We start from the raw sequence: 288358 nt of genomic DNA on the forward strand, positions 1-288358 counted from the left end.
TGGTAGGGTTTTTTTTTTTGGTCATTAACAGGCCTTAGCCAATAACTGTTTATAGAGAGTAAGAAGGGAAAGTTTGATCTCCCAGCACCCCCCTAAAGTGCAGGGTCCATGTTTGCCATGCCTTTCCTCTAAAACATAGTTTCCCAGTTGCAAGTGTGATCTCCATTATAGTTATGCTTAAAGACATGGCTGTTAAAAACAGCCTGGATTTCTTCTGGTCAGACTTGTATTCCATAGGAGGAATTAAAAATCACCTGATTCCTTAACAGAGTTATGACAGCAGCACAGGACAATGTTGATTCTATTTCATATACATTATTTTCTTGGGTTTAGGTAGAAGTTTTTTAAGGGCATGGGGGAAAAGAGAGAGGAAATGATGAGAAGATGCTTTAAAATAAGGCTGTGAAAAATAACAATGACATCACTACAGTGAAGTATTAATCTTGTCCAGCAGACAACCATATGGAACCACCTTTCAATGAGAAAATGGAGATTGTTAAATCAGAAAAATTTCAGAGGTATTTCATTAACAATGTTATGAGAATAAATTATCTTAATTTCCAGTGGAAAAAGTACACAGTTTTGCATTCTGTGCGTTAACAGTAAACTTGAAATACATGCCATATTTAACATGATTGTTTATGTGTGATATGACATTTTTAAACATTGAAACACTTCAACAGAGAAAATTGATTCTGAGGGTTGAGGATATTCTGAGTTTCATTCTGTGGAAAATTTGGATTTTAATTACAAGATTTGTTTGCAGAGAGAATCAATGAACAGGTCTACATGTAAATATAGTTTAGTAGCAGATGGGGGTGCTACCTAGCCTAAGAAATATTGTGTAACATTAGGATTCTAATCTGTTTGTGTTCACATACCTGGCAGTCTCAAGAAAGGTATAAGCCAGCACCATTAAACTCAGTAGTTAGCTTTTTTCCTAATATGATATTTTAAGGTTAACAAAAGAAACTGAGACAGAACTCAAATCCAAGTTGTTCATTTTCCTGTCCTAATACCTTAGTGCATAAACTAAAACATGTTTTTATTTTGTCTTATCCATTTTTCAAGTAAAATTAAAACTTTAAGTTTGTGCCCTATTTTTGAAAAAGCAACTAGTACATGAGGGAGAAACCTCTCCATCTAAACAGCTTTACAGAGCTTATATATGTTTGCAGAAAACAACATTTTTCCTAGCATCTCTCTGCAATGCCATCTGCTACTATGCTTCAGGCAGCTTTGATTGTGTAAACTTAGCTTTCCACTTTGCCAAATGTAGTGACTTTGAAAATGTATCCCCATTCATCCTCTCCTGAGACATTTGGTGCCTTAGCAGACCCAGTGCAGAATGTACCAGCCTCAGCTCCAGTGAAAACGTTGTTTCCTGATTTCTGCTTGTGCCTTCTCATGTGCCACAGCTGTCAGGTCAAGCCTTAGGGACTGATAACTGTATTCTGTCTGTCACCACAAATTCGAATTTAATACACATCTATAGTTACTTTTAATTCCATTATTGGGAACAGACCTTTGTTCACAGTTGTTAACATCTTATAATATTATTTTCTCACAGCTATTGAAAGACTAGTTAGTACCATGATAATAAGTAATGCTACTCCCAACACACTCTGTGTTTCATTGACCTGAAACAGTCATTTTATGGACTGCTTGTGCAACCATCTCTTATGCTGTGCTTGTACAGTTATGCATCTCTTCAGGTTCAGTGGGGCAAATCCTTCAAATACTTTTTCTTCTTGAAAACTCCCACCTTAAAATCCTCTCTTAGAAGTCTTTTTAGCCCTGGTCATAGCTTTAGTCAACATGAGCTTCCTGCATTTTATTATATGACTGTAACAATGTGAAATAGCCAAGAACAGAAGGCCCTCAGAGAAAAGTCAGGGAAGTCAGACAAAGGCTCAAGCCAAGTCTTATCATGTGCTGAGACACTTTCTGCACTTTACAGAAGCAAAGTTTGAAGACACATGTAGTGTCTTTTTCTTTTTTCCAGCTGAATTGGAAGAAACACATAGGATTTTGAAACACAATAGCCCTCCTTGAGCTCTGAAGGAGGAGCAGCATCACACTTCAAGCTAAGAGAGACCTGATAACAATTGAGCTTAACTTAATTATGGTAATCCACATAAAACTGAGAGAAAAGGATGACTTGTACCTTTAGAGAAGACATGCTAACAAGGACAAGAAAAATTCATATATTTTAATATTTTTAATAATTTTGACAAAGCAAAATGAAAACCAGGTAATTATTACCTATGGAAGTGACACATTAACAGTGCTAAGAGTAGGAGTAACTATTAGTGTGCCAAAATAATCTCCATGTGGGCACAATTTTAGGTATCTATTAGAAAGATGAACTGAGCTTCCAGTGTCATCCTTTGGGTTTCAATCCTTAAGACTCAGGACTGAATTTTCCCAGAGGTGGGCTGCAGTAACTGTGACAGCACAAACTGGACTGACACCATCATCAGTCCTTCATTAAAAGCTTTTCATACCTTCTGTCAGTGGACTTCTCTCAGGAAACCAACTCCTTCCCTCATAGGCAGCCCCACACAGCACTGACTCCTTCTTCCTTCCACATGAGCAGCTAAACCCAACCTGTCCCTCACCCAGCATCTCCTTTCCTTGCCTGTCCCCTGCACAGCCACACATCCCTTACATCCTCACAGCTGCCTGTACCCAAAACCACAGCAGACTCCAAACCCTCACCTGCAGCTTGTAGCCAGCTAGCCCAGTCTTTATAACACCCATGCTCATTGGGCAGGCAAGGCTGTCTCCACTCCTCGGTAATCAGTACAGCTGTAATTCACTGGGAAAATTGCCTTCTGCACTATCCTTACAAACTATCTTCCCACAGCGGGCTGGTTGTTTGGAGAAGCACATTCTCTCATAAGCAGCCATGTGATTCTGCCCTTCACTGACCACGAGCTCATCCCTTTGAGTGCAACACTCCTGTTCTGAGGGCTGTGAAAGATGTGCTGGACCAAAGAGGGTGTGTGAAGTGTCCCACTGGGCTTCCTTGAGTTGTCTTGTGCTGTGGTCAATACTGATCTCCATTTGAGTCCCAGTACTCTGGATGAGCTGGATTGCAGACCCTGAGAGAGGCACATGCTGTTTTGTCCTGCCCATGAACTTCTCTCAGAGGAATTATATGCCTCTGAGAAACCTGTGCAAGGAGCTTGGTCATCCTTCCAGGACCAGAACACATGAATGTGTTAGTCTGAGACTGTACCAGCAGGACCAAGTTTAACCAGAAGTCCTGGCAAACGAACAGAGTTTTTAACCTGGATGGGAAGAATCTTGAGGTGCACTCCTACTACAAAAACTAGCAAGATATCTTTGTATTATGTGCCTTTCTAGCCAGTGTGGAAGACATGAGTGTCTTTACTCACTGTATGCAGCAAGTCTGGGGCTAGACTGCTGAAGGTATTATGCAAATACCTGGGTAGTATTTGCACTACAAGAGCTTCTCAAGAATTATGTGAATCACAAGACATCTTGTTATGGCAAACACAATGTATTCAAGACTTTCTTCTGCTTCATCACATGATTAAAAAAAAGAATTTTATACATTCCTATGTCAGTGAAGGCCTGGTTTATGCATTTTTAATTGCTACAATGAAAACTGGTGGAGAAAATGTAGACATGAACAAAGCTGTGGGAGTTGGTGGAATAAATGCATAGATCAGAAAGTAAAAAAGCTCATTACATTATGATGAGAGAACATGTATTAAATGTAGATGTTTTAAATCCTGTTAAAGTACCAATTTTCACTTTTTGAGACCAAAGCAAAATAAATGGATGTATATTAATGTAAAATGGATAATCTGTTGGAAGTCATTAATAAGTTCTATGGAAAAGTTAAGTTTTCAGAAATCTGCCATATGAAAGAGATTGTGAGATGAAGGGTCAAAAATAAACAACACTAGATTCTCCCTAACACCAGGAATTAAGGAAGTTGAGGCTGAGGTTTCCTCAAACCAGCTGCTCTTGGGATGTACAGAGCTGGGTGTCCTAGAGCATGGCAGTATATACAGAGGAAAAGGCACAAGAAGTTCTCATCAAATGAAGCTGGATGTGTTCTTCAGAGGTGACTGTATGGCCTGAGACAGTTGAGTGAAAGAAATGGTAATCTCACATATCTGAAGAATTAAATTCCCTTTGAAAGTTATGGCAGTGCTATTATTCTAAATAGCAACAGGTGGACTAAACATGATGATTTTTGGCCTGGAGGATCCTGGTCTTGCCCTCAGCTGAATGGGGAAAATGAAGTAGTGTGGAATAACTGGGTGTTGATGATATAATTTTAATAAGCCATTCAACAGATTTTTAAACTACTACAGGTGGTAGAGGCTTTCCAGGAGGGTGCAGAAGCCATGTAGAAGGCTTTTAGTCCCTTCCAGGTTCTACAGAGAAAGGAGTGGTGCCCACATATGCAGAATATTAATAACACGATGTCTGTCTTCCATTGAACATGAAAAGCATACAAAATCAGACAAAACCTGCCCACATCCATACACATGCCTGAATGGCATGCTGAAGTCTGCAGTTTATGGCAGAGCAGACGAGGTGGCAGCAATTATCTTCCTAGAACAAAATGTACTAGTAGAGAACACATTTGGATTCATAGTAATAATAGCTGGCAACAGGACCTTGGCTGGGATGGAGGACACCAGATCAGCTCATTTTGGCTTTAAGCATACAGAAAATTCCTGGAGTTGTGGAGCAATACTTGGGTTTGCTTCTAGAGAAGCAGAAGCTTAGAAGAATTTATGGGACTAAAGCAAGGCTCAAACAGGTTTAGTACCTCCAGAGAAGCCAGGCTTGTGGGAGATTTGGTTTCTCTGAGACTTGTGCTCAGCACCTGCACACTTAATTCACTAAATTAATAGATTTCCTGTGGGTTTTATTTGTTTACCTTTTACATTTTTTTTTTTAAAGTTTAACTTCTAGGGTTAAAAGATGCCAGGAACTCAAAAAAAGCAATTCAGTGATTATGATTCCAGAAAATGATGGCATGTTTCTTTGGAATCTTTCACATGGGATTGGGGTAGTGGTGGGATGGGTAGTGATGATGGTATATGAATTTTTAAATTTTATTTTCAGACTGGGATTGAAGATTCTGAACAAAAATGAAAGATAAAATAATCAGTCAGCTGCCCAAAAAACAGACTGAAACCCCACAATAAAGAGGTCAGATTTGCATAACTGGGGAAATAAAGAATGTCAATGTCTGAAAACAGCTAAACAGTATCTCTGCAAGAGAATAAGTATTCTCATCTGGCTATGAAATTCATAGATTATTCTTTTCAAGCATTAAAGGCATAAGGAAAATATGGAGGAAAACCCTGGGACTGTGGATATCTCAAATCAAAGCCACCATTCAGATAACAACACTGGGATAATCCACCCTCTAGCAATCTTTCCAGACTGACACAAAGCATTGTGAATTCTGTTGGAAGTGGAAGGAGCAGACAGAGTCACAAACAGTGCTTGCACCTCTGGTCCTTCTATGATGTAAGCAGTCTGCACTTCTCATTTCTAAAGGCTTTTTTTCCCATCAGATATGGACTTTTTAAAATGGGAAAAGCAAAACATCATTTTCTCACAGTTACTGGTTTCTTTCTTCTGCACTCAGACTGCCCTTACTCCTGTGATTTTTATTATCCCACCATTGTTATAAAGTATAACATCTCTTCCTCATGACAACAATGTAGAAGATAGCCAAGAACTGAGATGGCTTAACACAGTCTGGCAAGGGTGTTGTGTGAATAATGTACAGCAGATGTTCTGTGAACCCTTTAGTATTTATTAATTGTTGACACTGAAAACTGTCCTCATCATTGGAGATCAGGTTGCCCCTTCCAATGCTGAATTCCTATGAGTGTTACTGGGATACAGCTCATTACACTAGAGCAAAGAGATTGTACAAATATTTTAATGTCTGTTGCCAAAATTTATCTATATAATTTCTTTCTTTCTGCAGAAGAATTTGTATTTCCAAATTATATTTAAAAATGTAATTTCTTGGTGGATTTTACTGGAGTTGCTAAAATATGTTCATATTAACTACAGTTAATTAATAACTAACTATAATTTCATTCATCACTTTTGATAATTTAGAATGAAAATATGTCATTGTTTTTCAAACTGAAACCTTCCTTGGATTACCCAGTATGACAGATTATAGGATTGAATGGTATTTAACTGCCATAGGATTGAATTCTCCCACTTGCCTCTTCTTAAAACAGGCTCCTTTTCTCCAGCATTGAATAGCTTAAATGATTTCCCTTGATACCGAACCTAGATTAGTCAGATGTGAGAACAAAGAAGAGACCCTCTGGCTAACTTGCAAGTAGTCCATGTCCTGCTGTTCAACATTTATCTGGACCACTCAAAGTACATCAAGTGAGTAAGTGTTAGTTTGTTGCCTAATTTTATTCCAGGTAAAACTTGCAGTTGAAACAAATCACTGCAATAAATGAAACTATTTTACCACTGTGTTCAGCATTATCTGTATCATATTTTATAAATGCCTGCAATATAAAACACTCTAAAACCCTTTCTTGATTTAAAGGTCATCTTTGATGGCCTTAACTGGAGATGTGACATGTTGGAGATATGGTTGTGCTTGGCACAATAAAAAAAAAAAAATACAGAGAGATAAAATAATCAACTAACTGTGGATCTGTGAGGCTGCTGCTTTTGTCCTTAGTGCAAGTAAGAGAATACTGAAGATTATGTCATTTATACCAGTCAAGAATGACCTACAACACTCTACCTGTCAAGAAGGGGGTTAGCTGCAATATAAAACGTTTTTTCATTTTCCTCTGGATTCAGGTAGAATGGACTTGTTTAAGGCTTAAATATGAACTAATCAAAAAGGCAGAAACCACCCTCCCTAACATTTGATAACATTGTTGTGCAGCACTGACCTATGTAACTTCTGCAGCTGCTGAGTTTCATGTGATATGTAAGGTAAAAACTTAGGTGTGACTGAATTAAATTAGATCCAAATTTCCTACACCATAAACTGTTTCCAGTGTCAGTCAAAAGCAGGTATCTAGGAAAGTGTGAAAGAAAATGGGTGCAAGTAACCCTTTGCCCCTTATTCTGCTGCCATCATTGTGTAGATCACTGTAGTATTGCCTTCAGCCATACCTTTACTATGCTGATGCAATCTGATTGATGAAGTCATTCTCCATGTAGAAACCATTGCTTATTTCTGGTCACTCTTCTTGCCCTTCTTCAGCTCATCTCTAATTACATCCTACAACTTTTGATATACAAGGAGAATGACTGCATTAAGCAAAAAATGCATAACATAGCAGCATAATAAAGTTTGGGGTTTTTTCCTTCTATCTCTTTTCTAATTAATTTGAGCACTGATCCGCTGTTTTGGTAGGTACTGAACAAAAATTTTCATTGAATTGTCTATATCAAAGTCAAGACTTTTCTTCTGTGTTATAACAGACATCCCAGAGCCCATCATTCCAAACACTGAGTTCTGCATCCCTTGAATATAGAATGAAATATACTCCATTTAAGCTGATCTTTTATTTACATTCACTTGACTTTACAATGTTCTGTCAATCTGGACAGCTAGCACACATCTTTTTAGATGCTGTTCATCTTTGTAAACTCCAGTTGAGGTCCAATGAGCTCTTGTTGCACAGTTCTTGTTTACAGGCATCTGGAGTGCTTTATGCTGTTTGTTTTTTTTCCATGCTGGTAGCTAGGCTCAGAAATGATGAAAACCTATTTAGCTGCCCAGAGTGGATGAAAAGACTCTTGGTTTCAGTACATCTGTGCATCAATAGACCCTTAACCAGTACCAGTTTGTCCTGAAACAGATTTTAATAGACATTCCCATATCTATCACAGCAAGATAACGCAGGAACATAATCTTCCAAACGGCAAATCAACATGCTCATGTGTTTCAGCCTTAAATATTCATTAATATCTTCCTCTTGTTTCTTTAAAGTTTTGGCATTTACTTAAGTAATTACTGTCACCACTAAATGGCTGCCCATACTTTGTCCTTCTCCAGTATTATTTATGCCTTTGTTTCATCTTGCCCTTTGAGCCAGCCTTTATCGTCTCTGCCAGGTGTACTATGCACACACATGCTGAATTAATCTCCCTAGTCTGTCAGAGTTTAAGGAAGTTCATTTATTCAAAGGAGAAGGGAGAGGAAAGGGAATTCAGCCTGAGATACCCTGGTCTTGGTTGTCTTTGTGAGTTACTTACACTGGGCAAAATGCTTTCCATGTGAATAGTTTCAGTGCAAGCAAAGACAATATTGGACATGAGTAGCCTCAAGTCAAATCCTTTGCCATCAACATGCCTCAAAACACGCATATTAATTCTTCAAACTCTTATTCCAAGAGCTTTGCTGCACTGCACCACTTCCATCATGTAAAATCTCATAGCAATGTCCTTTCCCATCACGAGTGAGATGGCAGCCCTGATTCAGCAGCTGGGCACTTTGCTCTGCAACCCATCTGATGCTTGCATAAGTGAATGCTTCCTGAGAGTTTAGTGTAGCTTTCCACAGCTGGGCAAGTAGACTTACAGGTACAAAATGACATGAACAGCAGTGCAATTGCATGAGTCTTCTCCTTGGAGCTGGTTGATCTGACCTTGCATTGGAAGGTTGACTGGCTGGGAAAATTTGGGGTGTCATGGTAGTGCTTGAACATGTCACTGATGGACTGGGAACTCAGCCCTGGTACACTGGTGTTCATCAGTCAATATTCACATATAAACAATCAAGACTGCAGGATAACTTGGCAAAGTGCTGAAAGAAAACCAGAATGTCTTGTCTTTCAAGTCAGGCTCATCTGGACTCAGTGTGAGTTCTTCCAGGTAATTTGGAAGCGCCCTGCTCTTAAATTAGAACAAAGAGTGTCTCCAAGTGACAATCTTCCACTTGGAAATGAGAGGCAAAGAGGAATCAGGAGGAAACTAATTATGAATGTATGCTGAATAAACCAAAGTTGCTATTTAAATTTGAAAAATGTTGAAGAAATATATGAAGCGGAACTGCTCACACAAATTGATGAAGACAGTCCTGAGCAGATTTTGCCAGTGCACAGTGGGAGGTGTGTAAGAACTCTTAGATCCTCCTGAGAAGGGAGGTCTGTGGGAATGCTTTGAAGACAGATAATGAATACAGGCAGGAAGAAGCAACTGGGAGATGCTAGGAAAAGCCCACTGGGTGCTGAGAAGAATCACACCGGATATCCATCATCACAGGCTCTGTCTTTGATGTCTGCTTTAGTACAAAGCTTTGGGAGAGAAGAAAATATAACTAAAGAAGAGAATTATAAAAGAAAGGAAGTTAGCCACTACAAAGTTTATCACTTCTGTCTTCAGCTGATATAAGTGACTGCTATGCCAATAAACATGTAGTGATGTGCTCCATTATGTCTTTTCTGAGTTTAATTCCAAGTAGTTTAACTTCAAGCCCAAAGAAAATTTCAACTGGAGAAGCAAACAAAAATATTTTAAATATTTTTTCAAAAGTTGTTTTTAAAATCAAAAGAATATTGCAATTGCATTAAAAATACAGAAAGAGAAGAACAGTCTGATTTATTCTGTGTTACAGTTGGCTGAATGGTGTCTGTAGGTGTATGTCCTATTTGCCTACTGGGTACCTTCAAAAAGCTCTTGGTGACTACTGAAGAAAATATACTTATTACAGTATTTACTGACAGAACTTTTGGTTCTTAACTTGTAATTTCAGAGAAAATCACAGTCTTTTCTGTTTTGTTTTCCCTTTATGTAGATATGTTATTAATTTTCTTCTGCTGTAAGTATTTAGGGAAAATGAAACTTACTTGCTCAAACTTTCACTTAAAGCAAATTAAAATTTTTTCTTCATAAACAATTTTTTTGTTAGATAGTCATCAGACTTGGCACCTCTCTTCCCTGAAACCTTACCAATTGTTAACTTACAGATTCGTCCCTGTGGCTCAGGCATGCTCTGAGCTCTGGGTTTACTCAGCAAACAGACCAAAGACAGATTTTCTCCCCTGTGCTGTGGAGCTCATATCAAATACTGTGCAGTAGGCTAACATTTTCTGTGCAAGAGGAAAAAGATTTATTTTTATTATTATTTTACTGATTTTGTTGAGAAATGCAACTCCTGCCATCTTCAGAGGATCTAGACAATTTGTAAGTTAATAGACCAGACGTTATTGAACTAAAGAAATTTCTACTTGAGTTTATGGAAGTAAGCCATAGTGGCATGTTTATAAACTAAGAGATCATAAGGTTGCAGTGAACTGAGGCTGCAAGTTTGGTCTTTTTGTGCTGAGAAAATTGCCCAGCTTCCACTGGAACTGACAGATACTGCAGCTGTGAAATTGTTACTTTACTATTAGTCAGTTTAACACCATTGTTACTTTTATGGTGTAGGCCACAAGCATCTGGAATTTGTAAACAGAAATGGCTTTAGAACTGCAGTGTCAGTTTGAGGCTGGACCATGACTGAGACGGGAAAAAAATCTTCTACTACTCCCCCTCCTCAATTGTGTATGCAACATGTAAGAATGGAAGAGCTTTCCTGGAAAGGGTTCAGTCTTCCTGTTGACTCTTTGTTCTGTGTTTAAGAAGATGTCACAAATTTCCCAGAGCAGCCAGTTACATCTCAGGGGTTTTGCTTAATAACTAAGTGGGCCCCAGCTGGGCCTGTGCAGTTTCTTCATGAAGCTTTTTTTTCAACAAAGGTCAAGAAATACGAATTTTGTAAGCAAACAGAAAGGGGCTATAATCTTTGCTACACTGTGAGAAAGGGAAATTGCTGTATCTGATTCCCATGGTCAATTTGTGTCCTCACACCATTCTGGCAATACCAAACCACTGCAAGCCTGCCCAGTTAAGCATGGCTGAGGCTGCTCAGTGTTTCTGGAGGAGTGTAACCACAGCAGAGCTGGCTGGTGACTGCAGCACACTCCAGATGTGAAAGAAGTGCAATTTAACAACCCACATTGACATCTGTAACTGTGTAATGCCCATCTGCACTTCTCTGATGTTGGGCTACACATATTTCTCCTCATAGTTGATGTACATTTTAAGATATTGCCAAAATAAATTAGATAAATACACAAATGAAGTGGATTTAAAATTGTTAGCAATTCCTCCAGCACAAATTTAAATATTTTGCCAAACCTGACCCCCCCCACCCCCCCTAAATCATACTAAGAGGTTCTGGCTTCTCAACTTGAAAGCAATTCTACAATGTCTCATGGAGGCTGTAGTTTGGTTGCCTTAAATTTCCATTCTGTTCTATATACTATATATGACAGAAGCAAGAGTCACCTTTCTGGTGAGAGAGGAGCCCTTTTTGTCATGGGTGTCAATGATCTGAAAATGAAGTTAGCCACTGAAAGCAGCCAGCAAGGGAGAACTAGTACAGGAGATAACAGAAATACAACTTTTCTGAACTAAGAGGAGGGTATTTCCAAGTAATTGAATTTTTTTTTTTTTTTAGGAGAAAACATGCATTCTGTCAAAACCCTATTGGGTACTAAACCAGTTTAATCTGAAAATTTTAACCCCACACACCTGTGCAGATTGACACACACATGACCTATTTAAACTCTAGGATTACAACACAGCTATTAACTATCTTCTTTTCAGCAGTCACTCCATGTTATTACCTTTCAAAACTTCTTTTAGAAAATTATGGAGTTGCATAGAGCCCACAAACATTCTGTAAGATAGAAATTTACACTCAAAGATTCAATTACAGATTCTAGTCTCTTCTCTAAACTTTTTAACTGATTTGTAACTTTCAGACTGCACAGTGCAAAAATTTCTAACATTTACTGAGTGTAATTGAGTTCTATGAGTCTTTATAAGATTATTTTACAGTTGTGTTTGAATAAATAAGAAAAAAGCTTTAAAAATAAGCATTTCAGGCCTCATTTTCATAATTATAGACTCATAAATCAAGAAAAGTTCAGTGAAAAATTTTCAGTCTTTAAGTTGTCAAACATTTAATATAAAATTGCCTACCACAAGCAGATTAGAAATTAACTACTATTTCCTAATTTTATACTAAATCTCCCTTCTTCACTCAGCTGAGTTGCTAACTGAAATGTTGCTGAGTCTGATAGCAGCCACTCATGGAAAAATAGGAACCACCTACAGTTTAAACATCATGCAGGTGCTTCAAGTCTGGGCTCAGGTACACAACAACGTTTGCATCTGTAGTTAGCACATAGAAAAGGTTTTGGCACATTAATGGATGCAACAATTCAAGGAATGCTTGGCTATGTTCCAAAATGCCAGTCTGAGAAAAGCCCACCAAGAGGTGGTTGAGGCAACTGATTAGCTTTTAAGGAAAATCAGAAGTAAACTGTTAGCAATGTATTCCTGTGTTGTCACCTCTTAACCCAACTGAGGTATCTTGAGTCTGTGGATTTGGCTCTTTTGAGATTTAAGTCAAATATCTTGGCTCCAACTAGGTTCAAAACTGGTCCTTGAAGTATAGCTTCTGACATTCCCATTGCTTTACATTGTATATTGCTCATGTTTAAATTAAAGGTAAGCATCACAGGATCATTAAGGCTGGAAGAGACCTTCAGGTCTCTCCACCCAGTACAACCATCAACCCAGTGGCACCATAATCACCTCTAAATCATATCCCCAGGTGCCACATCCAGGTGCTTCTTAGGCACTTTCAGGGACAGTCACTCCACTACTTCCCTGGGCAGCTTATTCCAATGCCTAACCACTCACTATTTAGTGAGATAATTTTTCTAATATCTCATCTGAACTGCCCTTGGCACAAGTTCAGACCATTTCCTCTCATTCTCTCACTTGAGACAAGGCAGAAGAGACCAAGCCCTGCCACACTACAACCTCCCTTCAGGTAATTGAGAGCAACGAGGTTCCCCCTGACCCTCCTACTGTCCAGACTAAACAACCCAGTTCCCTCAGGGACTGTAGGAATTCAGCCTTCAAATTTAAGGCATCTACAGCATACACATTTGTTCCCTGAATCTGAGCTGGACTCAATTCCTGCTGTTTTGAAAGGATGTGAAATTAAAGCCTGACAACTAATATAAGGTATTAGTATATGCTGCATTTTGTCATAAAATATTAGTGATGTGGAATTCAGGAATGAAAAAGAAATGTGTAGATATATCATAGTTACATTGGAGACAGATCCACTTAGAGTAATGAGATAAACTTTCACACTTCAGGGCTTAACCAATTCTTTTTGATCACTTCCTGAAAGACATTACAAGCTGTGGATGCTTAAAATAGCAAAGGACTGGATTCACAGATCAATCCTTGGTTCTGTTGATTAAGACCCAGAGCCTGAAAGATTATTTCCTCCATGAAGAAGTAATTCCCTTAATTGTCCATGACAGGCTGTTTTGCAACATTCTCTGAAACATGTGGCACTTAGTGCTCTTGGAAATAAGGTATTGAGCTTGATTAATCACAGCTCTAGTCTTGGCCATCCCTACGCACTGTATCCAATCAGCCACTTTTGTTACATGGAATTTATTATCCTATAACCTTTAGGTATCTGAAGTGAGATAAAGCAAATATCTTATTTTTGCAATGCTGACTCATAAGACTGAATGGTGGTGGGGCCAAGGGACCTTGTTCTCACTCTCATGACCTTTCTCTCTGTGATACTTTGACACAGGCAGATGTCTGCATCACTGGTGAACCAATCTGCCCTTTGTATATTTTTGCTCATCTGCTTTTTCTGCAGATGCTTTTCCCCTTTTCTTTTGTGGGACAGTAAGGCATTAATACTTAGTGCTGATGCCCAAGAGATGTGCTAACAAAGTCCTAATTTGCAGGTGAGTTCACTTAGAGTTTGCAAAATCTTCATCTCTAATGGCTGTATGCCACAAACTTCATGATATTTGCAAGGATGCTTTTAGAGTATCTTCTATTTCAATTTAAGATCCTTTTCTTCTTGGAGTTGGTAAGTTGCCAGTTGAACTTTTGGTTACTGAAGGTGTGGGCAGATACTGAGTACATTTTAAACTCACTAATAATAGTTTTACTTCTGCACTGTAGACCTTAGCATTTCATGAGACAATTATGGCATCAAAATAAGACATAGCTGAAGGCACTGACTGACAGTCAGCAGATTCCTCTGATACTCACAGTAGCTATGGGAAGGCTGCCATTTCAGCTTAGGACAAGGGACTCAACTTCCACCCGCACAAAAGCGGAGCAGAAAGAAAAACAAGCATGGAATTGTATTTGAGGATAGATCCTAACTCAGGGGTGCAGGCATGCAAGGAGATACAAAAAAATCACCTTCTTGACATCCCTACATCCTGCCACCATGTTCTGAGACTAGTACAATCAGAGCACTTTCCAGATGGATGAACGGAGAGGTGGACTATTCATATGTGCCACATCTGCCCTTTTTAATTCATCTGAAATAAAAATAGTGCTAAGGAAATAATAACATTTGAATTTCTGCCTTGTATTTCAGCAGAGTAGGGTTTAGTTATTTTGATTTTTACTGTTGTTGTAGAAATCTGTCATTAAATTGTAGAAATCACAAAATCAAAGTCACAGGCTGGTTGAGATAGGAAGGGACCTCCAGAGGTCACCTGGTCCAACTCCCCTGATAACGCAGGAATATCTACAGATGATTGTCCAAGACCTTGTCCAGATGACTTTTGAAAATCTTCCAGAATGGAGACTTTCACTTTCTCTCACTTTCTCTCACTTTCTCTCACTTTCTCTCACTTTCTCTCACTTTCTCTCACTCACAGTTCTCTGTCTCCTTATTTAGTTCTCACATTCAGAGGGAAATAACGCATGCAGTTTTATACGGATGTATGTGCATATGGCACACCTTTATGCTTCCCCATCCATTTTTTTAATACTGTGAGGGGGTCCATACAAGAGATAAAACTTTGTATATCCTTCGAGACCATAGAAATTTTTGTCTTTGGGTAGGACTTGGTTCTATTTGATCTACATTAAAAATCAACAACACTTAATAGTCTAGTACAAATCTGTTTGGTGTCCCCTGAGTACAGTGGCAGATGAATGAAGCTGCAAACTCATTATGATAGTAAGAGCAGCAGACTTGGCAGTGTGTCATTATTAATTGTCTTAATTAGTCCTTGGTATAGCATGAAAAGTTTATGAAGTATTTTACATATAAGGCAGCTTTTTTTTTTATCCCAGAGCACAACACACTTAGAGCAATAGCCTGACTTTGGAACTGATTTGTAATCCCTCCTCCCTCTGTTTGCTTATGAAAATGTTTTCATTAGATGTCCCACTTTTTTGTAGAAATAAATGTAAAGAAAAAAAGTTGACATTTTGGCAAAAGAGAAGCTACAATTCTGAATATAAATTTGATTTACAGAGGAAATTCTGTAGGCCAAATAGCAGGCAATGGTCCCAGTTCTGCAGCAAGCTCCTCCTTGTCGCTAAACAAGGACAGGGAGGGAAAGCTGAGCCTGTCATGTGTTACAAATTAGTCACTTGGTTCAGGAGAAATTGAGATTATGGACACAACATGGCGAAATATTCCTCAGATTTTTAATCCCTTTTCCAGTTGTTTTGTGCAGAACTGCTCGTACTCAAAAAAATACAATGCAACTGAGACAAGTGAGGAGAAAGAATTGCATATGGTGCACTAACCAGGGCATCAGATCAGTAGTGCATTTCCCATTCCTACTGCTTCAAGTCTGGCAGTACCCAGCACTGTGTTATCCATTAGAAGCAGGAAAATCAGCCCAACTTCTCCTCAGTTTGGTGACAGAGTTTCTAAAAGGAATCAAAGACCTTAAGAGTCCCTCCAGGCACATCACTACACTTTTATTTATCTTGACAATATTTAAACTTTTGATTTGTATGGATTTATGATTTTGAAAGATGCCAAAGGGAGTTAATGTCACTTTGAAGCAAAGTATTAAAATATACAGCTGCAAGTTTGGGACATAATGCCTTGACTTAGATACAGGTTGCACTTAACAGAACTTCTGAAGCCTCCTTAAATATCATTGTGCTCTATGTGATATCCTTCAGAGCCTGTGACTGCCTGCCTTAAAACATTTCATTTCATTGTGCTCTGAAGCATATACTGACAGAAGAGCCTTCAGAATTACCTTTGTAACCCGCAAGAAAAATTCTGGATGCTGTGTTTACTGGAAAATTTTATTCTAAATATGTGTTTGCATTTCTCTTTGGTGAGTTTTAAAAGTAGCTATAGTTATAGTAACTGTAGTATAGTAATGAAGGGAATGGACAAAGAGCTAAAGAGAATATTTTCTTAGGGGCACAGAAAATGAAAGAGGTACAAATTAAGAAAATATTTTCTTCTACTGCTCATGTTTAAACTTCAGCACTCAACTTTGAGAGCTGTCAATACCAGAAGCACCTGAAGACCTATAAGGACTCCTTTCTTCCTTTGAAGGGCATATCTGAAGTACAGAACACAGAGAAACACAGATTTCTTAAACACTGAATGTGAAAAGATGTCTGGAATACTTACAATTAATTCTCTGAATCTGATATTTTAAAGAACATTTGAAGTACATGTTAGAAGTATCTGGTGAAAATAACTTCAGTTATTTCACATAATCATAGGATATTCTGAGTTGCAAGGGACCCAAAAAGTTTATAGAGTACAAGTCTTAGCCCTGCCCAGGACACCTTGAGAATCACACCCTGTTCCAGAGAGCATTGTCCAAACACTTCTTGAACTCTGCCAGGCTTGGTGCCATGACCACTTTCCTGGGGAGTCTGCTCCAGCCCCCAAACACCCTCTTAATGAAGAACCTTCTCCTGATATCCAACCTAAACCTCCTGTGACTCAGATTCACGCTGGTCCTATAGGTCTTGTCACTGGTTGCCAGAGTGGAGATTAGTACCTGGCCCTCCTCTTCCCCTCTGAGGATGTTGAAGACCTCAATGAGGTCTTCCTTTAGTCTCCTCCAGGTTGAGAAAACCAAATGATCTCAGCTGCTCCTCATAAAATTGTCTGAGTAAATTTTGGATACAACTTTTTATCCTTAAAGTATGACAAAATGTGGTCAGAAAACCCAAATGCTTTCACTTTTCACAAGCCACTCTACATTTGTTTTGAATTTTTAGTCACACAAATTCAGTGAAATACAGTAAGAGAGACAGAGTTATGTCCTTTCATATACTCAAGAAAATTTGCAGTACATTTAGAAAGAAAATTTGCACTATATTTAGAAAGAAAATATTGGGGCATGGTGTGATACAAATTTTTCCAAGATAAGGTGAAAGAGTCTAAAAGAAGGCACAAATTAAAACATTCTGAGTAGTAAGCTTGGGATCAGTTGCCTCTTTCAGGCGGCTTGTCCTCTCTACTATTACTCAGCAGAGCACATTTGATGGTAACATGAAAGAGATGTTTTGCTGTGTGAATTGCAGGTTCACTTTTTATGTTCATGGCAGTCTTCTGGGTGGGCAGCCTGTGTGCATCCAGCATGTTGTAGGTGTGTGTGGGGCTGCAGAAGTGTACAGAAAGCTGCTGCTGCTGCTGCTGAGGAGTGCTGGACCTGCCCTCAGGTGTGCCAGGCAGATTGCTGTGTTGCTTTCAGGCACAGGTACTCTCTGTTCACGTGTTTATCTCGCAGACCTAAAATGCCTCTTGGCAAAAAATCTTTGCCTTCCTTATGGACCCCTTCTTCTCAGGTGCTGGTGGTAGTAAGTACAATTCACTGACCTTCTCTGTTGTTTCATGTGTAGCCTTCTGTGTTGTTTCATTGTGCAAATTTGGATAGAACCGTGATCACCTTCCATAGGACCAGACAGGAGAGAGAGTGCTTCAGTCAGACTTCCTAGGACCAGAAAACATACAAGCATCTTTTTGCTCTTGTCTGCCTCGGGGACTAAGAGCAGGGTGAAAGACCAATTTTCAGGGGCTGAGCTTTGTCCTGCAGTCAATATCTGCCTAAAATTCCTCATCCTTCAGTTTCCACAGCCTAGAACATGTCCTGTTTAGTTTGAACTTCCACTCTCTGTCCTCTAAATAGTTCCAACAACTGTATGATGGTATTATAGATATTTTACTTACATGCATTTTAGGACACAAAACCTTCTGAGTGTGTTACAAAAGTGCGCAGAAATGACAATGAAAGGTGGCTTGGTTGGTTTTGGTCAAATAAAATTTGTTTGACTTTAGAAACAATTATTGGTTTAACTCTAGTCTAATGGCTCTTTCTATAGCACTCACTTTTGAGTGATATGCTTTGTCTCCCATTTTGAAAAAATGTCTGATAAAATGGTATGCATGAAAAGAAAATGCTTGTCTGAGTGCTAACACCCATTAATTGGGATGAAATCTGACAGTTTTACTTGAGATACAAAAGCTCACATTACTCTTAATTGTACCATGATAAGAAGGATAGGATCAAGTCTGGTCTGAAGAATGCAAGCATTCCCCATCAACATCTGCTTTTTGTCTTCAATGATGTTTGAGTAGCTGGCAGAGTGGTAATGACTTTAAAAGTGCAATGTCTAATTAGAGTCATGTTTGCAGCAAAATTGCTTCAGGATAATTCGGTAAGAAAATGCTGTTCTTGGAGAACATTATGTCTTCAATTCTTTAAGAAAAACCTAATCTGACTCCAAACTCTGCACATTTTTTCCTTCCTCTAGTACACAACGTTGTGGAATCTAACGGGACATTGGAAAGGCATAAATAATCCATCTAAAGCTTCCCAGCATGGGAAGTGGCTCAATATAGAAGGAAGAAGAGCTCTTTGAAGGCTGAAATATCAATGTACAGCAGCTGTTTTTTATCTGTGGGATCTTCATGTTCCTGCAAATAACTGTAAAATTGGGCATTTTTTTTGGTTTTTTAAGTGAGTCTGTATGTCTTCTGTATAGTGACAGAAGGCTGGCTGTCTTTGTGCTCAAGCAGTACTTTGTATAACCAGGAAAAAAAAGTACAGACATTTGTTCTGCCACCCTGATGCAGACTGAGGGCCAGACTGCTACACAAATAACTCTGAAGTAGCAGCAAGTCTACTAAAGTTTTGGGCTGCCTGTCTTCAAAGGCAAGGAATTAGTCTGACAAGAAAGCTGGAAACAGTGTGTGGACATTTCACTTCTTGCTACAGATAGACGAGTGGGAGTATAAATGGGAGACCTTTGAGATCCATGGATCTTCAGCTACACAACTTATTTGCCACCCTGGAGGGATATACACCAAGTAGCTATCCCCATTGGTAGGAGGAGATGAATTATGACTGGCAGAAGCACTGTAGTTTAAAGCCTTGTCAGCAAACATTTTGGGAAAAAAACAAGGACTTATAAAACAATTGTCTGAAAGCAATGCCTAGCAAACTAGCAGCTCCTATGCTTTCATTTTAAGTGGTCTCTCCCTAACCAATCTTCATCATGAATGGGCCTTAAAATTCCTCTCTCTTTTGTTTCATCAGTCATTCAGCTGCTAGATGCTCCAGTAATTAGCAAAATGCAGATAGAAATGTAAACTACATTCCTCTTGTAGTTTTCTATCAAGAAGTTAGTGGACTTTTATTCACAAAAACAGAGGGATAAATCATCTCTTCTAGTGCCTTTGGATAGCCAATTCTTGTATGGTTAGCTTGGATGCTGGCAGAAATACAAAATCTAGGACAAAATACTAAGTTTAAACAGCTTCAAGAGGAAGATGTTCCCATGGAAGCAAGGTTCTGGAGCAGATGTTCTTCTGGGCAACTGGCAGGGCAGAAGTACTGTCACAGCCTGACCTCTATCTGTGGTCTTCTCTGATGCCACTTTTTTCTGTAGGGCATCATTCTTCATCATATCTGTAGCCTGGGAACTTGTTGACAAATGTTCATTAAATATTCAGCATTAAAATTTCCCTTGAAATATTTTTCACCACATTCTACCATATCCCAAGGCAGCTAAAAGAATTTAGTAAGCTTTACTTTAACAGTTCAATGAAGCTGGACAATGCCAAGACAATGTGAAATTGCTTTGGCTCTGAGGTCTGTGCCCTGGCTTGCAGTAAAGCCATAAATACATGTGACCTTTAGGGGATCTCTGACATTGCCCATAACAGAAATGTGTGCAGACTGGTGGCCTCTGAGCTCTGAATGAACTGTAAAGTACATTAAAAGCTAAAACCTCTTTCAGAAGTCTGCACAGGGAGTGTGGGCTGCAGCTAAGTTGGCATATTATAAAATAAAGCATTCTGTTTCCAGACTCCATTTGGGAAAAACATCTGCAATCAGACTTTCACAAAATGCCTGAGACAACTTTCTGAAGTACAACACCAACAGTGTTCAAACATCACACAGGCCCAAAAACTCAGCCTGAGGCTGGGAGCTGATAACACAAACCAAGAGTGAGTTAGTGACACAGCAAAAGTGGGGAAAGTGAAATAAGGGAGAGTGCTGTGGGTCAGGTAGAGGCATGTCTGCCTACTTATCAGAGTTAATTTTTCATAGGTTTGACGTTTAAGTCTTTATCTCAGATAATAGCTAATGGTGTCCTTAAATTATCTTGCTTAAGTGAAAGAATTGTGTGTCTGGCATGAAGAAGCATTAGGGCTTTTTGTGTATTCTTTTTTCTTTCTCCCCTTCCTACAGATAATAGTGTTCTTTTATCTACATCACAATTAATGACAGTTTCTTCAATATGCAGTATCAGGGAGCTGTGAGGTTGTTATCAAGCTCTGGAAAGCCCACAAAGCTTGGATAATATATTTATTATACTGCAGGCATGGTAAATGCTGAAACAGTGTTTTTGTCTAATAGTGTATAACATAAGTGTTAAGCATGATATAGGATAACATTAGAATGTTTCAAAACATCCTGGTACTTGCACTAAACAGTCTAATGAAATTAAATCTGTTAGAGAATTCTGGATAAAAGTCTGTTTTTAGTGATGTGAAAATTGGGGGTTGAGCTGTGGTACTGATTCTATCTTAAAATTTTCAGATGAAACAGAGACTCCATGTGGAATATATATATTTCTAAATTCATAGTGAGAAAAAGCTTAAAATTATGAGAATAGCAGTGAAATGAATCAATGAATTTCAAAACCATTTTAATTTAAAATACTTCCCTTATTCAAAACAGCAGCCCATTTCTTTTTGACACATGTGGAAGCATGCATAGCTCTTACCTACTGGGGTATGTGTGCTCTGGTTTCTGCATAAGACAGAAAAAAGACAGATGCTTCTTTCTCTTAGTGAGACACCAACTTAAAAGAGGAAAGTAGGTGCTGGTAAGAGAGTAAGTAGTGATTTAGAGAAGGATCATTGCTACACTCAGCTGAGTGCAGTGGGGAAGGTGGGCATCTGTTCAGAAGCAGAATTTGTAAGAAATGTACACTGATTAAAAACAGATGATTTTTTATTGCTTATCTTTGTTCTCCATCAGGGCACAGGGGTTTGCATAGTATGTGGTAGTCAGCTGAAGTGAAAGGTAGGTGCAGGCAAGTACTTCACTAACTCACCCAGATGGAGCAAATGTGCATTCTGTAAGTCAGATGGCAATGGAACAAACTAAAACCCATTAAGTGTATTGCTCCAGAATACAGAAATGCTCCAAGTCGAGAGGGATCAGATGCTGATTGAGAAGCTGATCAGCTCATGGCCAGCCTCATCTGGGAGATGATCTGAGCAGTATCTGAAACTGTCACTGAGGAAATTCACTCCCAAGTATCTAACGATGGTGTAGAATGCTAAACCTACAATTGGAAGAGCAGGGGAATAAAAGGGAACCTACTCAAAATTATACATTTTAATAAGGCCTATATGAATGCATGGTTCCAGGGATGCAGTATTTCTCAAAACAAATCTGCATTTCCAGTTTGAGGAATCAAGCCATCTTGCTGGATTGTTGTGTCAATCCCCAGCTGTGGCAAGGTGAGGGCATTTAAATAGCAGTGTGGCACGTAATGAGAAGTGATATTGAGTACTTTCCTCTTTAAGGGTATGGGATAGTTATTTTTATACATTCTTATTCTTCCATTACACAAATATATGAGAGACTCTCCTCAGAAAACACTGTGAGGAAAAAATGCAGACCATGTCCCCTGAGCACTATTCTCCGTATGAGAATGTGGAATGTGCATGGAGTGAATTTCAGGCAGGTAAGCAGCTCTGCTGTCTGTGAGCTCTGAATATCTGACAGCAGAGGTAATCTGACTAGCATGAACCAAGCTCAATAGAAAATGGGAAAATGAATCACAGTGGTACAAGACGAATGCATTCCAAAGAGTAAATAAGCAAGTAACTTTGAAATTTGTTAAAATAATGTCCTGGTATTAGCCAAGACAGTGTTAATATTTTACAACAGCCTTCAAGGGGTGGAACCTGGAGCCACGTGGGCATGTCTGGGTTGTTATTTTATACCATCTCTCACTGCTGGGGAGTGGGAATAAGAAATTCTTGCTTCTGGGAAGAAGGGAGTGGCTTCAGGTTGAGAAAAAGTGTGGCAGGAAGGGGAAACCCTTCCACCATTGTTCATTGTGGGGTCCTTAGTGAACACTTTGCTGGTAAACCACCTCCTTCATACACTTTTGTTATTAATACCGTTGGTGTTGCTGTTTGTTTTTCTTATCTTGTTGCTGTAAATTGTTCTTAACTCATAATCTCTGCCTCTTGTCTCTCTCACTGGAGCAGGGAGGGGAGCAGTTCGTGGTTTTCTTTTAGATGGAAATACCAAACTGGGGAATACCATTCCCAAAGCACAGCAGCCTTCTCTTCCCAGAAGCAAGAGTCCCTTATTTCTGTCCCTGGCAGTGACGTGAATGGGATAGAATAATAACCCAGACATGTCCACACAGCTCCAGGCTCTGCCCCCTCACAGATACTGTGAAACATTTAACTCTCTCTCCTGGCCAAAAGCAGGACAGTTACAATTCTCTGTAGTAGAACTAAATATTACTTTATCCATGAAGATATAATAATATTTTTGTGTTCAGCATAGCAAACTCCAGAAGTGTCATGAGTATACTCAGAGACTGGTAATGAAGATGAAAAATGAGGCTTTACATTGTTTCAGAAAAAGCAGATATTAATATATAGACTGTTCCTGTATAGTAATTCACCTCTTGGAACTTACTCCCTGCTTACTGGTATTTAAAATACTAGTGCTGGAAATAAACTTAGCATGCTTGTCTTTTGCACTGGCATATCAAGCTCGTTAATAAATGTGAAAGCCAAGGATTAGTGTTAATAACAGTTCAGATAATTGGAAATAAAGTGTAGCCCATGGTAACGCAAGTGTTCATTACGACATTTTTATTCCAAGAAACCAGTTTTTAATAATGGATGCAAAGTACGTGTAGCTGTCACAGTTCATTGTTTAATTAGTTTTCTGATCAAACACATTAATGAAGGAAGACCTAATAAATCATGCAAAAGCAGAACGAAGTACTTAGTTAATATGTGTTGTATTGATTAATGATGATATGAAACCACAGCAATCTTGAAACAGTGGTTATATGTGACCACATACAATTACAGGGGCACCTTCAAACATATTAAAAAAAAAAGAAAGAAGAAAATGTGTTTTTAAGTCCAAGTGAACACTTGATGTCTGTGGTTGCCCAGCAAAGCTGCTGGGATTGGTGCAGGGTGGTGCAGGGTGGTGGGAGGGGGATGCAATGGATGCACTTGAGCCCTTTACCAAATGAGCTGTAGCTTGGTACAGGCTCCAGAGGAGGCAAAGGTCTTTGCTGTATCTTGGCTAAGAACTCCTCTAGGAAACCCACAAAGGAGCCATGACACAGAGAACATGCACACACACGATCTTGGAACTCTGATTGTGCATTAATGCATTAATAGCAGGTGTTTTTTTCAAGAGTCTGTGCAAAAAGATGAAGGTACAAGGAGTCTCATGCACACCTTTTCCAATGTATACAATCTGACCAAAAAGAAACCTCTTATCCCACAGCTATGACAGACTAAGGGAGCTGCCTTTGAGCTCTCCCTGTCAGGCACTCTGGCTTAGGGACAGAGCTCTATCCTTGAGCTGGGACACCTCTCAAGGTTGCTCTATAAGGCAGAGCGGCCTTCTACTGATGACAGATCTTTTGAGTTCCCCCTAAATTTCAACTGGACTGCACTCCAGCAACTCTTCCCTGGAACTGAGATGTCTCTCAAGGTTTGAGAACTAAAAGATTTTCTTTACCCAAGGTGGAGAGGTGCCTTATTCACAACAGATCATTGAGAAGTGGCTGAGAGCATGCTACATCAATACCAATGATAACCATGCAGCTAATTCCTTTAGACACAAATCATTGTCCAACACTGAGACAAAGATTGGACCTAACTGCACCTGTGCTTCATCAGGTGTTCAGAGTGCCCAGTCCGAGGCTCATGACTAAATGGGAGGGTCTTTGGTCTCTGTGTAAACTATTCTAGCTCAATTCTAACTTGATTTTCCTTTGTATATTTCATCTATGTACTAACAGAGTGAACTTTGCCATCAGACTTTATTAGGTTGCACTTTTACAATTCATCTTGAAACCACTTTTGCTGATGGCTTTGCAACCTGTCCCCTCAGTTGCCACAAAGTCTGTGGCAATGGGGCACTTGGCTGAGCAAGCTACCTTGGTACAGCTGCAATTTGGCTTTTTAACTTGGACCTACATCCAAGGAAGGTTTCTAGGACCATCTCTTTTCCACTTAGCTCAGAGAATTAGTGGGTAGATAATACTCAGATTATCAGACAGATTTGCAAGTTCTGAAGAAGCAGAAGAAGACAGGAATTTCCAGTAAGCAGGTGTAAAGCACCTGAGTTGCTCCAATGCTTTAGAAAATCCACATGGCCCAGGATTGTATCTATTATGTGCTGAAATATTCTGAGAACTCTTGCCCTGAATAGCTTCCTCCAAGGTTCGCTGCTTGTTGTGTTACAGCAAGGTTTTTCTCAGCCTACCCTCACCAGCAAGAAAACTGTCTTGACTTACCTTTGCAGAATGTCCCAAAGGGATTGCTTCCTGCTTTTCCTCTCCTTGTACAGGCCCAGGGGAGATTCCCCCACAAACTGCTATGATTAATGCACACAGGATCAACTTCCTCTCCAAAAATTGTTCCTTTTGATTTTCAAACAAACAACAGAAAAAGGATGGAACAAGTTGTCCACCTGCCAGAAGAACAGAGGGAGCTGACCTGGTTTCCCTCAGACACAGCCGTAACTGGGAAGGAGAATACAAGTTCGGTTGGCTGAGCCTTCACAAGCACTTTATTCATGCATTGCAAACCCCACTACCTTCCAGCTAAGAGAAAAGTGAGTTTTCTTTCTGCAGAACACCTTACTACACATCTAAAAGGAACTTCTCTGCAGTTTTTTTCTTTTAAGTTGATTTCCCATGAGATGAAACTGGCTGTTTACAATATTCTTGGGCAAGGCAAGAAACACAAATTAGATTTAGGATCCTGTTGTTAGAGTATCTTCAAAAGGGGAAGCTTATAGTCATTGCCAAATAAAACATAATTTGAGATGTTTAAAAATCGTCATGGGTGGTAGAGAAAATTCAGGGAAATGATAATAAAAAGATATGTATATACACAATATTGCACAATTATATAATAAACACAATCCCCAGCTGGATTGTGTATATTTGATTTGATATATTTTAAAGAGCCAGGAGAAAGGCAGAAACAGAAGAGACCCACTCAAATTACCTTTTGATTGACAGCCTTGACAGAATTTTTTCTTTGAAAAGTGAAAATGAATTCATACAACCTGACATCATTATGAAACCAAGGGCCAAAACCCCAGTGTCTGCTGGAAAGAAAATGGAAGAAATGACATAAACAGACAATTTTAAAGTTTGTCTTAAAGTTTATTTTAATTGGTAGAATATCTTGTTTATTAGTTAAATAGGAATCAGCTTGGAAACCATGGCATCCTTGTCCTCTGACAGTGAGGTAAATCAGCCCTGTGCTTTGTCTTTCTTACAGCTACTACACAACTTTCTATTGTGTGTGTACTAAGGATGGAGTCCAGAAGTAATTTTCTAGTTTTTGTCATCACTGCATATTGTGCCACTACACGAATTTAAAGGAGGTAATATGCAACATCTTCCTCAGAAACAAACAGACATAACAAGAGCAATAATTATTCTATGAAATAAGATGTGGGCATTTCCACGGTGGGTTATTGTAGCAGGAATTTTGATTTAAGTGACAAAAATTGAACCTAGTAAGACTAAAGTGTGCAATCTGTAATCCCACACTACCTAGAGCAGGAATAACAAATATCTGCGTTATGTTCAGACACAGCATCCATCAGGTAGAATCTCTTCCCATCATATTCACTTAAAGAGACTTCAGAGATTCTGTGCCTAAGGGTGTCAGCCTCTGTTCCTGAAGTGGAAGGTTGAAAATCAGGCTCAGAAGAGGTCTCCCCTGCATCTTTTAAAGGGATGATGTTCAAACATTCATTCCTCTACAACAACTTTTGCACCCCTGTAGAATTCCCACTGACTTTCAGAGAGAAAGGATTTCACATCAGATATTTGATCTCCAAAACATAATTTTTTTTTCTGAAATGGTGGACTAATTTTAAACTAATTTCTTTTAAATAAGAAGAACAGTAATTGCAATTCAAGGGGAAAGAAATATTCAGATTGTTTAAGAATTTTAAATAGGCTTTAATCAGGAGTTAAAAAGAGGCTTTTCAAAACAGTTAACTTGAACTAAGCAAGTGAGAAAAAAGATTTTTTTTCTACAGCAAATTGTCTAACATGAGCAGAAATATTTGGAGATCCACCTTTTCCTTCATGCAGACAAAATAAATGTATTGAAATGTTTCATATGAAGTGGTGCAAAGAGACTTTTGTCAATGGAAAGAGTTTGCTGCTTTCATTAGTTTTACTAATTGTTTCCCCAGCCTAATTAATCAAAAGGTTGTTTCCTGCTTTTCTTTGTCCTGGTGAAAAGGTGAGTCTTTCAAAGGCCCTGTTCTGTGCCAATCAGAAAAATCAGGTTCCACTTTGTTCCTTGATGAAACCATCAGTTCATATATATCCTGTAGGGATAAAAATGAATATACAACTTCACACTGAACCAGTGAAAAGAGTTGCTTCAATGTGAAGTTCCATGGAACCCCCCCAAAATCACTGGGCTGTGTTAAATAGAAGCAATCACACTTGCCAGAAGCACAAGGTCTGAACAAAAGACAAATATGGCCAGTGTGAACGAGATACAGGTCGCTTGTCTTGCTGACCACTTGGGTCACACCTGAAGAGGTGAAGGATCTTGTTCTGCTCATGTACTCTGGGTGAGAGGAACATCTTCCCACACCTTCATCTTTCACAATTCTTAAGGTGATTTCTGTGAGCAATGAATGAAAGGATGCTACCCAATGAACAAGAAACACTACTTTCTTTGCCTTATGAAACATGACTATCCAAACACCCTACATTGCTTACCAGACCATGCAAATGAAAATCCAAAGGATTTTTTGAGCAGCCTTCCCAAAAGGGGAAGGGAAATCAAAGAACAGGCATGTGTCATACCTGCAGGGGTGTCAGGTCACTTAGACGAATCATGAGGTATGATATATCATGAGGTATGGGATTTGTCACAATTTCAGACAGCTGAGTCGTGATTTGGATAATCGTTTTTTACTCTTCACCTATTTTAATAAACTTGGGAGTTAGAGGCATCAAAGGCATTTATGCCCTGTGACAGTTTGTTGGTGGAATGTAAATGGTGAGATCTGATGCACATCACTTGGGTGAAAGACCAAAGGAACCCCTGCTAGCTCCAGCTATCTGTTCCTCACTGTGTAACTGGCACAATAGGGAGCTGATGCACCAATGCTCTTGTAACTGTTTTTAAAGGTGCAGATTATGCTAGAACATGTGTGTTGCTTTAGGGCACCTCAAGAACAATGTACTTAAAGCACCATGAAATCATTATAAGCCGCAATTGTACAAATTAATTCAATACACTGTAAAGGTAATGCATGTTCTGCCTTGGTGCCCACAGGGTGAGAGAGACGGAAGGAGGTCACACTCCTTTCTTTTCACTGACACCCTCTCCTATTCCTGCACAAAGCTTCAAAGGCTCCTGTGTTTAAAGCTTGTTTGAGCCCTTGCTCAGTCTGCTGAAAGCTGAGTGATGTGCCAGTGTTTGCAGAAGGGAACAGGCAGGGCAGCACAGTCACACTGGTAGCTGGGGGCCCCAAGGGCAGAGCTGCCCGCTGAAGTGAGCCATAAGAGGTGCAGTGATGCTGTTGTGAGTGTAAGAATGAGCATTCTGAGAAATGAATGGCCCAGCACTGCCAGAAATACTATGTATTTCAAGCAAGGCAATTCTGTATGGAAATGGTACCATTGCTGTGAATGGGAATAGGGCCAAGGCAAAGACAGTCACACATATTATGAGTTTCTTACTGGTTTTATCCCAGTGTCTGTGTGGATGAAGTGCAGGTTTTTATGTATAGATGCTTGAGAATATTGAACATTTCTAACCATTACTACCAACGTCTTTCTTCAGGATACACAGCCTCCAGGATTTGAAGCTCTGCCATAATTTGAACAGAATTTTTCTTGGCTGTACAGTAGGACCAAGTATGGTGACTACACTTCTACCTGCCTATTGTCTCCCACAGTTCTGAGTTTAGATGTCTTCCATCCATGCCAACCTCAGCACCCAGAGGCTATCCACCTCCTCTTTTACAGAGTACTCTGCTGGAAAAATCCATTTTCATTGATGCTTTCAGTGACTGAATGTCCCAGAACTTTCGTAGTAATATCAAGCTGTAAATTGTATGGAAAACTTAATTTAATCAATTTTTTTCCTTCCAAGGACGGGAAGAATTTCACTAGCACTGACTTGAGGGTTTCTTGTTTTGAGATTGTTCCCAGTCTAATGGAATTGTTCTGAGCTCATGGGAAGCTAGCAGTGTCTGTTGCCTGTGCAGCTTTTACAGCTTCACCTTCCCCTCAGTGTTGGAACTGGGGTCTGAACCCACCCCTTGTTGTTTCCAAATCTACTCCTGCACAGTACTTATATCTGCTTCTTCCCTCAGGGCAACAGAAAAAAAAACAAAGTTAAGATCAATTGGTGGTAAATTTTAGAATCTCAAATTTAAAAATTTATGAGGATCTCTCCTGAATGAGATTCCTTAGTAATTAAATGTAAGTCATCTCGTGCCCAGCTCAGCTGTCCCCATCCATTTGAATGGCCTCATTGGCCATAGACAGAAATCAATGGTTGTATATTTGTAAGGGTGTTGTGGTTTTACCTGGATTGAAAATACTGTACATTGAAAATACTGATTTACCACCTTTTTCCTGAAACTGACCTCACACTAGTGAAATTAGGGGTTGGACTAGATGATCTCCAAGGTTCCCTTGCAACCCCAACCATTCTGCAAAAGCAGTATATTGAAAACCTTAAACTATAATTAGAGTTCCACCGTAGTCCAAACAAAGCTCACCTGAACTGTACTCCATGGATTTTAACTTGTAATGACACAATACTGATAAATACAAAACCCATCAACATAGCCAGTTAGGAATAAATATTACACAGACACCTTGTATAAAATGTACATCAGTACATTTATGGATCTGAGCTTGCTGGCTCTGTTTGGCTTTATTTAGAACAACATCAGAACAAACTGACTAAATAGAGACATATATATGTCCTGTAATTGCTACTTGAAAAACCTTGGATGAAAGATTTTCCTGGGCAAACACATGCACCTATACAGATGCTCATAGGATACATGCACACATGTGTATCTAAAGTGCTGCACTATATATGGTTATAATGCCATCAAAAGCCATTGAGAAAAGTGTTAGCGTTTATTTCTGTCATGACAAGACTGAAAACTTTTGATTTGATATCATCAGAAGGTAGGGATCTGACTAGTCCAGTGTACTGCAACAATTACAGTGGGCAGGTACATATCAGGGGTGTGGTGGTGTTATAATTTGGGTTTGCTAGTTTTTAATATATTTACCTTTTGTTGTGAAATAGAATTAGGAGTAAAAGCAAAGTAGGCTTAAAACTTAACAGGGGATAAAGAAAAACTTTATTAATAACACAAATTAAAATAATAATAAATTTAGAGCAGATCTTCAGACCACTCCCTTCTTCCTCTTTTTCATATCTTAACAATGTACAGAGACACTTCAGTCAATTCCTGACTTAAATAATCTTTTTTAGTTCACTTTAGGGAGAGGAGTTTCTTCTTGTTTAGCTATAAGGATCTTTTTCAAGAGAGAAAATAACCAGTTCTTTCCTGACTCCACTTTTTTCATTAATAAGAGCTGCCCAGGATCTGCCATCATGAAACTCCTCCCAGTTCACAGCCTTCCCAGAGCTGTGCTTGTGGGCCATGTCAAAGTCATGGGGTATTACTTTTAAGGATGAGCTACTCAAAGGCAAAAGTTTTCTTTAGTTTTCTTCTCTCTGTTCATACTTCATTTCCAGGAACAGAGATCCCCCTTTTTCCCTCGGGGCAAAGGATCTTCCAAACATTTTATACCTCACCCCACCCCCCCGCATGTCTTTTTCCATGGTTTAAAGGAATTCTTTAGTGTAGTACAGTCCACCCCTATAACTTAGAAAAAGATTTTTCAGCCAACCTTCATGGTGTCTCCTCATTCTCCTTCCATTAAAAAACTTAGCTTTTGCTTTATTGATTTTGATGTATCCTTTTTGTTCTTTTTCCTCTCACCCAAGGAAGGATGGAAAATCTGTAAGCTTTATCTGAGCAGTGGAAAAAAAAAAAAAATAAAATCTCCCCCAGAAGTTGCAGGGGCTGTGCCAGGCCATGCCGGAGCTGTGTCAGGATCTCAGGGTGCCCAGACCACGCTGGAGGGGCAGGACGAGAACTGCAAAGTGCACGCAGAGGAGAAATGGGTGCCAAGGCCGTGTGTCCATGGCTTTCCCCCGGCGCTGCCCGCCCCCAGCTCCAGCCGCAGCCCGGGGGTTCTCCCTCTGCCCTGCCCAGCACACAAAGCCCCGGGGGCTCTCCCGAACCGGGCCCGGCTGCCTCCCCCCAGCCCGTGAGGGCGGCCGGGCGGGCTCGGCCACCCCAGGGCTGCTCCGAGCCAGGGCAGGGCAGGGCAGGGCCCCCCGAGCCACGGACACACCGGGAAAAGGGCCAGGATCTCAGCGATGGGCTCGGCTTCTTTTGGTTATCGGGGCTCCCGGTTGGAAACGGGGCCCGGCAGCCTCCCGAGCCCAGCCCATGAGAGGGACCCGGGCCGGGTCGGTGTTACCTTGTGAGAGGATGGAAATGAACGAGAGCTTTCCCGGGCTTTACTTGCTTCAAATGTGATTCACGGAGCGAACCGACTTTTCCAATCGGTTTCTCGGGCTGTCAACAACTAAACCAGCCCCAGCCTCCAATTGGTCCCATCAATTCACAAGAGGAAGTTCTCATGGAGCAAAACTTCCTAGTGTGCCTTCCCCCCAAGTGCCTTCAAGATGCAACCAGCACAGGTGGTACCCTCATTGTCCAGGGACACGGGGCTGAGCATGTTGAGGGGAATTGCTGCCCCATTGCTGCTTGACATGAAAGGAGGGCTACAGCTGATGGATCATCCTCCACAATTTTCCCAAGAACTTCCTTATTAGTTCCACATTCAGCATACTGAACACTTGGGACCTTGATTTATATTTTTATTTGAGGTTAACGGAAAACGTTGCTTCACTCTTACTAGAAGGCATTAAAGAGTGTATATTCTACTGGCTATACCAGCACATCAGGTCTTTCTTCTACAAAGGTGTACCTTGCAGCTGCAACAAGGTTCTTGTTGAAATGGATTTTTATTAGAAGTCAGGCATCAACCAGTCAGACATCAACAGGTGTGCTGTTTTAGGAGACACTTCCTGAACTGTTTAACATAAAGTGGTTACATGGATTGTAGCTAAACTTACTGTAGTTACTCCTCTTGAGTACTTACTCTTTTTAAGCCAAATTTTCTCAACTTTGATGTAAAATTCTGAAATTAAAAGGAAATTAACATTCTGGATCTTAAACTATTTTAATGGCTAAGTCCATCTTTTTAAGTTCACAGGATTGTTCAATATTCCTTTAATAAAGGTGGTTTTGTCAAGATTAGACAGTGCATGCTGGTAGCAGGTGCAGTAAGTTAAAAAGTTTAAGCATATCCCAATCACTAATTTTAAAAAGTCTGTGTTTCTATTAATGTTAATGTACATGCAAATACTTCACAGCAGACTGACATTTTTGATAGGGCCCATGACCAGAAGTTTCCTGAATAATACTTCAAATTATACTGCCAGCAGCAAATTCAATTGTTGTATACATATGGCACATTTGCATTTGTTTGCACTTTGTTCCTTCTTCAGTTGCAGTGCCAATACAATGGTAAACTGTCACATTGTAGGAATTAAAATAAATGTCATGGGCAACAAACTTATGCCATGTCATACTAAGATATCTTCAGGGCAATATGCAATAAAGCTTAAAATAATTTAAAACCTCACTCTGAATGCCTTTCAGCATGCATTGGTTTATGACAGCATGTAGGGGCATGAAAAACAGTTTTCCAATTCCATTTTTTCTCCTGGTAGATCATTACAGGCAGATGTTTTTCACACTGAAATTCTTCAGTTAATCTCTCCCATCTTTCACTACCTTTGACTGCAAGAGTTTCTGTGTTCTCCGTTGAAGAGTCAGTTATCCAGTTAATCTGAAGAGATGGAAGGATGAATCATTTCTTTGGTCACCTGTTCTTGCTTAGGTATAGGGATGCCAGCTCAGCTGTTCTGGGACTCTGCTGGAAATGGGCTGGCACTGACAGTTGTCAGTGTTGCCTGATAGACAAATCTAGTTCAGAGAAGAGCAAGCCAGAGCAGTTATCTCTATGGCATGGAGCCAGTGTTGTTTCATTTGCTGTTAACAAGTAAAATGTATAGATAGCTATTTTCTCCTGTATTGCGTAGAGGTAAAATTCCAGATTACTGAAAAAAAAAGGATAAAATTGACTTCTGTTCCCAATGGTTCATCCAAAGTCTGTATAATCTTAAAGGCTTTTCTCCACACAAATAGTTCCTGTAGTTTCCTAGCTCCTGTCCCTGTTCAAGCCTTCTGACTGTATTTCAGGCTTGATTATCTCAAGTATTTGCTTTATACCTATGAACAATTTTTCCTGTCTTGAGAATAGGAAAGGAAGTTTATTGTTGAATCATGTAGAGAATGGAGTAAGTTTCCAACAAAAAAAGAAAAAAAAAAAGGAGGAAGAGGAAAGACACTTCTAGAAGTAATTGGGATTGAATCTTGTTTCTTTGCAGCAGGATTTATAAAATTTCATTGTGCTTTATACAGTAAGAGTGCACCAGTGCATCTGGCTCTCAGTGATGACTGGTTGGTTGTAAGTATGATTATGTCTGATCTTCTCTTGTTCTCTTGGATCTTTGTATAAAAGTACATGTTTTATACTGGGACTGAAATATAGCATGGCTCTTCTTCAGGGTGCAGCTGGAAGGAGCTCATCCTCCCCCTCACAGGATGGTGACACAGGATAAAAAGTCAGATCATCAACAAGACCAAGGGAAGTATCACAGGCTTTAGGAGATGCCTTGAGGGCTGAACTAGCTGATGGTGAGCAGGAAGGTTCTGAAGATGCCATTGGGTGCTGTGGCAGTACAACAGAGGCATATGGAGTCAGATACTGTTGTAGGAAAACAATCTAAACCAAGGTTTAGATTTAGTACATAATGAAAAATAGAAAAAAATTCTGGAAAAATTAATTTTTTCAAGGCTAAGCTAACGGCGGGGAACAACATGAAGAGAGAGTGCATACCAAAGTTGGTCTTCCTTGATGCACTTTGCTTCTGCCTTCTGCTCCTTGCACCTGTGGCCATGAAATGCAGTAACAGAGTGGATTGAGAGTTGTAACAGCCTTTGAAAAATTTTTTTCAAAGTGTCATGGTTTAACCCCAGTAATCAACTCAGAACCATGCAATCACTCACTCACTGCCCAGCAGGATGGGGGAGAGGAAGAGAACAGTTATAAAACTCATTGTTTGAGATAAAGACAGTTTAATAGGGAAAGCAAAATCTGTGTACACAAGCAAAGCAAAACAAGGAATAGGACAAGAGGACATGGAGTTTAGCTGCACCAGGGGAGGTGTAGGTTGGACATTAGGAAGAATTTCTTCACAGAAGGAGTGACTGGGCATTGGAATGGGCTGCCCAGGCAGGAAGGAGGTAGAGTCACCATCCCTGAGGGTGTTTAATGGAAGACTGGACATAGCTCTCAGTGCCATGGTCTGGTTGACAGGGTGGTGTTGGGTCACAGGATGGACTTGATGATCTTCAAGGTCTTTTCCAACCTAAAGATTGATTCTGTGATTCTTACTTCAGGTACATACAAATTGAAGACCTGTATGCTGTTGGGTTTTAGCTTCTCTTTTATTTAATTGCAAATAAACCTCATCTCTTCAAGGTGGGATCAGCTAACTTAAAGTACCTGGATATGAGGAGGAGTTTGAAAAGTTTGAAAAGTTTGCTGTTTTTATTGCAATGCTAGAGATATTTTTTATTTATAAAGCTCATGAGACCTCTAGTATAGCAAATCAAAAAACTCCTTATTTACTGTTGTAGACAAAAAGAGTATCAGAGTCTGTTACAACCCTAAAAATCCCCAAATCATTAGAACTGGGGCTTAAAAAAATTAAATATCATTAAATGTGCAATTTCACCTGTTTCTCAATTAGCCAGAGCAAAGGCATAACTGACAAAGAGTTTGCCACACCATCTGGGTTTTTTAATATATGATCTCAGTACTTATGCAGCTTGATTCTTTGATGCGACTGCTGTTTTTCAGTTTTCTAAAGAAATGTGTTATCTCTGCTCTTCATTTCAAAAATTGGGCACACCAGTTCAGTTACCAGTGATACAATAAGACAGAAAATGCTGTGTTCTTTGCATTTTTATGCCTGAAGTATGGTATAAAAGGCAGTACCTTGAGCATGCTTTGATAGATTGATGCTACCACTGCAGTAGTAGCAACCCTGAGGGGCTGAGCAGAGCTCTCCGCCTGAGGAAAGCTGGTGAGCAGGGCAGCTGTATCAGACTGTTGGATACTCTCCTGTGGTGGTCTGCCAGCTGCTGGGCACAGGAGCAGACACGGGAGCATCAGGCAGGAAGAGTAGGGGGAGGTCTGGAGTTTTACAGGAGTCTGCTACCCCAGCTGGTCCCAGTGTGCTTGGTGAGCAGGGATCTGCTCATTGAGCAAATATCTATGCTCACCTTAGGACCAAGCTCTGCTAACAACGCTCAGTCCAGAAGTCAATTATAAAAGTCAAGTCCAGAAGCAGAGTGGTTTCACAATCCACACAAAAGCCCCCAGAAGCTTCCAAAGGAACAACTTCTGTGAAACAGAAGTGCAGGGAGATGGATAGAAAATTAAGGGATAATCTTCCCTCTTACATGTGTGCTGTAGTGAAAACAGATGGCAATGCACAAATTTATGAGGATTAAAAAATAGCAATTAATCTTTCCTCAGACATAGATCAACACCTCTTTCCCTCAGCTCTTCTCAGGAGGGCAGCGGCTTGCTGAGCTCAGTCCCTGTGTAACAGAAGGTGGTGCTGGCTGGTCACCCTGCCTTGCTATTACTTATTGACAGGATTATTCCAGTGTAACTTGTCCTGGGATGCAGGAATTCAGCACTGTATTTTTTTAAATTCAGTGTAGAGCAGATGCTACACAGAATTACTCGGATGGCGTCCTAGTGACTGCAGAAACACAGTGGTACTTGAAACTTCGAAATTATATTAACCAGAATGTCCACCTTTGCATTAAGAGTGAGAAAGAAAACCACAAGTGTTTGCAGGCAATTCTAAATAATTTTAGAGGAAGAGTTGATGGTGTTGGAATTCACCTATTAGAAATGCAAAGGATAGATCCAGCATAAGATGTGAATTCTTCTGTCTTTGCTATGATGTTAGAGACAAGTCACTTCATGCTTCCTTGCCCATGCAAAACATGTGAGCAAATTGTTCCTGAAGCATAAGATATTGGACTGGCCATATGAATGCCAGAAGGCATTTATTTCTAGTTAATGTATGGCAAAAAATTTCTCTTCATACCTTTAATATGAATCTGGAGATAGAGTCATGATAATGAAAAGCGTAATTTGTCTTTGGTATACTCAAAATGTAAAAGGGGTGACTTTTTTTTAGTAGAAAACTTAAATTCAGTGCATGGATGTTATGCAGTCTGTGTTTACACCGAACACCCTTCCCAAAGGAATTAAAGTTCTTTCAAGAGTGGTGGAAGGTGGAAGAATTGGATTGAGGCAGTAAGTGGAGAAAACCCTTGAGAGAACAGTGTGTATCATTACTCAGCAAATGGGATTTAAAAGAATTTCTTGGAGTAACATAACTCTGTAGAACTGAAACTGGTAGTCTGCAGCTTCAGAAGTGAAATTCTACTCATTACTGGCACAAAACCCATTTTTGTTATTTATTATTCTGTTATTTATTATTTTGTTATTTATTTTAAAAATCATAAGCAGTAGACTCTATGCAAGAAGAGCTTGGTAGAATAAAGAAGAAAACACCTCAGAAAAAATCCCATTGAAATTCATGATGATGATTTTATTTAATTAATGGAGAAGTAAGCCATCTGTAGTCACACCCTTTTGTGCATGTGCTTTTTAATAAATTTTTGTTTGTGTATGTGAAATTTTAATTATTAGAAAACTAAGGAAGCCTGTGGTGTTTATCATATTTTCTAGCTTGCTGTTAAAATTTAATTATTGTGTATTTAATCTGATAAATTAATGGACTTATAATTACACACTTATTGCTTCAAACAAACAAACAAACAATCAAATGAACAAAATCCCTTACATACCCAAATCATTCTTGACTCTACATATTGAAAACATTATTTGAATTTTGGGACCATTTTTCTTGAAATGTTATTTTTCCATTTTTGATTAATATGAGCTTTATGACAAACAAGCAAACATCAACTGCTTATGAAAAAAACATAAAAAGTTAACAAGATATGAAAAAACACAGGTATTTTTAACTCTAAAGGGATCAAGGCTAGTCTGTTCTCATAAATACCCTCCCCACCATGCCACAGACCATACACATCCTTGTCAGTTCTCACTGGAACTGAAATTTCCCTTCCATGGAAAGGCAGTTCTTCAAGTTTTATTTTGTCAGTCCATGGATAGCATTGCTATTGTTATCCAAGCCCAATACAAGTGTCTGAATAACTGGCTGGTTTCAGAATTTTGTTGTGTCAATTTCCACAGAATATACAGAACATCATGGTTCTGTGCATTTCTGTCTGAAACACACCTGCAATTTTTCAGTGGAACATCTCTCCTTGATTCACTTCTTGCAAAGAGCTGAACAAGCCCCGTTTCATCTCTCTGACTCAGAAGTACAGCACAGGCACACTATAATCCCAGTCTCAGCAAAAGTAATTGCAGAGAGTAATGCAGATAATTATTTCTGACTGACTGAATTGATCTTTTTGGTTCAAGGAAACAATATGAAGATCTTCTGCCCTCTTTCCCCGTCTTGTCCTGTTTAATTGACAGGCCAGCATTACAGATTGCAGTCTCCTGTCAGATGACATTCTGAATTTAAAGCATAGTCTTACATTGCTTTTCTGCTAAGGTTAATTAGCACTTCTTTTTGCTGATATCAGAAACAGAAATATGAAGGAAACAAGAAACTGGCATAAATGGAAATCTGCCAATTATACTCCGTGAACTTGACTTTAGATATTGCTTAGTGACAGTAATGAGAAAAACAAGTGCATCATTTCTATTTTATCGAAAACATATTTTTCCACATTTCAAGTCAGTATGTATTTGTAAAGCATAAATGCCACCTTTTTTTTGTTGTTAAATAATTTTTTGTTACAATAGTTCAATTTACGTACTTTTGAGTGACCCTTAATTCTTGACTATTTCCTTTTAAATATTTGCCAAAATAGTTCCAGTGCATGCCAGTTTCACTTTTCATTATTCTGCCTTAGTAGAAGTGCTCATCTTCCCTGAATGATTTCTCACCCTTTTAATGAAAATTATTCCTGAGTTATCGTTCCATGAAGTTTCATCACAGGAAAAAAACAACAAAAACCACCCTCAACTAAATTCTGAAGATCCACACTTGTATTAAAGCCCATTATAAAAGCTGGCTCCAGTAAAAGTCAACCTCAGCCCCCCACCAGCAGGAAGATTAGTTCCTTCCAGCAGCAGTTTTTTGGAAATAGAATCAATGCTTTTGAAGCCTTTCCCTGAATCTGTCTCACTCATGGACACCACTGGTGTCCACAATGGTGGAACATAATTTAACAGTTATAATAGTTGTAAGAGTGCAAGTCAAGCAGGATAGATCTAAGTTTAACCCTGAATTGAACTGAGGAGGGGAATTCACAGAAAGGACATCAAGGTCGCCACTCCTTCTCCCCAGTACTCTTGTGCCACACTGTTTTGTTTTTTTTTTTTTTTGACAAAAAGAGTTTGTCTGTTGTGATTTTCTCACTGTGAAAGGACTTCATATAAATACAGATCCATTTTCCCTTAAGAACAGAGTTGTTCTGCTTCTCTCAATCTGGAGTTCCAGTTTGTCCACTGGAATAGACATTCCTCTTCTCTTTACCTGCAGGAGCTCTAAGATGGGTGTAGGACCAGGTTCCTGAAAAGCTGAGGTGGTTGGCAAAAGCAAGGGACATGCTCCATGAACGCTCCTTTAGGCATAGCCAATAAATGAATATGGGAGCAGTCACAAAAGAGCAGCCTCATGGTGGCCCACACTGAACAATTCATTGTTTCTGGCAGATTGTGGGAACTTGAAGTTAGTGGAAGTTCATTTGAAATGCAAGTGCACTTCAGAAATCCCAAAAGGGAATTACATTGTGAGAAAAGGGGAAAATACCATGAAATTGGTCTACAGAAATCAACTTTCAGTAGGAAGAACTGAAACCCAAAATCAATGTTTGTGGCATCTATAGAAATCCAAGATGTTTTTTTAGTGTCAGCCTCAGACTAATAGAGGAAGGCTGCTGGCAAGACTCCTCTGTTCAATTACTTCTTCACAGATAGACTTTTATTGGTGATGTTCCAGAATGCTCCAGGGTATCCTTCTTTGGACAACATAGATTGTAGGAAAAAAATAACAATTTCATTTAGGATGAAATGCTCTCCCTGTCATAGGAAGTGGGGAATTATCTACTTTAATTCTTAGAGTGAAGATATTTTTTTCTTTCCTTTTTCTTTTTTTTCTTTCCTTTTTTATTTTTTGTTTTGTATTTAACTAGACAAATCTACTGCATCAAAATGGGATCTACAGGAGCAGAGTATGATAGGTTAATTGGACCATTATTGTAGGATGGTACAATGCAATTATCACTTCTGATATAATTTGGAAGTGTAGGTTCACAGTATATTCCAAACTATTGTAAAATCCCACGACTGGTATGAAATTAACCATGTTCAACATTGTAATTAGGAAAAAAAAATCTTAGTGGCAGTAATGTTGGCATACCTCCAGTTTCTTAAAAATACTAAAACAGTTCTTCCTAAATTCAGTGTTCTGCAAATTAAAAGTAAGTTTATTCAGAGTGATTCTGTCTCTTTGGGACTGTATTATATTTTTGCAAAAAGTACAATATTAATGCTAGAATACTTTCAATAGCTAGCCCAAGAATACACATCAAATTAGAATGCTGAAAACTGTGTAATAACCTATTTTTTTTTTCTATGAGATGAAGCAAATATCAGATTACGTAAATCTGTGTGTTTTGGGAATATCATAAAAGATTTGAAGGGCAGGAAGTCCAATCCATGTCCCGAAGAATAGGGAGAATTTATCGTGTCTATACCAAAATCTAATGGTAAATATTTCAAGACATTCTGTAACAGTGTTTACCTCCAGATTGTACGAATGAAGGCTATTGACTGAGCACTGTCTAAGGACAAACATGTTGCAGAACTAACTTGGTTTATGCTGAGCCCCAAAAGTGCTAAGTGCCTCAAAATTGCAGGGAAGGCAATGGTGGGTGACTTTTGCTGTCATACTGAAAATCAGGTCACTATGTTCCCCAAGGTGAGAAGTGAGATAGCAAGTTTCAATTCCTAACCCAGCTGATGTTTAACACAGAAAGCTGTTATCCAAGTAGAAACAATGGTCATACATTTTATGCTGTCTGTGAAAGTTTGAGCATTCACATTACTAAACATTTATTTTCTGTGGTGTTCTTAATAATTACAGAGGTTATTGAAAAGGCATGGGAAGGCTTTAAGGAAGTCTTTTGGTTGCTGGATGGTAGCTATGCATATTACCATGTTCTGAAGTTCCAGGCTCCAATTTAACTGACCATTTACTTTGGTGAAACTAATAGCTACAGATTTTGCATTTGTGGAGGAATGTTATGCGCGAAAATTAAAGCTGTGTTCTCTCTTACAGCTTTAGAGATATTTAACACCATAAGAGGTGTTCTAAGAATGCTTTTTGCCTGGTGTTTGTGGAGCTGAGCAGTGTTTGAAACTCAGCAGAATGTGACTCTTCTCAGCTATTCCTATTAATCAAGCAATGGATATTTCTAGGAAAAGCAGTTCACTGATTGCTGGAACTGCTCCTTGCAGCTCTGGTCTTCAAACCTGCTTCTTTCAAGATATGAACATTGCAAGAAACATTTAGAAAAATAATTTTCCAGAAGTATGCTGATTTCAAACACTGCTTCCACACATCATGGGATTCAAACTACCATCTTGAGAGGACTTTGACAGAATTTCTATCTCCATCTGCAGTAGTGTTCATTGCTGTTGCTCCAGACTCTGGAATTTGAAGATGCATTTACTCATGTGCACAGATTGTGAAAGACAACAGTCCTCTTCATGGGTATGCCAGTATATAAGGATACACAAAGTTTTGAGTAATTAAGATTCCCGGCTGAACGATGGAAGAGAAAGAATATTAATTATAGAAAAGACTAGACAAACCATGATGGATACTTTCCTCTTCAAGCAATGAAAAAAAAAAAAAATAGGACCCAAGGGGCCTGGCCCAATAGGGCAGTTGCAATATAAATTGGAATTGTTTGAGCCATGGAACCATGACCTTCAGAGATCTGTTACAAAGTAAACCACTCTTTGACTCCATAGGTGTATTTCTATAACATAAAAAACCTAGAAAAGAGCTCTGCACAAGGTTTCAGGAGGCCATTTAGTCCCTCCTCTCCCAGTTCAATGTCGTCTGTTCTCAGCTGTTCCTCTTTATCAGGGCTGAAGTACTGGGAATTTTCTCTGTGCATAGGCATTTTTGTTCGCAGCCTCCCAGAAATCTGTTCCAGAGTCCAAAAATTCTTACTATTTGGAACTTTTCCTTGACATCAAATCTAAATCTCTCCTGATGTAATTTAAGCTGATTATATTTGCCCTAGCCCCAGTGCTGGCAAAGAAGAATTCATTAATCATTTGTTTTGCAGCTACCTTTTCTCCAGATGAAGCCAGCCATACATCACCTTGGGGTCATTTTCCCTAGACTAAGCAACCCAGATTTTTTCAGTCCACAGAGCATGTAGACATCTGAGCATTCTTGTTATTTCCCCTTGAACCTTTTCTAATGAGTCCATCGATCTCAGGGAAACAAAGCCCCAACCTGGACCTAGGTCTACAGGTGAGAAATTCCCAGTGCTGAGTAGAACTGAGATGATTTGAAATGTTTTAGCAATGAACCTCCACTTAGTAGATCATAATACAATTTTGCCACTTTAAAATCAGCATAATATCACTGACTCAGCTTCACCTGTAAGCATTTTAAAGCATGTTCCTCAGTCTAAGTGTTCTCACACATTTTTCAATTATCACATTGCTATTATTACATCTTTTGGTGAGATACAGCTCTCCACAACAAGGAACAGAAATTACAGAACAGTGGCTGGAATCCTGTGGTACCCAGAAGGGATGTATTTCACTAGAAAATGTGAATATGGACTCTCCTAAATGCCCCCTTTGCTAGAGAAATATATGACCTCTTCTGAAAGGAAGCAATGAATACTTACAGTCAAGTAATAATATCTTAGCATGTATTTTCAGTTAATTATTGTAAACTACTTGTGTTGCTTTGTCATCTGTTATCAGAAAGAACATCGGGCTGTGTTAAATTTCATACTCTTTGTAAAGGAGTTAAAAAAAAGAAAAAAGAAAGAGAAAGAGAAAGAAAAGAAAAAGAAAGAAAAAAAAAGCAGAGTTCCTGTACTTGGTTGGTTCCTTATTAGCTACAGTACTTTTTATGTTGTAATTTCAATTCTGTGCAATGAAATACAATTGTTAACAGTCATATTCTGAGGAACATCTAGAAATAATGAGGTAGCTTTGGAATACTGCGTTCCCTACCAACAAAACACTGTCACTTAAATGAATGCTTCTAGGAATGCCTCAGGAGTACTATGCACAGCATGGATAACATCAGATTACGTAAAATAATGATGCCTTATATAAACCTTTTTTAGTTCTTTCTATCTCAAACTACAGTAAAAGAAACAGTGAGATATCCTTCCTCAAATCCATCAAATTAGTAGTAATTGGATGCTTTCCTGCATGAGGAAAACTGAGACCAGGGAGAATTACAAGGCTAGTCTGCAAAACATCTGTGGCAAAATGTGGAAAAAATTCCAATGAATCCTGTCTGAAAAGTTCAGAGCTATTGCTGATTTTAAGAGCTGAAGGACAAAATATGACTACTCATATGACTATGAGACATGCCATGCAATATTAGGTTCACATACTTTCTGTTTTGAAGGTACACAGATGAAAAGCTTGTGTTAAGGAGAACAGGAAAACCATCAAATGTCAGAAGTGCTGGCATTGTGCACCTCCCACTAAACTCAAGGCAAAAGCAAAGATTCCCATTCATCTCATAAGTTGTCTATAACAGTGATCCTCAGAGTCCTTTAATAAATTACTGACAACTTTCATGACTTTTCATGGACTACAGGGCATTCTATATCTCAAACCTTTAACTGAAAACATATTTTTCAGTCATTTCACAGACACCAGTGGGCTGTGGACTATAGTTGTGAAGTCAATAATACAAGGAGACATAGATCACAAAGCTCTTGCAGTCTCCTGTGGGTATAAAAGGCCAAATTAAATTCAAGTCTGAACAGATGTGTCACTATGTTGGCATTTTAGCATACTTATACCAGCAATATGGGTAAGATAACTTCCAGGGCTTAGCACCAAATAGAAAATGCTTAGTACTTACAGCTACAGTTCAGTTTGTATTAGGGAGGTTTATTTTCTTTGTAAACAGAAATAACTTTACTGATCATTTCAATCTGTTTGATCCAAAATCTGGTGCAAAATACTCTTGTTTTCCCTGCAGTTTTTGCCTGTTGACTGTTGGCTGTTTCAATTCTTTCATACAATCATCTGTAGTAATTAGTTTTTCTTGCAATATTAAGCATCCAGTCATTAAACCACTATAAAATCCAGATAAAAGGAAGACAATAGGATATCTGACCCTGACATATACACGTGGGCAGTGTCCCAGTGGCTGTTAGTGGGAAAAGAACTGTGAAGTGCAGCTGGGGAGCAGGATAGAAAAGACAGGGCAAGAGAGGCCAGCAGGAAGGAGGTGAAGCTGCTCACAGACCTAAGGTAGACCTCAGAGAGGTAATGGACTGGTCTGAAATATCTCAGCAAGCCAGTCATTTTGTCCCTTGTGATTTCACTGCTTGACTCCACTTGTCCAAGAACAGCATTGGGGGTCCAAGTTAGTGTTTTGAAAAAAGAACAAACAGCAAAGTCATAAGCTGAATAAATATGTGGATACATCTTGTAGAGTGCATAGCAGAAAATAAAAATAAAAAAATAAAATAAAAAAGCAAGATATCTTCTCTTCAGTTTTTTAAAAATGTTAATTATTTGTGAAATTAAAACTTTAATACATAAGTATCAACCTACTACTTAAAGTACTGTGCAAATTCAATGAGTACATGTTTTTAAACATCAGATTAGAAATTTCATTTGTTCATGGAATGGAAATTCTATTAACATCTTCATCAAACCTTATTTATAGCTGCTGATTTATCTGTCTCTTGTAAGATGGTAAAAGTAACTTCTTTCTACATCTGTGTTTCCTACCACATTTCAATGAAAAACAGGTGTAAAGGACATCAGGTTAACTTCATTGTTCTAGAGGCATGATGAGATGCCAAGCAGAAAATTATTTGATGGATGGTACAGGCATTGATAAACTACTATTAGTGATTATAAGACCCTCCCATATTTCAAAGTACAGCAAGTGTCACTGAGATGTCATACTGGGCATGGGAGATTTGGATTTTTCAGTGTAGCCAGGCAGCTGCCCTGAAACAAGATTTCTGTTGGAAAAGTATTGTTCTGATGAATCAGAAACACTGCTCTGCAATCTGACTGTGTTCATCAGATTTAGTAATGACATAGTAATAACAATAGTCTGGATAATACTTACAGATCTTTATCCAGAGCCATACAGGATCCCACATATAAATTATACTCTCTTGTTTATCCATATGGGATTGCTCCCATCTAGCTTGAACACCATCTTCCTTTTAAGCTATTTGTATTGTAGAGAAAGTCTAGATTTGTCTCCATGGGGAGCAATCCTTATTGCTCTGTATTGGGAAAGGGAGCATTTCTTATTACAGATATTTGTCACTTGTTTGGATCATGAAGTGACACAGCATTTCAGCAATGTCCTAAGTTTTGTAATGAAGCAGGAAGCCCTTGATGAAGTTCACAGCTACACAGGATTTAGATTATCTTTCCTGTGAAGATTCCTTGAGGGAACAGTGCTTTTTGTGGGACTGAAGCAGTGTCTAGCATATGAATAAGTGGGAAGTTACTTTGAGGACTTGTGTTAAAAAAACGAAAGCAAATAAATAATGTGAATTTGTTGTGAAGGGTCAAAACTTAATGAGTAATGTTTCATCACAAGAAAGGAAATTAAATGAATAAATGCTTCTCTAAAGATAATACAGTACAAAAAGGTTGATGTTTGCTAAATGGAAAAGACTAGTAGACTTATTCAGATATATTTCCAAAAAGTTGCTCCAAAAAAAAGCAATTATACAAAAAATTCATTAAAGACTGAATTATCCCTCTCCCCAAAAATTTTTGATTGGCATACAAGAAATTGGAGTTAGAAGTGCTGAGGAATTGTTGAAACATCAGATCTGGCAGCCAGATGCAAGAGCTGTCTTGGCTTGCACCAGCAGAGAGGTTAGAGGTTGCAAGAGAGTTGCTACTTTTTCCTGGGTGACTACTTGCTGTTTTCTGAGTCTCAGTAAAGCTTCACAGGATTCAAAACTTTTCTGCATCCTGTTTTGCCAGATCTAATTTGGAGGACATCCTACACAGTACTGGATCTTTTATTCATATTATGGGGAGGCTTTTCCTTAAAACAAACAGACAAACAAATATCCAGGCTCGGTAATTTTTTAGTCGTCCCTCATTTTGTGTCATTAACAAAACCATAATTTGTAGGTTTTGGTTGGTATTGTTCTAAAGGTATTTTCTCATGGTTTTAAAGTACTGTAGAGTTAATGTGACTGAGTCACTCAACATTAGACAAAATATTGCATGTTTTAACTTGGAAGACCTCATGTTTAAGAGAAAGGACAAAGACTGAGAGTGCTGGAAGTCCAGGGTGCCTGTGTCTCTCACTGGATCATGGAAAGGGTCTAAGTGTATCACCAAGGCTCTGTAGCTGTGCTTTGGATGTTGAATACTCCTGGATCTGTATTTGCTTAAATCAATATGAAGGCTGTCTTTCTTTATTGGTGTCAGCCTTTAGCTTGCTGACAGGATTAATTCCACAAGAACATAAATTTAACTAGTACGTGGTTAACATCTTTCAAAACATCAGTGCTGTTCTTGTCTTTTTTATTTTTTTTTTTAAACAGGGATCAACAACCGCAAGACAATCAGTATTTTCACATTATGTTGTTAGGAAGGCTTTGGGTTTGTTATTTTTACTTTCTTTTTGTCTTCTATTGTATAGCAATAATTATTGAAGCAGCAAAACCTGATCACTCTGATTTTGAAGAAGATATATTCCTTTAAGAATGGGAGATTCTGAGAGCTATTTTTAAGGTACACCACCACCCAGATGATTTTAGAAGAGCCACTATCTGTCTAAGTGTAACTGTGGAGATGACTGAAACCTTGGCATAAGCAGCTTTTACTGAAGCTTTTATTGCTTTACAAAGCAGGCTTCTTTTATTTGTTTATTTGTTTATGGTTGAGGTTTTTGGGGGGTGGGGGACAGGTTGTTGTTTACAACGTCTTTGAAATAAAACTGTTTAACAAGCTGAATTCTTACGATGTCTGAAAGCTTCAATGAAACTCCAATTGACTTTAATTTGGCTCATATTTTGGCAGGAAAGGAGAAAAGCCTGGGAGAATGACCTTTACTTATTCCCTAGAGTGTAAACAATTGAGAGATAGATATGAACAGATCCACATTGTCTGTAGGAGCCTTTCCTTTCTCTCCTCTCGGTGCGTACTGTGTAATGAATCCGTAACTCACATTGGTGTCGATAGTAATTACGTACATGCACTGGGAAGGAATGCAATTTTAAATTGGTAACTCCTCATAAGATCTTGTTACAACAGTTCTATAGGCCGCTGTTCAATGTGGTGGGTTAATAAGCATTAGTCAAATTCCTGACAGGGCCGTAGGATTAATTTAGGTAAAATGTTTTATAGAAATTTGTTTTTTAATTACTTTCCAAAGAGAAAAGAGCGTAGCTAATATATATGTTCTGTAAAAAAATCTCCTTGATTGTAGCTCTCTGTTACTTAGTACTGGCTTTGTCACTGAATACCACCAGATGTGAGAAAATCATTTAAACCATTGGAATAACAAAAAATTCATATAAAAAGCAAGGTGAGAGAATACAGACCTGCATTGTTAAGCCTTTCAGGAAATGTATGGGCAATCTAAATTTTACCCCATAATGAAAAATGCATTAAGTTATAGTCTTTAACTATATGATTGCATGCCACTTCTTGAATAAAATTATTTTCTTCTCCATGTTTTAAATACAGGTTTATGCAGTTTTTCTAGTACTCTCTATTATTCAGTACATGCTAGAAAGAATCCAAGAAAGCCTTTTATATAAAATGACAGAGCATTCTAATGTTGCTCAATATATTTACAAATAAATCACCCCTTTCTGCAACACTGTTCTTTGGCTCTCACACAGCCTTAGAGGGGACTGAGATACCTCAGCAGAATTTTAATTCCTGTAGGTCCTAAGAGCCTGACCCCTCCACAGCATGCCTTATAGACATAAGAAAACACATGTTTTAAAGTTAAGAAACAATCATAGCTCTAATATTGCTAAGGACTCAGATGATACCTTGCAGACACCTCTATTCACAGAGAAAACCGATTATGAATATGCATACCAAAAACATGCAACCTGTGAGGCTGCAGTCAATACATTGCTAGGTCTTTTCTCTGCTTTTGAAGTTCAACAGACTCCTGATCACAGGAACACCCAAATTCTGCCTGCTACCAGGCAGCTGCAGAGCCAGCAGTGAGTCACTGGGATGCAGAACCTGAGATCCTTCCCTCTCCACGCTGCACCAAACAAGCCAAAGAGATTGTCAGCTGAGGTAGAAATTACACTTTCCCTTCTAGTAAGTTGAACCACAGAAAAGATATAGGCAGAGAATTTATGCGCCCACACATTCACACATTTGCTCTTGATACTCCTCTCTAGTAAACACTAGGGAGAAAAATAGAAATAAGACACTTCTGTGGCATGGAAAAATCACAAAATAAAGTTTTCAGAGCTCACATCAGTATTTGTTTTGTGATGCTGATACCTTATTGCATACTCCATGCTATAGTAGCTCTTATGCCACAGGTAAGTGTCCCAAATATCACCTGGGATGAAGTATTTTCCCCTTTCTATTATGTCAGGTTTTTACACGTGTTAACAGTGCTATATATGAGTATCTGTCTACATTTTGAAGTTGCTAGAGAGTAGCTAATGCTGACAAGGTAGAACCAGCACAAGCAGAACACACATAATTATTTAAAACACCTGTGTTTTGTATCATGATTATTTTCATCATGGTCTTCAGCAGGCATATAAAATTGAAACATCAATTTTAAGGAACTCTTATAATCCATTTTTAAATAAATTAAGCTTTACAGATTTTCTTCAGTATGCATACATGATTATGCTACTCAAGATCACAACATCCCTATGGTTAGATCAGATACCATACTGTAAAATCTATTTAAAAACGTGATTTTGAGTAATCTTGATAAGCATTAAATGGGGTAAAAAAATGTTTTGTTGCAAGCCAGGCAGAAGGCATATTCAATTAAATATCAAAGAGCAACATTTACAAAATAATACCATGAGAACAGAAGCAAATTTAGCTTACAAGCATTAAGGGAAGACATGATTAAACTGATTACTGTGCACAATATTAGTCATTGTTACTATACAGTTCTGCTGTCTGCTGAAGTATCTAATCTACAGTAGAAGTAAGATATTTTATCCATCAGGTTAATGTATAACAGCTGGCACAAAATAATTACTGCAGATGAAATCAAGAAGTGTGATGGAATTTTCATGTATTTATACATATATAGGAAGAAAGTGTTCACCAGATAAATCATCTCAACAGAGCTCTTTGTTAGTCAACCTATCAGACATAGATTAAACTCTTGTATCCTTTCTTCTTGCTGCTGTTTCTGTCAGAACTTAAAAAACCTGAAATACTAAAGATTAATGAATGCTACTCAGATACATAATTTTTCCTACTAAATTCTAAGAAGTGAATGGCTTGTTGATTTTCTCTGAAAATAATGTCCCTTGTACCTGCAGCTGCTTCAGAGAAAGTAAACAAAGGAGGTGGGTAACAGCATATATTTAAAACAAAGTTGTTGTATACAGGTTCATATAGAGTAAATCTAAACATAACTTAATTCAAGTCACTGATTTTCCCTTTGAGTGACCCCACTTAGTGATCTCAGTTTGCACATGATGTGTTTTGTAGAAATTGTAACTGATGTTTCCATTCAAGTGAGATCAAAAGAAGAGTCTTAATCTGCTTTCCTGCAGCAATGATGATCTAAGGGTGGTGATCCAAAGCCCAGACTCATTCAATGGAACAAGAATTTATCTCACAACTCATTTAACTATATTTTGGGTGTTAGACTGAAGAACCAAACTGGGTTATTTTCTGTTTTCCCAGTCCCCGGGCCCTACACAAAAGTAGGTAATGGCCACTACCTTGTCAATTCATGACACCTTCTTTGCCTCCTGGCTATCATTCACTGAAATATCACAGGGCAGAGAATGCTCTCCTAGAATGGGTCTGGAATCACTTCTGACTACTGGAATCCCATCCTCTAAAGCCAGTCCTTATTTCCAAGTAAGGAGGTTCTGGTTTCACAAGAGAAGATTTAAAGAAACAAGACACCAGTTTAATGTTCAAGACAGATTTTCTTATCAAGACTAGATTGCCTTGGGTGAAAGGGTCCTTTTGGGTACTTTTTGAAATACAATATATGGTACACATTTTCTTGAGGAATTTAAGTCATAAATTTACAAAAATTTCTAGGAATTCTTCAATTAATATCTAAAGTCTCAGGAGGAAATATGAAAGGGGAAATAAGTCAATTTTGTGCTGTTTCTGACTACTGTTTTTTGTCCTGTTTGAGTACCTGACAGCCCCTCCCAATTTGAATCACATACTGAGGCTGAAAGTCAAGGATTGAGTAAGTTGCTCATTTTAACCTTCCTTCCTTCTCCTACAGTCAGACTGAAACATAAGTAACATTTTATTAATATTTTCTCCTTATTTCCAATATTATCAAATTCCAAATTCCAGATATTTTTACTTGTACTTATTTGCACTGCACTTATTTGTATGAAATGCTCCCCTACTCTGTAATGGTACCATTGGTACCACATGAGAAGTAAAGTGTTACAAATCATGCAAATCAAGAAGCTAAAAATGCTAAAATCCAATAGCTGGATCTACTTGAGCCAGCTGTTGAAATACATAATTTTATACTGTAAAATTACCCGACCTTTAATGGAGGTGACACATTTTCAAATGAGATTTAGTTCATTATTTATTTCTTACATTTGTAGTGTAAAAAATTAAATCAAGAATTGATATTATAAGGTGCTTTATAATTCAAAGAGAAATACATGTATATATTATAAATTATTAATTATGATATATATTATATATATTCAAGATTTCAGAAAACAAAATTCAGATACAGAAAGTAAACTCAATACAAGTAGTATATTTAAAATACCTAATTCCATTAAAAGTAAATTTGTTTTGCTCTCTTTCCAAATCTTTTTGTTACTATTTAAAAGGAAAAACTGCATCATATAGAGCAATAAGGAATTTCTACGTAGGAGGTTTTTTTTTTTTTAATTTAGAGATATAAAGGCAAGTAATAGCCAAAAAAAAAAAAAAGAAGAAAGGAAGAATGTGAAAATATTTTTCATATATACAAAATGGAGCTGTACTATCAAATGCATTGTTGTATCTTTTAATGTCATGTATAAAAATGTTTTAAATAAAACATTTGTTCTCTTATTGGAAAGCTGAAAATCTATCTATTGTCTTTTCCTGACAACTAAGGCTATCACTATCATTCACTGAAAGAGACTTCTTATTAACAGAGTTTCCAAAATTAAAAAGAAACAGGATTTAATTATATTGTTTGATCCTTTACACAATTTGTTATGGTTTATACACAGTTACGTATGATTCAAAATCCAGGCCGGTTGATTTCTTATCCTTAACTCAACATGCAGTCACATTAGATTAATTTCAGGGGGTTTTTTTTAGCTTTTTTTTCCTTCATTATAATTAGACATTTTACATAGACTGTACTCTTGATTCATTTATTGGCACTATATTGAAATACACTTGTCATTGTTAACCAACATCCAACAATTATGATAATTTGACACACAAGTTTGAAAGTTATATTGAATTTTCTCTTCTTATAGACACTAATTGCATATTTGAAGTGATGGATCTTGTTCTCTCAGAAGCATGCATCTGGATCCCTTATTTATCATAATCTGAGAAAGAGGTATGACCTTATTTTTTCCATTTCTTAGGTTCTCAGAAATGCATAAACAGTGCAAACGAACATAAATCATGCTCCATCAACTAACTGTTATAAAGCCATTTACATGGAAACAGGGTAATTCTGTCCTATTTTCTGCCCAGTAAGTTAGTGCATAAGAAACTCAGGTGGAATAGAGAAATTGGACCGAATTAGCTCATACTTGAAATAATATGTCATATTTGGCACGATTATTAAGCTTCTGTATATGCCTGGGAAACCACAAAAACGTGTTATTTAGCCTTTTCACCTGAAAACATTTCCATCTTGTCTTCATGCACATCCCTGTGCCATTTTACAAGCCTCCCCTCCTATCCCAGGTGGGAGTCTTTGACTCCTATTCATTTGCAACCCTTCTGCTGTCAGAAATGTGTTGTGGGAGATAACAAATGAGTGACACTGAAAAGAATCCCATCTGGGCAATTGAACATACACAGTTCATCCAGAACCTGCTGCACATCAGTGGCACTACTCCTCATAGCTCTGGCTCTAGTACAGGAGGGGAGCACCAGAAAGTGCCATGTACATCCAGGTAAGTGTGCTCCCAAATGGTTCCCCTGCTCTGCAGGATCATCCCTCACCATCGGCTGCACATTTAAAAAATACTATTTAATTGTGAATGAATGGCAGCTCGGAGACATACAGTACTCAAAACAACTATGAACAACTTTTTCTTTTTTTTTTTTTTTTATGACAGGAACATGAGGAGAAACTGTGTTGCAAGAATAGCTGAAAGTAAGAAGTTTTTCATGCACATGCTGATTAATGAAAAAGTGATGATGGACTGAAATCTGATCCCCTTTACCCCAGGTAAACATGGAAGCTTGACCTGGAACCCTTTGATTAGAGAAAACATTTGCTTTGAACCCCCAGAATTTCAAGCAGAGAACTATTTGAATGACTGTTGCTGTTAGTTAAATAAGCATCAGTAACACACTATTTTGAACCCTTAATAATTAAGTTTTGCCGGGCACTTCCATGTAACCACCATGCTGAGTATTATCTCACTAAAGGGTAGATATTTGGAGGTGTGAGGAATGGTGGAGCAGATACTTTAAATTTTCACCATGACGTCTCTCATCATGTTTTTAAAAAGCCCATATCATTAAGGGAAGTATGCTTTGAAGAACTTCCTGCAATTTTTATTTAGCTTAGAGATACAGTTATTTAGCATTTCAAATAAGCCATGAAGTGCAGAAAATGGCCAGTAGCAGCTAAATCCTGGAAAGCAGAATTTTAAGTAGGTTTTCTCCAGTGAGAAAACTTAAGGAAATGTTCAGTTACTTTCAGTTACCAAGAAGGGCAATGAACATTTATAGGTCTTTAAAAGCATGTCATGTCACAAAATCCATATTAACAGACTCTTTGGAAAGCCATCTGCAGTATTCAGTGACTTGTGCATTATGAACTCTGCGAGCAGTTCTGAGATTCCCCACACTTTTAAGCAGGTGGCAGTGTAGGTTAAAGAGACACAGTTTTTTCCTGCAGCTGATAGAAATCATGCTTTCCAATTTCCCCATTTATCTCAACTTAAGGTAAAAAATATACAGCACTGTTACTGGGTTCCTATCTAGATGGGAACAGGCACAAAGTTTGAAATGCACTTCTTTGTTGACTCAACAGTATTCCATTACTTCCAGGTGCAGCTTTGTGAATTTTATTTCTCAGAATGAGACATTGCAGTAAGAGACACAACTCAGCCTCTCTTCTTTAATACAACAGTAGGAAGACCTGTCTTTTGAAGGGGTTAGGTGATGTTACAGTGCAGTGATTCAGCACCAGTACTCAGTGTCTAATGGTAACCTTTGATAGTTTTAATAAAAGCAAATACAGTGCCTTTCCTTCTACTGGACCTTAATTTATGTCACTGACACAGACTCAGCAGATGAGGTAATGAGGAACTCAGTTTACATTTGCAACTTTGGGCTGGCCTTTCAGTTATTTCAATCTTTTGTGCATAAAATGCTGCATTATTTAGCATTTGTGCCTAAGGATCACTAATAAGGTTTATTTTAACATCTTTGACAGCGACATGGATGGTGGGATGGAGTGCATCCTCTATGAGCCTAAGGTGTGGTGTGGTGGACAGGCTGAAGGAAAGGTATGCCATCCAGAAGGTTCTTGAGAGGCTTGAGAGGTGCGCCACTTGAATCCTGTGAAGTTCAACAAGACCAAGAACAAGGTCCTGCCCTAGACTGGGGCAGTCCCAAGCACAAATACTGGCTGAGCAGAGGATGGATTGAGAGCAGTGCTCAGGAAAAGGACTTGGTGCTGTTGGTGGACAGGAAGCTGGACATGAACTGGCAATGTGGGCTTACAGCCCAGAAATCCTAACACATTCTGTACTGCACCAAAAGCACCATGACCAGCAGATCGAGGGATCTGATCTTTTCCCTCTGCTTTGAAAAACTCCTTCTTGGAGTTCTGTGTCCAGGTTCAGGGGTCATCCTGAACAAGAAGGACATTTGTTGGGGGAAGTCCAGACGAAGCCACAAAGATGACTGGAGGGGTGGAGTACTTCTCCTATGAGAGAGTTGGGGTTGTTCTTCCTGGAGAAGGATCCAGGGAGATCTTATAGCACCTTTCAGTCCCTAAAGGGAGCTTACAAGAGAACTGGAGAAGGATATTTTACAAGGACATGTGGTGATAGACCTTAAACTGAAAGAGGGCAGGTTTACACTAGATATTAGGAAGAAATCCTTTACTGTGAGGGTGGTGAGGTACTGCAAAATGTTGCCCAAACATGTTGTGGACACCCCATTCCTGGATGTGTTTAAGGTCAGGCTGGGTGGAGCTTTGAGCAACCTGGTCTAGTGGAAGGTGTCCATGCCCATGGCAGAGGGGTTGGAACTAAATATGTAAGGTCCCTTCCAATCACAACCATCCTGTGATTTTCTATATCTTCTTATTTTATATATTTATTTAATTTTTGGTTTGTTGGTTTTTTTTTTCAGATACATCCTATCTTATAAAACTAAAATAAGCAAACAAAATGCAACAACTGAGTTTCATTTAATGATCAGTATGTGGCTTTGATCTCTTGCTAATGTGTGAACAGAACACCTCTTTTCCAGCAGCATTTTTTAAAGATGACTAAACACACGGTAACAGTAGTTGTCATGAAGGTATAGGTTTTTATACTCGGAGACATGAAAAACGTGTGCATGTGTAAATACTCTTGTGGAAGTGAAGCAGTGTGTCAGGCAGACTGGTTCTGAGGCAGAAGAATAGAGCTGGACTTAAAAAATACAAATTAACCTAAAACTGAAGAAAGAACAATAGTTCCTTTTATTTTGGGAGTGCGGGAGGGCTAAAAATCCCAACTTCATCGCGGGAATTGATTTCCACACTGTTGAAAGCAAAGTTCTTCACGTTCAGGTGGAACTTGTGCATCAGCTTCTGCCCGGTGCCTCCGCTCCTAGCGGCTGGCACCACCGACACGAACCTGGCACGCTCCTCTCGACACCCGCACACGGGATATTCCCGCAGGGCGCTGAGGCCCCGTCCCAGCCGCCTGTCTCGGGGGTGGATGCGCCGTGCGGGGATCAGGGAATGCCGCGGATCCCGCGGGAACAGCGACAGGCGGCGGCGCCCGCCCGGGCAGGGCCGAGCCCGCGCCGCGCCAGCGCCCCCAGCGGCGGGAGCGCGCAAAGCACCCACGGCGCGCAGACAGCGGCACTCCGCTGTCCCACGCGTGACAAACCCACGGCGCTGATACCCGCGCACACAGACACACTCACACACACACACTCACAGACACACACACACACACTCACACACACACTCACAGACACACACACACACACAGACACACACACAGACAGACACACTCACACACACTCACACACACTCACACACACAGACACACACACACACTCACACACACAGACACACACACTCACACAGACACACACTCACACACACAGACACACACACAGACACACACACAGACACACACACTCACACACAGACACACACACACACAGACAGACACACAGACACACACACTCACACACAGACACTCACACACACAGACAGACACACACACAGACAGACACACTCACACACACTCACACACACAGACACAAACACACACACACAGACACACACTCACACACAGACACACACACTCACACTCACACACTCACACACACACTCACACTCACACACACACAGACACAAACACACACTGACACACGCACACACACACACAGACACACACTCACACACACACACACGCAGACACAGACACTGACACAGACACATACAGACACACACAGACACAAACACACACACTGACACACGCACACTGACACACACACAGACACACACACACGCTGACACAGACACAAACACACTGACACACTGACACACATACACACAGACACAGACACACACTCACACAGACACATACACACGCACACAAACACACATACACACTCACACACACATTCACACACACGTGCACAGACTCACACACACTCACACACTCACACACAGATACGCACACACACACATATACACTCACACACACTCACATACACACACACTCACATACACACGCACACAGAGACACACACTCACAGACACGCACACACACACAGAGACACACTCACACACACACTCACAGACACGCACACACACAGACAGACACACTCACACACACACTCACAGACACGCGCACACACACACAGAGACACACACTCACAGACACGCGCGCACACACACACACACACACAGAGACACTGACACAGACATATACAGACACACACACACACACACACACACACTCTCTCACACACACACACGTACGCTGACGCTGACACGGCCCCGCTCACACAGCAGCCCCCTCGCCGTGTCCCGCAGCCCCCTCTCCCCGCAGGTGCCGCCCCGTCCCCCGGCCCCGCGCTCGCCCCCGCCCCGCTCCCCACGGCCGCATGCGCAGCGCGGGCGCGGAGCTGTCCGAGCGCTGAATCCGTGCGCTCCCGTTCCCGCACGGCGCCGGGATCCCCGCTCCCCCCGTCCCTGCTGCCCCCCTCCCTCACATCCTCCCGCCCTCCCCGGCAACGCCGACGCTTCCCTACCCAAAGAGGGGGAAAGCAGAGCCACCCAGTAGCCCCACCGCCGCTCATAAATACTAATTTTCAGCGAAAGGGGAATAAAACATATCGACAGCACAACTGCTCTCAGCGCTGTTTCCCTTTGCCTGATGCTCCTCGCATAGTTGGGTTTTCTCCTCTTTTCCTTTTTTCCCTTTCTTTCCATTTCTTTTCTTCTTTTTGTTTGTTTTTGTGCTCCCTCCCCCCCCCCCCACCCCCCCACCTCCATCACCAAAAGCAAGTCGGGGGAACGACTGTGTCTGATGCCTTATCTCTTTTGTGCTGACTGCTGGAGATGAGCCTAGGCTTGACCTGACCATGATTCCAAGGACTGGCACTTCTCTTTTGCCCCCACTTTGTAGAGATCCAGACCTTCTCTTCCTGATTGTCAAGAAAATTAAATTATTGCTGAATTTGGAAATCTAGTCAGCAGCAGCTTACTTTTTCCCTGCTTCTCTCTGGAATCGTTTCTGGGATATTTCCAAATCATCACAGAAAGCAGGAGGAATGAACCGGCAGCTAGTGAAAATTTTGACAACCTTGTTTGCATTTTTCTTAGAGACAAGCCATTTCAGGTAGGTGATACCACTCTGTAATAATATTTGTCAAAAGGTCGTGAGAATCATAACTATAAAGATACTACATCGCAATAACCTAGTTTGTTTGCTGTATTTGAGAATGTTTTGTGTTCATTCTGTATAGACTATCCCTTTTATACTCAGAGGCTTGTTGCTTGGTAACAAACATAAAAAATAATAATCTCAAGTTTGGGTGATCTATTTTCCATTTTCTGATGCAAAGATGTGGGGTTTTTTCACTGCACATCAGTATAGCTAAGAACATTTTCTTCAGCTTTTCTTCCTAAATGCAAGTTCTCTGCTCCTGGCAGAGGTTGTTTAGGAAGTTGCTTTGGTTCCCTCCTCTTCAGTCTTTGGAAATCATTGTAGCAGTTTTGTCAGGGATGTAGTTATTTGCAATTGCAGAATCAGCCCTCTGATTTTGGGAAAACCCTGGATCAGACTAGTATTGTGATCATTTCAAGTCCCAGTGTTTCTGATTTTCTTTTTGCATTTCATGAGCTCTTGCTTCAGCTATTGACTTTTTTGTGGTACTAAGCAAACAGGTCAGTCTTATTAACCAGAATAGCATTTTAGATGAGATTCATAATTGGACTGTATGCTGCTGTGCCTCTGTACCTACAGATGCATCTACATGTAAAAGTGTTTTTCTAAGAGTAATGAGCTATGCATAGAGTGACAGAGCAAAACAGTGTTTATATTTCTGAGCCAGGGTTCACAACACAGCTCATAACTAGTGGGGTCTGAATGAAAATAGAAGCAATTTGTATACTAATAAGTGTACTATCTTAATTTTCCAGTTTTTATTTTCTTAGCTGAATTTTTTCATTATTTAAGTTGGATATATCATCTGCTGTGTATGAAATATTAAAAATATTTTTAATGGTACCCTGTCATTGACAAAAGCAAAAGGAAGCAACCGCCTCCTATAAATGGAACCTGAAAAAAATGTGTGGAATCACGCCACGAGAATTTACTATCACCTTGCCTTTTAACAGTTCTGGTGAATTGTTTCTCTTTTGTAGTGAGCGAAAGGATTTGATATTTGCTTCTCATCTCAGATGATCACATACATATCTGATTTTTTTATACTTGCATGTAGATGCATAAAAATACCCCACGAAACGTTCCTGAAACTGAGAGGTTCCCTATGTGCAAATATTTAAACAGAGAGTGGTTAAGAAGTCAGAGTCAGAATTACTTTAATTTAGCTCAAAGATTAAGTGGAGACAGACACAATGAAATCGGTTATTTAAGTCTTAAGGTAATGTTTTGTTGTTATTAAATCTGTTCCTCTACACACCAAATATGACTGTTTTCATTCTAGTCTGTTTTTTCCCTGGGGAGCAACCATGGGGAGCTCCTAAACTGTCTTTCTCTGCAATATATTATGTGTTTGCAACATGTAATGTGCCATGTACACAACATTTCACACACATGATATGGGACCAGAAGTTTTCTCTTAAATCCTTGAAACAGACATGTTCAAAGAACTTGCATATGAATACCACCCGGTGATACTAAATTTTATTATTCAGTGCTCATGGAGCGGGGGTGAAACCCCCTTAAGATCAGTTGTGACTGACTCCAGAACCCTTTTTGCTATGTTGGGAAATAATCCAGACACTCATTAGCATGATTTAAATACTTGTTTGGGTAGCATCTGTAAAAAAACAATTTAATTTTTTTTCTATCAGTATCTTTCCCAGCTCTAACAAATCCAGTATTTTTCAGTGTTGCCTGTTAAGTGTTGCTAAATGTTGTTCGGAAGTTTAAGACCACCTTAAACCAGTGTTAACTTAACATTTTAACAGCATCCATGCAATTAAAATGATATAAAATAGGATATCAAACTCACTCTAAGATGGATCTGCATGTTAAGGTAAAGAATAAATTTAATCTTCTGAAGTCTTTAAACCGTAACAAATTTATTTTAAAGCTATGTTTTTTTTTCTGAATAGGAAAATGTGTTCATGCATGATACCTGAATCTCATCTTTATTTCTAGAATAAAGTTTTCAGATGAAAGGTAGATTATGTTGCTCCTTAAAAATATTAAAAATTACCTTCACTGAGTTGAGACAATTTTATTTAATGATGCAATTTCTCCATGACTTGAATGCAATACAAGCTAAATATTAGCTAATGGTGGCTAATAATTTATTTAGGACGTCTTTCTGTAAAGAACATGATTCAAGATCTGGAAAATCCCCCTCACAGACCCTGTCTCCTTCAGATTTTTTGGACAAATTGATGGGAAGGACATCGGGGTATGATGCTAGAATCAGACCAAATTTTAAAGGTAAGTTTTATAAGACTTCCAATTAATTAATTGATAAAGTTTGGGATAAATTACAGGTTTTGAGGAGGTTTTAACCTCTGGGTTTAGATTATGTTTTAAATAATTTAACTTTTCCAGTGTTACAGTGCCACAGAAAACAGCTGATCCATGGGGTGGACTAGGAGACAAATCACTATAAGTAATAAGGGTCCAGAGCTTGAACACCCTCTTTTGACATGATAGTAATGTTCAGCTGTCAGAAAATGCTTCTGAAGACCTTACTAATTTAACATAGTGAATAGGATTATGGGCTTCAAACTAAAACCAAATTAGATGACTTGTTCCTGAAATTTTTACACCACAAATACAGTATCATTAAAACTTCCATGCTGAGATATTGTATTCTTTATAGCAGTGTCTGAAGAAAAAAAAAAAATCTATGTTTTCTTTCAACTTGAAGAAAGTAAAATCTTTTTCCTCAAGGTACGGGGAACTCAAGGAATATATACAGAAGATTTTATCCTACAAATGCTGAATGAATGATAAGAACCAATGTCTCAGGATCCCTATAAAATATAGAAACTGTATTCTGTTTGGCACTTCCATGACAGCCTACTTTTCTTCCAAAATTTGGACTGAATTGTGGAACATCATCACCATCATCCCAGCACAAAGAAGGCTGTATACTGGAAGCTTCTTTTGCAAACATTATTACTCAAAGCAAGTTTTCCTTGCTGTAGTCCTGTAAATCCCTATAGGACAGAGCACAGAATATCTTATAGCTTTCTATGAAAGAAATTGGGAGAGAAGTTTTCATTGCCAATATTTAGCATTTTGGGAGAGTCCTATAATTCCACAAAAATAATCTCCTCTATGCCAATTTAAAGCTCAGAATATAGTTTTACTTTGAAAACTGATAAAATGCTTTGTCCCTTAACAAATCTCATGGCAATGTACGTTTGCGATTTTTATCTATTAGCATTGGCCACTGAATTGCATTTTTTCCTGTATTAAGCCTTTTTAGCAGTGCTGTGGAAATTGATAATGGCTGGAAAAAATAATAATTTCTCAGCCAGTGAATGAACTGTAAGGAGAGAAGAAGCTCACATGCCAATGAGAAAAGTATTTAATTAAATTTAGATCAAAGATCAGTTTCTTCTCTCTGTTCCACATGTGCAAATTACAAGATTTAGAACAAAGTGCCTTTTTTTGACTGCTTCCTATGCCTGAACAAAGAGCAAAGCAGTATGGATTTCAGATCCAAAGGTTTGAAAGCTGACAAGTTAGGAAAAATGAGTCAGTGAAGTCTAAAGTCTTAATTTCAGAGTATTTGTCAAAGTGTTTATTGAGATCCAGAACTGGTGTCCACATCAGTTTATAGTAAGTAATACTGCATCAGTTTCTCACATTCATTTTTGGTGTTTGCATGAGTATCAGTGAAATTTTAGAGAATGTAAATGAAGGCAGAAATTGCCTGAATTGAGCACGGTATCAATCCTTACAAACATTTTCCTGTCCTTTAAATGGGAGAGGGCCCACTGAAAAGTCTTCATCTGTTGTATCTCAGACAAAAAACAGTAATAGCAACAGTCCCATGTACATACATGACTTAGAGACAGGTCTTTCTTGCTCCCCATGAGAAGCACAGGAGACAGGTTCACAGCTTTGCTCCCCTGACACTCAGGTGTGCAGAGCAGGTATTGTGAGGTGCACTCTGAGCTGTTTGACAGACACTTCTCCCCTCTGAGTCCTGTATTTTGTTTGCATTTCCAAAGTGAAGTCGCTGCCTGTTGACATATATGAGACCTTACTGGGAAAGCATCTGCCATGTTTTGGTTTTTGATTTTTTCTATCAAGTCATACTCCAGAGTGGGATGGTACTTTGCAACAGTTTGAACGGATAAATAGATGTTCAATGCTTTCTCATAATTTCGTGTCTGTGAGTTGTCCCAGAGCTCTCAGTCTTCTGGTGAGGGGCCTGAAAGTTCTTGTTCTTCACTTTGTTAATTTGAATGGTATTTTGTCAGAATTTAGAACTTAGAGTTAAATCATGCAGTTTTGAACTTCACATCACCATTCAAAACTCTGTCAGCTAATAGCCCTGTTTATTAGTCAACATCCATGTTTTAGTTTCCCAAGTCTCATTAATATTTTTTAAAAATTGAAAATAATTATTCTGCTATATTGCATACTTCTTCCTTTTAAAGAATAAGGACAGCTGCAAAGGAACCAAAATAAATTTATTTTGCTTGAAGTTAGTTAATGATAAAGATTAATTTTTTTGTACTGAATCTTTATTGTGTCCATAATAAATTGTTTTGGTTTTTAACATTTATATATAAGTTTAAGATAATTTTGGGGATAAGGCCTATTGTACAATACTGATATTCTAAATCTTATAAATGGGAGAATGTATGAAATGCTGAATGAGTACCTGATTCATAAAACTTTTTTGGATTTTAAGGAAAGAACTGTTTTATCATAAAAGAGGCTGCTGGAGCAATGGTTTAAACTAGGGATCTTCTATCTGGTTTCAAATTTAGTCTGCGGATAGTATCTGTTTCTTCTGTTTCAGAAAAGACATGGTGAATCAAGATAGCTGTGCCACTATTCAGCCTGTCCTCGTAGGGTCTTGAGGAGCAGCTGTTTGAGGAGTGGCTGAGGGCACTTGCTCTGTTCAGCCTGGAGAGGAGGAGGCTGAGGGGAGACCTCGCTGTGGTCTTCAGCATCCTCCTGAGGGGAACTGGAGGGGCAGCACTGATCTTTTGTCCACCAGAGCGGTACCTCTGGTGACCACTGACAGGACCCCAGGGAATGGCCTGAAACTGTGGGAGGGTGGTTGTGCACTGGTACAGCTTCCCTGAGAAGTGGTCACAGCACCAAGCCTGAGGGAGTTCAGGAACCATTTGGACGATGCTCTCAGGCACATGGTGGGAACCTCTTGGCCCCTGTGCAGGACCAGGAGTTGGGCTTGATGGTCCTGATGGTCTCTTTCAACTCAGTACATCCTGTGATTCTCTGATTCTACTTGTGCATTCGTCTAGTTTTTCTGCTTTAGACCAGTTACTCAGCTTTTTCTGAGTCCACTACAGGCACTTCAAAGTGTCAGAAAAGTCTGATTTCATGGAAATGCAGCTGAGTAGAACACATTTATCTTTTGCCACTGATTATACAATAATTAAATATACTTTTATGACTAGTTTAAATTACTGGAAAACAGCAGCTATTAGATTAATTTTTGAAATAAAGGCTGTGCACTCTAAAGAGAGAGGAAAATGCTACTTACTGGAACAAGGTGTTTTATCCAGATAAAGCGTTTCTTCATTAGTGATTGCTTTTTCCTATCTTGTTCTTGCAAATTAAAAAATTCAGGAAGATAGTGGGAGAGCAACAGGTGAATATATAAACATTTAGACATCAACAACAGGGGTTTTTCAGTTGTGATTTTTTTTTTGTTTGTTTTTGTTTGGTTGGGGGTTTTTTTTGTGTTTTTTTTTTCCAGCAGTACTGTACAATGAAAGATACTTTGTCCTTTGTATTGTTCTGTCTTATACTATCATTTGAACACAGAGGAACATACTTCTTTTTCTTTTTGATTTCAAGTGGTTGGATACAAAATGTCCAGACACTGAGAAGGGATAACCCCCTGATGAAAAGCCAGAAGGAAGTTCCAGAGTGACAGCTCTCAAAATTGCTCTTCTTTAATCACTCTCTGTGAGATATTAAATGCACACTTTTCCATCTTCCACTTATCTTTCATTGAATTTGAATAGGCTAATAATTTGTGTAAGGACACAAAGGGGAATGCTTTTAAACGTAAATATGAAGACTGCAATCTAGTACTAACTGAAGTCCCTGAGAGTCCTTCTGTTGACAGCAAATGTATGCTCATGGTCCTATGAGTTGCTCTGCAGTTTCTTCTTCAATTATATCATCAGTTGAACATGGTTTCTGAAATATAATAGAAGGTGAGGCTTGCACAATGCATCTTTACTTTATTAATATTATGTATTTTTTAATGGTAAAACACAAGAGAAACAATGTTACTTTCTCCATGCTCACTTTGCTTTCAAAGTTAAATAAAAGCCAGTAGTAGCGTGGGGCACCTCTGTTTTGAAACTAGCCAAGAATGTGCTTTCTCATTGCTAGAAACCAGGGATGGTGAAGTAGTATCTTAATTTAGTGTACATTCAGCTCAGGCTCGAGAGCACTGCAGGTAATGCCAGGATACGAGGGATCAGTCTTAAACTGAATAACAGCTTGAGATGTGGAGCTAATGGAACACCAACTTGAATTTAACATTTCTGAGCAGGCGTTGATCTTCAGAGGTTACTGAATTATTTCAACTTTTTAACACTTTCATCATCTACCACCACTCAAAATCTAAATGCAATCTAGAAATTATCAGATAGAAAAAACCCTTATCTATAGGCACTGCCATGTCCTCCATGCCAAATACTTTAAGTAATAGGCTGGCTGTCATGCACTGAGTACAGAACAGGGGAGCTGGTCACCAAGAACTGCAAAAGTGTGTTATCTTCAGGTATAGCAAACATTTGCAATGAAGATGATAGTGATTTTCTTTGTATTGAATTTCATTCCGTGTTTTAATTTCAGTCTTTCCCATTGAATCATTATTTACTAAAGATAATCCTAATTTTTATGGAATTACATGGAGGTGTGCAGCAATAGTGCCTGTTAATGTTACCCTCATCACTGAATGGTGCAACACAGTGTGAATTAACTTGCTGAAAAGCTGTTGTTTTGTTAGTGATGCAATTTGGGGGTGTAGGGCCATAGTTATAAAAGATTAGTCTGTGATTACAGCAGTGTAATGCCATTGTCTGTGGGTTTATATCTGATTAATAAACACATGGACTAAGTAATTTACTGACAATTAGCCTGACAACTGTTACAGGAAATGGCTTATGCACTTTAATACTTTAACTCTTTGGCAGCAAGGATCAGGTTTCTCCATATGTTCAAACCTATTGCTTACTTATTTGGCCCCTGAGTTGACCAGTAATGAAATGTTTAAAAAACATGAATGGAAAACATTGAATGAGATTTAAGGGTGAAATTCATCACACTTAACGTCACACTTAACAAATAAAAGCAGTTTCTATGCAAATGATAACAGGATCTATTTGAAAAAGTTGACTTTAATCTAGACATATAAAAGTTGAAAAACATACTGAAGATTAGCTGTGTGACTGTAGCAGTTTGTTCTCTAGTGGTTAACAATGTTCCCACTACACTTCAGTTGGTAATAATAGCTGGCCCTGAAGTCAGATATGTTGAATGTCCTGTACTGGGCTATTCCTCACAAAGGGCCAAGTCCAGTGGAAACTCAAATCTTGTTCAGGCAGAGCAGCGTTCAGACAGGGCACATTAAGGTGCATTCAAATTTCAGGGCATGGGATGAGGATTCATTACATGAGGAGGGAGACTACCTGGTCAGTTTTCAGATCTGGCCAGACCATTGCATTTCATAAATATAGTTGCTTGAGATTTCCAAGCATATATTAAAAGGAAGGTAAGCTTCTGGTTTATTTTCTGTTTTGAAACACATCTAAAACTTAGCAATAACTTTCAGATAAAGCCTTGTACACACACCTCATTGCAGAGTAAGATGCTGCACAATGATATTTACCCATAGGACATGGGGCCAATTTGGTTTTGGTTTATTTTTCTTCAACTGCAAAAATGAAGCTAAGGAAATGGTGCTCAGTCTCTGCCCTAGGTATGCACATTTTCAGGCAGAAGGATCCTTTTAATTATGTTTCTTTTAAAACTGCTGGGTGAAAAAGAAAGGACTATGGACCTTGCACTTGTTCCTCTATTACTTTAATTTCAGGTTCCTTCTCAGAATGTGAATAGGTTGGATGAGTTGCATGGCTAGTTAGGTTACTACTTGTCTAGGCTACGAGAGCAAGCTCAAGGCACTGCTGATTGCCACTCTGCTGGGCTGTTTGCTCATTCCCTGATCTCTTTCTGAGCTTCCCACAGCCAGCTGCTTCCAAGGCAAGCCAGAAAGGCTGTGAGCAGAATAAAGCACAAGCTAACCAATGCTGAGAATTTGTCCAGGTCTTCTTTCATATATAAATGTTTAGCCACAGTTATCTGTATTGTCGTGGTGTGTTGCCTTTATTCAGAACCAATTATTTAATTAAGATATTTCAATAGATTTGGCTGTTGTCATGGAATATTATTCTGCTGCTGCATAAACTACAAAGGGGATTTATGAAAAACAAATGTCAGAGAAGAGCCAAAGACCTTTGATATCAAAGGAAGAGATGTTATTTTTTTGATCAAATTCTAATATAAGTGTAATGTTTTTATCACATCCAGTGTCATACTCACACTTAAATTTTCTATGCAGTTGAAGCCAAGGCCCTTGGGTCACTCATTAAAGATCTTATTGTGTTTTGGCTGTTTTAGAAAGCATGCAGTTTATATTTAGAACATATAAAAACATGTACATTAAATTTACTATAAGTATATACATTTATAATCTGAAAATCTATTTTACACAGTTACTAGAAAAATGAATTTGTAAAACAGAAATATGCAGTTTTATTAGGCAGATTCATTACTTTTACTTTTTTTCATCTGTAGATTTCTGTAGAAACCCAGAACAGTTTGTGTTGGAAGGGACCTCAAAGATCATCAGTTCCAAGCCCCCTGCCACAGGAAGGGACACCTTCCACTGGACAAAATTACTCAGATCTGAGGCCAGCTTGGCCTTGAGAACATCCAGGCATGGGTCATTCACAGCTTCTCTGGGCAACCTGTTCCAGTGTCTCACCACCCTCACAGAAAAGAGTTTCTTTCTAATATCTGCTCTAAACCTAGTCTCTTTCAATTAAAAGTATTATCTCTTGCCTGTCACTGCATATCCTTGTAAAATGACCCTCTCCATCTTTCTTGTAGGCTCACTTTAGGTAGGCTGGAAGGCCGCTGTAAAGTCTCCCCAGAGTCTTCTCTTCCCCAGGATGAATAACCCCAGCTCTCTCAGTCTGTTCTCATAGAAGAGGTGCTCCAGCCCTCTGTTCATGTTTGTGGCCCTTCTTTGGACCTGTTCCAACTAATCCATGTCTTTCCTGTGCTGAGGGTGCCAGAGCTGAATGCAGTATTTCAGGTGGGGTCTCATGAGAGCAGAGCAAAGGAGGGCAGTCCTCTCCCTCTCCCTCTCCCTCTCCCTCTCCCTCTCCCTCTCCCTCTCCCTCTCCCTCTCCCTCTCCCTCTCCCTCTCCCACTCCCTCTCCCTCTCCCTCTCCCTCTCCCTCTCCCTCTCCCTCTCCCTCTCCCTCTCCCTCTCCCTCTCCCTCTCCCTCTCCCTCTCTCTGCTGCCCACACTGCTTCTCATGCACCCAAGAACAGGGTTGGCTCCCTGGGCTACCAGCACACACTGCTGGGTCATGTCCAAGTCTTTCTCCTCAGGGTTGTTTTCAATCCCTTCTCTGCCCAAACTGGTGTTTGGCATTGCCCCACACACAGGACCTTGCACTTAGCCTAGTTAAACTTCATGAGGTTTAGTTTACAGGCCCACCTCTCAAGCCTCTCAAGGACCCTCAGGATGGCAGGATGGCATCCCTTCCCTGCAGTGTGTTGGCCACACCACCCAGCTGGATGTCAGGAGAACACCTTCTGAGGGTGCACTCAGTCCCACCGTCCATGTCACTGACAAAGATTTCAAGCAGCACCAGTCCCAGTAGTGACACGAGCTGTTGGACTTGGACATTGAGCTGTTGACTGTAACTCTAGCAGGACTGATGAAAGAGGCTCCTGCACTCCAGAGTACCGTATCACCATGCTCAGGGCTCTCTCTTATCTTTCCTGGTACACCTCAGGGTGCTCCTGGCTGTGTCACTGGAACCCACATGAACCAGCAGCAGGGCAATAGTGGGCTGTATGAGGGTTAGCAGCTCACCTCTCTTGAGAGGACATGGGTGCTCCCTCCATGCCTCGTGGAAGAGTCACCCACTGTCACCTTTTCTCAGCTGCACAGGTGGTTACACAGGGAGCAGATGGAGTTGCCTTACTCAGTTCCAGCAGCAATCCTGATCTGACAGGTCTTTCCTCTTCACTCTCCAGAGCAGTGAAGTGGTTTTGTGATGGCACTTCAGCCTATAGGTGAAATTTCTTCCTCCTGCAGGTCCTTGCCTGTTCAAACTTCCATTCTGCTGAATTACTGCACCTCTCTCTCTCTGTGTGCTGGGGCAAGGGGGAGTTCTTGATTGTGGGTCCCTATAAATCTCCGATTAAGCCATCAGAAAATGTGTGTTTGACAGTGCAGCTTCCAAATATGTATTTCACAGTCTTTCACAGAAATGTGTGAATTCTGCAGAAAGGAGCCCCCCAGATGATGCAGACAGGGTGGTACAGGGTCTGCCAGAACTCTAAGATGAAGGGTGCACCATGTATGACATAGTGACCTGCCAATGTCATAAACACCAACTCCATGATTAAAATTCTAAATTTATAGAAATATAAAGGCTCTAATACAAGAAACTGTGCAGATCTAAGCCCTACAGTACATGAGAGAAAAGTGTAATTCACCAAGCATTCAGTTACTTATGAGGGTTAAATAAGAGCAGCCTAATGGTTTATTTGAATTGTGCCAGCTACCAGCAGTCCTCAAGTATTGCCAGGGAATGAAGACATAATGATTACTCACGATGCATCAACTCCATGTTAGCACTTCATGAATTAATAAAAGAAGAAAGCATTTAAAATAGGACTTAAGTAGAATATGAGCCCACAAATAAACCCCATGTCCCCTCCCCAGAAATATTTAATCCATCTCCTTTGTAACACTTGGCAGTGCATTACTGTTTTACTTAAATTTCCTCAGATTCTCTCAGTTTTTCTTTCAAGTGTGCACAGAATGGCCCCTCTGCTTCACAGAGTACCCACCTCTCTCCTAATCCAAAATCAGACTCCCCGATGAGGCACTGCTCCACCTCCATCTCCTTATTGGGCCAGGCATTTCAGAGCCTGCTTTATATTCCATGGGAAAAAGATTCCCCTCAGTGTGGATCTGTAATCACTTAACATGCCATGCTGCCACCCCCAAACAAATGGTGTCTTCTGGATGGCCTGCCATCTTCTACAATGCATAAAATATTTTCTGGTCCATTTTTCCCTCAGCTTAAAGTGTTCTCTATTTGATCCAAAGGAATATAAATGATTCTGAGAGGTCTATTTTGAAGCAAATAATTCACACTTGACTAAGCCAGGGAAAAATGCAAAGGGAATGTGACTTTTCAACCTTTCAATGTAGCTGATTGTTTGAGAAAGGAGAATCTTTACTCTTGACCACATTGATGAGATGCACAGAAGTGCCTGTTGTAGCCAGTATACCTTAGGGACAACTGCTGTGACTGTTACAGAAAATGTTGTAAGGACACGGTTTGAGAAACAGCACTTCTCTCAAATTTCCTTATAATCGTCCCAACACTAATATAGAAGTATTTTTAACAGTGACCACAGTTGCACTTTAGGATGAATCCCATATCCTCTGAATAAGAGACAGTGAGAAATATGCCACCCCATTTTCCTAGAAATCTACAGCCTTGTAGTCTGAGAGATGCAAGTCACCATCCCTTCAATCTGAGACAGCTCTTAGAAAAGACCCTTTCTGCATGAAATCACTCAATGCTTTGTTGTTGGCCACAAAACTGATTGTGTTTTAGAAGGAAAGACTGAAATTCTTGACTGATCTTTTCAGTGTAAGGTTGTTTATGCTGACCTGGAGCAGAGGGGTCTGAGCAGTGGATCCTGAAGGAGGTACCTCAACCCTGCTGAGAATCACAGTTTCAGGAGGGTGCACATAGAGCTCCCTTGCAGGCTTCTTGCTCTCTGCAAGTAGAACCTTGCTGTGCTGAAGCATCATGTTCTGCCCCATGGAGCACATGATTCCTCCACGAGGGCTTGGGTGTTCTGCACCAAAGCAGCAGCCACTGCAACTGCTTCTGCCTGCCATGCAACCGGGATTTTTTTGGCTGTAATAAACAGTGGGCTGTCTGGGGAAGCATAGTAGCAAAACGATGCTCTTCTCCAAAAGCTAATAACCTCTCTCTGTGTATATCTGTGTCTCCAGAGCCCAGGGCTGCAGAGAAGCATCTGGGCACAGCTGTGATTAGCTGAATTGTGGGCACTCTCCATTAAAGAATGGTAACCAGCACTCAACTGGCTCACACTGCACAAACAAACTCATTGCTCCTCCACCCCAGGAACACAGCTATGGGTTATCTCCCTTGCTTTTGTCCTTGGGGAAATATATCTGAGAAAAGGCTAAATGATTTCCTTAAACTGACATAATTAGTCAGGGAAAACCTAGGATTAAAATTTACTAGATCAATACTCATTATGTTGGGCTGCCTCTAATGACTACACTCCCGCTGTGTGTTGTTTTTATGTTTGTGTCTCAGGCTATGAAACTATCGTATTAGAATTGCTATTTCTTCTTGTACTGTTTACTATGTCTGATAAAGAATTTGTCCTAAATAATAAATAAAACAACAGAACAGCTTGCTCAGAATGCTGCTATAAACCCTCACACTGCAATTTGAATCAGCTGTTGAAGAGATGCAAATTACACGCATGATGCCAAAGCAGGAGCATATGTAAAAACTCCTTTTTTTTTCCAGTTCTGAACTCGCCTGTTGCCTGTTCATAAACTCATGTTCATACTCTATCTCATGTTAAACTAAAACTGAAGATGTGTTTACTCCATATAAGTTTCAGGCTGCAGCAATTTTCCTTTCCAGACAGTGATATCCCATCAGATGGAGCAGTCTGAGGTGTTAAAGCCTTTGGTCAGTCTGGTTATAGGAAACATCCAAAAATAAGCATCTGGGAGAATTTTTCAGCTCTTTGGCTCTGTAACCCTATGAATAATTTTGCACTCTTTGGCTTCATACCCCTAAGAGTTTTGGTTTTGTCACACTTCAGAGGTGTGTTTTGTGTTAAAAACACACAATCTGTTAAAACCAGACGTTAACGCCTTGGTTTTCTAATAAAATATAAAATTGACTTATCAAAGTTAAAAATAATTAGGGATTGATCCAATTTAGATCAGTAAGTTCCTCAGTGAGGACACAGTCTCATTTGGATGACTTTGCAGAAGACCTCTGCTCAGCATGACTATTGGTGGTAGAAGACAGAAAAAGATCATATGCCCTGACACTGCAACATGATTTATGTCAGCAGAGCTTTGAGCCTATGTCAAAGCCATGTGGTGCTCCTCACAGCAATGCAGTGAACCTCCTGCATTGAAGAGCAGATTTGGTGTTGGTAAAAAAGTAAGGCAGTCAGTTTAGGAGATACTTATTTTTCAGGCTGGCAAAGAGTTCTCATTTCCCTCCCATTCTTCCAGTCCTTTTATATATACAAATAACTGATGAAAAAATAAATTCTTGTGAAAGACATCCAAGAAGTACTTTAAGGATGTCTTGCAGTAAAAACATGGATTCTCATTCTATACTGAGGATGTGGGATTTGAGATAGGAGATTCCCCAAAGGAAAGGAGATATGTGAAGGAGAGGGTAGGAGGCTGAGCTAAACAAACAACAGATCAAGTGATTGGAGCACTGAAGATGAGACTCAGTATGCAGGAAATAATTTCAAAAATAATCCTCTGTACACATTGTGTGGAAATGAGTTGAACTGTAAGGAGGTAAAAAATAGGAAATACTTAAAAATAAAAGGAAAATTTTATTTTGTTAGTGCAAGATGTGGTGTTTATGTCAGAATCTCTGACCTGTTGCTGATTGACATCTATACCTGACCAGCTCCTGACCATTTCTGTTATTATTTGTCCCTATCACTGAACCAACCTATTTGTCTAAATCCCATTGTTCACCTGTGTCCCATGTATCATTTGGTATATAATTCCATATCAGCCATAAATCAATGTCTGTCCTCTAATATTTGTCACCCAAGCTCTTTTTATAATTCAAGCTGTATATGCCTTCAGACAGTAAAACAAGGAACATTATGATGGAAAGCTGGTAGAATTGTTAAATAAAGTGAATGTCTGAGGCTCAGAGGAGCAAGAAGGGAGATAAAATCGATTCTGAGTCTTTTTTGTAGCCACAGAGATAGGTATTGTCTAAGCCCTGTATTTGAGACTATAGCTATTTACACTTACAGCTGAGCTTCCATTAATTCTGCAACACAAGATGAGAATCACAGAGAAGGAACAAAGTAGGACGTATTTATAGAGAAATGAACAAAGTAACATTTCTTTTAAAAATAAATATTTTGAAATTATTGTGCCAAGAAAAAGTAATCCATTAATTCTGACTGAAAAGACAAACCTAGGCTAGTAGCAACATGTTAATATTATTATTAATATTTTTTATTTTTTTCTTTCTTTCATTAAGTAGATCTTCCCTCCTGCTTTCTCTTCTCAGTGAACATATTTATATCTTGTCGTTCCATGAAGTCTCTTAGATGAGCTGGCTACCCTGGCTTCATAAAACATTTTTGATAAGATTACCCAGAAGGAGTTTGTCTGACCCTATGCTGGAGTGCAAATTTCATGATTTCATGATTGTAGATGTAATACCATGTTTTATTTAACCACATTCAGGAGTGTCCCAGGCCTCTGCACACGTTATGCAGTTTGCATGCCAATCAGCTCTGTTTTCATTAATGCAGAGCAACTGAGCTCTGGTGTGAGGATCAAGGGTGAGGAACATCTCTGCTACCTCCCAGAGAGGCTGAGAGCCACTTCAGTGAGCACTGGTTTGTGATAACAAGAGAAATAGGAGTCCAGATCTTTCCATGTCAGAAGAAAAGCAAACAATTGCATTTGCCCAAATACTATCTATTGCTCTATTGCATTGAAAGAAGGAAAACTTTTAAAAGAGGTACCTTGTAAAGAGGTTCTTGTCATGACTTGGAAATTTGAAAGATTATTTGAAAGCTCAGAGAAAAAAAATACAATTTGATGGGCATATGAAGGATATAAAAGGATTGATTAAAAAAGGATTGATAAAGGATTGATTTGAATATTCTAAAAGTTGACATAAAACCAAATAACTTTGTACTCTAATCTTTCTAGATGTAAGATTTCTGATTCACTGTTTTTTCGACTTATTTCCACAGTTTCATTCGCACATGGAACATTTTAGCTCTGGGAGTGGCTGCACCCTGTCACAAGTGTTGCTGGGGGTTGTGTAGAAATATCTGAGTGACCTTTCAAGTGATTTCCTCAGAGATGTGCTGCACAACACTGCTGTGATACAGAGGTCAGCACAAGCTGCAGTATCTGGGGTTAATGGCCTCCAGTGAATTCCAGCCTGCCAATGACTACATTGGTACCATCCCTCAAACTACCTACATGAAAGCCAGCTCTAGCACATTTATACCATCTGTCATGACTGCTGTGGCTATATATTCTTTGTAGACTAGCTCAGGTTAGCTGGGTAATCAGGAGCATGTCAACTGCTTAACGGGCTTTTCTTGTCTGAACTCCTGGTTTGTGAAGCAAAATGTAAGAGTGCCCAAAAATTGCTCTTGTTCAGTTTCTATTAGATAACCTGTGTGGAGATATCCCACTGTAACCCAGAGCTGACAGTAATGTATGTTTCTGTTATCAGCCTCAGCAGAAAGAGTCAGGGAAGAATGAACACATCATATGGACTATCCTGTAATGCCAAATACAGAACTGAAGAGGCTTTAGAGTGAGATTTACCTTCCTCTGCCAGAACGGGGTCTATGGACAAAAGCATTCACTAAAATGTGAAGCATGCCAATCCAACAATTTTCACAAGAGCTTTAAGGCACAAAAAAGTGCATCTTAGCAGGCATTCTTCTTCCTTCAAATATTGATAGGATTTTACCAGCATGACTCCAGTTACATTCAGCAATAGTCCCCCAGCTGAAAACTCACATACCACTTCAGGAATTGACTATTCAGTGTTTGAGCTCGAACTGTGTCAATGTATATATATAGAGAGAGATGGCTTTAGCAGTACTTACTTCAGAGGATTTTCTTTCTTTGACTCTTCGTGTGATCACTTGGACCTGACAATCACTGGAGTATTTGTCTTGGGAGGCCTCAGTGGTATTTTGCTGAAGAAGAATTTTCAATGCTGGAATATCACATATCCTTTTTACATCTAGGTGCCACATTCTAGCTTAGATGCTTTTTCAAGCAAGTGAGGGGAAGCAGCTTAAATCTTGATGCAATAGTGTTATCTTTTTGTTTGTTCATCTATATTTGCATGTGTGCCTACATGTACATTTCTGGAAACAGGCAGCTGGAACTAGGGAAAAATTGTACTTTCTGCTATCTGTCATGTTTTTTATGATTCCATCCAGCATTGCCTCTGTATCTCACCTGCTGAGTAGGGCATGTTGTGTCTCTCCCAGTCTGAAAGATACCATTTTCATAAATGGTATTGCTCACATGTATTTCTCAGACACTTGGTAATTCTTGGACTGAGTGATATTGATGGCAGTGAGAGTCCTAAGAAAATTTTAGACATCTAAAGATTTCTTTAGGCTTTTTTCCTCTGGTTCTGTAAGTGCTTTTGTGACTCTTAGCCTCAGTCTGTTGGTCATATATATATATATATATATATATATATATATATATATACACACATATATATTGATTACAAAAAATACGATTCTAAGTCTTGAGTGCAACAGTAAGCACCCAAAATCATTGCCATATTCCTACTGGGGCAAATGGCATTCTAAGCAAGCTAAGTTATTATATATGACAGATGAACTTTCAGAGGATGTTTGTTTTAGCTTGATGAAGCAGAACAATATTTTTGTCTTTATGTGAGTTTACCAGCAAATTGAATCAGTGCAAAATACCATACAATTACTGCATTTATTGAGACCTCTGGCCTTACAGATTTTTGGGTTTGGTCTTGTTGGTTGTTTTTTTGTTTGTTTGTTCTTGTTGTTTTTGTTTGTATTTTTGTTTGTTTTATTTTGTTTCATTTTGGTTTTGTGGTTTTTGGTGTGTTTTTTTTGTGTTCTGGTGTTTGTTTTTTTTTTTTTTTTGTTTTGAGATTTTTTTGTTTGTTCATTTAGTCAGTATTACTATTATAAATTAGTAATAAGTGATAAACCTAATAATCCACACTGGATTGTGTTGAACACTTCTAAGGAAGAAGGAATTCTGTGTTTACTGGGCATGATTATACTTAGGCAGTCAAGGTTATGAACTTGACAGAAATCCCTTGAAAGACAACCTCAGAGAAGAAAGGCATCACTACCGAGCAAAAAAAAACAAACAAAAGTCACCTTGATTTGTAAGCCTTAGGGTAACTATGTTGCCCTGGTGCCTTGCTTTTTCCTCCTGTGACTGAGCTGTTGGGACTCTAATGAGATGATGATGTTTAAATAGAGGAAAAGATTGGTTTTGCCCAAAGACAAATTGATATAGAAAAAAAATCTTACCTAGGTGCTTGGAAAAAAAGGCTACCTGTGGTCTGCCTCCTGAACTTTTACTATAACCTTAAACCCACTCATTATATTGTGTGAATTTTCTTGTCACGCTTTGGACTACACATTATATGGGCCCTTGGAAAGAAGTGTGCACTTCTTCTGGAGTAGCTGAAAGATCCCTGGGTCTCAGAGAAACTTTTTCAGTGCATCAAAGTGGCCTTTGTCCCCCTGGCCCAATACCCATGGTCACTGGCCACAGGCCTGGCTGAGGTGCCCTTGATAGCACTTCTCCAGTCATTCTCCTGTGTGCATCACTCTGAGTAGGGAAGGAGCTAGGATGGTGAACAACTTGTGCCTGTCTAATGACAGGGAAACACCATGGCCAGGTGAGGTGTCCCAGCAGCAGTTTATCCTTGTCTGACTTACAGGGATGTGCCTGTAGGGCCATGGAGAGGTGCCTTGGCAAGCTCCTGAAGTGGAAATTCAGGCACCTGTAGTACTGCAGCTGCTGAAGCAGAGGCCTCCATAGGGGTTAGCTCTGTTTCAGGTCTCATGAGGACTCTGATGGATATTGGAGGCTCTTCAGTTTGGTTGGGGAGAAATGGTTTTTAAAACCCCAGCTGTATCCAGAACTAGCATTTAAAGAACCACCTCCAACAAGTTCCTCTATCCTCCCCTGCTGTCCTAGGATGTGTGTTACTGGTACTCAGGTCAGCATGTGGGTTTTTCTACTGCCAACATCCACATTTTGATCACCTCCCTTGTTTGAGCTCTGACATGAAATCCCTGTCCTACAGACAATGGGATTCTCAGTCCCTGGTGGGATCCCTGCCTCCCCACTTAACTCCTTGGTTCTGTTCCTGATTCCTGCTCTATCTCCACACTCAGGTGGGATAGATTTTAGTCTTTTCCAATAGTCTGCATTATCCTGCTCTCTGTGGTAAGGAGAGAAGGGAGGTTTGGCTCATCTTTTTCCTCAATATATACAAAATAAACCATTTGAGATACTGAGAAAAAAAAAATCTGCATTGGCACAAGGGTCAAATTGAGAAGGTAGACCAGAAAATATTACATACAGAAAAAGATACAAGATTCCTCACAGATCTGTAAATATCTTGCCAATGTTTCCGCTGTCATTCCATAAGGTGGTTCTGCCTCATTGTCTTTTATTTTTGCTTCCACGTGTCTCTGCTTCATCCACAGTTCTTTATGTGTACTGTATTTTAGTTTGCCTTACAAAATCCCTTAACAAATACACATATCATAGAAAATTGGCAAGTGCACAGGTATCATTTTAAATCTCTTGTATGATTATAATATTCCCTTCCCACTAAGGACAGTTTAGCTATATCATTGGAATTAATGTGAAGACAAAACTCTTCCATGTGCGACCTGGAAACTCTACACCAAGAAAAATGAGTTGGGATGAACTTGAGAATGTAGGTATGATTAGTTGCAGTTAGGATCATCTCCAGGGGAAGAATACAAGTGAATCTTCTCAAGAATGTACCAAATGAAGCAAGATTTGTGACCATGTGCTATCAATACTGAAGAATATTTAGCAGGGGCTGGAATTAAGTGTTGGATGGGGCTCAAAAGTATTTCTTTCAGCACTCATCACTTTACATGAGGACTGTTCTGCACATTGGGATGGGTTTACCTCCTCTGGAAGCTGTTAAGGAAAAGATTCATTCTCTAGCCAGTTGGCAATAAGATCACAGACACCTTGGGTACAGGAGTTTTGAGGCAACGTGCTGCAGCACATTCAGGGCAATATTCTGTGTATTCATGTTTCATGTGGGTAAGGTGAGCAGACGAGTGCCAGGGACTTTCTGTAAGCATTAATGCCCTGAAGTCACAGAGGTGTGTGACACGTTCTAATGTCAGGGTTTTTCAGAAGGCAGTGTATCAGAGAGCTCTGTTGACTGGCAGCAGCAGCAGCCCCAGCCCCTCTGGGGAAGCAGGGGAAAGGCAGCTGCAGGGAACAGAAGCAATATCTTAGCTGTTTATCAGAATACCAGACATGTACTTTCTGGTGGATTTGAGCTTCCTGGTTTGGGCTTGGTTTGGTCTTTTCTTGCCTGAGTCCTTTTGAGAAACATTTTCCTTATGACTCAAAAATTATCTTGATTATCTTGAATGTGCCAGAAAAGCACCTGGACTGTTACCTTGTTGCATTGGAAGCGACAAAAGGAAAACTGAGGAAAGAAAAGGATTTAGTTATAAAGTATAATTTGCTTAATTTTTTGTAGGTAATGTCAACTCTTTTTAGATTTTAGGCAGTAAAGTCAAATTAATTTCCTTTGCCTTTGAAGATTTTAAGATTGTGTCCTTAAACCTTGGCTGTGCTTCACAGAAGTTTGCTCTTTCATTTTAATTGAACTATTAGATTAGAAAAATCTCATTTAGATAAAGTGTGTTTCAGTTTACCATTACCCCTTGTCCTACTGCAGAATGCCCCACTAAAAGATTTATTCCCATCTTTCCTACAGGCCTGCTTTAAGTATTGAAAAGTCACAATAAAGTGTCCCTGGGACCTTCTCTTTTCCAGGCTGAACAAATTTTACATACCTTTTCAATTCCCAGAGCAGGATGTTGTGGGTGACTGTATAAAAGGCCTACAGAAGTCCAGATAAATGACATCTGTAGCCCTTCCCTTGACCACTGATGTAGTGACTCTACCACAGAAGGCCATGGGGTTGGTCAGGCAAGACGTGTCCTTGCTGAAGCCATGCTGGCTGTCCCAAATCCCCTCCCGGTCCTCCATGTGCCTTAGCACAGCTCCTAGGAGGATCTGTTCCATCATCTTCACAAGCAGAGGTCAGGCTAACAGATCAGTACTTCCCAGGGTCCCTTTTCCTCCCGTTTAAAAAATGGGTGCAATGCCTCCCTTTTGCCAGTCACCAAGAACTTCACCTTATTGCCACAGCTTTTCAAATATGGGGAGTGATTTGACAACTACATCAGATTCTCTCAAGACTCTGGGATGCATCTAATCATCACAGACTTGAGTTTACTGAGTTCTTATAGTTCTGTAATGTTCTACTTCTACCAGCAGAAGGAAAGTAAAAGACTTTATAATTAAGTACAAAAATGGAGGGAGGTATTTGCTTTATTGTAAAATACAGTGCTCTGGCATGTACCTACTCCTGCACATCTGGACTGCAGTCTGTGATGTAGCAATGTATTTCCTAACATACATAAGCCATTTTTTCCTAATGTAGGTAGTTAAGCATGTTTACTCGGTTCTACTGGCACTCAGGAGCTGGAATGGTGGTGCTCACATATAATGGCCTTTGCAAGATAACAGCTGTGAGCATTCTTCTCCACAACTTTTACTGTCAAGAGTGGTCTTCAGGAATCCCATGCCACTGAGACCTGGAATAAAGTCCAAATCAATAAAAACTTAGTGGTGAAGAACTAGGCTACAGAGCACTTAGGCAAACTGGACACAGACAAGTCCATGAGCTCACATAGGAAACACTCACAAGTGTTTAGCCTAGCTGTGGAAGCTGGGTGGTTGCATTCTTAATTATCTTTAAAAGGTCATGGCGAGGGGTGGAGGTTCCTAATCATGTCAGAAAAAAGATGCCACTCCTATCTCTAGGACAAGCAGGAGAATACAGAAGTTGCAGGCTGTCCAGCCTTGCCTCGAAGCCTGAAGAAAATCCTCTTGAAGACATTTCCAGACAAAAAGGACAGGAAGATATGTGGTGGTAGACAGCATGGATTTCTGAATGGGAAATCATTCCTTGGAATGCTAATAGCCTTTTATGACAACTTGAAAGGCTTCATGAATCAGGGCAGAGCAGTGTATATCTCAACTTTAGCAAGGTTTTTGGCACTCTCTCACAACATGGAACAGACTGTTGGAACAGACCAACTAAATGGGCATGGAGAACTGACTGAATTCCACTGCTCAAATGGTTGTGATCAGCAGCACAAAGTCCAGCTGGTGGCCAGTCACTACTGCTGTACTACAGGCACGGTACCAGGCCAGTACTGTTTAACATCTTCATTAATTACCTGGATGATGGGACATGGTGCACCCTCAACTAATTTGCAGGAGATAGAAGACTGGGAGGAATGGTTGATGACCTAGAGAATTTCCTGATATTCAGAGGCATCAGGAAAAGCTGCAGAAATGGGCCAACAGGACCTCACTGTCCTCAGGAAAGGGAGTGCAGTCCTTCACCTTGGAAGGAACAATCTGGGAGATGTCCAGCTGGGATGCAGATTTGCAGAAAAGGCCAAGGGGCTCCTGGTGGACACAAAGTTGAACGCGAGCCAGCAATGTGCCCCTGCAGCAAAAGCAGCCAATGGACTCTTGGGCTGCATTGGGCAGAGCATAGCCAGCAGGTTAAGGGAGAGGATCCTTTGCTCTGCTCAGAGCTGGTGAGACACACCTGGAATGCTGAGTCCAGCTCTGGGGTCCCCAGTATGAGAGAGACATGGACTTATTTCTATGGGTCCAGCAAAATGTTATGAAGGTAGTTGAGAGACTGGAGGATCTGTCAGACAAGAAGAGGCTGAGGTTGCTGAGGCCACAGCCTGGAGAAAATGCTTCTGGGGAATCTCAACCATGTGCATGAGTAACTGAGGTAAAGATGTAAAAAAGTAAAGTAAAAGTAAAGATTTACGTAAGTAAAGACGAGGTAGCCAGATTCTTCTACAGTGATCCTAGCTCTTGTCCTGCAGGACAAGAGACAGTGGACACAAGATGAAGCACATGAAATTCCACTTAAACATAGGAGAAGCATTTCACTGTGAGGGTGACTGCACACTGGCAGAGGTTGCCTAGAGAAGCTGTGGAGTGTCCATCTCTGGATATATTCAAAGTCTGATGTGGCACAGTCCTGAGCAACCTTCTCTAACTGATCCTGCTCTGGCACAAGATGCACTATAGGGACGGGGTGATCTCCAGATGTTCCTTCCAGCTTCAATGATACAGTGATTCAGTATGTCTGGATGTAGAGAAACACCTTGTTCAGGGTGCCTAACTAGTAGATATGCCACCAATTCAAAGGAACAAAAATGATAATATGGAGGGAAAGTAGCAGACTATTTGGCTTGTTCTTGACTTGGTATTGGAAATGAAAATGTATTTGCAAGATAAAAAGGAAGTGTTTTTTAAAAAATTCTTGTAAAAAACTGAGTTGAACAAATACTTCATTGGAATCTAACAGCTTCAAAACATATTACTGTTGTAAAACCCATTGTTAACTTCCTGAGTGCTAGACAATTGTTTTCACTGGACTCATTAGTTTATTCTACCATTTTTCAAAATAGAAAGTAATAATGTTTCCATCCTTTGTAAATAAATTTCAGATCTGAATTATAAACCAAATGGGGATATTTATATTCTCTGCACTGACATATTTTTATTTATAAGGAATATGATGTGATTAAGAATATTAACGGCAAAAGATAGAAGAAAGTACTTAATACTCGATGCTTGCACCAACTTCTGTGTCACTGAAATTCAGACCTTTAGCATTAATCATTTTGATTCTGTTGAGAACCCGTTTATTTCATCACACCTAAAAAATCAAGGAGGCTAATAGGCAACTAATTAAATTTTAAGTCCCCATTCATTCTTCCACACAGCAGTGACTGCTGAATAACAGCAAAGGTGGTAGGAAGGAAGAGAATACGAATAGCTGTTTAATGAAAGCTATCTGTCCAAGCCAGAACAGATGTCGCTAAAGTCATGGCAAGCCAGACATTTCCGGCTCAGGTGCACGAAGAGATGCTTATGGACTGAAGTCAATGTGAAAAGTTTCCAATGCTGGGAATTTCAGTGGCAAACCTTTGCCTACAGAGTGGAATAAATGTGGAGAGAGAACCTTTTAACTTTAGTTCTGGAGGAAGGGACAGAGGTGTGGTTGCAGTGCTAAAGTATATTCTGTGCTGGTACTCTGAATGAGAAAAAAGCCCTCACTCAACTCCCTTGTGAATCTCTAAATGCAAGGATGTAGTTCTATGAGTTTATGTAACAAACTTCCAATGAAACTAGGTTAAATAAATCAGTGTTGATAATGTTTTTCTTTTGATCAAAATTTACGAGCTGCTTGGGAAAACTCACTTTCTACTTGTTTTCAGCCACATCTGTACCAGATTGTACGGAGGCTGAGGGAATCTGTACTTTTGTTTCAATGTATATTGCAACATTTTTATTGCATTCCACAGGTCCTCCAGTAAACGTTACTTGCAATATTTTTATCAACAGTTTTGGATCAGTCACAGAAACCACAATGGTAAGTGCTATGATGCCACTGGCAAGAGAACAACAATACTTAATATATGTCATGAACACAACCTGTCAATTTTTCTATTTATTGTTCAACTTGCAGGTCCTCCTGTAAATGTTACCTGCAACATATTTATCAACAGCTTTGGTTCAATAGCAGAAACTACAATGGTGAGTGGGACTGATCATTGAAGCCATCTTGTGAAGGAGTGGGATGTAATGTAGAGTAGAGATGCTCAGGATGTGGGGACATTTACTAAGTTATGAAGCTACTAAAAACCTACTAAAACATGAATAAAAATAAAATAAAATAAAATAAAATAAAATAAAATAAAATAAAATAAAATAAAGTAACAGCATAAATATAATATGTGCATATAATATATTTTATATATTATATTATATATATAATTAAATTACCTAACAAGTCTAAACACACCTACGTAGGGACTGAACCACAGTCTGTAGTGACTGTGATGGCAGCAAATCTAGGTGTGTGCAAACCTGCTTTTTCAGGTTTTGTTAGCTCTGAAGAGGCAGAGGAACAGCTGGAGCTTGGCTGTGGGTTTCCCTGCCAAGTGCACCATATTTGAGTGTGTTTTATACCACATGCTGAATTACCTGCTGATGCAGAAAATGGTCTTGCTTAACTGAGATAGATCTCTGTGAATTGCAGCCACATCAGTGACAGAAGTAAGTGCAAAACTTTTGTCAAATGACTAGAACATGTGGGTATAAGACTTAGGTATTTTGGGGTTAAATTAGTGCTAGGAAATGATGGGATTCCACCCGATTGAAATTTGTATTTTGTCTGAATGCAAAGAACACAGTCAAAAAAAGAGTAAGATTTTAATTTTAAAAATTGTAAAATATAGGATAAAAAAATCAAACAAAAAATGAAAATTAAAATTTTCATCTAACTTTTTTTTTTAGTTTAGAAGTCTACCAGTCTCTTTTTCCAATAGTTGCTAAGAATAATAATTTAAAAATTCTGATTCCATTTAAAAATATGCTGAGTTTTTTAATCTTTTCCAAAAGTGAGTAAAAAAGATCTGTTTTTTATTCAAGCCTACATACACGTGGGTTAATCCACAGAGATATTTTTGAAAGATTTATCATAATAATGTGATAAACCCATAATAATTATTAGGTGCTCATATCTATGGCACTTTTGAAGAAATTGCAATATAGCTTCACAGCTCTGTTTTCCAGAGATTCCTACACAGCATCCAGGTCTTTCTAGATTTGCTGAAGCCAGAGGCAATAAAGGTGCTTGGCTTCCTGTAGGACTGAGAACTTGGTAATTAATAATGAACTCTCTACCCACTTAAAGTAAACAAAAAAAGTAGCTTGTTTTATAAAATGGAATAGATGCTGCCTTGCAGGCATTGCATTATGAAGAGAACATCTTTAGCCTGACTTATGTATTTTGTTTAATATTAATTTAGATTCAATTCATGCTGTCATTTTAGTAAGTGGTGATTAAAGAATGTAGGAACACAGATCTTCTGCTCCTAAAGAATTTTATTTTAAAAACCAACCCTGTTATTTAATGTTTTCTAGAGATAAAAGGCAAGTTATTGATAGGCGAGGTTGCTTTTTTTAGCAGTGTGGGAAAGACTTTGCTATTAATGACAAGCTATAACATACAGAGCTAGAAAACAAACAGATAAGTTAATGCTTTAGACCACGTATCTGTAATATTAAAAAAATATAAAACTAAAATCAATTTAAAAATTACAGAGCTTATCTGGATGTAACATAATTATCAACAGACTTTATTTTCATTATTTTTGGAAAACATTAATTGTTTCCCTGTGCTTTAAGCATTCTGAGAGAATAGCTGTGAATGTAGCATTTTTACCCAGCCATGTCTGTTGATCCCAGTGTGTAGAGACATCAGCATAGCATTAAGTAGCAAAAATCCTGCACGTCACTAGCTTTACAAGATGGCATTCAATGAAAATATTTGCACGACCTAATGCTGATTGCATTGATTAGACTCCTTCATTGCTTTGATTAAATCCCCTCATTGCATTTTACCTTCTATCAAATATGTTAATGTGTACATATCCAATGTTCATTAACACATTTTGCTGAAAACAGCCAAACATTCAAGTAGATGAAAACTGAGGCTATTGGCTTTCTTATTTTGCTTTGTTCATTATATCTGCTAAAAGTGTGAAAAGATTTCTCTAAGATGCTGTTCAATTATTTGATATTGATTTTCTTAATGTTACTTCTTCAATGACAATTGTGACTAGTTTTAGGAGTCTGCTCTGAGAGGCAGACATCAATTACTGTTCTAACTACTTCGCCTTTCTGAAACAGATATAATCATGTGGTAAAATTGTTGGCGTCCCTTGTGATAAATAACAAGTTTATTTGATTCCTAGGAATTGTTTTTCCCTATAAAGTGTTCTTGATGGTTTTAACAGAAAACTAAATGATTCATTTAAAATCCTGGACTGCAAATTCAATAGAGACAGTTCTGTCTCAGAGGAGAGGAATGCTTAGTGAAACATTGTGCAGACACTGAAGGCACATTATCAGAATATAACTTGGACCATCTACAGAAGTTCATTGCAAACCTGGAAAATGAAAACTTGCTCAGAGAAGCTTTCAGTAGGAGAAATTAACACAGCACACATGATTACAGTCCCACACCTACTAAATGGAGTAAACCAGCTTCTCAGTGACGTTCTGAGGAGTAGTTTCTGTTCTTTGATTAGGACACACAGTACTATTCCTCCCTATGTGAAAGGGCAGCACAAATCCAGTGTCCAGCACACTCTTCTAAAAGCTAAAACCTTACATTAAGAAATAAAACAAGATTTTATGCTGATTCAGATGGATGAATTCCATAGAATCTTCATGAGTTTTATTCCCAAAGATCTAGAGAAACAAAATGCAGATGTAACTGTCTTTCTGCTCTGTAATGCACATATGGGACAGTATCCCAATAGATTAGTTTTCCTGCAAAAGAAATGTTTTTCTTCCCTATTAAATGACATATATATTATACCAAAATGAAAATAGTACAAAAAAAAAAAAAAGGCCAGAGTTGAGATGACATAGGCGAAAATTTTCTTTGATTTATTTGTCTTTAAGCCCTAACTTGCAAAGAAAGAGAAAAAAATGTTTCTGAATAAAGCAGTTATGAGAGTAAACTCTGTATCTATTTTTGGAAGTATTTACACATGCAGTATTCAGCAGAAAATTCTCTGTACAGCATGACTGCAGTTGAGTATCACAGATGAGTAATCTATATCAGCCTGGGCAGCATCCCAAAGAATTCAGATGTTCAGTGTTCCTAATGACCAGGATATTTTAGCTATCAGCTGTAGGAGAAGTTAAGAGTGGTTTGTACATTGACAAGCTAATTGTTAATTACAGAAATGACTGACTGTGAGGACATTATTATTGTTGTTATGCCCTATAATCAATGACTGACACTATGCAGCAGGTTCTCTGTCAGGGATTCAAACTCTAGTTGTGTTTTGAGTACTGATGTTAGCAGAAAAAAAATGCCATTTCTTAATTTTAAAAGCTTTGCTGTGGCTGGCTGTGTGATACTATCTCCCATTTAGAGAAAAAAACCCAACAACCCATAATCACAAATTAGTTTATTAGGTCCTGATTAATTCACACTTATACTTTTAACTAAACAAAAGACTCTTACTGAAGCCACTGGGGACACACTGCATGCTGATGCCCATAGGCAGCCAAGTGCTTTTCCTGTTGCATGGCCTCGGAGCAGGTCATCAAACAACTTCTTTTCAGTAAGCATTTATCTTTAGGACTTAACCCCTCCTATTCATGGAAGGCCAGCTAAGTCTGCTGCTTTGTTTCAGACTCCCAACTCAACTCCTGGGCAATCAGGGCTGTGGGGAGGGGAAACTGGGAGGAAAGCTCAGACCTAAGACAAGTGCTGGTTCAGAGAGAGAAAAGCAGCACTGAACAGGGCAGGGGCTCCCCTGCACTCCTCCTGCCACAGCAGGGCCTGGGACCAAAGGCATCCTGCACTTTGCTCTAGACAGTGAATATAGATTTAGATTTGGTGGAAAATTATATCTATCTACATTCCTCTAATACAAACTCAGTATGTCTGTGGATCAAGTCTCTAAATCTTCAGATAGAGCTACTAAATCTAATCAGATTAATATTCTTTCAGTATGTCTGTATTACTCTGACCTTATGGTTTGAGAACAGAGGAAAACTGTTTATCGGAGTTGCCTTGAGCTACTGCTGACACTGGTATTGCATCTGAGATTGAATCTTCAGGTCCACACTCCTTGTTCAGAGTGGTGATGCTGTCAGAAAGGATTTGCAGAGTAGATGTACTTGTGGTTGTGTAGGAATGCATTACTACAAGTCCACCCACTTCTGCCCTCAGGACCTTGCAAAATACACACTGTAGTCTGCCTCAACTCCATGTTGTTCTACCATTCTCAAGATAATTTTCCTTTGAAACATAGTACAGTGGTAACTCAGGAAAAGTAAATTCAAAATTCTGCACACGGTTCGGACTGACTGTGTAAACACACATCCCTCCAACTGCTTATACAGCAAGCATAGGAGGAAAAAGAATGCTGTTCTTGTGATGTGCATGTTATATTTACATTTTTACTTCTCATTAAAATACCTACACATATATATGCAAAGCCTATCAAACATAAAGGTTTTAATTCTGTTTCGCATCTAAGAACAAAGCTTGCAGAAGGAAAGTATTTCTAAATGTACTGGTGTGATGACTGGAAAATTTATGAAGGGACATATTGAAAAATATAGTGTAATCTTATAGGAACTATTTATGATTTTGGTATAATATATATTACCATATGCAATCTCTTCTACGAATAAAGATTTTTCAGACTGTTTTTTATTATCTAAATCACCAACCACTGAAGTTCATCAAAGCAGTTTTTTAGGTATTTCTGTATAATTTACTGGTCTGACTTATCTATGATTTCTGTGCCATGGGGGGAAAAAAATCCCTCTGTTTTCCACAGACTTCATTATATATCATATTACAATGAAGAATTAAAGGTGGTCTCACAACCAGTTGTAGCAATTTTATTCTATCAGCTCCTGCCTTCTTTTCTGCAGAATTAGAATCAGTGCATTCCTGGATTTATAGCTAAAGCTGTCCCATATAAACTCTGAGGCACAGATATGCTTAAAGATAAATATAAGCTTAAAGATACATTATAAACATAAGACACTCTTTGTTTCTAAGACCAAGAAATAAGGGACAGTATGATTATGGATGGTGTATCCTCACAAGATGTGATGACATTTTATAAGCTCAGTACTGCAAGTAGTTATCTGATATTTAAATGTCTGAAACAAGCTCATCATAAAAAGTACAATGACTTGTGAAAAACAGATACAGGCTTTTATAAGTGTCTTTAATAAATGCTATTTTGAGATCTCTCTCAGGTCTGTCTTGCTCTTATTAGTCAACATTCCTGTTTTGAATCACATCTACCTAAGAGCAAAATGAAAATTAAAAACAAAGAAAGAAAATTATTCACCTACTGAGATTGTAAAGCATCTTCCCATTGGATTCAAACTCTGTATCAGTTTGGATGTCAGAAATATTCTGTCAGGGCAGCAGCACACCTCACTACCACCCCACACAGCAACAGGGGCAAAAATTGGAGCTCGGAGGGGCTCACTCACAGAGTCTGCATATCGGGCAAGCTGCTTTCTGCAGCTCTGATCACAGTGAGAATATTTATCTACATTTCAAGGGTGATAAGTTCTTTTCTATGCAGTTCACCTACTGGACTAAAACCCAGTCAAGCTCATACATTTTCCTAGTCAAAAGAACAGTGTTGCCATTTTTAATGTACCACCGCTACCATAAAGCAAATCCTAAATGTTATGGCTTTGTTCCGTCTGCAGGATTTTTTGATAAAGCATTCCTTCAGAGAATATAATCAATATTATTAAATATTTTTCTTTTAGAGGAAGAGTACATGGTATTTATAAGAGAGTGTTCACAGACAAATTAAAAGTATTCATTTCAGAGAGATTAAGTTCTTATTTGCTGACTTGGGAAACCTGGGATAAGGAGAGTAAGCATTTGCTTCTTTCCATTCCCTGCAGAGAGTTTAGAACCTGAAAGCTCTTTTCACTCTCCCCTTTAATAACCAGTTCTTGACAGGTGTTAATGTTGATTCTAAATGAACCTCTATGTAATTGCTGCCTTTCCCAGTTATGATTAGCAGGCCACCAAGCAGAAGAATACAATCAGGGAGGAGTAAATGAAGGCACATACACAGAAACATACAGTAAATAGGAAAAGGAAACAAGTAGTAAATAAGAAGTAGTGATTTAATTTCTTCCATACAATTTTGGCTTCAGTGGAATTAAAACTATTAAAACTATTAAAATCTATTCATGAGTACATTAGACATAAATGACTTCCATACTGGAATTGAATCTTATTTAAATTGGTAATTTTAAAGAATCTTTGATGAAATTTTATATATTTAATTGCAATGCTTTTTGAATTCCCAATTGTCTCTCAGGCAATCCACAAAGTTTGAGAGTAGCATTTAATTGTGAAGATTGCAGTTAATACTTTTCCTTGTAACTGAAGGAATTTTGATTTGGAAAATGTACTGGTCGTGTTTGTTTGGTTCAATGCAGCATTTTGACAACTTTATTTTCGAATGAGAACTCTGATGTTCAAAGGATAACACAAGTGTTTGCTGTCATGCTGGTACTGCAGTAAGTCTAAGAACATAAAGCAAGCTAAAGTGGGATTCCAGTTTTGGTGGCTCAGTAACCTTTTTACATGACATTTCTATAGGACTACAGAGTGAACATTTTTTTGAGACAGCAGTGGAATGACTCACGTCTGGCTTACAGCGAATATCCTGATGATTCCCTGGATTTGGATCCCTCTATGTTGGATTCTATTTGGAAGCCAGATTTATTCTTTGCCAATGAGAAGGGAGCAAATTTCCATGATGTCACAACAGACAACAAGTTGCTGAGGATTTCTAAAACTGGAAAGGTGTTGTACAGTATCAGGTAAACCAGTTAATTTTCTTCTTTTTCTCTTCATTCTTTTCTTTCCCTCCCTGTTTTTCTGGATGCAATGTAGATTTTTTTTTTTTTTTATTGTCCCATGTGTGCAACCAAAATGAGACTTGGTAATAGCAGGGTAGAAGGAAAATTTGCCTATGTTTCTTTGTTAACATTTTACATTTTGTAAAATAGTCTCTAAGTGGCACAGCGGTACTTCTTGGTCTTGTTGAAAACTTGAGGCTGTCTAGAACTTTAATGGTACGCCTCAGTAATTCCCATTAACGTTAGCACAAATCACTCCTCTTGCAAAGAGTAAATCATTTCTTCATTAGTCTATGGGTTGCAGTTTAAAAGTAAAGGGGAATATTAATTTAAATGACTGCTCAACACTTAAAGTAAAAACATGCTTGAAATGCAATAAATTTGACAAGCAAGTCACTGGCTAATTGGATGTATCTAGTCACATTTTAAAAAACCACCTGGAACTATGGAAAGCATTTGTTTTTAATACTAGTGCACTGAAGCGTGTCATGTGACTAGATATAGCTGAATGAATAAACACTGACAAAATATTATTTGATATGACCTGATGCAATGGGACATAAGCAGAAAACCAAAATTGCATTCCAGAGGCATAAATAGTAGCAAACAACCTGCAGTATTCATCTGACATTCAGATTACTGTGAGCCATTAATTACTTAATAGGGATAGCCAAAGATGCAAAACACTCTATTATTGCTCTCAGAATTGTTTAAAATGAAGTAATTCCTGGAGTTTGTTTTCTTCCTGGGAATGCTTCTTGGCTTTTGCCTTTCTTGCATTGTGGAAAGTAAACACGATAGTATTTGTTTAACAGATTGTTTAGTGAATTTGTTCATCTGTAAAGCAGATTAGTTTAGAAGGCAGTTATTTCTGATGGGGTATTGTGGTTTTGACTACATTTTCATTAAGGAATTACTATTGATCCAGGCTCGGGACAGCTGTCTTCTTTAGGATGTTAAATAAAAATAAATATTAGCATGGAACTTCATCCACTTACATAATTCTTGTGGAAATTCCATGATAAGAGCCCACTAATATTTGGAGAGATGAAGTGGGGTTACTGAGCAGGGTTTCAAATTGCTTTACCTGAAGAGTTTGAGAAAAATAATAGGATACAAGGATGGTACCAGCAGCAGTAGAGTGATAAATATGCTGTCATTTACAAATATTTCCTGTTCCTCCCTGAGAAAGAAATGAACGCATCTGTTTGTTTCAATGACATCAGACACCATTTTATAGGAGGAGACAGTGCAGTTGGGTACTGTTCTGAATGCAGATGGATAGTTTTCCTGACATTTGCTCATACAGCAAAAGTGATATTTTGAGCTGCTGTATCACGTTGGTGAAATTCCCACACCTAAATGCAAATTAATTTGAAGCAGAGTAAGCAGTATTCCAAGAGAGCAATAAGCAAAGCTCATCACTTCTCATCTCTATGGCACAACAGTTACAGAGTAACCTGGCACATCTTACATGGCAAATAATTTTACACACACTTTACAGTGAAGAAAACTTTCTGGAGTATGGGAACTTGAAATCAGGAGCAATTAGAAATGCTTCTCTTTACTCTCTAGATACTGGGCTAGATACTTCTATGTCAGTTGCTTGTAGTTGTGCTATGCAGAAACAAGCAAGAGTATTTTAGTGATTGATTTCAGTACATTGTGAATGTTCACTACTGCACCAATAGCACCTTGCCTGTCGTTGTGATATTTAACATTTAGCATTTGGTGTGCTTTAACTGTTTAAAGCACTTCACAAATCCCTCTGGGATGTAGCAGGTTGGCTGTTTTGTTGTATTTCAAAATTTAACAAAATCAAGATCAAATTAATCTTGCATAAATACAAACCATTCTTTGCATAAATTGAGTTTAGAAGTGCTCCTGGTAATTAACGAAGCAAGGTGCGTGCTTTATACAGCAGTGGTATCCCTCTTCACTATATACTGCAAAATATGAATGTACACCATGCAGGAGGCTGAACTGGCTCTTAAATGGTCTCAGAAGCCAAAGCTGCCCTTTCTGCATGGAACTTGGAAAGTCACCTGGGACAACAGTTCATGGTCCATATTTTGCTAAAATGAGACATTTGCTCTAGGATATGGGTGCTCAGAAACATCATGAAAGGGTGAGTGAGGGTCTGGGCCATGCATCGTTCCACTGCAGTGCCTGGCTAAGGGAATTATCTCACCTTGTGGCAAGCATGAGGCTCTTTGTCCTTCTCTTGAATAGCTGGTCAAAGAAACAAGCCTAACACAGCACAGAATAGGCATAATGTAGATTTCCATCAGGGTTTGCCTTATAATAATCATGATGATCATGCTTGCAGATTCCTACAACTATATTCAATTCCCTGGGAGTTGTTAAAGAAAATAAAAAGTTGTTGATGGTTGATGTATCTGCCTCTGAATCATAACTTTAGGAATACAACCCCATTTTTATATGTTTGCTGCATGCTCAGGTGATTACCTTGATGCCTTTTTTGATCTCAGATAGCATGCTGTATACAGACTCAGGCTCTATAAGTAGGTAACTGGTCTGGACCCCTGGGTGCTGCAGGGAGAACTAGAGCCTTGTGGAGGGAACCCAGAACTACTTAGTACTGCAAATACATGCTATTGCCACTGGAGAAGTAGAAGCAGCTCGTAGAGGCACATGTATTTTGAGAACTCTGCAATTACAGCAAAGTTATATTCAGCAAGCAACTTCACTTTAGTCAAGATCAGTCTCAGTTCCACTCATATGTAACAACTGAAAAACTGTTAATAGCTGTAACTTTTATTTTAACGCACTCTGTAGAGAGCAGTCAACAAGAAATATTTGTAATAGCAGTGCTGAATAAATTAGTTTGTGCTTATATTTTATGCTGAAAAAACAATAAGAGTTCAATAATAACCTACACAGTGTCACCCCCTAGATACTTGTGACTCATCTGCTCCCAATCCTTGACTGACTTCTGCATAGACTGGATTTTGGAGGAGGTTCTGCACTTGGAAAGCCTTGCAGCACTGTGTCATGGTACCAAGAATGATGTTGCAGGCACTCACATTCTGTATGACACCTGCATTTTGCATTGCACACCCCACTGCACGAGCTTTATGTTCCAGGAACAAGGATCGTGTCTTCTCTGGGCCCCTGAGGACACCTGGGACACCAGGAAAATGCCTGATAAATAAAATAAACTCACAGAAGCCATTGTATTCTCTCCCAGCCATCCATTTGCGCTACCTGATTCCCACAGACTCATTTCAGGATGCCAGCCAGCTCAGAATATTAGCATCTGCTTAGAAGCTTATTTTAGCAAAGTGATAGAAAATGGTTTTATTTAAGGTTTGTGGGGTTTTTATGCATTAAATTACCTCCTTCTCTTTCTATTATTTTCAGTGCATCTCAGCCATATGAGATTGATACAGAAGGTGATATAATTCAACCATAATATTGATGCACAGCATTGAATCTAGCATATATTGGTCAGGAAAGCAAAGCATTGTAAATAATTTTTTATAAAATTATACATTTTATATACAGATATATATAATTTTTTTTTTTGCTGCTCCAGAAAACACTCTCAGTTGAGCTTTGCTCTGAATTGTAGTGCCAGTGTATTTAACCAGAAATAGTTACAAAGCAGATTACGACATATTTTTTTAAATATGAGAAGATTTTAGAATATGTTGCATAATTTGACAAGAGAGACACTTGGAATTCTAGGGAGGAGATCTGTGCAAATTCACAAATTACATTTCTTCCCCTATTTTTGCTATTCCTGTTCAAAGAGCAATTAATTACCTAGGAAGAATTTCCTCAAGTCTTTCAAAACATCTGTTTTTCTGTCTTTGTCTTCCCAGTGCCAGAACTGTTAGTTATGTAGACAATTAGTTCCTTGTGGTTTCAACTATTGACCTAGTTTTAATTGTAAATGTTACTATGGCTGAGGGCAGAGTGTCTGCTAGAAAGCCCTTCTGTGCTGTAGGGCACTAGAAAACAGAGAAGGCTCAAGCTGTTGGATTGCTCTGTTTGTGTAGCTGTTCTGGGAATGGTTTTCAGCCCTCCATTCCAAAATAAGTAGCTACAGGGGGAGCTGGTACATCCCAAAGCCCTCACCTGCTTATGCAAGCCTAGAGGAGTATCTGTGAGAACAGTTCATCTATTTGCAACGCTGCCTCCCACACCAGCAGCCTTACTTGGGAGTTCCAAAATCAACTCTTCCAAGTGTGGCCCTAGCAATGAGGGACAGCACTGAGCCAACTCCCTCCTGCACCCCCATGACCTCACACACCACTCGGTGTTAGATCAGGAGTTATGACTGCCATGTCCATCACATAGATCATCTGAGGTAATACACAGCACTTTCATAATCCAGCTTTTCTGAGAGAAACTTCTGTGTTTTGTAGTCTCCTCTGTACTCCTACTGTACTCTTTGCCTTATGGGAAAAGATAAGCAGATTAAGGAAATACATAGGAAATACCATACACTGCTGGTCCTTCTGCAACAGACTGCTCATGGCAAAAAGTTAACTATCCTGCTGAAATATATTGCTTTTAAATAAGATACAGTCTTGGATTTTTTTGCATGGCTACTATGCAATATGTTGCCATGTTACAGTGAAGTGACGTGTAAGTTTTCTAAAACAATTTTGGGATACAGACTTTATCAGCTAAATGATATTGATTATCTATTTATACCCATTATGTGTAAATCATCCATGACCCAGCACAGTCTTTCCTAGCAGAGAGGCAGAAAATCTTGTTCTACATCCCTGTGTGCATTCTGTGCTTTAATTTGATGACTTCAATTTTATTTTACAATGCAGTGTTGGGATTTAAGAGGATTTGGACTTTACCAGCAAAATTGTCTTTCCATGTGACAGATTGACAGAGGTGGGATCATGAAGACGTTTATCATGATTGACATGTCTGTTTGCTTGTTAAACTCCCACCTCACACAAACATATCTATTACCTCAGGTCCTATCAGAATAACACTGGTATTGACAAGGTGGTGATTTTCTCTGGGAAGTGAATGTCAATATTCACAGGGACATTTTCACTGAAGATTATTTCATTCTAGCATTGGCAAAAGTGTACAGTACCCCATTCTTACTGCCCTGACTCCAAAGGCATACAATATCTTCATATACCTCAAAGTAAATTTTCTACATTTAAACCAAACCAAAACATTGAAGAATAGTTAATGGAAATGCTAACTGAAATAGAGAACATCTAAAACATTTTGGTGTTTGACAGCTAATATGTACTGTGGGCTGAGGCCTTGCAGAGCTACAATCACTAAACTTTATTATGCTGCACAATGGTACTGGGACACAGATACTTCCCAAATCGTGGCTGTATTCTATGTGAATCCGGTGAATTTGACAAATTTATCTTCCCATAAGCATGATTACAATAATAACAATGCTTTCAGAAGCTAAAAAATTGCAGCCTTTTGTGGGACTAGCAGCCGTTCTCATTATGGCTGAATCCAATGTCCTTGGATTATCATTAGCTCCCTGTTTTTCACCCTTCCTTTCTCTTTCCTTTTTGCCCTTACTCCTGCCTCTCCTTCCAGCCCCACTCCAGCCCCTTCCTTCTGGGGCCTTTTAAATAAATGAACTCAAATTCTTCTCATCCTTTGGGGTTGTTTCCAAATACTCTCTTAACCACATCAGCCATTCCCTTCTCTCTCATTCCCTCCCAATCTACAAATTCAGCCTGAGGATCTAGCCCCAGGTTCCCAATACCCTTACTTTCCTGTTGTATCTGAAGTACTTGTTTTGCATAACAAATAATAAAATCTACTAAATAAATAATAAAGCCTAATGTGGGTACTTTGTTATGCAACTAACATAGCTAGTGTGAAAATCCCATTGATTATACTGCTTAAGAAAAGAATAATTTACATTTTAATGACACAAAATTAGTTGCTTTTCACTTCATAAGGCATTTAAAGCAAAGCAGGGATATGGGCATTATATCTGAGCACATACTGCCTCACTTCTTCCTCTAAAGCCACGCACATCCCCAGATGAGGTACGAGAGCACTGGAGGTAAATGAGTGTGAGGGGAGCTGCTAAGACTGAAGGACAGTGCTGCCAGAACAAATGGCTCTGAAATGGTCATAAATAAGCTCACAGAGGAAGTTAAAGTTTACAGCCATATACACCATGAATTCCTGCAACAATATTCCAACAGAAATAGGGACACACACTCTCAATACCATGAAATGAACTTTGATCATTTTTTAAATGGGTTGAGAGGACGTGACTCTGGGTGATAGCAGATGATCAAATTTGATGGCATGAAATGTCACATCTACAGCCCTATATTCCTGTGTCTCAATTAAGAGGAAGACTTTGTTCTAAGTAAAAAAGCTGGAAATGCTGGAGAGCAATTTGTATACATGAAGTTGATCTTGGCCGGCAGGATCAAAAATACTGGCAGGTGGCTACTTCTGGATATCTGTGCCAACGGGATGGTTGCACAGCCAACACATGTCTGTGTACCACCCTCCTTATGGCTACTGGTAATGCCTGTCCTTGACTGCTGGTGATTAATCACTTCATTTAACCATTGAACTTGCACTGGAGCAGTTAAAGGTTAGGTGCAAAATGATGTAAGTGAAGGAACCCTTCCTAAATGGCACAAAAAAGCATATTTTCCTAGAACATGGTCCCAGGGATAGAGGTCTTTTGCCAACTGGACTGAAATATATGGCTTAGAACAGAGATGTCATTATGCCAGGAGGAAAGCAACACCATACCAAACATACTGCAGGAAAACTAAGATAGAAAATGACAGAGAAATAAACAAAGGTGAAATACTGTTCCTCACATAAAGCAAACAGGTTGCTTAAAGAATTTAACTGTTATGTACAATCACACTAGAATTTAATTTCATAGATTTGTTTGAGCAATAATTGGAAAATCATTTGCTGGCAGCTCATGTGCTGGCATTGTATATCTGCAGACAGTGATTGCATTACAATGAGAAGTGGGATGCCTGAAATGAGAAATCCAGCACCCTGCCTTGTGCCAGCTCCTGTGTTGTTAAGCAGTACATGAAGCAAAGCAAAGCACTGGAGGGAATGAGAACATGCTCAGAAACAGCAGTACGTGGAACTCCAGCCTATAACTCACATTTTGCCATAGCAGAGAGGGTTCCACGTCTTCTCTAAGCTCGACTTCAGCTCATTCCCACCTGGCAGAAATTAAGCTGCAGAAAATGACAAATATTAGAGAGGAATTCCAGGACTACTCAAAAATAAGGAAAAAAACCCCATTCAGTTTGACTGTTCCATTTAACAGGACAAAGCCTGTAAACTGTAAAAATTACCAGAACTGGCATTCAAAATGATGAGTCAGGTCCCCAAAAAAATATTGAGATGGACTACAAAATGGAAAGACATTTCAAAGAAGAATGCCACTGGGATTTTTTTATTTTTTGTCTTCTGCTAAGTGATCAGTATGTGCGCCCTTCTTTCAGTCACCCAAGAGAGGGGGCTGGGAGGAATATAAAGAGATTTTAGATTCTCCTCCCTGTTTCAGTGTCACTAGCCTGAATGGCATTTGCTCCTGTGTCATGCAATGCTGTCATGGTTGCTGTGCAACTTCATCTTCCCTGCCAGTTTAATAGGGAACTTTGCCTGCTTGTGCTTAGGTAATATTTTAATGTTATTTCAGCAGCTAGAAGGATCAGGAGTTTAACCTTTCAAAGAAAAAACGTACCACTAAAATATCTAACTTTATTGTCAGCTTGGAGCTTTAAGAAAAATACCAGAAACTGCAAATTACAATAGCATCTTTAGATTTAACAATGCTGGAAAAAAGAAATCCCACTTGTCTCACTAAATCTAACACTGAGGGGTTTGCACATGTTATTCATCTTTTGATAAAAATGGCACATAGCCAATGCTACCAATGATCATACATGTGCTATTTATGTTTTGGTCTTTGCAACATAAAATCCTAGATTGTGAAATCTCTTGTCCCAGCAGCTGAGGTGCAGATGGGCGTAGTGTGAAAGAATGAAGGTATAAGAATAGTAACAAAATGTTATTTTTAACATGATGCCTACTCATGGTGAGGCATTTGTTACTTTGCATGCTAGTGAGGAGATAATCATGGCTTTTTTTGCAGATGGAAGGGATTTGTACCCTTATCTACAGGACTTTTTAAATTCTCAACAGTATGTCTATACGTAACAGGACTGATCCTAGTTATTTATCATTACAAAAAACTGTGAGGAGGCTGTTGTTCTGTAGTCTACTCACAGCCAACCTTTCTTGCAGAATAATGAATGAAAAACATACTCCCCTGTCATGATATGCCACATATTATGATCCCCAGGGCCCTTCTTCTTGTGGAACCAGTGTCCTCCTCTGGGATGAGATGTTACTGAGGTCAAGGGAAGCTTTGGGTGTCTTGCAAGACATCAGGCTAAGGAGTGATAGCTGCTTGTAAAGGAGTGGGTTAGAATACAGTTCAGTGGTTGCTGCAGACAAAGCAGTATGTCAAATCTCAATTAAAATTACATATTCTCTTAAATTTATTTTTTAAAAATTCCTGGATTATGTAATGTGTAAACGCAATTCCCTAAGTGTTCAACGCGACACTAGAAGTTCATTACTTCAGATTTATGTTGCAGTGCTGTAGTACTCTGAAGTGTTTTTGTTGCATTGTGAGATTATCAGAGAAGTGGTGTGATGGGTCAGGAGCCCCGGCATTCAAAACCTTGAACTGAAAGAATTAGACTGGAAATCATCTTGAGAATAATCTATTTTCAAACATTTTCATTCTATTGATTTTTTTTAAGTTCAAGATCCTTACCCTGTAGTGATGGTGCTGCTTTGGGGGTTAGTTGTCAAAGGCAGACTCAAGACTCAGTACCCTGAAACCAGGTGGGAGTGGCATTTGACAGGATTTGGTAAACAGGATAAGGAGGGGAAAGGGTGTGAGGACAGACCAGGAGGCAAAGGAAAATGTCTGGGTTCTGTGTCATGTGGGTGTCCCTGAGAAAGTTGTAGGGTAGATGGGCAGGCACAGGAGGCAGGCATTTGGCAGATAGAGGCAGGCATAGGAGAATATGAGGAAAATGTCTCCAGGATGGAGAAAGAACAGGATAAAAGCAGGAGTGGTCAAAGGATGAGTAGAAAACACAGTACCTCAGCCCCAGTACTGAGCTCAGGACCTGGCTGCATTGCACAGAAATACCTCTGAGCCCCCTTGGCTGCAGATGTGTGTCACCCCTCCACTGCCTTTTCCTTAGAGGGTGATGGATGGATGCAACAGCAGTGCCTGTACTGAGTTCTGCTGCTGGCTCATCTGGGTCCGTGGCTGCTCACACCAGGAGAAAATACTGACATTGCAAAACATCTTCAGGTATGAAAGATAACCAGCATGTGGGTTTCTGATTAAGCAGTCAGCCTATTTATTTTTTCCCATGAGATGCCTTATTCTGACTTCAGTAACAAGAGGCTACAGCCTAGAGGACCTTGCCTTCCTGCCTGCAGAAATTGGGGGAATGTAGACCTCTGAGTGATGCTGTAAGTGGATCCCTGGGGTGACCAGAAATTAAATATTTTGAGCAGAGCTGGGAAGAGAGACAGGCCCACAGGCCAAGTCTTAGTGATATCTCAGCACTTCATAATGAAACCAGGGGATGAAAGAGGGGAGTTTGAAATGTTGAGTGAAGAAATCCCAGCAGTGCCTGCTGCACTGTGAAGGCATTTAAAGTGTCAGGAAGAGGGTCCAAAACAATACAAAGAATGCTGTCCTGGAGTACTTGGATTGTAGACCTGTCTGTGCTACAGTGCTGCTCAGTGACATTTTATTTAATTACTTATTGGTTTTTGTCACCGTGGCAGCCAATTGTTCATTCTTTGTTTTGTGGCTCTGATTCTGTTCAGTTCATACTCTTATTTGCCTTATTCCAGGGTTTGATTCTTCCTTGGCTGTGAGGTGCATGAGAGAGCAGGGAGGGAAAGAAGAGAGCAGCTTTGCCTCTTCTCTGAGGCAGCTTGCTGTCCCTGGCACTTTGCCTGGTGTGCTGAGGCACTGGAGACGTGACTCCCTCCTGCTCCCTCATGAGCCCTCTCTGCTCAGCTGAAAAACACAACATGCTCAGCCCCAGAGCCTTCCGTGAGCCAGCTGTAACACCTGGGTCTGGCTGGCCTGGGGTGGAGGGTGCTCAGGTAATGGATGGCAAAACCAAGTCCCTGGTCAGCTTCTTCTTGCTTCAGTTTTACAGATGGTTCATAAAGCACTTCCCATCAGTGTTTTATGGCTCTCCACCACCAATCTGTTGTTTATGCATCTCAAATGCCTTGGTGGCGAGATGCCTGGAAAATAAAATAATTGTTCTGTAGCAGTTTGTTCTGTTTTATTAACGATTAAAGTATTCATCAGTGTAATTCCCCATTAAATTTGCTCTTTGCTCCAAACCTCCAGGGGCCCTTCTTAAATTTGCCAAGTGTGAGACATTCATTTTGCTGAAATATTTTCTGTCAGTGACACTGTTATTATCAGCAATGTGGGTAGCTATATCTAACATTTCCCTTTTATGACCCCATGTCCTTATTAACGTAGATATATAAGTAGTGATATGGCACCACAGTTTGGAAACATTCGCAGGCTCACAGTTTTACTGAGAAGGAGTCAGCTGCTATCAATTGACCCACCACCATGGACTTCAGTGGACCTATTTCAAATTCCAGCTGTTGAACATTTAGTATACAGTAAACTTGTTGAAAATCAGTGGATCTGTGGATGATACAAGGCTCTAACCACTCACTTCAACAATCTCATTACTCTTGGTAAAAGGGATTAGGGGCAAAGATGTTAATTCTGAATTGCTACTGTGCTGTGGTGATCAACAGGTAGAGATAAAATTGTAACTAACTATAAACGTGATGTCTTAAGATAGTCTCATCGACACAGTTAATAGAAATTATTTTTCACTTTTCAAGGTGATAAGAGAATAATTAAGTCTTTTTGAAAGACAACAATGATTAGGAAGAAAAAGTAGGACATTAGCTTTTTGTGGACCTTCAAAATGAGCATACATAATTTTCTCATCTCACCTTCAGGGAAAATAAATTGATATATCTACCTTATATCAATGGAGATAGATTATTTTTTTTCCTTCTGAGTCTTGAAAGCTGCAGCTGGGTGTATTTGCTTTCTCATAAATTTGGTATTAAAATAACAAGGGACTTTCCTGACCGGATATGTAGTCAAACCCCAGATTACTTGAATGTTTGGGGTGTAGAAAGGGATGAAGGAGAAAGGAAACAAAGTCAATGTGCAAGTCCACACCTGACAGTCGGTAAAATCCAAGGGATGAATAGCCCATGCCTACTTCAATGAATGCAAACAAAAGACATATTTACAATGGCTGCATTTGCATAAAGGCATGTTTGAAAAGAACTTAAAACATCAAAGTAATATTTAGAAGATGTCTGAAAGGAAGGGAGTTTGATATAGCAGTGTTTCAGGAAAGAGGCAGAGGAACTGGTTTGTTAATGCTGGGGATTACAACTTAATTAGCTCAATCTTTAATGCAGGAAATTACCTAGTAAAAATGAGACTAGTTAACAGTTGTAAGGACTTAAGATATTTAAATGAGGAAAGGACAGATTTCCAATGACACTTCTAAGTAACCTTTTTTCTCTAGATGACAATTTAATTTTTTAAGTATTTCTGCTATTTGGTCCAAAGGTTAAAAGCAAGCTTACTTCCTATGATGATGTTGTGAAGAGTACTGGGGACTTTCTTTCATCTCACTGCCACGTAAAAGTGATCTCTAATTTCCTGATACTGTCATCTTGTTTGCTGAAGACTGTGTCAAGATGAAAATACTGTGACTTTTTTTAGGTAGCCCACATGTAGACAACAGCAGTGATGTGAAATGTCATCTTGGATCTGGGTGAGACAATTTTGATCTCAGTTACCTAAATATTATCTTTTTGTCACAGTGATTTTATGGCTAGAAGCCCCAGCCAGGTGGTCCCCAAAACTACACATGGTGAAGAAATGGACTGAAAGACTTTGAATCAGTTGTATGTGCTAAGAACCACAAAATCATGGTGGGAGAAAGAATTTAGTCAAATATTTCTCTCTAGAGACCTCATATGTTTGTGGGACAACATTGTTTCAAGGTTATACTTCTGAACAGCTGACCTGTGGGTTCACTGAGGTAACTAAAAAATTACTGTCATTATACTGTGTTAATGTTTCAGTGTTCCTTCCAACTAGAAAGTCTTGTTACTGCCCTTCATAATAAAAAGGTAGAGATGAGGTGGTGTTTTGCATTCTTTGTTTCAGAGTAGCTATTTTTTTTTTGTGCTGAATGTAATCAGAAATAAAACCGTACATTTAAAATAGTATAAATATTAGGATTTTAAAAAAATACTGTTTATCAAAGCTCATTGTTTACAATTAGGTTATCCAAGTATCTTGGTTAGCTAAAAATGGTTTATTCTCATGCAAAAGAAGAAAAAAATAAAGAGACAGTCTTGAAATAGATTTAAATCAAATGTTAAAAGTTTAAATCAACTAAAAAGAAAAAAGAAACATTAAAAGTATTTCTATTTAAGTAAAGCTATGGTTTATCTGGGACAATAACAACTGAAAAATTAAAAGAGAAATATATTTTGTATGATTATGTTCCTTTAGGCTTCCTTTCTTCTATGCGTACTTCTTTAATGCAATGTGACTCTTTTACTGTAAAATGTTTTTTTTTTTCCTTCTTTTAGTGGCTAAGCAGTAAGAATGAAGGCTTGGAAATGGGACTCATTGTGCCAACAGAACAGAAGCACTCTGTTAAAATAAAACAAACATGGTTGTTGTTTCCTGGTTTTTTTTGTTTTTTTTTTTTCTTTTCCCAAAATAAAACTTCAAAGCATGTGTCCCTTGACCAGACGCTTCAGCTTTTGGATTACTTGGTTCAGTGTTGTACATAAAACATTCCCTGGTGCATTAGTGGAGAGCATGTTTTCCTGACCTGATGTCTTCTCTGCCTCTGCTCTGCTCAGCCCGGGCAGGCTGTGAGTGCCCAGTTTGCTCACACATTTTGTCTCCACAGCTCTCACGTGCTTAAAAGCTCAAAGGGGAGATGAGCCCACCCTTTAAGGTGTTAAGATTTGGTCTTCCTCCTTTGAACTCTAAGTATGGGGTTTTAGATGAAACCTGTAGATGTCTAACATATTTTTTTTCCCTCTAATTCTAGGCTTACTTTAACCTTGTCCTGTCCCATGGACTTGAAGAATTTTCCTATGGATGTACAGACATGTACAATGCAGCTAGAGAGCTGTGAGTGCCCAATTGTTTATCTAGCAAATAACAAGTATTTACCTTCACATTCAGTGATTAGATGGTATTTACATTATCACATTTGTGTGGTGAGATTCAGTATTCCTGTTTTGTAATGGAATTATGGTTATCACCATAACATGATGGTTGCCTGTATCTGCAGTGTTCCTGTTTTTTTCTCCCTCCTCCATCACTTTACCCATCAGAGTTGCATCACTTTCAGGGGTAAATACAACACTTCTTTGTGTGAGAAATTACTAAACCTCAGGAAAGTGAGGATAATTATTACATAGCCAGGGATGCACTATGTCCAGTTGAGTTAGGCTCTCTTTTGGAAAATGGAAGCAAAATACCTGATGAAGCAGAGGTCCTGTTAGTGACACCTAAGCTGGTGTGCTAAACACAGGCAGGTCATGGACTGGGGAACCAGCACACACCACAGCACTGCCTCAACCTGCCCAGGTAACAGTCAGGCAAACCCAGGAGTGGCTCAGACTGTGCCAGGTGCCAGTGATCATTCCCAGTATTCAGTAGGTACCATATCCCACCCTGTTCTTTGTTTATTTTTTTTTTAATTTTATTTATAGAAGAAAGGATTTAGCTGTATGGCTATGAACTGTGGGCTGCCTTTGTGCCCAGACAATCTTAAGACTGGTTTGGGCCAGCAAAATTAGTTTTTGGTGGCAAACCAGGGCAATACTTCAGAATGTAAGAGTGTTTACTTCTTGCTTTTAATAGAGAATGGTGTAGTTATAGCAACCGACAACTAAGAGGAAGCACACTATTGTTAATCAAACAGTTTGAAAATGTAACTGAGATAACACATATTGCAATAAAAGACATGCTTCTCAGACATAAGAACATTTGCTCTTTTCTGGTCAGTTGCTATGTAATGAACTCTGATTCCTTTATTGCAGTTGGGTACACCATGAATGATCTGATATTTGAGTGGCTAAGTGATGGACCTGTGCAAGTTGCAGAGGGTTTAACATTGCCACAGTTCATTTTAAAAGAAGATAAAGAACTTGGTTATTGCACAAAACATTACAACACTGGTGAGCAGTATTCTATTTTTTCTGTCAATTGTTCCCATGGTATCTATTGTCAATTTGTAATGGAAAAATATGGGTGAAATGAGAAAAAAAAAAAAAAGGAAATTAAAGTTTGATTCAGTCTCACTTATTTTTAAATCTGAATAGAAAGAAATTTTCTGTTATTTTTTAAAAGATTTAAAATTTTTCTTTAATTTCATTAAAGTATTCTAATGTCCTTAAATCATTGATGTGTTAATATTAAAAAACTGATAAAATATATTTTATATCCTTAAAAATGAAATATTTTAACAAACTAACTCTTTTATTAAATATTGATTAATCACTTTTAAAGTACTGATTTTTCTGAACCTAGTTTATTTCTCTAGTATATCAAATTGTCAATGAGGAAAAATACTAATTTTTCACCAGCTTTTACATGTAGTCTAATTTATGAGATGTAGCATGTGAAAAGACAACATTTTCATTGCTGATCTGAATAGTGTACAGAAATGGAATGCTGGGAAATTGTTTAATACTCAAAAGTTGTTTTTCTGTCATTTGCTGTTCAGGAGCTTGTAATGCTGTGTTTTCCAGAGAGGAGGAAACTCTGTTAAAATTTTGATTTAGCTGCTTGGAGTTTATTTAATGGGGACAGCATTTAGAGAACAGTTTTCTGGGTGCTTTCTGGGATTAAATATAATCCCTCTCATCTAAAATAGCTTTTTCATCATTTCAGCGTAAGAGCTGATCTGGTTGCATCAAATACATTTGTTTCATTCTATGAAATAATACAGTGTGAGAGGTTCTGCCTCTGCCAAAAATAATGTCATATTTGTTTCTCATGAAAATTGTTTGGTTTGATTTTTATAAATCCAGGCTCTCATTTTGGAGCCCAAAGTACCAAGGAAGGAAAACTTTGTGATTGGCACCCACACTACTATCTTCTCTGTAGTTTGCTCCTTCAGGTTTGGTGTGAAATTAAAATGTGGATGAAACTTATTACTCAGTCTAGTCCTAAACTCACTGTCCAGGCTGTGCCATAAAAGTCTGGAGAGCCTCTGACAGGGGGTGCTACTCATGCCATTGCTGCCACAGGTGGCCACTACACCCCTTACCTGTCCCCTTCTGTATGGGCAGACTGGACAGGAACAACTTCAGCCCAGGTCTCAGATCTGCCTTTCAAGTTACAGCTCACTCATTTTAGACCTTCTGAGCTGTCAGAGGATAGCATTCAGCCTCCACTCCTTTCTTTGGCAAACAGCCTCTGCACTCCCCTTTGTGTTAACTCTTGCACCCACCATTCAGCATTGTAGACCACCAGAAAAATACAGGGACATCACAAAAAAGAGCAAACAATCTAATTTGCCCTGAAAGGGTGAACAAGGAAAAATGCATCTTTATTCATTTTCCAACCAACAAAAAGGAGTCCTATGAAACCATTAGCATGACAGCTCAGGAATGAGAGGCTTTCCTGTAGTCTGCATGGAGTGAGAGCCCCCGCAGTACCTAACCCAGAGAAATATTGAGGGTATCACAGGGCGATTGCATTAGTAGCTGACAAGCTGTTACAGCTCAGGACTCTGCATCTCCAGCTGCACAACTAGGTCCACTGTCAGGCAATCTGAAACCCCTGTCCTCCAGGACTGCTGTGCAGCAGCTATCTGTTGTTTGAAGAATCACTCACCTCCCACAGAGATTGATTCAGGCTTCTTGGAGTCAGACTTTTAGCAAAATTCAAAGTAGACTTTGAATTGGTTCTGCTGTGAGACACAATCCACAGACAGAGACAAATGACATTAGCAGGATGAGAAGGAATGTGATCTACCCTGGACTATAAGAGTAGTAGTTACACAATTTGTCTGTTCAAAGATGATTGCTTAATCTCATGCTTCTAAAAGACCAAAATGCTGCCCCCTTTTAATACCTAAAATTGTATTTGACTAAAGTAAAAGCTCACTGAATTTTGGGAAAAGAAACATTACATTTTCTGGAGGTGAAACAATTCTGCTAATACTCATTTTATTAGTTAATATGGAGAACAGGGCACAGTATACTTCAGTGGTCCCGTGCTTCCCTCAAGTGGCTTGCAACAAGTGGCTGACTAATGTTTGTGTATCAGGATCTGCTTACAGTACTACTAGTATTATTAGGAAGCAGGCCACACATCTAACTTATGTTGAGAAAACAAGGTAAAATAATGTGCAAAAAGCATTTATGAAAGTAATTTCATATTCTAGGAAAGTTTACATGCATTGAAGTCAAGTTTCATTTGGAGCGTCAGATGGGATACTATTTAATCCAGATGTACATTCCTAGCCTGCTGATTGTCATTTTATCCTGGGTTTCTTTCTGGATCAACATGGATGCTGCTCCAGCCAGAGTTGCACTGGGTATCACTACAGTTTTGACAATGACCACACAAAGCTCAGGATCGAGAGCTTCCCTCCCAAAAGTAAGGAAATAATTTTGTACCACGAATTTGTTCTTAATAGGAAATGTTTGTGCTACTCTTCTAAATTTCAGAAAGGTCAGTGTAAATATGCATCTGGTTAAGGATACATGAGAAAGTGGTAACAGTGTGATGCTCAACTTGCAATACCCTTGCATTTGGATTAAAGAATGTTTCTGCTGTTTTGGTGGACGGTTGAATGGTGCAGCAGTATGAATTTTTAATGAGTTTCTACTAGTTTTGACACTTATTTTTGAGTGTTTAAAAACCAGATTTTTCTGAGGTATTTAGACATCTTACTGGATTTCTTTCAGACCGGGGACTTTAAAAACACTGGATGGTTAGGCTCATATACCTTGATGTTTCTAGATGTGGCACTTAGTCCAATGAATATATAACTATATCCCCAAAAATGTACATATAAAATACATGCATGTAACATATATACAAGTGAATGATTTCTTTAGAGAACCTTTTTAATGTGGAACTGCTGATGTCTTTGCTTCACAGCAGAATTTGTCCATATTCCACTCATTCAAGTGTCATCTGAAGACCTTCATCCTATCTACGCACAAAAATATCCTCATTCAAATTTTGTGGTCTTTTTAATCCTGGCCAGATGCTGTACATGAATTTACAGATTACAGACTGGATTCTCTGTTTAGTCAGGCTGACAGCTCTTTTCAGCATAGGCACAGCCAAAATGTTTCTGATAACCGCATTCCCAGCAGAATTTAATGTGCAAGCTCAGGTTCTATGTGATTTTCTGGAAGAGAGCTCAGAGGTAGGTAAGTTTACAGTAGTCTAAGGAGTTATGAGATATGATCCCTGAAGAGTTCTTTTCCAGTAGTCCAGCATCAAAGGGACTGGGATCATAGTATCAATGAAAAGCACAAATTTTTGAGGGTTTGTCTAGATCATGATCCATTCCAAGAAAGCAGTCTGTATATTGTGGTGCTTCACCCTCCGTATCACATTTTGTTTCATTCCGAATGTGCAAGTTGTTCAAGTGGAGGGCGACTTCAAAAATACAGGGGAACTCCAAAAAGTGCAGAGACTGTGTTACTCCTATGTCAGTAATGAGAAAGTATCACTGAAAAACCTGGTGAGTATGACATTTAGTTCAGCTTCACTTACACACTTGGAGATAACGCATAGTTTTCTATGCAAACTGGAAGCCTCTTATATATATTAATTCAGAATTTCAAATTGAAAATTTATTAAACATTTGTTTAGACAATTCGGTTGATATTACCAGTGAACAGTTTGAAAAGATAATCTTGACAAGAAGCATACAGGCTCTTTAAATAGCAAGTCTGGAATCACTGAAGACTGCATCTAGATGACACAACATTAATCCATCTGAAAAACATACGTGAAAGTTTCTTATAAATTATCTGGCTTGAGAAATACAGATAATACTATCACTGTGGTGGAGTTTCTCACCCACGTTTCCTACAGGGAAACAAACACTGACAAAAGGTTCTGCAGTGTTAGTATGCTCCAAATGTTAATGCTCCAGAAAATATTTTCATCATAGGCCTGTGATCCAGCTGAAATGTTTTTCCTTTTGCATTCTCTTGTGTTTGAGTAGAAAAGTATTTGCTGAGTGGAAGAAATGGGAAGAAGCTAAACATGTTGACTGTGATATGCTGGTTATCAGAAAGGTTCTACTCCAACCCCAAGATTAAGTATTTATCTCATCAGCTGTCAGTGAACAGTGGTGCTCTACCCATACTCCATCTTCTCCTATTCTGCTGTGTGTCTTTGCCAGAAACCAGGCACTAAGAAAAGTATCTCACCAGAAAGCCCAGTACACTATTTCAGTCAGGCTGCACCTGGCTGTTGCATTTTCTCTGTGTAATTCATTTGAGATCTATCTTATAGCTTTGATCCCTATATGTTAGTTAATCCTTGTGGGGGCTTTTGAAGGTGTGTCAGTTGATTTAAAAATGTGGTTGTAAGTAAATGCCAGCATTCCAGCCAGCTGACTCCCACCCTGCATGAGTCAGGTGCTCGGAGAAACATGGGCACCATTCAGGTCCTGAATCACCAGTACCTGATTCCTTATACATAGAACCAAGGTTTTTTTGCTATTGCTGTTCCAGGCACTTAGCTATTTTAAAACCCCATCTGTAACTTAATATCAAAATTGTATTTATTAATAAAATCTGTCCAGCTGAAATGTACTTAGAAATAGAAGTATGAAGGGAATTGAATCGAATCAGTGTCAGAGCTGAAGTCTCAAAATCCCTCTTTAAAAATAATGGTTTTCTAAGTTCTGTCTACATATTGCCAAGACACAGGAAGTTGGGCTGCCAATGACACATCCATTTAAAAGTTGCTCCAAGCATGAATGTCTAACAGAATAAGATACTTCACAAGAGTTATTTTTGCAGGAGAACTGAAAAAACAGACGTAACTTTGCCTTGTGGAAGCAGCCTAGGACTGAATACCAGAGCTATAATTTCCTCATCCTTCTTTGTGTCCTGTTCTTAGTAATACAGATTTATGCAATTTAACTTTAGTTTACCCAGTTTCCTGCCAAGATTTTCTTTCTATTCTCTATTTTAATAGAGCTTTACCACAGAAACAAGAAACTATCAAAACTTGCCAACTTTAAAGGGAATAATATCTTTATCTAGAGAAAGGCAAGAAAGAATTATGGTAAAATTTCTTAGGTTTTTTTGGCTGTTTCCAAGTTACTATCTAAATGACTAAAGTGCTACTGTTTAGAAGTCATTACCTACATATTGTTCCCAACCCTGGTGCAAGATAACACGACAATGTTCTGTTTGCTTAGAATTGCTCTTTTCCATATTAATAACTAATATTCATTTCCATACACGGATCTCATAATAGCAGGTCATGACCACACAGACATTAGGCACTCAGCTGTTGAAAATTAAACATAAGATTGAGATTGCTGAAATGAAAAGAAAGGAAAATGAAAAGAAAGGAAAAAAATGAAATTAATTCAACCTGAAGGTCAGATTTGCTGCATAGAAGTATCTATAATGCACTCTTCTCAATGAAATACATATCATTGGTGAATTTTGATGTATTTCTGTGGAATTACTACATTTGGAGTATTTTGTAATTCCATTTTAAGAATATAGGGTGAAATTCCAATAGCAGCAGCACAGTAATAAAGAAATCCGTATACTTTGTTCCCTTATTCTTCTGCGAAGTCAATTTCTTTCTTACCAAAGGCAAGAGTAGACTGAGACAGATTACATTACAGCAAAGCTACTATTCTAGGACACGTGACCTGCAGTGCCCCTTTCAGAAAGCAGGAAAGTTCTCTTCTGACGCTAGCCCACCAGGCTAGCTCTTTAGAGCACTGTGCCAGGTGTGGGGAACTGACCCAGAGCAGGATTTCCTGTGGGCAGCACCTGTAGAACTAGTCGCTCCTTAGCATGGCTCATAGCCAGGGCTGCACAAAGAAAGCAAGGGAGGCTTTCAGCTTCTGAGGCGCCAAAAGGTTCCATAGAGTTGGAAGGTTCAGGGGTAAAGAGCCCTGAGCACAGTTGTGCCTGGGATTAAATACGGGGGCAGATCAGGGTGGGTGCAAACAACCGACCAATGAGGGATCCTTAGGGAGGAGTGGAGGGCGGGGTCTGGCAGGGATACAACCAATGAGGGAAGGGGAGAAGAAAGGGTCACATGGACCAATGGGGCATCGAGTAATGGGATTCCAAAGGGATGGAACAACCTGGGATTGGCCCAGGGTAATATTGACAAAGAATGTACTGGAACAAGGGGCGGAGTTACAATGCTGGACAGGGAATGTACTGGAACAAGGGGCAGGGTTACAGTGATGGACAGGGAATGTACCAGAACAAGGGGCAGGGTTACAGTGATGGACAGGGAATGTACCAGAACAAGGGGCGGGGTTACAATGATGGACAGGGAATGTACTGGAACAAGGGGCGGGGTTACAATGATGGACAGGGAATGTACTGGATCAAGGGGCAGGGTTACAACAATGGAGAGGGAAAGAGAAAGGGTTGGAACAAGGGGTGGGAATGTCAAACAAGGTAGTTTCAGGGCTCAATACAACTTGGGGACAAGCCAGCTGGGGACAACATAGGAGTACATGGGAACAAACCTTTATAACAATAAACTGAACAAAATAAGCATGCACCTCAGCACTCTTCCTCCAAAATTTTAGCATGAAAGGAACAGTAATGCACTGTGAAATAATGACTTTCTGTTTAGGGAGTATCTGCAGAGAAATATTCACCATGGTGCCAAACTCTTTAAAAGTGATGAAATTATTTTGTGTAGAAGACTTGTGAGGGGTCCTGTAACCAGGATTGTCCTAGTTGGATGTGTTGGGGGGTGGTAAAGAACTCATCCAGAAAGACGGGATGGATTTTCCTGCTTCCAGTTTGACTAATCTATCACTGAGGTGCCCAGGAGTGGTGATCCAAAATAGTAGGATTCCTATGGTCAGTTCCTCTTCCCACATGTTCGTGTATATAAGTCTTACCCCCATCTGATACTCTTATGTCTGAATTCCTCTGGGCACGTCATCACTTTCTACTTAGAAACTCCATCTGGGGAAAGTTTGTGCATTACCCAATGCTGCACCAGTGGCTCTTGCTGATCAGCCAGCTGAGCAGGAATCTTGTCTGCTAGCTGAGTGAGCACTGTGACCACACAGCCACAGTGAAACCTCCATGAAACCCTGAGCTTTCTGTGTGAGTCCTGTGCATGAGCCAGGGACATCACTTGCACTGGGCTGTGCTAGGTTTTACCTCTACAGAGAAACTCCAGGGTGCGCCAGTTATGAACCTGATGTGACCTACTGTACATCCATGTGCTGCAGGGCCCAGCACACGCTTCCTATGGAAGTACCAGACCCACGGACCCAGAGGGCCCTAAGCATCCATCAAAACAGGGACTGAGGATTGTCTGGGCACCACAAGGGACACCTGGACATCTGTCTTTACTTACAGTGCCAGATGTGTATGAGCTGGGGAAGTAAAGCAGGGGGGAATTCACAGTCCGGTAGTGCAGAATTGTTAAGAGGTGTTAAAAAATGTTATTTTCTTCAGAGCCTTGAAGCACCGTTTTCTTGCTATTCTTTTTACTTGTAAATGGCTCTCCTGTTGAATCAACAGAATAAAAAGTTTGAAAGGATTTTCAAAAGAGGCATTTGAAAGAATAATGAGCTCTCTGCTGTGCTAGTTGTGTATTTTTCAGACTGCTTTCTTCTTAAAACACTTACATAAACCAAACCTTAGCAACAGTGGTCCAAGAAAATTAGTTACTTTTAATGTCATAAAGCAAAACATTTCAGGGTATTTTAAGTTGAGTAATATCAACTGTATTTTACACAGTTGCATAGCATTCATATTGCGCTGCTTTAATGCACAGTGCTTAATGAATGCATTTTCTGTCCCCAGGGAACAATCTGTGCAGGAAAAAAGTCCCTTTCAAAGCTCACCAAAACTTCTGGGAGTCCTTTAATTCACTTTATTTTGCTTTAAATCACTACATATATTATCAAATGCAATAAAAGCAATGGTACAGAGACTTGCAAAACCAAAGCCAAAGAAGTCTATTCGCTTTGGCAGTTATTGACTGTTTTTCTGTGTCATCAGCTATCCCTTGCAAATTTTGAGACTTTTACAGATTCTTTGGCTTCTGGCAGGCCAATCTCCTTTATTTGAATGCCAGAAGCTATAAAATAAAGAAGATACAAGAATATGGCACTTTTGATTTGTTTTTGGTTTGATTTTTTTGTTGATATTTTTAAATTAATGTTAAAATAATACCACAGTAAAAGAAAAAAAAGAGGAACAATACCAATAAGGACAAAGGAATAGATGCTGTTGTCAGTGATGATTTTGTTTTGTGTACATTTGTTTTCATAGGAAGTAAAACACCAAAGGTGATCACTTTTTCATGAGCAAAGCACAGAGATGACACATTATGGTATAAAAGCAATAATGAAGTAACTTGGAATGGAGGAAATTTTTTGACAAATTACTTTTAGTCTAGTCTCAGGATCTGAAGAAGAAATATGGAAGTAATTTGGCTATCATGAGATTTGTTAATTGGCACTTGGATTATGTGGGTGTCTGAGTATTTTGCACACTGATTAAGTGATTGAGACAACCCTATATTTACAAGCTATTTACAAATTCCTGTTGGAGACCTAATGGTCCTAAACCTTGATACTTTAATGTGTCTGGTCAGCATCACGTATTTATGTGTCCTGATAGTGTTACTGTAAACAAACTTCCACTTTTAAAAAAATCGTTCAGGACCCTTGAGTATTTTATTGGTTGCCAGTTTTCTAAAAGAGTGAAAGAGGGTATCCTGTCCAAACTCTTGGGAAGTCAGGCTGCATTGTCAGGTAGCCATGAGGAGCTACCCTTCAGTCATGTGGTAACATGGATATGTTTTAGGACTCACCTGTTTTGTTAATTTCCAGCATTCTTATATAACTTTCTTTTCTGTTCACATTGTAGTTTTCACATACAACATATATTCTTTCTTTTACTAATATTTAAAGATCTTGAAACCTACTTTAACTCTTTTTTTTTTAAGGGAGTAGGGGTTGTCAAAGCTAGATACAATGAATTTTTGTATTGAGACAGTATTTCCAATAACCATTGGTATATTCCACACAGTATTTGAATCTGGGTAGATTAGAATCTGAATAGAAATCCGTTCTACTCTATATGATGAAGGAAATCACCTAGACTGAACCTAATTTTCAACAAAAAAAGTCTGTAAGTAACAAAAGCTTTTAAGCAAGTGAACATTTCTGTCACTTATTGAAACATTTAAACGGGTACAAACTGATTGTGACTAAATATAGACTTCTGTGTGTAATAAACAGTCCTACAAAATGCTTTAAAATTTTTTTCCTGACAAGTAGTTTATAAGCACCTACTCATAACTTTTAGTTCAGGAAAGGTGTTTTCTGGTTCTGCTCTACAAATTTTCATATTCCATTTCTTTAGTCTTACCTCTTCTCCCTTTAATTATGTTTTCTCAGTAGTGGTTTTGAGGCAGTATATGAATCCGTGTGTCCTTGAGGGCAGGAGATTGTTTGAATGGCAGTGGGAGATGTGGTACATGCATCAGATGATATGTGGAGTACCAGGGAGAACTTCCCAGCCACTACAAATATTTATAGCACTGTGGCCATGTTAATTAGGTCCGCTTGAAAATACATCCTTGGCCCCGATTAAAAGAATCTGTGGTCCCCAGAAACTTCACTGCTACTTCCAGAGACAGCACCGGGTCTTGTTAAAGACACTTTCTTTCCTTGCAAATTTTTCACCTTTGAGATCTAGGTAGATACAGAGCTAGCCTGTGCAGTTACAACTTCACTGGGAGCAGAAGTCTCAATTAAAATGATGTTGGATGAGCTTTGGCACAGTTATATGTGCTGTGATCGTGCAACCATAATAGGACGAATTCTTTTTCTTCCATTCCATGACTGTTCTAGTTCTATAAAACTGGAGTCTTCCGTATTCTGCATAGGTAAGAAGACAAAACGCAGCAGAATCCATGCTACTTGTGAGAAAAGCAGGAGGAAGAATGAAATAAAAGTTAAACACAGCACCTAAATCCGATGTTAGAAATTGTCTCATTATTCTGTTGAGTTTGGCTGCTGATATTGGTACCCTGGACAATCTTTGGGTCTTACAATGGCTGTGTGTGGATTCTAGTGTTCCTCTTTGTCCTTTGTTCTATGCAAAACTGACTGATGACATATGTCTGGTATGTTGTCTGATTAATACCAATACATTAGGATCTATAGCAGATTCTACTCTATGAAAGTGAAAAATGAGTGGGTAAATCGGTCACCTTTTCCACTGTACTCATCTAAACTTCAAAGTTTACTTTTCTGCATAGTGAAGAGAGTGGTATTTACTGTACAACAAAAACAGTAGTTGCTGTCATGTGTGACAGCTAAAAATACACAATAAAATGTGTCTGAATACCTCTGGGATGTAGTTTGAGTACTCCTGGCACTTCCTCAGCAGGTTTTATAATGCATTCATCTGGGAGGACTAGCATTCAGCAGAGCCTATTTCAAGCATCAAAGAAGGGTTGAAGTTATTGTGCACACCAGTCTGCTGATTGTTTCATAAACCTGGCACGATACTGGAACCTTCAGCTTCATTGTCACACCCTTCAGGACTTTCTGGTGGCTTTTAGTGTCTCTCTGAGGGGTGCCTTGTGCTGCTATTTCACAGGCACAAGCACTGCAAACCCGCTCTGAAGCAATGACGTACTCTGTTGTGGCTCATTCATTTCAAGTAATTGCAAGACTTGACTCTATTAGATCATCTAGAACTATTACTTATGAATATATTCTGTTAATATTTCATTTGAAATAATGTTGATGGGACCCCCTGGAGTCTTCAAAAACCATTTTCATTTGCAGTTTACTTCAAGGCTGCTGCCTTCCAGTCTGAATACTAGTGCTCACGGCATGTGGCTGCTGAAGCAGCTGGGCCATTGACATGTTACTCTCAAAAGTTGTCTTTGAGTGACAATGGAACCATTTGAATTCTGTTACTTCAATGACAGGACTTTATTTTCCCTTTGGGAAACACTTTCATTGGAAAAAAGAATTGCTTGTTGATATTGATACCTAAAAATATTAACTCCTTTTTCTCCTCTCCCTCTTCCCTGCAAGGAAAACAATTTACAGAGGGAAACAATTTACTTTTTCATGGATGCATCAAACAAACTTCTGCATGAACAGGAACTAAATGACTCTGTGTCTTGTTTTAACATATCCGTGTTACCACAAAACTACAACTTTAATTCACCAATAGTGTGGCAAAGTAATCTTTGCTGAAGTAAGATCAGCTTTGGAAATTAAACAATTCTAAACTAAATATTGGCAAGAAAATGATGTAATTTTGGTTTGTAAGGCATGGTCAGGCATTCTAGAATGTGTCATTATTCACAAACTCTTGTATTAAAGTTTTAAACTGTGATGAAATAGTGCCTTTTTCTTATCTCCTCTTCCTTGAAGCTTGGAGTTAATTGAGATATCTTGTCTCAAAGAGAAGGGAACATAAGAATAAAAAGCTTTGATCCTCAGTAACTTCTATCTGGTGTTAGGCTGCCCTGCCTTTGAGAAAAAGACATAGTGTGCTGTCTTTCCTCCTTCTACCAAAGGTTAAGGCTCTGGAGAACGAAGCCAGAGCTTTCAGTACATCTAGAGAGGAACATAATGACTAAGTCACAGCAGAAAATACAAGTTGAGAAAAAGGGAAAGCACATAACAAATGTTGCTTGGATTAATGATTCATAGAAAAGATAGTACAATTATGTTACAAATAGTTATTGAGAATGACAATATTATAAGGAGAATATATCAGCATTTGTCACTTATTGGAGAAACCTTATCTGTTGTAAGGCTGTCTTACTGAGAAACTAAAAATTGCCTTGAGTTACTTAATTGATACAAATTATTTCATTTTCTGTCTCTTTTCTTGAGAAGGGCGTTTTTCTTTGTGTGTGTAATGGCAATTGAAACACTTTATTGATCCATTTGTACTAAAATTTTGTTAATTTTTGTTAACAGTTCTACTTTTTAAAATTATCTGTGGTCAGGAGGTATCGATGTACATCTATTCCTTAAGGGATGATCATCTTGAAAATATCACTTAATTTCTGAGGGAACCATATAGATTGATTATAACAATGAGAGTACCACCCTCCTGGACCACACCACTTTATGCTTAAGTGTGCTCTGCTCATAAAAAAATGACTTAAAAACATTTTGATTTTCCATAGAACTGACAAAGAAAATATGAAAAATTAAGAAAGTGAAGCAGCCCAAATGTCAGGATTAGAATGAAAGCTCTTTAGAGTTAGATGCTCTGTTCTGTTTCTTTTTCTAATTCAAACAATAAAGATACTCACTTGCTTTTTAAAGGAAGCTGTAGTTGTCTGACATGATCTATTTTATGAGTTTGATGGCTGCATTTTGCTCTCTCCTGAATCTTCTAGAACAAACAGAATCTGCTTAGAATGAAAACAAAATCCTGCCACTGGGAATGATGTGACTTAAAGCATTTAGATGCTCAGGCTTTACTGCTGCCCTTAGTTTTACCAGGACTCCCCAAAGTCAAGGAGAGCAGAGTTATGCTGCAAAAATAGCACAGATCAATTAATTTATGCATGTATCTATGCCTGGATATAAAAACAAACAAACAAAACCCAAACAAGCAAACAAACAAACAAAACAAACCAACCACAATACAGTTTTTGTGTATCTTAAAAAATATAAAGTACCACTCTAGGAAGCAATGTGGTCTCTTTTTTTTTTTTTTTTTTGGTATCTCATTTTCCTTACCTACCCCATCTAGTGAGGGGGAAGAAAAATGCATAATTATTCTCTTAATTGGTTAATTATTCCTTCTGAAGTTGGTTCATTTGTCATGTTTTAGTAATGGTGTAGTGTTGATTTTAATTAGGTATGGTTGGGGATTTTTGGTAAATAAGAAATGAGAATTTTTTTCCCTAGCAATTTTCTAATGCCCTGTTAAGATCAGGATAAATGGCATTGCTCATGCTAGAGGTGTTATGTGTGAACAATAACATAACACTTTTTATGTTCCACACAACTGGAACAGACTGGAACTGTCTTCGTTGGCTGGAACAGGAGACAGATGTTTCACGAGTTAAAAATATGTGTACTACACATCCTTCCATGAAAGACCTGTAGCCTGGCAAATTATTTCAAGGTGAATTGTTTAAAGGTAAATTCTCTTGGTGAGTGTAGTAATAAGAGTTGATTAGCTTCTTACATTAATGAGGTTTCAGTAAAAGCTTTTCCCAAATTGAAAGACATATCTAATTAAAGGCTGTGTTTTGCCTGAATACGGGACCTGCACTTCATGGCAGTTCATCTGGCCAGTTTCATTCATGATTTCTGTGACTAGACTGACTTCCTCCAGGTGTACTTCCCTCTTAGTTAAAGCAAGGTGTTTTCAACAGCAGCTGTTGAGCACAGTAGAGTTCAAAACCATCTTACCCAGCTCCTCTGTCTGCTATCTTTGAAAGAGACTTTAAAAAGACATCCTTGGCACTGCTGGCTGTTGTTCTTGTTGTGATCTTTTCCTATTTATACTCTTTTGAGATGTTCTTCTAAAGAAAAGGTAAGTGAAAATCACCCTGAAGAGAGAATGAAAGTGAATTTTCAGATATGCTATCTTCAGCTAAGAATGAATTCTGCAGTTTACAGCTAAAATCAAATAAATAGTTCGTCCCTTCTCCTCTTTGTGCAGTTCACATTGCATTAGATCTGTGACAAACACTTTGGGGGGAGTCAGGTATTTTCTCTGAGGAGCTGCTTTTTGCAAAACACGTGTATCTCTGTTGAAGCTATTAAAAGGATACTTTAGCATTATCTTTTCATTTACTGGAAAAAATTCCCAAATAATTTCTGTTGACTTCCAGCCACCACTGTCTGACTTCTCCAAAACATCTTTTAGTAGTATTATTATTATTACTACTATTATTATTATTATTATTATTATTATTGAAATGCCTTGATACCTGGAAATCAAAAGTTAATCAGTCTAAAAATAGCTGAAAAGTTTGACATGAAAATGGAAATTAGAGAAATTATTCAACTGACATTATTTATAGCCCCCATTATTGTGGTTTGTGATTTTTTTTTACGTTTTCATTTTTTATTCTAATTTAGAAGACGTTTCTGAAATGTCAAAAATCATGAGAGAAGGGAAAAATCATATCCTACTCAGATCTAACATTTCCTGAGATACTGGTAGGAACTTTTCAAGCATGAATAATACTAAAAGTTCAGAGAAAAACTGCTCTAATTAACTTACACAATCTTACAACACAAGATCAAGTTCAGGCAAACACTGAGAAGATAATAATACCAAACTGCCTTGCATTGAGCTCCAGCCATGCTCATTGCAGCCAGCATATGAAGCTTCAAGTCACTGGGGCATAGTTTAGCCTCTTTGAATTCTGACGTGGCTTAGTGTCATGTAGAAATAATTTTTCAGCTCCAGAAGGGACAATATGACTTTCCAGAATAACATTATTTTTTTGCATCCAATTTCTGCTACAGTTGTGTTCTATAGATACTCTGTATTTGGCTTAAGCTTGTCTTGAAAGTGTGCAGTCTTCTTCTGAAAATGGAGTTTGGAATTTTGTTTCAGAAACTACCCAGGCACACTTTTAAAGGGAAGTGTTTTTTTAGGGCAGGATTATTTGGCTTTATGTTCCAGCCAGTGTTCCTTGCTATGCAATTCTTCTTTGGTCTACAAATGCTGTCCAGACCCAGTGTCATCTCATTCAAGAACTCCTATGATGAAACCAAGTGACCTTTTGAACTTTTTTTTGTACATATTGAGCTTCTTTTGTCTCTCACTCATTCAATGTCTCTGTCAGCCTTCAATCTTTTATCTTTCTCACTGTTCCAATATAATCTTTTAAAATATAGCAACCACAACTACGCTACCGTGGAAACTCTTGATATAGCTTTCTTCTTCCTTCTCCTCCTCCTCCTCTGTTCTGTTTATAGTCTCAGTAGTCATATTCATCTTTTCCCCACAGCTTTTCAGAGCTGATGCTCCATTGCCAGTCCCTTTCTGTACCTCTTTAAATAAAAATGGAAAATTTTGATTAAAATTAGTTGTAACTTAGAAGGAGTATCAGACAGGGTTGTAAAAACATGGTAGTTTATATTCATTTTAGCCTCTTAAATAGAAGTAGAGTCTAGGGCAGCTGGGAAAAGTGTGATTGCCTGAGAGCCTCCCAGGTCCCAGCCAGACAAACAAGTGATGGTTTGGGTATATGGGGGAGGTGAAGTCAGAATTTTTAAAAAGTCTTTGTATCATCAAATGGGAACAATGTGGATTTTTATGGAACATATAAATGCACGGGTTTCTTTAATTGTAAGACAGAAGAGTTCCAATGACAACATTAATCTGAGAGAGAAAAAGCTCTTCATGAGCAAAGTGGATAGGCAATAATTTCTAATACCAATTAAAGTGAATAAGACAATGTTAAAAATAGTAAAAAATTCAAAATGTAGAACTCCTTTAGGATTAGAGGAGCTGTACCAATGAAACAAGTCACTTGTTCATCCATGCAAGATAAAAAGGAAAGAGAAAAACCTGTTTAACAGATGGGGCAGGGTGAAGAGAGGAAGAAATACATAACAAGACCTTTAATAGCTTAAAATCAACTAGAGATGTACATCACTAGTGATGTTGAGGCCTCACATCAAATCTTGTGTTCAGTTTTGGGCCCCTCACTACAAGAAGGACATTGAGGTGCTGCAGCATGTCTAGGGAAAGAGCTGGGGAAGGGTCTGGAGAACAAGTCTGTTGTGGAGCAGCCGAGGGAGCTGGGGGTATTTAGTCTGGAGAAAAAGAGGCTGGGCTGGGTCCCTGTTGCTCTCTGCAGCTGCCTGAAAGGAGGCTGCAGCCAGGTGGGCCAGCCTCTTTTCCCAGGTGACAAGCAAAGGGACAAGAGGAAATGACCACAAGGTGCACCAAGGGAGGTCTAGATTAGATATTAGGAAAGGTGCTTGCCACAGAAAGGGTTGGAAAGCTTTGGAACAGACTGTCCAGGAAGCGGTCAAGTCACCAACCCTGAAAGTGTTCAAAAAACGTCTGGATGTGGCACTTGAGAACACGTTTTAATAGTGAATATGGTGGTAGTGATGCACTAAAAGTTGGACTTGGTGATCTTAAAGGTCTTTTCCAGCCTTAACAGTTTTATGATTTGATGATTCATAACATGCACTGAAAGTATTCATGTGTAGCTCTATGTAATTATGAATAGAGGGCTGTTTTTCAGCTGTGGTTTGTAATAACAGATTGGGGAAAGAGTAAAATAGCCCATAATGGAATGAAATTGTGTTCCATTTGCATTTGCATTTCTTAAGCTGCCCAGAGAAAGCCAGGGAAATTTTTTCTACTTTTACCAGTGATGGTTATTGTATTATATGCATCTATTTTTTAGCACCAATTTTAAACCAGAAAGCAAACAACTGACATGTAAGCCTGAAGTGAGATTCAGCTGTCAAAACTGAGGTGACTGGAAGTCGTTTTGGACTGTCTTTCTAGCCACCTGAGAGAAGGAGGCACCTCCACTGCCAAATTCTTCTGACACTTACATGGGTGTGTGAGGCAGGTTAGGTGACCTCTTGTTTCAAGTGTCAACCAGCAATGCCAGGCTCACCATTCTGAAAGTCAGATGTCTGGAGCAGTGTGAGGTAAATCCCATCCCAAACATGCAGTATGAAAAGTACTAAAAAGCACATCATAATACAGAAATATTCAAAACTTATTTTTTTGGGTTTTTTAGACAAGTAGCTATACAGGAATCTTCTTACCTGCATTGCATCTACTATTTGCGTGTGTGATTAAACTCAAACCTGTTGTATTTAGGAAAATAAATTAATATTTTCCTTCTCATGCTTATTCACATGCTATGCCACCAGGGATTAGAAGAAATTAATTGTAGATGAGGTGGAATCCAAATTCCTGTTACATTTCATTCTGTTACACATTTGTTAATCTTCAAGACAAATAGGTTACAGGAGGTGATTGTAAGACCCTGCGCGGGGACAGTGAGGCTGCCCACAGGGCATAATTCAGTCTCCAGTTCCAGTTTTCTAGCCAAAGAGCTGCAACTGAGCTATTACAAAGACTCAGTTTGACTCCTGGAGCTGTAAATTGGAAAAGAAAATTGAATACGAACAAAGTAAAAATAATTCAAACATGTGACTTCACAGTGGATTAAAAAATCAATTCTCAACATAAACTGGCCTTCTAGGAGGAAGTCAGAGACTGATATTAGTGGTTTCCACAATGCATGCATTTCTGGATAAAAATGATTTAAGCATTTCAAGAAGGGATTGTCAGCAACTAAACTTATCAAATCCTCCTGCTTATAAAATGGTCATATTTTATACTGACTGGAGCCAATATTGGTTTTCTTACATTATTTGGAGTTATGTACCAGTGTCATTTTTACATTTATGCATAGATCTGCCATGAACTGAGCATTTATGTGATGCTCTATGAAAGTTCTGGGTTGCAGTTATTCACTTGGTGGATTTTCAGGCCTTTGTGGATGTCGCTGTGATTATGCAAGTTTGAAGGAGGGACATGTGAATGCAAGCCTCTGACTCAGGAGGTACCTTTCCCTCTGTGACCAATGCTTGTGTCCAATATATAGAGATTCTTGCTTGCTGGTCATGTTTTATTTTCTATTTCTTGTGTAAATGCATGTACAGGTCAGTACGTGAGCAAGGTTACAAGTATTTCTCAGAATATAATATAAGCTACTTAATTGAGTCCTTTGCTCTAGTGTGCCAACAGGCTGCATGGGGAGATTCTACAGCCTGACAGAAAATGAAAAGCTGAGCTTTGCTGCTTAGATTCTGCAGTGTTTTGTGTGGATCTGTGGATTTTTCAGATGCATGGAGCAAGCACACACCATAAAACTGAGATCTGCTTTTCAGAGTGCAGGCTAAATCCTCAATTCCTTTAAAATAACACAAAACTTCTGACTAATTTACCAACTGGAGATCTTATCTGAGTATATTTGTTTTTTAATGGAAGACTTTTTCTTTAATTAATTCAACATTCTACAGAAAAGTATCTTCTTTAAATGCAAAATTTAGGGATTCACAAGTAACCCAGGAGAACAAAGAGCTAAACTGTATCCCAGAAAACATATGGTAGTCCTTCCTTATTGAATGATTTTTGATTAGTTCCAAATTTGAAATCTGGCACGTGCACATTGTTGTGTGTGCTCTTGCTAGTACCAGTGCTCCATTAGACAGAATCTGCTGTTAATATTCCAACACTGCTAATATAGCCATTTTTGTGATTTACCATCTCCCTGTGTTGTCTCTTGGTCTCTTCTAAATCTAAAATCCCAAAACAGCAGGAAGTTTTACTGATTAAGGAAAACAGATCTCTGACACCACTGCTAGTTCCCAATATGCTGTTCTTGTGAAAATGTTTGTTTTCATTTTATTCTACTAGATAATCTCCAGTGCAAGAGTTTAGCTGCAAAACTTGCAGTGGTCCCATTTCACCTTACTTTTCATGTGCAAATATTTAAATTTTCACGTGTCATTGTTTATACATTAATTTGGTGGTGAAGGCAGAATGTTTTGTAATTCAGACTCTCAAAAATGGATTGAGATGCATGAATTCTTTGAAGAGATTAAACCAGAAGTGAAATTACATTTCATCTAACAAACAAGCACATACTTTGCCAATTGCAGAAAGCATTCCTCTCCTCTGAGAATTTTCTCAAGTTTGTTGTGCATGCTCAACAATTCTACTTACTGCTACATCACAAAAAGCCTTTAACTATTTCACCATTGCTACCAATGCCCAGCAATAATAGCAGATAAGAGCACTGCAACTGGGACTTCAGTGTTAGAATAGAACTGAGAGAAAGTAATTATCCTGCATTCTTTTTGCTTTTAACTGTCATTTCTGATTCTAGGAACTTGGTGAAAATCTGCAGATTGGTGGTTTCATAGAAAACCAAAGCTGTAATGGAAAAAAAAAAAAGTGAAAAGCAATATGTTGCTGTACTGTACATGTCACTTGTAAAAATGAACCCGAAGTGAACATATTTATACCAGTGTTTTCAAACAGCCCCTCATCATTCCCCCTCCTCTCTCTCCCCCCTTCCACATAAGCACACTCCATCCAGAGTTGCCAGGATACTGTGAGAAAGGCTGGTTTTGCAGGGCTCCCAGCTGTTGCCAGCTACAGAACTGTGATTGCTTTGGGGAGGGCTTCCCTTCATGGTGTTTCCACGTTGTGTTGGCAGGCTCAGGAGATGTGTGTAACAATCAGCTCCACAAGCACTCTCAGGGTGAAGTACATGAATACAGGAGAATATGGAGCATGTGCTTCTCGAGATTGGCCCCTTCCATGTCTTTCATGGAATGTGAAATGTGTCTTTCACATTTGTCTCAGTGACCTGGACACTACCTAGCATTTCTGGCTTTAGTAGGAACAAAAGGAAGGTCTTGATATCAACTACTCTTTACCCCCAGCAGTGCACAGAAGTCCAAGTGATGCTGTGGACTCAGTTACGGACCTGAGCACCAGACCTGTCTGGTGGTAATTATGGATTTTGATCTCACTGTTTTTTTTTGTTTTTTTTTCCCCAGCACAATCTTGTCTTTTTTTATTTGAAAAACCTGATTTATCCAATTCAGAAAACTTTCAAAGGGACAGGATGCTGTTCTATGTTCCAAGAGCATCTAGCAGACTGAAGCACAAAACCAGGAAATGGAGATCTCTAAATCTGGTTTTATTCCAAGTATTTCTAACATATAATTTTTATATTTAGAGTATTACACATGCATGTTGACACTTCAGGAAATATGTTCTATAAATCAGTAAATCCCAGTTTTAGAAACTACAGGAGACAAACAATTACACAAGGACTACAGACAGATACCATTTAAAAGGGACTAAATTTGTCTATGGGCAAGTCAGCTGTGAATGGGAATGGAAAGATCGCTTTATGTCTTTATATAGCATTTTTATGAATAACACTTGTATAATCCCTTTTTTATATGACCAGTAAAAATAGAACTACCTACTTCACAAAACTAAAATTTGTACTTTTTTGAAATGGCCCTGGATACTGTTTTACTCTCATCTGTTTTTTGCTGAGATTACAGGCCTGATTTTCACATTCTGTGTTGGAACCCTTTGACATTGTCCTGCCTTTTTATACAACAAAGCTCTGTGTGGCCTGATCAATTCATGCAGGTAGCTGCAATCAGTAAACACGCACATCACTTATACAGACAACAACAGCACAGGCAGACAAAAGGGATACGAACATTTCTCAGAGTTTCCTCCCCTTTTTATTTGTCCTAGGATGTGATCCTAGGAATTCAGATGGCTAAATTATTTTACAATAATTTCACTTCCTTTTTCTCTACTTTGTCTTTTGATAAGTGAAAGTAAATTCCCAATCACAACCAGTTTGAACATCTGTTTGCTCATCTGTCTCCAGTGTTCTAGCAATGCCCCAGCTCAGTGTCCAGCTTAACTCCACCACTCTAACTTTGGACAAGGTCAAGGGCAGCACAGTAAGAGCCAGAGGGAAATCACATTAAACTAACAAGTCCCATGCTTAAGCCTGACTTGCTTAGTGGCCCTCTAAGGTGAATATGAACTGGGAGGACTATGACAGAAGAAGTTATGTAAATGAATCATGTAGATTATGCCATGCCAGTGTCCCCTTCAGTCTGCCCCTCTGGTCTTGCAGTGATATCACATGGTCAGCATCAAGCAGAGAGTTTGCACCTCTATAAAAGGGTGCCATGAGACAAGGGCTCCTAGCATTATGTTTTTAGGGGCCCCCACACATCATTACTGGCAGCTTAATCCTTCAAAAAAAATCCTTCTAAGCTGTCTATGCTGTTTCAGAACCAGTGCCACCTGTGACATGATAGTGACAGATAGCTCATGCCAAAGCCTTGGAAGCATGTAGGGGCCTGGGGTCCAAGCCCAGGCTGCCACTGACGTACCTGGATAGGGAATTCCACAAGGAAAGGCCTCTCCTGGAGTCTCGGGCAGGCTTCAGCCACAAGGTACCAATATGCAAGCAGTGCCTGGAGTTCAGGCAATCAGCTCTTACAGGGATTTCAGCTCCAAGTGATTTCAGCTTGGCTTGCAAGGTACCTTTGGCCAGCACAGAGAAATGAGACTGGGAGGGTTGTGCAGAGATTCCACAGGATTCTTTATTGTCTTCTGTGAAGGGGAGTCCAGGGACAGCAGCATTCCACTGAACTGGGTAAAAGCAGGGGTTTTTATAGGGAAGGTATGGCTTGACAGAATGACCAATGGTTTGGGGCTAAGGAAATATGACCAGTAGTGTTACAAGGAGATAAAGCAGGTCTGAAGCGAGGAGAAGGGTCTCTTAGCCCAGTCACTGTGACTGAGCAATTCTTACCTAGGGGATAGTTCTCCAAGGAGGCCTTGTCAGGGGCCCTGCTCCCTCCACAGAAGGAGGTCTTGGAGCCAGAATGTCTCCCCAGCCCAGTCTGTGCTGGGAGCCCTGTCAGAGAGGAGTGAGACACAGTCATGTCCCAGTGCCAGCTATGCTTCAGGTACATGAAAGATTTGGAATTAGCTCCTTGAGCTTCCTAGGGCTAAAGACAGGAAGATGCTTCTTGAAATGTCTTTCATTAAAGGCTGTTGTTATTTGTGTAGTAGAGAAAAACTTTGCCCTTTCCTTCTTCCTTTCTCCTTCCTGTGGCCCTTTGGCACTCTTCCTATCTCCTTGGATAGGCAGTAACTGGGAGGTAAGATGTTCAGCTGATGACTGTTTTTCTGTTAGGACCTGATGACTTGGGCTTGCCCTGGTAGGAGGAGCCCTGAACTTCACTTCTAAAATGAGTGACCAGCTCTGTACGTACCTTATGTTCTGTCCTGGTTTCAGCTGGGATAGAGTTACTTTTCTTCCTAGTAGCTGTGGTTTGGACTTAGTATGAGAATAACATTGATAACATACTGATGGTTTGTTTGGCTGTTTCTAAGTCGTACTTACTTTAAGTCCAGGAGTTTCACATGCTCTGACAGAGGCCAGGTACAAAAGAAACTTGGAGGGAGCATGTTGTCCTGAACAAGATAAAGGGATATTCAATACTATTCATTGCCATGCCTAGAATATAAACTGGAGAGAGTGGGCTGTGAGGTGCCAATCACTGTTTGGGGCCTGGTTGGATGTCAGTCAGCAGGGGATGAGCAACTGTACTGTGCATCCCTTCTTTCCTGGGTTTTATTCCTCTCTCTTTTCCCCTTGTCCTCCTCTTCCTTAATAACTGCTATTATTATTATTATTATTAATAATAATAATAATAATAATAATAACAATAATAACAGTAGTAGTGTTATTTTACTTTATTTCCATTATTAAACTGTTCTTATCTCAATTCATGGGTTTTGCCTCCTTCTGATTCTCCTCCACACCACAGCAGGGAGTAGGGAGTGAGTGAGCAGCTGCATGGTACTTAGTTACTGGCTGGGTTAACACATCTGTACTAGGCTCTGCAGCATGGAATGTTACTTGTGAACTCCAAACCCATTTAAGTGAATAACACGATCACAGGCTGATATACAGCAGGGGAGCTGCCCTCTGCTCTGCTCTGCTCTGACCAACCTGCTACCACATGTCCACTGAAAAGAAGGACATATCGTTGCTACTAACACCTTACGACACCCTAAGGTTATCAAGACACCCTGTCCTGCAGAGAACATCTGGTGGCATCCTCAGTTCTGAAGCAATTGGAATGTAAATTCATCTGCCATACTCTTTCTTTGGTGAAGTGTGGGTTAATCCTGCCAGTTAGATGCAGTCTCCTGAGGGCTGTTTGGGGAGTCCCTGGCAGACATCTCTTAGCATGCTCTGCCAAGAGTGTGGAGGAAGGAGGTTTGGAAACTCCCTGCTGTCTCCTGTGTGCTAGGACCCAGTCCAGCTTGAAAGGACCCAAAATGGGGCTGAGGTCCCTTGCCCCCACTTCAGAAGCAGCCAAGCATGGCCTGTATGGAGAATTTTGTTGGTAGATAAAGTGACACTGTTCTCTGGCAACATTAATTCATTTCACTGTGGGTGTGCGCAAATGTGCTCTGCAGTTGGTGACCATATCTGTGTATTCACAGACATGGTTTAATTAATCCTCTTATGGACAGAACCTACCATGGCATTAAAGTGCAAATATTTTTAGCCTGTATAAGGAGTCAGTCCTGCCCACTCACATTAAATCCTTTAGAAGGCAACTTATCTGCTGCAGGTTAGCTAGGATGACACAGGAAAATTAGGTTTAGATTATAGCAATTAAAACTTCTTGGGCAAAGGAAGTCTTGTGAGGCAAGAACTGGCTGAACAGCCAGGCCCAGAGAGTGATGGTGAACAGTGCTGCATCCAGCTGGTGATCAGTCACCAGTGGTGTCCCCCAGGGGTCTGTGCTGGGGCCAGTCCTGTTTAATATTTTTATTGATGGCATGGATGAGGGTATTGAGTCTTTCATTAGTAAATTTGCAGATGACACTAAGCTGGGAGCACGTGTTGATCTGTTGGAAGGTAGGAGGGCTCTGCAGAGAATCCTGGAACAGCTGGATGGATAGGCAGAGTCCAGTGGAATGAAGTTTAATAAGTCCAAATATCAAGTCCTGCATTTTGGCCACAATAACCTCCTGCAGTGTAATAGACTGGGGATGGTGTGGCTGGACAGTGACCAGGCAGAAAGGGACCTGGGGGTGCTGGTGAACAGTGACTGAACATGAGCCAGCAGAGTGCCCTGGTGGCCAAGAGGGACAATGGCTCCTGGCCTGGATCAGGAATGGTGTGGCCAGCAGGAGCAGGGTCATTCTTCCCCTGTACTCAGCACTGGTGAGGTCACACCCTGAGTGCTGTGTCCCGTTCTGGCCCCTCAGTTTAGGAAGGATGTTGAGATGCTTGAGCACATCCAGAGGAGGCAACGAGGCTGGTGAGGGGCTTGGAACACAAATCCTGTGAGGAACGGCTGAGGGACCTGGGGTTGTTTAGAATGAAAAAAATGAGACTCAGGGGTGACCTTATCCCTTTCTACAACTCCCTGAAAGGTGGCTGTAGTCAGGTGTGGGTTGGTCTCTTTCACCAGGCAGCAACCAACAGAACCAGAGGACACAGTCTGAAGATGTGCCAAGGGAGATATAGATTGGATATTAGGAAGAAGTTTTTCATTAAAAGAATAATAAAGTGTTGGGATGCTTTGCCCGGGGAGGTAGTAGAGTCACCCTTCCTGGATGTATTTTAAAAAAAAAGACTGGATGTGGCAATTGGTGCCATGGTCTAGTTGAGGTGTCAGGCATGGGTTGGACTTGATGATCTTGGAGGTCTCTTCCAACCCAGTGATTGTGTTATTCTGTGATTGCGTGATTCTGTGGTTGTGTGATTCTGTGATTGTGTGATTCTGTGATTGTGCAAAGGGACAAGAATAATTGAATGACTACACCTTTTAGAGAAAAAGAGCAACTATTTTGTAATGTGCCAGTCCCACTCCCTGCCCTCAGGGCAGAGGTCCTTTTGACTGTGACTTTTATAAAGGTGTGAAAATAAGCCACATTAACTGCTGAGTTCCTATGGCTGACACTGATAGAAGCAAATTCAAAGGACTAAGGCAGAAAACACCTTTAGATAGGCAGGATTTTATATAAGAATTATGAACAGCATTTCATACCTCTTTTTATTTGTCAGACAGATTTGTGCCTCTCCAAAATCATTAAGACAGCTGCACACATGAATTTTTAGTAACTGTACAAGTCTTAGGAAAAAAAATGAAAAGGAAAAGTGAGTTGCCCCTTGCCCCCTCTCAAAGAAATTGCAAAATCCAACAGAATGTCTGTTGCTGATTTGCCTCTATATTAGTGATTTATGTATAGAAAAGCTCTATAAGAGCACCTGAGTATTCTTTCCTGACTATAAATAATGCTTTTAATGATGCTTCGTGACTTTTAGAACTAAAATTAATTCTTACCCTGAAGTTCATATTTTGCTTCCCCCAACTCAGCCAAGTTCTACTTTCTGGAAGAAGGAACTCTAACACTGCATGTGAATGTAGGGAAAGTGTTTAGAAGAGTGGGCAAAGGGAGGGTCAGTCTTCCAAATACCTGGAGGAACATTAAGCCATGGCAGATACTGTTCTGAAAGTCTGTTGGAGGAACAGTATTCAGAAACTCATATAATTGAGATTGTTTTTTACTCTTTCAATTGCAAACAACTTTCTTTAAAGCCTTTTATGACCATTTCGTTATAGAGGACATGTACACAGCTCTTGGTGAGAAAATTATTGTCTGAACGTATAATATTTATTTGGGATAGAAATTCAAGCAAATGTTGGGATAATGGACAAATTGAACTGCTGTTTTTATAAGAAAAGGATATCACTAATGAGATTTAACCCACTTAGTGTATCAAGGAAATAGCTCTTAATGTTTTAGCATATTTACTTTTTTTCTGTTATTATTAAATGGAGAAAAACTAATTTTATGCATGCATGATCAGGATAAAGTAAATTTTTGACTTAATGCAATGTGCTGTGCAACTTAAACAGTTTGAAGGAGGACAAAACAAAATTTCCAGTATGAGAGCAGACAAGAAGAGGCAGAGAGAACCATTTTCCTTTCCATTTTCCTTGTCTTTAGAACAGATCATATATTTCCAGTTGAAAGTAAAAGGCAGCTTGTCCTAGCACACATGTGTAAACATTCATATCAATCTGCCACACACACAGCAGCCAAGTCTTTTGAAGTGTTCTTTGTCTTTGCCATGCTACCCACTCTCCAGCCACAGAACATTTCCCCCCTCTCCTCATCCTTGCTCCAACTGAGATAGGAATCATAGGAAGAGTCAGAGAAAAGAGGCAACTGTATCTAAAGTTCTCTTGCCTCACTGAAGGTGCCTTTCAATTCCCTTCCTGACACCCTACAGTTTCACCTCAGAAACTTCTCTGGACCACCCCTGTCCCTGCCTGTGTTCACACTGTGGCCACCCCTTTCCAGCAGTTCTCAACTAAGCTCAAGTAGGGGAGGATGTGGGAATATTGGCTCATTGCCATCAAAGGGTTCAAGAAAACAAGACTGGGGAAAGACACAGGCACCTGTACCTCAGCCCTCCCTTCCATTTGGTTCTTGCATGCCCTGGGGACATCCTGCCTGTCTCCTCCATGAGCAAAGATCAGTTGAGAGCTGTGTTGGTGAGGCAGTCTCTGAGACAGGTACCAGAGCCCTTCTAGGTCAGACTTACAGCATGACAGAGGTGAGAGCAGAGAATCACTGCAGGGAAAGGGAGAAAGGCTCAACAGGCACCTTTATTGCACATGTGCTGCTTTGTTAGAGGGTGATGCATCCTGTCAGCATTATGCTTATAAAGGGTCTCTCATTCCAAAACCAATCTCCTCTTTTTAGGAACATTGTCTGCCCTAATAAGAGAGAACTCATCTCCTCCAACGCACTTCCTTTTAGATCTGTAGCCCATCATGGCTGCAGCAACTCCTCTGTTGTTATTTGATTGCATTCTGCTGCAGTGCAGTAGATTTAAAGTCTCAGCCACTAAAAATTAAGTCCTTCCTCAATATTGATGGGATTATTTCTAGATGGTCCTGGAAAAAATATCCTGGAGTGACTCTGGTTAAAGATGTGCCACTATTATCTTCTGCAGGTTTAGTATTAAGAAACTGTGCAGTCAAGGCAACCCTTGTGGAGCTGCATGGTCAATTTAATTACTTTTTTTCAGAAAGAGAAAATCCACATTTCAGTACCTATTTTGAACAGCCACTGTGAGATGGATCGTTTAATTGTGTTCAGTATCAGCTGAGTTATAAAATACATGAGAAAAAGACTTTGCAAGTGTCAGGGATTTGCTAATGGAAGTGAAAACAATATGCATCTCTAGTTAGTGCTGAGTGAAATATCAAACATCTGCTGTAGGCCATTACAGAGGGGAAGCCAAATGAGAAAGGCAAATGTATAGTCCCAGCTGCAGGGGCTGGAAGGAGACCGCAGGTAAATGCCATTTGGAGCCATCCCTCATCACTCCACATTGCTCCTTGGAAAGCCAAGAGCTTTTTGATGGACTCTTCATCTCCTGAGCAGAGGGTATGCAGAGCAGGGAATTGGCAAATGGGTTAGAGATACTGAAGAAGGGACCTGGGAACAGAGGAGAGGCAGCACAGTGTTGGTTATATGTGCAGTGATCAGATGAGGAGACAAGAGGGATCCCAGATTGATTCAATTTGCTTTCCATTGTGGGAATTAATTAGCTGACTGGGAGAGGAAAGGCTCAGTAGAGGTGCTTGAAGACAGAGCAGTCAGTGGGAAGCAGATGCTTCCTAAGGAATTGCTCTGAGCCTAGCAGTCTCTAATCTGGGCACTGAGGAGCACTTACAGTACAACCCCATCAAAATTAATTTATTTTCCTGGTGATTATTTTTCAGGGCTCAAGGGTTTAGATCCTGTTGTTTTGCTCCTGCCACTAATTAATGGCATCTCTTCAGAGTGAGGTACTCTGGAAACAGAGTACATATAGGTACAGATAGATATGGATAAGGAATTCCAGCATTCCTTTGGCCAAGTGTTTTCAGGCTCAGGGTACCTACTCCCAACTGCACTGAGATTTTAGGACATGGCTCAGGTCCAGAAGCAGATGGATTATGAAGATGTCCATACTCAGTAGAGCTAGCACACACTGCAAACATAGGGCTTCCACATTTACTCTTGTGTGTTCATGCTGCAGGCTCCAATACATGCAGTCCTGTAGAGAGAGAGAGTAACTATGGAGATAGAAGCAATGGGAGATACCTTGAACCTCTGGAGGTCCAGCAGACCCAGGAATTGTGTTAAACTGCTTGGAAAATCCTCTTCTAGCCCAGGTCTACTTGGCACGGTGAGCACATGCACTTATGTCACAGCCACTTCCAAGAACCTGCATTCTCCCCGGGGCCCTGCAATTTTAAAACACTTGAAATGTATTTATACTGTGTTCGTCCTCTCCATTTTCACATCAAGGGAGCCTGTCAGCAGTTTGCTGTGGGGATGGGTCCTGTACAAAAACACTAGAAAATCACCTGCCATCTTTGTCAGCTCGATGCATAACAGCCCCTCAGGCCGAGCACAGCTCGGGGGGTCTTGCTCTCAGGACAAGACAGAGCTGTGCCCTGGGCACCTAAAGCTGTGTGTCTATAGGGTGTCTATAGCTGGCTGGAGGTGCTGCCTGCACCACCTCAGCATTCAGCCCTTTCAGGCAATGTCAAGCTAGACAACCCACACAGTAATTTTGTCTCCTGGGAATGTGCAAACCGGCTTCTGTAAACCACAGGTCTGACCCAGAATTTTTCTAAGGGCCTTGTTCATTGTAACTGGCAGTGTTTCAGAAATAAAGCCAGGATTTTTAGTGAGATAGTGATGGCAGACTAGAAAATTCCTGCCCTTTTGTTCCTCTGTGGAGGAGGACAAACTTGAACCTTAGCGATACCATCTATTTTGTTGTCTTGTGGAAAAGTACAACAGACAGGTCCAGGTTTAAACTTGCTCTGTTCCCATCTTTAAATCACTCAGATTTTGAAAGGATTCTTTCCAAGAAACAAGCTTCATGTTACTATGGGGAAAATGTTAAGAAAGTGCCCATGAAGTAGGTATCAAAAAGAGTTTCATGGATCTATAGCACTCATGTTAAAGTACCTTTGAAATACCGAAGTTTGTGAGCAAAATAAAATAATTTTTTGGTTTCTTTAACAAAAGGGTAATCAGCAGGCCTTCTATTCCTTTAGGTTTTTTACATGAATGCATGCTGAATTTAAAGATCAATGATGGTGTCACTAGCACATAATTTTCAAACGCTTTGTAAGATGTTTCTTGCATTTTTGCATGACCCATGTATTCAATGTGGGTGAGTTGTGGGAAGAGAATGAGTATGACAACTCTATAATCTCCACATAAAAATAAGAGTAATAGGCCAAAACTAGTTATTCATACCTTGAGAAGGGCAAGAAGAACTTGTTTACTCTTTACAAGACTGATTCATTTTTTTCTATTTTCTGAAAAATGTCTCACTGAAATTCTTGCTGCAATCATGACAATTTTATTATTTTTTTTTTACTGTGTTCTGATCCTGAATTAAAAAAAAAAAAAGGTAAAAATCTGCACATTCTAACATGATGTAATTTTGCTGGTTATCACATTTACTCACTTTCCTTCTCTGCTATGATTTTTATGTGCCTTACAGATAGCCAAACCCTGGAAGGGTGTCTATGCAAGTATCCCAAAATGTTAGTCAAATTCCCAAAGACCGAAAGTGGTCACAGTTATGTTTTATCAACTTCAAATAAATATTAAAAAAACAAGCAATTTTCCAGTTCTCTCTCATTAACTCTGCCCTGACAGAAGACAGTCTGCTGGCTCCATCATTTGGAGCACATCCATGTGTGCCGTGCATACTTCCCAGAAATGGAACCTGGTTTATCCCAATTTAATGGCGTGACTAACCTGACTCAAGAGAGTAGCCAGTGATTTTCAGCATCAACTGACAAGAATTCTTTGCCACCTATTCAACCATAATTACCTGACATGATACTGGAGTTTAGTTCCTCAGAAGAGTCAGTCAAGCAGAGCATTGTGTTAGCTAGTTTGATTTTTGGCTCCACATTCAAAGTAAAACTGATGTCAAATCAAGAAAACATATACATACTGTTTCTCTTATTTCTCTTGCTCATGTTATAAAGTTTCAAACTGACACGTTCATTTGAGACCACACTAACCAGCACACTACTGACTATGTGAAAACGTGCAACATATTTGAATGTCAATGAAGGCAAAGAAATTCCTTGTACATACTGCAAATTTGAGAGTACCAGTTTCTGGAGTAAAGGCACCTGTAATAAGATACCTTTATTTCTAAAGAATCAGCAACAACAATGAACAAGGCCCTTTAAAATATCCTGTCTCAGACCTGGGGTTTACAGAATCCAGTTTGCACATTCCCAGGAGACAAGACTGTTGTACAGGTCACTTGCCTAGTTTAACACTGCCTAAAACTGAAAACCTAAAGGCTGAATGCTGAGGTGGTGCAGGCAGCACCTCCAGCCAGCTATAGACACCCTATAGACACACAGCTTTAGGTGCCCAGGGCACAGCTCTGTCTTGTCCTGAGAGCAAGACCCCCCGAGCTGTGCTCGGCCTGAGGGGCTGTTATGCATCGAGCTGACAAAGATGGCAGGTGATTTTCTAGTGTTTCTGTACAGGACCCATCCCCACAGCAAACTGCTGACAGGCTCCCTTGATGTGAAAATGGAGAGGACGAACACAGTATAAATACATTTCAAGTGTTTTAAAATTGCAGGGCCCCGGGGAGAATGCAGGTTCTTGGAAGTGGCTGTGACATAAGTGCATGTGCTCACCGTGCCAAGTAGACCTGGGCTAGAAGAGGATTTTCCAAGCAGTTTAACACAATTCCTGGGTCTGCTGGACCTCCAGAGAAGAGGAGTTTACAGGATCATGGCTTCTAAGCACCTGGTCATTGGCTCTGAGTAGTAGAAAAAAGGGTGAATTGTGTGAGAGGTGAATCCTGTTTTCCCTCCTGATTGATTTGTATGCAAATATTGCAGACAGTGTGTGGTCCTGCTCAGACCATGCTCCCCAACTACTCCCCAACAACACAAGACAGTACCCAGTCTTCTTAGCATTGGACTTCATTTTGGTAGAGAGCAGAAGACATTTGAGGATGGCTCAGGAATTTTACTGTGCTCAGGTGAGCTTGGGAGTGGCCAAACTATCCTGTCACACATGGTCAGATCTTGTCTCTCCAAGATCAGGTGGTTTCCAGGTCCCCACCCCTCTGTGTCTCAGCGCAAAGAGTATAAAGTGGCCCAAGGCTTTCTTGTAGCTCAGAGATCATTATCCATAAATGCAGCATCTGAAAAGGAAGGAGCCAGCTGGGGAAGGTTAAATAGCATTTCTTCATCTGTGGTGCTGCTAAGACACAAGATCTGCTTAGGGGTTTTTCAATGTTCTTCTGTTGGCCAAATATAGATTAAAAGCAATTCAAACTCTTAATATCTCCATTTGGCAGGGAAATTACATGTTTTACAGGGAAAATATAATTTTGTTTGAAATTGCATATTCATATGCAACTGTGAATTAAAAATTACTTTGTGAAAAGATGTAAAATAATAATGTAGAGAAAACTGAAGTTACTTCCACTTGTCAGAAGTCACCTTGCTGGCTTAGTTAAAATCTGTTGTGTCAGGTACTGAGCATTCCTCCTTAGTCCAAATCTAGCCATGTTTCATTTTGGAGCGTGTGAACTGTGGAGCTGAAGTCCTGCAGTGCATCTGGGAACTGACTCAAGGATTCGACGAGTGTTTATGTGGAGACTGTGTGTTGCTGGAGACTTTAGTTGATTCCCATCTGCTGCAGATCAGGGGCTTCCTAGGGATGCTTCATGAGGCAGGTTACCATAGCACCAGGCTCCTCAGATGTAGCATTATGTTGCTTCACTTGTCTGAGCAGGACTAAAAAAGTGATGTGTGTATTATGTTGCATTTCTCAAAGTAGTCATCTCTAGTCTTGTACAAAACAATCATTACCCAAAAATCAAGGGCATTGTGCCATTGTTTAAGGATGGAAATTAAGATAGGAGGTTCTGCGTCATTTGTAAATGAAGATGAGTTTAGAAATGACATTGGCATTGATCAATTGATCGAAAGGGAACTTCAGTGAGCCAGAAAATGTAAGATCAGGTAAAGAAGCTACACCAGATTCTTACAAATTGCAGTTAAGACATCTTTTCACACATGTCGTTTCTGTCAGGCTCACAGGAGTTAAGGGAAAAATCTCTGCTGTGCTCTGTGCTGGAGCTCAGTAAAGAAGAAGAAGAAAGAAGAAGAAAGAAGAAGAAAGAAGAAGAAGAAGAAGAAGAAGAAGAAGAAGAAGAACAACAACAACAACAACAACAACAACAACAACAACAACAACAAAGCTTCTATCTGTCCATACAAATTTCTGTGGCCATAAGATCACTGGAAAACACAAATAAATTTTGAAAATAGCTGTTTTGAACCTTATATCTACCTCAGATTTGTGACTGATGACTACTTTTAGAAAGATGATGCTCATATTCTTAACAAACTGCTGACATTCCCCTTTTGTGAAACAGCTGAACTGTCCAGAAAAACTAAATTATTTCCATATATATATATAATAAAAGTTCCTGTAAGGGTTACCAGTGGTATAAATGTTCATCACTACCCCTTGTATGTTTAAATTAGGGGATACAAATCATATCATCCTGACTCCCTTTTTTTCTTGAATTTCATTCTGATTTTAATGCAATCCATCTTAAACCCCATCAAAACCAACTAATTACAGAATCTGATGGTTTCAATGTCATCGTTTTGAGCACACTAATACATGAATCTGTGTAGCCAATGGATCAAGGCCACTTGGAGGCCAGGCTGGTGGCAGGGCCAGCTGTAACGCAGGTCACTGGTCAAAGGTCCATGAAGGAGACCTGGCTGACCACGGCCTGTGTGGGACACAGCCCAAACTGGGCTGGAGCTCAAGTGAGGCTGCTCAGGGCAACCAGTCCCCACATCCACAGAGCCCCCAGGGACCAGAAGGTGTCTTCATTTTCCATACCACATTTTCTACTGACCTTGTTTAAGAAGAATCTTTGTTAAACAAACACTCTCAAAAGAATGGGCCAACTTTTCAGCTGCAACTGAGTGTTAGAAAGCAAGGCTTCATTTGAACTTTTCTGCAGTAATCATTATTTCTGCCATCATCAAAGCCAAGTAACAATGGTATATGTACAGTAGGTTAAGCCTTTGTCTCCTTAGAGAATCTAAGAAAAGCTTGTCACCGTTTGCTGTGGTCTCTCTAGCTGATTAAACAAAGCCTTCCTCGTGTGGGTTCTGAAACTTAAAAAAAATCTTAAAATAATTCACTGAAAGAATAATGGATGCAATGTTAATTGCAGCATGACTATATTTGCTGCAATTACACCAAGAAGGATTATCATTCAAATGCAAAATATGAGGCATGTATAACTGCAGAGTCATGACATATTGTGCATATCATGGCCCAAGCAACTGAATAGTATTTGACAATTGTCTGCCCCTATCTTTATCTCTTTCTCTCTGCTTGTGCTCCTGTTTTATTTTGTACCAGCTCTTTCTTTCAGTGTCCACGATGAATCATCAGTGCAGAAAAATACTGGTGTAGTCTTGATTTCTGTAGCAAAATACTCTGTATCTAGGAAAAAACTGTATGACAATGAATGCAACATCTAAGGAAGTATTGTATTTCTAAATGTTATATATAAGTATATGTGTGGGAGGTGCCTTTGAAATTTAGACTACTCCAGCAGAACAAAAAAGTCTGAGTAATGCTAAATGCATTCATAATACTTCTCTTTTTCTTTATCTCTTTTTTTTCTTTTTCTTTTTCTTTTCTTTTTCTTTTTCTTTTTCTTTTTCTTTTTCTTTTTCTTTTTCTTTTTCTTTTTCTTTTTCTTTTTCTTTTTCTTTTTCTTTTTCTTTTTCTTTCTCTTTCTCTTTCTCTTTTTCTTTCTCTTTCTCTTTTTCTTTTTCTTTTTCTTTTTCTTTTTCTTGTTTGTTTTATTATCACTGTTCTTATCCTGCAGGGAAATTACTACTAAGGAACTGACTTCCATCTTGGTTGCAAAATTGATAATGTTTTACCCCTGAAACCATTTAAATTAGTTGTGCTGGGGGCCTAAAATAAAATGCTATTACAGCAGAAGAAATTCTCAAGGCTTCATGTCCTAAGCTAATAACAAGCCTATCCAACACCTTTAGTCGAAACAAATACTCCAGTTCCAGTTTCAGAAAACATTTGCCATTTGAGCAAAATTGGTTAGGTTGTTGGGATATTTTAAAGCAAAGATAGGGGCCAGCAAGGTTCCTTTCAAAAGGCAAAATCAATGGAATAAATGACATTAACATGTGCAACTGCAGTCTGGTGCATACGACAGTATTAAACATTTTGCAATAAAAAGCCATCAGCCTGGAACAGCTCAACTTTCTAAGCTGATATCATTTTAGTGAGAAAATAACTTTAATAATCCCCCTGAACATCATATGCATGCACAAATTATTAGATTAGACTGTCCTAGTTATTTGGTTATTACAAGGCTTCTGCAGGAATCACACCCAAACCACAGGAAAACACCGATTAAAAAACTCCAAAGCCTAAAGATAGCATAATTACCAGAGGGAAATCAGTGATTAAACAATAATATTTTAAATAAATGGCAGTGTTGAAAGGCTTTTCCAAAATGTGTTTTAATAATGTTTGTCTCTGTTAAGCCTTGGAGATAAATAGACAAACCAGTATAAAAAGTGGGAAGTTCTCTTCCAGTTAAAAAACTGTTCACAGGAAAAAGGGGGCAGAATGAATCAGGGAACCCTATGCCTTTGTAGTTTCTGAATGTAACCCCAAGTTAACTTAATTGGATTCTTCTTCCCTATATTTCTATCCTCCCCTCCCTCCCCCTTTCAACGCATGACCTGGTGTTTCAAATAGATTTGGCCAGCAGGTATCCTTTATCATAATTCCCTCTTCAGTGGGCAGGAATGGATCCTTCCAGAGAGCCAATTCATCCCTATGGCCAATCAACATCTAAAGCAGATGAGTTGAAGTCTCCCCTGGAGCTCCCTATCTGTTCAAATGGCGAGCTGAATCCTCCCCCCATCATTCACAGAGCTGAGGACCTTTCCTTGAGCAGGAGCTTGAACAGACAGCAAATAGCTTACCAAATAAATAAAAGCAAATAAAGTGTTACTTCATTCTAGCCAGCGAGTGACAATATACAAGAGCCAACTAAGGTGTAGCTCCTTTTCTCCTCTACATTGAAACAAAATTCAAGAATTTTGCTTTCTTTTCTGTGCAGCAGAACAGTTCCCATTCGAGCTTTAAAATCCCTTCTCTTCCCATCCTTGCTTGTGGCCTACTATTCCTATTGTGGGAGGTAGAAGAGATGTACTAATATCCTATGAGGATTGAAAAGGCATTTAAGGTGTATTTCCCTCTTCCTTGATGAGTGCCAGTGCCACTAATCTTCCAACAGAAATATTTGCATGCTTTTGTTTTACTACTCCCACAGTTACTGTGGTATTTCTTTAAAGGACCCAAGGCTGTCAGTATGTTCTAGGTAGACTCTGAATAAACTCCTGTGTACAGTCCTTATATGTTCTCATTGTAGCTCTCAAATCATGTTTGACCCAGGTTGGAGCTATATACCTCCCTGCACATAGAAGGGGGGATTCTGGGCTTGAGCAGAACTCAGCTGCCCAGAATATAGAAGTTAAACAGTGAAGGACCTACTGAATTTAAATTATCTCCAGTTTAGCAGCAGCTGAACAAGGGCAAAGTGTTTGGACTTAAGCACTTAGATCTTTTCTGTATCTGTGATCAAAGGGACTGGATAGAGAGGAAAGATGAAATAAACACTCCCCTCCAGTTAATTTTTATCCCTTTGTACAGCTACTGGGTGAAAAAGAAAAGAGTAAGTACTTATGAGAACTGGATTGTTAAGGCCAAGAGGGGAACATGGCTTGAGTTGAGTGGAAAGAAAGAACGTACTATGATACAGCAAATTACTTTACAGGCCATTGGACCTAATGAAGTCATGAGAACTCACCTGCCCTGTAAAAGCAGGTTATTTTCCTCAGGAAAGAGATTGTGAGGATTTATTGTAGCAGTGGAAAATCAGTGCCAATGCACCTGCTGCATGGCAACACCAGTGCCAAGAGGAACGTTGACTTTCAGCCTTTCTGAAGGTATATTGAGGAGTACTCAAAAAATAACAGCCCTCAGATAAGAATGCAGAGAGCTTCCCAAGAGCCCAGCAGATCCTCTGTGGAGACCGTTCTGTTCAGGAATGGCTGCTGCCTAACATGCAGGGCAGCTCTGACAGTATCCACTAAGGATAAGAAGCTTTTGTTTAAGGATGCTTTGTGCACCCCTTCCTCTGGTAAAAGCATATTAATATTGACTGAATGGCACTGATGGATTTCGATGGGATGTGCATGAAAAGGAATGTGGTGAACATATTTGTTGGAGAAACAGCCCTGCTCCTGGCTTTTTCTAAGCTCTTCTGCAGTTAGTTGGCAACTGGGATGTTAAACAGATGTGGGTTTATTAGAAACAGGAAGCTCTGCTGGCTCTGTTCCTTTGCTCCCCTCTCACCTTAACACCACTTGAGGTAATTTGTGCCTAGGACACGTCCTGTGTGAGTAGGACTGAGTGCCTGTGGTGCCCTTCTTCCTTTCTCACAGTTCAGACTGGGGCTTGGCTGCTCTGGCACACAAAGCATGTTAAAAAGCAGCCTTTAAATTTTAATTTCCATACTTTAAAGTGTTTTGGTTTAGGAGTTTTCTGCATTTAAGCTTTCTGATATGCAATCAGTCAAAGTCATGGCTGCTGAAATAACATTAGGTTCAAGGTAGGCTTTAGGCAGAGTAAGTCCTGCAAAATTGACAAATATGTTTACAAAATAAACATTGTATTGACAACTTAAGCAAAAATCTCTCTTGCAGCTGCATATGCTGGAACATCTCCCTTGCCCTCCCCTCACCTTACCCATGAGTATGACCTACTCTGAAAAACACCTAAATCTGTTTTAATTTCTCTTCTCTGCTTTTTGTTATGTCCAAAACCAAGCTGGCAGCAGAAGCCAGGAAGGAGTGGGCACTATTATTGCACATTTTTTCCCTGCCTATCTCCTGTTCTCCTGATTTGTCTGACAGTGATACAGATATGCATTTTTTTGCAAAATGCCATTTGTAGAATGTTGGTGGTGCAGTCTCCTCAGGAAAATTCCTGTGGGTTTAGGCAGTTGCATGGAACAGTCAGCAATGTGGATTTGGGAAGGATGATCTGAACTCTAAAACATGGATTAAGATTTCATTCAGAGCTCTACCACTGGTTCCTCCTAAAAACCTGGGCCATGTACTTACCATACACACCCCTTCATTTCCCTATTTGTAACATGGAGCTAAGAATATTTCCCTACATTGCACACATTCATTGGAAAGCAGGTGGATTAGCTTCTTTAAGACTCATCATTAAGATGGTGCTGAGGAAAAAGGCAGATAAATACTCCTTCTTTTAAATACTTGTAATTTGAAATACTCCAAACTCTTTGAGTCTCATTAGATGCAATCTACTCTCTGCTAACTTGTCATGTTCCATGCAAAACAGTCCTCTAATTTTCTTTTGTTTGTTTTATTTTCTATCTCCACCGTAATTGCTAGTGATTAAATGTCAGTTCATGTGAGAAACATATGACAGGGTTCTCCATCCAGGCAAGTCCTTGCTGACAGCTCTAAGTAATGACAGAGCAAGTGTAACTAAAATTTCTGACATATTTGAATAACTTATCAAAATGAAAGAGAGCTCTTAAATATAATATGAATATAATATGCATTTCTAGCCACGCATGACTCTCCTCAGAAACTTCAGAGTGGGGTTAGAGTTATTAAGAGGTAGGATTTTTCAAAATATTTGTTTATTTGTACAGCACATGAATGCTGGGTAGCATGTCAATACAATCCAGCCCTCTGTACAGGACCAGCAGACTCTTCTTTTGATCTAAAAGGAGTCAGATCTGTGTAATGTGTGCTGAGTCATAACAGAAATGGAGGTTGTATTCACCAGGTGGACATAAATGATGTAGGTGTGCATTACTACATTTAAGTTAGGAGCAGGAACAGACCAATGTTGTAAGAATATTTAACGCTGGAAATAAACCTGGTGGCAAGCTACTATCACCCTAGACTTACCAGTAAGGCAAATGCCCACAGAATGATTCAGGAAAGATACATGTTCATTTCCAATTATGCAGATAGAATTCTTGGCTTAGGCAGTTCATTAAAATCTCCTGAAAGAGTTATAGTTTGACCCTGATCTTCACAACTTAAAATTCTGACCAATGTGTTTTCTGAGCTTCCTTAGAACTTTGAGAGAGAGAGAGACAGAGACTGGGGGTGGGGGGTAACATGACTCACTTCAAAGCTTTGTTCTTCTCCAGCTGCTTATGGATCTGACAGGGGGAAAGCTATATAGGTTGTTATTTATATATAGGTTGTTTTCTTCTCTTGCGTAGGCTGACTCAGTTTTGCAGCTTCTTTTAAGTTACACGAGTCAGCTGAGCATGCCAGAATTGCCTGAGAGTGAGAAAAGCTGCTCCATTTTTCCCTTCCTCTCCCACCTCTGACATGTGCTGTGCTCAGCCTGGGGAACTTGGGCTCATGCAGTGCCTGTGCCAGGTGTCCCCCACAATCAGAGGGACAGCAGGAAACAGGCTCTAAGGCACCAGGTCTGTGACTTTGCAAGAGGAACAATCCCAAGCCATAGCTTTGAAGTGGATGTGCCTTTATCTTCTTCTTACAATGAGGTGTCACAAGGGATTAAAAGTTTTAGATGAATTTAATTCTTTTTTTAGATGAACAAAAGTCAGAGCAACTAGGTAAGACTAAGCAGGGGTGCAAAAGTTCATGCACAGCCCTCCTCCCACCTACTGCATCCTCAATTACATCCATCCCCATGATTTTAAGTGGCAGAAAACTCAGTTTGGTCACCTCTGGGCTTTCAGGAAATTATTCTGGCCATCACCTCTGAGAGTTTCTCAGTGCAATTTCTCCAGATCATATATCATTAAGGCTTTTGAACCTTCTCTGTCTGAGCAGGATTAGCAGTTGTCCAAGGATGCAGAAGTCTCTCCTCATTGTAGGTGGTTCAACCTCATCTAGTCAATGTTTTACATACACAGCATATTACACAAACTGGGAACACACACACGAACATACACACAAAGAGAAGTAAAGGGACTATACCATCAATTATAATGCCATTGTTGTAGCAAGGATGTAACCCAACACTTCATATACAAGACCCTATAAATTTGCAAATAGAAATAAGTAGACCAGAAGTTTTCTGGTCCTTACTCCTGCACAGATGAGCAATCTTCACTGTGAATCTTCACTGAGCAGTGGTGACATCCTCAGTAGCTCCATCCAGGATTGCCAGCTCCCTCCTGGTTGTCTCCAGCCTTTTCATAAGCTGAATATTCATCTGTCAGTATCATGAAGTCATTCTGGCAGCAAAATTTTGCTTGCCACAGAGCAAGAGAGTTCAAGAAGCCTTGAGCATGTTGTATCAGACTGGCATGAAAACCATTCCCTTTAACTTGTGCTGCAGTGCTTTGAACTTTGAGGGCCATCCAGCAGTTGTTTTGAGAGGTGCCTGTGCTGTCCTTCAAAGAGTTCTCCATCTGTACTCCAGACTGCTTCTGTCACTGGTACTGATGCTGGGGGTGCTGCTGGTGCTCAGTGGTGGGTGGTTCCTTGGAGAGTCTGTGGCTACTTTAACTACAGCTGCAGACCACATTACAAACACAGCCACCATGGCTTTGGAAAAGGGGTGAGGGAAAAAGAGCAGTTTATAGGAGTAAACATTGGCAGTCAGGCTAAGAAATCAAATAAACTTCAGAAAACGATTCTCCTGTTATGAAAGTCCAGTACTTTGGCTCAAAGTTAAGTTGATAAGGAAATGTAAATGTATTCCATACATGAGACTACATGGCTAAAAGACTTCTGCACAAACATCCTTCAGTGAAAAGCGATGGTGTTCTTAGTTACTGCTTTGATTATATATTTGCACCAAGTTCCTATTGTGGCTCAAAAATATTTCACTCAGCCTGAGTGAAATGTGTGATGACACTATTTTGAACAAAGCTCTTGGTAAATGAGTCCTGGAGACAGTTTAGCATTACAATATGATTCAGAAAGTTCTTGGATTTATAGCTCAGGTGAAAATGAAATTATGTGAAAAACATGATAGCTGCAAACAAAACCTTAATACAAGACTGCTTGGAAGCAAAAGTTCAGGATTTGGGATAATCAGTTTTTACTCTAAATCAACAGAGTTTTCTTTTTGTCTTTTGAATCGCCAAGGAGACAATTGTGCAGCAGCTCATCACCAAGTTATTAAAGTAATCAAAATCTACATCAGAAAATGAGCCTGAAAGGTTTTCTCTCTCTCTTCTGTACTTAAGTAGCCTTGTGAGTCCTTGCAGGTGTTCCTACTGGTTCCCCACGAACACAAAGGGAGCCTGCAATAATGTGATGACCTGTCCTCTGCAGGTTTTTCCTGCTTTTGTTTTTCCAGGGCTGGTCTTCCACAAAGGGATTGAAAGCATAATTTACTTAACAATGTCAATTGGTCAGATATCTCTGACTGGAAAGGACAGGGAGATCTTGATGAGGAAGTACTACAGAAAAGAGGATAAAAAGATAATTTCATTTCAGAGAATGTGAATAAGAAAAACAGGGAAGAAGGTGCATGCTAGTAGTTTCAAACTGTGCAGGTCTGTGCACCACGAAGCCCAGTGCTCCAGGAGCCCTCAGGCCCAGAATTTTCTCCAGAAGAGATGGTGCAGGCTGATGGTCTGCAGTTGCTTAGTGGGATTCAAGTGTGGGTCAGGCAGGTCCTTGGTTGGAAGAATCCGTGGGAACGTAGGGCTCACTCCGCTTTCTCCATCCCAAGTGAGGTGAAAAACAGAGTTCTGGTCATGCAACCTGTATTTCACTACAGGCAGTGTTGATCCCAGGTCCTGAGTTACAGGCTTGAATGTGTGTGATAGGTACATTCACATTAATGTGGCAGTGCTGAGCCCTCTAGAATATGGAAACTGATTCTGTTTAATTAAAGAAAGAATTTTTTGCATGAGTCTTGCTCAAGAGCTGCTGTTCATTCCCCTTTATTTGAATTCCATTTTGTCTCCTCTAACCTGCCCTCTTTATCCTATTTTCTTTCTTTGTGTTTATTAATATTCAGACCATCAACTTCTTTCAATGTACATTGTCACCTTTGCCATATTCTATTATTCCCATTGTACATCCTCTTTCGATTCTGCATCTCCTTAAGTGCTTTACTGTACATGAAATGGGTTTCACTCACACTTACAATTGGAATTGGACCATGTTATCCTGCCAGAGCCCATCTTTTCTTTGACATCAGCTCAACTTCAAGATCTGTTTTTACAGATGTTTTTATTTTTCACTTTAAAACATTTTTTTTCAAAGATAGAAAGAGAAGAAATAGATAAAAGATAAAATTTTCATGGGCTGTATATACAGATCTATTTATTATACCATTATTGTCAGCTACAAATTGCTTAAATTATCCAAATAGAAAGCATTTTTCCTCCTTCCAGTTTATTCAGATAAAAGAAGCAATTCAGAATCCAGAGCCAGAAGATATGCTAAGATAAGGAGTGGCTCAGTAACAGTAAGTAACTGATCAAGTAATAGTCAAGAAAGAAGCATATGGGTTTGCTGAGTAATGTAATGACCCATCCCATATTTAGTTTTTTAGTGTGAGCTATATTTATTTTTGATAAGGCAATTTTCTCTGACCAAAAGTTTACTCTGATTTACCCATCTCTAATCTAGAGACTGGCAGTCATAAAAATAAACAAATGCCTTTCCCCACCAGATTACATTGCTGAAGGTCTTAGGAAACCCAGAATTTAGGAATATAATCTTACAGAAGAATAGAAAATTAACTCTTTTTTCACAAACCATAGAGACCAAAAGTGGAAGAAAAAAGCCATATTGCCCTAGGCATCCTTTTATAATTTTAGGTTTTTGTTGTTTGGTTCCGTGAATTGGATCACTTTTAGTGGTTTACTTAGTTGTGACTACAACAGGAAATACAGCACAGAGAAGATGTTGTAGAATGTTCTGAAGTCATGTGAAATTTAACTCAATTTTTATGCTATCCAATGAAGAAATAATACCTATGTATAGGTGCACATGTCCTTAGTATTGATACCTGCCATACGCCACTTCTGTGATCCTTTCCTGCTTTACTTGGAAGGAAGAGATTTTTTCCTATTGCTACAAAAATGAAATTCTGACTTGTTATTTGATAACAGTCATGCACTGAGTCAGTTAACTCTTCAAAGGTCAGTGAATAATGCAATTTGGTGCAATTCTTCCTAACTGGATGGCAGAGGTAATAACTGAACCTGCATGGATGTGGCTGAGCTGAATGAAGATTACTTTTCACCTGAGGCAACTGAAGAACTTTTGGATCTACAAATAAAAAGAGTTTTCTAGAGCTGAGTTAACAAAAAAAAAATAAAAATTCAGAACAGCATGAACACAGCAGGAAAGCTTGCCTTATAGAAGTAGGCACTCTGGCTGTGCTCAGATACATTGATTTCAAGTGAATCTTAAATATAAATGCTTCTTTGTTCAATATCAGCACTTGACTCTCTTTATGAATTTAATGACATTGTTCAGTGATCAGGCTGGTGGTGCTTGCTAGCAAATTTGCAATCTTTCTTAGTCTTTTTCTCCTTAGTTATTGTTTTTATCCAAGCTCTCATCCACTGAAAAATTTACCAGAGTCCAAATATTCAAGTGAGCATTTAATGACATTAAAGAAATACTATCTGTTGATTTCACTGGGAAGGAAGAGCTAAAATCTTCTTGTTGCAAATGAGACCCAAGACTGACATTTTCATCTGTCTGCAAGGGCTAAGAGAATATGTTTTCCCCCGTGTCTTAATGCAGCCACATATAATTCTCAATTTGCACTGAGCTCAGCTCATTTGTTGGGGTGTTTCTGTGTGATAAATGTCTTTCAATTACTTAGCAATAAGAAGCTGCTTCCTTGTAGCACAGATATCAATCCTTATTTGTCACCTTTGTAAACTGATCACCATGGCTGCGCCAATCTGTTGATTGCTTTCTTTGGTTCATACACAATAAACATCGCAAATATCAGTGTTATTTATTTTATTTCTGCCAATATGAACTTTGTTTATTTACAAGCCAAATGGAGGGCACTGAGATGTGCTGAGATGGTAGAGCTGTAGTAACCTGTGGGGGCTGTGTGAGCACAGAGAGTCGTAAGGTTTTTGTGGGGCAGAAATATTTCTTCTCCCGTTGACTGTAGAAAGTTTTGTTGGAAGTTTGGTTGGTTTTCAAGGGAAAAGAAACCAAACTTAATCAAATGGGTGTAAGTGCTTATTCAAGACCAATTTCTTGAAGACAGAAGAAGACTAAAGATACAAAGTGAGACCAAGGAAAAGAGCAAAGTTGTGCAGAATATGAGTGATGAGAAGCTGATATTTAGTGTGGCAGGTTTGTTCCTGGGACAGCTCAAGCACAGACTGGGGGTGTTACTGGCTTCTCTGGTCTGACCAAAGAGTTCTGCCTCTGCCCATGACACTGGGTGGTGTGAGGTGCCTCTTGGTCTCCAACGTTATTGCAGAGCATGCCCTTGTGGGCCAGCTCAGCCATAATCTTTCCACCAAGGCAGAGAGAGACAACCAGGCTGAAGAATTGCAAGAACCACAAATTGCTATGTACACATAGGGTTAAAGATGTGTCTGAGCTGGTGGGAGAGGTGGTGTCCTGAACCTGTTCCTCCCCAGTGTTTTTCAGGGTCAGGGGAATGAGAAAAGTCAACAGTGCCCTGGTGCATGCCAAAGTCATAATAAATAATGAGCACTGGAAATTTCACTTTTTTTTCTCTCAGTTTTCTTTAGTTTCAAACTGTTTCCATGGGGAGCTAAGGCTCTGTTCAATCTTAATTCCACTCTACCACAGTTTACAAGGCATGAGCTCAACACAGTTCTCAGCCAGGGCCGCCAGAACCTCCGGTTTCCAAATAATTTAGCATTTCACTTCTATACCTTGTTAACTATTTCTGCAATGGTCTGAGCTAGGCTTGAACCCCTGAGATATGAGACATTTCCTGACATTATTGTCATCTTAGAAGAGTTACAATATGCAGTTGACTATCAAGGTGTAAAAGTGCACTTTTAGCCCTGGTTATGATTTCAATTAGTGTTACTTGATGCTCAGTGGCACAGGTCAGCCTGTCCCTGCCTCATCAATGCACAAGAAAATCTCACAGTTTGCTCCCAAGCTGAGCACCAGCACCATTATCTGTCCAAATCACAAGCCTTTGTTTTCTCAGCTGTAACCTCCTCTGTTAGAAAAAGTGCTGTAAGCTATCACTCAGACTTCTTTTTCTTTGTCTGAAAAATAGTAAGATGATTTTTAGAGAATCTGAGGGCATTTCAATCACAGAATCACAAAATGGGTAGGGTTGGAAGGGACCACAGTGGGTCATCTGGTCCAAGCTCCTTGCTCAAGCAGGATGAAGTGGAAATCATCTACGTCCTGTGTTAAATTTACTGTACAGAAAGAATGAATTGTCATGAATAAGAAATACAAGGGAACTATACCACATGATTGCACAAAATGACACATGATTAGTGTGCCAATGCTTCATATGGTCTTGGGCAAGAACCCCAAGCAATATTGGCTTCCGCAGTCTGCCAACTGATTTTGTATTCATGGTATTACGTTTTTCAAAGGTGGAAATCCACCATCTGAGAAGAAAGATCAAAATGTGTCAATCAACACTGCCCATGTTAAAAAGAAGTATTTTATTGCTTTTCTAAAGTGGCTTTACTTGGAAGACAAGTTTACTCCTTTTTTTTCTTTTTTTTTTCCTGATGTTCCATATAGAATATAGTTAGATAATTTAAAGAAATGTCAGTGTCTGGTGTACAGTTATTGCTCTTCCCTCCCTTTTTCACATCCAGCAGGATGTACTGTAACACAGTCCTGTGTCACCTGAACCAGGTGTTAGTCATGTCCTGCAGAGTGTTGGATAATTCCTGCAGTTTCTTGAGGTCCAGCGCCACTCAGAAGTAGGGGAGCATCTTGCTTTTTGTCTTCAGCAGGAGCTGGATGGAACTGGCACAGAGGTAGCTGTGAGCACTCAAAAAACAGGTTTGTATTTTTGGCATCTTGGCCTGGTTAGCACAACAAAAATAGCTAGTAGCCCTACTACTGAATTTTGTGACATGCCCGTGATCACATCTTCTGGCCCCTGCCCAGGGGCTCTCTGAACATCTTTGGAAATACCTAAACTAGCTGATCTCCTTCAAAGATTTGAAGAAAATGTCCCCTTTTCTTTGAAGGAAAAACAAACCATAAATGTTTTCCATACATCTCCTGGCTTGAATGCAGTCAGCATTTATTTCTGCATCAGCAGTGAGTGGGAGGTTTAGCATCTCATGACTTGGCAGAACCAGCAATAGAAATAGAGCAAAAATTTTTGGATAAATAGTTTATTCACTAAGAAAAAGGCAATTTTGGGTGGTTGGAACAACTTGTGAATCCCTGCTGAGCTAGGTGTGTACTTTCATATGGAATCTGAATAATAGAGGGAGGATAGTACAATTTTTTTCACCCTGTTTAAATTAAAAATGTCTTGCTTGTTTCTTGTTTTGCTTTAAATATTACCGACTTTTCATTTAAAGTAACTTTTGTTTCAGTTTTGATTTAAAATTATAATTTGTTCTATTTTCCACCTTTTCAGTCTGAAAAATTCTTTGAAACCTTTTTCTCCAAGAGTTTATTTTAATGCATGGGACAAGTTATTTTCAAATGGTAAGATTTGAGGGTAGCTGAAAATTTTATACTTTAAAAAAACTTGTCTAGAACATGGCATTGTAAAAACAGAGGTTTGTGGCTTCATATCTTGAGTAAAAGCTTTGTTTTCATGAGATTCTACCTACTAAAATAAGTGAATATATGTTTTTTAACACAAACTGAGTACCTTTCGCTGCATATTGAAGTAATTTTCACAATGCAGAACCCTGGGAGTGGATGGATGTGTCTTTATTTCAATCTTACACTTGTTTGACAGAATCAGAGAGTTAAAGGAATTGTCTGGATTCTCATGAGACTGGCATTGTAGCAAAAACAGAGCTCACATTTGGGTTGATTCAAAACTGTCAGCAAATGACAGCTGCTGAGCTGCAGAACCCATGATCATGTTTTCCCCTGGATTCTCTCCACAAAAGCATTCTTCATTCTGGTGGTGACACACGGCAATGTGCCGAAAGGGGCCCGAGAGCTGTGGGAGAGTTATGGTGACAAGTTAAAAAGAGTTGAGAAGTGGAAGGTTTAATCCTGCAGGTCTTTCACAAACAGTGCAATTCTTGTACTTTCATTTCCAGGAACTTCACTGGGGTCATTGATGCTACAGCAGTACTGTGTGGAGAACAGACTGGTCTCTTTTTTTACACTGGGTATGGCCAAATTACAAATGAAGAAAATTATGAAGGGAAAGAAGTAGCTTTGTCACATTTACTATACTTAGCCTTGCCATACTTGGCTCTTGATTCAGACAGCTCTAATTCTGAAAAAGTTCCCTCATTAGCTGGCCCTAAAACATTTACAAAGTATCTGAATAATTGATATAATTTATGGTTTTATTGGTAGGAGCCATTAAATCCCCTCCTCCCAAACAGCATTAAGGAGGAAGCTTGGCAACATGCAGTAAAAAGTGGAGCAACTATTTAAAGAAAGAAAAGGACAAGAAAATCTTATTGAGCTTTCTGAACATGAGAACTCTGAACAAGGCATAGTTTCCAAATAGCCACTTCTAAAGTATTTTATAGTAAATGGAGCCAGTGTGCTGTCGGTGTTACAGGCTTTTCAAAGGAAGTTTTACAAGGTCTACCTTTGAAAAACAACATCACTTATTTTTCATTTTACACTGGCTTAATAATGTCAACTTGAAATTTGTATTGTTGCTGGATTCTGTGCTGCAAGTGAAATTATGGGAAAGGTGGCAAATGCTTAAGTAACAGTCTCTATTACATAAGGCTCATGTGGGGTCATTTCTGTTGTTCTTCTCTGCTCTGATTAGGATTAGGTCAAGGTACTGGCTAACAGAGATAATTCATAGGCCTTACCTAGCCAAGTTAGTGTATATCAAGCATACATGTATACCTGAAATAGCCTTCCAAAACTCCAGTCGTGGTCAAAAAGCAGAAACTGACATTTTTAGGATACAGGTTTTTTTGACTGTAGTGTAGTTATCTATGTTCCACTTAGAGGGGTTTTGTCCTAAAATTGCTTGTTAGCATTAATTGAACAAATTTCCCAGATGTACATAGTGCTTTTTAAGTTAGGTGAGAAGAAATCTCTAACAAAAAATCAGTCTGTACTGTCCTACATGTACCCAGCAGTGACTGAGGAGCATGAAGCATGGACATGGTAATTAAGGAAGCTGGAGGTACAGTACTGTTTGATGAGTCCTTATCAAAGTAGGTGCTACAGGCCTTTAAGTTGAACAAACATAGGAGTTTTCATGCTATACTATGATCTGGGGAAAAAACCCTAGCTGATAACTGTGGTTTTGAACTTGATGGAAGAACCTGCCAGAGCAATGGATGTCTCTAGGCTATAATGATTTACTCAGTTTTTGCAGACTCCAACTTCTACAAGCATGTTAGAAAATTCCATAGGTTTTTAGGCTTTGAGCAGCACTATTCTGTATATACTGGAGATTCATAGGTAAACTAAATAAATTGATTTGAAAGCAAAAGTGTCAGCTTTAATTCATTTCAGGATTTTACCATTTATTTATTTTTAATATGGTGCTGGAAGCAATTGCTTTCTGTTTTCTCATTTAAAGCTGTGCCATGATGTGGCACTGGCCAAACAATAGAACAAGCTATGTATCTGCCAAGGATATCGTGATTCTCTGATTCCAGCTCAGCAGGCTGGAGTTAAAATAATCCAGCTGGCTCAGCAGCTATGTGGATGCCATTTCTGGTAGCACAGTGTAAGAGGCAGGATGGTTAACTCAGGGCTTCCTTTATCATTTTGCCTTCCCTGCTTTAGACCCACCAGGACAGGATTTGCAGTCAGAAATGCTGATTCTTCTGATTTCAGCTCCCTGCATTGTGCTGTTTCTGGCAGCACAGTCCAGTTGTTTATTAATTTCTAATGCATCTCCTAAGGGAATTTGTAAAGGAATAAAGCTGCCCCTTCAAGGAGAGCAACAAACAATCTAATCTCAGCTGCATTTTACACAAATTGACTTGATTCCAACTGCGCCTCAGCCTGTGGCAGAGAATGTCTGGGACATTGTTGAGTTTTCTGTGGTTTTCACAGCTGCTCAGAAAAGACATAACTCGTACAATTTTTTATATGTGGGAGAGTGAGCTACAAACCTACTGTGTGCCTAATTCAAAGGCACAGATTCATGGTGTCATCTCAGCCTTCTGCATGTCAGCCTATGTGAGCAGTATGGTGGGCATTGCCACAAGGAGCTGCACTATTGCTACTGAAAGGCATGTTCCTCTGATGCAGGCTGAATAACAGTGCTTGGCTCCTCTAAAATGTCCTTCTCAGTGTTCAGAATCTGCAGGATGAAGCTCTGTATCCTTTCTGTTGTACTTTAAATGCCAGTTCCTTTGCTCATATTGCTTGCTGAATATACTGCTGCATATAGTGCAGTATATTCCATTTGACACTAACAAAAGATCTCCTATGGACTTTGAAACATTATGCTATTCAAGCAACTGGCAAATAGGAGCAAAACCCACTGATAGAGGTGTGATTCCTTCCATTATGGTATGGTTGTCCAGCCAGAAGAGTGAAGTAATTTTGAATAGTATGCAAAAGGTGGAGTTTATTAAAGTGGAGATTTGGTTTCCTAAACATGAGTGTCAGGAACACAGCATCCTTTTCTGCTTCCTTTTCAGACCACTATATATTTTTACTACATTGAAATGCTTTACCCTCAGCTTGTTATTCAAATGTTTGTAATGTTTCAGGGTTTAGTTACAATCCATTTTGCTTATCTTGATTCCGCTCTATAGGGGTGACATGGGTCTCTGTCAAACTGAGGTGACCCTGGGTATCTGAGACATCTGCAGGGGACTGGTTAATGTGAGATGCTGAAGATTTGTGCTTTGCTGAATTAGAAAATGGATGCTAGGTACCTAGTGTGTCAATTTGTGATGCTGTTATTTAGAAAATCAAGTAAAGCCTCAGGTGCCTCTGCTTTCAAAGATGTTCCAAGCTTCTCCTTACAGACATGAAGAAGAAAAAACTCTATTTGGGTGTTATTAATCTCATTGTAGAGGAGACATGTGAAACAGTTCAAATGCCTTGCATCATAAATATGCCCATTCTTCTTCATTCTTTGATTTATTTATGTCAAAGTAGTTTATGCAACTAGTTCACATGGACGTTGTAGACATTGTCAGATCATTGTAATTCCACTCAGGAGGTAATACCTGATAAACAACAGAGACAACCTGCTGTTACCTAATCATAAGATCTCTGCTTAAAAACTGTAAGACTACAAAGAAAGGTAGAGACCAAACACACCTATGGAGAATGCACCTTTGATATGCATAGGGTGCAACTCATTAATTGGCTACAGTTTGGCCCAGTGTGGGTAATATGATAAAAATCTTGTGACATTGCAGTGCTGTAATATATCTGATTTTATTGTGAACAAGTCAATTTAAATCAGAATACATTTTTACTGGAACAGAGGCAGCTGATATTTTGGTATTTTTAGTAGATAATATCTATGGAGATTTATTTTTCTTATAGAGATGTTGGGTAAAGGTCAGCAACTAGGATGGAATATTTAATTGGTAAAGTTGTATCAGCCCATAGAATAGAATACCCTGAGTTTACTTTGAGGTTGTGGATATACAATGCAGTTAATTAAGCAATATTGTAATTGTTTCATAAAAAATTTAAAAGGTGAAATCTATAAACTTTCTACAGTTGTCTTTCAGTAGGTATTTTATCATATCTTGAATTTGTATTCCTTTTTGCAAACTTTGATTGGGACTATAAGAAGACTTGTATTTTATTAAAGTAAGCCTGATCTTTCTCTAAAGGCAATAGCTTATTTGTGCATTTTTTGTGGACACTCATTTTCATTAATAGTTGAATTATGTATTTGTTATCAGCTAATAAATTAACAAATCAAAACACAGAACAAGAAATAACACCTCATGGAACTCGTGCTGTGCAAAAATGTGTTTATTTTTTTCACATCGATATCTTCAGCTTAGTTTGAGATATAACATGCTGTGCCCTATTTCTTTCTAGGTCTCCTATGTAAAAGCTATTGACATTTGGATGGCCGTGTGTCTTCTCTTTGTCTTTGCTGCTTTGCTGGAATATGCAGCAGTCAACTTTGTTTCACGGCAGCACAAAGAGTTTCTGAGGCTTCGAAGAAGGCAAAGGAGACAAAACAAGGTACAGCTGCTCTTTACCTGGGGTGACTGAATGTGCCCTGACAGCCCTGCTCATGTGCAGTTGATTTCTTACCTCACTTCTTGTCCTTGAAGGAGAGTATTTTTCCAAAGTTTCCTTTTGAGTGATTTATTCCTTGATAAAGAACTGATAATTGGCTGTTAGGTTTATTTTCAGTTTATGAAGTTACCAACAAATACCAGTAATTTGTCACCAGTTCCAAGGATTTTCTTCTCCTTGTGCAGTTGCTGAGGCAGCTGGACCTCTACAAGTACTATGCTACCATGTGGCAACACCTGTGGATAAAGAGCTGTTGGGTGCAATGACAGCTGTGGGAATGATATTATCCACATGTGCTGTCATCAGAACATGCCTGAGACCTGTCTATTCTAGTGCTGCCCTAGCTAGCTATGCTAAAATGGGAGATTCCCTAGGATAGCCCGTTGCAATGATTGACAACTCTGCCTTAACTTTTAGACTTCCAGAAACTGGTGTCTTTCCCAGCTGAAACCACAAAACATGGCCATTTTTAAAAAGAAGGATTAGGAGAATTTCCTCTTTAGATTCTGTCATAGTTTGCAATTGATACAAACTTCAAATCTTTAGCAAAAGACCTCTAGTATCTTCATCACATAATTTTATGCCAGTGGCTGAAATGTAGAAAAGGGGATTGCTTGGATTTAACCTAGATGTCAGTCTAGAAATAATTTCAGGAAGTCGGTCCTGAGGTTTTTGGGTTTTTTTCAGTACATGGGAAGACAAGAGTAGACATTGAGTTTTATTCTAGTCGTGATCACTCCCATGTCTAGGGAATGTGGAACTATAAACTCTTACATATACATTTGCTAGGTGAAGTAAATATTGAGCTGCATGAGTGCTTCAAACCACAAATAATGGTTTCCTTTATAAGAGGGATGACAACAATGTCACAGGGCATTTGTGTTTTGACAGGTCTGTCTAATAAATGTTCTGTAGCTAATGCAATATTTGATGGATACTCTGGGAAGAAATCCAGTGCTGTTCTCTGGTTTAATATTATTGTCAGATGAATTGAGATTCCAGTGAAGATTAGATTACAGGAGAGAGCAGAGCAGAGATGCTTGCCTGTCTACTGGCAGTTATGCACTGCCACTGAAGCCTTGGTTTTCAAACCCAGCATGGCAGCAGCAGAAGCTTCTGTATGGCATCTGTAATTTCATTTCTGGATGCAAGGTGTTTTTTAGAGGTGAACAAGTAGGTAAGCAGCCGTCCTTGGTAAGTAACAGTATCCAGTGACATTACTCAAGCTTATGAGATTTTGGCCCGTGGAAGTGGCCATTCATCTGCTTCAAAAACAGTTATTCTGGTGACTGTGAAAAGAAAGTTATTTAAAACCAAATTATCAGAAGACTTATGTTTATCCTGAGCCAGGTGGTGCAGGGATTCTTTGCAAAATAGGCAATGACATAATTGTATACAAGGAAATATGCAGCTGAGTAAGAGACACCTAACCATTTGCATAGGCTTGCTTTTTTCCTATGAATCTGGTTGCATGAATTTCAAAATAGGGAACAATGTTACTAAGGCAGTTTCTTTTGGAGCTATTTTGTCCATCTCTATATTTGATTTTGTTTCTGACTATTTTCTCAGTTTATTTTGCCTTGAAAGTGATTCTCATTGTTTTGCATGATGGTCTTCTCTAACCAAGCCATTCTTCTCTTTGCCTGTTGTGTGTGTGTGTGTCGTCATGTTACTGCTGTGGTATTCCCATTCTTGCTGCTGCTGTCTATGCTGACACTCGGGGGACAGGCACAGACTGTGACTGTTGGGAATGAGAGCATTGAGTCCGTGCGGCGCATGAATGGCTTGAGGAGCAAAGAGTCATCAGCTTACGGGACAGTGAATCAGATCGGCAATTCAAGTTTGAGGGTAAAACTGTAGTGAGAAAGAGAAAGCAAGAGAGTTTTAGTATGTGCAACGATGTCATAAATCAACAAAATGGACCATTTTGATGGCATCACTAGCTGTCTCTTGCATTCTCTTTGCTAAATGCCCCCACAAAATACAAAGTACTGTCCCCAGCATGAACAGCAGTTTCATGTTGTGCATTCTTATGGCCCATCCTTATGCTTGCTTTTTACTCTGGCTCGGTTATGCCACCCCTATTCCAAACCCCTTAAGGAAAGTGCATGCAGATGCAGCAGCTTGGTCCTGTGTTAAGATAGAGTGAATGTGGTGGGGGGAGAGGGCCACACGAAATGCCTGGAGACAGTAAATCCCACACCATGTCGCCTTTCAGATGAGCATATTCCAACAGAATGTGGTATGTATAACAAAATGTGTTTTTATTGCTATGGTATTTATTCCTGAACCATCAACCTGTAGTCTTCCTCATCATGATGTCCTGAGCCCTGCTTAGTGGAGTAGGAATAGCTATGAATGAAAAAAAGTATTTCCTTTTTTTCTTTTTGTTTGCTTGGAGAAGAGCCATAAAGCAGAAGTCTTTTACACAGTGCTACATGTAGCAGATCAGAAGCAATATGATAGCAACTGATACATCCAGATTAGGGGTGAGTTGTGGAGATAATAAAATCAATGATGGAGAAAGAAAAGAGCTTAGTGTGCAGTTCACTGCTTGCTAGTGGCTGAGGAATGAAATGGCTTCATTTAAATAAAATGGGACTGGGATTTTAATATTTTAGGACCTGATTTTCCAGAACAAAAACATTGTCTGAGCCACTTTTGAGCTGTAAAGGGTCTCTAATTTTGATCAAGCTTTGTAAAGTCATGTTATTATAAGATGCAGATGATTTCAGTGAATTTTGTGCACTGTAAAGGGAATTAGTAGCTTCAAAAATCAAAGCAAAACCCACAGTTCATATTACAAAATTAAGCATAGCAAAATTAAGATAGAGGGTTTACAGTGCAATAAATCACTCACTTTCAGAGCTACAATATCAAGCAGTAGAAAAGAGCCTTTATTTCTGGACACTTTCTGTTCTAGAAAGAATCATATTTGCACATATACAAAAACTGAACATAAAAAGAAAAAAAACAGGGTCTCTCTGGGAGATATGACCAGTATTGGTATGCAGCCACTGAAAAGCTGATGCTATACAATTACAAAAGCTGTCCAGGTAAGTACTCAGTGCTGCATATCTCACCAATCACAAAGTGCTTGTAGTCCAGCTAAAGTTTGTGTAAGTTGTGGTTATCCCCTCCTTTAGGGAAGCTTGCAGAAACCTCTTTTCTCCTTTAGAATGTTGTGCACCACACAGACAGCCAGGGCAGTACACAGAGGGGCTGTGTCACTGCAGTGCTTTTGCTGCAGAGCCCTAAGAGCTGGAGCTGCTCTGGCATTGTTTTCCTCTGGAGAACTCCCATCACATAAGTGATGCACACTTGAGAGGTCAACAGAGGAGACGTAGCAAGGCAGAGGTTTCTGGAGCAATGATACCATGGTTGCAGCCTAGTACTTTTCTGCTGAAGAGAAGGATATTTTGCTCAAAAGAGAATATAGGAGCAGAGCCTGTGGCCCTCACAAGCAGGGAACTTGACTTGTTGAGGTATTTCTCACTGAGCCACAGCTTATGTTGAATGCAAATGTAAAAGTCATAGTCAAGAGAAGACAGCGTAAGAGTGTAGTTGAGTATCTATACTGCATTACTCAGTGCTAAATCAGGGAGAGAAAAAAGGTGCTGAATCATACCTGGCCATGATTCCTGGATTTGCAACTTGATTTACAGAACAAGAAAATACCTGTTCTCAGTTTTGTAAGCCTGTATCTCTGGCACTGCTTTTTGTTATTGTCTGTGCTGGGTCTTGTTCTTCTTAGTGCTGCAACTCTCAGAGCAGTGCATAAGGCAGACATCTTAAGAAACAATCAAATCTCTTAAGTAAAACATCAGATTGTTAATGTTTTTCTAGAAATATTCTGGGTTGTATTGTTGATCAACCAGAAATTGTATTACAGATGAAACATTTGAAAATACAGCTTTATCAGGACCTGTTGGAATCTTCCACACATGTAAAATCCCTGTATCCTCAGGTTATCAATCCTTCACTCTGTCTGTCTTCCCCATACAGTTTCTCTTGGAGGAAGCATTCAAAGTTTGCCCTAAAGATTCATGTAGTCTTTCTGCTCAAGTTAAATGCACCCATCAGTAGCAATATTTCATTGCTGAGAGAAATGGTTGCATATTTCTCATATATCATGGTACATAGAGAGAGTACAGGCTGCAGAAACCAGGAGTCTAATGGTACTGAGGATGTAGTGAATTTTCATTATATTGAAATCTAAATTTTTATGATGCCAGATCTCTTGAAAGATACCTTATTTTTAAAGTATGATTTTTAATAATCAAACATTCTTTAGTTTTCTTAGTTTTCAAAATTATGGGCTTCCAGGGAAGCAGAACTGTTTACACAGGTTCAATCATCCCTTTTTGAAAACAATAATTATTATGTTTTATGATCAGTGGTCAAAATGAGTCGCAGTACACTAGTATTCATATCATCATCTCAAAGATGACTTCCTAAATAATATGTGATGGTTACCACGGTGAGCAAGACTAGGGGTTAAGTCTGGGACCGTTAGTGTTAAAAGCAATACATTATAGCTTGAATAAAAAACTGTGCAGCTGGAAGATGTGACAGATTTAATCCCATGTGCGGGGAACAGAGAGCAATACAAATAACAATGCTGCAGCCAAGGGGGTTCATATGCATGCAGATTAGCAAATGGAGGAACAAATGGTGTTTTCAAATGAAAGAGCTGGGACCAGGAGTAAGTGATTACAGAAGCAAAGGATAACTCCTCTAAGCAAATGGTTGAATGCTTCAGATAATTGTTGGCCTTTGGATGGAGCTGCCAATACTGAAGCAAGTACCACAAGTGCCCAAACAAAGTTACTGAGATAATACAGTATTTCTACCTTTCAAAAGGAGAAGAGATATGCACTGAGTAACACCCGCTTTAATAGGCCATCTCCATCATTTAAATCATACTGAAATCTCTCTGTCAGATCCCCTAAATAATTTTCTAAGGCTTTCTAGAATTGCCCACTGAAAAAAAAATCAGTGCCTTCAGCCTGACTTTGCCTTTAAAGCACTTGGCACTGCTGTCCCTGGTGGGAATGTTTGCCTGCTATCATCCGCGTGCACCGCATCGGCGGGAGGATGCGTACGCTCCGCGTTATGTAAGGTGCCGCATCATGTGAATAATGGAAGTGCTCAAGGAAAGCCCTTTTGCTGAGCTATTTTTGGTACTCACTGAGCAAGCTCAAACACATGAGTTTCATTGTGAAAAATAGAAATCTGACTCTGAATGGCCTTTTCTCTCTCATCGTGCTTACTTAATGGATTAAAGCGCGTGTAGCTTCTGCTGTAGATAAACACCTTCAAGATATTGTGGTTACTTTTATTTCTCCAGGGCAATTACATTAGTACTTTAATGTAACTGTACAGAAAAAAAAATCCAGTAGAAGATAAATACACCAAAATGATCATTTAGCTTGAAGTTATAGTCCCAGATACAAGGGCAATGAATGTTTAGCTGTAGTTAAACAATAGGCACAATTCATTGCATCATGTTGGCATGCCACTTTGTGGCTTTGTCTGAATGTCCTTGTCTGTCTTTTTATATTGAGCATGAATAGGCCAGGAATGGCCCTAGTTAATAGCAGTAGAAGTATCAGTATTTTTTATAAAATGGACATACCACATATACTTTAAACATTTTAAAAAAATCATCTCAAATTTGAAAATTATCTTGATATAAATCCTTAGTTTGGCTCTAGGGACAAATCTGGAGACATGAGTCCCTAAAGAAAGAGCAACCTGTAGGAAAAAAAGCAGTTCAGCCATGGGGGTGGTATCCAAGCAATGGATCAAAAAATTCTAATAAGAGCAGTCTGAGGAGATGGAGAGACTAAGCTTACTGCAAATGTAGATTTTCCAGTGAAAAACAAGCACAGACAAAGAAACAGTGGAAGAGAAAAGTCAGGTTCCATAGTGTCCTGTTTACAAGGGTAATTGAAAGTGAAATGGAAACTTTTCCCTCCCTTATTGGAGGGGGAAAGGTTAAAAATTCTAAACAAATTACTCTTTTGTGTGTTTTATTGCCTCAGACACAGAAAAGATTGTGGCCAAACCAAGAAACAGAAGAGAAAATGGGTAGTTACATTTCAAGGGAGAGAATTCTGAAAACAAATAAAAGCCATTAAACATCCTGTAATAAAAGGCAGACTAATTTATGGAACATGTCATACCAGTTCCTGAGAAAGTCCCAAATATCTAAACAATAGTTGAAGAGGGTAGAGTGCCAGTGCACAAACTGGAGTAATGGAATCCAGGTAACAGAATAAAAGAAATATCAGGAGAACAAAATCAGGAGAAAAAATTAGAATTTCTTGGGGGAAAAAACTCAAACATCACCAAATCAAAAACAAACCACAGCAAACAAACAAACATAAAAAGCAACACACAGAAAATAAGAATAGGGAAACCATGGCTAGTCTAGAAAGGCTGGAAACCAGAGAAGTGGGTAATTGGTGGGGAGCAGGTAAGGCTGCAGAATCATGAGTCTTTATACCCACTGAACTGATCAGTGGTACAACCAGGAGTACTCTGTGAGGCAGGAGACAGGTGTTGAAACTGTAGGGACCAAGCATGGCACCAAAGCAGCAAGCAGGAAATGATACAGTATAATGACTCAAATTGCCCAACTTGCAAATGGTGAAGCAAATTATTCATTATAGTTAAATAAGATAGGAACAAGACATAAGCTACAGAGCAGCAATATTACAGTATTTTCAGTCTGGAGTGATGAAGTGCTGTGTGCCGTACCACATGGGACAGGTAGGACTGGAAAAGTCAGGAGTACTGGATAAAGTTTTTTCTTGTTTGCTCAATAGTGGAACTTTGCTTTAGAAACTCCGAGTCCTCTCTTCTACCTACCCAGCATGCAGTGGCTGAAAGGATCAGCTCTGAACCAGCGAGCCTTTAGGGACTGAGGTTTGCACTTCATTTAAGTGAGTTTGTCCTGGTAGTTACTCATGAACAGCAGGAGGCACACCAAAAACGAACTCTGCAGTTTTCCAGCTCGTGAAAGGTACTCTCCAGCTGGGTGCAAATGTCTTATTTCTTATTATACCTAGGGGAGAGTGCAAACTGAAAATAGGGCAGAGGAAGTTAGAAAGAGATGGGAAATGGTGTTCTTATTCTTGAAGCTTTAAAGCAACAAATATATTTTCAAGAACCATCTGCCACAGGCACCGATTTTTGTTTTCCAGATTATTTTCGAAAATGGTGATTCTTTCTTTGAATGTGTTCTGGCCCACCTTATTTCATGGAAAAAAAAAAAAAGGAAGTGAAAAAAAAAATTGTGCAATATGTGTTAATGACAAAAAAATATATATAAGGAAAGAAGAGTTCAGAAGAAGTATGTTTAAGCTAAGCTGCCCCTATCCAAGACTTCAGAAAGAGAGTGAAAATCCATCACAATCCCAAGATAAAGGTTTAGGCAGCACAGGAGACTTCACTCCAAATTGGTTCCTTAGTTCTTTCACTGTAGGTGGCTTATCTTGACTCTTTCCATACCCAGAGTCAGGACCCAGTAAGGCCTTGGTCTCAGGGTTTCTCACTGCTGTGATGGCCAGGTCCTCTTTCCAATGGAGGAGGTGAAAACACCAGGAGGGGAGCAGTTTCTGATCCATCATTTCCAGGGGTCTCTCATGATGCTTCATATCAGTTCTTAGTTCTGTCCTAAGCCTCATTTTCAACAGCAAAGTATTTCAGTGCTAGTAAATATAAATTAGTATTTCTACAAGAGAGTGAAGGGGTTGAGCAGTTAGAGCCAAGCATAAGGCAGGCTGAGAATGCCAGCTCTCTGTATCCATGTACTCCTACCCTCACTAGCAGCCCTGCTCTCCCTGTGGATCTCCAGAGCACACTACACCAGTTGTATCAAATTACATGGTAAATTGGTGAGATGGGCAAGTGTTCAGTAGGATCCATGAAATGCATATTTACATCTGACCCAATTAATCCCATTCTCCACAGGGGATAGAAGCTGCTATTTGAATGTAATTAATTGTGAAGCATGCTGTAATGATGTTGTCCAAATGACATTGTTCAAAACCAAATTGTATTAACCAGACTGCTGAAAGCTCATTCTCTAAGTCTGAAAAACTTCATGGGTTCCAGTAAAATCCAGTTTTTACAGTAATTTTTAAAAAGTGGTGTTGAAACCATTTATTTCTCCACTTTTTTTTTTTTCCTGGGGGAAAACAACCTTGTTTATAGACATTCCTGTTCAAGTTGACAGCTTTTCGTATGGCAAACGGATCACTCAGAGCCTGATTCTGACACATGTGGCTTGATTTAATGATCAGATGTGTTCATTTCTCTTGATCCATTGCTGGAGAAAGATGCTATTTACTGTAACATGATAATTTGTACTTGGGCATTTCTCTTGTGGCCTGATGTTTTAATTCATCTGTTTGTTTGCTAGCTTTTGGGGATTTTTTTCATGTTTTTGGTGGGTTTTGTGGGTTTTGTTTTTGTTTGGGTATTTTTTTTTTGGTGGAGGGACAACGCTAATCTTGCACTCCATGTTACTGGGAGTAGATGGATAGGTGATGAAGGAGATTTTCTTTTCTACAACACGAGGGGGGCCTAGGGACAGTTACACTGGAAGGAATAAACACGTTGAAACTGTACATATTCTGAGCACTTCTTGCTGAGTCTTGCCAGAGTCCTCACAAAGACTCATTTCAAGTTGGGACCACTGAAAACTCCATGCCAAGCCAAATCATAAGTCAGTAAAAATTTACTCATTTTCACTCTCTGTGAACTCCCAATGGTATCTCAGAGCTGTCCACTGGCTCTTCCCACACTACACATCTTTCACTACAGCAGGATCAATGTCAAGAAAGACTTACTATTGTAAAGCTCAGTTTTCCAGTGGCTGCTCAAATATATCTGGAATGCTGAGAATGTCAGAATGTTTTTAGCTCCTGGAGAAACAGATTGGAAAGGTCAAAAAATGCTGCTGTGTTTGCCAATACACATGAAGTGCCAGAAGTCCAGAATCCAACCTGTGAATTTCTGCATTGATCTTGTAACTCCTCTCTGAGCAAGGAGATAACTCTTAAAGTAATTCAATTTCTAACTTGTATACGTAATTTTTCATATGATACCATGTGTGCATCTGTAAATACAAATAATCCCCCTGAGTAAGTGAAAGTTTTTTGCCAAGGGTCCAAGGTTTGATTTTCCCTGTAATAACATGACAAGACTCTTAGGAGACATGACACCTTTGTTTTCATGCTTCATGTCACTCTCTTCAAGTGGTTCTCCATGTGTGTTCTGATATAACCCTTTCTGCTAGTCATGTGGAAGTGCTGTGCCTGTGACTGACTCATTAACTTTTCTGTTAAGCCTTCCCAAGCCTACTGGTGCTAGAGACTTTCTTTCAGGTTCTCTGTAATCTTCATCTGTCAAAAGAATAACTACTTTAGAATAGAGATCACAAACTCTGTTCATGACACATTATCTGCATTGCACAAATGTGAGATCTTGCACACCACTCTAGGAAAGAAAGTTGCACATTTCCTCTTCAGGATGTAAAGTCTTACAGGCATCTGCAAGTAGCAGCCTTGACACTCTCTACGACAAACTTTCCATGAAATTTATCTAACTGTTGTCTGTTAACTTATGTCAGCTTTCTTTTTGACTTCCTCAGTGGGATCAGACACCGAGTCTACTCCTTTGCCCCATCAGAAAAATGTTCATCTTGTAGGGGATTTTTTGTGTGCTGATCCTGACAGGCAAGAGAAATTCTAGCAAGTCTAATCAAGTGTGATGACACTGCAGGCCGGTGAGATAGAGAGAACTTGTGCATCACAGGATGCTCTTTTACAACCCTTGGTATCTTCTGTCTGGAAGTTCTTCAAGGTTCCAGTGCACTTTTTTTCCCATTACATACCTAATTAGATGAATTAAGGGGTATTTGTCTGGTGCAAGTGTTTCATTGCATGTCCAGAACAGGTGGCATATACACCAATAAGTGGATAATGAAGTCTTCTGAAAATCATTATGTGCTCTTGTTCAGTAATTTTCCTGCCCTACTAATTGACTGTACGTGTTTTACTTATAACCTTCTAGTGGCTCTTGCAGAGGACAATGGCCTTTCTTTCTAGATTTGCAAGCTCTTGTCCCATCTTTCCAGAGGAATAGAGGCAAATTATGCAGCTATTTGACTGCAATTTCCTTGTTTGACCATAATGACAGATAACCTTCATCAGACAGGTCCCTCCTGGAGTACAAACAAAAACCTCCATGGCATTTATTTGACAACACACACATGTATATGTTTGTGTGTCCAAGGCAAAAGAGCAGAGAAGGCATAACTTATTTTAGATATTATTATCCCTTCATTAGTTTATAATGTATTTCTCACAGAGGTGTCTGGATTTCTTTTTTGCCTGTCTACTTAGTATTTGCCAGTTTTCCCATATATTGGCATATCTTGCCATGCCTGGGCTTCAGCTTTCCTGAATTTATTAATTCTGGTTCTCCTTTTGAGCATCTTACTTTTGGATATCATGCTTCTCACTCCAGGTAATCTCACCAATATTTCTAACTATGAATTCTCCAGCAAAATTAAAGAGGATTAGGGTTTTTTTAATTTACCTGCTACTTTCAAAATTATTGCTCCATACAGCTTCTTTTTCATTACTTCTCATCTCTTTCCCACCAAGCATGAGCTTAGATGCTCATCATTGTTTGTAAAGGGTTTTTTTTGGGTTTTCAACCTTCTCACCATGTTTTTCATGTAGCATTTGTTCTCAGCTTTACCTTTCTACCTAGCAGCAGTCTAATTTCTTATCTTGGACCCCATAAAAATAGATTCATATCAGAAATAAAATATACCTCTATTACAGATTAATTTTTAAAATGGTTGTAAACAATTGCTTTAGTAATGCCTATGGAAAGGCATAACATTGAATTTAGATTTTTATTTTCAGGGTTACATCTTAGGAAAAACAGACTTATCACCTTTTCAAGCTAAACATGCAACATTATAGTCATAAACCAAAGGGATTTGGTAGGAACATTTATTTGGGTCATTATCCAGACTTTTGAGTTAAATAGCCAGTGTAGATTTGAAATTCATGAGGTAGTTGTTCAACAGCTGGCCACATCTCTGTGCTATGGGAAGCTCCATCTGGAGATGACAAACTCCAAGAAGGCTGACCCGTGTTGGGCCAGGGCTCTGCCTTGAACAGGAATCTCTGTGTGGCATCAACACGTCCTTGATGCACCCTCGTAGGCTCCAGGACTTTGCAGCTCAAGGGCGTTTTAAACCAGAGGTGATATTTTTGTGATGAGCAGCCTTTGCTATTTATGGATAGACCAGTCAGTTCAATGTGATGATTTATGAATTATTAAAATACTTTCCTAAGACTTGCTAGGAGTTGTTCATCTTAAGGCTGCAGCTCTTGTGGGACTAGGAGTATGTATGGCCACTGGAGCCAACAGGAGTGCACGCTGGGAGGGAAAAAGGTATTGAAAGTAGAGGAAGATCTTGTGTGAGGTGAATCCAAAAATAGAAATAACCAAATCTGTGTATTAGATTAAAGCAAACAGGATGACTAATGTTTTTGCAAACCACAGTGCAATATTCACGGTGTTTGGTTGGTATTTGTCATGAGCAAAATAACCCTGAGTTCAGTGACTGTGCCTGCAAGGAGGGCAGTGTTGAAAAAGAAGGGAGGGGAGGTAGTTGTGCTAGTTTTCTTTCCTTATCTGGTGGATTTCTGTTTGCACAATTACACGAACAACAGCAGGAACAAATTCAGCACATTTAGAGATTTGGAATGAGACCATTTCATTCTGCCATTTCAGGTGTCTCAGACGGTGGTTGGGGGCTGACTGGTGGTCCTTAGCCCAAGCAAAGAAGAAAAAGCAACAGGGAAGACAAAATTATTTGCTCTCATAATTAAAACATTTTTAAAAGGAAATCATTAAACACTAAGTCAGTGTTGCTGTTCCAAACCTTCACCTTGGCTTTAGATTTTATATAAAAGCAATTGATTAGCTGTTGCAGTTCTCTTTTAAAATGTCTTTGAGCACTGTCATTTTGTTCCTTATCTTGAAGATGTCCTAGATTTGTCCGTCATGAACTCTGGTGGAGCCAGTTTTGTACTTTTTGCTAATGGGTTGGTCTTTTATTATTCTGCCCTTACTGTTACCTGTGCTGGATATTCACACAATGAAGACATAAAATATACTTTTTTCATAGGGAGAAAACAGGAGTGTGAAGAAAAAGTAATAAAAAGTCCAGATTTTTCATGCACAGAAAATGTTGTCTTGCTTTCTAAATGTTAATACTCCTTTTTTTTTCAAGTTTTCACAGGGGATGTTTTTCCTCAAATACATGACAGCTCTTTTAAGATGCTCTGGTGCTGTATGCTGCCATGCTTTGACTTCTAGATACTGGGGATGCCTGTTTATGTTGCCTGTCTCTTTTTTGCTCTTTGATCTTTGTTCACTTTCCCTCACGGCTTATATTGTGTTATTTTGTTGTAAAAATAGTCTATTTGAATTTTACTTTTTGATGCATGGAGACTGATGCTTTTGTCACAGTTCTCTGTGCTGTTACTGTTTTCCTCTTTGTTTGGTGAGTCCTCTTGTGGGTATTTGTATAGCTGGGGTTGAATATCAGACATATCATGACAATGATTTTTTTTCATCAGATCTTTTTCATCAGATCCTGTGTTTGAATGTAACAGCTGCTATTTCGTGAATATTTTTTGAAGCCCACGTGAAGCTTAGTGATGTTGTTATTGCATGTGGCATCCCAGTCAGTGTTCTTAGCACCTCACTTTTTCCCTATCAATGCTGTATGTTCCTTACTGCTACACCTGACTCATGTGAATCTGTCAAATATTTGCATCCTTTAGGTATGAAACAAGAACCCCATTCTGCCATAGTGAGGTCTCATTCATCTCAGGGGAGATAGAAAGGTATTTAGCCAAAAGCACCATACCCCAGGACTACAGGGGTACTCAATGGCAAACCAGTATGACATGGTGGGATGTAAATTCTGACCTTTCTTTATCATAAGTCTTCACTTCTTGCCTTCGGTTTCAAAGTGAGGATGTCTTAGGAATTGGTGCTATTTGAATCTGGGGATCTTTTCTCCTGGCAGCTTTCAAACCTTCGAAGCAAAGAGGCTTAGACTTTAGCTTCTTTGCATTTTTAAAGCATTACAATTTAGGCAAAGCTGTTTTGCCTGGACAGTTATTGATTTATATTCTGTTTTTCAAACTACAAGAACAGAATTGTAGGATGGCAGGAAACAGGACCAGAAGAGCCCTTGAGGGCCAGCTGGCAGAGCCAGCACCAGGCAGTACACTGGACAATTTATAGTTGATTAAAATATTAATCAGTGCTGTTAAACATTCTTCTGCAATATGCCCAATATATCAGGAGTGAGTTTAAAAGAGATTTGTCAGGGATTGCTCCTAAGGGAAAGTGTGAGCTGAATTTTATCTTTTTGTGGATGGTGCTGACCCATAGTTGAGTCTTTCTGTTTTACATCCTGTAATTCTCTTTTACTTGCAAGTACTTCTGGAACAAAGGTGAGTAAAAAGTCTCTGAACAATTATTTACCATTCTGGACAGGAGTAGTGATAGGCTCTTTCTGTCCTAACAGTGTTTGGTTCCCCTTCCTTCTGCAGCAATACAGGTTATACCTGCACATATGCTTCTGAAATACACAAGCTTGTGAGGTACACAAGTTTGTGTTTTGTAACTCAGGCCAATCTTCTGATGAGAGGTCTCCTTTTTTTGTCTCTGGGATCTCATTCTTTCTCAACTGCCCTTCACCCTTTAGCCCCTTTTAGAGCCTGACCCTGACTTTAACTTCTGTCTGGACTGAGAAAGCAATTTCTCAAGATATAGTTGAGGAGCCAAGAATAATCTAATACTTATTTTGACAGAGATATATAACCCATGAATGCATTATGCAGTCTAAAAACAACCTGCCTGAGCAATTAGCTCAGTAATCAGACATTTTAAAACAGTGGCAGAAGAGCAGAGCTATGGATTATGATGCAGAATGATTTATGTTATTTAATAGAAAAGCATGCAGAATTTTAATTACAATCAGGAGATTTTACATTTGCTGCAAGTACTCATGTGGGTTGCTAATGTGACAACCGTGGTATGACGAGGAGGGACCACACAAGGCGAGACTTGAAAACTGGCAGATAGGAATACAGAGACTATTTCATTTCAGGCCTGCAAGAGAACACATTTCTGAAATGAATATGTGACAAGAGGGAAGTATTGGATTTCTGTGTGAGGAGCTGACAAGTCAGACAAACAGCAGCCATATATTATCTGTGACGGTGAAAAGATCACATCACTTATAACCTCTGAAGCAACAGGAAGACTGAATGCAGCATCATTTTATAAGGATCTAAGAGAGAACCATCTCTTTTTTTTCCCTCCCTGGTTATATATAGCTGTTAGAGAGAGCCCTGCTGAGTGGAAAATGGAGCATATGATCAAGGGCAGTCCAGTGAGTCAATTTACTGACTAATACTGTAGATTATCATGTCAAATATATAGCACCAGCAGTATGAACAATAATGAAACCTAGTTCATTTATTTCCTATAAATTGAAATGAAGATGTGATTGGAATTGTCACACCTTGGATATATGAGCCGGATTCTCTTAATCATCCAAAACAAATTGCTTTATTCTTTATAGTGACTTTTATTTTAGGTTCCATTCCAAAAATGGCAAGCTGAAACCATCTATTTAAATGTGTCAAACACGTTTAAAATATCCTCTAGACCACTGTCCCCTCAGGTAATGTTTCAATGGTCTCACACTTTGAAATACCTGCTCCCTTCAGACCCAAAGAAGGGATAACTCAGCCTTTCATCCTGTGGGAAGAAATCATTCATCCAGCACCATGCAAAGACACTGTAAATGAACTCCAGTATCATCACTAAAACATCCAGCCATGAAACCAGCAGTGCAAAACACTTGTGGAAACCCCAGATGGCCAGTGAAGGGAGCCTTTCCTTGCCTGGTTTTCTATTTTCCTGTGTCTCAGACTGTCAGTGAGCAATTTTGAGGGGGATATTGTCAATATTGTGCAGTCTCCTTGGGTCAAACTGAACACTGCCTGAAGAGAAGTAACAGTTAAGCTACCTGGTAAAAATTCCACTCCAAACAGAAGCAGTTAATTTTAATTTAGCTGTACAATACCAGACTTGTGTTTTACTGGTTTCCATGCTCCAGGTGAAAGTCTGATTGCCTTTGGGTCTGTCAAAATTCGAGTGTGAGCAAAAACTTAGGGAATTAATATTTGAATTGCAAATCACTGCCATTCCTTTGGGGTTAAGAATCATAATCAATGTTATTGATTTCCAAAGTCCTTTGTCTAAGAATAGAGATGAGTAACTGAAGAGGCATTTACTGACTGTTTGCTAACAGTAAGTCACAAAGCCCAAATATTGCATGTCTGTTAAGTATAATTTCCTGAAACTGGTGAGTAAACTTTTAGAGAAATTAGCAGAGTGTTATAAATTTAGCACATATATGGAAAAGCAGATGGTGCTGCTGTCATTGGACATGTCATTGGAGTATTCTGGAGCATGCCAAGTCTTTAATCTATTAGTATTTGCATATACCACCACATTACTCAGTTTTCAATAGAGTAGAACAACCTGTGCTATGCACGAACAAGAACTCTTTTTATGAGCTTTAGACTTAGAATAAAAATGAAATTCCACATGCTGATTTTGTAGCCCTTGTGATCATTTTCCTAAGCCTCCAAAAGGTTCATGTTGCATGTTCTGGGCGGTCAGAACACAGTCACAGATGGATGTATGGGCCCCCACACACTTTCTGATCTTCAGATTTCCATGCCAGCAATGGGACAGGCTGTGTGTCATGAACAGTAGATCAAATGAGAAGCATCACATTTCAAAATGCTTTATGATACTGGAAACTCTTTAAGCAATTTTCAGCTCTGTGGATATCCAAAAGCAGAAAGTTTTAATTAAAACAAAAACCAAAACAAAATAAAACAAAAAATAACAACAACAAAACGCAAGAAAATCTAGCTATTCTTAAAACATAGAGGAACATCTCTCAGTTTAAACGTGGTCTTGGCAAGGTGGAGTTGTACTTTTATGGTTTGTCTTTTCTTTAGAGGAAGATAATTTAGCTGCAAAGAGCAGAAAGGGCCAGAGCAGATATGACTTAAGGAAGGAACTGAATTTTTCAAGCAGAAGGTACAGGCCACAGTATAAGGATTACAGTGAAGATGAAAGCATCAAAGAGGAGGTAGGCAAAAACATGTCTGGGAATTAGTGAGGCAAAATGTGTCAGAGAAAAAAAAAATTGAAAGGAGTTAAAAAGAGAAGAGACATTTGCAGAAATAAGGTGACAGGGAAGCAAAAGACCAAGAGTAGATATCAACTTGCCTGTGTTTCACATTAGGGGTTCTAAGACCCCATTCATGTTTCCAGCTCAGAGGACAACAAATCAGTTTAATGCCCATCCACCCTGATTGCACAGCATGTGTGGTATCCTACTGTGCAGTACTTAGGTTGTCACCAAACACATCATCTTGTCTGATCTGGGCAGAATGCTCCTGCCTGCTACTCATGAAGCTCTTGGATGTTCAGTGAAGTAGAAACCTGTGCTACCTGGTCTCCCTGTCTCTTGGGGTGCTCCTGCTACTCTTTGTTCTTTGGCTTATTGGCATGTTCTCTGAATACAATCCTTCCCTGGTGTCATCCCTTCTCAAAAGTGGAACCTCAGGGTCAGGAGGTTGTAGCCAGTTCACAGTGAGTCCTGACCTCTTCCATGTACCTCATGACAGGCTTCTTCAGAGCTCTGGCACTGCAAACACTGGTTTAGAATGACTCCAGGACGTAACAGATGAAACAGACAACATGCACATCTCAGGAAGGCTGCTGGCATAGCAACCCTTTACTTTTGTGTTATTCTGCTCTCTTTTAGGTGAATTAATTGGGCCTTTCTTCTCCTGTTTTCCTTTATATTCTTGAACAAAACTTGAGTTCAGATAAGCATTAGAGATCTTCCCCAGAGAATACCTTTTCCAGTGCTATAGCCATGCTTCCACATATCATCTGTCTGTACCTCTCTGTACTGACTTCTCTCATACACAGATAAATCTCTTGTTTCAGGTTATCCTTTTATCAGTTTTGCCAAGTAATAAAAGGCCATCACCAGGAAATCTGTTGCTTCATTACTGCCCAGGGCAGATGGTCCTCCTGGAGAAATGCCAGCACCCCACCAAAGAGCCTATTTATGGGCAGAGAGAACTGGAAAGGTTTAATGGCCATTGCCTGTGTGTTCTCTATCCTTACTTCTCAGAACTACTGCAGGGGAAAAGCTAGTGCAAAAGTTAGCATTTGAGAAGTTATTAAAAAAATAATTAATAAATTCTTCAGAGAGTGCTCTTAATCTTAAAATAGAATAAAAATCTTCTCACTAGGTGAACTTGCCTCTAAATAATGCCTTCAGGGAATACATTAAAGGACTAGATTAGGTAGATGCCCATGCCTATATGTAGGTACATATATCTCCATGGATGGATGCATGCAGACTCTGTGTGTGTGTGTGTGTGTGTGTGTGTGTGTGTGTGTGTAATACAGTAAAAGAAAAATTATCAAACCCATTTTAAATGAAATATTGTTTAATTTCCATTATATGCATACTTCCAGTGACCTTCTAGAATTTGTGGACTTATTACCTTTCAGATGAGAAACAAATGCCCCAACAATTCCATGTAGAGATTTCACTGTCAAGTTGCAATAGAATTAAGTGTCATTGATTTTTACCTCATGAGGAATGTTTATTTTCCTGAAAATAAATAATATCAGAATTTTATAGAGCAACCCTCACAGAAGCAAATATAAAATGAAAATACAGAAGTCTATATGTGTAGTAAATTTCTAATACATTCAAACAGTCAAGATGTTTCTAAGATGCAACAATTTATTTTGGAAACAAGTCTAAAGGGCAGAGAGCTGGCAAATTTTTTTTTTATCCCAATGATGCTTCAAACCTACACAAGAATAGCTAGAGAAATCCAGATGGAGATCTTGACTAACAATGAGAAATAAATTATATGGAAAGCCAGAAAAGGTAACTTGTACAATAGAAGATAAAGAAATAAAATCAACCCCAAAATATTATTTATTGGAAGTTTGGTATTAAGAACTAGTAACTGGAAAAGAAAGGCTTGTCCCCTCAGGAACAAAAAAACACCCAAAACCAAACGCAATGAAACAAACAAAAACCCCCCACAACATCCCCCAACCAAATTTATAAAATTTGCATGTGAACACTTTAAGATTATTTAAATATTCTTGACTATTTTTAGCTATAGAATTTAAATTATTAATGTAATTTGCAATATTTAATACATTTTGTTCAGTATTTGCATAAATTAAATACATGAATGTCTGAGAAAGCCATGGTAAACTTTTGTCTGCATTTGCTGGAGTTTGTTCTGAGTGTTTGTTGTAGAAAATATCTTGAAGGAGAGAATCCACCACCAGAGAGGCAAAAAGCCTTTTCCTCTTCCTCCCCTTTGCCCATCCCCTCCCTCTGCCCCTTCCTGGCACCAAGCAGGAGACCTCACCAAGGTGTAGGGATGCCACAGGTCCCTATGCTTCATCCCCATCCCTGGCCCAGGCAGGGAGGACGGTGTCTGCAGGATGAGCTGCCCATCAGCCCCAAGGAATGGGGCAGCTGAGACAATCAAAACCTGAGCAATTAAACACCCCCAGAAATATTGTTCTAGAGGGTAATCTGCATGAATCCAGTCATGAGTGCTGTTTATGGACATCTATTTATTTTTTTAATTTTGGCTGACTGACTAATGAGGTACTCTGAGATGGCACAGCCTGGGGTACAGGAGTGGTCTAGCAAAGTCTCCTAGAATAATTGCAGTTAAGGAAGAGGGCATTGAGAAATTTCATAAAGCTGTGATAAAAATCATCTTCCCCAAACCATCTGCTCTGAGAAAAGGACCAGAGAACCTGATGGGAAAAATCCTGTGTAGAGGGTGGCTCAGCTCTTCCTGTCTGTGTCTGGGGTATTGGAGCATGTGTGCCCCACATCTTACGGTGGCAGTTCCCCCATGCCTGTCACTCACCTGGGGACACCGTGTGCCCTTGTCCTGTGATATTGATCCTGCAGCAGATATCGGGGTTGGAGAGAATTGAAATCTGAGGTTCAGGCTTGAATGCTGATGAAAGGAGGAAGGTGAGAGTCTGCTCATCTCTCCTGAGGTAGACATCTTGCAGAAAGCAAGAAGAAATGGAATAAGTGAATTTTAGGTACATTTGCATTGGTGTTCTAGGTTTTTGATCTTCTAAAATTTTAGCAAATGTAGTCTTGATTTACATTGTTTAGTTTGGTGTTCCAATCAACAGCTATTTCATGTTCTAGATGAAATAGTCACATATTTAAACACTAGCTTTGCATTTTACTCAGCCCTGCATGCAGACAGAATGAGTAGAAGTCAGTTGCCCTTTATCCAACAGATTTCTGGTCAGAGCAGATTATCCTTCAAATCTAGGTCACTAACATGTATTTGTCTGATGTAAAACAGAATAATGTGCTATTCCTATTGATAAACTGGCCAACCTCTTCTTTTTTTGGAGACAGACCGGCAGAAGTTATTCAAAGCAGTCAAGTCTCCAGACTTTACTGTCCTGAGAGAATTTAATATCCAGTCAAATTATACCTGTAAGACTCAGATCACTGTATCTGGGTATTTTAAGGCATTACTTTCATTTAAAATAAAGGGAAACAAGAAACTAGGACTGTGTCAGGAATCAACCTGCTGTTTTTTTAGGAGAAATGACTATCATAACATTTATGCTACTTTGCTTGCAAAACACTAGTTCACCTCGTTCTCCCTCCCCTAAAATGAAAACATTCATTATATTATATATAAAACTTGAAATTAAACAAGAAATTTTCATTAATTGTGTTTGCAAAATTTAGAGACAGAAGCCTTTCTTTACTAAAGAAAAGGTGGATTTTAAATTTTTTTTTTAGCAAACCACTCACCTTTACTGACTGTATAATCTTTAATATTAAAGTAGTTTTTGAAAAATTTCAATTCTAATTATAGATATTTCAAGCCAGGAAAATATTCAAGCTCACAACATGTTTAAATTATGTTACTCTTTCAGTTGGATAATGTTCAATTCCTACTTGAAAAGGGCGAAGCCGCATTAACTACCATTTCATTATTGCATTAACAACAGTTCACTTGCTGTTCTTACAGACTGTGTAAGTAAATCACTCATGCTTCAAAGATTTTTCTGCTGTTTATTGGAGACAGAATATACTATTAAATACAGGTTTCCAAAACAAACCTAAATTTGTCCATTGGAAACCCTCACCAAAGACAACAATGACAAATTTCTCTTCCATTAATTAAAGTGTCTATTTATAGTCCAAGGTCTGTTTTACATAAGGCATGAGGGTTCAAATGAGAGCAAAAGCAAACCCCAGTGAGCAGGAAAATCACTGTTAAGAGAGGCAGGAATGGGGTGAACACCACTGTCACACGCAGAATGAAGGGTCCTGCTGGAATGTCATCTTGCAGTAGGATTGGTCAGAGACTGCTTCTGTTTTTGGTTAAACATCTTGGTGAATATTTAGGAAAAACTATATTTAAACCAAATTCTGGGAAGTATTTGATCTATACTTCAGGTAGGATTGAGGTGAGAAGGTGACAATTTTACATCACCTTCTGCTCCTCTGACGTCTGAATTAAGAAGAAGTGGGAATGTCATCTGGCATAGGTGAGCTGAGATCCACAGCTTTTCAGGCTGTAAGAAATCAGAGGAGTTTGCTAGCATCCTGTGATATCACCTTCCAAACACAGCTTTTCTAAGATGAGGAGATCTCATCCATTTTCTTATTCCTTACGCAAAAAAGGCCTTTATCATCCCTGCTGCTCCTCTTTGTATTTTATCTATTTCTGCTATGTCTTCACTAGGCTTGAATGACTAGAAATACTTCTTGTGTCCAAAAACTGATCACACTGTGAGTAGATAAAATGGCAGAATGACATTTTCTGTTTTGTTGCCTATTCCCTGACTGCTGTTTAGCAGAGGACTAATATAGAGTAATTTATGTGGTAATTTCCCAAACTCAGAAACAAGGAAAAAAACAAAAACCATTCTGATCCCTCTACCATCTATGCAATTAGGGTTATCTTCTGCAATGTTTAACCTTGCACTTATCAACCTTGTATTTAATAACTGCTATTTTGTTACTTAGTCACTCATCTTTTAGAATCCTTCTGGAAGACCTGGTTTAGCTTTGTCTGCTTTGAATATCCCGTTTCACCCGTGCACCTTCCCCTGGCAACCTTTGCCCCAGCTTATTTATAACTCCGTCCTCTGGGTGGCTCTCACACAGATTCTTGGAGATTCCCTCCAGTGAATCCCCCAGTTATGAAATTGATCTTTTACTCCTAAACTCCATTACTGCCTTTTAATCTACGAAAGGACCTTCCCTCTCATCTCCTCACAATTGAATTGAATTGAATTGAGTTTTGTAAGAGGCTTCTGTGAGGAACCAAAGGGGATTTGAAAGTCCAAATACGCTTCTCAGCTGAACTATCTTTGTCCACATACTCAGTGACTCCAGAGAACTGAAAGCATGTAAGCACGACTGTCTGCAAAACCACACCATGAATTATGTAAAGTACTGAGAGATGGGAGGTGTCTCAAAGTGAAAAAGATGATTTAAGAATGAAATCTCCAAAGATATTTTGGTGTCCATTCCCTAATGATTCCATTTTGCATTCAAGTCTGAATTGATTCTGGGTTTCTAACTCTGTGCTTATGAATACCAAAAGGAAAATTTTTCTGATGTTCTCTATCCTATACCTAAAATTAATTCTCTGCGTCCTTGAAGTTTAATTAAACCAGATAGTCTTTTAAATACTTTTTCCATATATTGGAAAAAGAGTAGCAAAATTAAAAGAATAAATCACATCAGAAAGTAAATTAAATACACTGTTTGAAGCCAGCCACTCTCTCATTTTCCTCATTGTTTAAACTGAGTCAATGCTGGCAATAAGCATTTAAAAGTGGTGAGGACCAAGCACTTCAAAATGCATTGTACAGAAAGCTGAGCATGGAAGGAATTGAATGAGCTAGATATTCTAAAGTGTTTTCCCCATTTCTGATTGCTTTGGTGTAAAACTGGTAGTATGAAATACATTCTAGCTCTGATGGAGTAGAAATAAAAGCTTTTCAAAAATGAATAATGATAAAAGAAAACCATTTCAGAAGTACTATCCCCATTTATTTGTTGCTTACTCTAAAGCTAAGTCAAGAGAATTTAATGCCATCAGTTTGTAAAGCACAAAAAAAAAATCACTAAATTAATAAAGGGTAATTAAAAATGAGAAAAACATCTAATTCTTGTTAAATGAAAATTTTTTAAACCAATACATAAGCCTGTTCATTATGACATCATAGGACAATAGTCACAAATTTAAGTTGTTGAAAAACCATCTATAGAAAATATTATAGAAAGTATAGAAAGTATTTGCCCTAATATCAGGAAATATAATTAGTTTTCAATGGATATTTCTTCTAGAATACTCAGGGTGTGAATATCTGAAAGCAAACTATCAAAAGAACACTTTCCTCTTGCTATTATTTTCTTTTCTGTTTCTCATCCTAGTTTATGACCCTTTTTCCTATGCCTTAATCAAGGACAGATGGAGTTGTGACTCTATATTATGTAACACCTAATTTTACATCCCTTCAGAAAGATAAATAATAATAAGATAAATAATAAGTTCAGTGGCAGTGAATTCTGCCATTCCAGTTGATGTCCAGTGGCTTCCAGCCGCTCTTTGATTTTGGTTTTAAAATCTGTAAGCACATAAATAGCCTGGGATCTATACAAGTGAGATCCTGTCAAGTATAAAATTAATATGTTTTAAGTGTAGTCTGATTGAAATCATGATAGAGACGTTTGGAAAGTCGTTTGGTCTATTTTTATCAGTGACTAAGCTAGTGAACAGGTTGAAGACTGTCAGTTGATGAGTGTCCATGGTAGATATGTCAGAGGGTATTGAACTGCATATGACCTTGAGAATGAAGAGTGACTCTGCAGCCTCACCAGAAGGTACCCAAGGTAAGTTGTGCAGTAGTTCACCAGCTCTCTAGGTCAAAGGAAGACATATCCACTGCTTAAGGGAAAGCACTTAAGGTCAGCTCTTCATCTTGCATTTCGAATTATAATTTTACAATAGGTTCTTTATCAAAGGGTATAAATTTGTTTTTCTTTCTCTGTGACTATTCCCCCAAGTCCTTTATATATAACAGGATGCTGGAAGATTATCTGAAATGTTGAATTGCAGTTTTGTTATAAGATTATGGTGGTTTAATTACAGATTTTTTTAACTACATCCATTATGCTAAAGTAAATCAGATGGGGGATTTTATTATTCCCAAGGCCAAATATCAGCACGTGACTCATGATGGCAGTGTGTAACATCAGTCCCCAGTGGAACAGATTTGTCTGGGAGAAATCTTTTTGGTATGATCCACCCCAGAGTGAGCTAACCCACAAGCAGCATGGACAATGAACTTCCAGAACTTGGGTTTACTCCCCAGCTCCCCTCAGCAGTGTGGAGGAAGCTTTTCTGTCCCCTCTGCTTCATTTTGGGTAGAACCAGTTCAGGGGCTCAGAGGGCCAAAACGACACAGGCCCACTTGTGCAGTCTCATGGCAGAAGTATCCTCTTAGCACATACATGTGGGTCTTGATATCTCCAGGGTTTCATTGTCAACTTTCAACACTATTGCCCAGTTTCATGAAAAGGGCAGAGATCTCACCACCCTAAGGTTTTTCAGGTGATGTCTGGTCAGGTAGGAGAGCTCTGATGGGGTGAGGTCTTGCCTGTGAGACCTGTCAGGGCTCAGAGTGCAGGCACATTCCTGACTGCAAAGCTCCTTTGGCTCCTGGAGGATTTTACTGTCAAGAATTCTGTAGAGGAGATGAATCCCTCTGCAATTAGTCCTGTGACAGCCCCCTGGAATCTCCTTTGAGATAAGAAAAACTAGTTGTTTAGAATGACTCATGTTAGCAAAATGCAAGGTCTTCTTCCTATCTTTTTAGAATATTATTGGTTAGGTTTGGTTCTTTATAATTGGTTGTCCCAAACAAAGAAAGATAATGTAGTTGGCCAAAATGTGTTAACCCTCTTTTCCATTGGTTTACTTGTGATCCCCCTAAACCCTATAAAAGTACATGTGTGATCTCCCATCTTTGGATTTGTAGCCTGACCCCTTCATGGACTACAATAAAACTTGTGAAAAAAAAGTCTGAGCTGCTCTCCTGGTCTTTTTATACCAGCTGGAAACTACAGGTTTCTGTGAGAAGCTAAGTGCCTGAAAGGCCAGCGCTCACAAACCTTGTAACTTCCCCCCGCCCAACAACAACAACTGGGCAGGGAACACAAGAAAAAGTTACAGAATCCCATGGTGGTTATGGAGCTGAGGCATCTCCAGGACTGGAGGTGGGGCTGTAAAGGCTCCGGCTTTCCTTGCTTCTTGTGGCACTTAAATGATCCCAACAACTACAGCTTGGGCGTCTCTTGTGCTGTGTTTGTGTAAACGCATAGTATCAGGCAAGGGAGCAAGTGGGTACAGCAAGACAATGCTATTCTCCTAATAGATTATTTAGTCTTTGAAAAAGGCTTTTCTGATAAAAACTAAAAACCCTTACATAAACACACTTTATTTTTTTTTTCCCCTGCAACCAGCAAACATCTCCATGTTGGGAAAACAGTAACAAACCAATCCAGACATTAATTAGGGAGAAGGAGACTGTTCAAGCAGAGAGTGAAACTGAGCATGTATCACTCATGCCCCAGGTGAATGCTATATCTCTTGTACCCAGGGTAAATCCTCTCTGCTGCAGTCCTAAAGAAAAAACTAACATGGGGACTGGACATGCTTCCCTCTGGCTTTTGTGAGAAAGAAGTGGTGCAGGCAATACTGCCTGGGGTGGAGGAGGGGGGGAGCAGAGCTCTAAATCCCATTGGGAATAAGTGGCTCCTTACACTTAAGGGTTGGGTGCTGAATACCTAAAAGAATTTGATTTAAACATCCCTGTCTCTAATCTCAGATGACTTCCCACTCAAGTTGCTACAGTGTAAACTCAAAAGGAAGGCAGTGACATTGAAGATGAATTGCTCAGCCCCGTGTGACAAAGCTGTGATCCACCAGGGCACAGTGGAAGTCAGGACTCTCCAAGCTTGTGTTGAGCTCAGTACTTTTTTTTCTTCCCACAGATCTCTCAGGAGCAACAGAAATTAAATTTTTTAAAAATGAATGAAGTACATATGGCAACACAGCTGCTGAAAATCTGTTACCCTTTTTAATCACCTCTCATGTCCTGGGTATGCATTCTATCCTTCAAACTCAGTAAAATGAAAAACACTGAGAGGGAGGCATCTCCCTGTACTATTGGGGGACTTGGTAGTGTTATTAAATCATTAAGTCATGCAAAAGAAGCCTTCCTAATAAGGATATCCAGAACTCAGGTCTCTGTGGGCTCATCTTTAAAATACTTTACCTACTTAAAATCACTAGGACAAGCAGAGTTTTCACAGAGGTACTGCAAACTGCAAATAAAATTGAAAAAGGAGAGGACCATCTTTTTTTTTTCTTAATGATGGTGAACTTCTGATATGAAAAGGTTTTACACCCTGGATAAGTGCTCAAACAGCCTTGCAATGATTCAATTTTCCACCTGTGTATGGATACACTGTATACTCGACCTTCATGCTGAAGTGACAGGGTCTTCAAAACACTCTTTACTGCCTACCCTTCTTCTGTAAGCATTCAATGCCATAAGCAGTCAGAGTGACTATTTCTCATTTGGTAGCCTTGAATCACACTACTGGTTATTCACCTTTGCATGTCAGCTCCAAGGTAAGGAGAGCAAGTTGTGTAATATATTCAATTCCTTCCTGGAGCTGGGGAGTGAGAAAAATGCTGCTATTGAAAGAGGTTCTTCTGTGAAGGAGCAGTGATTTATATCCTGAATACATGCAAATTATCCTCTCTTCCCACCCCCAAGTTCAGCCAATATGCTCATTATTCAATATCTTGCTACTGTGATGCTTTTTTTTTCTTGCAGTTTTTGATTTTCTGTTATGTTCAAAGGTTGTGGTTTGGTAAGAGATATGAGGGAGTATTTCCAGTGAGGGATTGGGCTCATTATCAGCCCAAGAAGTGGTCATTTTCAGTCAACAATGAAGCATCTGTCGGTCAAAGAAAAGGTCTTTAACTAGAACAAGCTCCCAAACTTAGAATTTATCCCTGCTGGAATAAAAGAGAATAGAGCTGCTTTGTCTGTTGGTTTTGAATCCTTCATGGAGAGCTGCCAGTGACTGTTAACTTGTATTATTGTTCTATCAGACAGGAAAAACATCAGGGAGAATTTACCAGCACAGTCACAAGCCTTTCATCACACAGCTATTATAGTGACGAAGTTCAGTGGTAGTTACTCACCTCTCCAAAAACAAATATCATCCACTCAGACAAGAGAGAATGGATTTGCTGCAGGGTGATGCTACATTAGCTCATTCTACTGCACCTGACTCCCAGCTACCACTAAATCCAAGTGGCCAGTACACTTTGAAGTACTGATTGTCAGAGCACTCCTGTGAGCAAGGAGGGACCATGATCTAACCCTGTTTTGTAGGCTTGAGATGGAGCTGTAAGGCTGCTGTGGGCTTGAGCCCTGGAAACACACCGAGATGAACTTGGGCCCCTGGATCTCTGGGTCATTCGATTCAGCCTGGCTGGAGCAGACATCCTGCTACCAACCTGACCCTGTTTCCTCCCCACAGAAAGATCAAGGAGAGCAATATAAACCTATGGAGTCAAACTTCTTCCCTACAGGGCTGGGGTACAGCTCAGGGCATTTGATTTAGACATAGCTAGAAAAATTAAAGCTCAGATTCACAAGCACTGGAAATCATCTGACTTCCACATATTTTTACATGGGTTTTAACTTCTTGTTTGTCTTCAACATCTGGATTTTTTGTAACCAGGTAATTTGCTGAGGTGCTTTGGAGGGGTGCGCCTCAACTACTCAACCACATGGCAAGCTCAATAGACAGGTGATTGTGTGTCTTATTTCTCCTCTTTATCTTCCAGGAAGATGAAGTTGCTCGTGACAGTCGATTCAATTTCAGTGGCTATGGAATGGGCCACTGCCTCCAAGTCAAAGATGGCACAGCAGTCAAGGCTACGCCACCCAACCCGCCTCCAGCACCACCAAAGGATTCAGATTCCATCAAAAAGAAGTTTGTTGACCGTGCAAAAAGGATTGATACAATATCCCGTGCTGCGTTCCCACTCGCCTTCCTCATTTTCAACATATTTTACTGGATTACATACAAAATCATACGGCATGAGGACATTCACAAGAAATAGGCAACTCTGGTTCACCAGGACTTAGCCAAAGTGATTCACATGTAAATAAACAGTGAAATGTCTTTCTGTCATATGGACTAAGGATTTCTTCCCCACTCCCCCAGAACACTGGAGAAAAAATTTGCAGAGGAAAAGAAGTGTAGAAGGAAAAGTGATTCCATGAAAAAATACGCTGTGATACCAGAAAAGAGGCTCCCCCTATGTACTCCTAGTGTATTTTTTGAGATTCAGCATTGATCAGACATCTACAACTGGGGCTAAATTTGACCCAGCTTTATCACCAAGATATTACCTTTCAGAAAAAAGAGAATCAGAAAACAAACAATTCTCCTGAAACATCTATCAAGAGACTGTGGTGGCTACAGTACAGTGAGTTATAAGAGGACCAAAAATTTTCAGGATAATGTTGCCTTTCTATTTGAAACAAGTCTACTGAGCTACATTCCATGACCATGTCTGTAGGTAGTGGTTTCACCAAGGAGTCCTTTTGTGGGTTGTAAATTATTTCTACTGATAGGGGAGAGGGAAAAAAAAAAAAGGAAAAAATAATTTATACTTTACTATCCTTGTGGATGTGCATTTTAATATTATCTTGCTTTACTAGAATTGTAATTTTGGGGTTGAACTTGTGTGTCATGTGATTTATTTGATAGTTGACACTCCAAAACCAGTGAAACTGCCCAGTTTATTTCTGTTGGGAGACAGTGCACTTACTTAATTTTATTTCTGCTGATTTTACATGCAACTTGAGGTGCCAAACTGTATTTTACCTATTGTGCTACCCTGTACCACACTACTTAGTAAGAACTTGTTTCCTCAAAGGTGTAGCTCAGTTTAGCATTGAGTTTCTATTATTGCTCTCATTGTAGCTGCAGTCAATAGCTCTATAAGTAAACACAACTCGTTTACAGACCTCTAATTTGTATCTTTACTCAAAGTGGCTATCATTTTAAATATCATTAATTAACCTAAGAATTTTAAAACTGTACTGTGATTTTCAGAACCTGTTACCTTTTGGTGCCGGATCTGCGTTATTCAAATCCTTGCTACATGTTTTAAAGTAGAAAATTTAAAAAAAATTAAAAAAAATAAGAAAAAAAAAGATGGTATTTTTGCTTACATGGAAGAAGACAACCTGTAACATAAGATGAGTAAAACATTAAAAATTTTACACTTGCTGTAAAAGGGTTTATTAAAAAAGGTATTTGTTCAATTTCAATAAAGCTAAATGTGGTACTAAGATTTCTTCACTCTTTTCTTCATTTACAGCAGCAGCAGCAGGGCTGTTCGTGCCACAGCCCAGCTCTTCCACTGCTCTGTCAGCAGAAAGAGGGTGAAAAGCAGCCTTCTGCTTATGTGACTTAGCATGACAAATTTTTCTATCTATCCTGCAGCAAAGGGACTATTGCAGCCTCTGGGAGTACGTCAAGGACTGTCAGAAGTGTGTCTGGGATATGATGGGAACATTTGTATGTGCTGAGCCAGGCCTGGCTCAGGATGCTGCTCTCCTCTCACACCATCCCTGCACAGCAGGAAATACAACTTCACATGTGCTGTGCCTGGCTTGGGAATGTCCTGAACTTTCTTCTGGCTTTCTTACAGCTTCACCACTTTGGTGAGCTGACGGGCAGGATGAGATGGCCTGTGCCAGGTTCCTCTTGTAGACATGGGAATGACCAATAGTTTAAAAGCAAATACAAAACTGCATTCAGTTTTCTGCCCTTCCCTTGTGAGGCCCAAACACACACACACTGTAGCAGCCCAATACAGACATTTTTTCTCACTCCCCTAATGAGATGTGGTACTGAGACATACTGAACCTTCAGCACCTCTCACTCTGCTTTTGCTCCTGGACCAGCTGCTGCTGAGAGTATACAGCCTGTCTGAGCCTGTATTTGTGTGTTTATGTGTCTATGTTCCCATCTCTTCCCACATGGCTGCCTGTAGTACCAGACTTTGTTCCTCCCCAGAACAGGGGAAGGAATCCGGAGGTTGTGACAACTCTGATTACTGGACAATAAATTGGTTACAAAAATCCAGTCATGCATTTTATCTTCCCATACTCTCCTCAGCATTGTAGACTCTTCTGTTGCATACACCTCTGATGGAACTGGCAACATCATCTCTACCTTGTTGAGACTGTGGATCCAGATGTGACTGATAGCCCAAGAAAGGGTAACAAGAACTCAGAACAACTGTCCCAATTATTCTGCTTTGAAAAACAAACTTTTGAAGAAAATTCAAGTATCATAATATTTGCAATTTTTATAGTACCAGATTTGTTTTTTTTCCCCCCTTTTTAAAGTGGAACAGTATTTAATTATAGATAATGTACTAGAAGAAAACCCCAGCACAATCTTAGTACCATGAATTGCAGTAGGGTGAGGGCAGCTAGCTGTAAACCATGTTGGTATGGGAAGTTAGGAGCCTTCACTGATACATAAACATTCAGGCCTCACTTTTACTAACCCCTTATTCCAAAAACATGCTCATGTTCAAATGAAGGTGTAATGCCAGCATTAATCAGGACTAAACCTCAGTGCTCAGATGTGTTGCAGAGACTGTCATGAATGTCAGAGCCTATTGCTCACAGCTGCCCCAAATGACTCAATGCCTCAAACCACTGCAATAGGAATGCAAACCTGCTCCCACCTGATTGATATCTTTATGTTCCTTTCTGTGGTGAAGCTCATGTGCCTCCAGCATGCACGCCACAAATTCAACTGCACTCTTTGCAGTGCCTGGCTATTAGCATTTATTAAATAGTTCACTAAAACATCTTGCTGATCAGAACTGAGGCTTGCTGACAGTATCCATGGGAAGATTGCTCTGCTGTTGCCTTCTAGATAAACTTTGGTCCAGTCATAAGAATCATCTGCACACAAAATCTGAATAGGTCTCTCTCTCTCCCTCTCTGTCTGGAAGACAGAATTTATGGCTACATGACAATTAGTCAATTAGTCATGAATATTGAAATTATCTAATTAAATTTTGGAAAGAAACAATGTATGCAAATGGACAATGCCCACTAAGCACACCAATTAGGAATGGCCACATGATACAGAAGAGTTGCCATGTGCTGGCTAGTGGCCTGTGAAACCTCTGACACAGAGATGGTTTGATACTGGCCATCTATTAAAGAGCCTTCTCTCTAAGAACATGGTTAGCACCAGAAACTGGTTGAGAAACAGCCTGCAGATAAAACATCAGTTAACAAAGATGGCAGGACACAACTTCCCTAAACAAAATCTCAGTAGGGTTAACAGAGAAAAAAAGACTCAAAAAATGATCACCTTGCACATAGGGAAGCAGCAGAATTAAATAGTGAAGCAGTTTTATTTCAAGACACCATTGCAAGAGGAAAAGGAATGGCTTAGAAAATAACTTCCAGATAAATAGCCTTTATGAAACAGGAGACACATCAGAATGGAAGGAAAGAAACCCAGGATTAATTCTGAAGAGATTTTACATGTATCAGAAAGCCTGCATACTATTATTCTAGATGGTAAAATAAAATTAAGCCCTAGGGCATTTAAACTACTTGAATTTAGTTATAAGACAATTATGATGACTTCTACTTTTCCAAGACAGCTTTAAAAACTTTAAGCATGTCTTTAAAGGATGCAACAACAGGTCAGGTTATTGGCATCTTGTTGCTACAGGCTGTCCTGAGTGATTCAGTAGGGAAATGTTTAGTCATCTCTCACCAGATAGATGCTGTCAGGTGCTATGATAAAGCCTGACTGGTAAAAGAGATCTTAAAAAAAAATATTATACATTAGGAGGAAAGTGGGAAACAAAAAAAAAAAAAAAAAAAAAAAACCAAACAAAAAAACAAACAGTGCAATATGAAATGAGATCTCTCTTTGTCACTCTTTCCTGGTTTTTTTCTCTCCATATTTCTTTAGATGGCAGAGCCATCACTTGTGATGTACTGAATTAAATGTGGTGTAGCAATAGAGGCTTTTGGACTATCCAATATGAGATATCAGCATATCATAACTGCTGGAGGACAACTCCATTTGGGATATACAGTGACTCTGGGGTCAGATTTTTTCACGTGCTACAGAGATGAGGAGTAAGAGTGAACCTCCTCCACAGACACTGAGATTCTCTCACTTTGATTCCTTTTTTGCTTGGCATGAGATGCTGAAAGCAATAGGAAAAAGCTGATGGAAAAATAATATTTGTCTACTGCAGACTGAACTACTGCAGCTCTTCATCTTTATACAAACCAGTCTGACATAGGTGGCACGGGAGCTGCTGCCCAAACATGAGGCACCAGCCCAAATTTACAGCCTTTTGTAGCTGATGTCACTGAAAATATTGTGGAAGAATCTGAAATAGTCTTTGAGATTACAGACATGGGCATTTCCTGGGAAGGGATTTAATTGGGTTGAATTGGTGTCTTTGCCTCAGCAACAGGATTCTGCATCTGCACCTGGAAGTCACATTTTATGAAGTTATTCAAAGGATCTGACTCAGTCTAATAGTGACATTTCTGTATTTAGAAATGTATTTCTATATACATTAATAAATATGTTTAATGTGTGATTATGAAAGTATATGCACAGCTTTCTTATTCATTTAAAATTAGAACACAGAAATGAACAAAGAAACAAAATCTTTATACAAAGATCAGCTTTATATTACAAAAAGTTGTATGAAAATAATTTTATTTAATATATTCATTTTCATTAGCTACAATGTAGTGTCTGTGGAAAATTATCTTCTGCCAGACTTTGAAAGTAATTTATTAAAATAATTTTTGTCATAGAAGTTTGTGCCTTACAATGTTTTGGGAAACTAAAACACTAAACCCAAGGCTGCCTGAAGAATGTGCTGCCTGGGAAAATACTCTAAAACACTAAATACTCTAAAATACTGTTCTAAGCAAGAACAGCAGTGAATACCAGAGATCCTGATCACATTTTACTTTGTGCTAAAAATGGGATTTTACTGGGACAAAATATATGATATCCTCTCTAGTCATCTGAACAGCTGCACAACTGATTCAAAACCAGCTCCTTCAGATTATCACAAGGCTTGAATCTGATGTCCAGCAGAGTGGGTTCGTGTCGTGGAGATGGTGGACAGGGTGCACCACACCAGGAAGATGGCAGCTGGATGCATCCCCCCCTTTTTCCACAGGAAAAGCAGCAAGATCCCTGAGAGTGCACACAGGAACTATGTTTCATAGCAGTGCTTAAAGAAAATGCTTTAGACAGAGCAGTTCACAGATTTCCACCTTACCTTTGTTTTAGCATGAATCTGTTTTCCCTACGGGGTTGAAGAGTGCTACCCTTGACATCACAGGGTCAGTCCTGTAGCTGGACATGTTTGGAAATCACATATTTATCGCCTGGCTTCTGGACAACACCTTCCCTGTTTTCCCTTTAATACAAAAAGAGAAAAGAGCTATGCCAATGCATGAAACATTGTGGAACCAGAGAGAGTCTTTCATAGGGTTTTCCAGTGAGAAAATGACAGCACTAATGAGTTAATTCACACTGGCCACACTACCTCCTCCTCTCTCTCCATTATCAGGCAGAGATGTTGTGAAAAGGCATGAGAGCAGTGGAAGAAGCTGGCAGTGAGGAAGCTGCCAATGTGTGGTTAAAGTTTTCCTCTTAGCCATTGCTTGGAGTTCAAAAGGGCTGCATGTATGGCTGCGTTTGGGGGAGACCAAGGAGAGCAACATGGACAAATGCCTATGATGAGCTAATTAACCTTTAGGAAAGGAGAGTGGGCACATTTTTCCTGTAATAAGCTAATGAACTCTGTCCTCCGGGAAAGATGAAGGACATAATCAGTGAGGCTCCTCACAGGGGTCTGCCAAGGATGGTCTTCAGAGGAAGGGTGAAGAGCAGGGCTGTTACTGAGTCATTAGCTTAGAAAATAAGAGCTGAAAGAGCTGGTTGCTGCAGGACAATTGGGTTCCCCTTCCATGTGTATTATATTACATGAAATAGGGCTTTGAAAGAATATCACAATTTTCCACTAATCCATGAAAGAAGCAAAGATTTAAAAAAAAAAAAAAAAGGTATATTTTTCTTGACAATTTTTCCTTATAGTAGCTCAGGTCAAAACCAAGAGAAACTTTTGTGCTGACCTCGTGTGTAAGTCAAGCTGTTACAGGTTGGTGATGAAAGTTTCAATATGGGCAGGGTCTCAGCCTACATCTTAGCTGTCTGCTGTTGTGGCACATTTGCTTCTCACTTTGGAGCCCCATGACTTTATTTTCTTGAATTACCGCAATGAGAGGTTTCATCGCTGACCCTTCTGGTGCTGAAAGTGCAGTAAATGAGGTCAAAACTGAAGAACTTGCTAAAGATTATTTAGAATTTCAATGAAATTTTCCTCTCATTGGAATCTGTGTGTATAATTGTCTTTTAAAGGCCTTTTCAAAAGGACACTGGCAGAGGCTAAAGAGCATTTTAATGTTTCCTTTGATTTATTAACACTAGCTCAGTTTTTAATTTGCAGAAAAGAAGTGCTCCATTAATACCCACAGTAACATCTCACATTAAACATCCTAAATGTGACCTAATCTATTTTTAAAGGAACTAATTCCCATGCATTGGTTGACTTATTCCAGGCATCACCAAGGCTGAAAACATAAGTCCTGTTCCTGACATGCAGCAAGGTTTCCTTGAACAGCTGCACTGTTATTCTGTCTGTAGTTTTCTGCAATAATATCAGCGGGCAGGACTTGTTTATGCACTAAGGGAACAAAGGAGGACATTTTGTCATAAGGGAAATTTGCATATTTGCTGCTATAACAGCAGAGAGAACTTCACTGGAAATGTATAGCTTCTGTGAATTGTAAAGCTTGTATTGCATTTTTGCACACACACACACACACACACACACACACACTCCTTTCAGTTTGCTTCCCTCAGTTTTATTGCAGTATTTCTTTGGCTGATGTCCCTGAAATGTTCATCTGTTACACAGTGCTGGCTAGTGTGGTAGAACAGATAAATATCTACCTTCCTTTTCTCTGACTTAGATGTGGAAAAGGTCCAATAGTTATCCTTAGCCTAATTAATCTAAGTCTGATCTGCTAATATGCTGCCATGGATTAAATATATATATGCCATCTGAAATAGCTGAGGCACAGCTCAGACATCCTGTAAATGGCAGTACTGGGATGTACCTGCAGTGGGTTTTGCAAAGCAGGCACTCTGCCCAGTGCTCTCTGATGAGGTTTCTGGGTCACAACTGAAGACTTCAGCAGCAAATGTGATTGTGGTTACTACTGATGGACATCTTTCCTGCAACTTAAAACTCAAGCTTATCCTAATAAAGCACAAGGGAAACATTTACTAAAAAGGCAGGACTCTTTAACCTCTCCCTCTTCACGGTGCTAGCACAAAGCCACAACAGTGCAGGACACCAGAAGCCCCTTTTGCAGCTGGGGAGGGTCTCCATGGCACTGGTGCCTAGGGAAGCAATCCCAACCTCCCAGACCTCTCACAGGGCATAGAGGGGCTGCCTTGCAGCAACAGACAGGTCAGGGGACATCCAACATCCATCCAATATGCTATCAGCAATGTTCATCCTTGCAACAGCCCAAGAAGAGGCTACTTTACAAGTGCTTTATTCTCCTCACCACAGCTTGATCAAATTGTCTTTTCAAGGTTACCCAAGCACTAATGTTCACACTTTTTTTTTGCAAACTGCGGTTAGGTGACCACACGGTTACACACACTGGTGCCTGTTACAGCTGCCTCATGCACATCTCACCTCTGGCCACTCCCTGGGGTGTTCTAGCTGTCCTCCCTTTTCAGTAGCTATTCTCCCTTCAGGAGAATAAGTGAGCCAGGTCCTCAGTAAAATAATGATTATTTTGATTTGATGGAGAAAGAAACCCACTTGCCAATTCCAAGCTACTTCCCAGCTCAGCCACACAGGCTTGGGAGGTTCTCTATCAGCTGATGAAAGGGCAAGAGGGTGCACAACTGGGGGGGGATAGAAAAAAGAGAGAAAAAAAAGGTGCAATTGTAATTAGAAAAAAGAGAGGAAAAAAAAGGTGAAATTTGAAAAAAGGGGAGCAGGTTTAGGAGACACCTCAATAAAGATCAGAGACTTCAAGAAAGTCCTAAGAGCAAAAGGAGAACTGAAAATAGAGACAAAGAATCCTCTTGCTCATTTCAGTGGTGATTCAAGTAAGGCAAGCAGATCTCTACCTCTCCAAGGATATTGTCACCAATTGCTGTTTTTAATGAAAACTGCCTAGCAGATCCCCAGGATGAGCTACTCACTCAGAGGGGCTTTTCTATTATTAGGACAGTCAGCTGGGAGAATGGCCAAGGTTTATATTATCTCCATTACCAGCTAGCTGTAATGGTACTGGAGAGCATCTTTGATTTTTAGAAGTATAACTGCAGCCTTTGGAAACTATTTCAATATTCCTTGGTTCCAAGAATGTCAGCACTGGCCCCTCAAAAAAAAAATATCGAAATTCTTGGCTGAAATAATGAAAAATCAAGGTGTGAATGACCTTAAAATATACTTTGGCCTCAAAGGGATTGGCTGAAGATGGAATAATGGGTGTGTGCACCCTGGAACTTCCTCTTAGTCCTGCTCTGTCTCATAGCAAATTTCTTGTCATGCACAGCATTTTCTCATTCATTTACCCTCATGTAAAAAAAGTCAGTTTCTCCCCGCAAAAAAAGTTGAATGATCTTTACTAACTTATCCTGTCTTATGGGGATTTACAAAAGCAATTGCTAAATTTTAAAACTTACAAAGTCATTCAGCAAAGAAATAATTTTCTGCAGAAAGCACCATTCAGCTTTTTGGTGGTGAATATATAGGTGTTTATCCAAGCTATAGAGCATACTTGGTTGAAGACTTCTTGAAACGCCATTGTTCCTGCTAATTCCTGTAGAATTGTTATTTTCTAGACATCTGCATCTCTGTTCCAGAGTAGTGGCTTACTGGAATTTTTTTTTCTCTTTTTTAATTATATGCTTCCACTTATGATCGCTGGGCTTCAAGGACAAAAGATTTTTTTTTTATTATTATGCTTTTCATGCATCATTGGAGCACCTAAAGGGCTTCCAACAGATTCAGAAAATCAGGCTGCCTGTAGTGATTGAATTCTTAAAAAACAGTGATATTATTAGCTCTTCTGTGTCATTGAACAGACAACCTAAATGCTAAAAGCAGAAATTTCATTAAAGATTAAAGAAATATTATTTCACGTTTCACCTGCTCCATTAATATCAAATATGAATTCTATCTTTCATGACACAACTGAAGTGCAGTGTAAGATTTCAGATATACCATTATTTAATCTCTTTCAGAGAAAGCCAAAAAATGTTCAAAATCCTTGAAGAGCTGTGTCTGAGCATGACAATATGCTTGGTCTGACCATTTTAAGTCACTAAAGAATACCTTGGCCTTGTGATTTTTCAATAGCTCCTGTTCTTCATGCACCACTTGAAATATGTTAATGGAGACATAACTTTCATGAAATGCCAAGCACTTATTCTCAGAGTGTAAGGCCTCCAAAGACTTCTCTGTTGGAATACCCAAGAAGTGAGGCACTCAAAATCATTAAGTGCTTTTGGAAATCTCAGTCTTAAATACTGTGATTAAACTATTTTTACCTGGAGATTTTCCTGGTCGCTTACTTGCAGATCTATATTTTTCTTTCTTCTCACAAAGACTAGTTTCTGAGCAGACTCCTGGCCTTTTCACCAGAGGCCAAAACCCCTGGGGACATGGTGATTTGTATTTCATATCTCTGCAGTATTGTAGAAGTTGCCTTAACAGGAAAAAGGAAAACTGGAAAAGATGCCTATCAGATATTTTTCTCAGAGCAGTATCCTAGCAAAAAGGCAAGTTTAGAAGGTCATTCCACCATGTTAACATTCCCTACATACCTTATAGCAGAAGATTAAAAAAGGGTACCAATACCTTCCCAGAAAACACATCCCCATTACTTCTGAATAATTTTCAACAGAGGCTTTCAGAAGAATATCAATATTCCAAAGAGTAACTCTCCCACAAGTGGAATGTAGATCTCAGTTTTGTCCCCTTCCTAGAGCTATGTATATTTATATATATACTTGTCACATCAGTTCCTTTGTTCTCTAGCAGGAGCCATGGGGTGCTCTTCCATGATTTTCCATTTCACCATTTTTTGCACCTTCCCTATGTTTTGGACCCCTGCTTTTTTAGTGGCACATCCTGGTGTCAGCATAGGGCAGGCCATGGGGCTTTGCAAAGCAGGGAAGGTGAGAAGGAAAAGGAAACCTCCTGGCAGCACCATCATGCTTTTGAACCTATTGAGGTTTCTGCAGCAGCCCTCTGGAAATTAGCACAGGCAGGGTTCCTCAGCCAGCCTTTCCCTGCATATATCCTTGTCCTGGCTATGGCAAAACTGTACAGCTTTCCTATCCACACAGCCTGTGCAAGACATTGAGTCTCTATTTTAAGGAAAGAACAGCACTAATAAGTAAAATGGAAAAATGGGTAAAAGCATGTGTTTTTATGAAGCTACAGCCGCAGGACAGATTTACAGAGACTGTCTCTGGAGTGCCAGGAGTGGCTTTTTATCTCCGCTGTGCTTTGGGAAGTGTTTGCCAACCCACGGCTATGTAGGACCTGACAGGTCTGCTGCTGCTTCTTTTCACTGCCCTGGCCCAGAGCACATGTGAGATTCCACCAACATCCCCCTTTCGCTCCAGCCTTCCCCAGGCCAGGGTACAGCCGAGCTCATGGGGACTAGCCCTCATTTCAGTTTCAGCTTTCCTTCACGAGGTGGGTGCACCGACAGCTAGGGCACAGCACTCCATGGACCCTGTCCCCCTCCCAGGGCTGAGCAGCCCCAGGGGCAGGGCAGCTGTCCCGAGGTGCTCCCAGCTGCCCGGACACATGGCTCGCAGATCCCGGGCAGTTCAGGCAGCACTGCCAAACGCGCGGTGACAGGTTACTGGGCTCCTACAAATATTAATGCCATGTTTACTGCTCACACTGAAGTGCCACATGGGCTGCAAGCTGTTTGCTCTTGGCTGAGAGCTTGGAGGGAGACAACCCCAGCTGCTGGCTGAGCAGGGACTTCTTCCCCGGCTGCCGAGCAACAGGGCAAGAGCGCATTTGCTTTTTGTTTGGAGAAAACTCCTGGCAGGGATGCATCAACTTTATTTCATCTTCTCACAGAAATCTCTTTCCTCTAGGTAGTACATGAGGCAAAGCTTTACAGACAAAAACACTCTCAAATGTATGACCTAAAAAAAGCCCCCAAGCATATCCCATCTCCCTGACGTTGCAAGGAGCACAGGTCTTTTCCCATGATCGATTTTCCCAGTTGATCCTGAACAGATACAAGCATTCCTGCAACACCAAATGACCTCCACAACATTTGCTCCCTGTCGGATTCTCCTGGCTGACCTTCAAATCCTTTTACAAAAAATTCCTGATATTCTCACTGCCCTGCCAAGAAGATTGCTGGGATTGGCAAAGGTCTGGTGAGCTGAGCAGACAGAGGAGAGCAAGTGCAGCTGAGTTCCTCGATGGTCCCCACTTACTTCTCAGCCCACTAATTGCTCAGCAGTGCAAACAAGTGGAAATCAAACAATTCCTATTGGAAGAGGGCTGTAAGCAAACCTAAATTATTTGAGAAAGAGAATCCCTTCAGAGCATCCTGTTTCCCTGAGAGCAAGCAAGCTGAAGAACTGTAATGGAAGGAAAGCTTCCTACGGTGGTTTCTACAATGAGGCTGCCATCATTCAAAAACATATATTTGAGGTTATCCAGAAATTGTTTCACAATCCCTCAAATAATCTTTTAAATCCTCCTACAAACCTAATATTATCGTTCAAGAATATATCAGCAAAATATTTTATTTTACCAGCATTGAAATCTTTTAGGACTAATACATTTAACCTTCAGTAGTACTATGACAGTCGTCAAAGAAAACTGAATTCATATTTTGGTAGTCTGAAAAGGTTACATTAACAATTTTGGTTTAAAACTTTCTAACCTGGTGAACTGGAAAAATTAAGTCACAAGAAGCATTTTGGATGGGAGCAACCTGGTCAAAATATGTTTCCAAGCAGGCTTAACCACACTAATTCAATAATAGTGACAAGTTCAAGCAATTCAATACTGGTACAAGCTCAATCACAGTAACAACAGCAGCACAGATAGAGCAGCAATAACCTCTCCGTGCCGTTCTCCAGGCAGCCAGGCTCTCAGATGACCCACACAGCTTGAAGTTACCAGATCATGGCTTTCAGTGCATTGCTGTCATGATTCCCTGATTGATTCCCAGGTGTATAAAGCCTCAGAGGGTTGTCTCCTTCTCGGGCAGCGTGTAGGATCCATTTGAATAATCCCAATTTAAACTGCAATCCTTATTTAGGGCCTCTTCTCATGTCATGGCCTGGTATTCTGTCATTTTGTACTTCAAAGGTTGGAGGATGGTAGAGATGCTTCCAGGAGTGTCTCTTTCCCTTCTGAGAAGGCTCCCCTGTTCTGCTGTGGAAATTAATATTTGGGAATAGAGGAAAAGTAAAACAGCATCTGAGGGTAATAAATAGGTAGTCAGGAAGGCATAATTTATAGGGAATTCATGCACAGACATTCATTTCAGGTCAATACCTAATTGACCTCTTTTAAGTCCAAAAAGCATCACCCTTATTGGTATTTCAGTGAAATACCATGTTGGAGAGAACCCAGAACCTCCTTAATGGCTGGCTGTCCTTTAGAGAATGGCTAGAAGGACAAACAGGCACTCTGAAATGCTGTTGGACTTCTTCTTTGGAGCCACAGTCAAAGGACACATCTTCATAATTGATCTAGGAGACTGAATTCTTTCCTTTACCACTTGAATCTGTATAACCCTCTGTAGATCTGGCCAAATTCAGCTTTTGTAATTACATTTTCCAAAGCAGAGTAAGCTTAGATCAATAATTAAACAAAAATTAGTTAGCACTTTTGATTTACTTTGCATTTTTTAATGTAGACTTACTGAAAGCTGACATAATTTATGGACATCTCCTTCAAGCATGTACTGTCTAAACTATAATTTAAATGAACTGGAAAAAAAGATTACTTCTGTAAGTTGAATCAATATGTCAAGAATTGGCATACAGCTTTTAGCAGGGCAAGTATAATTGGATAGAGCAGTTACACATCCTAGAGTACAAGGTGACATCTGTGTTTTCCAAACCTCAACATTTGCACCTTCATGAGTGCTAAAGAGTGGAACAGGTCTGGGTAACTCAGTGGGCTGCCTTTACTTTAGTGAAAAGAAAAAATGTCCTTACTTTATCCTGTGGTCTAAGTCTGGGTTGCTCTGAGGAACTTTATTTAAAAATCTAATACATGTTTTCTCCCCAGAGAAATATAGAGTTTTCATGTATTAGGATGCTCTTCTGTTCACAAATGAATGTTTTTCCTTTTTTTTTTTCTTCATTTTCAGAGCAAGGTACTTCATAGTGATTGATTCTAATGAGTTTGATAAAGCAATGGCATAGATTACTCAAATTTTTCACATAGTTGTATCTTACTGAAAACTTAGCCATGCCTGAAGAAACTAAATCATAATTTATCTAATTGGTTATCACTATTTACATGTGTTTTGTTATAAGCATAGTCAGGGACAGTTAAATGGTATATGGCCCTCTTAAATTAGGCTGCTTCTTACACCTGTGATAAAATCCGAGGTACTCACTGCGGTGCACGTGCGAGCAATCTTTAATGTAGTGGACAGGTGTGATAAAAATGCACTGAAACCTGTGCTCCAGTAACTTCAAGCTGTGTGAGTCTTCTGAGAGCCTGGCTGCCCGGAGAACAGCACAGAGAGGTTATTGCTGCTTTATCTCTGCTGCTGTTGTTGCTGTGATTGAGCTTGCACCAGTATTGAATTGCTTGAACTTGCCACTATTATTGAATTAGTGAGATTAAGTCTGCTTGGATATGCCAGCATATAGAGCAATCATAGCTGTGGCTACAATTTAGACATAAACTTTGTGGGTTCAGAGGTAGTAATCTGTGATGATTTTTCATCTGAATGATTTGCACAGTGATGTCTTCTTGGTCTGGTGGTGACTACCCTTCTAGACTCATCACCATGGGCCAGTCCAGGTCCCAGGCTCTGCACACCAAGGGATTTCCATTCTTCATTTCTGCTTTTCACCAGACAGCAACAAAATTTCATAAAAGCCCAGTGTTAAATGATGATGGTGAAGTCCACCTGCCCCAGAGGGTGCCTGCATATGTAAAGACAGGAGGGAGAAATCCTGAAGAGAAGTCTGCAGGTAGGAGCAGATTTCTGTGAAGAGGCTCAGTACACCCCTGTCCTGCTGAACAAGAGCAATGCTATTTGAGAGAGCAGAACCAGAGGCTGAGAAAAGAGGTGGCTGGAGGTATCTGAAAACTGTCAGGAGTGTGAACTGGGGGGCGTGAAGAAATCCTCACTAGAATATACGCCCTCTGAGCTAGGATAGCAGCCACAGAGAAGGCTTCAGCCCACGTCTTTCAGCAGCCTTCAAGTCCTGCTCTTGTATTTAGATTTCTGTTTAGAAGGTGATTTTTAAAACTTATTTAAAAGAAAGTAATTGGAGACTTGTATAATATGCATTTTGGGTTGCAGAGAGAACCTAAGTGCTGACATTTTCTAACTTCAGAGGATCAAATTAACACTCTTAAAACGCTCTTTTAATACAGTTAGTGTATGTAATTAGATCACAGAAGCTGGCTTAAAACATCATCACAACTGCATTACAAGTGAAGTTGTTCAGCATAATAGCCCTTCATTTGATATCTCTCTGTGCATCAGCCCAGCTTTAATTCAGATTCCCCCCATAATACCCACTGGTGATCCAATCTCTTTTCTGAGAGGTAGCTCTGACATTCTGACAGCAAAAGTAGCAATGTTAATATCTTATCATTGTCAACAACAGGGAAATGTCACAAGAAAGAGATGAAGGGTGCAAGACAATATGCAGTCAGGGGAAGAGGAAAGCTAGAAACAAGATTCTTTTTGTTCCCACTCATTATGTGCTTGGCTAAGCAGATGGGACAAGGGAAAAAGTCAAGAAAGCCTGGAGTCAAAATATCTACAAGACAGAAGTGGAATGAAAAACACAAGAGAGAGCTACCTTCTCCCACCAAAGCATCTTTGATCTTGATATGCATGAAGCAATTGGGGCTGAGGTGGGCCAGTTCCCATGGCTGACTGGCTCTATCGCTTCATCTGCTAAAACTGAGGTGAATATTTTTGGCAAGAACCATCTGTGCTGAAGACACTTGTCCCTAGCATCTGGATGCATTACATATAGGATAAAGAATAACCAGAGCCTGAGCAGGAACCAACCAAGTACTAACAGACTCCCATTCACTTCTATGTCAATGGAGTGCTACTTCTTTTATAGAGGATGCTTTAATAAATTAATAGATTAACCAGTTCCTTTATAGAAGATGCTTACATCTTCTCACACACCTCTGCAACCTGCATGTGAGCAAGTAGATAAATGATTTTACAGTATCTGAATCATGCTAGAACCTTCCCTAGGCCATCTACTAGATCTTTTTTATGCAGTAGCTTGGCGTCCTAAGAAAATTATGACTAAGAATCACAGCTTTTGAGCTCCCTGGCTGATTGCAGGAAAATGTGGTGGTAAGGCTTATGTTTAAAATACTGTAAAAGATATGTGAAAACAAAGATCTCATGGGAAAAAATTAATGCCTTCCTCCCCGATGCAGATTTCAGGTATAACACATACTTGTAATTGCTTGCTGTACAACTGGCAGGTATCTTGCCCCCAGACTGAGCTATCACAAGGGACAGACAAGGAAACTGAAATTACTGTAAAGCAGGGAAGGTTTACAAGTACAAAGCTTATTTCTCCTCACCAGTAGAATAACTTGATTTTTCCTTTCACAGACTACTGAATAGTCTTACCAATGGCACCACTTGAAGATGAAATAATGAAGAAAGAGTCCATCTCAATGCCTGTTCAGCAAAGAGGCAATCACTCTAAGTATGCCTGTGTTGTTTTCCCTAAGCCTTTGACCACCTGTGATGCCAGGTAAAGGAGGTAGTCAGTGCTGATAGCCTCTTGCATTTTAGACTTTGACAGAAAATTAAAGGGCTCCTGGAGAGGGCTGTCAATAGCTCACTAGTGCAGGCAGCAGCTCTACTGCATGAACAAGAAGGACATGTGGTAACCCAAATTAGCTTTTCTCTGGTACCAGCAAGAGAGCTGCTTGTAAACAGGCTTAAATCCAATGCCTTAAGCATTCACAAGTCTTCCTTTTCCCAGATGAACTAGATCAAGATGGAGAAAATGAAAAATGAAAAAGAGTAACACGAGGGAGACTGATGCTACATGGAGATGTTGCATTACCTTCAAACTATGCATTACTTAACCAAAGTGTTTATAGTTAATGTTGTCTTCAAAGAAAGGGAAACAATTTTAGGAATGAGAATACTCAGCTGGTGTCTGTAAACAGCCTTAAGTCTACCCTGCAGTGACACCTTGAGGGGAAAACATTAAAAATAAATAACCAGAATGTGCATTTCAAATCAATGCTAAAGGAACAGGAAGCACAAGACTACCTGGATGGACAGCTGTCTGGTCTCCTGGAGCAGCTCATGATAATGTGGGGCTTTATGGCACCACTCCTGACAAACAGCTTTCTGTTAAGCTGTGCTACCTCCCTCCCAACTTCTTTTGTACACATCCCATATTTTTAGTCTCACTTGGCTTTCCCTTTTTCTTCTTCTCCAGAAGAGGTACAATCATCTAATGATTTTCAGAAATTGATCAACATTCAGTTTTGACATTACTTCTGAAAGGAAAATGCTCTTACCCCAAAAAAGTGTTTTTTGGTTTTTTTTTTGGGAGGCCATTTCTTATTCCTGGTGTCATAGAATACATTGCTTAGCCTCCTGGAGAGCAATGGAAGGCCCCAGGGTGACCTGGAGATGGCTTCCCTGTGGGAGCCTGGTCTGGCTTGGCAAATTTGGTTGTGGGGTCAGGCTGGTTGTTGTGCCCACAGGGGGAATAATTTCTTCTGCCCTCTCTCCTACTCACCAGCCTTTTCTTTTTGTTGCACACTCAAGACTGGTCACGAGCTCTTGCAGAATCTTGCTGTAGATATGACTCAAGAATGGCATCAGAGATGTGCTTCTGGAAATGGCCCCCACTTAGGGCTGCATGCCTCACCTCTGCTGAGTGCAGAGGCAAATATTTAGGGAAATGTCGCCTGTTTTAGCAAACTACAGTGACCAGAAATCTTGGATGTCCAAGGGATTGTTGTTTATGAGGAAGAGCAGCTGCAGGTGATCACTGCTCTTTTCAAAGGGAATTCATATGGAAATGAATACTGGTGTAAGGCTTCCATAGGTATGAGCTGCACCTCTGAGCTGTGTGGTCAAATAGCACCCAAAATGCTTTGTAACATCTCCAGTGAGGCTTTGGTCCAGTGAAGTTCAACAAGGGCAAGTGCAAGGCTCTGCACCCAGGGAGGAATAACCCCAGGCACCAGCGCAGGCTGGGGCCAGTCTGCTCAAAGCAGTTCTGCAGAGAAGGACCTGGGAGTCTTGGTGGACAATAAGCTGTCCATGAGCCAGCAGCGTGTCCTTGTGGCCAAAAAAATCAATGGAATCCTGGGGTGTGTCAGGAAGAGTGTTTGTAGCAGGTCATAGGAGCTGACCCTGCTCAGCCGTGGTGAGAATCACCTGGAATGCTGTGTCCAGTTCTGGGCTCCTCAGTACAGACACTGAGCTCCTGGGCTGGGTTCAGTGGAGGGCAACAAAGATAATTAAAGGATTGGAGCATCTCTCTTTCAAGGATAGGTTGAGGCAGCTGAGCCTGTTCAGACTCTGCAAGAGATGACTGAGAGGGGACTTTGATGGTGTTGAGCAATAGGACAAGAGGCAATGGGCAGAAACTGATGAACAGGAAGTTCTACCTGAACATGAGCAAGAACTTGTTAATGTGCAGGTGACTGAGCACTGGAACAGTTTGCCTGGAGCTGGTGCAGAGTCTCCCTCACTGGAGATATTCAAGAACCTTCTCGATGCAATCCTCTGCCATGTGCTCTGGGATGACCCTTCTTGAGCTGGGAGGAGCTGCTGTGGTCCCTTCCAACCTGACCCATTCTGTGATTCTCTTTCAGAGACCAGGTGACATGGCAGGGTTTGTGTAGCTTGCAGGCTTTATGTTGTGTGAGTAAACAGAGTTGGTTTGAGTTCAGCTTAGGGGGAATGGGGAGAAGGAGTGCTTTCATAATGCTGCTGCCATGTACAAGAGATAACACTGTGCTTTTGCTAGGGAGGTAAAGGACACAGACACAAAAAAATTGTACGTTGGTTGTTACGTGTTCTGGCATACTAATATGAATTAATTTTAATTTCTAATCAGTATGTTTAATTTGTAAAGCTTTAGAAAATACAATTGATGTCATTTGGGAAAGGGCACATACAAAGAAAATGAGAGGGTTTGAGTACAAAATTAATTTTAACCCTGCCTGTAGAGCTGCTCCTAAGCTTCACAATTAAACTATCTCAAATGTCAAAAAGAACAAAACCTCCAAACAAATAAACCAAACCAAACCAAAAAAAAAAAACCACAAAAAACCCCCAAAACAAACAAACAAACAAAAACCTAAAAATACATTTAAACAGAAGGCTTGTGAGTTCAGTCAAAAAACATAGTACACTGTTTACTGCTGCACATATGAAAGTCTATAAATTAAATTATATTCAAGACAGATGGTGTCACCACAGCAGTCATGTGCTGGCACTGGAGAAACATGAAATATTTTTTCTAGTCATTGCAAGATTAGTTTGAAATACCTTGAAATGATGGTACCAACAATATCAACAAGAAAAATATCAATCTCTTCTTTGTTTGCCTTTACAAGCCATAGCAAGTGGGTCTGTAAGGAGTTAATCAATAATCATAGACCATTATGGGAATCAACAGGTCAACATGTTGCTGACAGCCTTCTCTAGGAAATCCCACAGGTGTGGAACAAGAACATCAGGCACTGTTCCTGCCTTTTGCATGCCAGTATCCTTCACTGGTCAGGAAATAGTGCCCCAGAGAAAATCAAAGTAGGGTATTTGATCTCAACTCAGAATATCCATCCCTTGGCACCATTGATGCACAAGCTCCATCAGAGGCATCTCATATGAGCAGTGTTAAATAGGTGTGAACATGACTATATTGTTTCTAAGAGTGCCTTGGGAAACAGATACGCCATTCCAGCTTGGTGAGACACCTGGACCAAGCTTACCAAACCCAAGCTCACCACACACAGAATCAGCCATGGGCTTCTGGCACAGGGTCCCTACAACTGGTCAAAGCACCACATGTACAACTCACCTGTATCCAGCCTGCCTGGGAGGCAGCAGGTTTATTAAACCTGGGCAGATGTGTACACTTGGATGGAAATCAGTGGTACAAAACTTGGTATAGGATATGATGGAGGGGGAGGTGATATTTCTTTACAAACATCTGAGAGAAAGTTGAGGTTACCTGTTCATAGCCATTCCCTTGTACACTCTATTCACCCATTCTCTCATTCCACTTATGTACAAGCAACATGATGTCTGACTTGGACTTGGTCTTGTGTATGACACCAAGGACAAAGAATACAAACTGCCAAGTCCTCCGTTTGTCCCTGAAGCTCTTCTTGAGGGCCACACAAAATCTCATTTTGGACAGATCACATACCTGTTAGGAATTATCATCTCTTATGGGGCAGTCTCTAGTATGAGCATTGTTAATTTTAGGTCTTTAATCCTTAGGCCAGGTTGCAGCTCATTGTGTCTTTTTCCTTGTTTGGAAAAATTTCCTTGTGGGCTAATGTGATAAAGCACATACGCAGTGCTGTATGGGATCTGTTGCTATGTTGATGCCACTCTCCTGTTGTTAGAATGCAGGGTCTGCTGGGGAGTCAGCTGGGCTGGGGTCTTTCAGTGCAGGCCTTCTGGGCTTGGTATGACCACCCTTGTTGCCATTTTACTGCTGGAAAGTGTGTGTTTTTGAGGGAGTATCTATGCATTCAACCCTTTGTCCTGCCAGTTTTTCTGGTGCTCGATCATACTCTGTTCTTGCCAAACTTCATGTTTCTATTGCACATCTCCCCATCCTTTGGGCTCTCCCAGGCTCCAGGCAGACTCCCTGCCTGAGATGAGGCACAATGCAAGCACAGATGTGATTGGCACAGCTGTATACCCGGCTCCTTTTTACCTAAATTATCCAGGAAACTACCTGCTGGCAATGGCAGCAGGTGATCTGCCCTGGCCTGCACAAGCTCTTTCACAGCTGATGTGGAGAAGCACTTTGTATTGAAAGAAATTTGAAGGTGCTCGCAGAGGTTTGGAGCTATGCTGAGCCTCAGTAATGGGGGTCTGTGTAGAGCAGCCCCCTTGTTCCCTCTGAATGGTGCACTCCTCATAGCTGAGCAGAGACAGCTGGGCTGCCCCAAGCAGCTCCCTCACCCCTGGAAGCAGCTGGCTCTGGGACCTTCACATCTACGCCTGATCCTGCAAACCCATGTGGCTGAATGTTCATGGCCATGGTGGCCCCTTTCTGTTCATTTGTGTGGCTTGCCTGGGGTCAGCTCTCTGTGACTCACTTGGGCTAAGGGCCAGTAAAACCCTTCACCTTCAGAAAGAGGGTTAAATGATAGCCAGAACATATTTTGGTTTCGTTTGAAGACAGGAAAGAGATGTTTCTTTATCACCCTATGTTTCTGTCCAATTGGTTTTTATGCACTGCATGGTACCCTATAAGTACCATAAAGCTTTAACATCTGTGGTGCCTTCAGCACTGCAACAAAGATTTATAAACTGAAAATTGTCATTGTACGACTCAGATCTGTATTACTGCATGAATGGAACTCCAGCCTTCAGAAACTATCACTTGCAGTTTTCTTTTGAGTAAAGACTAGTGGATAGGCCTTTTTAAAAGGGTGAAAATAGCTTTGAATTGAACAAATTGCAACAAATAGTGGCTAGTTGTATGTATGCCAGTCTGTGCCACAGGGAAGGAGGATATTATAAATGCTCTGGGACTCCACTTCATCCTTTTATAGTAGCTTTTTCTCCACCGCTGCATCCTCTCCAGTAATGGTGTTAAATAATGCATATGTAATTTTGGTGTTTTATGATGTGTTTTGCTTCTAACACTGGACTGAGATTGTGTTTCCCTCCCTACCCTGGAATTCAGTTGAGGATAGAGAAATTCTATCATTTGTTGCTGCAGCATGTGAAGAATTAGAAAATACTGTTTGGAGCACACACAACTTTTCCATTGGCCTCTCTTGACTGAGTCAGATGGTCAAACACTGTCATGCCATCTGTAGTAAGCCGTGCAGGTGGATGTGCCATGCCAAGAGATTCTGTTTGACAGCCTTTATTCATCAGATGGTTTTGCAGGCAGCTCATTACAGAATGATGAACCTGCCTGTTAATTATCAACTTTAACCTGCCGGTTAATTATCAACTTCACAGTCCATTGGGTGAGATCAGCTCTCTTATAAGTGACTACTGATTCCTGTAAAAATGACTTTTTTTTCTCACTACTGCACCTTATTTAAAAGTAAACTAGCATTTTAGAAGCTTTAATCACAATTTTCTTTTGGTCTCCTATAGATACATCTCCACTAAAAAAAAAAAAAAAGAAAACTGCTGATAAATACATGTACAATGTACTGGTCATCTTTGACAAATCCTTTGTTTCTGCTCTTAACACATTCACACTATCAAGAAGAAAGCCCAAATGCCCTCTTCTTATAACTTCATAAACATCAGAGAAGTTACACAGAGAAGAGTTTGGCTAGAATGAACTATAAATATTTCTTTCTCGCTTTTCTATGTGATTAATGATATAAATATAAAAATTAGTTTGAAGAAATAATTTATGTGTCTTTTAAAGTTTGTGCTGTTTATTTGATGAGTTTATACCTTTTCTTCTCTTGCTGGAGAGCATCTACTGCATTCTGGGGACTAGTTTATTTTGAGAAGTTATAGGGCAAACATTACAGTCTTTACCATTAAGAGCTCAAATACAAAAGGTGTATGAATAATTCCTTTCTTAACATCTTCCTGCAGGTCAATGCAAGGGAAATGGGTGCAGAGCAACAGGAAATTGCACCAGGAGCAGTGGTACATTGAGAGAGACCAAGCAAAGACTCAGATACCACCAGATACAGTTCTCAGAAGCACCTCTCACACCAAGAGAGGATCAGGGATGGTGTTTTGCAGCTGGAGAAGTACTGGATCTGTTGGCATCACAGCGTCACTCTGTGTGTGCTCAGTACATTCATTAAATTTGTATTCCAGGCTGGGTAAGGGCAACCAAGTGACTAGTGAAGAACCACAGAAAGCTGTGCAAGGAAGGAAAACTTCCATCACTGGTTTTGCTCTTTGCACAAGACTGGATGGAACGGGGTGCCTCATGCTGCCCTGTCTCAGCAGGAGTGCTGTGCCCCCTTTGCTGGCAGTGCCAGGTGCCAGCGCAGGGCTCTGCCACTGCCCCTGCTCCCCACGGCGCCTTTCCCAGGGGCACAGCAAAGCCCTGATGCCTTCCTGCTCTCCAGGGAAGACAGCCTGTGTCCCCACCCTGCGAGGCACACCGTGCAAGGCAGGTAGCTCCAAGCCCTGGAGCACAGCCTCTCCTTTCTCGGGGTTCAGAGTCACACGATGCACCCCCAGGTACCGGTCCCTGCAGGAGCATCCAGCCAGCATTGCACAAACACTGCTCCCCATGGATGCAGGTGAACCCAGGGGCTGATGCCTGGAGGAAATTCCACTGCTTGGTATCCATCAGGGGGAAATTTGTTTAAAAAAAATGCAGGTTTGAGAGTGCAGTAGCTTGCAAGGGAACTCCTGTATGGAATTGTAGCAGGCTAAACAAAGCATTTTCTCTCAACAAAATGTGTTCTGTCTTCACATTACATCTCCAAACAGAATGACGCAACAGTAAAGAAAGCACACCTTTTCAAAACACAAATAGAGTTAAGGAATACTCAAATGAAAATACCATGTTCTTCCATAACAGAATTCTGGGTCGATTTTCAGAAATGGCAAAATGTCACCTATGTAGGAGGTAAAACAAATGTCCCATGTTATCCAGCTGGTTCTCCATTTTGTCTACTGCAACACATCAAGAGGCATCTTTGGAAATGCTTTTACATGTTGTGTATAAAAACTATTGCTTAAACAATCCAAGAAGCAGTTTCTTTAGAAAATACATCCCAAGCACATTAAAGGATGCTTCATAACTATGTAGTGCTCTAATGAGGAGCTGAGAAATTGATTTAGTCACAGTAAGTGTTGATTTTACAACACAGTTCTCTAAGCACAAAGATAAATTATCTGTCTTTAAAAACTATTCCAGCAGCCAAACAGTTTGTTGCATGCAATGCATCAGCATAAGTGATCAAGTGCAATTCCTGCTGTAATCACTGGGTGGGATTTGGGTGTGTTGGAAGAGTTCCATTTTGGATGGTAAATCAAATGGGATATTGCATCTTATACAGAGTAACGAAATGTAAGCAGCAGATCAGTGACCGAAATAAGAATGCAGGTGAGTGCTAGATACAGGTTCATAAAAATTCTAGAACAAATAGACAAATGTCATTAAAATACTTGAAGATTACTAAGTAAGTAAGGTGCTTGATGATAAGTAGTGTTATTAAGGCTAATCTCAGGAGAAGCTTTTTATTGAGACAATAGTGACTATTAGTCTTGTGGCTGCATCCCAGCCATCATCCCACTGCTCAGATGGGACCCAAGTACGTTGCTCATCTCACCCTTAGGCTCACACAAACCAAGGAAAAGCAAACAACCACTGGGCTCCCATGCTGACCCCAGGCAGCCCTGGGTGCACCAGGATGGCCCATACAGACACAGTTGCATCAGTCTGCAATGCTGCTCCTGTACAGGTCGGACTCCCATCCTTCCTTCATTCCCCACTCCTTCCCTTCCTCATGCTTATCTGTCTTGGTCGCTCCTCACCAGACTCAAAGGGCTGTAAAAATGTAGCTGCCTCACCAAATGCAATCAGATCACAAAGAAAACAACTGGGCAGCAAGTTCCCCTCTGTTGTACAAACCACCACTTCATGCTGACAGAAATATAAGTGCTGCTGAGCTCTCATGGCCTGTGAAAGTATGAATTCAGTGTATAATGAGGTGCCCTCTGGTCCCAGCAAAAGATTAAAGACATCAAGTTTTGTTTGTCATTTGAAGAACAAAATCAAGGAAGGAAAAACCTTTTAGAAAGAAAACCTATGCTTTGTCTACTCTTTGAAAAGAAGAAAAACTAATCACAAACTGCCTCCTTCACTTTGCTTCTAGAATTACTTCTAGACAGAAGTGAAGGGGGATGAGAAGTTTTCCTGTTTTAACTTCAGGTCTGGCAGTTCTTACTAGGAAAAAAGAAGCAAATTTTATTTTCTTTTATAGAGAAAAAAAATGGGTAAATAAAATGCTATGAGAGATTTAAACATTTTTTTTTGCACATGAATCTACCCTGCCTCATCTCTAAAATGGAAACTTGGGGATTTTGTACTAAGCAGCAAAGTACCAGCAAAGACTTTTAAGTACATAACTCCTATCAGTATTTCCCTATACAGTCATCTGTAGATATATGATTGTTGGGATGTCTCTTTCCCAAATATTTGCAAAAAATTGTACAGCTGGATGTAAGTCACTGTGTATTTATTGAAATGAACAAGTATGCTTTAAGAGAACAGCCCTGCAGTTTCCATCAGAAATGCTACTGCCATAATGCCCATTATAAAGGAACTTGTTTGATATTGAAGGAGGAAGCTGTTTCTCAAAAGAAAAAAAAAGTGGCCACAAGTCTTTTATTGAATCGTTTATTTCCCTTGCCTTCATCATCATCACCCCTTTTCCAACAAGTGCAGTCAGGGCCATGAACACCAATTGCTGACTTAGCAAAGTTGCAGAATTATGATGATTTGCTACACACAGTTTTAACCATGCGTGTGCTGCACTCTTTCTCTGGCAAAAAGCAAGAATTGAAACAGGAGATCCTTCTAAAGGTGAGACATCTGCATGAGACTAATGCATTAACCTACTCACCACAAACAATTCCTGCTGCATCCTAATCCCCACACGAACACGGCCAGTCTCCAGTCATGACGTCAAAATATTCCTTTCCTGACATGTTTGCTCTTCAGTCTGCACCTGTTTGCACCCCCTGGCAGCTGAGTGCCTCAGAAATGGATCCATCAGCTGCTGCTGGGAACAGAAAGTCAGTCGGGGGCACTCCCTGTTCAAACTGGAAATGGAGATGTTTGTTTTTCAGAACTGCAAAGTTACATCTAACCACCTGCCTCATAAATGATTTTTTTAGATCTTCTCCTTGATTTAGTAAACATTTTTTGGTAGCTATCACTGTAGGCAAGAAACTGAGACTGATGGAGAAAAACAAGGGTTTTTATGAATCAGGTTGTGTTGAGGGCTAAAACAATCAAAATAACTCACAGCACAAGCCTGATACTCTGTTACGAAGCTCAAGGCACTTCCACAGATATAAATAAAACAGCAGTGTAGTACCCTGCCACCATCACTTGAGCAGTATGTGGAACTATTTATACATGCAGGAGAGCTATTTCTGCCACCACATCCCCTGGAGCATCGCCTCCAGCCAGGACGTGCCACTGCAGCTGTGGCCAGAACCACCCCCATGGGCTGGGGACACGCTGGGGGGCACAGAGCATCCCCAGGGACACCCAGTGCAAACACGGGAGGCTCTCCCGAGAGCACAGAACTCTTTCAAAAGGTCGTCTTAAAAATTCTCTGTGCAGTTTTAAGAAAGACATCCACTGCGCATAGACACAAACGACCGCCCGGCATCATCTGGTATTTTATGGATTCCCAAACACCAGCTGCAGACAGATGTGCTTTCATTGATTGGCATCTTAGTCCACCAATGATTATTGATCAGCAGACATGCTGTGAGCTAAAAGTAAGTAGATGACAAAGGAGATTTAAATACAATTTTTTCTCTCCAAGAGTATTTTGCCAATTTCAAGTAATATATTGAAATCACTTCTGCTTTTGGAAATAATATTTCATTTTTCAGGTATCAAATGAATTTTATTATTCTTTCTTCAGTGATACAATCTTGTTTTTAAGATAATGCAACTTCAACTATTTTTTTTCTCCCATAAAACAAAATTTGGCAAACATTTTTATGATGGCAGGATGTTAGAAATGGGAAGCTCAGCACAGTTTATTGAGGTAAGATTTGCTCTGACTCAGAATAGAGTGGGAAGGGATTCCAGCACAAAGGTGAGGTAAATCAATACACATCACCTGCAATAAAAATAAGAATTCTACAGTGATAAGGGAAGAGAAAACCCCGTTTAAATGTATAAGAAACTACAGAGATTTTTTTTTTTAGTAAGTAATCTGAGGTAACAATGTTTTTAAGAACTAACAGATGCTGTAGAAGCATTTTATCAGGATCGGCTATCTTGTACAAACTTCTTAAGCTAAATAACAGATTCTGTACTAACATCACTATCTGCACATGACCTCAGATAAAGTATATAAAAAATGCCACAAAGCAAGGAAGCTGATTCCCAAACTGCAGTCTGAAGAAGAAACGGAGTTTCGTTGCTCTGAAATTAAATCTAACTTTAACAGACTCTCAGAGTTCACAACTGAAATATGATTTTGATTTCTAGCACACCTTTGGCATTCAAAGCACGGGTATTTTAGTATTAGTTCAGTCAATCCTCAAAATGTGCAGTTTCCCATGAAGATATTCAGCCTGAAATATCATTATCAATGACTACAACAAGCTGTATGTGTGTTACCTTGTTGAGTATGGGCACATAACTGGCCAGCTTTACTGCAAACGGTTTCAAATAAAGTTGAAGCATCACATCTGCCACCAATGTAAATATAAAATAAGTAGGAACAGAGACTCAAACAAATGGTGACTTACTGCAGAATAAACGCAAGCCTGAATTTGTTGCTCTGTTTAGAATTTATTAGTTTTCTGCCTTTGCTGCTTCAGAAAGGCAGCCAAGTTGTACCTACTGAAAAATTAAACTAATGGCTGATAAAAGCCTGGGCAAAGGAGCAGAATATTTGTGAATCTAGATCTGTGAAACCCACTAACTCCCCTTCTGAGACAAAAAACAGATTCTGAATCATGACAGGGATATGCAGACCTTGGAAGCCTTTGGGAAGCCTCACCACTGTCTTGGATGAGGTCAAAGTTTAAACCAAAGAGTGTAAGAGGTATAAAAATGAGTTCAGGATGGGGAATGGGGAGGCAGTGGAGAACAGGAGGCATTGCATTGGATTCCAAGAGGTTTAAAAATTGACATGGAGAGGAAAAAGGCTGCTGGAGCTGTGTGTACACAGGTGATCCAACACCTCCCAGCCACATGAAAACAAAATGGTGACAAGTCAAAGATTCTGTGATTTTTAGAAGCAAAGACTCTAATTTTTTTTAGGTGTACAGCTGCAGTGGTGACATGGTGGTACATGGGGTGGATTGAAAAAAATCCATGTTCAGAAGGCATGAGAACTGGTACTAGGCAAGATGATGGCTCATGAATGGCAAACAGAAGTGTGAGAAGGGAGTTTTCCAGAGATGAGCTGTATCTCTGGGTAGAACTACATGTGCATATGCAGACTGATATGCAACACATTCTTAATAACTTAAAAAAAAAAAAAAAAGGGAAAGCATTCAGATGGTGCTAAGGGAATAATTTCTATAATCTTGGGCTATCCACAGTCACTTAAATCATTAAAATCCTGAATCCTTCATACTGTTAATGTGTTACTGTTTTAAACATGCTACTAATTTATAGAAGCTTAATGTGGATTGTTGAAGAATTCAATTCAATCCACGTGTTTTCAACAGCCAGTAAGAACAAATATTTATTGTAGAAGAAATCAATTCCAAAATTACAGGGCTCCTCTATTCTTTATCCTCTTTTTGATTAAAATATGGCAATTTATTGAGAAAATGCACCAGTTTGTACAAACTCCTACCTCTTTGGTGGGAAAATAGAGGAGGGATTTATTCTTTCCCCAAGCCTTTCCATGTTCCTTTTTAATATTATACACTATGTTATTTTACTGGGTTACTTAGTTATAACTTCACAAGACAATATATTCATTTTTGGGGAAAACATAATGAGCAGGGATAATTTATTTTATCATTTCTGCCAGGTCTATTTCATTATCCCTGTCCTATAAAACACAGGGGAAAGTTTTTAAATTAGCTATTTCTTTCTGAAATACACCCCAGTACTAAAATATCATGGATTTTACTCATTGGGTCACATGCATCTGTTTATATATATTCAGAGCACATTTTGAAAAATTGAACTGCTTTGAAATGAATAAAACTGATATATTCTTTCCAGAAGATTACTAAAAGATGATTTATAGCTAAAAAATATCACATTCATGGGCAAGGTGGTGTGTACTATTGAGGTACTTCAGAATATTTGGTATTATTGGAATAGTTCACTTACTGCAAAAGTAAGTTAACAAGTAATATAGTACCTTAGGAACATTTTTTTTTTAATTCTGCATTTACACAGGCACTCCTCTGCCCAAGCATATTATGGAGTAAATGTAAATTATGGAGTAAACTGAAATTATAAAATTCTTGAGTGTTTCAGTAAAACTGTCACAACAAAAGCACCCTTTCTGAATAGCTAAATAGGAATCATCTACTTTGGAAACAGGGATATCATTAGGGAAATCAGTCGCAGTGAAGCCAGCATTAGGTGAGCAGCTACTATTCCCCACAGGAATGTGTAATTTCAGCTCTGTTCCTCTTGAGGTCATAATTGTTATTCTCCATAGGGTGGTGGCTGTATTTACCTTCCTGTCATTAATTCACAGACAGCCTTTGGATGGGACAGTTGTTGAAAAGCCCACTTCCATGTACAACACGACAGCTACACTGACTCTCCAGTTTGGGGAAGAATGAATAATCCAACGAAGGTGATCACAAATGAAAATTAATTATCATATTCTAAGAAAGGTCATGGGATCTTCAAATCCAACAGGTGCTCTGCTGGATTATTTTACCTTATGCTGACAAACAAACAAAAGCTGAACTTTTCAGCTGAAGATTGCTGAACTGGCCCGTCTTGTATTATTTCTCTTTACAGTTGTGTTGAAAAAATACATGTAACTCCAATGTGACATAATTTTCTTTGCTTTCTCTGATGTAACTACCTTATGCAGCTGATTAAAGGAGCTGGCATATTATCTGCATTCAGACACATCTGGGTGATTTCATAATTAGTTTTCATACTACTTTAAAAAAAGGAAAGGAGATTCTGATAAACCCTCCAGAAATTCATTCCTTCCGGGAAGCTTGTGCATTAACAATTAATATCTAAATAGAGTTAAAAATTCTAGTAGTATGCTAACACATCCAATGAGTGCTGAATTTTCCTAAGTGAGGTTGAGAAAAGGCAAAATTAAAACAAAAGCTTAAAATGCTGCAGGCAGCATTAAAATCTATTACCAATAAGCAAAGTAGAAGTGTGAATGAGCCTTAACTTCAGAAATCTTCTAAAACAAACAAAAAAACCTTTGCAGCTTATCAGCATAAGCAGTCTTGAAGAGCTGGTAGAAAGCTCATGTCAGGGCTGTGGAGAGGAAATGCTTTTTTCTGTGCTGCATAATTACTTGCAGCACTTGTAAACTTCATCCAGTTTGTTCATGACTTTTATGTGTAGATTCTATGATTCAGCAGTTTGGAAAAGCACATATACCTGTTTCCTACAGGACAAAACATGGGAAAGTGTTGTTTTTGTTTTCATTTTAGGAGTGATTGTGGTTTTGGTTTTCACTATTTGATCACTGAGGCGAGGGGAAGAGAGAAGCATGAAAATACAGTCAGTAGAACCTGTGCAGAGGGAATAGTACAGACTTGACAGAAACAGCAGACTCCCACCAACCATGAATTCTGGAAGCTTTTGGCAGCTTCTGCATTTCCCCTCATGCTTGAGAACATTTCAAAGACAGGACTACAAAAGAAGATAAAACACGTTCAGTTCGAAACTGTAACTGGGGCTCCGGGGAGAGGGAAGGGGCAGGTACCGAGGCAGCACACGCTGTTTTCAAGGACTCACTTCAAAGCCTTCCCTTTCTCCCTCTCTGCGCAGGTAAGGATCACAGCCCGGCACAGGAGTCACCGCCTCTCCATTCAGACAAGGAGGATTAGTTAACCTGAGACTGCTTCACCGAGCTGTGCCTCTGACCTAAATACCACAGTTAAGCACCAGGGCTTTGTGAATGCGGGACCCGAGGCAGGAATGGACTGATACAAGCCTGGCGCAGGGCACCCTCTGCTCTAACCAAACATGCAGCTGCACCTACGAATTATGAGTTTCTCAACATAATCACGGGGTAAGGTTGTCACATGCCACAAACCTGCGGTCACGGGAAAGACCTAAGTAGTATCACCTCCTTAAAGCAGCAATTAACATGACTGAACAGCTGCATCAAACCTCCCACTCTTTTGCTTTTTCCCTGGGAGGATTTTCTTGGTGAGAAATTCCTGCTACGTACTGATGTTCACCTTGTCCTTACCCAGTGGCATGCCTAGAGTGCAGGAAAGAAAATACTGAAAAAAACCCCTCAACCAAACCCCAAAATAAACGAGACTTGTCAATAACTAAATGCTCAAACGTACAACTATTTGAGATTTTAAATCCTTGCATTGATTTTAAATTTATTTCCACTGTTTAAAACTTCATCTCTCCCAAGGAAGTAGAGAAGGGAGAAGAAAACTACCACTGTTTGAATAATTCTTTTTCTGAGCCTATCATCTTTGTTAATAGTCTCTAATGAATAACTCTCTCAGGGATAAACATGCTATCATTATTATTTTGTCAGCAGAGTCAGTGTGATTCAGAGGAGAGCAGTCATATGACTGTCACAGTTCCCAAATTGTGAAAAGATGTGGGAAAACAAAAACTAGCAGCTGAGATAGAAGGCTTAGCTTTTACTACTATGAACAACTGAGCAGCCTGTGGCTAATTTGAAATACATACACACACAAAGTATAAAAGGAAATATTATTGTCCAACAAACCACTCCAGAGCAGACAGGTTTCTTTTCCTGGTGAGGCCTTGGAATGACAGAGAAAAATCACTGTAAATTAATCTATTTATTACACCAACTTGGCCAGAAGAAGCAGAGTTCTTTGACACACAATCCTTCTTCTTAGGGTCTTAAATCAGATTGACTTTAGAAGTGCTAAGATTGTAAGAGAGCACCCATACTTCCTTTGTCAGACTTCCCTTTTACATACCTGTCTTTCGAAACATGTGATAAAAGAGTAATTGCAAATTAAATATCTGCACACAGGACACTGCCGTGGCCACAAGACTGGAACCATTCCTAGAGATACCTGTCAGAAACCACTGACATCTGCTGGTTTCCAGAAATCAGGACTACTGGGGTCAACACAAGTTGATCCTGGGCACAATTTTACTGTCTTATCAAAGGCCCCTTTGTGTGAGTTTATGTGACAGGGTTCTCCAGCCCAGGAGGGTGGAATGTTTACCAGCAAGCAGCAGGCTGAGGAGATTATTACTTGCTGAGAAGCAGCATGTGAATGTCTCCCAAGACTGGTGAACTCTGGAGACCAGTTGTTCTGTTAAATCTACTAGAACTGATAAATTCAGAACACCAGGAGCCTGCTGGCTGTGTACAAAGCCACTACACACATTAGTATCAACCATGGTTTGCATCAACTTGGATCATGCATAAACAGGTAGTGGTTGCTACGTGCAAATGAAAAACCCTACAGGATTACACATACACACCCGATGAAGCAAAGAGCTCTTCAAAGGACTTTGTAACCTACCTAGGAGCCAGAGGTCCCAGGGTGGGGACTGACCTCCCAGTGTAACACTCATGACTACTCCTACAGAGGAGTCATGAGTGTTAGATTAGTGAATGTATGGTGTGAATAATTATCTGCTATTAGTAACAGCTTTAGTAGCCAAAAGCCTGCTGTTCCTTGGGATGTGTATGCTTCCCAACTTGACCTACTATCATAAAAAGAGAAATTTATTTACAGAATCAAACATCCAACTATTTTATCAGTTACTTCTTGGCAATACTAATTCCCCTATAACTAGGACTGCAGCTGCCACTGATTTAATTTCTCAAATGACTTGTTCAAAAAAGTACCTGCAAAACCCACTTTGTGCTAGATCTCCATTCCAAGACTCTCATGGAGGTGCAGAACATGGGACTCCCAACAGGTCATGATAGAAACATGGTTAGCCAACTTAACCATTTCTCTAGTCCATGCAATTTAGACTTTGCATTTGAACACCAGCATGTGCAGACTGTGGATTAATCATCACAAGAGACCAAATAAGTAGGTTAACACCTATGGTTGCTTTGTCTTCCAAAAGGCAAGTTTAGGAAAGCAAATACCTCTAAACACAGTGCTTGTAGCTGCCACTTGAAGATAGGGCTCTAGAGAGCCTGAATCTTTGTTAATGCCTGCTCCATCTTCCCCTTATTCCTTGCCAAAAAACACGCAACAGCAGAAACCTTTCAAGTATTTCCAGGAGTCCTTTAGATTTTGGCACATAAAAGTAAGGTACATATGCAGTACACCTGCATGACTACCACTGAAAGTTGTACTATGCTATTATGCTTTACTAGATAGTTGAAGAACTGCTCCCAGGAATCTTAGAGCTATTAGGAAAGTGTTTAACGACCTCATCTGATGATTTACAAAATAAGCATTCATGCCTCAGGAAAGCCTCTTTAGCAGGAACATGTTGTTACTATTCTACTCTAATAATTTCACTTCTACACTGCTGTGATTTCACTGGCTCTTTAAAGTACAACTCCATGGAATTAGAAATTGGCAACATTTGTGCTTAGCAGCTTTTCTTCATTTGTCTCACTCTGTTACTTCAACAAAGGGATGTGAACACAAATGGAACTTTCTCTTTACAGACAGAGCAACAATGGTTGTTTACAACACGAGAAGAGGCTGCTATATGCTGACAAAAAACAACTGCTGAACTGTTTACCGATTTTGCTTTGCAAAATCACCTTCAAATGCCCTGGACTGAACAGTAGCTTTGTTGCTCTGAGGGTTTCTGTTCAGATGGCATAGCAAGGTCTTGCCCTTAGCTGCAAGCTACAGAGAGCACCTTGAGATTTTTCGCTTAATTTAAGTGTTTATAATCAGGAACTTCTGGAAATTCCAGTGACAACTGCCAAGTCCTACCAATGGGTTCTTAAGCTTTGACTATTGCTGGTGGCTTAACAAAAAAGAATGGTAAAAAACCCCTCAACTTTCTCATCCAGTAAATACTGAGATTGAAATACCTATGACAATTTCTTAAGACATTCTTGACATCTTAATGGAAGATCTCCCTTCTCTGTAGGTAAAACGGAGTAATTTAGTTTTTGAGTATCTCAAAAGGGAAGCTGTATCACTAGACTGGGTTAAGGTTACAAAGCACAGTTCTCACATACAGTTTTTCTAGGCAGTTTTTTGCATTTAATGTGCATTAGTTGACTCCTGTTGCCAGAATGAGATGCCGTGGAATGAAAAACATCACCACTTTATGCCCCTAGAGGACATATACAGAGAAGTTCAACCTTCTGATGAGACAAAAAGAATTATTCTGAAACATCAGTATTTCTCCGAGTCAATAAATACCTTCCACTTTTCCTGCCAGACTTTTATTGTCAGAGAGAGATCATGCTGGAGAGATGTCAACCATTAACTCTGCAGAGAAAATGAAAAGCAAAACTCTAATAATTCCAAAAAAATTGTGACAAGCAATAAGAATGTTTTACTTATATAGAGATAAAAGGGAGAAAATTACTGATTTGGGATTTTCTAACCTTTCTGACCTCAAGAATTTAGTGGGAAAAATTTGATTATAGAAATTACTACCTCAGCAAGCAGTACAGGCCATTCTCTTCCTAGAAGCATAAGCAGGATCTTCTTCAAGTCAGCAAAAAGAGGAATAAAATCATTGTCCAATATTATTTAAACTACTTGAGATAGGCCAAAACCACTGAGCAGCTAGCATCAGCAGACAATCATCTGACTCTGGGATTGAGCAGGCCAATCTTCTGACACTCAAGCTATGCTAACATCCAAGGAAGGACAGTTTCCCCCAGGACCTACCAGCGAGATTAGCCCCACCACTAAACTGTGTGGGAATGGACCTCTCAAACCTGAAGCAGCTTTATTATGCAGAGAATCTTCAGGAGTTCTTGAAATTTGGTTAAGAGGTCTGATCTGGTTCTCCACCTCCAGTAAATACTCCATATATCTGAGGGTAGACCCCAGAAGATAGGGCTGAAATGTATAGCTTTATTCCTCAAGTGGTAGAACTAGAAATTATTTTAAATGTTTGACATATCATGAAGATAAACTGCCTCTTCTTTGAATTTGTCCAACTCCATACTCAAATTATTAATTACAAGTAGTTGCATAAGTTAGATCCTTTCTATACCTGCTTTAAGGTTTCTAAAAAAGGCTTACATTTTAGATGTGTAAACAATCATCTTTCAAGCTCAATAGAACTATTTTAAAGAGTACACCATCTTTTTTTTTCTAAAATAGCTTTTATAGTCCAAGAATTACAACTTACATATTAGAAAATACCTTAAAAATATATTTTCAAAATCTGTAACAAAATAATGACTCAGTCTCAAATATTAAATTCTTCCAATAGTCATCAGTAAAAATACCAGTATTTATCTGTAGAAACAACACAGAAATGCTATAGAGTATAAAGCAGTATAAGTACCCATGAATATATAAATATTTAAGGGTATAACTTTAATAATTTTTTTTCAAAATAAATTTAGTCAATAGTTTCTAGGACTTGGCCAGTCTCCACACAGTCATATCTGATCTGAGCTGAGCTTCTGCTATTTTCAAAGCCATTTTCTGGTACAGGGCACCATTCATTGTTTGGTTCATACTTCGCACACTCTCTTCCCGCTCATTCTGAAACTTCTTCCTGAATTGCTGGATTCCTTCCTCAGTGTCCAGTAAAGAACCCAGAGGAGCATTACTGATTTTGTTGCCAGACTCCTTCCCCCATGTCAAGCTGTTTTCAGCCTTAGTTTCTTTTAAGAAAAGAGAATTCTTCAAGGTGAGCATTTCCTTTTCCAGAGCCAGTGCTAACTGTTCAGTAAGTACTCCTTTGCTTCCAGATCTCAGGAGTTTTACACTGCAGCTTGGAGGGAGAACTCTAGTAAGGCTGTGAAGGCACTGGAACAAGACAGTCAGATTTCTGGAAAACAAAATGATGATGGTGTCAAAAAAAAAAGTATACTCTGTAGTTTCCAACTATCACAGAAATATCCTAGCCAGATAAAAGATTAATCCAAACAGAGGAATAAAAGGTACAGAAAATATAACCACAGCCCATAAACATGGGGCTCAGTAGCTATTAAGAAAATGGGACCAAAAGTGAACAGTACCAAGTAAAATTACTTTTCAAAAGGAACCAAAGTAGTGAGACTTAAAATTTTACTGATTGATTGCTTAAAGACTTCAGCCTTTCATCTTACATAATGGAAATCAACTCCTAATTTGAGGAAAAGACTGAACCTCACTACAAAATACACTCTTAACAGTTACACCTTTTTATTTTTTAGCTTGAACTTTTCAAAATAGCAATATTTGTCAATCCTCCAGAAGTACTTTTTACGTTATAAGCTTTATCCAGCAAAGTCATAAATTATGGCAGTATTACGAACTTGCTCAACATGGTTTAGGAAATATTTGTCAAAGAAACTGCATAAGAAAGGACATCAGTGAGATGCTTCAGATTATTTGCTTTACATAATCATGGTAGATAAGAAACAACTATAGCAGAAACATACACAATGAGATTACATTTATATTGCAATAATAAACTAAAAAATTACCTAGCAATAAACTTTAATTTAATTTAACTTGGAGCTTGTGGTTTGGTTGTTTTTTATTACTAGTATCTAAAGATTTAATTTTTTTAATTAACACACATTGAAGAGAAAAATTACAAATTACACATTATACTAAGAATAATGTAAGATAAAAATAATACAAAATTGTGATGCAGCAAAATTAAGAGAAGGAATAGTACCAAGCAGATATTAATGGAGACTAGATTTATTTCTAATTCAATGTTCCAGCCTGTACAAAATGAAACAACTCAGTTCAGGTTCTGCCATAGTTCTGATCTGCAAACAGGTCTGTTATTGGTGACTGCTTTCATACCACATTTGCAGCCTATTGGTTACAATTTCAGCTGCAGTTTATGGTACCAGTAAGAAACAGAAAAAAGATAAAAAGGGTGTATGGAAGATCAATATAAGCTATGCTTTTCAAATGATTTTACCTGCAAAATATTGTTAGAACTCCTTCAAATGGATTTTTTAAGGCCCAATTAAAAATTGTACCATGGACATTTCCTGCTTTATGACAGAATACGTTGTCTTGGCATTCCTTAAATGGGGTGCACTCCATTTCTCCCAGTAACCATGAATTGACTGGAGTCAATGTGCAGTCACAAGACACAATCTGAAAGGAGAATCTGACAGACACTGCAAGGACAGCAAGTATATCTTCCATGGAACCTGCAAAAAATAGAGCAAAAAAAGGTAGTTGAACTCAATATGTTGATCATGGTGCATTGCATTAAATGAGCTTTGATTTTTGGCCCATACTCCCAGGTTTTTTGTGAAGGATTTGCACCTGACTTCAGGAATTTTTTGGCAATTTTCTTTTCACCTAAATTCTTATCCCTACTTCTGTCAAGCAAAACTGATTAATGAAGCACCACCAATTTAATGAAAGCTCTTAAGATAAATATCACCTCGCCAAAAGGAGGCTATTAATAGCCTCCTGTGATAGTAAGATGATGTGTTGGCTTTAGAAGTGACACAGCATTAAGGAAGAAAAAGTTAAAATTAATTGCACACAATAAAAAGGATATTTAATTGCTTGAGCAATAGCCCAGTTCAAAATCAATTCAATCAGGAATATTTAAAAAAATGAAAATAAGTTACTTTACTATACATGTAGATGAGGAAGAGCTTCAATTACTTTGGTATTATTTAAGAGGTAGTAGTATGTCTGAAAAAACCTTTGTATCTAATTATAGTATCTTATTTATAGAAAAAACAAAGACTTCAACATTCTGTACTCAAACTTATCTTCAAAATTATTCTTTCCAGATACCCTTCATCACCAATACTAGCCAAACCTTACAACAACTAACAAAACATTTTTTTTCCATTTTGCAAACTGTGTTCCATCTCCTATTTCATTCAGCTTTAATTCCCAAAAGGTCTGTGAAACTTGTGATCAGAGAGAAACTTAGCCTAGCATCACCTAGAGTAAACAGAAAAATCAAATATATATATTTATAAATCCAACGTATATAAATCCATTTACCTGTACAGTAAGTATTGTCCCTTAGCATCTTTACTGAGTATCTGCCATTTGAAATATCTTCCAGACTTAACAAAATTTTCCCACAGAAAACAGTAATCTTTTTGCCCTGCTGTAAACTGTCATTCTCATGCTTGTGCTTGCTGGCATGCAGAAGAACTATGCAGCACACACGATGAAATGCCAAGAGTGGTGAAAGGTTGGTGACAGCAGTGACTGTCTTGGCTCCATCCAGCTGACTCCTGGAAGATCTCTTAGGAAACTCTTTTTTCACATCATTCTTGCTTTGCAAGTCCAATTTCATCTTTTTTGGAGGAGGTTCAATTTGACTTGAGGAGACTGCCAATGTTGAGAAGGCTTTGTTCAGCTTAATGATTTTACTTTGACACTTGATAATTGGAGAAATCGAAGAGAAGCCTTGATCCATCACTAAAGATAAACTGACATCACTCAGTGACCTGTGAAAATCCATACAATGTGACTGCACTCCCAGCTCACATTTTTGCCTTCTGACAAATAACCACAACTCTGCAGATGTATGCAGACATTTAAGACTATCACCAATTCCAATACTATTCCAGATTAAGTCACAGACTTTGCAAAGAGGCTAAGTCCCTCACGTGACTGTTTCATATTAACTGAGTATTAAAATTTTTCAAAATGCGGACTGAATTTTCAAAGAGCTTCTAGATGCCTCATTTTTAGATGCCTCATTTCAACCAAAAGTATTTGGATGTTTAATTCAGCCAGAAAAAGCTTAAAATTCTACATAACCTATAGATACTCTATGATATTTATGGATTATTTTTAAGGATTTGAATTTCTTTTTAATAAAAAACTGCGGAAAATATCAATTCTGCCCTTTTGAAGACCAGAAGTTCTTCTGATACTCTACATTTTTATAGATATTCAAATAAAATTGAATGTAGAGTTAAATAAAAGGTTTAAGATACTGTTACTTTGAACATGCAGCAATTTCCTGAAATGTATGAAGTACTTTATTTATTCAACACAGGGCTCTTTCAATGAAATCCTAATATTACTGTTCCAGAACCTCTCTCAATGAATGTATTATTCTGCCAATCAATTCAATCTCAAGATGTCACTGTCTTATGAATGTCTAATTTTCTTTACAGAGAAGTATCACCACCTCATAACACAATCTGTGATAGCACTGCAATCTTGCATTAGTAGGAAGCACAAAAATAATCAATGAAGAATTACAGTGCTGCGGTTGGAAATAAAGCAAGTCCTTTTCCCCACAAACACAAGTTGTGCACAGTACTGAACTGGAGCTCAGAAGACCCAAGTTCTGCTGCTGGCCTACCAGGGTAACCTTGGACAAACAGCTTCTCCACAGATCTTTTCTCAACTGTAAAAATGGGGGAGAGAGCTAGATTGCTGCTGGTTTTTAAAATCTGATGAAGATGTCTGAAGTTATACAGGAATGAAACATTTCACTTAGGTAAAAAAAAAACAAAACAAAGGCATCATCATCAAAGCTCAAAGAACAAACACTGAAAAGGCAAAAGCAATCTTTTGCCTCAGTGGCTATTAAGAGAGGCTGTCAAGAGGATGAGGTCAACTTTCTTGTAAAGTTACAGCAATCTGGCAGCTGAGAAAGAATAGAGCCACAGCTCCAGCAGAATGGCCAGAGGGCCACACAGGTCAGCTCCCTCACAACCACCTGAATGATTTTCAGTGGCATCAGTACTCTTTGAGCTCAGCCTAACACAGCCTCAGCTACACTGCCTGTGGGAACATGGGTCAAAAGACAAGTTCTGACTCCACCAAAGTTTACATTACACAATTCACGTTGTAATTTTATATTTTATGTAATCCTCTTTCTTCATTGCTTCAACTTATTTCTCTCTCTGTAAGGGAAAATGACTTAAGTAGTATTTACAACTAGAACTGAGTAATTAAAATAAATAAACAAATAATTTTAAAGATAATAAAAAATGAACCAATTATTTTGAAGGTTTAAGTATCATATGGCTGATTGTTCCACAAAATTTACACAAAATACAAGCTTTGCAAGCATTTTGATTAGATACTTGACTAGAAGAGTTCAATTTGAAAGCTAAGTATTTATTAGTTGGTAAAAGAATTTAATACATTTTCTTTTGTGCTTCTTGAAGCAAATCAATTAGGAATGGCAAGTAGCTATCAGTAAAACATCAGAAACTAAGCTAAGACAGAGCTTTACTTACAACACATACTGATGATAGCATTGTTATGTCAACATGCACTATAAAGAGCCATCATTTTTAGAGCCATAAAGAATACTGGAGACTTTTTACACAAGTTATGTTGCAATTATATTCACACAACTAATTTCTGGCTGTATAATGTATTTTTCTGTGCAGTGCTAGAGAGCAAGCAAGCAGTAGCAAGAATACTGAAAAAGGCACATTTGAAACATTTTATATGCAGATGTTCAAAATGAGGAAGTTCAAATTTATTGCAGAGCTTAACCAACATATTTATTTTCTATAAAACTATAAATGAAATTATTAGATAAGTGTATATACTCACAAATAAAATGATTCTGTTAGTTTTACTCCAACTACCAGGCTGTCACCCACAACACGCTGCCACAATTCCTCTGTGAAGTGCTCTGGGACTTCAGATGTCAATGATGTCACTTTACTAAGAGAATCAGGAGTATTTTCTACATCATCCCAGAGAGAGACAAGGCCTTCCTTACAGAAAAATGGGGGTTTTTAGATATATTAAGTAGAGATATTGGTCCTTTTTATACTGCCTTACTTTATGTTTTACCACAAGTGACTGCTGGAGGAGCTTTTAAAAGACATAAAATGAAAGATAGATATAAACTAGTTTATTCTCTATAATAAATAGAATTGAATTTTGTTAAAATGCATTTTATCATCATGTAAAGTACACCCTATTCTCTCCTTGTAAAAATCACATGTCAAAATCTTGACCTGTCACACAATGAATTGTCCAAAGATTTAAGGTGCTAGAATTCATATTATTGCATTTAATTGCTCAATACTTTGTTGTCCAAACCTAGAAAACTTGAAAGATATCACAACAGTAACTGAAAGGCAGATAACTCCATTTTAATTAATTTAGGTTTCTTTTGAACAATGTATTAAAATAAAATTTTCCCAACCATCAGCACCTTCTCAGCCCACAGTTCACTCTGCCCCCATTATAAAATCAATTTTGCTCACATAGTTCTATGACAACTCCCTTTTTGCAATATGTGAGATTACAGACAGATATTCAATATCTAGGCAACTGTGCCAATTAGAACTGTACACTCCCCTTGTGCTTGTCACTAACTCTGTTAGAGGTTACTCCTCCATACCACTCAATTGTCAGGAGGCATCATACACAGCAATTTCAAGCAGAAACAACTACATTTACTCCTACATATACTGGCAAGTTAAGAAAATGAACCTGACTTAAAAAGCAGATCAATGATTTTTGATAGTGGCAACCCTACAGGTGAAAGTGGTAAGTGATTAAGAACAGCACTCTCTACAAATAGCTTGGCAGAAATGATCTGCCCATCTCCTGCATTTTACCTCTTTTGAGTTTGGTAGAATATGGGCTCTTTCTTCAACAAGATCTATTAATGCTCTGCAAGACTCAAGAATAACCCTCTTTTGGAGTCCTAAATGCTGTTGTAGCTCTCGAACAGAAGTCCAACCAGCCTGTAAAAGATAATCATTAGACTAATGCACATAAGAAAGGATATTAAAGCTCTCAAAATATCTCTTTACCTTTCCATTTTTATGCAAGAATCACCAATAACTTTGTGATTTCTAAAAAATGTTCAAGTCAGGCTACTCTGCTTTTAAAATATGAATCTCAGAATCTTGGTCTTTCATATTAAACCTAGAGTTTAAGATAAATATTAAACTTAATCAAATTATATCTTATATATTCCTGTAGATATCTTTCATTATTAAACCTGCTTCATTTTTTCCATGGATAGCAGTTTCATTTTCTTCTCAATCTTTGTACTGATTATTGGTCAAATAATATATTGAAGAGATGACAAATATGCAAGCAGACACATGTTGGCTGTGTCTATTAAACAAAACACAATGAAAAACTCCCCCACCAAAAAAAAAACCCAAGGCAAATCAACCAAAAAAATCCATAAACCAAGCAATAAAGAAAAAAAAAATCATGCCACCTTCTCAGGTTTTAAGAAAGCTCCTCAAAAGCTATTATCTGGAAAGCAAGATCCTAGGAAGTCAAACAGTGTCAAGGAGAGAACAAATTCAACCCTGGAATGCAAAAGCAAACTTCCCTCTTCCCCATTCCCTTAGAAAATTCCCCCAAACACATAAACCCATTATAAGCCTGAGCAAAAAACCAGTTCTTGTAAGTGAAGTGATGTCCTCTGCTCCAGCTGAAATGGCAAAGGACATTTAGACCAACAGCACTCTCATGAAAAGTCCTGCAAAAAATCGTCACCTATCAAACTGTGAATCTAAGCACCAGATTCCAAGCAATAATCCAGTGGCAGACTTGAGTCAAGAGATGAAAATGAAGAGTTAAGAACAAAGATGAGTCTACAATACCTTCCTAATTTAGGACACTAAGCCATTATTTACTCCCAATGGAGCCAACTCCTGAATAAACAATTAAGAACAAAAAGCAAATGGGGAAGCAGTCAAAATGGCCCAACATTCACTGTTGTATGCTTGCTGACCAATCTGGCTTTTGCAAGCCCTTTTTCCTCCTAAAGCAACACAAGAAAAAAACCTGAATTCCACCATATAGCAAACCCAAGACTGAGTTGTGCCCCCCATTGACCCTCTGTCAAGTGACAGGCACATCCTTTCTGCTATATGCCAAGATGTACTGCACTACAAGCATCAGCAGGAGTTACAAGTGTTGTGTTGTGAAACTAAGAAAATAAAGCTAGATCACCTTAGAAGACAAAATAAACATGAACTTAAAAACAAGACAGTCCAAAGCCAAAGACAATAGAGCTGTGAGTAAATCCAGAATTACAGGCTTTACCAAACTGCCAAGTAACGGAGGGGAGAACAGATGAGTGGACAAAAACACTTCTTCATTTCTGTCAAAACAATCAACTAACACCATGAGAAATCCTGTAACCTCAGCTGTTGCAATGTAACTGCAGTACTCTGCCAAATTATATCCTCTTCAGAAGACACCAAAAAACGTGCTAACGTGAATAAAAAAAAAAAAGTCAAAGGAGAAAAGACTGGATTCAGGCCCAAAATAGTGTATAAAAATAAATATAGAACAATTCCAAATTCCTCAACTTGATCTATTTTTCAATTTCACTGCCTCCAAAATGCAGTTTATATACATTACTGCATATAACTTAAATGCAACTTACTTATACAGTGGACTATAATTCATTCTTGCCAAAGATCTCACGTGGCTATGAAAACAGCTGTGCAGATATGAAACAAGGGTTAAGCAACAAGCATGAAAAAGGGCTGCATCTGCTATTTCATTTTGCTCTAAAACACAAGATTCCATGGAGACTGAGAAAACTTGATTTGATTGCAAATTTCTAGAATACCTGAATTTTGATGATAAATACCAAGAGGCACCACTTCAAGACTAAATAACCTTTGAAAATTCCCAAGCTAAGCAGAACTCATGCACTATTGCTTCAAAACAAGCATCCTTGAAATTCAATTACACATCAGATTATAAAAGCCAGCAAGAGTACTTCACTCTTCAGCAAATATAATACAGAACAATAGGGATTTCAACAAGGAAGCAACAGTGAGGTTAAAAAGAAATATCTGCACTTACTTCCAAATTCATCAGGTTGATAATTTCAAAAATTTACAGCATTAAAACACAGTAAATTTCCAACTGCTTACAGTGCTTGTGCTAGTTTATGGCTTTGAAAATTAGAGATTAAAAACATCTAAAAGAACAGAAACGTTAGGTCTTAGGAAGGACTCTGTGTCTGTAAGAACTGTACCAGCACATGATAGATAAAACATCCAGCCAGTGGCTTGCTTCCAGCAGAACCAGTAGCAAGTGCAAACCAGACTATTAATTTGATCCTGACACAGATTCACAGAGCTGTACAACTGGAAGCCAGTTGGTGTGTTGAAAGAACAAAGTTATGGAACAAAGAATGTACAGCTCTCAATGGCAGGGTGAACAACCTTCACTACAATAGTGGAAGGAGCAGCCAATAAGAGACAGAAACTAATTTCTGTTTTGTAGAAGAGTAATTAATGAGTAGGGCAAGAATGCAGAAGTGAAGTCAATTTTAACATATGACTGTCAAAAAAGAAACAAATGCAGAAACAGAAAAAGATGCATTTGGAAGGAAGATAGCATTTCTGCATTTTAAAGCTTAACATGCAAACTGTAAAAAGGTAGGACTGGAAGGGACCTCAAGAGGTCCTCAAATCCTAATCCACCTTCTATTTTCTTAGCTTTCTAGAAGGGAAGAAACATTTTGTCCACTGTTCTCCAAACAGCTTCATTTTTAAAGGCTGGAAATAAAACTGCCACAATACCCTACTTAGCTACCACTAAGTAAAAGTGACAGAAATAATTACCTCATATCTCATCCTTAAAGCACCCTTAGCAAACTAAAAATAGCCTCACATCATTGACGCAGTATGAGATTCATGTTCTGCCCTAAAACTTTTTTTTTTCTTAAATAATCTTCCTATTTGTTAATTATTACCCATTTGGGGTAGGCTAATACACACACTGCAAAACCACTCACATTGGTGAGCATGTAGGGTGGGAAACTCCAGCAAGTTTCCCCCAGTTTGTTTTACAAATGATGCTAGTTAAAAGAAGGATACATTTTAGCTTTATCTACAGTACTTGTCAAAATTATCCTTGTAAAACCACTAGTAACAGGAGTATGACCACCAGAGGGTGGTGAAATAGCAACCGTCACCAATTTGTGCAAATGCAGTCACTGAGAACCTGCCACTACGTGACCTGAAAGTTATTTATGTAATGGGGAGCAAAAGAAATAGACATTTTAATATTTTTAAGCTGGTATTTAAAGCTGAGTAAAATGACTGCTAAGGAGCTCTGATAAAATAGCTTCAACATTATCTCAAACTTTTAATTAAAATTAAATTAGACCTCTACAATTACCTAAATGCACTTATAACAACTGAGAGAACTGAATCACTACCCCTGAAAGAAACTGAAAGACTACCACTGACTCAAGAAAAATACTTAACCATGTTGTTCTTTTCCCTGAACCACTTCTTTGATAATAACAGTACCATTAGTCTCACCCTTTAGATAATGCATAGATACAGAACTGTAATTTATAGAAAACATGGAGGCAGAACTGTTGAGTACAAACCTGCAATCTTGTTTCAAGGGCTCGAACAGTAAGCAAACCATTCTCTTGCAATCCTTCTGCAGCAGGAACATCATGTTTATAATTGATACCACTCTGAAAGTAAAAACCAAAACCCTGAATGAATTAAAAAGCTGAAAGTAAGGTACAGGCTACTACACAGCATTATAAAAATATGGGGGAAAATACAGCAAGCCAGGAGAATCACAGTATGTCTTTTAAAAGAAAAATCCTATTGTCTGAAAGCAATTAGAATTTGACAGTACACAATGGAAAGACCCAATTATAAGATAATTAATAAGCACTGTGGCCCTAATTAAATTAAGTGTTCTTAGCCAAAAGGTAAGCACTGTTGCAAAACTATGAGAAGTATGTTCAACTGCATTGATTTCCCAACACAATATTGATACAATCATAGAAGCAAAATAATGTCTTCAGATAATTTAAGATTACATCAGGAAATATTATATTCAAACTTCAGGGCATTTCACAGCACACATCCAATTTTACTTTGCATCAATACTTTAATGATTTGTTGAGGTTTTCTTAATTTAGTAAGCACAGACTGAGTAGCTGAGAAAAGGCAAGCCCAACTTACTGCATAGTTGACCTCCCCAAGATCTGTTATTTTGAATGTACTTAACACGTCTGTATTGGAGTCATCATCAAAAAGCAGTAACAGCTGCTCACTTCCAGAGCTAATAAAATCATCCACCAGAACACACTTCACTTTTTGCCATTTGGAAACCACCTACAGTAGAAGAGGTTTTAAAATACATTTATTAGAATGAATCTTGTATTTGAGATCTCATTTTGGTGTAGCTTGCTTTCCATTAAGAGGGAGCCTATTCAGTTGTATGAAATGCAGTAATATTTAGAATTTTCAAGCTTTCACTCTCACCCCATTATTTAGAGCCTATGTAACTCTGGAAATAATTAGACATTTCTCTTCAAAGATCACTTTCCAGATTACAGGTTGCAGAGAAGATGACAAATTTACAGTGTATTCAAACATCTGAACAGCTGAATGTTGCAAAACTTATTTAGAAGCAGTAATACTTGAAGATCAGTTAAAGACATTATACCTTTAACATTGAGAAATATCTTTGTTTCACAACAATAAGGCAATATCTATGAAAAAAGCCTGAAGTAAAATGGAGCTGTTTAAAGCCACCAGTACCTGGAAGCTGTCTCTCCTCTGTACAACACAGCTATTTCCATAGGCAAAAGACACAACAAACAGCAAATTGTTGCTACTGGTTAGAGCTGGTTTCACCAAGCATGGCTTTTCATAAGGAAGCTCACAAACACCTTTAGGGGCACCATTCTGGAACCAAACAAGTTGATTCTTGTGGGTTATGGCAACAAGTGATATTCGGAGCTGTTGTTTCAATCTCTCACACTTGCAGACGTAGACAGAAGATACCACTCTGCTGTAAGCATGAGGCATGAAGCAGGAGCCAGTCAATGTTTTTTGTGTTTGAATTGCGTATCCAAAGAACTCACTACCCCAGATGGCTCTGTCTGAAACAGAAAATCCATCTGGATCTTCAGTCTCTGGCAGGCAAGCAGGTCTTACCCCTAAGACAACAATGCCTTCACCCACAATTTCACCTGTCCACACTACAGAAGAGAGCTGAACAGGAGCACTTTGAACCACACACGTGTCGGAAGAGATGTAGAAGAGCTTGTTGGCATGTCTCCACAACAACGATGGGCCACCAAACAACCTGATGTCTTCTTTCAGCTCATAATCCAATCTAAAATAAAAGGACGGCTCAAATTGGTTTGAGCTGTGAAGCAACAATAAAAAGTATTTGACATTGCTCCGTTTTTTCTTCTTCATCAAAATGCAGGGAAGGATAATCCCTGTTCTGGAGTCCGTTGTGCAGCTACAACAAATCATTTCAATTTCTGAGTGACTGGCTCCCATGTTGAATACTCCAGAAGACTTCTGTACAAACAGCTTAGTGTCTCTGTTGAATGCCATCCTTCTGACACATAAATTTATTGTTTTATCATCTGCTTCCTCTGCATGCTTTGGTTTTGACAACTGAAATACAAGGACTTCACCATTGTAGGACAAGAACTGGTCTTGCTCACTCAGAAGCATCTTGATTTATCTTTATGTGCATTCCTCTACAAGAAAATCATATGTGTCCCTGTTTCTGTCAAGCTTATTTCTTTGAGGAAATTTTAACCTTTCTGGACATTTTCCATCTACAAAAGCAAATAAGAAAAATAATTAAGTTATTTTGGGACTAGCCGAATTAAATAATTTAAGAACAACTATGCTTTGCAAAGCAACAGTACAGAAAAATTTGACAATGAGGCCAGTATGTGCTGTAACCTCACAGATTAATAATGAAGCTAAACAACTTTGTACTGAGAGATTTAAGTAACAGAAACATTTCAGAAACGCTTCTTTACCTAAGTATGAATTGTCTGGTTATCAACAGCTACATGGCGCAATATAAATTGATAGAAACCGAAGCACACACTCAGAATCCGTGTGATTGCATTGAAGACGTCAACACCACAGATATACTGAGCAGTCTGAAAAGCAGCGATGTTTTGAATTCTCAAAGAGCCTTCTCTCGGGCATAGCGCTTATTAGCAGCTATAATTAATTTATTGCTAAATTTATAATGCCTCGAAAGAGAAAGTTCTCTGAAGAAGCATCCAGTCATTTTGCGGCCAAGCAGACTCCCTCCCTCCCTCCCCAGCCAGAGAAGGCCCCAGGGACCCCGAGGGAACCGCAGCCGTCTCACCAAGTTTCACTCAACTTGCGGGGTCCTCAGCGACGGAACCCCCTCCCGGCTCAGGCCTCGTCAGCGCCCGCCCTGCACAGAGACCGGCCACGGACACGGGCGCTACCGGCGGGGCCGTGGGTCCCGGAGGGGCCGTGGTTGCCGGCGGGGCCGTGGTTGCCGGCGGGGCCGTGGTTGCCGGTCCCCGGTCGGACGGGCCGCTCCGAAGCTCCCGCCGCGGGGAGCACGACGGGAGCGCGGGCGGGGCGGGGCCTTCCGCCGCCGGTCTCCCTGAGGCCCCGCCCCCCGGGCGCCGCTCCATCCCCTTTTCCCGCCGCTCCTCGCGCTGCCGGAGCCGCCTCAGTGCGGCCGGTCCCGCTGGATCATGGCTGAGGTGAGTTCCTGCGCCCCTGTCCCTTCGCTGTCACCTTCCTGCCCGCCTGCCCGTTGTTCTCTCCCCAGCCGCAGCCGCTCGGGGTTGGTGGTCTGGCGGGATGGGTGGCCGGGCCCTGCCGTACAGGTGAGGGTCTGGGGCCCCGGCCTTTCCCTTCCTTTCACGGCCCTCCTGTGCCTTGTTTCCTTTCAGCAGAGACAGGATAAGGCGGCGCTGATAAGCGAGACCCGGCGGCGTTTCGAGGCGGAGTACCTGCCAGGTGAGCTGGGAGCGGTGGGTGCGGGTCTGGGGCTTGTCCCCTGTCGCTTTTCCTTTCAGCGGCCAGGTATCCCGCTTTCCCAAGTTCTGGCAGCGTCTGTGCCTTTTCACGGAATCGACTGGGTGGGAAAAGGTCTCTGAGATCCTCGAGGTCAACCTGTGGCTGAACACCTGTCAAGCCAGCCCACGGCACTGAGTGCCGCATCCAGTCTCTCCTTAAACACCTGCAGGGACGGTCATCTGCCACCTCCCCGGACAGCCTCTGCAAGTATCTAATCACTATTTGTCTAAAGAATTTCTTCCTAATGTCCAGCCTGAAGTTCCCCTAGTGCAGGTAGGGTGTCTGAAGCCATGGAATGGTGCGATGCACAGCAGGTTTCTGTGCTGGCTCTCAGTGCTCTGTCTGCTGGGTCTATGTCTTGGGCTGCATGATGTGTTGGGGCAAAGCTCTTGGTCCTTTCCTCTGGCAGGTGTGTTTGGTTGGCTGGAGAGTGTGGGCTGGGACATTGCTGTGTGTGGTGTTCTTTGGACATAAAACACGTCAGGGAAGGGGGAAGGGTGGCATTCTGACCTCGTGAGTTTGTCAAAGGAAGAGTTGTTTTTCTGGAGTAACTTGCACTTGAAATTCATGCAGGCCATAATTAAGATTATGCTGCATGGCAAATGCGGTTCGTAAGTGCAGTACATTTAAATTTGTAAATGAAGGCCGGGAGATGCTGGGGGTGCCTAGGGGAGAGGGAAGACTCCAGTAAGCCTGGAGTGGTTTCCTTTTGTTTCAAGGTTGATTTGCATTGCTTGTGCTGGAAGAATGTAGAGTATGCTAACAGTTGCAATAAACAGTATGTTTCATTGTGACTGTCTAGAGGCTTTCTACTAAAAACATGCTTCTATGCATTTTTTTAATGCAAATACAGTAAATGTCTTGTAGTTGTGTTGCCTGCATCTTCCTTAATGTGAGCCTCAGTTCTGCAAATAAGTGCCTTGCTTTGATGTTTCTGAATCAGAGTTGTTGAGGTTACTTTGCTATCTGTCACTTTTACATAAGGGATATGTGCTTCTTCATTGGCTTTGTTGTAGTGAGCTGGAACATACTTTTGGAAAACTTTGAAGGCTTTGAGTATGGTACAACTTTGTCTCATATGTTTACTCTGCTAACTTTCATAAAGGAGACTACTTTGGCTTTGGTTAGGGGTGACCTTTATTCATGATGACAAAACTTATTAGCAAGTCTTGAAGTAGAGATTATTTTTGCCATTTGATATTTCTAAGTGAATAAAGAGATCTTTGTAAAGCTCAGGCTTGAGTGAGTGGAGGCTTATCTTAAATTGCAAATTTTTCTACCCCTTAATGTTCTCAATTAGTGTATGTTTTCATATGGTAGGTGATTCAACTTGCTTTGTATTCTATTATCCCAGAGTCACACTCGTAAATAGATATTTCAGAAGGCCTAGGACTGCTCTGGGACAATGATTGTGGAAAAGGGATATTACTCTTTCAGTTGATCTGCCGCTTAAAATCTTGAAATTCCACCAATTTCTCCAGTTGTAATGATGTCTCTCTTGGGCTGGTCGATACAGCCATTAAAATAACTGAATACTGTTGCCAGGTAAACTGCAATCCTATTTGCTGTATTTTGAACGCTTTTTCTTGGTAAGCCCATTTTTGGGTCATGGTTTCAGGCTTTTGGCCCTTTCAAGAAAATAAGATTAAGAGTTTTTTGAGTTTGTGTTCCTAAGACTCTGCCACAAATGTAGGAATGCCACAAACAAATGGTCACATGACCATAATCAAGAGTGAAAAACACAGGATTTTAGTTTTGTACTGGTCTATCAGCCTTTACTGTATGTGTTCTAAAACATATTCTTTTGTGCTCCTTAAGCAAAGGAATGTGGGGCTGCACATATGCGGTCACAAACCTGTGACTTTGAGGTGTAAAGGTACAAATGATTGCTTCATACCCAGGGATTTTAGTCTGCTTTCAAATCTAAGGGCTCTGTCAGGCTACACCGAGAAGCTGATCATTCCTGTGAAGTTTAGAGTGGCCACGGAATTGTGGGCCTCTGCAGGGCAAACTTTATTCCATTTACAGGTGAAATGCAAGTGTTAAAGTTGGAGGACAGTTTTCAGGCAGTTTTGTTTTCTGGAGGTTGCAGCTGCTACTACTTTGTTTTCCCTCTGAAGAAAATGTAAGTGGTTATTCTAGAAACACAGTGATTCTGATCATCAGAGATGAAGTGGTTCTTCCATATTCTGTAACTCATGGTTACTGGTTTCCCTCCTCCCCCTCCTCATGCTGGAAGAATTGGTAATGGTCAAAAATGGTGTGATGGCCTTACAGTAATGTTTACTTTTGTTATGAAATGAAAACTTAGAGGGTCTTTGAAATTGGTTATTGGCAGAATATGATTTTTAGATTAAAGTGGAATCTACAAAAATATATAACTGAGTCAGAAAAGTCTAATATTCCAATATTATTATTATTTGCTGTAGCCTTGATAATTTTCAAGGTTGGGTGGGAAAAGTTCTGTTCAGCAATTGAAAGCACCATAAATCTGTTTGTTTTTTTTTTTTTTTTAAATTATAACTTGTTTCATTTATGTGACCAAATCAGAATATGCTTTAGATTGTCAGATACAGTGTGAAAGTGTTAGAAAACCTTACTGGTTTATTTTCCCCAAAGTTTGCAAGAGAACTTTCATGCTGAAGATGTTCAGCTAATTTGGCCATTGAATTGTTCTAGAAGGGAAGCTTGGCCACTGTTGGATTTTTCTGCAAAGCAGTATTTATTATTAACTGAAATTTTGTGATTTTTTTTTTTCTCTTCAGTTAACTTTCTAGCTGAGTTCTAAAGACAACTTCAGTTCTTGTGAGGAAGAAAGGTTTTTAAGGTATTTTAAGGTATTTAAAAGGTTTATTTCCAATAGAGGTCCTGTTAGTCCAATAGATTAGTCTGATGTGGTAGGCAGGCAGCACTTAATCTTCACTGGTTTTGGGCCTAATTTTTGTTTTGCCTGTTTGGATTCTTTGTGAGCATTGATGATGTAAATGATTTTACTGGTGAAAGGAACAATGAAAACAAAAGATTTTTTTCCTAGCACTGACTGGCACTAACAATGATTTCTAGCAAACAAGCATGTATTTTTCTATAGTGAGTTTCCATTCCTTAGAGGATTTCTAAAATTAGCTTTTATTTCTGGGTTATTACTTTCTCTTTTAATGTTACAGTGGAAAATATTTACAATCAAGTCTTGTTAGACTTTTTCAATAAACTAGTTTTCTTCACATTTCCATTTGTATATTAACTGTTTCTAATTGCCTGTTATTTCCTGGTCTTTCCCATTTACATCCTTTTCCTTTCAGCTTTAGGCAAATCTTAATTTTCAAAAAAGATTTTGCAAGAGAGGTTTCCCATCCTTCCATTGTAAAGGATTAAATTTCACCATGAACTTCTTTAAGCCAGTAGCAAAGGTGTTTTGTTAATCATGTGGGCCGATTTCAAATACATTTTTAAACATATGGGACCCTTAAAAATCAATGATAAGACTATTGTAGAAGACTCATAAAGTAATGTTTTGCATGCCTGCAAACAAAGCATGTTTTGTGTTCTGAAAAGTCTGTTTTCCCTGGTTCTTGGCTTTCAGACTGAGACTGGTGAAAGGATAAGATGAAAAACATACTTTCAGAAAAATCTCTGTAACATTAGTGATTGAGCTTTTTATTTTATTTTTAATTTTTTTTTTTTTTACTGACAGTGTTCTGCTTTGCAAAAAGTTTGTTCCTCTCAGTTTGTGGAGGCAGATATTTTGTTGATTGCTGCTTGAGATTATTGAAATAATTCCTTCTTGGATGGAAATAGTGTTGGGCTTTTTCTTCATCCCTGTCCCTTTATGGCTACTGATCTTCAATTGTTTCTAGTCTTGCTGATTGTCTCTTCTAGCCACTGAAGGCACATACCCAATTGTTACAGTACTAAGCTTAATGTTTGGCATCAACAGCTAATTAAAAATGGTTTCCTCTTTGTAGCCAAAGTCAGAGAAATTTTTGTGACCATTTCAGACCCAAGAATTCTTGGCTGGAATAGCTTTAAGACAATAGTTAGTCTCTTTGTGTAATTTAACACTTGACATACTCTTCTAAGTTGTTTTTTATTTGTCTACTTTGTACAATGAAGTTTTTGGGTTTTTCCTGTATTAAAAGACATGCAGGTGCTGTCCCTACTTAGCTTTATGTATGGCTTGTTCTGTAACACTGCTTTTCTAGAGAAGAAATTTTTCTGAAGGGAGGGTCATTCAGATTTTTAATTTCGAATTTCTCTGAATTTAGTGTGTGACTTAGCTATGCTGCCTGGTTTTGAGTCTTGTAATTATTCTTCTATATTCCTGCTGAATATTCTCAAATTTGTATTATTTTTCTTAAAGCACGAATGCTAAAAGAAAGCACAGCACTCTTCTCCTGGTAATCATGGAATGGGTCAGGTTGGAAGAGATCATAGTAGCTTGTCTGGTCCGGCCTGTTCAAGCAGGGTCATCTTGGAACACAGGTTTGCATGCAAACAGTCCTTGGATGACTCCACAGGTTCTCTGGGCAATCTGTTGCAGGGCTCGGTCACACACAGTGAAGAAGTTCTTCCTCATACTCAACAGGAACTTCCTGTGCATCAGTCTTTGCCACTGCCTCTGATCCTATTGCTCAGCACCACTGAGCAGAGCCTGAACCCATCCTCTGACACCTCCCTGCAGATACTGACAGACATTGATGAGATCACCTCTCAGTAATCTCTTCTTGAGGCTGAACAGGCCCACCTCACTCAGCCTGCTCCCATAAGAGAGGTGCTCCAGTCCCTTAATCTTTGGACTGGACCTGCTCCAGGGGCTTCTGGCATGGTAATTAGATGACATTAAAAAAAAAAAAGAATGACGTAAAGAGAGGGGATTTTACAATTTGTGCCTCAGAACTTAATGAAATCTTCTAGTGAAAGTATTGCAGTGAAATCTCTGTGCATTTAGTTTTGCATAATTCCGCAGCTGTTTTCTGAGCTGTTGTCTGGTGTTATAGAAGATCTTTTTATGTTGAAACAGTAATTAAGTGATGTAGTTTTACTAGAAGCTTCTCAGCTTAAAGATGACAACTAATAAAAGAGCAGAATGTGCTCATGGAAAGAATGGAAGTCCTCACAAAAGCAAAAAAAAAAAAAAAAAACAAAACCAACCAAAAACCAAGGCAAGTAATATAAGAAGTTGCTGTTCAAAGAGAACTTTTTCTTCTTGTAGTCTTTTCTCTTGACTTCAAATGCTCGATGAGAAAATAAAAGTGACTTTAACCAACTATTTTCAAAATAAGGTTGAATACATGGTCAGTTTTGCTTGCTCAAAATTTCCTGAAGAACTTCCAGGTAAAGGAATAAAGAGGGCTAATGATGTCCACATATCATTGCCACTGTCACTCCTTATGTGTAATTTATAATTTGGCAGTTTATGCTTCTTCTTGCTTTTTTAGGATCTGAGTCTTGGTTAGTTTCTACAGTTTCCTGGGTCAGTGGAAAAGTATTTCAGTATCTCAGTTTTGCCTCTTCCATGGGCTATGGAGCTATTTTGTGATACAGAAAGGTTTGAGTGTCTTGGACTGAGGGAGCAACCAGGTTTCCAAGCCCCTGGACTATGTGATGTTGCACTAAAGTCTGGCACTGCAGCTACACATGTGGCTTTCAGTAGCTCTTTCTGAACAGACATAACTGGTAGTGCTGTTCCCTCTGTTACCTTAGGGGTGAGTGATATATGTTCCAAATACCTTACAAAATTCTGTTCTTTATGGACTTAATTACAGAGATGTCTCTCTTCCTGAGCTGAGGGTGTCACTAAACTTAGTGACTCAGCAAGTGTGAAGAATCAAGCACCTAATTTTTCTTTGAGAAAAGCATTAGTATGTGATTACAGGTATCTAAATGGGTAGGCTTGAAGATTGTCAGAGGCAAGTTACTTCAGTTTATAGTTCCACCTGAATTTCCATATGGATGCTCCTCAAATACTGTTTCTGTTTTGGCCTCTGTTGTTTTTCAGGATTTATTTAAATTGCATTGAGAATCCTGGAAATCTTATTTTCTTTCAACTAATTCTCATTTTACTCCATAAGTTTCTGATAGTACAGTAACTGCACTTAAGTGTTCCATGAGTGATTTAAAATGAGAAACATTCTGATTGTTTCACAGCATATTTTGAAAACAAGTTTCCAGATGTCTGTAGAATTATGTGGCATGTACAGATTTGAAGAGGAATTCTTCCTCTGAACTTGCACATTTTCAGTCACTGGGTGCTTGGAAGGACTCCATCAATTTTATATCACTCTGCTTTTCGTGTGTGACATAAAACACCTTTCTTTTGGATTCACGTTCTCATTCTAATTTTTACTTGTTTTGTAGCAGGAATTGGATCAATCGGGTAAAAGTCATACAGTATTAAGTACTCAGTACTGTTGTTCTGTCAGTCTTAAGCTAACCTGATTCAAATACTGGCATTCTGCAAGTGCTTGTGGATGCAGAACTTGACTAGTTTCCTCTGGCTTTAGGGTGTATTGTAGCATACGTGTAAATTCAGATTACATGTTCCTTGTTGAGAATTTGTTGAGAGGGAAAGATACTTTTTCAACTATCCTTATCTCTGAATGCATCTTGCTTTCTATGGATGTTGGAAGTTTGGATGAAATATTTTCTCTGCTTCTCTTTCATTTTCTTAGACATTTAACTTTGTGCGTATTTTATTTTTAAAAATATTCTTTAAGTTCAGAGCTTGGGAAGACTTGTTAGTAGCTGAGAAATGTGGTCTGAAGTTTGTTCCCTGTAATTTTATGTCAATGGGTTTAAAAAAAATTACAGTTTGATACCAGGTGCACAATTCTCTCATTTTTGACAACTATGCTCTCAAACAGATACTGAAAGCAAAGGGAGCCTCAGAAAGTGGTGTGAAATGTTATCCTCTTAGTTTTTTACCTGGTGGTGGGTTTTCTCTTTAATTACACAGTACCCTAATCCCTTATATAAATAAGTTACACATGGGACTGGTCTCAGCAAAATACTTGATTGATTAACTGCAGTCACTAATAGCTGGAAGCCAGCGTGTGTTAGACATTAAATCAGGTGAAGTAGTTAACTTGTAACTAAGTACTGTTAGCTTTTCTCAAACTAAACTTTCTAAATCATTGGGAGAACTACAAATTTCAGATGAGCAGTGACAAAATTTCACAGCCAGGGTTTTTTGCAATTCTGCTGTGGTTCCTCTAGAGCTGCAGAGAAGTTAAGTATTTCAGTCTGGTGCTGAGTGATCACTTCACTGGGCTTAGTCAGAATATAGGAAATCAGCTGTCCAGTGCAAGTATGGAAATGATGAGAAAAGGAACTTCAATGGTTAAAAAGATTTTAGTGGATTAAGGCTTTTGGGCAGAGGGGACTAAGATTAAAGAAAGTAGGATTAAATTCTAGGGTTACCTAAGGAACAAAGTGAGGTAGTGGAATGGGATCAAGGGGAGGAGAAATTTGAAGCCTAATGAAAAAGGGAACATGGTAGATAGTCTATGTGGGAAGCAGTCAGATGTGAAGAGATGCATTGGGGAGTGCAGCTTTAATTTAGTGAATGGACACATTTCAATTGATATATTCTTGCAGTTACATTGACTGGTATATAACAGGAAACGGTTAATAAATTGAAATAAATAAATTGAAATACAAGTAAAATAGAACATATTTTTGTATGTAGGCCAGTAAAACAATAAATATTAGCAGAATTTAACTTTTTAACTCCTTCCTCAGAGTTGTCTGACTGAAGTACACATTCCCAAGCCATCCCATCACAGTTCCAGATAATTGTAAATGGCTCTAAAGCAGTTTATTGCTATTGTTAGAGGAATAGTCTTTCTAGTATGTGAAAATTAAATCTCTTATTAGCAGTCTTAATTTTTTTTTCATGGTAATTATGAATTTAGTAAATAGCTTGAGCTTGTGGTTTTTTAGTAGTTAACAGAGATATGTATCAGTGTCTGTTGCTTTCAGGAGCCTGTTTCTATTATGGACTCTTGATTTACATTCTTTCTTTACCAGTTTCTCAGACAGACCATCATTGATCTAAAAAGTGAGCTTTTGTTTAAGCATATCTACAGTAGAAATAGGTCCACTTAGCATTTGTGTTTTACTTTCCTGCTTAAAAATAAAAAAAAAAAAAAACCCAAGCAGCAGCAAGTCTTGTTTCATCTGAAGTACTTCCAGAAGCACATAAGCCTGTTGTGGTGTTGCTAATGTGATACCAGAAGCCTTGGGGGCTTTTGTGCTACTCTAGAGTTACATGTAGTTTTTATTGGATAGGGTAACAATTTGTAACAAGTGTAAACTGTAACTTTTTTAAAAAGAAAGCAATTTTGTTTAATGTGAATATGTGTGCGTGCTCAAAACCACAAATTTTATATTTATTGTCAGACACTTTATGGTCTAACATGATGATACCTATAAGTTTGAGAACTCAAGCATGTACATGTGATGATTAATATATGCATTCATCAGTACACAGATTCTAAGACTGTATACTAATTCATGTTAATTACAGAAAACTGGTTTTAGGAAAATTACACCTATTCCAAATGCACCTTGTTTTTCCTTTGCATAAGGATCACAAAAAAATATTTTTCCAGTGCGAGTAATCTTGTTATCATTGCAACAGATAGATGGTTTTTGCTAATTTATTGTGCTGTGTTTTGCTTGCTTAAATTTGAGGATTTCTCTTGAAGCTTATGTACCAGGTAGATGCTTGCACACATACACTTGACAAATCTCTTCATGTTTTTTGCAGCAAATGCTATAGACACTAACTTATTTATTTCCTAGATAAATCAGATAAGTATGATTCTAGAGATGTGGAAAGACTTCAGCAAGATGATAAATGGGTTGAAAACTACTTGATTTGGCGTCATGATGTTGTGGATGATGCTTTAAAGATGATTGATGAAAGCTTTCAGTGGAGGAAAGAATACACAGTTAATGGTAAGCTATGTTATACAGTGATTTTGCAGGTGTGTGTTGCTTTCCTATTGAACTACCACTGACCTCTATGTACATACTACATACCTCCATATGTATTTTCACTAAGTACCTCTTAAAGGTTTGCAAGTACCACAGAGAGCTGAGCAAGAACTTTCAAAAAAAGAGAAAAAGCATTGCGTTTCATGTTGACCAGTAGCGTCTGTTTTGTTGTGGTTCCGTGTCTGTTGAAAGGGTGTTTAAGAGGAAGGAAGGCAGGCAGCTATCTGTTGTTTTGTCTCTTTGCACCATGGAATAAGGAAAAAAAGGCAAATAACAAAAAAACCCCACAACAAACAGAGCTCTCTTGTTCATTGTAATGCCACTGGTCTGGTACATCAAATAAAGGAGATCTCATATTTGTGCTGTGAAAATATTTTGAAGGTGAGCTCTCCACAGGTCTTCACACCGAATTAAACTATAGAGGATGGTGGGTGAGGCTTCAGATATGAAAAAAATAAACATTTGCAGCAGTTTCTTATGTTGGTTTTTTCAATTATTCTTAGTTCATAAATAGACCTTACTCTGTGGCATGAGAAGATAATTTCAAATCTTTTCTATCTCAGTATTTGTATTAGTTTAACAAACACCTTGGAAAGTGGCTTATAAAGATTTTTATTTTTTTTGCATGACTTCTGCATTTTTAGTGACTTTTGTTAAGTTACCATATGATTATTAATATGATTGCTAAATAATATTTCATTTGGTTTTGCAGACTTGTCAGAATCTGTCCTTCCAAAATGGTTATTTGAAATTGGTGCTCTTTTTCTGCATGGTTACGATAAAGAGGGCTATAAGTTGTGTAAGTATACAGAACAGACTATTTTCAGTCTTTGATCATTATTTTGTTCCCACCATTTTATCATCTTGAAAAATAAGCTTTTTAAGAACAGACATAGGTATATATTGGCTATTGTTTTTACTTTAAAAGGTAATTGAGTAGTACATTCTTAATTTATTGTAGAATCCACTGAGTTGGAAGGAACCCAGGAGGATGATAGAGTCTAACTCCTGACCCTGCACAGGGCAGCCTCAGAATCACACCATGGGCCTGACTGACAGGCTTGGTGATGTGGTCACTGTTTTAAACAAGAGTATAGTCGTTTAATGTTTGTTCTGTGTTTGAGTAGAGATTTCTCTTAATCTTGAAATACACAGTCTAGCTAATATGCTATATTTAAAAACATATGTTTCTTTACATGAAACAATACTTTTTACTTTAGTTTTGTAATTGAAAGTAAAAGACATGGAGGAGAAATCTGGTTTTTACTACAACTTTCCAAGTTTCAGGGAGAGGTGTATTGAGCATATAAAGTTATTTTTAGGCTTGTCTAATTTGATAACTGTAAAGGTTATAAAAATGAAAACTACTCTTCACATTACTGCCCTGAATATTTATTTTCTCACTTATTGCATAATCAGTACTTGGTTTCAGACATTTTATAAAGTCTTTTACTTTGAATTATGCCTGAGGGTTTGTGGTTTGTTTGTTGTTTTTTTCCTTCTCCGTGGAAAAACAAGTCTCTCTATGACTCTTGACTCTTTTCCAGAAGAATTCATACTAGGCTTTCATTTATACAATGTTGCTCGTCTCCTGGAATATTTCATTCTATTTTAGAAACATCTGTTGCTTTTATATAATTCTTAATGTGTGTATAAATAGCTTTTCAAAACATATCAACTGCAGTGCTGTACGAAACCTAGGCAGAAAAGGAAACATTAATTTTACAGCAATATGTGAACATAATACTGGCTGAAGACCATGTGATTTAATTTTAATTTATAAAATGCTAGTCTAGGTAAATAGTCTTTAAATACACAAAAAGTGGTTTTCCACGTTATTGTTTCTTCTGGGATGTAATTATTTTTATTTTCAATTTCTAAAAAGTTATAGTAAAAAAATGAGAAATGTGGAGTTTGTGATGAGGTGTGCAGTTGTTTTCCTGGCTGTTCAGTGGCCACAAAATCAGGACAAATGTAAAATACAAACTCAGAGGTCTTAATACATTTCAGTGCATCTTCTATAATTATTTGCATAATGTTTTCTGTTTGCTTGGATCTTTCCTTCCAACTTCTGTTTGTGTTTTTGTCCAAGTTTGGTTCAAAGTGAAACATCATACAAGAGATCCTAAACAGCAACTTGAAAAAAAGAAACTGGTTGCTTTTTGGTTAGAACATTATGCTAAGAGAGATCATGGAAAGCCCTTGACAGTGGTATTTGACATGGCTGAAACTGGAATCAGTCACATAGTAAGTATTTTTACTGGCTTATCTTGATTGCTTTTGGAATTATTTAACTTATGTTCCCAGAAGAAAGGAAGACACTGTATAGTCCTTGACACATAAATAACAGTCCCTGAGACCAGTGATATGGTAGAGCTCTTTCCTGTGACATGAGCAGTTTCCAAAACCTTTTGTAACATATTAAACTTTGTCTTCTGCAACCTGCTGAAAACTTGCTTTTAGTTTGGTGGCTGAGCTGGTTCAGATTGCAAGGTTGAGGTCTTGCCTGTCAGTATATGTTTATTGATTTAACCCAATAACTAAAAGTTTTAGGTTGCCTATAAGTTAAAAAATAAAATGTATTTCTATAGCATAATTACATTTTTCTTACTGAGTGCCATGCTGTCCTGTTATTGCAAGAATGGCTGAAACTTGTATCTTTGTGCTTTTTTTTTTTTTTTTTTTTTTTTGTCTGGTGGTGCTGGTATGGCAAGAATTAATGTAAGCATAAAAACCCCAAACCCAGCTCCAAAAGCTTGTTTATATCTAGCATAGGCAAGATTGTTAATGTTGCATTGGGACCTTGCAGCTGTGCAGTGCAGGGCCACCAGTTTGAGGAAGTAATTTGACAAATAAATACAGTGTGATTCTGTTTTGCAGGGTTGGTGCTCTGACCTGTACAGTGAGAGCTGTCTGTTCATGCTCCTAAAGATAATACTGGAACCACAGTTTGTTATATAAAAGGAGTAAAGGATTGTAATAATTTCCTTGATGTGGAAGACTAATTTGATTTGGGTCTTACGGATTATATGTGGAAGCAGTTTTTTTCCCCTGTGTCTTTGAGACTCTGGGACTAAGTCTCAGCAAGTGCTGTCTGTAACTGTCCCATTGTACAGTCTTGCTTGTAGTTAGTATGTTTATCACAGAAGAAAACTATTTTTTGGTGGCTGTTTGTAGCCATGTGGAGTAATTGATAAAGCAGTCCTTAAAAAAACAAAGCAAAAAAAACCAAACAACAAGCTGGATCTCTTGAGTTCTTTTCCAGATCTTGCTTCGTTTGTTTGCTCTGTTGCTATGAACATCTACTATATTACTTTTATCACTGTTATGCAGGAGATAATTCTGATAGCTCATGGTGTGTTGCAAAAGGTCAGGTAACTAGAATAGATGCAGTTACTGAATGGTCTGTGAAATCTGCACTTCTAATTCCAGACTTTCATCAAAATAATGGATCTATTTTTCTACTGTCTGATAGTGCTGCCTTTTGGATAGGCAGCAGAATAGAGAGCAGCATCCTGATTAATGGAGATTCTAATAATTCGAATCTAACATTGTGTTTGTGCTGTTAAATGAAAGATATTGCATTTGGTACAAGCAACAGACAGTTGAGAGAAAAGCTTCTGTTAGAGGCCACTTTCTGCCAGTAAAGATGTCAAGGTCTCAGTTAGTTTCTAGTTGCTGAAGCCACTTGAAAAGCTTTCAGATTGTGGGTAGTCCTCTTACAGAAGTGTTATTTTTTGGGACTTTTTTCATTCTTTCCACAAATGTTTTGGTAGTGTGTTTACATCACCCTAGGACCTCTTTCCCCATTCTTACTGTTATGACAGGCTTTGGATCCTCAGCCAGAAACACTCTGTACTATATCTGGAAGAAGTAGTAGTAGTAGTAGCTGCTTCTGTTAAAAGGACTGGGGAAAGTATTCATGGCAGGCTTCCTACCTGAGTACCTTATTGTGGTAAGGTATCTCTTACTTTATTTCTAAGATGAAGTTTCATAAAAAGCCTTCCTTGCCCTTTACTGCGTAGACAGTTCCATTGTACCTGAATTTTGCAAACGAGACTGACTGTACTATTTCTGTTTGCTCATTGGATAGAGGCATCCTGAAAATGGTGTAGAAGCAGCTGAGTGCTATCTCTGCCCACTGTTTCTCTGCATGCCACCAACTAATAGTCAACCTGACAATTCTTTTCAAAGGAAAACCTACTTTTTTTCCTTTGGAAATGTAATACTGAGTGCAGTAGTATATTGGACAGTACGTAGGATAATTACTGAAGGGAAATTTAAGCATATTGAGTACTATTCCCTCAGTCAAGCTTCTCTAGTGCTAAAGGTTTATTTTTCCTGTATCTTTTCTGCACATCTGAAGTCCTGTTGGTACTCTGCGGTAGTTTAGATATCTTAGTTATTGCACTGATCAGAAGTCTGTTGACTTTTTTCTTAGATAAGGGAAAGTGTGACAACAATCCAGCAGTAATTTAATGGAGGAAAAACCCTTGCATTGTGTTTTGAGGATAGTTGTAGTGTATGTAAAATTTGGACATAGTTGGCTGCAATATGTCTTGTGCTTTTCATTAAATGTTCTAGCTAAGCCTGTATTTTTTAGTGTTTTGACTTGCTTTGCATTTATGCTGTGATTTTTTTTTTATTTTTTTTTTTATTATTATTTAGGACTTGGATTTTGTCCGTTTTATTGTCAACTGTTTTACAGATTATTACCCAAACTTTCTCAGTAAGTATTCTATATTAAATATTAAGCATTGTAGACTTGTGCAACAAGAGCATTTCATAATATGATAAAGATGGGGAAGAAAAAGGGTTTTTTTTTTCATGTGTTTTCTGGGGTAGCTTCATGAAGCATGTGAATGTTACAGGGTTAGGATATTGTCCTTAAACCAGTATGACTTTGTTTTATGAATTAACTTTACTTTCATCAAAAATCAGCTGTCTTTTTGTGAAGCAATGTTTATTACTATTACGAAGTAATAGTTCTTGCTACTTTTATACATTGTAAGTATATATTAGCATATATTAGGAATTTTTTCCTTTTTTCCTTTTCCTGTTTTCCTTTGCTACTTGTTAAATGGGTAGAAGCTTTACAAACTTCGATGACAGTTTGTATTCTTTACAAGTCTTCAGGGTCAAAGAATGAATGGCTGTAGAAATTTATGGGGATCAATGGTTTATTCTGAAAATTATTTATTCTGAAAAGGCAAGTTTGTGTGCACACTTGGAAAACCCTGCAAACTTGCCTGCTAAATTTTTTTTAAGGAATAGGCAAGTACTCCATAGTTTATGCCAGCTCATCTTAAATATGTTGTAAATTTTAGGTGAAAATGTGACTGTTCCATACAACAACTGCTTAAACTCTGAGTATTAGGTTTTGGCTTGCTGATCAAAGTTCAAAGCTTTGATCAAATATCAAACATAAAGGCAAGTGCAATGCTGTTTTTTGTACTTTGACATTCAAGAGGGGAAAAAATTGGGACACATAGGTATTCTCTGACTTCTGTGGTTAAATAAAGACTATTTGGAAAAAATAGATACACAAGACTTAGGGGTTTTTTTTCTTTGTGACATAGGGGGTGCTGAATATACTTGTTAAATTTTCTTCTGTTCAGTAGCTGCTTGTGTAGGTCAGGTTGAGATATTGCATTTCTTTGCCTTATTTATGAGATATTGGTAACAATATGTCAGATAAATAATACCCCAGGAAGTAAATAAACAATGTATAACTTGGAATTTTCCAAGTAACTAGCTAATGTTTCTATATAGCAACAAGCTTGTACAAAATTGATTTTAAAGGGTGGTGAACGTGGAAGTTTGTAAAAGTGAGTATTTACTTTTTACATGAATGTTATTGCTGTACTTTCTCTTAAATAGAGAAATACCTAGCACTTGGTATTCAGGTTTTTTTTCTTCTTTTCAGCAAAAATAGTAATATTTGAAATGCCTTGGATAATGAATGGTAAGTTTTGTTTTGTTTTTTGTTTTCTTTTTGTATTGTGATAACTTAAAATTTAGCACCATAAGTAAGAAGCATTTTTCGGCTCTGTGTAGATGCAGATGAATAATGAAGTTTGTTAAACATGCATCTTTAAATCTATCTGTTTAAAGGCTGCATACTTTTTATTTTTCCTTCTATCACTGTATTTTGGATCATACTTTACATGAAATCTCTATTCATACTGTTGTTTTCAGAGGTTATGAGACTTAGATAAATAGTCTGTTCCTTGAATGCTTCTAACTAGAATCCTTTCAGGAATCCTATTAGCAGTGATGGTGATTTAGAACCAGCTCAGAACTAGAATACACAGTTTAAGATAGATGCCTGACACTGGATGCTGATACGGTTACATTTGTTCTGATATGGGTACTTTACATTATAGTTACAGATAATTATTACAGGATAAATACTCTAGTCCTCTATTGTTGCCATATGAATGCATATTTTTGTTGGCTTTGTATTTTCCTGCATATTCATGTTTTACTATCACTGCAATAACCGTGGTCTTTGTAAATGCTTCGTAGATCTTAACAGATACCCTTTAAATCAGCAAAACATTTCAGCCAGGAAAGAGTATGTACTTATCTTTGCCAACCTCCCTCACTCAGATTTGGAAACACGATTGGATTTACCCCCTCAGTACTTCAAGGGCTATATTCCAAGACAATAGGGTTGTCAGTCATTAAATAAAAGATACTATTTTGATTTTTGTCTGTAAATAGTGCCTTTTCTTTCCCTTGCATTGCTCATTCCAATTATAATGGATACTTTCAGAGCAGATTCTGCAATATCTTGAGGGATGTAAGTCACTTGTGTTATGTAAGATCTACCAATTCACTAAAAAAAAAAAAAAACCCTATAAAAACAAAATAAGAAAAGTTTTTTCCTGTTAACTCATGTATACCTTTGTTTTTTTAAAGCTGCTTTTAAAATTGTGAAGGGTTGGCTTGGCCCAGATGCAATAAGCATGTTAAAGTTCACAAACAAGAGTGATGTGCAGGAATACATCAGTGGAGAGTATCTGCCACCTCACATGGGTGGAACTGTAAGTATGAAATTTCACTTTCCTATTGTGGTAGATTGAGACACCTGTAGAAATTCCATATGTGGGGTTGAGGGTTGCCTCTTCACAGGTGGGAGATCTCTTGAAATTGTGTTGCCAATGATAATTTCAAAATCTCAGTATTATGAAATAGATTAATGAGAATTTGGTATCTGCACTCTTAATTACAGAACTATTTTTTCCGAATCATTAATCCCCTTATAAGTCACTGAAAACCACCTAGTTTTTTAAACCTTCATGAAAAATTATTTAAGTATCATTGTCCCTTGTACTTTTTTTTCCTCCCTGATGAGTTAGAGATGGTGTTTGTTTATGAAACAAGTTCTGTGAACAGAAAGTAGGTTTCACTGTCCTCTGGGAGTTCTAGTCCTGCTCCAAAGCTATGATTCACTAAAGATGCTAAAGATTATGGCTATTTTTCCTTTGCAGTTGCTAGGGCTGCATTTTCAGACATGGCTGTAGAAGATTCTTTTCAAAGAATAGAGTAGAACTCCAAAGTGGTACAAGCAGCATCAATTTAATAGAACCAGAATCCAGTTCTAGTGCACTATCAAGGGTGAAACAGCACAAGCATCTTGCACACCAGGTTTGACTTTTCGTAGGGCTAGTACATCAGTATTTCATAATCTTTAAATTCACAGAAAAATTATGCTTTAAAATGTTAATATGACATTTATGGTGGTATTGTTTGAGTGTCACTGTGTGGAGAAGAGGAGGGTTGTGTTTCAGCAATAGTAGGGAAGGCCATGTTCTTTTGTATATGAATTCAGGGCAGGTTGTTGTGGCCAGAACATAAGAAACTTGTTTGGGAACATAAAAGAATGTTACCTTGATTTTCATTTGGCTGAGATTAGCAGCCTTTAAAAAGTGCATGTGACTTTTGAAGAAAAGATACCCTTTTTCTCCATGGAAAATTGCTGCCCCAGTTCCCAGTCTCACATAAGCACTTTCTCATATGGAAGACAGCTGAAATTGCTGCACTGCAGGAGTGGCCATTGAGGGAAGGACTGATGATGTCCCAAGTGGCTTCAGTAAGGGATTGAATGTTGTTTAACAGTGGTTCTGGGCCTGGCTCCTGTGGTCTTGTCCTATTGTTGCAATAGAGGGGCAAGGTTCTTTCCTCATTAAAGCTGAGTATTTCTCATCTGCTTTTTAGACTATTTTACCTAATAGTTCATTGTGTCTTCAAAGAAAGAATTTGTGGTTTTGCTAAATATCCTCCTGAAGCATTTGATGGAACTCCAAGTCTTAGAGTTATCTGTAATTCTGCCTTGGGCCTGAAAGGCCTCATTGCTGGTTAGTGATTGTTGATCAAACTGGCTCCGTGTTGCCCATCTTCTGAGGGCATTAACAAGTTTCAAAATCATGGAGGCAGCTTATCCAAATCATATGTCTGGGGTAAAATGTTGCAGTGGCAGAAATAAAGTAGTAGAACAATAATAAACTTGCCCAACAAAGACTCCAGAGGTTTTGACAGTTTCAGAAAATCAGCTTTATCTCTTCATATTAAGAGCCCTGTATTTTGAACCAGCACATGCTTTGTCTAACTGCTGGGTTTCACTTGATGGGTGTTTTGAGCTTTTAACCTCAGAACTGTCATAATTTGGAAGAATTGTTAGCGAATACTGAGACTCCAAAATTGTGCTATAAACCTTTCTTCCCAAGATTTTTTTCATGTATACAGTAAAGCAGAATCTTTGCATCTCTGATAGGAGGGAGTTTTTTACTGACCAGACAACAGACAGCTTAATGCTGTTTCTCAGAATTTAACTTTTCTTGATGTGATTAACCTTGACTTCTCTTGAGGCAGCTAGCTAGAGTACAATTCACCATTATTAGTATTGTCAGGCCTGACAATAAATGCAGTATCTGACTTGTGTAATCTGCACAAATTGATTTCTCTGAAGTGTTTGCTTTTGTTTGTGAGGGACTTTTTTGTATTTTTGCCTCCTTCTGATTCTCTCTGTCATCTTTGACTTCCACACATTTAGTTGCAGATCTTCATATTCACAATGAGCATAATGCCACTTAGGAACGGAGCATATCCGTGTATCCTTTGCTGTGTCCCCTGCTAGGATCCAACTTTGAAGAGCCAGGTCTTGCCAGATGTAAGCAACTAGTGGAGCAGATCATTTGGCAGCTTAATTTGGGGAGATACCTAGATTCCTCTGCAGTTAGGTTCTTTGTATTCCAGAAGAATGTTAGAGACTAGTTCTGGAAGTAACAAAATAGACCCATGGAGTCTGCTTAACTGAGGGAATTGTTCTTTGTCTCTCTTGGAAGCCTCCAAGCTTCAGTGTCTCAGGAATTTATTTTTAAGCGTGTTTTAACTCTGTCTCAGGATCACTCAGAAGATGAATGAGAAACTTTCCATAGCTTTAAAATCCTTTGACTGACTATCAGCCAGCTGCAAAAGGAAGAATATTACATGGTTGCTTTTAGACAACTAGTGGGCAAAGGTGTCTCCAGAATACCAAAAGCATTAAAACTAATTATAGAGAACAAACTTGGGTTTTGCAGGACTTTGGAATATGAATTTGGTCTAAGTTCCATTCAAGTCCTTATCAGTCTGTTGGCTGTGGCTGTTACCATATTGCTAGTCCATACATGCTATATACCATGTATGTGGCTATGAGTTGTTCTTGTCTGTAGTGCACAGAAGTAATTTTCTTTATAGCAGGTTTTTTTTGGAGAGTTTGTCAAAATTGCCCAAGGCAGATCTAGGAACAAGCTAATGCTAGCCAGCCTGGAAAATCAGGGTTAGGTGCTCAAGAGCCACTTGGTAATAGTTTTCATTTAGTAATAGTGTATACTAACTCAGTGTTTTCTGTTTTTCCTATGTATTGTATCACACTGCCATTTCCAGCTGTTGGAACAGTCCAGTTTTTAAGGCATACGCATTTCTGACTGGGCAGGGAGATTTGTTGTCTCTTCAATAATATTTTCTGCAAGATTGATGTACATACTGAGTACAGTGATGCAAGATGTGAGCACACAATCGGGTTTTGGTTTGCTGTTTTGCCCAGTCTTTCTTTGTGAGAAGATGGATTTGAAAAGGATGAACTGATCAAGAGTCTCTCAGATGGTGCCAATATTGAACAATGTGTGCAACTGCTGTACTCTTCACCTGGGTATCTAAATTGATAGCCCACAGGTTTTCTTGGAAGTACCTTATGTAGGTCAGTGGCCTGAAGTTAAGAAATGGCTGAGCTTGCATATGGTTTCATGCACATGTTATCTTAGAAAATATCACTACTATAATGAAGTCACCTCTACAAAAACTGCCAAAAACAGTAGTATGAATTCTCTTGATCTGCTATTAAAAAGAGCCATAAGTCTATAGAATGGATGTGTCAGGCATTGAATAAATCTGTCTTGTTTACCTGGCTGAGGTTTTCACCCCATTAGTAGATGTACCCATGCCACTGAAACTTAGGCACTGTGACTATCAAGTGTGGGACTTGGAGTTGTCCCACTGATGAGATTCTGTTCAGCTCTTGAAGCTATCCAGCAGCATGGATTAACAAGGCCAGGTAAGGCATGCAGCAAAATTAATTTCCCTCTATTAAGGTCACTTCATTTTATGCCCTTCATCCTATCCTGGAAGGGAGTAACAAGGTGTTGTTGGTTTGGATAAAGGGAAGCTGGATATTTCTGTCCAATGTGGGATGTCAGTGTTCTGTAAGACTACTGTAATATTTCTAGCAGGCTGGAGTCTTTTCTTCAAATAGTGATTTAATCTACAACTGATACTTTAAGCTGGTCTTTCAGGCCCTTAATAGGATTTTCTTTGAGCCAGGGAATACCTGTTTCATTCACCTAGAGGTCTTTGACTGTTGCTACAGCCTGAAGAGTAGATGAGATTTAGACCTTGATTATAGATGAGCAGGAAGTATGCTGTTTTGTTTGTGCTTTCTTTAAATGGTTCCATCTAAGACTTTTCCCTTTTAATCTTTCTTAACATGATACTATTTCTTGTGTTGAGAAAATGTACTTGCTTATGGAGAGCTCTCTTGAAACACCTCTTTGTTAGCTCCCTGCTGAGGGAAGCATCATTTGGGAGGCAGATTGCTCCATTCTGCCTCACAGGAGTCAAAGCTATGTTTTTTTCCTCCACTGGAAAAGCTGACAGACTAATTCAGTTTACTTGGTGATTTAAAGCTGCTTGAAAATGCAGTAGGAACAGAGATCCCCATTCAAACACTGCCTCTAACATTACATGTAATAAACGATTTGGAGAATGTTAAGAGAATTTCTAGTTAGCAAAAATTGATTTATACTGATCTTCCAATGGAAAAGGTACCTTTATTATAGAGTCTTTGAGAATTTAAGTATTCTGCTGCTGCATTACTCAGATGTCTTAAAGCCTAAGTTGATTTGGCATTCCAAAGACTAGAGGTCTGTCCTGCAGGATATGCTAAAAGTCCACACATTATCTTAAACTTAAGGGATTATTTGGGGTTGTTTTATGGTTTTGGGGTCTATTTCCTATTTTTTTTTAACTGGCCATTATAAAACTAACATACAAGGAACAACTGATGTTTTTCATCACTTTTGAAATATTTTTAGAAATAGCTGTCATAAGTTTTAAACCACATTTTTGAGAACTAAGAAGAGAACTTCAGTAATAAGACTCTGAATGCTGATCCTTGATAGAACAGCTTCTGCAGTTCTGTGAATATAAAGAAAAGTTTCAGTTTACTGGCTTCATTGGATGACTGTATTTCTTTGTCTACTGATGATAAAATAGAAACTCTTGGTGTCAGCTTTCTGTATAGGGGTGCAACTTGAAATGGATAAATGAAACATAAAAGCAGTGTGAAACAAGGAACAATAACAGTATTTCCATTTAAAAAACCCTAGAGAAAGTACTTCTAATCCACTTGAATAACTCATCTTTTATAAATCTCTTTATCTTTCAGGATTCTTTCAAGTACAGTTATCCTCCATTGGTTGATGATGATTTTCAAACTCCTTTATGTGAAAATGGGCCCATTACAAGTGAAGATGAGCATGAGAGTAAAGAAGAGATAGATGCAGACACCAAGGAGGCTGGGGAGCTGAATGAAGCACAAAGCCTTAATCAGAAAAAGGTATCTAAGTGAAGATGTAGGCAAGACTAGCTAGATGGTTACAAGAGGAATATAATTTTGGTTGCTTGTCTTTGTGTTGTATTTTGTAACAGTTTTTCTCTCTTCTAATTTAGCAAAAGAACATAGGAAAAGTGAAAAATTATAGTTGCAGTTTCATCATGGTCTGTTAAGACAAGTTTCATGCTTCAGAATGAATAAAATGTGGAGCAACTATTTAGTCTATCTCTTGGTATATAGTGAATTGTACAGTAAAAGCAAAAAGGTTTCTGTATTTTGTTTTCAAAGGTTTTCTTTCTAGTTGGTTTATTTTTAATCTTGGGATATCTAGTGGTGACCATCTTGAAATAGATCTAATTTTCTCCAATGCTTAAATCAGTATGTACATGAAAAAATATTAGGTTAAATATTTATGCACTACTGGATGTTAATTTGTTTTCTTAAATTATTGATAAAATCTCAACATATGTTTTCATTTGTTCTCAGGAAAAATTGTATTCCTACTCCATCAATCATGTTTTGCAACATAATCTTCCTGCAGTGTGGTTTATCCAGAAATAAAGGCATTGTTTTACACAAGTTCTTATGAAGTGATATTTAGGAATATGCAGTGATAGTAACTGGGGGTATTGCTCTTGAAAATGGTAGAACAAAACTTGAAGTTCACTACTTTATTACCATAATAAGTTTTGGAATATTACTTGCAAAAGTTTTGTTTAATGGAGTAGAATACAGTTTCATTTACTGTTCCAGATTTGTCACAATAATTTGACATGTGCAGCTCACTAGGTAGTCCAGCTGTTATTTGCAACTTGGTCAGCTTTAAAAAAAAAAAAGGTAATTTCACTGACCTTAAGGTAAAAGGAAGCATTGCATAACCATGGTTAGACTCAGTAGCTTGTTTTGCTTGGGGCACATTTTGCAAGCTATTACTCTCATATGCAGAAACATGGAAAATTTCTACTCAATGTGTGAGTTGCCTTTGGTGCTTAAGAAGCCTCAGTGTTTGTTGGCTTTTAATTTACTTGAGTGACCTAGGTTTCTACTTAACGTATTTTACTTTTCTTTACTTTTTTTTTTTTTTTACTCTTGAAATACCATAAAGCATATAACTGTTGTCACTTTTATTCAGTGTAACCAAGGTGCTACTCAATTTTTTTTTCGGTACAGGAATCATGAGTGATAAGCTTGATTAGTAAGTGCCTCTCTTGTAGGTGCTTCCACTTTTGTCTTTTATAGTAATATTGTTTCTGGCAACTTATGTAGAACAAAGCCTAACGTATAACTAATGCAGTGTATTTACACACTAACTTTTTTCTACTACTTTTATATAATTATAAAAAAAAGTTGCTGTATGGGTTTTTATGCAGCCTATTTTATAAACAACATAAAGTTTTGTATTCCTTTCATTCTCATACTTCAAACTTGCATGAACTGAATTCTTTTCATGTGTTTTCTCGGTATTAAAAGTGGAATAAAAAAGGAGGCTAAGCAAACTCTTCAGCCAGCTCATCTGCAGTCATGATGTCACTCACTAATTCTTTCGGTCTGTACCCTGCCCCCCAACACCTGCCCTGTTTTGCATGTATTTTCTTCATGTTATGGAAGACAACCCTCTAAACCTAAGATGTACCTGCAGTTTTGAAAGCACCAATTCAATCAGCATTATTTATTATGTTCTACAATACTTCAGAGTTTCATCTTAGAGCAATGAAGATATGTTTAGCTACTCTGCAATGCAATGAGGTGTGGAATTGGTACTGTGTTTTCTGTTAGTGGTACAGTGATTGTATTGGGGCATCTGTTTTACTTTTAATTTGCAATGGATGAGTAATACCAGTGCTTTACACTCTTAGATATTTGAAGTGCTATAATTTACTGTGTCTGGAGTTTTCAAAAACCAACCTGAGCAGCAGGAAGACATGTGAAAAGAAAAAACAAAAAGAAACAAAGCAGAATTTTTGTTTCATGCATGTTGAGTATGTTATGTATCTTCCGTAGTAAATAATTTTATTCTGTGGACTTCAAGCACCTTCAGGGAATGAGTATATATAAAGCTTGGTATGTAATATGTAAACTGTTAAAATAAGCCTCATCATGTTCTTTGAAGTACCTGCATGATTCTGTAACATGTAATCCAGGTTTCTAGTTAACCATAACTATCATTTTTACTCAGATGAATTCTGTAGAGCAAATTTCCAAATCAGAGGAAACTGACAAAACAGAGGTCAAACCAAAAAATGCAAAGAAAGCATTAACCACTTTTAAAGGACCTTTATTACATATCAGGTAATAAAAATTTTCTTTAATTTTCTTTTTCCAATATGCCCTGGACACTTGAATACTGAACTAGTTGGTTTTCAAAATAAACTTTTTTCAGACTGTTAGAGGAAAACAAATTATAAACAACTTTTTAAGAAGGATTTTTACAAAGTTCAGAGTTTTTCTGGTTGTAAAAGTTTCCAGTGAATCTTCTGGTGTCACCAAAGATTGGCATTGTTTTTGTACGACTAGGTGTATATTCCATAGAATTGTAGAAGTGTTGTTTGGTTTTGTTTGTTTGTTTTGTTTTTTTTTTTTAATATTAACAAACTATCTAAGTTAAGCCTGTCCTTATCTGCAATGAGAGCAGTGGTTTGACATTGTTTGACTTCATTGGCTCAAGAAAAAAGTGTTTTTTCAAGACAGTTTTCACTGTTAAATCTTGCTTGAATTATTTTGGCTTATGATGGTATTAATGTCTACACTAATAGTTTCTATCAGTTAAACTTAATGAATGGGTCCAATTTATTTTGTGTGGAAAGGGCTCTGTAATGACATATCCACCTAGAAGGTTTTGTCGTCCAAGATGCTACATCTCACAGTTATTTTTATCACTGAACTAGAATAAAGAAATCAATTAGCTGATATCACCTTTTCTTATCACTGCCTTTTAGGTTAAGATGCTTGTTTAGAGCTTGATTTAGATGTTAACTTTTATTTTCACTTTCAGTTTGCTATTAGATGAATGAAGAAAATATCTAAATTTTAGGTAATTTCTTAGCTACCTTTTTAAGTGCTGTAATGAATTAGTTTTGGAATGAATTTGAATAATGACATGCTCATTAGCATAATTATATATTGTATGTGTAAATTTTTCCTAATTTTGAAATTAAAAACCTCCTCTGTATAGCCTTAGTTTCTTGTAAGGCAAGACAAAGATGCAGACTGCAGAACTGTGATTATACAATCATGTTAAACATTTTCTGTGACAATCATAAACACTAGAAGTGTTTTTCCAACCACTTTTTAATTAAGAAAGGGGCACAAATCACAAGCAGAGAACAAAAATAAATCCAAACAAACAGAAGCACCCCAGAAACATTTTTTTTTTTCCTCTTAAAATACTTCAAGCTGTTGTTGAATAGAAGTAACTTACATGGACTACAACGCATGGAAGAATAAACTTAGTCAAGTGTAGATGTGTTAATTCTGGTAGTCTTTCTGTCTTGAAAAATAAAATACTGGTGTCTCTGTTGTCCTTGCTGTTTGTTTTGTTTTTAAAGAAAAATCCTGAGTACAGCTACTGCTTTTCATTAATGCTCTCCCTCTGTAGAAGCTAGAACTAATTTTCATTTTCTTCCACTGATTCTCGGGGCATTGAACTGAAGGTGATTGAGCCAATACTACATAGTCCTGTTCATAACCAGTTGTAGGCACCTATCACAGAGACCATAAGCTCTGCCACCATGGCTAACTTGCATCCTTGCTCATCTCCCAGCATTGCCCTGTGAAGGGAGCAGCCTGGAGCCTGAGCATGCAGCTGAGGCACTGCAGCTCTGGCACTATAAACTCATGGACCAAAACTAGGTCCTTGTGCTCTTCTGTTTCTTGTACTTGTAGTCAGGCACGTGAGTCAGCTGTCTCCCTCATTTAGACCACACCTGTATTTGCCTTGTATACCTTACACTGAAAGGCTGCCTCTGACTTTCCTTCTCAATAAATGAATTTGTTCAGTCAGGCAAAAAGCAGCAGTTTCCTTGCACTGTCTGGTGGAAGAGCAGCTCTTGGTGTGTTGTGGTGCAAGAATTTCTAGTACGAGCTGGTTATGTCACACACCTCAGAGTGAAGAAATTCCTGCATCTGTAAAAATTAAAAAGCTTGGATGCTTGTTTAAACAATCCACCCTCCTAATAGCTACATGCCACCTAACCCCACTGCTGTGGAACTTGATTTCACAGACAACATCCATACAGCTGTGTTCCCCAAGTTGTTTTGGGTTTTTTTTGGTTGGTTGGTTGGTTGGTTGTGTGTTGTTTTTTTTTTTTTTTGGTGTTTGTTTTTTTATTTTGTTTGTTTTTGGTTTTTTTTTAAATTCAGTTTTGTTTTGTTTTCCTTTCTTAATGGCCATAGTTGGTAGAACAAGAAGGATGGGGCTCTGGCAAAGTGTTCCTTCCCCTGATCATGTCTGTGGCTTATTTCGAGGCTGATTAATGTTACCTTGTTTCAGTTATGGTTCATCTTGCAATGGCTCTTGCACACAGCTGCAGTAGTGCAGTATTAAAATAGCTAAACTATGTTGTAGCTACAATCCTTCCCTTCCCTAGCACTGGTTACTTAAATTGACAAAATGGAAATGAAAGAATACTGAGAGGAGGAGAGAGAATTACCCAATGAAGCTGTTTTAAGCACATCAGTTTTTTTTGGTTTCTACCTTATTTGGCACACTTCCTTATCCCCACCACACAAGTAGTCTTGTCATGTGGTCTGACTGATGCAATGTTAAACATCAGCACCCCAACATCACAGTCACCACCGGAATCTGCTTCTGGCATGGGCGTTCACCCTTGCCCTACAGCACCAATGGGTTTTCTTCTCAGCCCATAGGCTGGTTTAAGTGTGAGAAGAAGGAAGTCTTTTGAGGAGGTGATCAAATTAACATGAAATTGGCATTCCAAAAAGAGGACATGAGAAAAAAATTCACGTGTTTTGAAAAAGAGCATGCAGTTCAGTAGTACAGAGTAGAACAGCAATTCTTCATGTGCTCCTCATGTGACTTAATGAAAGTTCTTCACTTGCTAGTCAAGTTTCCTTTCAACTTTTATTACATGAGCATGCCCTACCTTTTACCTACCACTGTTCATTTGAATGCTTATCCAAAATGAGTTGTGTTAGTTTGATGTGGTTTAAAATATCTCATGCATGACTCTCTTAATCACACAAGAATATTAAAAGCAAGCAGTAACTTTATTTATGCATGTGGTAGCACAAGTATGTGAAGACTGACTCATAAGTGCAGATGAATTCAGCTGTCTTGGCTGAAATGATTGCCAGTTGTGGTTGTCTGCCTTAGGTGTTCACTATATCTGTGACAAGGGTAGATGTTTGAGGTGGAAATTATTCCCTGTTTGTGACACCTTATATTCCTTAACATGAGCATAAATTAAAGTCAGCGATGCTTTCCCATAACACACTTCCCAAAGATGCAGTGGCTGACTCCATGTACCTGTTGGTTGTTCCTGCTGTCACAGATGGCAGAAGTCAAGGGCAGTAATCAGCTGAGGCACCCAGTTCCACTTGTCATGAGTCAACCCTGAGCTTCGTTACTAAGTTTCTGCTTTTTGTTTTCATAGCTTTTTTTGATGAAAATCTGTTAATGCTGACCATAGCTGCAGGGTAGAAAGTATTTTATTTTCCTGGAGGTGTGGTCAAGTTTTTTCTATGATCTATTGTAAAGATAATTTAAAGAAACTAATTCTTTTAAAATTTCCTATTAGCCCAGCAGAAGAACTATATTTTGGATCCAAAGAAACTGGAGAGAAAAAATGTTTGATAGTTCTCACAAACGTCGCTAAAAATGTAGTGGCTTTTAAAGTAAGTGTTTTATGTGTCTGGTTTACTAACTGTGTAACTTTATCTTGTTTTATGTAAGGAGGAAAAATACTGTTAAATCCATTCTACAGGCAGAATTTTTTTACTGTATAATGATGTTTGAGGCAGATCAAAGAAATCTGGCTGAATTTATTTATGCCTACGATGTGCCACCTCAAAGGGGATAATTAGTATAACAAATCTTTGGAGCACTGACTAAAAAAGAGCTAAAGGGTGGTTAGTTTTTTAGTGAGAGTAATACTTCCTGAAAAAGAAAAGCTTGAGCATTGAAAAGTCGCCTTTTTAGAGCATTTTGTTTAAAATATTGGCCGGAAACAAGTTAGTAATGCTCCAAAATGATGCAGATCTATCTGCAAATGCACCACCAAAGGAATTAGTAGTTAAATTTGCTTCAGAAATACAGTTTTATCTTTGTGGGCTTTTCCCCATCTTTTGCATTCTCTGCACATTAAAATAACTTAAACTCTTCATATTTTCTTATTTATTATGACATGTTCTTGGCTGTTTTTAAATATGTATGCAAAAGAAGAATGGCAAATCCAAGAAAACAAATGATAAACACAGTTGAGATGGAGGAAAAAAGAATATTCAAGAATCCTATTATGCCTACAAAATGATGTATTTTAGACACTTGTCCTAATAGTCAAGCTTTTGGGGATTTAGTTATTACAGAATGAGAGAAGTTATGAAGCAATTGTAGTTTGTGCCTGCACTTACTGTATCTTTCATATTTCTTGTTTGTAGGTGAGAACAACTGCACCTGAAAAATACAGGGTTAAGCCCAGTAACAGCAGCTGTGAACCTGGCACATCATTAGATATAATAGTTTCTCTTCATGGTGGTAAGAATGTGAAACAGAGTTTGTAAGAAGTCTGGGCAAGCTGTGCTCCTAGACGTGCTCTAGACAATGATGGTTGTATGTGCTTGCTGCTGTGTAGGAGTGACTGATGCCCATGTCTGCTTGACTCTTGTATGAGAATGGTACCATTTGTTAAAAAAACATGGATGTCAGAAAGGATTTGAGTAACTCCCTGTACTGATTTACTGCTCCAGTCGGGTATAAGCAGCTGTTGTCTGCAGCCCATTTTGTTTCTTATCTTAAAAAAAGAGAAAGTCTGAGTGGCAGTTGTCTCACTGGTTCATTGTTACAGTGGGTGTTTATCTGTGCTAAATAAGTTTCCTAAATTGTTGCAAAGACAGGTGAATTTGCAGGAGAATACAGTTTTTACAAAATTTTGACTTATCTTTGAGTTATGCAGATTAAATTAGTTCCGTTAAAATGAACCTATATAATTTTGGGAAAATTGTAATTAGAATTATTGAGCTCTAGAGAACGATTTCCTCTATTTTTATTCCTAGTAAGTCAGTGTCTGGTGTCCTACAATAAACAATTTCTCATTTTATGGCAGTTTTGTCCAAAATACTCCTATTCTCTTTGTAATATTGTCATTTTATCTAACAACAGTGTTGGTTTTTTGTTGTTGTTGGTTTTTTTTGTTTGTTTTTTTTTTTTTGTCTTCCTTGAGGGCAGGTTTTACAGCTTCTTTGCAGGATCGTTTCCTTATAATGGCAGCAGAAATGGACCAGTCTTCTGGAGCAGGTGTGCCAGAACTGACTCAGTTTTGGAAAGAAGTCCCTAGGACCAAAGTGATGGAACATAGGTAAGCACATGGTTTTCTGGTAACTGGTTCTGGGATTTGGGTTTTTTTTAGCTTTTATTATTTAACTGATTTATAGCACTTGTGTAATCATAATCAAAGAAGGATTCTCCAAACTCAGTTATGTGGTTACTGACCAAAATATATTACTGAGACTTCTGCTCTATTTTACCTGATTAGGTGGGGGGTTAATGTCTAAAACGGTATTCTGCACATGGTTTTCTTTTATTCTTCTTGTTGTTCTCATGCTGATTAAGAGGAAGAAATATGAATGTGTGTGACAATACATATGGACAATAGGGGTTTTGGTTTTTTCATAAAAATGTGTCACTTGAGTTTTCGAAAAGGAAGCAATCAAGGAAAGCAGACATATTGAATGCAAAACTATTTTCTAGACAATATTAAAAATGTTCCCTTTCTGCTAGGGAAAATCAGAATTTTGTAGAAAATTTCTCTAAAACCTATCACATGTTCTTATGTGTATTTTCAATATTTAGTGGTGAAAAAGTCATCTAAAAAATCAGTAGAAAAATACATTTCCCCATACACATTTCCCCATACACATTTTTAAATGCACCTATTGCTCTTCTCTTTCCTCCAGTCACATTGAGTGGTATCACTGAACATGTCTAGGAAAAGTTCTCTCCAGTTTTGACTGGCTTTTTTTTGCCTTAGATTGTTCCTGGATTTTTCTGTGCGTTTAGGGGACGTTTGTGGGGTTTTTTTGGAGCTGCCTTTACCCCCTCATGGCCAAAACTGCAGTGGAAAAAGTATTTTGTGACTCTTGATGCCTAAATCTTCTGTGTTTGCTTCAAGGGCTTATCCCTTACTTCCCTTGTGAATAAAATCTACATCATGTGAGTGACCTTAAGCTTCCTTGCATAAGTGGTGGAATTTATTTGGGTTTTTTTAAGAAAGACCCTGAAACAATAAAGTGAGGTTAATTGACTGCAGGTGTGCTGTCTGCTTTAGTTACTGATGAATACAAACTTGACCTTTACTTTTTGGTAAACTTAGACTAGATGTAGCGTAATTATAATTATTGTCTCTTAAATTTTAAAAGTGGACTTTATCCACTTAAGATGGATTGTTTACTCTAAATTATACAATATTGCATTAAATTTGAGCTTTTTTTGTGTGTGCTCTTGTTTCCTTTTTACAGGCTCAGGTGTCACGTCATAGAAAGTAGTAAGCCCTCTTCTCTGACATTAAAAGACAATGCCTTTAATATTCCAGCAAAAACTAATGAAGATTTACATATACAGGTAATAGCAGATTCCTTCGTGCTGAATATTCAGCAAAATTACAGAATATGCTGGAGATAGGAAGAAATTTTACTGAACCTTTTTGGTATTTAGTAAATTATACTATTTTAACATCTCAGCAATTGAAAGTATCTGCATCGGTGACAGTGATTTAATTATTTTGTTTAATGATTTAATAATCATTAGATTTTCAATGCAGTTTGCTCATTTTTCTTGTGAATATACAGATCTAGCATATCAATGAGCATCAGTGGTATCTTTTGCTTCTGAGTGTAAAGATGTCATCTGCTTGATACAGGCCATATCGGTTATCCTTAAGATTTGAAGTTCCTGTAGTGGAACAGATTCCTGAAGTATGTAGTGATAGAAAAGGTATTGCTGAGAGACCACTGATAGAAGGCTTTTTCTTTTCTTGTCTGTGGTTATACTTATTGCCAAAATAACTCAAAATTGCCAAGTACTTTCAAGTGCAGTAATTCTAACTTAATGAAACTGTTCTATTTTCAGCTAACTCATTTACTGCAGATTAATAGAAGACTTGAGGAGCAGATGAATCGCTGCCTCTGGTTCCAGCAGCTGTCAGTTGTTTTATCACTGCTATCAGTTACTGTTGCTGCCTTCTGCTTCTACCTGGCATATGCCCAGAGAAGCTAAAAAGAATTGCTGTGCCCTGGATGTGCTGCTGCCTGTCATGGTTCGTTGGAGTCAAAAAGATTGCTGTGCTGCACTTGGATTCTGGAACTGCCAAAATGGGGTTTGTGAGCCGACAGCAATGAACAAGGAACAGTTTACTGGGGAATAAAAAGATAGAAAAAATGAATGACCAGCAAACAAAATTACTGAAATTTTTGTCTAAGTTGACACTTACAATAGGGCATGAGAAAGATGTTAAAGCTAGGACCTATTTTCACTGTACAACTCAATAAAAACTACTGACCTGGAAGGAGGAAACCAAATACAACATCATTTAATACTGTTGTGCTTTTTTTTCCTCTATTCAACTACTTTAAATGCAATTATTTCATTTCTTTCCATCATATTCATTCTTACCTTCTGAATCACTCCCATAGAAGATGCAAGCAGTTAACTTAGTGTTATTCCAAGGTTAATCTGTTCATTACAGGAAAATTGGCAGAAATTATGTAGTACAGGTGGATTTTTTTAATGTAATTTCTGTGTGTACATACACATAAAGGAAGACATTTGTTGTTAGTAATGATGTTGATAATTCACTCATTGCATTAATTGGTTAAATTCCTTATTTTTGTGCTTCTTGTAAATGAAAAGTTATTGTAGAGGTTTCTTACCAAGTAACATACGCACAAGACAAAACACTATTCCTATTCTCTTTTTTTTATTACAGGAGTATGGGAGCTGACTTCCTTACTGTGATGACCTATTATTGGTTCATAAAAAGGCTGTAAATATTCAGCGTAAGAAGTTCGTCTGATTTGTGCAATACAGTTAAATTACATATGAAATTATGAAAAAAGCAAGTCAAATCAGAAAGATTAAATGCACTTGAAGGCAACATAAAATTATTATATCTGCCATTTCACAGAAATTGTGTTAATGGTGCATGAAGCTAGAAAGAACTTTGCTAACAAGGATTCTTTGTACTTATTGCTGTAAATATGTATATTAAAATGATAAAAACTTAAAAGCAGACTGATGGTATCTTTCATACATTTAAAATTTTCAGTCTTTAAGAGATTTAAAAATTTAAAATAATTATGTTACTTGAATTAATTTTTGCTACAAATTGGCTTTGTAACAAATTTATTAGTTTTGTCTGCTGACTTCAATACATGAGAAGTGATTATTAAGGAAAAATAAAGGTCATACTCTGCTTCTGTCTTTTTGCTTACAGTGTATTGGTGATGCAGGATCATTTCTAGGAAATAGAAAAGGGCAGTTTAAAATAATAAACAGATTAACTAATAAAGCCAGCAATATGATTACTAAAAAAATGCCATGTAAAAAGCAAGGCTACAGAAGTGTTTGGTGCACAGTCATCTGTCCTCTTTTAATTTATACAATGGTTTATCACATCTGCTTTTTCTTAATTTTTCACTAATCTCATTTCTGCCTACTTTGTTTCTCAGTATTTTGTATTCCTAATGATTTGGCAACTTATATTGTTAACTGCTTATAATGAAGCTGTTACAAGGGTCATTTTTATGTGCATGCAACTCAAATGCTTTGCTTCCAACAAAATGGGTTGTTATCTTAGTGAGAAAAATAACAAAGTAATTTTTAACCTTAATAATAACCATGCTATAAAAATGCCAATTCCTTAATTTGAGTGGATTAAATAGCACTTTACTGTAAAATTGCCAGAAATATATGCATAGAGTCTTTGCCAATATGAGTATTTTAATGTTTTGGTGCTTTCATATATTTTCAGTATTTTATTACTTATTTTATTATTGGTATTTTCTTTGTATGAATCAGATGAACATCTTTTCTATTTTAATATGTTTTAGAAAAATACAGTTAAAAAATAAATATGAGGAAATACATAATCTTGAATGTTTAGTCTCTTAAAAATAGCTGCAGCTCCTGAGGTTTTTGCATTCTTGTCAGTCTGCAGATATTTAATGTGGGAGGGATCAATATGGTGATGACCCATAGTCTGATGTAGAACAGAAGTTGTGATGGTACCTGTCAGACAAATGTAAAATAGGTGATAATGGCTTCTTGGACAGGATGCCTGACATAATCAACATAGACATGATACTGGCATGTCAGTGGTACCATGGCACAAGGGATGCAAGTCCACACAGTGCTAATATATATATATATATGGATCTTGGTAAAATGACCTACTGTTTAAACATCACACAGAAAATGGAAAAATATATATAACAAAAAAAAGGGCAAACTGACAGTAGTGTTTTTTTAATTTGAAATGGACAACAGTCTATCTGTATTTTTCTTCTTCAAGAAGAAGAAATTCTTTTTCTTTTCTTCTTCTTCTTTCCATCATCACAGAGTATTTTCCCAGTATTTTCAAAGCTTTCAATTGTTAGTGGTTTCAGATTTGGTTTGACAGCCCTTAGAAACGGGTGCCACTGTGGAAAGTTTTAACAGTATGCTTAACACATGCTGAAATTACAGAGTAATGTGACTTGATACCCAAAATCAAGAGAAGAAGCAAAACTTTTTTTTCACACTATGGGAAACTTGGTTTATAAAACGGAGGCATTTTAGAATTTAGGCAATGCATAAAGTAGGATTTGATTACGTGAGCTATGAAGATCTAACACTTAGTTTTCCTTTCCCTCATTGTATATTGGCAGTTAATTTTGGCTTTTACAGAAAATCAAGAGACAACAAAGACTCTAATCCTAAAAATTAGCAATTTGTGCTCCAAGAGAGCACATACTCTTTTTTTTTCTAGCAAGGAATTTTATACCCTCTTCTGAGGTTCATTTTTCTACTTTCTTGTGTCAAAGATCAGACATTTTGTAAAAGAGAAAAAAAATGGGGTTGAAGGGTACCAGGGGCAGGAGCAGGGGTTTTAAATTTCATTGGTGTGAATGATTTTTTGCTGTAACTAATTTGTCTCTGCTGTTTGCCTTCAGAATGTCAGTTTGTTTCCAGGGGCTGTTAGTTCATATGGGGTTTTTTGACTGTGTGGGGTTTTATGGGAGAGTGTTTTAAGTCTAGGCAGCATCTTGGTGGTCCTGTGTATTGCACTGGCAGCATGAAGATGTAAATTCTGTTCTGTTGATAAGCGCAGTGTTAGTTCACTCATGTTCTATGGCTTCGTTGTGAAAGCAGGCAACAACATTCTGCAAAGCCCATCACAGCTGGCTGTAAGAATTCACTGATTTAGGTCTGGTATAGCCCCCTAGGGTGTTGTGTTCAAGACACGAGGAAGTCTACAGTATGTGTATTGATTTAGGAAGAGCTAATCACTTCTAAACAGCCAGGAAGAGCAGGTTGTGTCCTCATTTCTGAGGTTAAATAAGACATTTCAGTCAGTTTCTGCAGTGCGTGTCTGATTTTCCCTGGAAGATGGCTCACTGAGGAATTGCCGGCCTGGCATTGTGCAGTTACTACATTTCCATTATGTTTGCACTAGCACAGGTATGTGATGTTAAGTGATGATTCCAATTAGGCTTTTCAGTACCCCTGTTTCCTTGGCACATTTCAGCATCAGCAGCTTCTGGCTCTGTTCCTCCTGCAGCTGATGAGAATCATAGCCTCCCTCTTTCAGTTTTCTCAATAGTTTCAGTGCCACTTTTCAATTGGAACCTCACTGTTCCTGGTTTTTACACTTTTATAGTGGTTGAACACAGTAATGCAATATACATTGAATGCAGAGACACAACTCAAAATATAAAGCACCAGAAATCCATCTCTCCAGGAGCGTGGCAGGGGTGACTTTTCCTTCTTCGTGGAAGAGCTGACTGAAGTTCCACTTGCTGGCCTTTTCTGGGCCTGATATAGGCAGCTTCCTGGCAGATCTGTGCAATAACTGCCTTGCTACTTCTGAGCAGAAGCACTGAAATTCCCAAGTTGCATGAGCAAAAATAAACAGCTGGACAGATTTTTGCTGGTAGGTATGTCATCTCCTGGTTTTCTTTATTCCCAAGAGTGGTGCACCAGCCTATCTGTTTGTCATGTTCTAAGTCACTTCTGTTTTCCTAAACACGGAAAGAAGCACTGTGTGCTCAATTATTGCTGTATGACTGCAGCTGATAGCGCTTGCTTTTTTAGATTGTATTAGGCAATTCCTTCTGATGTTAGTAATTAAGTCCTTTTACATAGCCCTTTAAGGGAAAAAAACCCCAACTATTTATCAGTTGCCCATCGTTGTCTTCACCATAGCAGCAGCCCACCCAAAGGACTGCTACAGTCTTTCTCATGCCAGTTCAGGATCTCTTGATCTTAGTAATTAGTAATCTTAGTAATTAGATGGTTAGTAATTCTTTATGCAGTTCTAATTCTTTTAATACTAGTTGTGCTATACTGTATTGGAGCTGTTTGAAATGCTAGAAAACCTGGATATGAAACAGGAATCTGTAACTTTTGATTATTTATCTTTCATTTTCTTTCGGCAGCAATAGAATGTACTCGTTATTGTACTGTCACTTGGTGGTTTCACACAAAGTATTTTTGAAAGTTTTAATTTCTCTTAAAAATACCTTGTTAGAATGGTGGTGCATTATGTGTTTCATTCTTCTTCATTATCCCATTACAATAGGCCAGCACCTGATGGTGATTCAGCTGGAAAGAAGCAGTGATTTCTTTGAAAGTACTCAATTTTTTTTTTTCTATCATTTTTGCCAACACAACTCATTGTGCTTCTCTTTTCTTTAGTCCTGATAGGAACTTCCTCCTGAAACTACACAAATTTACTCAGCTGAGGAGTGAAAAACTTGGCCTATGGGAACTTCCCAGAAGGAACAGATAGTTGGATATGTACTTTCTGTTACAGACCCAGCTACAAATAACAGGGTTCACCTACTCATACTGTTCCAGTGCATGTCTATAGGATACTGAGAAGTAACTGCAAAATAACTTCCCTTGCTGCTCAATGAGAAAATTGACCCCACAAGTAAATGTTATCCAGACAGTCAGGAAGGCAAAGTGGAAAAATGCTACACAAGGATATGGTTGTCCTCCAGCAGGCTATTTAAGTGATCTTTCTAGAGTAAGTGCCCCCCTAATTAGGCCTCAGGAAAGGGATCAAAACCAATCTTGGCAGGTTCTGATCCACTGTGTTTTCCTTACGTTTGCAAAGAAATGCAAGACAAGAGACCAAAGTCCACGTTTCCACTATCAGTCCCACCATAACCAGAATCCCATTTTGTGTTTATGATGAAATCTAAATTAAAATATCCTCTGGTAACCATGATGCAGTGTAACAAATCCTCTGTGGCATTTAATTTTTCAAAATTGCAACTTTTTTTTATTTCCTCACCCCTGTGTCTGTTAAAGTCATTGCCAGTTTTATTTTTGACAGCTTGGAGCTATATCTGAACACCTGTTCTTCAAGCTACAGGGGAAATGACAGAAATAAGGAACACCATTTAAATAAACATAGATTTACAATGGTAGTGTGGAAAAGAAGCATTAATTTTTTTTTTTTTTTTTTGTCTAGAATGCTACAAGTGATAAATTGCTGAACAGAAAGGTGAGTCTGGGCAAACACCACAGATGCTTCATTAATCTGCTGCAACTAAAACTTCCAGATTGATGCTTGACCTCCTGGCATCTGAATTACTATAATTTTCATGCCCTGCAGTACATTTTTCTGTACCCAAGCAGCATTTATATTTTCTTTTTTTCTTACAATTTTGTTTGTAATTTAAACTTGCAGCTGATGGTGATGATTCGCAAAAAGATTTTTTAGTGCATTCTAAAGAAAGCAGCATTTTCTTCTTGAGTTCATGTTTTAACAGGCTTTCTTCTTCAAAGAGGATGTATAAACATGGCTCCTGAGTGCAGTCTGGGATTAGGTGGGACACCTCAGAACAGCAGTCCTCATTCATGTTAATTTTAACTACAATCCTGAGCAAATACCTGTTGATGTATGTATAATTCCAGATACTGGTCTTCCAGCAGTCATTATGGTGTGTCTTGCTACCACTCACACTGGATGTGTGTTGAAGTTGAAAGTAGGTGTTAAATCATGTTCCTAGCCCATATTGAAAGTAGACTCCAGTATTCCTATTCTGGTTGTCCCATACTGGTATATGGATGAGGAATATGGGGAATTGGTGCAGCCACTCTGTTCTGAGAGTCTTCAGAGAGGGCATTCACTTCCTCCAACAAGTTCCCAAACTGGGGAGAAATTGCAAAACCATCAGAGAAAGAGAAACTACTTCATATCACTTTGTCTAAGTGCATCTGCTGGAAAACTTGAACAACTGCATGATAAACAAAAGGTCAACTAGGCAAGGAATTGCCTACTCTAAGCTGCACATTGAAAAGACACATTGACATATGGAGTAGACAAGTTGATTTTATGCTTTGCCCATTCTTAGTGAGACTTAGCTTCCTTTAATCATTTCGCTTCAGAAAAATATCTGAAGGTCATTACCAAAAGTGTAAGTAGAGCATGTCACGCAATGATCAAACCGCAAAGTAACTAATGTGCAAAGTTGCACGTAATGTCCTTTAATGTTTTGCTTGACCACTGCTCACTGGGGCAGGGAGAGCCTGGAGAGGGGTGGCACCACTCTGAGAGTTGCAGTGTGTGTGCCACAGGGGGTTCTGGGCTGCAGAAAGGGACAGGCGTGGAGGGACAGAGCAGGAACTGGAGTCTCTGGAGAGAGGAAGCTGAATTTCCTTTGCTTGACATGATGCAAAGAAAACTATGAAAACGTTGCTCCAGTTAGAGACAGACTGGAGGAAATGCCCTGACCTGCAATCCAGTGATGCAGGGCAGGGAGTTACTGCTAAACTTTTGTTTCCACCTGTTGTAGAGGAGATGGATCCCTCTGCAGATACCCCTGTGAGACCCCCTTGGTATTCTCTGAGATAAGAAAAAACACTTACTTAGAAAGTACTCATGTTAGAAAAATGTAGACCTTTTCTTATCTTTTTAAAATGTTATTGGTTAAAAATAACTCTCTATAATTGGTTGTTTCACACAAAGAACATTAATGTAGTTGGACAGTGTTTCAATTCTGTACCCTATTGGTTTACTTTTGATCCCCCTCAAACCCTATAAAAATACGTGTAGTAAGCCATGTATTTGGATTTGCTGCCAGACCACCTTCATAGAAGAAATAAAGCCTGTGGAAAAAGTCTGAGCTGCTCTCCCAGTCTCTTTCCATTGGCTGAAGAAGGTGCCTGTGAGTGAAAATGCAATCACATAAGACCTGACTGCCCACATAGGCAGTGCTTACAGACCTTGTGACTGAAACCTGCCCGAGAAGAATGGGGGGGAATGTTACAACCTGTCTCACCTAAAACCTCTTCCTCTCCTGTTTGTGTCATAACACATCAACAGAGGCTGAAAACAGTGAAAACTGTTCTTGGAGGAGTGGCCATACAGAGGAGACATCCGCAGATTTGCGTCAGACTCTGGGTAATTTGGAATTTGGCCATGACATGCAGTATCACACTACGGGGGAGACTCCTACTTTCCTTACCCAGTAGCAGATGTCCTAGTCTGGTCCTGCTAATGAAAATCCCTGCACAGGCAGAGTGTGTCCTGTCTTTGTTGCCCTCATGCAGGACTGAGGCAGAGGCTGAGGCAAACTTGCCCAAGGTAGGGGTGCAAGAAAGACAGACACCTTCACATGTTTGCTGTGTGCAAGCTTAAAATAGTTTTGCTATCCTTGTGGAACAAATCAAACACTCTCCAAGAAGAAGTAGTCACACACACACACACAAAAAAAAAAAAAAAAAAAAAAAAAGTGGAAATTGCTTTGGTAGCCAAACTGAAAATTGTTTTGATCCATGCTGTGAATATGTTGTTTTGACAAGCAAAGTCATCTCTATGTAGTGATGGGCAGGTATCCATGTGAATACCCTTGCAGGTAAATTTGCTGTCTCTCAAAGCAAAATACGTGTTAGTGTTTTCAAACATGTTCATCAATGCAAGGATCTTTCTTGCCAACCTGTCTGGACCAGTTGGGTAGGACACCTGGCCTACAAAAAACACAGCCTGGCTTTACCAGGGAAGGGCTGCTCTTGTGTTTTCTCCCAAACAAATTTCAGCCTGGAAGTGGGATGGTGCTTCAAAGACAGCTCAGCCACACCAGAAAAATGGCCTTCATACATGCATAATACTGGACAATTTTTAGGCTGAATAGTTAACTGATACTCAAGAAAAGTAAAAGGAGAAATAGGGGACTATTTAGTGACCAAATTGCCATTTTTTTTCAGTATTTCCCTGATATCAGTGCAAGCAATAACTACATTCAAAACCTATCTCTAGAGAACTACAATTTTAGTTGCAAGAACAAATAAATCATATAAAAAATGTAAGTACTGCAAATTGTATGACAATTCTATCTAGCTCAGCTAAAAAGAAAATAGTAGTATTTAGTAGTAACTAGCGGAGCTGGTGGTGCCTGTACTGATGTTATTCACATCAAGCTATGATATGAATGGGGAGTTTTCAATTTTATAGCAAGGGCAAATAAACTATAGAAATACCTGAATTGCTGGAAAGATATATATGCCTGAAACTGATGCTTTTTTTAAGTAAAGACCTTGATACCAAAAAGTAATCTTAACCTCATATGAATTGATAACCAAAATTGTAAGCAAATTTTATTTCTGGGTTTTTAAAGTCTATATTAAAATATCTTAAATATTTTTAGGGGGTTTTTTGTGTGGTTGTTGTTGTTGTTTTGGGATTTTTTGTGAGTAAAATTTCTAAATTGGTGTATTTCTTCTCTAGGAAATGCATAGAGATTTGCATCAGTAAAATGAGTTGCCAACTCTCTGTCTAGAGACACACATTTTTGGAGTAGGGATCTGTGTCTTCTTTGAAGTTAGGGATATATTGTGCTGTTATTTACAATTGGATTTCCTTCCAGAGCACATCTGATAACTCATAGCAACTCTGCCAGAAGCTGTGGGAGAAGCTGATAGACAATTCCCAATATAGTTTGCAACATAGTGCTGGAGGATAAGGGAATCAAAATATTATGGAGTTAGAGAAAATATTTTATTGCTAAAGGCAGTATGTTGCTAGGATTTAGACCTTGAGGGCCCTGCGTAAAGGTGGTAGGTACTCCAAGAATTCTGGGGGTTGGAGACCAATTTTAGCTTACTCGATGTAAAGGACAAATTGTTCAGCAGCTGAAATGAAAATAATAAGCATCTCTGTTCCATGTGTCTCAGCCAAGGGGCACTTGGTGATGCTGAAGCCAAGGGAAGGCTCCCAGGGAGGATGGGGGCTAGTGGCCCTGGGTGCTCCTTTGCTGGCCATGCTGAACTCGGGAGGCAGAAGGCTGTGTGGAGCAAGGAGCCCAGCAGGCAGGGAGCTGCCTGCAATCTTTTTTTCTAACAGCTCTGCATAATACTTATGTAAGTTGTACTGTAATTGCTAGGTGATCAAATTTATCAGCTTAAAAATACAAGGCTGACATTACAGGGAAGTGATTTACCCTTCCTGGGAAAGCTGGTGCCTTTTGGGAAAAGGGAGCAGTTCCAGACAGCTACATCACAGTAGTGCTGTAGTGAAAAACAGCAGTTTTCTAAAATCCACGCTGAAACAGATCTGAACTATCCTATCAGATCTGCCTTGCAATCTGATTGTATAGGAAGAAGAGACACTATAAGGTCTGAGTCTTAATGAAAACCCAGAGGAGACAGGACTGAGCTCTATCAATACCATATCTGGAAATATTCTATGTAGATACTGCATATAATAGTAATTTTACTGCCACAAAAGAGAAAATATTTTTTGCAGATGACTAAATTTTCAAGGAGGGAAGTAGAACCTCCCAGTTTTAGTGCTCCCTTTCCCACAAGCCTGGTAAACAACTGGGGTTACACTTGCACGTATGCTGATGTCGAGTGGTCTGTCAGCACAAGAAATCAGAGATTTCTTGGCTGTATATAAACACTATTCATAATTTATAACAATCACGATCTTGAATGCAGACCTGTTTATTCTTCAGTGTGAGACTGCAAACTCTGGAATGATGAAGAACTGTTGGGTGTCCCATTGCTCAGCACTCTGACTGCAGGCTCTGACATGTGTGAAGAACGGAGAAAATCTCTCAGAGCCATGACAATGAGTAATGCTCTTTAAGTGGATTGATCTAAATTAGACAGATGGGATTTGCACAGATGGAATACCCAACGTCATTGGCAAAAATTACTCAGTTGCTTTACTGGAAATATTTAAACCCAAAGCTGGGTAGTACCCCTGCCATATCCACCAGGAGACTCTTTGTGCCAAGCGACTTTCATGGACGTTTTAAATACTGTTCTCTGTTGTATCAACAAAGTCTGTGTGAAGACATTTCATTTCAGAGATATTTTCAAAAATGACAAGCTGGGGAAATGAGTGCTCCTTTGCAATCTGTGTTGGCTGTCAAAGAGAAAACTCTTGGAAAGTCTAGCAACTAAGAAAAGCAGTGTTAAATTTCCTGATGGAAAGTGAATGTGCTGAAGACTGCAGGCTACTTGAAGATGAAGAGTGGATAAGCAAGCTGGCTTTCCTTACAGATATTTGATTTCTCTCTTTGTGAGCTCAGTATGAAACTCCAGGGGAAAGATTGCCTTTTGCAGTGCTACATAAAGTACTTTATTCTCTCCTGAAAATATCTAGACTTCCACACAGCAATATAAACCACTTTTTTTTTTGTTTTCCCCACAAACTTTAGGAAATTAAACTTCTTCCTCTTAAATGCATTCAGATCCAAGCCTGAGAATTCTGAGGCAGAAAAGAACAGTTTATGTTCACTGCCTCAGACATGGGTGCTCACAAATGCAGAGTGCTGGGATGGAAGGACCACCTGTCTGACCTGGTATGGCTGGGAGAAATTGGGCTTCAATATCAGGAGTGATTATCTACAGGTTTTACTGCATGTAAAGCTGGCCTAACCAGCAAAGGCACTGGTCTTCAGTCTGTGGAGACCAGATTAAAGTTCATGCTCCATTCCACTCCAGAGGGATTGCAGTTCCCCCAGATCCTGCGCATCTGCTTGGAGGGGAGACTCCCAGTATATACACAAAAAGTGAGGGACTTTCTTTACACTGCTGCAAGCTTTGCTGCCATGCCACAGAGAGTTCAGTGCTCACTGCATGTCCTGATGCTTCCAGAGCTGGAAGGAGCTGAAGTTCTGCAGGGCAGGACTGGGGCTGTGAAACAGGAACTGAGAGAAAAGGGGAAAAGAGTGGGAATTCTCAGCCCAAACTCACAGGAGATCCACACCTCTCCCCATGCCTCCAGAGACAGGAGGCAAGTGGGAGCTCCCATTTTCCCTTTAAACAGTGTGACCTGGGACCAGCACTGCTCGTGCTTGGACAGGACAGAGTAGTACACGAAGGTCTTTGGGCCCAGGATGGAGGCTGACACATCTCAACATGTTTATTGCTGCTGGATCTGGGGATGCCCAGCACCTCCAAGTAATCCTGCTTATTCTTTCTTGAATTGACACCTAAGAAGTCTCCTCTTCCCCAGACCCTGAACAGACCTTGCTGTTCTAGCATCGGTTCATAGTTTTGCAGAAATCAAGAGTAACATTGGAGCTGTTGCATCCATTCTCTTCATGATTATACGGGTACATATGCATACATCTGTGTCTCTGTCTCTATATGTGCACTTCTATTGGCATAAACACTTTGGTTTTATCCATTTCAGCAGTCTTTGCAGCATAAATGTCAGGGACTTGTGGCATTGTCTATCAGCAGAAAAAGAGATATTGGGAAATAACTATCTCTCTGAAAATGATTTTGCCACGACACCACTCTGGTTCTGCTATTATTATATGAGAAAAGCATTCAAATTCCTTTTCAAGAGATTCATAACTGAGAGAGAGATACAGTGTCTTGCTGCTGCTTAGGCAGTGCAGAAATATGCAGAGTGCACCAGACACAAAACATGACCTTCTCTTGCTCTTGTCAAATGCAAACCAGCCTCTCCCCAAGCAGCTGGGGAGCTTTGTAGACCAGCTCAGAAATGTGTGTCACCAGCTTGAGCAGGTTTGTGCTGTGTCTGTGCTGTTTCCCCTGGGAGCCCATGGCGAGGTTGGTGGGAGCAGGGCCCTTCAGCATTTTAAGTCTAACAGGGTTGCAGTGATGACAGGGAATCAAACAACGCCAGGGCCTCTGGAGACACTCACAATTCTCACTCCTTACGTGGTTCTGACTGCAGCTGAAGCCCTTGATTTCATGTTCTGCTGTTTCAAGTGGCATCAAGGACAATCTGATTGCTAGGGAGAGAACACCCCTAGCAGGACAGCTTTAGCAATGAGACAGGTTCAAAGGCATTGGGATGAGGTAGTGGTGGTGTTAAATGGAGGTGAAAATACTTTCTCCTCAAAGGGTGAAATGGAGGGCAGAGTGGGGAGAGGGAATCACAGCAGGAGCCAGGGAGAGACCCTTTTGGACACATGGGTGCAGGCTGGAACTGACAACTCCTGAGATGGCAAGAAGTTGAAAGAGATACCTGGAGATCAGAAAGTGAATTTAGGTCAATGAATCAGTCTGGTATGTAGGGGTGAGCATAAGTATGGGGTTTTCTTTCCACAGGATGACCCAAAACCATTTACATGGGATCCAAGGATGGAGATTCCAACCATATGAGAAAGGGTCTGAGCCACACAGAGTTGCTTCATATTAGTGTGTACAACAAACACCACTGAACATATCTTTATAATTTTTTCTCATTTCAGAGCGGGTTCAAATTCCCGTGTTTCGATACCTCAAATGTAACACTTACATGGGATCATTTTCTTCCAGCTACACGACTCATTTATAATTTAAGTTTTCACCAAATTGAAATACCATTCAAGTTCATATAAATTTAATATACAGTGTGGAGGGAAAATAAAAATCAAGATGTTCAAAGAGGGCAAGATTACAGTCTAGGGGTTATGATCTCTCCTCTGACAACTTCACATCATTTTTTGCAAGGTCACGTACATCCTATCAGCTGAGTATATCTAGATGTTCTGATTACATGACAATCCTAATCAGACACAGGGTGGGGTCCAAGTAGTAAGTGCAAACATATATAAAAAGTAATCAACTAAGCAAAGAAAACCAACCTGGGTTTCTCATAATTTATAGCTCAGGTCTGTCTTGTTTCTGTTGCCTAAACAGGGTCATGACTGTTCTCTCTCTGATTGTCCTGCAATATTTCACCCTTGGTTGGCAAGAGTGGTACTTTGAGAAGAGCATATCCAGCTAAAAACAAACTAAACACATGTTGTGATTTCCTCTGCCTCCTTGTGCAATTTCCCTTAAAGGTTATGTTCAAACCTGTTTCTTAAACAAGAGTGTTTACAATAGCATAATGATTCTATCCAAGCCTGGCAAGTGATAGGAAAATTACAGCAGAGACCTTTGCAATGATACTTGGAAGTTATTTCCCATTACTGTTCCAGTGGATTCTTTATCACTTGGAAGTTCAGGAACATAAAGTTTGTTGTCTTTGGAAATAGCTTCTGCCACCCTTGTCAGATATTTTCTGCTTCCTGGCAATCTAATATTTCCTAGACAGATTTGCTTCTGAGGTTGGCTTCAGAAGAAACTTACTGATGTTTTAAAGATCTTCAGTAAGGGTTTTCCTCTTGCTTGCTGTAATAATAAAAGCTGTGTCTTACAGCATTTTTTTGTGAAACTAGCGTCCATTCAATATATTTTTTTGCATTGCTTTTGCTTTCCATTTACAATCTCATTAGTGTTCTCTGGGTAAGGCAGTTGCAGGATTATCACTACAGTTGCTCGTTCCCCCCTAAAGCGAGGATTTACTGGGGAGCTCTGATCATCAAATATTTGAGCTGAACACAGAAAATCTGTCAGCTGAAGAGCTGTTCTCCACAGGGTGCTGGAGTCCAGCCATCTCTCCACAGACTGGACTCCAGGGATGAGCCAGGTGTGGAGCCTGACTGCTCCAAGGAGGATGTTCCACTGCCGGCTGGGATGCTGTGGGAAGATGCATGAGACAGGGAAGGAGTCACAGTGATCTGCTTGGTCTCCTGGGATGGAACAAGTCTAACTGCAAAACATGTTTAATATTAATGTGAACAAAATGCAGCAGAGCAGCCAGGGCAACCTCAGGAAGGCAACAGGCAAGGCCAGATCTGCCTCCTGTGTCCCCAGCCAGATCAGGAGGGAGATGGAACACTAAACTCACAGACACCTCACAGAGCCACCTTCAATAAAATCAGTCCCATGTGGATCTGAGAATGACTTTCTCTGGTGCTTCCCTATGTTTGATACTCTATTTTTAACAGTGAAAATGAAATAGGGGGTGCTAAATGTCTTCCGATTTGGTTCTTATAATAGAAGTGTCAGACTTCAAAGGAGTCATTAAAAGCAGTGCTAAAAGGAGCCACTGGGCTCAGAGTTGATGGGAAAAGAAGAAAAGAAATATAAAAGGGGTGTGTGTGTGTGTGTGTGTGTGTGTGTGTGTGTGTGGAGGGGAAGCAGAGAGGCAAAATGACAACTGTGTCAAATGTGGTGGGGACAAGGACAGCTATTCCCTTGCTGATAGTCATAATGTGGCAGAATTTGATGTTAGCAAGTGAAAGCAAAGTGTATTTGATTTCATGTTCAGAAATGTTTGTCACTGACAGACAAATCTAATAAAAAAGACATGGTAAGTCTCTCTTGGATAAGAAGAATATTGAAAATGTGAATTTTAATGTAAAGGCACGATTGTGGTGCTTACTTGAATTTCTTTGAAATTATACTCGTAATGAATGTTTTAATGATCCTTCAGTATTTGGGTTGGCTGTCTAACTGTAACTTGTAATTACACAATTAAATCAAATAGTCTATCGCCTTTCTTTGATGTCTACACTATGTTCAGAGAGAAATCAGAGATAACAAAGATTATTACAGAACTAAAAGGAGATAGTAAATATGGCTAAAATATGGCTAAAATAGGAACAAAGTTATATAAATAATGTAATTTATTTTTTCTTCTTTTTTCCTTTTTTCCCCTTTTTTCCCCCTAAAACTGTGAAAAATTCCATATCCTGATGCATATAATTCCTACTTCAGACATCTCACAGCCTTTTCACAGTGCTGGTTTTAATGCACGTTACCAGATAACAGATACAAAATCAGAGAGCAATAATATGAGAAAAAGGGTTGCCAGCAAAGGAAAGGGGATTGCTGAAAAAAAATTTTGTTATCACATGGATGTCTGTAAACCCATCTGGTCACAAAATGTGGGGGAAAAGAGTAGTCTGGGTACCCTACAAACAACGTATGTGGAAATATTAAAAATACCTGGGTATTTTATGCTTGCATAATTATGTGTATGATTAGAGAAAGATGAGGAAAGAAATTCAGGGTTTTCCTCTACCATTGATATAACATCTGGACTGACAAAAAGGCCATGCAGTCAACATTACTAGCACTGATATTATTATAGGCTGGGGCAGCATTTTTGAGACTAATACTTAGGATGGTTTTACACTCCACTTTTAAAATAAGAGGAAAACTGAGGGAAAACTCATTGGGCATAAGATAATGGCATCTTATCAGTAAAAAAAAAAAAAAAAAAAGAGACCAGATATCAATAAGGTTTTGTCTTGTGTTCCTCTCTTAATTTTATTGATTTGTGTAAGATACGATAGTTTTCAATTTTGAAAGAGAAGGAGCTGACAGGACACTTTGAAAATGACAGTGGATCAAGAAATATGAAGGCAATGTCATCAAGAGGTCAGACCAGAGGGCTGCACATCAGAAACCTCTGCATCTATTACTGTGACTTCCTGTGAGACCTCACTGAGCTTATTTCATCTCCGTGTTCTGACTTCCACTTTTCCCAGGTATCACCTTTGTCAGTAGATTGTGCTGAAACATTTTGAAAAGTGCAGAACTTTAACTGATTGAAACTTGACAAGAACTCCTGTCTTTTAGGACACATATTGTGAGAGATGGTAAAGGCTAGTCAGTCAATATGGCCAGAAGCTTTATTTCATGTTTGCAAGATCTACAAAGGAGGCTCCCCAGATTCCTGGGATGCCAAAGAAAGTTCCTGGTCATACCAAGAGTAACTATATCTAGCTGTGTGTTACATAAAAAACAGGAGAAACATTTCCCAAGTGTTTGCAAGCAGCTCTATGGTAAAAGCACTGTCACAACTCCACTAATTTTCCCAGGAAAAGAACTGGGGTTTGGGCTCTTCTCTACAAACTGCTTAGGCATATTAGAGTCACTGGTAATTTTTAGATTCACAAGCCTGAAGTAATTTAAAACTTAATTCTATTTTCAGTGACTACTTGAGGTGAATCTCGCAACCTTTTATGAGGATGCCAGTCTTGTCCACTCAGTGCCCAGGTGGCATGAAGGTGCAAATGACTCTGGTAGGGGATAAAGGATCATTAACTCTTTCTAACCTTGAAACAACTGAGAATGTTAGTTGGGCAAAGTATTTTTACAATTTACTAAATTGTATAAGATGCAAATAAAATTTTAAAATGAAGGAACTCTGCAAAATTACGTTCTGTGTATCGTGTGCAAAATTTTGTACTTATTTATTGTGTACAATAATAGAGCTTCAAACACTGGGTAAAATCTAGGCTTACCGACTTGAAGGCACCACAAAAAATGCATACTAAGCACTTCTAACACCAGCACTGCTCTCTTTCATTAAATAGGAGAAAAACTGTGTTGTGAAAGATGCTGCAAACTGTTGGTCATATACATAACTCAGATAATTTGGGAAATAGAATACAATGGGATGGGATGGGATGGGATGGGATGGGATGGGATGGGATGGGATGGGATAGAATAGAATAGAATAGAATAGAATAGAATAGAATAGAATAGAATAGAATAGAATAGAATAGAATAGAATAGAATAGAATAGAATAACTCAGTTGGAAGGAGCCTACAAGGATTATCTAATCCAACTGCAAGACCTCTTCAGGGTGGACCAAAAATAGCAAGCATGTTATTAAGGCATTGTCTAAATGCCTCTTAACCATTGACAGGTTTGGAGCATTGACCATCTCTCTAGGAAGCCTGTCCCAGTGTTGGACCACTCTGTCAGTAAAGAAATGCTTTCTAATATTCAGTCTGAACCTCTCCTGGTGCAATTTAGGACCTTTCCCATGCATCTGGTCACAGGAACCCAGGAAGAAGAGATCAGCACCTCCTTCTCTGCTTCGTCTTCTTGGAGAGCTGTAGAGAGCAATCAGTTTGTCCCTCAGCATCCTTCTCTCCAAAACAGACAAGCCCAATACCTTCAGCCATGATGCACAAGACATTCCTTCCAGACTACTATATATCTTTGTTGCCCTCTTCAGAACACATTTGAATTCCTTCACATCCTTCTCAAATTGTGGGGCCCAGAACTCCACACAGCACACAGGTGAGGCTGCTCCAGCTCTGACCACAGTGGGATGATCACCTTTTTCAGGTGGCTGTTTATGGTGTGTTCAGTGTGCCCCAGGATATGCTCAGCCCTCTTGGCAGTAAATAAAGAAATTACACTCCTGGTCCCAGATCAAAAGGAGAGGCAGGAACAGTCTTGAGGAGATGCATACTTGCAGATTGTTCCTAGACTAGAGTTCTGCTCACCACTTTATTCTGAACACCTGGCTGCCTTGCCTTTCATGGTTTACACAGACAATTGGTTCAATGTCTTCTGCAGTCACAGCCAAAAAGGCAGACCCATAATCTGAAAAACCAGGCACACACAAGCATCAGCCATTAGATTTCCAATAATGTCATGGAAATGCAAATCTCAAAGCTCAAAATTTTACTCTCTGTTTATAGCTATGTTGTGAAAATATGCCATAATTTCTTCTTTGTAATATTTTACCTTTTGTGATGTGCTGCTTGGGGTTATCTGCTGCCCTACAGTTGGATGAATCTCTACTGAGAGTCACAATAAATCATTGATAGTATTGCAAGTCCAGGAACATTTTTTTTATTATTATCCAAGGATATGAATTTTTATATTATTGAGAGAAAACAATAATTATTGAGAGATAATCTGTGCTGCTGTGGAGTTACCTGGCTCATGAGCCATAAACAGCACCACAACTGGAAGCCAGAATCTTTGGAACAAGAACCAGTGCACAAGGTGCAGAACAAGGTGGCAACCTTGTTGTGCTTGCTACAGCCACGCTGCCTCTTTGGGACAGAGAGAGAATGTGTTTCTTTAGTGGAAACTGTTTCATAATGGAATTTTTTAGAGAGAGAGATTTCCTAATACAGGTGGTGAGGTGCTTCCACAAATTTTGAGCAATTGTCTTTTTTAATCAAAAAGGCTGGGAGGCATGTTGGATAGCTCAGAGAGTATTGTTCCTTCTCCTTGACAACTGAACATAAACAAAGCAATATCACTTCATTATTTTATTATAGAACTAGCAATAAGAACACCAAATAACCGAGGGTAATATAAACAAAGACTTTGCTACTTCCCACATTTTAGCTGTCACACAGTTTTAACTCTATGTGTGAAAATCTGTTTACTCCCTAAAGAAAAAAGCAGCATTTGACACAAACAGTAAAAGCTGACTTTCCTAATATTTTATACTCAAATGCTTGACCTTAGACTTGTAAATAACTGTCCTTAGGTATAATATCAATATTATCTGAATTGTCCATCTTTTTTTTTTTTTCTTAAGAAGCCTTTTTTTCCTTTATATGCTAGTTTGTGGCTGACAGTCATCCTTGACATTGATTGTCAGGTTCATTTATATTAACAGGATCAAAGGGAGAGTTTTCCTAGGCTGTTCCCTGTGGGATATGTCACTGATTTCTGTAGCAACACTGCTTTCATTTTTAGGAGCTGCTTTTACCAGGTCAACAGCAAAAATGATAAATAACAAAGACTACTCACTGTAATGTTGGTGTTTCTTGACTACAGGTCCTTGTCATCACAAAACCATGCTTGTGGAAAGCCTTAATGACTTCAGAGAAAACACCTTTGAGTAACTGTTGAATGCTAAGGATAAAGAAAAGGAGACAGAGAAAGAGTAAGGAACAAAGTTTGTGACACATTGGGCTAGATTAATTAACTTGACAATTACTCATATGTAATAACAGTGCAAAAAACAATGTCTTCTCTAATCAAATATTGGAAACATCATCCACCATTTATCATGTCTGTGCATCTAAATGCTAAGCATAAATAATTTTTTATATTCCAATCTTTTTTAAAAAATCCAGACAGTCATTACCTGAGCCTAATTTGAGAATGGAGAGACTAATGTCTCACCCATTCCTGATTCCTTAATATTCCTGAGAGATCCATTAGATGCTGCAGCAACTTAAAATACTGTGAGACCCCTTTGATCCTGTTGGATCAAAATAATTGGTATCATGCAATGGTAGACACATATTCCATGACTAGCAGAAATAGTATCTGATAAACACAACCAGGGGCATAAAAATTTTGTTAAGTTTGGATATTTTCCTCAATATGCAGGCATCAAGTCATGGAAAGGACAATAGAAAATGCCCATGAAAATGAACTACTGGGCTTGAGAAGAATGACAGGTAACTTCTACAGAGGGAATTTCATGGGTAAAGACATATTTAAGGTTGAAAAATAAAATAATAGAATGGTTTTTGTATCTATGTATCTGTACTGTCATTGCTTTTAATTGAATTAATCTAAAAATATTCACCTTTACCCTTAGACGATCACAACTGTTAACTACGCTATTGGTAATTGGTTTAGTTTGGGTTTTTTTAACATATATTATTGTGATGATGCTTTGGTATTGATTGTGCTACGAGGTACAACACAGACATGTGCAGGAAACCTGTTTGAAGCACTCATGTGCAGCTGGGGCAGAGGTGACAAAGTGCCCAGACCATGGAGCAGCACTGTGGGCTCTCCCGTCGTTCCCAGCCCCGCTCCCAGCACGCTCCGTGGGAAGCACGGCTGGCCCTGGGAGCTGGGGCTGTGGCACAGCTGCCTGGCATGGAAGCAGCGTTTGGAAGGCAGTGTGAGACAAAGCTGTGCAGCTGGGTGAGCACATCCAGGCCATCCAAGGAGACCGGGACTTCTGCCGCTCCACGAGCAGCAAAGCTGCCCAGCAAGGCTGGGCAGTGATCCCAGCAGCATCTGCTGCTCATGGCTTTGGTATCACCAGCCCAGGACACCCAACCATTGGTAAAAGTCCATTGCCTACGTGGACATGACTTTGGTCCTTGGGGATGAGCCAAGATATCCAGGATTTGGTGCCATAAAATGGGGTCACGTGGCATAAGACCTGTGGGACACCCATGTCCGTGTGAGGGAAGCATTAAGGGTCAAGCAGAAACCCCCTCAGGCCCATGTTTTGGCAACTGAATCGTGCTTTGTGTGTCTGGATATCAATCTCAAGCACTGATAATCAGAGTAGTGAATTTGGACAAGTTGCTGAAGACAGACATGAGAAATTATGTTTTGTTACAGGCCAGCTGCCCTCCTGGGTCACTACCTGCACAGGATTTTGTGAGGAGGGGGGAAAAATGGTCTTTTGAAAATGCTAAACAGATGTATGCAACAAAGGTTTTTAAAAGTGTAGTGACATGCCCATGCTTGCAGCAGCTAGAGTTCTCCCTGGCAGGTATTCATTGACACACTGTAATAACTAGGCACAACAGGATACCATGGTGATTGAGCAGAAACATTAGGACTGAGTGCCACTGCTCTTGTCTGCAAGGCTTTACTCATTTATAGGCTTCTGCCTTCTCTAATATTTCCTATATCAGAAGATGTTTGAGTGTTATTAGACCCTTCACTGAGAGGAAGAGCATAACCAGGAGAACAATTAAATCTTATCAACCAAGTAGAAGCTTTTCCAGTGGCAGAAGCAGTCTGGGATGTCCCAGAGGAGAGGTGAATCATACAGGAATGCTCTCACCTTCAGTTCTGCATAGTGACATGTGACTCCTTGTTTTCCTTCCTCTTTATTTTTCCCTTTATCTATTTTGCAGAGCTGGTGAGTTGACCTCACATTTATTCATCACTTACTACAGAGATGGACTATTTCTCATCAGTTGCCATCACCTTCAGCCATGCCAGCATTAGTGTACATACCAATAAACTTCATTGCAAAGCTAGCTAAAGTAATCCATGGGAGTGAAAGGTTCTGTGGATGTGATGAAATATCCATGTCTTCACCTAACTATCCTTGGAATAGTAAATCCAGAAAAGATGGGGTGTGAGTAATGGCTGCTTGTGTACTGTAATTGTCCCAATATCTGCATGCATCCCTCTTATAAAACTGAGAACTGATCAGTTCTCCAAGTTGGAGAAAATGTCATTAAAATAATTTGTCATCTTGAGAAAATTATGTTTGACAGAGTCTCAATGGTAATATCATCTGAGGACTTTTGAAGAACTTGGTCTAAAATATTTCCAAACAGTATTTGGCATCTGGACAGTGGGATTGGTGCATTACAGGAGAAAATGTCTAAATCATGTTGCAGACAGTTGGTGACTTCATAACTAAATGGCAGTAGTTAGTATGGTAATAAGCTGCCCTCTGATAATTCTTTACACTAAGTGACAAAACATTCCTAATTTCTCCTCTGTAGCATGACAGTTACATTACTCCCAATTAATTACAGCGTTTCTCCTGTGAGTGTCAGACTTACATTCATTGTATAATGAATTATTTGGCTTCCCACCATGCAGGACCTGAGGTGTTGTGCAACAGCTTAAAACTACCAGTAGGAAAAGGCACTATGGTTTGTCCATAAAGTGATTTTGTCTGAGGTAGCAGAGAGGTGCTGATGTTTGCAGGGTGTACTGCTGGTGCCTCCCAGTACCCCAGAGGAAGACACACACTCCCATGAACTAGGTGAATTTTGTGCCAGAACAGCAGCACCCCTCACCACCCCTTAGCACACAGTCTGCCACAAAGCCCACAGCAGGAGAGGAGGATGTCTTGTCCTTCAGAGAGATTTTTCTCTGACTCCTCACAAGCAGTATTGTCTCCTGTCTGAGATGTGCAGAACAAAATACAGCCTTTGTTTCAAAGTCATAAAGTTAGCAAGCAAAGAGAAAATGCAAAGCATCTCAAGGGAAAGAAAATATCCACCTGGAATCCTCCTGCATATGAACTGGACTAAGAAGAGGTCTCTGTCATGTATTGCATTTGCAGGGTTCCATTTGAAAGACACAGAAAAGTAGTCCCTCTTGGTATCATACATATTCTTTCAATACCCCAAGGCTGCCATGCACTTCAGCCATTCATGCACCTGGTCTCCAATTCACAGGGATTCCCCCTGGGCTTTCAAAAATTGCATATAAGGGAGAGTACTTAAATAGCTTTTTCTTGAATATTCTCCACATTAGTTGTGCAGCTGTCCTTTTTCCTAAAAATTGGGTGAAAAGATGAAAATTTAAATATTGGCTAAACTATAGAGGCCCTAGGCCTGTTTCCCAGTTGCCATCAGGCAATGTGAACAATTATTCACCTGGGAAACAAGCATCCAGGCTAGATAAGAGCAGCAGTACATCCTTCATTTACATCCTTGAATTGGTTCCCCTTCTGTTGAAAGGCAAAGGGCTTTCTTAAGCCTTATCTAACAGGATACTTACACCAGGTTTCACAAATCCATTCCTGTTTTGGTCTTAAGGGGTTTCTTATAGATAGATCTTTACAATTCAAATTATATGTTGGAGGAAATTGAAGTTTTGGTGTTGGTTATAGATGCATAAGGGAGTAAGGATTTTAAGGATGGTGTAACACAAAGAAGCCAACAGATATTCAAGACTCAACTACTACCAAAACAGGATGGATAGAAAGTTTTCATGTATCATTTTCGGAAAGGCTGTAGTTTTTTGTAAACCTAACTTAGGTTTTGCACCAATTCTCACCCAAAATCCCCTCATCTTTGACACAATTTAATGTGTTTTTTTCTCTTTGCATCCTCTGCACTTCCAAAAATATATATTAATTCATATACAGCAAAGGCTGTGCTATCAATTGCAACCATCTAACACTGCCTGGAATAATACATCTGAGCAAGATGTGCAGCAAGGTTTATGTATCTTCTCTTTCAAAGCTTCTCCCCTGTCCATCCTGGGAGAAAGAAATAATATTTTCAAAATAATGTGACCAGCCTTGTTCAAGCACTGCACATGGAAATGCCCAGTAACTTCACCTCACATTTTTGGGTATGAGCAAAACATTGAACTGAGCTCAAACATCCTAATGTTGTTGAACAAGTGGGATTCAGAAGGTCTTTGTTTCTCCTTCTCCTTCACCTTTTTTCTTCCCATCCTGTCCTTTACTATGTTACCTGAAGTTAACATGGGATGCTGGGACTCCTGCACTGTATGTCATTTGCATCCAGCTGGATACTGAGTGGTTCCTCACAGGCTGGACTCTGTGTCTATCCAATATCCAATCTTCTTTTATAAGGCAGAAAGAAAATATTGTTTCTAAGACAATTAGGCACCCAAAAATCACTGGCGTTTAAACAGGGACCAGGACTTTACCTGAATTTAAATTGAGACAGAGAAATTAAAGGAGAAAGGTAGAAAGTTCCATGGCCATTTTTTTTTTCTTACAGGTCCGGACTCCTGTTTATCTATATTCAGGGTTTGGTCCCATTCTAGTTTATACTGCCTATCCCATACTACCACTGATGGGGAGGGAGAATAAGGGGGAATAATGAGTGCATGTCAAAATCTAGACTTGATATGAAATCCTAATGTGCCCAGTGCAGCAGACATTACTCTATCATATATGTGACACGGGTCAGGCTTGAATTTATGTTTAGGGTTGGATTTAGTCTTGATATCAACTATGGCATGCAGCTATTTGGTTTAGGATGTCCTGTGAAACCAGAGTGAAGTTTGGTGCTCAAGAAGAAGAATGGTTGATGGGTAGCTCTGCAGTAGAAGTTGTCTGACTGAGTCATCTTTGGGATTAGGACTAAAATTAGGAAAATTGAGGTATAAGCCTAACCTTATTTTTAGACTTTGGATGAGGCAAGAAAATAAACTATAAGGGCAAGAGAAGAGTAAATTGTATTACTGTGTCAGCCCACGTCTGCAGTTCCACTGGACTCAAGTTAGGGTTAAGGGTAGTGAGCTTGTCCTAGATCACCAGGGCAGTATGTGACATGATACCATCAAGGGTTAGTAGCATATCTCATGTTCTAACAAAACCTAACTGCAAAACCAAGATTATGGTCCATGTCAGGTTACCAAAATATTGTTCATCCTTGTCACAAATAAATATTGACGTGTTCTGTTTAAACAAAACCAATTCTACACATGAATCTGAAATCTGTCTCACTCTAAAATAAAGTTTCTATTAAGGGCTACAGGAAACTAAACCCCTGGCCTGCCCTAATGGACTGAACAATGTTGAACAATCAGAACTGCTTTCTAAAAGAATGCCCTTAATCGCAGCCTTCAGGTACAGATTCTAATCTGGCTCAGCACCTTTGTACTGAACCCTGTTTCTTCATTTTGAAATCTTGCAATTTTACTGTTTGGTTGGCAGCTTGAGTCCAGCACTATTCAATTTGTTATGCTACCAGAGTTTGAGGAGTCACAAAGGAAATTGTTCTTCGAGTCCTTTTATCCTGAATACTGACCTAAATCCCACAAAAGTCAAGACATTTTTCCCATGCCTGGTAATAGCAGCACTAGTTTCAAATGTTCTCATAAAAAAAGCAGTGCTATAACCTCCATGGACTGAAATGAGAAACAGCCATAAATCATTGAAGGCTCCAGGCTCAGTATGTTTGAAACACTACTGAAAAAATGAGAAAAGCTGATATCATTGGTCAACCAACCTTTCAGAATTCCACCAGAAAAACAGAAAAAGCCAATTTTGCAGACTCTGAGATCTTTTCAAAATCCTTGACATTGTAAGGCTTACAAAAGGTGTCTGGACAACCTAGATAAAGATCTAATAAGTCTTTAGACTCCAGTCAGCATGGAGGTGGAAGAGGTTGAGTAGGTTAGCTAACAGGGTCCCACGGTTAGTCTTAGGATAGGTTTTATTTGGGGTTATAGTCTTTGTATATTGTGAGGGACTCAGCACACACAAAACCACATTCCTTTTTAACCTCATTTGTAAAAAACCTATAATAATATCCCAGTGAATGCTCTAGGAACCCCTAACAGCAATAAAACTGAATCCTAATGTATTTCAAATATTAAAACTTTCAAAATTTTCTGTCATGAATCCAACAGCTTCTAAAGTATTTCTACCCTACTGCAACTGGTTGTCCTTCTAACCCAGTGGCCTCTAGCAGATTTCACATGTTAGTTCATCTCACCATCATCCACATTTAGCACCCAACTTTGCATTTCACAATTCCCCTGCTGATAGTACACTTTCTGGCAAGTCTTCACCCTAAACCAACCCTATCTTTTACATTCCAGTGACCATCTTCGGTGCTAAGATGATGCCATTTTTGCCTGTCAATATCTGCCTTGCCAGGTAACAGCAGCAAATCTCACTCCTCTACCTTTGCTCTCTCAAAATGTAACAACATCCTTCAATGGCTGTGAAGTCATTCATCCAGAAAGAATCTCACTGCGGTTGATCACTTCTCTTGGGAACAAACTATAAACTGTATTCTTCAATTCTGCTGGTTTAAACATTTTAAAGCTAAATCTAACATTTTCTCTAACATCAGAGTCTGGCAATCCTTGCAAAAAAAAAAAAAAAAAAAGGAAAATAATACAATAACATTTTATTAAACCCAGACACATTAATGGACAATGTAGAGTTCAAATATAACACTGCATCCTCTGTCTTTGCCATTAAAAATTCTCCCTCTAGTCCTAACTTTAGATGTAAAGATAGAAGCCTGACCTTTCATTAAACCAACCTAACACAAAGCTCTTTTCATCTGTCACTGGGAAACCCAGTGACAAATCTGGTGGCTCAGCCCTTTTATAACTACATGTACTTTTAAATGCCTTCCCTGACCTATTCTTTAACACTCCAGTGACTCTTGTTAACACCATTTAATTCACCCACACCACACCTCATCCTGGCTTTACCAACCTTCCATTTTCTATGGTAATGCCACTGCAAACCTAGCTTTATATTTTCTCTAGCCCAGAGCCTAATCTAGTCCCAGATCAAATCTTCCTTTAATATTAGAGACAATTGACAGGTATTCTCACAAACATAAGTGATTCAATCCTCCTTCAGGCTTTTACTGCCTGAAAGCAGGATGGGGATGGTGATGTAGCCCCAGCTCCAGTATTAGTCATAGCCCATCTTGGAATCAACCAGAAGTTACTTGTATTTGTCATTGTCCAACATCACTTTGTCTCTGCAGGCCTTTCAAAATTTATCAAAAAGTTCTCTGGCTGTGTTGCCCCTAAGACTAAACTAATCTAAACTCATACTCTAATGCTGTCTGGCTTGAACACTGGGTATGAGTTCACAAGGCATCTAAATGTAAGTAATATATTTCTGGAAATAATCCCTTCCAAACATAGTAAACTGTTGATGGTTTGTCAACAAATTTATGTTGCCATTTCACGGTAGCTTACACTCTAATTTTGACACATGTCACTATGTCACTGCCTTATCTCCAACCCCTTCTCAAGGTTGAATGCATCATTTACACTGCTGGCAGCAGATATTGTAGTAGGCCTGCAGACCATTCAGGGTCTGTTACTTTTCCACCTTTTTCTGGCCATCATCCTCATTCCAACCCAAATCATCACTTTGAGCGTAACAGTGGTGCAAAGTCCCTGCACTGCTCACAGGCCAGAAGCTATTCAACCCCAACAGTGTACTAATAGCACAGGCTTTTAGCTCTTACTAGTTCTGTGGGACTGTAAAAAAGAACCACTAGCTGCTCTAAATGCAAATTCAGGTCTCTCTGGTGACTTGGCAGCAGCAGCAGGTGGTACAACATCTAGGATTTAGGATGTAGCCTTACTGTAGGTGATGCAGACACCTGCCATCAGTTAGGAGAGCTGACATGTCCCTAGTGACACCAAAGCCCTTCACACCTAATGTAAGTATGCACGTATGCCCAGGTCACCATCTGTGTCCACCAGGTTCTCTGGATCCAGAGCAGGCAAAAAGGGAATAAGTGACTACCTAATCTGCATTGACAATGATCTCTCATATAATACCTTGGTGGGGTTACTGAAGGATTTGTGAGGCATGTGATACTATGACCAAGGTGATCCTTAACCAAAGCAGGCTCAGATCCCACACTCAGAAGTTCAGTCTCAGGCTTTGGGCTGTTGGGACAGAGGACACTTCACGTGAACTTGGGACATCAAGCACCCAGGGCTGTAAGGCGGAGGGATGATGACTCTGTGAGTGTGTGCGCCATGGCACACAGTGGTTAAAGGGGATTATTTAGGTTTAGAAAGCTGCCTGTGGCCTAGATGACTAAATTTTTCCTAAGCCCCACCACAGGGAGAAATTTTGTTAAGCAAGATCTTAACCTCTGTGCCTAAACCTGTCATCCACATTGGAAAAACAAGTTAATTCACTTTGGTGCAACAGTTTTGATTACATTTGCCATGGCTGACATAAATGTTTTCACCTTTCCTTTCCGTGGAGATGCAGAAGCTTTGTTGCCATATGCCAGGTGTTGATATGTGTCACCCACATCCCAAGCAGGACGTGTATTTGAACTGACAGTGTAAAGAATTGACATTGGCCACAGGTAATCTCTGTGTCTTGGCTTTGGCATGTCACCTGTCAGATGGTGTTCCTTAATGAAGCCCATTCATTCTTGCCAGATGGGTCACTGATGCAGACATCAGACCCTTGCACAGAGGCAGCTTGATGTTTAAGAGGCTTGATCACCCGGGATAAAGCGTATTTTCATTACCTCAGAATGAATAAAACAGCTAAGCCCTATTCTTGCTGAAGTCTGTGGCTGTCAGCAAGGACCCTGAACTCTGGGCTGAAACCAATGTTATTACCTTTTTTAAAATATAAGTTAAAAATAAATAAAACATGTCATTCAAATAGTTTCAGTATACTCAGAAACTCAAGAAATCAAAATAATGTTGTGGGAATAAGAAATTTTGGTCTTCATGACAGCAGGTAGCTTCTGTTGAATGATGGAGATACTTGCCAGAGTGAAGTGGGTTATTTTTATCATAGCTCTCTTTCTGTTGCTATGTTCCTTTTTGGTTTGGAGGGTTAGATCAATTTTGTATTGGAGGATTACAGCAATTTGTTTTATTACAAATTCAATAAAAATAACAGCTAAAATGACAATTAAATTCAAGAAAACCCAGCTGGAAAGCATGCAAAATTCCTCTTCTCTAATTAAAATCTGTGCAAACCACAGCTTTATGGAGGCATTGGGGAGGAAAGGAGTAAAAGGAGCCTGTTCCCATTAACACATTTAATACTGTAGCTACCTTTCAGGCCAAACAAATTACCTCCTAATGTTAACTCAGAGCTTTAACAGGAGCAAAGTCTGCACAGTCTCCCATTCTGGGAAGAAGAGGAGAAAAGCAAGGCTGAGTGGGTAGGGGGTACATGTACAGCATTTCCTGCTGCTGGGTGTGAAGACCTTGCTGTGCTCCCTGAAGACCAGTGAAGTCAGTAGGAGCTGAATTCAATGGGTTTAGGGTGACATCTATAATGTGACAAGGAAGGTACAGTAAATGCCAGATAGTCTCCCTCTTTAGTCTGGGCAGCAGCAACTGGCAGATAGAACAGCTGTTTCGGAGCCAACATATATAAAAGTATGGGGCTAAATAGTAAACAAACCCAGTGGCTTTTTGTGATCACTCCACGGCAGACTACTGCCTTTGTCTCCTCATTTTGCTTCCAGTGCAGGCACTGAGGAAAGCCACTGGCACTCCTTAGAAGCCAAATAAATAAATAAACAAAAATGCCAACAACCCCAGAAAAATCAAAGAACTCTTCAATGTAAGAGAAAGAAATACAGATAGGCAAAACTGTGAAATGAAATGAGAAAAGGAAAGAAAACTAGATGCATGGAAAAAGTCCAGTGAACTGTATGGATAAAACTTTGCACTGTAGCAAACAGTGAGACAGGAAAAAAATCAGAGAAGGATACAGGATCTATATTCCTGCAGAACAGGTTGCAATACTGAATCTATGGACAAAACAGGCCACTGGCTGCCCTTCCATACTAGTTCTTTATGGTAGGTATGGATTCACCAGTGAACAATGCTGGATTGTTTTATCTTAAACCCAAATTTAACTCTTTTGGAAACACAGCAGAGTGTCTTCACAGCTGGCTGTCATCAGTCTGATGTGGTAAGAAGACACTGTTGTTAATGGTAGACTCTATTGCTAAAGCCTGTTTACCTTTAGAGGACAGGCAGAACAAGAAGCAGATTCATATGGCTACTGCATTTTACATAACCAGTGCCCAACTGGAGCTGCAAGTCATGGAATGACTGCAGAGCACCTGCCTGTGATGCTGCTGCCCCTTTGAGCAGTCAGTGTTTCCTACCAGTGAAATGCATGGATCCACCCCACATCAGCCCTACAGACTGCAGAACTTTTTATGTCAGTCATAGAGGTATTTTGTACCAGTAATTTTGCAATAAAAATGTTCCATACACTGTGCAAGTGACACAAAAATACTTGATAGCTCCCAAAAACCAGGATTTGTGCCCCTAAAAGAAGAACCGAGCACACATGTTCATTCTGATAGGGGCAATTAAACTGCACACCTGGCCACTCACACCTGGCTGTCAGGGAGTCAAAGCAAAGCC

At 39.1% G+C, this 288358-nt stretch overlaps 3 protein-coding genes across 5 annotated transcripts; 2 read left to right on the forward strand and 1 right to left on the reverse strand.

Annotated features, from left to right (window-relative positions):
- The first annotated feature begins 56727 nt into the window (after positions 1 to 56727).
- GLRA2 (glycine receptor alpha 2) lies at positions 56728 to 179881 on the forward strand. 2 transcript variants are annotated; one of them, XM_062515121.1, is made up of 9 exons: positions 56728 to 56795; positions 58966 to 59099; positions 80691 to 80758; positions 87575 to 87798; positions 101061 to 101143; positions 102061 to 102198; positions 104415 to 104629; positions 152190 to 152339; positions 179603 to 179881. In XM_062515121.1, exons 1-9 carry the CDS (start codon positions 56728 to 56730, stop codon positions 179879 to 179881), a joined length of 1359 nt encoding a protein of 452 aa, XP_062371105.1. The 2 variants fall into 2 exon arrangements, with proteins under 2 accessions (XP_062371105.1, XP_062371106.1); XM_062515122.1 differs by lacking the exon at positions 80691 to 80758 and adding an exon at positions 80855 to 80922.
- Positions 179882 to 214766: 34885 nt separating this feature from the next.
- On the reverse strand, positions 214767 to 226774 carry FANCB (FA complementation group B). Its single transcript, XM_062515123.1, has 8 exons — positions 225842 to 226774; positions 225260 to 225412; positions 224665 to 224757; positions 220895 to 221023; positions 219873 to 220039; positions 217338 to 217792; positions 216280 to 216517; positions 214767 to 215187 (listed from the first exon to the last, which is right to left on the reverse strand). The coding sequence occupies exons 1-8, from the start codon at positions 226772 to 226774 to the stop codon at positions 214767 to 214769; spliced, it is 2589 nt and encodes an 862-aa protein (XP_062371107.1).
- Positions 226775 to 236940: 10166 nt separating this feature from the next.
- On the forward strand, positions 236941 to 258820 carry MOSPD2 (motile sperm domain containing 2). Of its 2 annotated transcripts, none has more exons than XM_062515125.1 (13): positions 236941 to 237082; positions 237834 to 237920; positions 239214 to 239368; positions 241790 to 241850; positions 243048 to 243086; positions 244046 to 244170; positions 249111 to 249281; positions 251455 to 251567; positions 255035 to 255131; positions 255894 to 255990; positions 256681 to 256810; positions 257970 to 258090; positions 258598 to 258820. In XM_062515125.1, the coding sequence occupies exons 1-13, from the start codon at positions 237037 to 237039 to the stop codon at positions 258724 to 258726; spliced, it is 1371 nt and encodes a 456-aa protein (XP_062371109.1). In that variant the 5' UTR covers positions 236941 to 237036; the 3' UTR covers positions 258727 to 258820. The 2 variants fall into 2 exon arrangements, with proteins under 2 accessions (XP_062371109.1, XP_062371108.1); XM_062515124.1 differs by having other exon boundaries at positions 257970 to 258072; positions 258580 to 258820.
- The last annotated feature ends 29538 nt before the right edge of the window (positions 258821 to 288358 follow it).

Source organism: Cinclus cinclus, chromosome 2, assembly GCF_963662255.1.
Source record: "Cinclus cinclus chromosome 2, bCinCin1.1, whole genome shotgun sequence".
In the NCBI taxonomy this organism is placed as follows: domain Eukaryota; kingdom Metazoa; phylum Chordata; class Aves; order Passeriformes; family Cinclidae; genus Cinclus; species Cinclus cinclus.

Excerpts from the sequence above, each read along its gene's own strand:
- FANCB (XM_062515123.1), bottom strand. The coding sequence starts at position 226,774 with ATGCTTCTGAGTGAGCAAGACCAGTTCTTGTCCTACAATGGTGAAGTC. Across the intron at positions 221,024-224,664 it reads CCCTTGAAACAAGATTGCAG|GCTGGTTGGACTTCTGTTCG; the intron begins GTTTGTACTCAA and ends TATCTTTTACAG. Across the intron at positions 220,040-220,894 it reads TTCTACCAAACTCAAAAGAG|GAAGGCCTTGTCTCTCTCTG; the intron begins GTAAAATGCAGG and ends TTTTTCTGTAAG.
- MOSPD2 (XM_062515125.1), top strand. The coding sequence starts at position 237,037 with ATGATTGATGAAAGCTTTCAGTGGAGGAAAGAATACACAGTTAATG. Across the intron at positions 241,851-243,047 it reads TTATTACCCAAACTTTCTCA|CAAAAATAGTAATATTTGAA; the intron begins GTAAGTATTCTA and ends TCTTCTTTTCAG. Across the intron at positions 249,282-251,454 it reads AAAGCCTTAATCAGAAAAAG|ATGAATTCTGTAGAGCAAAT; the intron begins GTATCTAAGTGA and ends ATTTTTACTCAG.
- GLRA2 (XM_062515121.1), top strand. The coding sequence starts at position 56,728 with ATGAACCGGCAGCTAGTGAAAATTTTGACAACCTTGTTTGCATTTTTC. Across the intron at positions 104,630-152,189 it reads CGAGAGCTTCCCTCCCAAAA|GTCTCCTATGTAAAAGCTAT; the intron begins GTAAGGAAATAA and ends ATTTCTTTCTAG. Across the intron at positions 152,340-179,602 it reads GGCAAAGGAGACAAAACAAG|GAAGATGAAGTTGCTCGTGA; the intron begins GTACAGCTGCTC and ends TTTATCTTCCAG.